Source organism: Atractosteus spatula, chromosome 13 (assembly GCF_055471065.1).
Source record: "Atractosteus spatula isolate fAtrSpa1 chromosome 13, fAtrSpa1.hap1, whole genome shotgun sequence".
Lineage (NCBI taxonomy): Eukaryota > Metazoa > Chordata > Actinopteri > Semionotiformes > Lepisosteidae > Atractosteus > Atractosteus spatula.
In genome coordinates this window covers 32,041,226-32,309,998 of record NC_142718.1, presented here as the reverse complement: position 1 = coordinate 32,309,998, position 268,773 = coordinate 32,041,226, and the positions used below count along the sequence as shown (strand labels likewise).

Sequence of the window (268,773 nt, the reverse complement as noted above, 5' to 3'; positions counted from 1 at the left end):
GAAAGCAACCTTATCTAAAGAAACCTCATTTGTTCTCAAAGGCAGTACCTGTACGTCTGTTCGTGTGTGGAGAAAGCGACTAAAATAAGTCTACGTTTCTGACAATGAGTGACTTTCCGCACCCTTTTTCACCCCTCCTTCTCACTGCCCCGTCTCCTCCTTTTTCCCGTATTAATAACCAATATATTCGTAGGCAGGTCTAGCAGCATACAGCTCCCAGTTTAACTGCAACTAGAAATATTTGACCATCTAGTGTATAGTCACAGAAAGTCCAATTACTTCGACAACCAGAGTTGCAGTACCTGAATTTCACGCGATATTTTTGCCTAAAGAACTTACTCCTGCCAGCTTCGGTTCGGGGCTCTTTGTGTTGCACTCCTGTTTTGACCTCATCGTGCCCTCAGGAATGCACGGTATGTGTACAGTTATTTTAATAGCCATGCAGATGAGTCATAGAAGATACCATGTTTGGCACACATATTTTTTTCATTTTGTGTGTGCAGGGTGAGTCACCCGATTCATTCATCAATGAGCGGCCAGTTCATATCCCCCAAATGTCATTACATTTCTGGGTGTTTACAGACAACTGACTTGGGTGGTAAAAATGATTACAGGCTGTGCAATTCTGTATATTCCCAGAATCCAGATATAGCGACGTTATACTAGTTACAGCCCTAACCATCTGCCATGGGAAAGGCACGCTGTATCTGAAAATCGAAGCTCCCTTTTTATCAGAAACGAAGGCAATTTTCCTACCTTCAACCAGAGTTCTGGTCATCTACCGCCTCCAAGCGACAACAAATTGTCAAGAACATTGTAAATTTGGGGAAAAAAAGACCTACAACATGTCCATAGACCCGTTTCTGTTACTCCATTCTTCGTTGAAAGAATTAAATCTCATAGAATAAGCTAACTTTACTAAGCATTACTGACCTTAATGGATGCACAATTCTTTAATTTTGTTTCAGTAACGTACTTGCAATCTAAAAATAAGTTTTTAAAATCGTGGAGGCCTTAAACTGTTAAACATACTGTATAGTAACAAATAAGTCAATTGGTTAACAGACAACGCAGTTGGGATATAGCGTGCCAAGGTCTTACTGTGTCCAACATTCATTTTTTTTTCTACAGATTTAAACTCTCAATTGTAATGTGAAGGATTCTTTTAAAGGTAGGCATCTGGGAAAAACAATAGTGGTGGAATAGTTATAATTTATAGTAAATGAGCTCATCCCACAGGTATGTAAAAAGTTATGTATGCGGCTTCACCGAGCAGTGGCTGGCTTAACTATTGTCAACATGTATCTTACAATAATGTGCCTACATGTGTCAACTAGCACTGAAAAATGTAGGGTTTGAATAAACGTTGAAGTGGTAAAAATTCACGAGGAATAACGACATCCAATAATGATTTCATTTGTGAATATTAAGTATTTTGTACTATAATACGTTTTGGCATTAAACTGCTCGGTTTTGAGATAGCCCCCTGCCCATAGGATGAGGATTGGAGTTTACCAAGGGGTAGGTTGTAAAAATGGATAGAGGAGGCCTGAGAAAAAATGCGAAAAAGAGGTGTTTGCTTGTGATACAGATCATGATTATGATTTAGAACAACTGGGTGAAATTGGCTTGTTTGTTATTATCCCCGCCAAACGTCAGTAAAGAACTTCTTCTATTTAAAACGTCTATCACACAAAATATTTAATATAAAGACTAGATGCCAGTAGTTGTGGTTCCAACCGTATTTTAATTGCCTTTAATTTAAAGGTAACAACTGTGACTCATACAAGGATAAAACATGAGAAGTTCTGTAAAGCTAAGCCACTGAATAGAATAAGTGAAATAAGTATGGACAAGGAGGAAAAAAACATAAAGCGAAGAAAATAGCAGGTTATAAAGATTTTGTGGTGACTCAAAATTTGTAGGGCCATAAATTACAGGAAAATCGAGTCCATTGTCATTTTAAAAATAGAGATAATTTGCCCCCTAGTGGTATATTTTATACACAACGAGTATTGCCGAAGATTTCTCGTTACTCCAGGATGACCACATACTGTATGAGTTGTAAGATATAACGGCTCCTTGCCATAAAAAGTTGATAAAAATATATAATTTGGAAATATTCTTTATAAGCATACACATTACACATAGAAACACCAAATGTATTAAAAGAATAGTAACGGTTTTGAAAAAAGGCTTTCATTGGTGTTGTAGACTTAGACATTAACAATATCACATTTTTGGTACGGTCATATCGTACACAGTTAATTATGTCTGGTCTCTACCAATTTATATTATTTTTAAAGCTATACTTTGAATACTATCTGTAAGAGCAAAGAGAACTTATGTCCGTTTGGTTTGTAACAAAAGGAAAAGGAGTAGCAAAGAGCTTGTTAGCCAACAGATTCATGTTATCCTAGAAAGGCTCAGTAGAACTGAACCTATTGCAGAAGGTGACGTCACCCTCTTGAAGCCTAGATAGTCTACAATTCTCTTACAGTAGAAAAAAGCGGTTTTCTGGTTTTCTGGAGAATGGTGCGTTGCTACCGATTAACGCGGAGATAAGAATGGAATAATGAGGAACGTTACAATGTAAAATAATGTTTTAAATTACTTTGCCATGATGAAACGGTACGGTATGTACAGTATTCACAGCTTACTTATGAAATCCTATCTCCCATCTCGTCACAGCTACATCACAATACACACAGTACCGAATAAAATCTCCTTGTTAAACATCAGGTCAAATCATCTGACAGCCGCACACCTGAACACTCAGGCGACAGACTGCTTCTCAAGTTTCTAATTTTTGATGACACCAATTATCAACTAGAGCGACTGATCATTGTTCAGAAAAGTCAAGGTCTAGAGGTCTGGAGATGACTGTATTTATTTTAACTTTTACAGACTGATATAAATGCATTATTTAAGTACTTTTTTATGGTGAAGGTGGTCTACATCGATTTAAGGAGTTATTCATATGATAGACTTTGTCGCCTGTACATGCCGCTAAACTTGTTACTTGTTATTTAAGATAACAGGCGATGTTTTGATTTTTTAAACTGAAAAATGTCTATAGAGCATTAAACACACTGTAATCGGAATGATGAAAATGTAGCCCAGTCCGTGCTGCACTTACTGTTCAGAAAACGGACAGAAAAACAGGTTTGAAAAGAACAAGACACGCAGTTAATTTAACTCTTAATGAGATGTCTATAGACCTGATAAAGAAATCGCGCTGTGACAGTTATATGTCCAGTGTAGTCTGTATAAAGTACATTATTATTTGTATTGGCGTATTTTCTGTATATTAAGTGAAAAGAAACGATATGCAGAAAGAGATATTGGAACATGTATATTAATTTGACTATCTGGTTTGTTCTAAAATGCATGGCAATTCATTAATTAAAAAAAATGTTTCTTGGTGAAAGATTGATAGTTTTGATTTCGCGATTATGTACTTTGTATTGCCTTGAAAAGGCTGGTCCGACATCTTCCACTGTTCGTAGCAATTTTAAATTCTTGGCATCTGTTTTTATTACGTTGGTTTTCTTCTGATGAATATGCATTGCATCTTGATCTTTTAAGATTGGGCACTGAAATGCCTCTGTCTGGAAAGCAAGTCATCATCCCACCAGAGCTACCAGACATTCTGAAGCAGTTTACTAAAGCTGCCATCAGAACACAGCCAGCCGATTTGCTGGAGTGGTCTTCTATGTAAGTTCTTCCATTATTGAAATACTGCACTCAAAACAGCCTGGAATCAAATATTGCAGTATAGATTCTCCTCTTGTGAAGTGGGAATCTCATAGGTCTAATGAAAAGCCTGCAACACACAGTAGGTAGCAGTGATAGCTTAAGTGTTTCTTCAATATTTTTCTCTCAAAAAATACTCCACAGCTGTATAAGCATTAGGTTTTATTAACTTACTCAAAGAAGAGGATATCTACTGTATAGAGAGGTGTTTTTCCTTTGTAGTATGCTTATTAGACTTTTACATTTAAATTCTAGGATTGTAAACACAGTATTTAGGAACCAAGAATATACAACTTTTATTAACTGTTGTGTGAGATTACACCCAGTCTTATCTTAAAAATGGCAGATTAAATAGTTGTTAGAAGAATTTTTCACTAATGATGTTTATGCGTTTCTGAAATCTCCACTTCTGGGATAAACCTGATTTTATTAATGGCACAGTGAACGTGCTCTTGTGATCAGTTTCTCAAATAGCTGTGTGAGAAGGAAAAAAGATATTTACACAGGTGCTGCTTTATGTAGGGGATATTTAATCAAATGAAAAGGAAAACAAAGAGAGGAACTGACACTACTGATTAGTTGAGAGAAGATGCAACATTAATAACAGAAAACCTGGTAGCAGCAGTGCTGAGATTTGGCCCAGCAAGTAGTCGTGGTTCCCTCAAAGTTAATTTTCTAATTTCAGTAGTGGAATTACAGTATTTGGTTCATGCTCAGGACATAATATTTATATTTTAAAGGCCATGTACTACACTTTAGGCAAATGCTTAACTGAAATTAGTACTTTCCATAAGCTGTATATCATTTCCACAAAAAAAAAGTGAAATAAAGATTTGATGTCTTTTAACAGACATTATAAGCATACAGTATGTTCATTATGACTTCCCCTTATAACTACATGACTGAAGTAGTGTAAGGGCTAGTTTCTATCAGGCTACATGCAAGTATGCCAGAATTTCTCCTGCCAGAATTGCTCCACTTTATGGGAAGTATCACATTACTGAAAATAGACATCCTCCCTTAGAGAAGTCTTAGAGGAGGCTGAAAATAGTTGTTCCATTTAAACAAATTTATGTTAAAAAGATAAATGTGCAAAATGTGTTCAATGGAAGAACAGCCTTGCAGTGGATCCATCATTATTAGCAAATTATATACATACAGTACAACACAGTTGATCCTTTAATTGTTCTAAAAAAATCCTTACTGGATATAATAGAAGGTACAAACTAGAGCTGGCCATTAAGCCTATCTAGCCTGTTTGGTGGTTCATAGCTAATTGATCCAATGACCCAGCCATTTTAAAGAAGCCAAGGGCTTGGCCTTCAACAACATGGCTGAGTAGCTTGTTCCACACTCCCACAAATTGCGTATATAAGTGTCGACTGTTCTCAGTTTTAAATATGTTGCAGTGTAGTTTCTACATGTGTCCTCTGGGTCATGTTTCACTGTTAATTTTGAGGATGACAGGTGGATTGACTTTATCTATGGCCTTGAGGATTTTTAACACTTGTATGAGGTCTCCCCCTAATCTGTTCAAGACTAAAAAAGGTTTACCTGATCTGATTGATGTTGTATTGATCTGTTTTAGTCCATTAAAAAACAGAGGTTGTGTCACTTTCTGCAATTGTAATCAAACTGTTTTTCCAGTCCTGTTTACTTTATCATCTATTTTCTAACTGTGCAGATATTTCACTGCTTTAGCTAATGGTCAGCCCCTTCCTGTGAGAGCAAGATCTGATCAGAATGCTGCAGCAAGTCGAATGGATCTCACACCAGAGCTTTTGAAGGCCCTACACACAGAGGTGGTGGGGATGGGATGGGTTTTTTTGTTTAATGGGTTTACCTAACAGACCCACTACTACACACTGCTCCTTATAATTATCCAGCTGGTGTTTCTGAATTAATAAATACCAAATAAATTAGAAGATAATATCAGAAAGGATATAATGAAAAGGAGGCATCTACTGTATGCTTGCTCAGTTCTGATTGCTAGTAGCTTATTAATCTGAAGATTTTATCTAGTGTTTTGCTGAAAGCGCCCAGGGAACCATCTTGTTTCAGACACCTACAACAGCTGATGTAAACAACACCAGATTTTTCATTGTACACATTTTTATTATTATTGCACTGACATTCACAATGCAATACATTAAAATTAAAATACTGTATGAAATTAAAATAAAAAGATCCTTTATTTGCTTCATGCCAGCAATAATTAATCAATGCTAAGAATGTTAAAATAATTGATAGCATTGTTTTTTTCCCTCTGTGGTTACAATATCTGCTTTAATCAGAAATTTCTCAGTGGGACAATCATAATGAGAGTGTATTGCTGTACAGGGGGTACCCCATTATCAGTGTCAGTATCATAAATAACTCATCTCATCTGAGGGGACAAAAAGAGTATTGTATCGTCATAAAAATCAGCACCTCTGAAACAAATTGTCAAATTTCATCATTATCTCAATAAACGATGGCAATATAACTGTAAATAACACTTCTCCTTGACAATCTGATTAATACCCCTTAATTGAGTAGCTTAGCCTTTTCTTGTTAATTTCACTTTGTCACCACGCTGTATATAGTATAAAACATCCACTTCATAATGTTCAGGAAACTAGTCTGGTGTCAAATGTCACCAATATGTATGTTGGGTGCATCCCTATTCTTAAAATAAACCCTGCATAACTGGGAAAATTAAGTTTCATTAGTTTACGTTTCAAAATGAAATCTTTGTCTGAAATTGCAGTTACAGTTCATGCTGTGAAACTTTTAGCATAACTGACTGGACTCAAATGATCAAAATGTCTATACAGTATATCAGATAATAATATCCAGTTATGTTAACAATATAAATATTTCAAATTATTATTGGAAATAAACAAGAATATGTTTTCAAATTAATGGTTTTATTATGTTTTTTTCCCTTTCCATACCTTTGAAGTTTGGAGAGAGAGAAACAGTGCACCAAGAAGAAGTCAAGCTCAGATGGAATGAATTTGGTCTTCCAGTTGACCTTTTAAAACATATTATTGTCGTGGGGCACTTTGAAGAGGAACTTGAGTGGATTAAATTTTTAGCTCTTGGGTGCAGTTATCTTGGAGGGGTAAGTAAAGTTTTGTCAAGAAAAATAAATAGACATTTATTCAACCTCTGACAAAAACTACCAATAGAAAACCTAAAAAGAAAACCTATTTCTCTTCCTCAGTTTTACAATGTTTCTACAATGTAGAAATGCATCTTTTTCCTGGCAGTCTTTTTCATACTGTATACCCACCAATTCCACTCACTGCTTTCTTCACATATAGTAACCTTAATTTCCAAGAACATGATGCAGGCCAATATACCAGATAAAATGTATATTAATTGATTAATTCCAGTACCATTAGCATAATAGTAATGTAATATTAAATCAAACTGATTTTAATTTTACGGTACTTTGGCACATTAGTATTGGTGAGTTTTGTAGTAGCTATACCAATCGAAGAACTGCAGGTAAAAAATATTTGTTCATTGCTGCGTTTGGATTTGCTACTCTCAAGAATTTAAAAGTGCTGATAACATTACCAACGACCCAAGATCCTCCGATAAGTCCCAATATTCTGAAACACAGTTGTATTGTGTTGAAATGTAAATGAGTCATTTGATTGTACTCTGATATTCATATATAGTACATTGCATCAAAAACAAGCTACCCAAAAATTGTCTATGAATGGAAGCAAGCATACAGGCTTTTCCAGTGACTCACTTAAATTGACATGGACACTTGAATATTTTTATTTGCTTAGTACACGGAAAGAGATGCTAGTGAAACCTTGAATGGATCAGATGGTCATTCTGTGCTGAATGCCAAAATGTAGAGCTCTGCACTCACCTAAAAAGATACTTGCAATTACCCAAAAATTCACAGTTTCACTCTTCGTAATGATGGATGCAAATTTTTTTGTTTAGTCATGCCGCACCTAGAGAGTGACAGAGCGTATTGGATAAGCTGCTGGCCTGTTAGGTTGTGGGTCCATGTCCCTGCTACAGACACTGCTGTTATATCCTTGACCAAGGTGCTCTCTAGTCTGTTAAACACTACGGAAACCAGGATAAGTGTGATGAAACTAGGATGTGGCTCGATGAGTAGCATCAACTTTACCTGTACCTATTACAGTATGTATGGTCACAGGCTACACAGTATTTTAGATGAAATACTAATGTAGTGTCCTGCCTTCATTGTTCTATGGGAAATACCTGTATATTGATAAAAAAAAATGTATACTAAATCCAGCTACAAGAATATTAACAGAAAAAAACTACTCTATAGAGTGCTCTAAAATATCTCAGATTTTATATAAATGAGCTGTTTCTCAATGTTATATAACAAAACCATTAGGAGAAAAAAAACTTCATTTAGTAACAACTGTCTTTTTGTTTTCTCAACAGACTATAAAAAATGCAATGATTCATGCCTGTTACTTATTGAACTCAGACCCTAACTCTACTCCCCCAGACGCCTGTGTTCCCTATGACATGTTCAAGTTTCTTTATACCTACTTAGCAGATGTTGATAGAGAGGTTTCTCAAGACCAGGTTAATCAAGTGTTAAAACATCTGGAGACTCAAGTGTAAGTAAACACATTCTGTAATTAAAACACACATCTAATCTTTTATCCAGCTAAACATCTCAGAGTTACATCCTGCAGCCTCCTTACAGTTTTGGAAGAAAATGATCATGTTAAAGCATTTTAGAACATGTTACCAGATTAACACTACAAAAATATCATGTCTAGATATTTATATATTAAAATGAATTGTTATTGTTTAACAATTGTTAATTGTTAAAAAAAAATTTTGTAAAACAATTTAAAAGATAACAAGACAATGTTTTTTTATATATTTTTTCTGTTTATGTTTTAATGCTTTAACGTGTGTTGTATCATGGTGCCATTTCTACTGTATTAGCATATTCTCCAAATCAGTTTTCTGCTTCACACAGTGTGTCTTCAGAGGGAGTGGTCAAAGTGTCTGATTTGATGAACAATCGGAAACTCCGTCTAGGATAACTTCCCTGCTGTTCTCCTGTGGAAGCTCCATGAATCCAAAGGGGATGATGTTCTGTCTCGTGCCATACAGCATTGATAAACACAAGCAGACTCTCTGTATTCCAATAAATGCATCAAAAAAGGAATGTGTACGAAAGAAATGTATCAGCATGGGGGACTACTATGAATTCTTTATGTGGAAAGTGTATTTCTCATTTTTTTTTATTTGATAGCACTTGGGTTGCTTCATGTCTACCAATGAAGATTTCTTAAGATGCCAGCACTTTAAGGCTATGCTTGACAGTAATGTGCTAATTGCTAAATAAGATTAATCTACCTTTGCTTTGTTTTCCGTATTGAAACTGTTACAGTATTGCTAAACTGTCAATTCTTTATATTCTGACAGTTTACGTCTGTCAAGTATACAGACTGTACAATTATACAGTACTAACACTGTGTGAACTACTGTACGTATTTAGTTTTGAACTATAACAGATTAATCCCTAGAAGGCAATGGGGAATGGCCTAAAGTCCTTTGTCACCTAATAAACTAATGGAAGGCAATTGGTCAAATAACATTTAAAAACCAGGAAACAGAGGTTTGGTGTTGTCCATCTACCTCTCCTGTCCAGGAGGAGAGCACACCCTCCGAGATGCACTGTGCAGAGGGTGACAGGTACAAAGAAGCCACCATTCTACAGTCAGGTGGGCTGGCCTGTGGAGAAGTGCTACGTTTTGGAGAAGAATTTTGAAAAAAAAAGACTTGGTTTGGGAGCTAGTGAACAGCATAGTTATCCAACTGTAATTTATACAAAGGGGCATTGAAGAAGTTTAGATCTCACACAAGAGCTAGGATTTTCGTTGAGTTTTTGATTCCTTGCATTGTAAAAATAAACAATGTTTTAATGTGTCTGTTTACCATCTATAAAATATATCTGTCCCCAGGTGTGCCACACCCAATATACAGAACTTATGAAGTTCCACTGTCAGTTCACTTCATTCATCTTTTAATCCTATGTTCTTAAGGACATTACTCTCAATGTAAACACATATAGAAATGATTGTATATAAAAACAAATAGACCTAACTGTACTTTAAATTGAAAAATGGGAAATTTGTCATAATTTATAGGAGATTAATATGGCAGACAAAGAACCAACCAAAACATGCTTTCTGGTTCAAAGTTGTATAAAAGTGAAAGCTGAAATCCAGAGACTGAAATTTATTATATTGTATTTAATTGAAGATGTCTTTATGGTCCATAAATCAAAACTACGGTATCACATAACTAAAGTTCCTTTTTTGTAGGATTGTTACCATTTTATTCTCTTTACGTTAGTACTAACACATTGCACAAATGGCTGGACCACCACTTACCATTTAATAAATTCTAGAACACTGTTTTGAGACAGCAGTGTGGAGTAATGGGATATCTAGACTCATAATTGAAAAGTTGTGGGTTCAAATCCTTGTGCAAGTTTCTTTATCCTCTTTAGTCAAATTACTCCTTTAAATGCATTAAAATGCAAACAACTGGGAGATGCATTAGTCAGCTAAACTAAGGGTAAAGAACATTAAAAAATATTTCAAATACATAAGATTGACTTTGTCCATGCCTTCTACGATGCTTGAATCTGATACCCACATAATCTTCTCTACTAAAAGATTCCCATTTTTTAGCCTGTCAGTGTAGGACATTCCCTTTATGCCCACAGATGTATCTGGCAGCTCTTCTCTAAATCTATCAATCAAGTGCTTAAAGGAAAAAGAATATCTGAATAAAATAAAATGTAAAAACAGTTGCTAATAAAATGGTAAATTAGCCTATACAAGTTGCTCTGTCCAGCCTTTAATTTTTAAGTGTTGTAAGACGTCTGACCACCAGAGAGAGCTACTGTAAAACCCATCACAGTACAACATTCTGATGACTGATCCAAGATAATTAAAAAGCGATTACACTTTAAAACTCTCGTTTCTTACTTGCCATGAAAATACAAATTCTAAATTTAAGTAAGAATTTATATTATTTCAATCTACTAAGGTTTTCATAGTCCTTAGTCATAAGGTTTATTGCGTAGTCCTTCATATTGTTCTCAAGGTGAATTTAACTCCTATCATTGTCTTAATACAAATACTGATTAAAATCCATTATTACTGTTTTAAGGCTAAAATAATATAAAGTCCTGAAAAATAAAACTTTGATTTGTGGTAAGAATCCAAATCACATGTTTGAGATCATTTAATTACATTATGAACACAGTACATTGAAATTAAATGGCCGCACCAATTAGGAGGTTAGCATTCAGTTCCAGTTTTTAATTTAGTTAACGACGGCGTGGCAGTGCTCACAGACACTCGATACTTTGTTGTACATTGTTTGAAATCTTTCTTTCGTACAGAAACATTTTCATCCGTGTTTCACTGCCGTTTTGTCAGCAACCATTGACAGCAGTACATCGATAAAAGTAACGTGATACTGACTCTGTGATTCGGGTTTAGGGTGGGGGAATTATGCATTAAGGACTATAATATGGTAGGCAATCACAGTATACTGCTCTTCCAGGAAAACGCAGACACAGCCTGAACAACGAATAACCTAAGGGAACGAGAAAACAAAATCACGACACAAAAGCATAAGTGAGTGGTCCCCGTCACCTTCTCGACAGGAGTTAAAACCGAATTCAATATGATCAGTTTTTAATTAATAAACTGCGATGTATTCATTACATTATTTTCCGATGTACAGTTTTTTTTTTTAAAAAAAGTAAAGCTCTAACTCATACATGTCACCATGCCTGTAATACATTTATTTGTAAAAAAAAATAATACAATCTGGAAATGTTATACAGTAAATCTATTGTAAAATGGCCACAAGTAACGACGTGTGATTATACAGCAACAAAAGAAACAGCACCACCACATTTATCGTGTGAATTGAATGTCGTTCAAGTTATGGACGTTAGGGTGTACTTTATTTTAAATAGAGATTAAAAATAAAAAATATTTTCTGTATGTATTCCTAATAAATCAAATCAGTCTCTTTAGTCGCGGGTATTTTAAACAAAACAGCGGGACCCTCTTCAGATACAAGCGTAACGACAATCAGTCTCCATGGTTACCTCCTACTCTGCGGGTTAGAGTGGGGTCACAACCACCCCAAACTTCAAGCTACGCCCCACCAAGCCACAACCCACGGTACCATAACAGCCATTTACTTACGTTACTTCCAGAGAGCCATAACCTCTGGAGATCATCTAACCAATCAAACATAAAAACTCGGTCTTTCAGCGCCAATCCGTTGAAAGAGGCGGGCATGGTGTCTTGACGGATACAGAGTTTCTTCAATCACACAGCTAGTGTGGCCTTGAGAGCTAGGCAGGCCTCTGTATTTTTAACCAACGACGTAAGACGCCGAGTGACTGCTTAGTTTTAATTGGTTTAGAAGACTCACCAGTGCTTCCGTTTTGAAAACGTTACGGGTAAAGAACTACAATTAACTTAAGACTTTAGGTTCAATGCCCCCGTTTTTTACATATATTTCTGTGTAAAACTGTGGCTCTGGTTTAGTCTACTACAGGTGGAACTATGGTTCAACGGCTTACAGAAATGCGAAGCTAAAGGGTGTTTTTTAATGTGTTGTGGTGGCGATGTTTGAATTTCTATTGTTTGATATACGAAGATTAAGAAACTGTCGAGTCAACTCCAGTGATAATTAACGTATAGTTTTACACTTAATGAGAACAAGAAGTGGTCTTCAATTACGATTAAGGCGAGGATGCTGGTGTCCTGAAATGGCAAGACAAGGGCTTAATAAACCTCACAAGGTAAGGGTCAGTCCTCTGACGTTAAAACTTTCTCACCTAGGTGTGAAATTTGACCTTCGTTAAGCTGTTATCTGACCGTAAATACGTTTTAAGTGCTCTTGTACAAAATTGCTTTTCCCTAAATGAAATACGTAAATCTCGGTTCCAACTTTAGTTTAGAGAGGCGCCCCAGTTTGTCCATTCTTACGATGTTTGTAAATGAACGCCTTCTCATGTTTTGTTTACACTTATCCGTAACAAGGATTTTGTTCTGCAAAATCTCACAGAAAAGGTTGTGTTTTGTATTACCTAGTAAACGATGGGCTGATCACTAAAATGGGAAAAGCTTGCTCTCATGGCTGCTGCTGTTTTACTGCCAGGTAATCTCTTCAGGGAGGCTGGCTGGCTCTGTGAAGGGGCCAGTGGGGAAAAGGAGGTAAGCAGATATTTTTTTTACTGGTGTTTTAACCGCACCGTTAATTGTAAACTGTTAAAACAATATTTAAAGTTGATAATATTTTGACTGAAGAGGAACTCTTTCTGCTTCCCACTGACTTAAAAGAGGACTGAGATCATTATAATTGATCAGTCTTGATTCTTCTTATGTTCATATATTTAAAGTAGATAGTAGCAATAGTCCAAAGAATGCATGCACATTTACTCTCAAGCACATTTTGTATTCTGTACCAATTTTATAAAATGGACAACTAAAATAATGCCTAAAGCCACTGGCCATTTTAGTAATTTTTTGGTTATCCTATTGACATCAAATCTGCTCAGAGCCAATATTAAATACATGTCCATGTGTGGTGCTTTTCAGAGTGCCTGGAAGACGTGAATCAGAAGCTTCTGTCGATTCTGGTTATTCACTTTATTCCACGGACTCTGAAGATCAGGTAATACTTATTCTAACAGTGCAGGTGTCCATTTCGTTCGAGAAGACGGTGTCAATTTTAAGCAAAATAAAATCTTAAAATATCTCCCATTCAAGGTTACGACCATACATAAGGGCTTAGACCGCTGTGCTGCATTATTACAAGGTATTCTTCAAAAGGAAAAAGCAGGTAGGAGTGTCTTCATGGTTTTTAAGTTTTTGAAATTATTTTTTTCAATATCGCTTTGGTAATCCCATACTTTTGTATAAATTCCAGATGTTAAGCCTGCAAACTCAAAGCCAGGAAAAGCAGCTGCTTCAAAACCCCAGTCAAAAGTAACGTTTGGGAAGGGAGTGAATGGCAAAAGAAAGCAGCAGAGAAGGACTGTGCCAATCCCTCAAGTGCAGAAAGCAGCAGCAGCAGCAGCAGCAGCAGCAGGTAGATAATGAAAATAATAATAATTGCTTACACTTCCACTCCAAGCACTTTACAGGTAATAGGGACTCCCCTCCACCACCACCAGTATGCAGCATCCACCTGGATGATGTGATGGCAGCCGTAGTGTGCCAGAACGCTCACCACACATCAGCTATCAGTGGGGAGGAGAACAGAGTGATGAAGCCAGTTCATGGATGGGGATTATTAGGAGGCCATGATTGGTAAAGGACAATGGGAAATTTGACCAGGAATGCCAGGGTAACAGAATAGATTACTACTCTTTTCAAGAAACACCCTGGGATTTTTACAGTACAGTTTTACAGTATGTCTCCGAATATCTCCGAAGCACAGCGCCTTTTTACAGTATAGTGTCCCCGTCACTATACTGGGGCATCTGGACCCACACAGCAATCTGTATATGCACCTTTTATTTTGGTGTGTCACAAATTGTTGCAGCAGCCTTTTTCGCCTTGCATTATTGCATTGCATGACGGCGGAATTTTAGAATTCCTCACCTGGACATTTTTTTTTTCCACAGCTACTGTGATGAAGCCCTCTTTATACCCTGGATTAGAAGATAACAGATGTCTAAGCACAGTGCAAGCACCTGTTGCTCAGCCTGTGCTGGTCCCAATTGCCCAGGGTTCACTCGAGGCTCAGCTAGACCTGTCCGAAGACGTCCAAACACAAATGTCTCTGCTCAGCTGCCCTGTGCCAGGAAACCGAATCCCCACTCAACCGGCGCACAAAGGTGTGGAGTCAGACACAGCTGACCAGATTTATTTCATATTCTGTTGTCCTGTTTCCCACATTTGAGCAGTTTTAAAAGGGTTAATCGCTTTCTACTCTTTTTTGTTTTCTAGGACCACAGACTGCAACAGTATTTAACAGTCGCTTGACTACTTCCACTCCTACTTTGTCCCCTCCTCATTCTGGTAATCCGTTTTACATTCAAACTGTAAGTATTCCAAGAAATGTTATACCTTACTCACTTATTCTGTACTTTAATAACCTTTCTTAATGTTTTAACAGATAAAGAGAGGGAATCTAACTTTCTGAGTACCCTGTCTCGCAGCTTTCCAAGATTTAGTCGTAACTTGATAAATGTTTGTTTTTGATTTGTAGAACCTGTCCAATGATATGAATTGTCAAGTTACTTCACAAGGAGGGGTCGCTCACTTTCTCCAACCAATGAGGCCTGTTACTGCAGTTTCCACAGTGCAGCCTGTCAGTCTACCTCTCTTAGTGCAGCCATTAACTGCGCTCGCTGAGACTGTAGCACAGAGCATACCCCAGCCTCCGTGCAACAGTGAAACAGGTGGTGTGGGGCGGTCACCGCACGAGTCACTAAAGGATCAGGCCTTGCTGAGGCAGATCCACATGCACCTTGAGCACCGGCAGCAAGAACCCAGTACTCAACATATAGCATCGCAAACCCCACATCAAGAGCAGGCTGTTCTGTCCAGTGAAACATCAGAAGACAGCGAAGGCACCACAAGTGACGAAGACGGACTAGACACTGTAGACATTACTCCAGTGAAGGACACCAGCTGTCAGACTAGCTTTGAGAAGCAGAAGCTGTCAAGTAGAACAAAAAAGATGAGTCCAGAACAGACAGCCAAAAAAGTGAAGACTGTGAAGTATCTTCTAGGAGAACTAAAGGCCCTTGTTGCCGATCAAGGTAATAGAAAATAAAATCGGTGATTGTTCCCTCAGAAGTACCTTTTAAAATTGTAATTTAAGTGAATCTCATGTCTAAATCTTTACTCTCTAAAATTCTTTTTTTTTTTAATTTGGGCTTCCAGCTGTGGTTCTCTTGGAAATACATCAAGTTGTCTGTATGCTTTCCCTGATTGAACTGTCAAGATTTAACTGCACCAATTTATGCCTTCTCCAAAGCCTTAATTAATCTGACAAGCTGTTTGATTAGATAAGTTTTTTTTTCTATTACCTTTCCTATAGTTTGGGATTGTTATTTTGCATATGAAAAATAAGTAGATAAATCATCAATATTTCACTTTTTGCATCTCTTGGATCATTCAAACTAATCCTATTCTTACATCAATTAAAGGTTCAGTTGTGTCCCTATGAATTCTGAACAAAATCCAGCAGATATGTGGGCCTCCATGACGAGGACTGATCTACAAAGCCTGATAAATTCTGGACCTCAAGGCACAGAATTGGGAACCCTTGTGCTAAACTACTACTATCTAGTTAAACAATGGTTAAACTACTACTTCATACTGTATGGTTCCTTTGGAATGGGTCCTGCGTATAAAACTTAAAATTATTACTAATCATACAACCATGCTTTAATTTTACATCAGTTTCCAACTGTTACAGATTTTATAGATTAGCATTCAGTTACTAATTTGTGAAAGACATTAACAATTTAATGATCAATTAATGGGTTTGCTAAGCAATTTACAGATCATTTAGGAGTAAATTCATAGTACCCTTCAGTCCTCATGAACAGAGTTCTTGTCATTGAATAGATCTCCTGCTTAGCTGTGTAACATGGAAATATGTAACCTTCAAGAGTAACTGGATTTGAGCACTCCAGGAGTGTCATGCACAGGTGCACATCTTCACTCCTGGGGGATCAGAATCCACCAAGTTCTTTAAATTAGCAGGACCTGAGAATCTTTGCAAAAGTGTAAATAGGTGCAGTTAAGCTAATGACTAGCTTGACTAACTCATTCAGAATAGAGATGAAACCAAAACTCGCAGATACTGCAGCCATGCAAGAATACAACTGGTGTAGTGAATGCATTAAAGCAGAATATCATGATTGTCATTTTGGTCTGGTCCTATTTATTCTCTTTCTGTTCCCACTGTTCCTGCATCTTCCATCTTTGTGGTGTTTATGAACACCTTAGTCTTCAAGAACGACATTACTACCTGAAGCTTTTTCCGTTTGTGTTTTACAATGTTGAAGATTGATTAAAAACACAAAACCTAATTTGTGTCTTAGGCATTTTAAAGTGCAAAATCTATTCCTTTTTGCCAGATGACTCGGAGGTTCTTCGGCTAATAAGTGAAGTTGAAGAGAGCATCTCCTTGCTTCCTGTCATGGTTGGAAGTACAAACATCCAGGCTGAAATCGCTCTGGCTCTGCAGCCCCTGAGAAGTGAGAATGCACAGCTGCGGAGGTCAGAAGAAGAGATATTCAAACAGATCTTTGTAGTTCTAGCATTTATTTGAGTCAGAGTTGCAACATGGAAACTAATGCTTCCATGCTATGCATGATCTTTTCTTAAACTGTTTTATAACTACCAGAGAGAGGAAACGTAAAAGACAATTATAAAAAAACGAGTAATGTTACTAACCACGTACCAGTATCTGAATTTGATTGTTTTTACACAATTTACTAAAGTAGCACATCTTTTCTACAAGTACAGTTTTGCATATGCAAATTAAATGTTAACACTGTTACAGGAAGAGCATTTTGAAGCAGCAGAGGGATGCACAGACTAATACAGTTTTTCTACGTCTTGTAGGCGCCTAAGAATAGTGAATCAACAGCTGAAGGAGCGTGAAAGAGCAGAAAAGGAATCAAGATCTTCTGACTGCAATTTTGAGAGTAGGTCTGAATTTTCTGAATCTCGAAATGTCCATCTGATAGGATTTAACACTGCAAAAAAACAATATACAGGGTGCTTTAGATTTTTAATGCTAGTCACATCAAGGTGTCCATCTATTCCAAAGGAAGAATTCCTCCTTCGATGTGGTGACCTAACAAGGTTTCTGTTTTCTGGTCTATGCAGTAATCTCTCTGCAGTCTATGAACATGACACTACAGAGCAAACTACAGGAGTCCCAGAAGGGTTTTGAAGCACTACAGAAAAGAAATGAAGAACTCGTTCAAATAATTGAAGTCCAGCGTCAGGAAAAAAGCCTACTACTGAAGACCATCGAGAATAAAGACAAAGAATTACAAGAAAGGAGGCAAACATGTGAGGTGGACACAGCCAGGGTTAAAATGGGTAATTTGCGTTTACAGTATGTGTTATTTCTTTTGGTCTTTTTTTGCTAAAGCTGTTAAAACAGGCACTGTTTTTTTTCTTCAGATGTAGATGAAGCCTTGTCACAGATGAAGAGTTTTCAATTTAAGTTAGAGGCATCAGAGAAGGAAAACCATGTCTTGGCTGTAAGTCTTCAGCAGCGAGATGCAGAAATCAGCAGACTGCGTGATCTAACCAGGTGAGAGCACTTTTAGCATGGTAAAGATATTGCACGCTCTGAAAGAGTCTGCTTTATGGTGTGTACATTCTGTATTTGTATTTTTTGTCTTGTACTTTCATCCAATTTTAGAAGATTGTGGGTTTTTGCAGTCTGAGTGATAAATTATGCAATGATGAGTTCTAAAGATTTGCATGATGCATGAATCATGTATGTGTTGCAAATGTGATTTACAAAGCCATTTTGAATTTTCCAGGTTTGATATTTTACATTTATTGCTTTTTGCAGGACATTGATGTGGTCACTAGGTGGCATTATTTCATTTTGATTTCTAATATGTGATTCATAATAGTCTTATGTTCAAATTAATGACATTTGCAGTTTATTTAAAAGGGCTGTGTAAATGTGTGGCTTTCATTTTTTTCATTTTGTTATTTTTATTTGCACTCATCTGTTTCATGGTTGTTTTCTTTTGACAGAAGTCTTCAAGAACGTATGGCAAGACTTGTATCGGAACTTAATCTGGAAAAGAATGTCCCTAAAACCAGCACACATCTGACTAAGACTCTTTTAGATTGTTATGATTATCAGCAAAAGGCAAGCTCTGCATCTGATTCTGTCTCAAACGCAATAAACATGTATCTTAAGACTTTAGAAGCTAATCAACATTGTTTCCTTCAGGAAGGCATGCCTACTTTTTGTGACTCTAAAGAAAATGGTGGACTGTCTACTTGGAGGATTGGAGACAGCTTTGGCAATCCAGAGGAAAACTCTTCTCCGGTGAAAGCTTGTATGACAACTCCTTTATCTGAGAATGGTGTTAGTTTAGGTTCAAACAGGGAAGCAGAGCTGGACAAGACCACATATATTCCACTCAAGGAGACCGTAAAGAAGCAGCAGTACTCAAGTGATGCACCAAAGATGCCTTCTGCTCACTGCAGCAGCAACAAAAAACCATACGATTCTAAAAGAAACCCTAGTGATGACATAGTACAATGTGTTGAGCCAAAACAGCTAGACTGTGCCTTTGAAAAACTGCACATCTCAAAAGATCCATTGTCATATAGGGGAGATTCCCTACAAAGTCCAGGAAAATCTTCAAATACTCCTTCAAGTGACACTGATGGAGCATTACTAAGACCTTTGGGTAGAACAGACACTGTTGCAGGTGGTAGTAATAATCATTTCCAGCACTTTGTTCCATGTGATGAAAACAGAGGACAGGTATTTAATAGAAGATCGTCAACTTTTAATTCCACATTTTCATCATTTGACATTAGAGCTGTTGCTTCAGACTGGAGTATGAGTTCAGTTTCCACATTCAACACCCAGGATGAACAGGAGTTCAGGAATGGACTTGCTGCGCTTGATGCCAGTATAGCCAGCCTGCAGAAAACAATCCAGTCTGACCTGAAGAGATGAAACTGTTACTAGTGTATCACCATCATTTTCTTTATTTGTAGTTGTGTAAATCTGATGTGTACAAAAAAAGCTGTTTTTAAAACCACACAATGAGACATGACTTTTTCTGATGTTGATGCAAATTCCCACAATGTCCTCCAATCATTAATTTAAATGATTTTATATTTAATATATTTAAAATAAAGTGGAGAGCTTGTTTTAACATTTTTTCCTTGTGTAATCTCAATTGGAAAGGGATGCTTCAGGTGAAATGATCAGACACCAGTATTGTCAGATTACAACTAATGCCAAACTGGAACTCTGTGAATGAAGTAGTTCAGGTGGGTAGCTGCGTCAGCATGCGTAGGCTGCAAAGGAACAAGTAATAGGTTTATTCCATGCTGAAAAAAAGAAGAAAAAGAACACAACGTTTCGGCCGTGGAGCCTTCTTGTCACACCTGAAGAAGGCTCCACGGCCGAAACGTTGTGTTCTCTTTCTTCTTTTTTTCAGCATGGAATAAACCTATTACTTGTTCCTCTGTGAATGAAGTTCACTTAATACTAATTAAGAACACTTAAAGTGTTCAGTGCTGAACTCTGTAGCTTTCAAGGTATACCAGCAATCCTTATTAAGCAAAATCAAATGAAAATGAAGTCCTATTCTTAATGTTAAAAGGTAGAGAGTGACATTTAAAATTCAGCACTTAAAAAAAGGAATTAAGTGAGAAACATTTTTTCCTGAGTTACTGCAACTCTCTTGCGACATAACTCATTTTTGTTTAACTTCAAGAAATAAGAGTTAATGCTTTAAATGTTCTTCAGATCATTTATCACAAAACCATAACCCAGAGGCACATTAAGCTGTATAAAATATGCCGTGGGCTGTTACTATTACAATAGAACATGCTTTAAGGTGAAGTTCCAAAAACATGGCTGGGATACAAGCCTTAGTTATTCATGGTTGGTCTGTATGCCTTCTTTAATACAAGGCAAGTTTACAAAGCAACAGGCCAGGGCATACTTTAAGCTTTGTTAACCAGACACCTGTCATTCATGTAAATGTTTAAAACATGGTTATCAAACATGTTATCCAGAAGTACTGCATTTATTTTAGAAATCATCTGTCATATGGTAGGTTCAAAAGGGAGGTTACAATTAAAAGTGTTTTCCAGCCTCTGATGGTGAAAACTTAATCTTCATGCTGTTTAGAAAGCATTAGTACATAATTGTCTTAAACATTGTCACTTTCACTACTTGTATTAATCCAGATTTGTGCTTTACCAAGTGCACCATGGAATTTCTAAGTACTTGCAAATGTTCTCACCTTCTTCCTACAACTTTTGTAAGGGGATTCATCTTCATTATAAATTCAGAAAAAAATTAGTCCAGTACAGCATCCATTATAGAAAATATAACTATGATCTGTTTCTAAAGAAATAAAATTCTAATATACAACCCTTAGAAAGAAAAATCAAATGTCTAGGACTGTGGGACTGAGAACAAAATTAAATCACCAGATTTTTTTTCTAGAGGTCTTGTCTGGCTTGCCCTTTTTATTATTTTTTACTGAATATGGCCAGGTTCAGTTCTTTGTCAAAACAATTCACTGGCTGTTTCAAGAATTCTGACATAAGAATTCAGTAGCTTTGTTTTCCTGCTGTTTTCTGAAACTCCACATTTCCAAATTTGGTGTGAACTACTAGTTGCCAGATGTCTGGTATTTGGTCCATTGGATGTGAAAATGTACGTGTTCAACTTCAATAGGGCCTTAGCCAAAGACACTTACAAAAGTGTTAGAGAATTGTATAAATGAACCAAATTGCATGCTACTGTTAAAAAATATGGGAAATGTCTAGGGTATACAGAAGTCGAGAAATGCTACAAATTACAACAGGGTGTTCCTGCAAATCTTCTCAACTGTCATGTCCTCCACAGATTTCTCTTTTTTCCCCGTTTTGGCCACAAATGTATGCCCTTGAAATAAGAATGCTTTATTCATCCTCCTAAATGAATGAGGGTTATCAATGTTAATATTAATTCAAGTCAAAACCAGGAATGTAACCGTATGTAGAATAATTGAAATGCATCCAATTTTCAAAGAACTACAAGTGACAGGCACATGGATTTCATTTTTAGGATTTCTTTGCTAGGTGTTTCAAAATGAATCATGTCAAACTTTTAACCTTTTAGGTTTGAAAGAAATGTTAACATTCAGTTTTATTGTAATACCTCACAGGTCATCCACAATTACATTACTTCATATTCTGCTTCAAGATGTTTCACCAAGAGGAAACAAAAAACTACTCCGGCAACCTAAAATAAAAAAGAAAGGAAAAATGTTTTACAACACTGAAAGCACTGAACAAAATAGATTTTAAAAGACAAGCTTCCATGTAGGTGAGGAGCACATTTTATTATCATATTTTATCTACATCAAATGTGATTGAACAATGTAGACTGATAGTGTATTTGAGTGGTAGATAAATATTTGAGGCGGAGGCACAGTGGCATAGTATTTAGCATTGCCACCTCAGAGCGCGGAGCCATGGGGTGCTATCTGCGTGGAGTTTGTACTGTATGTTCTCCCCTTGCTTGCATGGGTTTTCTGCAGGATGCTCCAGTTACCTCCCATAGGCTAAAGACATGCTGATACAGTAGGTTAATCATCAAATTGGCCCTGATGTGAGTGTGTGCGTGTCTACCCCGTGATGGACTGGCGTCCCATCCAGGGTGTAGCCTGTCTTACACCCATTGCATGTCAAGACAGGCTCTGGCTCTCCCCTGTGACCCTGAATTGGATGAAGCCATTAGAAAATGTCTCAATGGATCAATATAGGTATTTGAGTGAAGCAATTCCAATCCAAAAAACAGCACTACTTGTAGACCTTAATAGAACAATAGGTGTTACATATTTCACCATCTGAATTCAATCAGCCAGGAATCTATTTCTAGATGTTCATTACCTGTGCAACACCAAAGCCAACTCCTATCCCTCCAATAAGGATGCTGTGCTCATGAATCCATGATCCAATCTTATCAATGCATCCCTGTGAACAAGAAACAGCACCACACCTGGCAAGTGGTTCCTGGGTTGGGAACTTCCCTCATTTCTAAACGAGCAGAGAATTGGTAGATTTACAGGAGCAGACAACTGAGGTTAACAGCAATTTTTAAAAGGAAGAAAATTTTAATACAGAAAGGCTTGCCTGTGTATAAATATTAGTTGTCTCGTTGATGGAGGTCCCACAGTGTGGTGTCTCTTTCATACAGCAGCTGTCTGGGACAGCATTTCTCAGGGTGGTGTTGAACCAGTCCGAATATATCACAGCACCGCAGCAGTGAAACTGAGGGAAGTGGAAGAAACAAAACATATAAGAATTATACTCCTGAATTGAGGCTTCATAGTCGTCAAATATCCATTTTTTAGTCAATATTTTCATTTGTTATTTCTCTTCACCACAGCTTTATTCCATCTGTACTGGGACCAGCAGTGAAGCAGAGCCATTCCAGACAGGTCCTCATGTTAGCCCATAATTTTATCATACCTAGTCAACCCACCAGCATATCTTTGTGAGGTGGGAGAATACCAAAACACCCAGAAATAAACCCATGCAAACACAGGGGAACATGCAAACTCCACACAGACAGCACCCCAGTCCACAACTAACCATAGAGTTCAGTTAAACGCTAAACAAAATGTCAGCATGTCCCACAGTCAATGTATTCATAACTGCATATATAATGGCTAGAGAAACAAAATACATTGTAAGTTCTTGAAATGTCAAACTCAATATTTCTGAAAAACCGTATCTACAGGATACTGTACCCTGGGTTCAGTTCCTGGGGTATTACAGTATGTGTGTGGGCTAAGCATGTTCTCCTTGTGACTGCATGGGTTTCCTGTTGCTTGCCAGATTAGGTTCCGACTTGCCCTGCCACCCTGTACTGTTTAGAAACTACTTGTACTGTGGATGGATGGATACATGGAACTGCAGAAAAATCTCACCTGTTTCTGCAATCTATCCACAGGTACCTTGAGATTAGGTTCAGTAGGGTAACTATGAAGAGTCTTCAAGTACAAATCCAATATGCTTTTGTGGATCTGCAGAACAAAGTTAGAATAAAACCCTGTATGAATGCTTAATTTGTAATGACTTTAAACCATGTGGCATGTTTAACTGATGGAGAAATACTTTTCTTATATTTATGAAGCTTTATTATAGCTTTATTAATTAGAAAAAAGGCACTTTTTTGTGGGAGTGGGTTTGAAAGAACAAAAGGCAACCTACTCCTTTCCTGTAAAGATACGCTGACACTCCAGCTCCTATTTCCACAATAAACATGATGAACAACACAATGGAAAACTGTAAGATAAAGAACATTACAATTACAAGTGCTGAAACCAAAAAAAAAAACGCTGTTTGTCCCTATACTGTGTAATACGTTGCACTTATTTGGTTTCCCAGCTGTTCATAGGAACTGTTTTTTCCTTGAAAATATTATACCTTCCCCTTAATGTGAAAAGATAAATAAGATTTATAATTTATTACAGCTTGCTAAAAACATACCTAATAGCTTCCTATTAGGTATGTTAAAGAGATGTATAATAGTAAAAAAAAATACATACCACTGTAATCAATTTAGTGTTCTCCCTGATTACTGAAACACAGCCAATAAAGGACAGAACAAAAATGATTATCCCAACGATGATAAGAACAACAGCAATACTAGAAGTGACTTCTGATACCACCACAGAGACATCATAGAGGTTAAGCTCCACTGAGGCACCAGCACAGATTAAGGTAAGGCCTGCAACCTACAGGGAAATGATTGTTCAGTTCATTTAATTTAACAATGCAATTTGTGATTATAAATAAATGACATCTTTATTTACCTCAAACAAAAATGAATTAGTCAAAACGGGCATAAACATTTTATATACGGTATGTTTTGCATAAGGTATTACACTTTTCTTTTGGAAAATGTTATGTTACTTACCCAGAAAAAGAAGTTTAGAAAGAGAAGTGAAATTTTTATCCACTTCAGTTTGGATATCCTATATATTTTTGCACATATCCCGGACATGACGGGCAGTGGGGCTAACTAACCTAAAGGGAACACGAAGTATTTTATGTTGTGAAAAAAATTCTACGTATATGGTCAATACATGCCCATTTGATCTTCTACTTTATATACAGGTACAGTATAACTGAAGCGAAACTGCCAAAGCATATACATATAACCATATATAGTTTCAAGAATAACTTTCTGGTATTTTTTCTGAACACATACGAATCTGCTTTAATTGGCCTTGTTTCAAAAGGCGATTTCCAGTTCGTATTTTTGGCTTTAACAAATATCTTAATGTGCAAAATAGCCGTTTGCAAGCACACCCCGTTTGTAAATCTTTTTGACAAAGAGCGATACAAAAGCAACATCTTCATGCGTCCACGCGATTTATTTTGTATGTCTTTTATACTGACTACCATGATTGACCATGCTTTAGAAACGAGATTCTTTTTATTTTTTTTTAACAAAAACATTGAAAGACTATACATTTTATTATCTAACTAGGGGGGAAAAACGCGGTCTATAACTTTACACGATTCATTCAAGGTACAGGAAAAATAAGATTAAAGATTTTGAAAAGACGATTTTTAAAGATGTTTCTCTGCCATCGTCCTTTTTATAACGAGACTTTTCTAGGGATTACATTTCAGCTGGAACAATTAACACCAAGAAATAACATGCGACATTCGTAAACTATGTTCTGTAAAATGTGTCATCACTACTTTGTTTTCTACCCTCGTCAAGAAACGCTATGGCTTGTAAACGTTTTTTTGTAAAAGTGCTAAAACTATACCTGGCAACTACAATTTGCAGAACACGATGTTGCAGCTGTGGTAAAGAAATCAACTTGTTATCACTCAGGGTATTTAGATATGATGGGCCCTGGGGGAAGTTCAAAGAAGGTGGGACCTAGAGGTTAACAATAACAGTCATGTAAGGCTAATTAACTCTATCTACAGCAAATGGGCAAAAAGAACAATTCATAAAACATTCTTATCTGTTTAATGATTCAAAGTTCAACTATTTTGGGGGTGAAAAACATTGTTTCAACAACATAGTTCACATTCCAAGCACCTGATGGCACTTAAGCAACCAGATTGGACTATGGAATGATGGACTGTTACTATTCATGTTATATTAGGTGGTATCATAGAACTTCACTGAAGAAATTAAATGCGTAATAAGCATAACTGCTTTATAAACCTGCTTTATAAAGGAGCTGTCCAGCTTTTAAGGTCCTAAACAGCACATGGCAGTATCAGTCTTTTAAGTTTATATGTTTAATTATTTGTTACACATATTGTACCATCTTATGGCCTGATCTCATCAAATCACACAGAGCTGGGCCTGGTCAGTATTAGGATGGGAGGCATCCAAGAAAATCCAGGTTGCTGCTGAAGGAGGTGTTAGTAGCCCAGTAGGTGTCGCTCTTCCCTGTGGATCAATGTCTAAATGGATTCTCTGGTATTGTGACTGGTGACACTGCTGTAGGAGTGTGATTCTAATTACCTTAAACTACCTAAAGCTTCCATGGTACTTTTGAAAGAGTAGTTGTACAGTACCTACTCCGGTTTCCTACTTGTGTTCCTCTTAGGGCCTGCTCACTTTGATCTCCCTAAAGTAACCCTAAATTCTGCTGGTAAAAATATTTCTCACTGCTGCACCTAATACGCTGGGGCTACTGGTGCAATGGCTGCCATGCATCATCTGCAGTGTGTGCTACACTCCAGAGGTGGATGAATTGTGAGCTTAATTTGTGGCTTTACTCCAGAAAGATGCTTTCTTACCACCTTTGATTTGCAGCATTAATGCAAGTGTACAATTTATGCGTTGAAGAGTGCAGGATGACAGCATAATAATAAAGTCTAAAGTTAGAAAAAAATGTGATTTGGAAAAAAAAAGTTTTGCACACATGGTATGCACATATGATAGAATTATCAATAGTGCTACATAATCAAGCTGAAAAGCTGCAGATGTGTTTTCATGTTTTCATTTGGTTTTTTGTTGAAACAAAATTAACACTCCGCACCACCTCTATCTGCATGCTGCAGCTATCTCAGGAAACACAGGCTATGCTGAGCTCTTCTGCCTGGACAGCTGTTTGATTACAATGCATGACATTGCAGGCTTAATGGAAACATTTTAACCAGCAATATAGATAAGCCATGAGAAAAAGCACTGGAAATATTTCCTTTAATGGCAAATTACCAGGACCGCAGTAAATTTATGAGAGTGTTTTTTTTCCCCAATGTCAGAAAATCAAGCCCAGTGTTTGTGGGTAAGGATTCCTGCAGCAGCCTGTTTAAGGCCAACCTGGTCATTCAAAAAATTAGTGTGGTTTGAATGAGGGCGTCTTAATTGAACGTGAATATGGGCTAAAGCTCAAAACAACATTGTCAAATGTTCAGCTTTTCTGCCAGGAACTGAAAAAATGTGGCTAGGGAGTGGAAGTGGGATAATTTATAGTGTTTCCAAGAAACACATTTGGCAGTTTGTGTCAGTAGGAGACTCTTTTACGTTTCTTTTATATTTGACCAGACTAAGCAGACTGTTATTTTTAATATTAAAACATTCAGAACCACCATTTGTTTTTTACTCTTTTGACTCCTCCATTTTGGAATAGTTAAATACCATTAAACACAGCTCCCCGTTACACTCCTGCATCAGCCCTGAAGAGAAACACATTTGTCTTGTGAAACATACTTTCGGAAGCCCTTTTTTTGCAATGTGAGATTCTTTTACATGAATATTAGGGCTTTTAACATTCAGGGAAGTCACTCACAGGTGACAAACCACGGACAGAGTGTTCTGCTGAACGGTGAATGTTCTAGATAATTCCACTGTGCTGTAGCCTGGCACCTTTCAGCTGTTTGTTCACAGTGCCATCCAAGATGAGAAATCTCTAGAAGCTAAGCTCTGAGTCTCGTAACTGTCCAAAGCCAGCTACAGGCTCAACCTAAATTTGACACAGCCACTTGCAAAATCCAGGACCCTCCATACCCTAAGGGGAGAATTTTATTTATTTTGAAATATTTGTATTTATTTGGAGAAAAGAGGAAAAAAATGGGAAAAAGATGATTTTTTATACTTTTAGCTACATATTGTGCCTTCCACTCACATTTGAGCAGTAAGATCAGGGGAACTTATGTAAAAGAATTAAGGTACATTTGTTTATTATAAAGTCCAGCTACTTCCATCCATCCATCTTCTATCCACTCATCCTACTGAGTATTATGGTATTCCTTCCCTAACTTCAGAATTGAAAACTGTGAGTCCACAGCACAAGACATTGTAAAGACAAGATGTAGAAATCTATTACAATGAAAAATCTCCTCTGAACATCAAATATATATATAAATGTATCTTCCTTTTAGATTTCTTAATTAAAATGCGACCTGCAGATCGAGCCCTTCGCTCATCAAATCATTTATTATTGCACCCTTTCATTTTTCCCCGTACAGATATTTCTATAACCAAAAGAGGTCGCTGTTGCTGTGAGTTTAAATTTATAACACTGCAACGATGATGTACCGCACGGTACCAGACTGAGAATTTCACCACCAAAAATGCGGGTGCTAGCTGGAGACCAAATGTGTTATTACTGTATATATGATCTTACAGTATATGTTCTTTTTTTAACTCTGAAGAAAAACATATCTCTTGTACACAATCATTCTTCCACATTGCTTGTCATTGGGAGCAGTATTATTAACACTTTATCAATACTATCACCCTTACTATAGACTATCACCCATATCTTCTTTTGAGCTTGCCTTTTTACAGTGTGCATATTATTCCGCTGTTTCACTTGAAATGGTTAATTTCATATTTCACTTATATCTTGCAGTCTTATTTGATATAATTATCAATATTAAGTTCAGTAATCTTCCTTGTGGAAAGCATGAAGGATAGGAAGGCTTTGCTCATGATGTACATACAGTACATAAACATGAGGAGAGCTTGAATCTTGGTATTGTGAACGCAATTTGTATGTTTAAACTGTGGTTTAAGAAACAAAGTTCTGATGAAAGGGAAGAAAGGTTTTATTATAATTATTATTCCTTTCTCTACGTCTGTGAATTATGACTTTTCCATAGAAACTAGTTGGCCATCTATAGGATTTTTTCTTAAGAGTAAACAGACAATATGTTATATAAAACAAAACATTACATAAGGTTTTGTTGTTTAGAAATATGAATATATGTGTTTGGATGACAGGTCTTCTACACAGTATAGCAATAGTCTTACTTTGTAGTAGCCTTCTCTACTGTTTATTGCAGTCAGTCATCGGTTAGTGCTGACAGGACTGGATATACGAACTGCTGCTAGCCAACAAATGCATTATGCTGGATGCAGTGACAGCCAGGAGATTTGGCAGGTGTTTTAATCATCCAGACCTAACTTAAATCCCATATTACTTACTAAATGAACAAACCATATGCTCCACTATCCTGCCTGTTCAACAAAGTTTTCATGCTAAAACTTGCTCTTAGAAAACTAGTGCAATTCATAAATTAATTTTTGCCTAGAACAATACCTCTTTCATAAATGTTAGATAACACTCTACAGAGAAAAAAAAAGAAAATCAAAGAAATTAGTAATGTATTATTTCCCCTGCCAGTACACTGTCCTCACAAGAACATGTATTGCTTTGAGTTTTTCTGCTGTTGGGCAAAATAGCAGTGACTGCTCTAGTCTCTTCAAATTGTCAAACCTTCTCCATTGCAGTATTTAAAGAAAAAATACATAAATAACTTTAGGAATTGTATTACATCATCATTGTTCATTAGCTAACAAGAATCATGAAGCTCAATGCAGTGCATATCTTGAATTTTGTGTCAGCTTTCTTCCTTTTAAAATCTTTCACAAGATTGTCCTCCATTGGCAAATTTCAAATTGTGCATGGGGAAAAAAAAGGTTGTGCCTGCTGGTGATGGTATCAGGGTTATGTCGATAACAGTTCTTTTAGCATGCCGGCTTTAGTCATCTGGATAATCTAGCCAGCTGTTCAGCTGATCCATCTGATAAAGTTCAAAAGACTCTAGTCTCAGCTGAGGCCAGAGTTTTGAATTCCTTTTGCATGTCTTTTTTCCACTAAAGTGATTAAAGGTAATGGAAGAAAATGTACATTTCCCCTTTACCTGGTGTAGTGAAAGTACCTTTTTGTTAAAAAGAGACCATATGGAAGCCTCTTAAAACACATATACAGCAGATCTAGTGTTGGAAGTTAAGGAAGGATTACTATGGATTGGGGGAGTTATTATTGGCAGTTTAGTTGTTGTATTTTCAGTTCAGATAAACTCCTCAAAATTCTACATCAAGTCTGCGTTTTTTTTTCATCCTCAGGCTTTAGTAATTTCCACCCAGGGGCTGGTAGGATGCCACTAACATCCTCTTGTGTGTGCCAAGACCAAGAAGACATATGGCCAGTTTTTAAGATATTTGCACTCCGTTAAATGCATCTTTTAGAACTGTTCTCCTGTACTGTCATAACACATTATGTACTATGAAATGCAACTGTTCTTGTGAGTTTTTTTTTTTACTTATGTTAAATCGTTTTACATCTGATTTTTTAAACTCGATTTTTCATGAAGGACGCAATATGAAGTACTTTTTCTTGCTATTTTAAGCGATCGAACAGACATTAAAATAGTCAGAATTTCACAAATACACATGAATGTGTGAGTATGTATACAAAGACCTGTTATATCGCAAAGCAGGCACCATTAACGGTTAAAAACATAAAAAGATTAAATGTCATCTGTCCTATCTTTCTGATATTCCGAATTTTGTGCATATTTTTTTATTTTCTTATTCCAACCCTGTTTGGTGTGTTACTTTTTTTGGTCATTAATAAAATACAATACTTGGTTGGTGGGCTGTTAAATTCCAGACGTCCTCCTCCAACAACTTACTGAAACTCCAGCAAGCTTTGAAAGTTAACACAGAAGATAAAATAAAAAGATCAAAACATTTCCTAATAAGGCTGACAGCAACTCACGCTAGAGAGTTCATAACCCTTTTTTCGTGGAGCCCCCCCCTCCCCAACAAACACACCACCCATCCCCAAAAAAATGCTTTCTTGCCGAGCTGAGAGATACAGAACTGAGCGGAGCTGTTCAGTAGGAGGAGGAACAACGCATCTGCGCGTCTGAAGGCAGTCAACGTGCAGTCTTGGTGAGTGGATCAAAACCGTCTTTGAAAGTTTGGGTATCTGTTTTAAAATGCCAGAAGGCGGAAGAAAATGCAATTCTATAACTGGGCACTAAGAAAACATTATACTCCTGCGCTTTAGCTGCAACTAGAGCAAAATCAAATGCACAGCACCGGTTTGTAATATCTTTGAAGAATATGAAGCGATGCAGTTCACAAGGCATTTTTACACCTTTATTTTCTTCACTTGAAGTGCTGCGAATGGTAACTACATAAAGTAGGAATTAACTTAAAGCACTAAGAAAAAGGCAGAAAATGCATTTCCTTTGTGTTTTATGTTGTAAAAAACATTAATGATTTTCGAGCTTAGCAGTTATGCAATAATACACATTTTCAACTCTAAAATCGCAGTAATTCCTCTTAGAAGCCACACATTTTTCTTTCAGTAGTAGTCACTGTAGTAATCTTCATGCTGTACTTAATCGCCAATGTTTTTGGAGTACTACTGGAAGTAACCATAGTGATTTTTGTAGTAACGCTCTTTAGTTTACTGTTAGGGTGTATCTCCATAACGTTTCTTTTCGGTCTGCACAGGTAACAGAACTGTAATGCAATAACGACAACAGGGCAGAAGAAGACGTACAGTACTCTGTTTTACTAAGTATCCTATTTTCCCGTAGTGTTACAGTAGTTTTCTTGTGACTTAGAGTATTTAGACATTTAAATCTGCCTACATCATGATCATGAAAAGCCTTTTATATTTAAATTAAACCAATGTAACTTTACAGTTGATTAAAGTAATAATGTTAGATTTGGTGCCAGTCCTAAAGATGTACATTCATTTTACTCAATGAAATTCTATTTAGTAAAAATTCCTTTGTTTTACTGTAAGTGTGACTTGTATGGGATTTTCTGTACAATATTAAAATACTGATATGGATAATGTTTTTAATACTGTGTCATTGGAACACACTGTAGTCAAAACTATTGGGAGCAGTGTAGACTACTTGACTGATATCAGTTAAAGATAAATTCCTCTCTTAAATAAAACTAATTGCAGTGGTAGCGAATTACTGTTCAAGCTTTATGTTTTCTGAGTATAATGGTAACTTTTTGAGCTGCTAAAATAATAGGTATAAATGTGGCACAGTGGTTAGTTCAAAATTGCTGCCTTGCAGCGCTGGGGCCTTGGGTTCAATTCCTGGGGTGCTATACGTGTGGAGTTTGCATGTTCTTCCCATGTTCATGTGGATTTTCATCTGGATGCTCCAGTCTTCTGCCACAGTCCAAAGACCTGCTGGGGACATTGGCCCTGGTGCGTGTGTGCATGTTTGTGTCTGTCTGAATTGTGATGGACTGGGTTCTGTCCAGGGTGTACCCTGCCTTGCTCCCATTACTTGCCAGGATAGGCTTTGGCTCCCCCATGACCCTGAATTAGAGAAAGTGGTTAGAAAATAATAACTTTAAATAATAATAATAACTTTTATTTATAAAGTGCCTTTCCATTCCCAAGGACACTGTATATCTTCAAATGAAGAAAAAGACAAGAAAAGTACAATAAGAGTAAATGAAAAAAAAGCATATAGGTGTTTACAAATTAACTGTAGGCAATCAGACCCCGGTAGAAAGGTATGTTTTAAGTTTAGATTTGAAGAGAGTTACAGAAGTTGTCTCTCGTAAAGTCTGAGGAAGGTCATTCCACAACACTGGAGCAGCGACAGAGAGGGCACGGTCACCAAAAGTCCGTGATTTAATCCTGGGAACAGTGAGAAGATGACCGACCTCAACTGACCCGACTCTACGGGGGGGAGTGTAAACATGGAGGAGTAGAGAGATGTAAGATGGAGCCAGATTGTTTAGAGCCTTGAACATCAACAGCAAGATCCTGTATTGAATACGTGACTTTATAGGCAACCAGTGAAGAGACTTTAGTGTTGGAGTGATACAGTATGCTGCCAGGGTCTAGTGTAAGTAAGTAGTCTAGCTGCAGAGGTATGAACATAGAGATGAGAGTTAGGGAGCCCATACAGTAAAGGTTTGGAGAAATCAAGCCTTGGTGTTACAAATGCATGGATCAGGCACTCAAAATGGATGGATAATAGACATATGAGTGACTTGCACAGTTCTTTCAACATGTTAAAGGACATAACCAGGGATGAATATTTGTAATGTATAAAGTGCATTTTCTATGAATCTGAAAGTATGCCTCTATTTAATGCGTCTTACACACCCTGTGTGATGGTTTCCAGGTTTCTTCACACTTTCGCAAAAGAAATGGCAGCTTTTGCTCTTTTCAGTGTTTGTAGTGTTTGAGACACACTTAAAAAACATAAGATTTTTCACATTAGAATTCGATTCCTGACATTCTCACATCCATGCACCTCAAGATCCCTGCAGTGTAAAAGCTTTTGACAAGCTATTGACAAACGGCTTTCTATAATGCTGAGGGATATTGGGTTTGACTTTGTTACGACATATAGTAAGTAATTTACATTCAGCCTGGGCCTTGTCCTTGTGTGCTTCCAACAGTGCCATCTTTACCTTTGTAGTCCAAGGAATTGCAGATAGATCGTAATGTTTAGTAGAATGGAAGGACAAGGCTGCTGAAATCTTGATGGAAATTAAGGAGGTAACTCCCCTGACCTGAATATAAACTCACAAAACTTGATTACACACTAAAAGTAGTGAGAGAGGTCTCCTATTATAGAATTTCAAAGTGAGCCCATTAGATTATTGAGAATAAGGGGGTACATATTTTGTCTTCTCATATATTTTTTAAATGCCATGTTTTGAAAGTTCCTTAAACTTGAATTATACCTAAATGAGCTCTGTTAGAATTCACTTTCTAGCAGTCATGCCAAAGGCAATTAAATACAGATGATTTAACTGGTAGTTCTTAATAGTAACAAAGCACTTAAAGAATGCTTCTCTTCCAGCTGTGTGCTGGCAGGACTACCACTTTGCTGGCATTCAGTTCTTAAAATGGCCCTGAACATAGCTGAGTACCACGGCTGTATGTTGCTTCTTTTCCAAATGCTGAAAGCAAGCACATATAAATTTTGCTGTTTTAACGTTCGTCAATGAATTTAGTGGTGTGTCTTTGGCATTGTACATCTGAGAGATTCATATTGATCCAGCTCAGTTCTAAATTTTGAAATACCACAGTGATTTATGTTACAATAGCTTTGATACCGATCATTTGTGGGTCATACTTGCATAGATTGTTCTGCCAACATTATATTAAATAAATGCTGATGTTTTAACGGTTGCTGAAGGCTTTTTTTATCTCAGTCAAACACAATTAAAGTTAGAGTTATAAGAGCTGCTATTGGCAGTGGTGAGTAAGCTAAAAACCAGTCACTGCAGTTGAATCCCTATCGGTTATTATGTAGTAAAAGTAATTCATGAGGATGAAATATCTTTTTTCCAGTATTATATGTTGTAAAGTGCTTGCTACAAACAGGTTTCTACTATAAAATAAACATATGCTTTTCAGTTATGTCAGACTTGATTTAAAGGTTATGTTTCCTATGTTTTCTACAGGCAAATTCAGTTTTTATCCCAAATTATTTTTTTGCAATTATAATTGGCTTATTAGCAAATATTTGAATAACAGGAACTAAGCAACCCTTTAATGGTCATTCTGTGAAGTGTAACAGAAAAGAGTACAGCAGAAATTGAAGAGAGTTGCTAATCACCAGTGTTAAGAAGGATAACCTAAATATAGGTTAACCTAAATATAAAAGTTATTGGATGATACCTCTCATTTACTTTAATGAATATTTACAGTATTGCCATATTTCATTGATGACCTCATCATTCTAACTCCTGACATTTTGTTCCTTTTTTCTTCAGCTGAGCTATGGCCATATGTCAACAAGCAAACTCTTATCTCTTGTCTGTCAGCCACTATTCTTTCTTTAAGCTTCAAGTCATTAGTGGTCAAAGGTGGCATATCAATATTTCCGCATGCCTATTATTTTCTATCTTTAACTTTAGAACTTTAAGCTAAAGCACATTGCAGTGACTCCAAAGAACTTTAAACATGCTGCTAAATAAATGGTTCTGAGAAAACAATGCAAGTGTTTTATTAAGCATAGTGTGAAATCAGGCAGTGCGTTTATGCAGCTGTTTGTGAGGTCAATGAGAGCTACAGTATTGCAACATTAGAACATTCACTTGCACTACAAAAACAGAAAGTGTGATAAGATGTTGTTTTGACTATGTTTTGCGTTTCTGTAACTTACTTTTTTCTTTTTGAATGAAATAAAACTTGTAACTGGTGTCAAACTGGTGAAAGTACAATGGATTGCAAGCACAAGTAAAATGGATATTAGAAAGGGCAGGAGAGAAATTGAAAGGAATATTACAATAAATAAGACAAATTCTTTTAAGTGCTCCAACAGAAGAAGGATCATCAAAGTAGGAGTAAAATATGTTTAGGATAGAAATGGGGAATTCCTAATCATGGAATGTAAAATGACCTGTGTACTAAAAGAATGTTTAACTCAGGTGTTCACCAAGGAAGAAGTTAAAACATGCTTCAGGCAGCAGAAGGAAAAAAATCTGTACTGGATAGTATCATCTTAGAAGAGTCAGAAGTGTTTCTAGTACTAGAAGCACTCTAGATTAATAAATCCCCAGGCCCCAATTGTATCTTATCAATTGTACACAAGGAAACAAGAGATGTTATTCAGAAGTCATTGACGCAACTCTTCCAACAGTCGCCAGAGTCAGGGGTAGTACCTAGGGACTAGAAAAATGCTATTATACTGTAGTACTATTCATTAAAAAGGTGAGCAAACTGAATCAATCAAAAAAGTCAGACTTCTGTTATGTGTAAAGCTATGGAAATGATTAATAAGAACCAAAACAGAGCATCATACAGTATATGCAAATATCCTGGGAATTGTCAACATAGATATAATACAGCAACAGTAGGCCTAGTCTACCTGACTTGTTAAGTTCTTTGAATATGAAGCAACATTAATGGATATACATAGGGTATATGATATAGTGTTTGTAGACTTTCAGAAAGCACTTTTAAGAAAGAAATGAAGAAACTATTCTGAAATTGCAGGTGGTAAGCAGTCAAGGAATCAGGTGTGATTGGATTGAGAATTGGTTATTAAATACAGTGCAAGACTGATACAGATAAGGGGTGTATTCTCAAACTGGGTGATTTAATTAGTGAAGTACTGCAGGGTCCTCTACTAGGACTACTTAATTTGTATTGATGATATAGATTATGATATACTTAGTAAACTAGTAAAGTTTGCAGATGATAACCAAACTAAGAGGATTAGCAAACAATGTTAAAAATCAACAAATGAAATTAACAAAGATTAATTTAAATATTCAAGACAGGGCAAACACTTGACAGATTCTGAATATGGTTGCCATATTTCAGAAAAGCTCTGGAATCAGTCCAGAGAAGATCAACTAGATACATTCTGGGCTTAAGAGAATGTCCTACATTGACAGGTTGAAGCATCACAACCTTTTTGACTGTCCTTGGTCTTTAAAAATCCCAGGAAGTTTCTCAAAAAGAAAAAAAGAAAAATATGGCTTAATTTCCCAGTTCGTCGCCCACTGATAGGTGTGTGGGGAGCGTACTGGCGCACTGTGGCTGCCGGCGCATCATCCAGGTGGTGCTACACATTGGTAATTGATTTAAAGGAGTCCCCATTAACTGTAAAGTGCTTTGCAGAAAAGTGCTATGTAAGTGTAAAGATTTATTTATTTTTTAGTTTTATGCAGAGAGAATTACGAGGGAGCCGAATACAAGTATTTGGGACCCTCAAAGGCACCGACAACATCAAAGATTTAATCAGAATGAACAGAGAAACATGATAAAAGTGGGCACCATTGAAAGCTATGTCAAAGTCTATTTAAAACTGAGAACAGGAGGCACTTTTTTGGGGAAAAAGAGTTGTGGGAATATGGAGCAAGCTACCCAGCTATGTTTTTGAAGCCAATGCCCTGGCTTCTATCAAGAAATGGCTGGATGAGACTTTTGGATCAATTAGCTACTGGTAGACAGGCCAGATTGCCTCCTCTTATTTGTAAGCATTCTTAGAATTTTTGTGACAGACATTTTTTATTTTATTTTGTTTTTACAACAGTTTTTCATTTGTGGAAGTGATGCTAACTGAGTCATTTAACTAGAATTGAAGTGCTTTGTGTCTTACAAAACGTACTGGAGTAACGACCAGTCACTCTATATCATATGCAGACAGCAGTAAATATGTTAATTAAGGGTAATATCAGCATCTGTGTGGGCTCAGGAAAAAGATTCTGGAAGGAATATGCATAAACAGAAGCTTGTTTTCAGTTCCTGTCTAAATAAATGAACCAGCATAAGCCTTTATGTCAGAGTTTTTTTTTAGCAATATTGTTCCCATAGGTTTTACACAAGCATCAGGAATTGTTTAAGAAATCTGCATCTTCAGCTGACATTTTCTCTTTCAAATGCAGCCAATTCCATTTCTGCAGTCTCCTGCTGCCTCTGCCAGTGCTACTGAAGTTTGCCATACACCAAAATGTACAGTATATAATGTATATATCTGTGATACTCACTGATCACGGAAATGCATAGGTCTGCTAATTTAATAGGGAACTCCATCTCCTCAATGAGTTGGAAAGTTTGAATCAAAGCAAATTAATTCAATCACTGATTCAGTTTGGTCACAAAGACCTCAGGTGAAATGAAAATCAAAAGTCCCTGCTGGTGTCTCCAGGTCAAGAGTAAGAAACAGTGGTTTATCCAGACTTTGTCACAGAAGAGCGCCAAAGGATTTTCCAAGCTCATATTATATAGTACATGACATTAAATGGTTATTTCCATGTTTCAAAATCACTGTGCTAAGATTACATGTGTTATATTTATATTTTCTTCAAATACTAAGTGCAGTATTTACCATGGCAAATGGTAATTTGTGGATACTTTCTGGCATTGCCACTGTAAAAATAATATGCTTAAAACTTGTGTTCTACAGAAATAAAGTCCTTTTCTCTGGGTTATTTTTGCTCATTGATAGCCAGTATGTACAACTCCACTGGATGACAGTGAAGTAATGTGGCACTGCTTTTGGAGAAGCCAATAACATTATTCACTTTAGGATCTCTGTAACTCTTCATCATACTGTACAGATATGTATGTCATTGTTGTCTTCTGGGGATAGAAACCATATCTGCAATGGTTTTTCACACGGAGCAGACTGGAATCTCCAGTGATATATTTCCTTTTCAAACATATGTTTTATGTGGGCTTGAGAGTTTGCATGCGACTTTTTGTTTTCAAACCACATTTGGTTATTTGAATTTGCAAGACGTGAAAACTAAAATATGTGGTTTCCAAAATACGCCCCCACACACATTTGTATATAATAAAAAATTAAATAAAAATATATTTCCTGTGCTTTATTATTTGACAAATCACATTTCCCTTAGCGGCTGAAAGAAAGAATCCATTGGAATTCTTGATCCCCCAGCCCTGTCTTAAGTTAAGTTGCACACAAAGTTATGGGTAGCTCTGGCCACAAGCGTTCCACAGTCTGTGAATCAGAACATACAACATTCCGCTGGACTGTCAGTGTTTCAACAGTATTACATACTTTCCCAGGTAAATGACCTCTTTACAGGGCAACCCTGGTTTTGTTTGCTCTAAACCAGGCAACGTTCGATGTGTCAGAAATTGTTTAATTTCCTCTCTTGTTTAATTTAGTTAACCAGTTAAGAATTTAGCAAATATTCCATTATTTCATGGAACAGTTTTTTTCAGATAACTCAAGAAATTTGAATTGACCAGACTTCGTCACCTTAAACAAAAGTGCATCTCTGTACCTGAATCTGGAAATGTATTAAAGTTTGACATAGATGGTTCATTGGTTTGATTCCTTGTATCAGATCCAAGTGCATCTTTCTTTACTTGAAGTATAGGAACTGAAGAATAATGAATACTGAAATAGGAAACTGAAAAATAGGAATACATTGAAATAATATATTTAAACACATAATGCAAAGTTTAGCACAAATGATATATAATCTGTGTGATGAACTGCATTATGGTATTCAGTTACAATCAAGAAAACAAGTTCACTTAAAAACTGTGATAAAGATTAAAGTAAGACTGGTAAATGGTTCCCAGCTGCTCAGTTGTAAACATCATTAAAGGCTTTGGAGTGCTGAATCTGGAACACAGTGCTGAACTTTCCCACTGTGATGGTGTGTTTTCGAATATTTTATATGTTTCACTAGTAGAAATTGCCAAAAAAATGCATTGATAATATAGGTTTCTAGAATCTTTGTGTAATACACATTTCACTATAGAAATAATAAAGAATAGAATTTCAAGAAGTTTGATGTAATTGGATTGTGCATTGTACACTAGGTAATATAAGACACAGCAGTGATTTACAGTATAGGTTCTCTGTCCTGTCTTCCAATAGGAAATAAAATCAGTGATTATTCATATTTTTTGAAGGTCTCAATAGGTCTTTATTTTTGTTTTATCTGAGTTTTCAATGTCATTAAGTCTAGTCTACAAAATATTAGCAGTGGATACAGATATGTTATCAGATACATCACAAGATATACAGATAAATCACATGTCTTTGAATAATATTTTTCGTACACATTAAACAGATTTTGACCAAGAATCAGCACTTGAGGGACCCCCCCCCCACCCTTGTAGCCTTTGAAGACTACTACCAATAATAATAACAACAAACTTATTATATATATAAAATTCTATTACAGAGATAGAACAAAATGTATATAAGATAGTACCTGACAGTCGAGCTATTCTTCATGGTGATCTATTCAACAGAGTGATTGATGGTGATGGTGTTTATGAGTCATAAGGTGAAATCAGTTACTCTGTTGAACTAAGAGAATAGCGAAAAGTGGAATTCAATGATGGTGTGAAACAAAAATGAGGATTCTCTCGAGTCAGGCTTAGTCCTTTTAAAAGGAACTCAAGACCCAGATAATTTTTGTTTTAGTAATCATTTTCCTTATTGATAAATAAGTTACTTTTCTTCAAAATTATCTCCATGTTCATAGAGAAGCAGTCTAATTCTTTTGAACATAGAAATTTCATCTTTGTAATGTGCTTCAGATCAATACCTGTTGCTGTCCAATGTCAACCAGACTAGATCCTGCACAGGCCGACAAGATACAGTATTTTGTTGATCTGGAATGCAAAGATGGCTTGTATGTATCTTATGATTGTTATGAAAGTGGTTTAAGTAGACAATACAATTGCTGTTAATGTCTAAAACCCATGGAGGACAAACAGAAAATGTAATTTGTGGTAGTTTTTTAAACTTTATTATTTAGAACTGCAAAATTAGCATGCAAAATTAGATATAGCTGTTTTATTTAAATTTGTTATTTGTATCTTTATAGAAAGGGCTTTCTGTTTGTAATAGAAACAAATAGCATGGAATGATACTCTTCCAAATAAGATTCCCACTTCATTCCATTATTTTAAAGTAAAATAGAATAGTATCTATGTGGAAAAATGAATAATTTCCCCTCAAGCAAAAAGGTTTTATTTTCAATACTAATGTACTGTATACAGTAGGTTCCTGGGCTGTTGAAGGAGCAGAACAAAAAGGATACAAAATTACTTAAAATCTTATCTGTTTGAATGGTTTGACGTCATCAGGAAGTTTTTCTCTAAAGCAGTGCTGACAAGAAGCCACTTTAAATAGGATTGAGCCAATATATACATACAATGTATCTCTTACTGTAAAAAACCCTTTCAATGACTAAGATCTTTATGTTATCTAAATGTTCCCTGAATGAATTAATAAACCAAGAATGTTTCTGTAAACAGACTCACAGCTGATCGGATGTTATTTTTGAGAAGAGGTAACTGGATAGCATACAGTGCAGGTATCCCACGATCCATTACTTCAGTACAAAATCTTTGTAACAATTAATTCTGATTAATGCTGACTCTTTTCTGCGCAAAGTAATGACCTTGCATTTTTACATTACAGATGTGAAGACAACCAGAATGATTTATCACTGAAATCCTTTATTTCCTGAAGCATTTAATTCATTCTAATTCATATGTAGCAATAAAGACAGAAAACTTGATTTGTGGACCGCAACTCTATAAAGTGCCCTTGTTGCTGAAATGGCATGTCTTTGATATTAGCTTATTTTTCTGGCTTGCACATGATAATGCACAAGGGTAAATATAACTGAACGGAAATCAACTTGCCACATTTTATGATAACATTGAATAAATTCAGTGTCCTCTGAGAATGGGTGACTTTGAAAGTCCAGAATTACAGTCAAACATAAACACAACTGTAAAATTGTACTTGATAGTGGTTAAAACTAAATTTGATCGGATGACACTTTCATTAACATGATCACATTTTTAATGTATCTTTTTCTATTGTAACAAACATGTTTTTAACATTCTTTAAGCGTTTGGACACTTCCATATTGTCTACAGAATGTTCTTGGTGGTTCTTTGATTTGAAACTTCAGAGGAGTCTATAAATTAAAACCAGCATTACAATTTTAATTTTTTCCATGTGTTTTGGTCACACTGAGTATAAATTAGCAGACAAAACCTTTAATGTAATTCAAGAATAATTTGATTTTCTGTAGCATGTTTCCATCATCAGAGAAGTCTTCTGTTGTGTGCAAAACCATATTTCCTTTCACATTTAAAGCCATATTTGTAATACACATCTAGTTGTTTAGATGATATACTAATACTATTAAAAAAATAACATAAAGTGGTAATGAACATTGCAACACATGCTTTGCTTCATGTTAAAATGGGACACGTTATTCTGTAAAAAATAGAAAAGGTCATTATTAAAATAATAAACTGATATCTCCAAAACTTCTAACATACCATACAGTATGACTTCTTTTAAGCATTTAACTCTGGTGAGAATACTGGTCCAGTTACTAATGTACAATATACAGTACTGTACATGTTTTGATGGTTGTCTGCAAGATATCTGGCCTAGATGATCATTGCTGTATCACTGAAGCTAAACAAGCAATGTTAGTTGATGCTCGCACTCAATTGTTTTAAGCTTGACTCACGCACAGACAGCCTGGAGCATGTAAGTGGCATTACCTCTTAAGAGCATCAGGCTTCCTGAACAATAAACAAAACCAGGTAGTGTGTGGCTGGAGCTCTCTCCTACTGTGCAGTCAGACCGCCACGGAGGAGTTTTGGTGAGTTTATAGATTTGTCTCAGTTTCTTTTGTTTGTTTTCGTTGTATTTTTGCAGGGGGTGTTAATTGTAATTCAGTATGTCTGAAGAAGGTAAAAGAGAATAGTTTGGTTTATGCATTTAAGCAGCATGTGATAACTGCTGGTCAATTGTTAGGAATTTCCAGATCGAAACTGCAGCACCAAACCTTCAATGTGGGATTTATCAATGTCTTCAGCACAGCAGTTAATAATATACATAACGATCTGTGAATGTTCCTGAAAAACGTATTTGATTTCCATCAGTCCTTAAAGGAGAAGTGTTTATTTAAAGCTTCATGAATAAACTTCTTGAAAGGTGAATCAAGAGTGCTGGTAATTACCAGGTGGCCATAATAATACAGGACAAGCCGGGCAATTGATGTATTTTATGTTGCACTGTTACCATTTCGTATTTATGCATGCTTATAGTGAAATCCTTTTGTGTCAGGAGAGCTTAGAGAGGCTCATTTTTATTCAGTCTTGAGTGTGAATGCTGTGCTTCAGAAAAGGATGTGTGATGGGGATTTGAGTGCACATAACCATGAAGAGACCTGGGGATTAAGCAGATAACAAATAGAAAGAAGGGGGCAGGTCAGCCTGTTTGAGTCCTTTTGACGTAAGAAAGCAAAAGCATTCATTGCCTTCATTGATACAAGTCTTGGGGGGTAAAGACTCAGCATCCAATAAGGCAATGAACAAATAAAAAGAAGAAAAATATGGTGGGGGGAAGGGCTTTGACACTTATACAAATTATACTAACATTAGTCGTAAATAAAGACTGATTTTTATCAATAGAAATTCAAAAGAATGTTATCTTGAACCGTGTTGGAAAGAAGTATTTTGGAGTGTTTGCTGCTCTTGTCAGGGTTTGAATATCATATATTCATCTCAGTGCTTCCTGGAGAATACACATTTCCTTTACCACAGAGTTTTCAGTCGGTGACTTTTTTCAAGTTGTTTTCTGTCACGTCTCTATGGGGGTTTTCTAGCTCAGAACCAAAAAAAAAAAAGCCCATTACAGGCTGCCATAATAAGGTATGTCATGTGGAAAGGAACATAATGATTTAGCCCCTTATTGAGAAGAGAAGGTGGTCTTGAGTGAGGAACCACAGGGAGTGGTATTTTGGCCTTTGAGCTCTTTGCAAGTCAGGGAGGGGCATCAGTGACAGTGCAGCTCATTGTACTGAAGCTACCCCTTCTGAGCATGTTGCCTTGGAACTAGACAAAGACTGTTTGGAGCAAAACGAGTGCAAGAGCCCATCCAGGTGAAAAAAAGAACACTGCTTTATCCTTCCCAGTTTGTTACTTCTTGGAAATCTTGGAACCATCTATCCAAGTGTGAAATAGATGAATCGGCATGTGACTACTGGAGAAATGAAGAACAGGTTTATTTTTATAAATGCTAAAGAGCATAATCTATCCCCTTGAGTTCTTTCTCTTCTCCCAGGATGGTGTTTTGAATTTACAATTTGAGTCATGCATTAGTAGACAGTGCTTTTTAATGCAATGTCATTGCATATTGAGACACATGTTAAGTTATTTTTATGTTATTTTAAGGCCGTTATCATTATTAGAAGAAAAATATGTGCTTTGGTGGTATTAATCTGTATTAATATTTATAATGACATTTGAGATAAAAGCTTTAATATGATACAATTCACTTGTCAGGGTAGATCAAGGCAAAATAATTTAATGGCTTATAGTACTTGTATAAGAAAATGACATAAGAAGAAAACTTTTATTGACTGCCCTAGTCTAGGCTTGTTACTGTGGGCAAACCCAACAGTAGGGAAAACCCTGGCATGGATTTCTTATCTGAGCAGAATAATAGAGAATTCATTTTAAAAATTAACTTTTAAAAATGTGAGAGTGTTATGGCCATTGTGCAGTCAGAATTACAGTGTGATATATAACAGTCATTTTAATGATTAGTTTAGGTTCAGTTTAGAAGAAAACAATGTTATGCTTAATGTGGCCACATGCCATGGGAATATGTTAAAAAGGTTTTACATCTGTGAAATACCAATTGAGTGCCAAACACAAACCTGAGTTAACAATAGGTCTCCTAATAACACCTCCACATAAGACTGCTATAAAAAAGATGAAGTACAGATTACTCAGAAAAGACAGCTGTATTTATTCAGTAAATCCCAGTCAAAACAGGAGTTACATTAAAATAAAAATACCCTTGTGCTGGTACTTGATATCATCTATGCTTCTTGGGTTAATGTAATAGACCATGCCTGAATGGAAATGAATAAGATCATATCCTTACAATTTCTTATAAAAATGGATTTGGATATTATAAATAAACTTTTACTGAACATAGAAAAAAAGCACTCTTTCTTGTAAAGACCTGCAGGGTGAAATGTCCAGATAAGATAACCAGTGTTCTTCTCAAAACACTGTAAAAATGTCTACAATCCACACTCTTTACAGTTTTAAACTGGGTCTAGTCAGTTGTCTACTGTCAGCATTGTGGACAATTTTAAAGTGCTCACGTTTATTTCTTAACCCATGTAACAATAGGTAAAGAAAGCTTTTAGATAAATGTGTGATAATCCATTTTTTAAATATAATGATATAAAGTGCTACTCACCACCCTACCATTTATTGAAAATCCAATAAATTGAACACATGAATTATTTACTCAACACTTGTTGCCGTGTCTCCTTTGCATTTAATTCCTCAAACTTACTGTTTAGTAATTAATAAAAATATGGTGTTGTACAAAATGGTTGCCTCTGTAACTCATAATGTTACAGGAATAATGAATGCATAGTGAGATTACGTACAGTATATTACAGTACGTCCCAAAAACCACCTGTGGGTTTATCTCATCTAGATTCTCACAGGTCATACAGAATATAAATTTGGTTTAAGCAATGATTTTGCTTAAGATGACTAAAACAGATAAATCAGTAGTCATTATTACTGTTCCCAAGGTCATCTTCTGTTTAGCACATAATCATAATCAGTGAGCAGAAAACACATGGGTAAGGCCATGGAAGACAGCAGGGAACTGGAAGCCTTTCCTGAAACAGACTAGTATAAAAATATCTCTCATTGTTCTACCAGTTCCTCATTATTTTGTAGTGCATTATAAATGATCAAACTGTGCTCTTGTCCGTAATCTAAATTTTTAGATAAAATCCTTTATATACCATAAATAATGAACAGCAGTGTTGCCACCTTCCAGACTGATCATAACTCTCAGAAAGCAGAGTAAGCCTACTCGGTATTGGGATCAAAGACTATTAAAGGATAACCATGTTGCTGCTGTCCGTGGTCTTGACAGACTAATAGGTGGTTCTCACTGAACCAAAATATGCAACCAGTGCCCCAGCATGATGACCTGTTGACACTGTGTTGTATGAGCTTCCATCCTTCAGACGAGACAATAAACCGAGGTTCTGACTAAATAATTATTAAAGATCCCATGGCACTATTCATAAGAGAAGGGATGTTACCCTGGTGTCTTGGCTAAATTCCACGTTGGGTTTACACAAGCTGGCTTTGACCCAAAGTTCCCCCTGAATTCATTGGTGAAGTAATTTATTTTTTTCCCACCTGCTATGCTGTACAGTGAGGCTTCTAATGCATAACGATGCTGAAAGAATGTGTGGGAAGATATGAGCTATAGAAATGCAATTAATCTAAATATATTGCATATAATTTATTTCATCTTTGACTAATGGCTGTGTTGCATTAAGCTAATAATGCTGGCCACTGTATCGCCACATGGCTGTACTCATGTTCCCTTAATTTTGTTGAGAATCAGGCTGTTTGTTTCTTCTCTAACCTGAAAAGACACACTGTTCAGTGCAGTCTCATAAACATAATTAGTGTTTGCACGTAAGAAATGCTTATCTAGCTGTGTTCTACATACTGTAACCTCGACTACTGAAACACAAATAAAGGGTGAGGCCAAACAAATTAAATGCATGTGTCCTAATCAGTCTCTTATAAACAAAATCGTGTTTTTTTTCCCCCCAAACACAGTCTTTCCAAACAGTGGCTGTGGTATCTGCTGTCAGTGACCTGCAGTGCAGGTTAAATAGCTGAACTTTGAAAGATGGGTGACAGCAATAATTTGGGAGTGGAAAACTTCTAGACTTGTTGAAATCCACTTTGACTAGAGGAAGGACATTGTTATGACTGTTATGTCCAAATAAAACCAAAGGAGGAAGCGTTCATCTACATGCTCATTGACCTGCGTCACAAGGAACAGAGCCACAACAGTTTTATTTTTTTGTTTTTTTAATGTGACTTGGACCAGTGAAGAGTAATGATTCATTGTTTTAAAAGTTCAGCATTGTCCCTTCTTTCTGAACATTGAGATCAGTGAATAAGTGACTGTGAAGAACTAAATAAAAAACAAAGAGCATGGCACAGAAATGAGAAAGCACCACTTTCAGTACACATTATGAAATGATTCTTTACAGTTCTAAATTACTGTTTCTTTCACTAAAGCATATTATGTTTTATGAAGAATATGCACATACCTGTATGCAGATGGAAATTGTAGGTTAGAAGATGTAGGTACACCTTTCTGTCCTTTTTTGTCAGCATTATAATCAAATAGTTCATAATTCAGTCTAACACAGTAAAAATTCTATTGCTGAATTTGGAAAATCTATATTAGCTATTAACTGTGCACACATTTTTCAAATCCCAAAAAGATATTGTGTATATCTTTAGATTGTATTAGATCTGTTATTAAGGAAGAAGGACTCCAACATATATTTTTTTCTTAATAAAATATGTGTTAATATTTTTCTCAATGTTATCATGTAAAATAAGAACATAAGAAAGTTTGAAAACCAGGGAAAATATTCAGTCATTCTTATTTGGTATTAGTAGCTATTGGTAGGTTATTGATCAGAGCATTTAATCCAGCAATTTTCAAGAGAAGCAGAGTATCAGTTTCCACAATATGTGTAAGTTTATTCCAGACTATCATAACACAAAGTAAAAAGGTATTTTGTTTTTTATGTTTTTAGTATAAACCAACTTCTTGAGCTCAGGTCCATTTGTGTCCTCTGGTTTTTGTTTCACTACCTATTCTGAAAAACTCCATTGAGACTCTCTTGAATTGAGCAAACCTCTTTAAGTCAGATATTGTAGTTGTACAGTACTTCCTCAGAAGAGTCCTATTTCCCATGTTCACATATGATTGATTGAATATTAAATATTAAATTTTATAAAACTTAAATGCATTTTTTTCTTATTAGAAAGAATTCGGAAAAGACTAAAATTGATTAACCATTGTAATCGACATTGTCAGTGATTTTAAAGATTTTGAATACTTCATAATATTAATATAAATATTAATATCATAATCTTCTGTGTTTAAGACTAAAATTAATTCTAATATGTCTATATAAGACATTGCTTTGAACTCTGCCTGTATCACTAGACTGATTCTCTAGAAATTTCCTGACAGTGTATTATCATTTTACTTGTGCTTTTAGTTCATTATGCTCATTTTATTTAACTGGATTTGTATCTTTTAATTATTTTATAAAGAGCTTTTTTTTCCCCATGTACGATATATGCTTCTTAATTGCCTCTTTAAACCTTTGAGGCCTGTGCTTTAATTTTAATTTTAATTTACTTCCTCACAGGGTAGTTCTGTTCTGTGCTTCAGACAGAATGTCTTCATACTGATGCCATCCTTTGTGATTCCATATTCATCCTAGCCCATTCTAAGTGTTGTCTCATTCCTTTTTATTGTGCTTTTCTGAAACTAAACCTTTGTTTTTGGACTTCACCTTTACAGTTTCAAGATATGCTTAAAAGCTTGCTATAAAATACTAATTCCAGAAGGGTTCTCTCCCCTCTGCAGGATCAATTAGGAAAATATGAATATAAACGCACGAGAAAAACACAATAGGAAAAATTTATAGTTTAAAATATCTAAAGATTTTTTTTTTCACCAAAAGAGGTAACTGTGTATTATTTAATAGTGGTTTCCATACAGTTTGTGCAGTCGTGCATTCATTTTGAAGAGTTGAAGAAAAATAATTTAAATTTAATAATACATTTTGTTATAATAAAATTGTAATAAATAACTGTATTTGAAATAGCACTTGACTTCACAGTTTGATCTGTTTGATTTTGCCTGATTTAATAGCACGCCCAAACAACCATGATGAATGAGGGTTCCTTCCTTTTACATTTTTTGGTGAGAGGGGAGAAGGCAGTCCTGCTGAAGTCTACCATGCCCTTTTGAACTGTACAAACATCTGTAAGTCAGATCTTGCAGCTGTGCAGTGGTACTCCTGCTTTCTCAAAAGAGTCCTGTTTCCTATACTCACATATGACTGATTGTATATTAAATAATAAATTTAATGCAAAGTTTTTGTATTAGAAAGGGATCAGAACAGACTACAATTCATTAACCATGTGGATCATCAAATCACTGTAAATGGCATAGAAACATTAGGTAATGATAGCGGTTTCAAAGTACAGAATTTTGGTTTTCTTGAATGACGTTTTGAAGAAACTAAAATTCTTTGTTGGGAAGTCACCATAATGCAATTCAGAAGCGAAGGGAATCGAAAATTGTGTCTTTGGTAGCCAACGCTGAAATTAAAAACTTGGCAGCAGTTTCCTTCATAAGAGGAAAGGAAAGTAATATTTATTTTAACTTTTATTCATTTCCAGCTTGCCTTCAAAGCCAACAAACCATAATGTGAAAAAATACTTGGTTTTCAAAAACCGATGCTCTTAGATTGGGAGATCTAGATGTTAGTACAGATGAGCTAAGAAATTAGATGTGGATTCTCTCTTATGTGAATGACCTTTTTTATAGTTCTCTTTGCTGCTTTGGGAGAAGGGTGGTGTCTGATATTCCTGCCATGTATTGTGATGAAGTACAGCTAGGACAAAAGAAGAAAACATCACAAGCTTTATTTAAAATGTAGACTGCAATTGTCAGCATAGTGTTATAATTAATGCATTAATGCTGTGGTCCTTTATGGACACATTAAATGGACAGTATTTTTTCAGGCAAGTATTTTAAATTTGGTTTTATATTTAGGGTTGTTCTGTACGGGAGTATGGAACAAACTACCCAACAATGTTGTTGTGGCCAATATACTGGTTTCTTCCAAAAAACAGCTGGATGAGATCCTTGGATCAAAAACCTACCGTCTAATAAATGGATTAGAGGGGAGGAATCGCTTCATCTCATTTGTAACCTTTCTTCTGTCCTTAATTGTGTGGTATTAATTTTTTTTAAAGCACTGAGCCCTGCGTACATCTCACAACAGACAAGAGAAGAGTGACATTTTGGTGTCCATTGAGCAATGTCTTTCTTTAGACGTGAATATACTGCTGTTAATCTTTACTTATTCAATTTTTTTATGTCAAGTGAACCATGGGGGACGTTCAGATAGTGACGACGACTCGAATCTCAAAGGCCAGCCTAACCCTGGGAAGAGCCCCTCCCAGTAACAGTGCCCTGCCCACTGAGCCACCAGCCTTCACCCTTCCTCCCCGGAATGTGCGTGTTGCCCTGGGGAGCACAGCCAGGATTGACGGAAAGGTAAGGAATGCTCACTATTGTTTACCTGCGGCAGGTGAGCTCTAGCATTCTGTCACCTGAGCTCAAGTCTTCTAGTGAGTGACAGGTAGTATTGCTATAGACACGTGTCCCAGTTCAGTGTTGTAAGCAGTATGCAGGTACAGATTGAAAAACATATAAATGCCACAGATATGGTACATATTAAGTTTCAGTTGACAATAGATAGACAGTTTCACAGTTTCACATTTCTCATCTTGTGTTACGCTCATCTTTAAGACTCATAGCCAGAGACTGTTTGAGAAAGTTATTTTTTTTAAATAATCAATTAGAGTAACTGGTTATTTGTGTGAAGGATTTCGATTTAAAACTAACAAGAGGTTAGGGCAAAAGAATTTTAAACAGTTATCAGTTATAGTGATCTACCGTATATAATGTATATAGTTGTATAATGTACAGTATATACTATGTAAAGTAACTACAGTTTAAAAGCAAATTTCCCTGACATCTTATTAATTTAACAAAATAACTCTTCACACAAGCAACTTGTTACTGTAATGGATTATTTTTTTAATATTTTGTGCTTGATTACAAAGGCTTGTGAGAATCTGGAGCAAGCTACTGTACCTGTCCATGTTGTTGAAGCTGACACCCTGTCTTATTAAAAGAAAAGCCTTAATGAGATACTCTTATCAATTAGCCTCTGGAAACCAAATGAGCTGTGTGGGTCAATGCTGATGTGCAGCCTTTCTTCTGCTCTTAGGAGCTGCTGTGTGACACTAGGAATTCCTGCAGAATGCTTAAGTTTGAAGATTGTTATTGTTGCTTTCCCATCGTTGTGCTATACTTATACATCTTTGAAAAGCATTGTCACAGCCATTCTATACCTTCGTCTTCTTTACGATTGTTGCGAAATTGGCTTCCCTGCTATTTATTCTGTTTTTATTACAGCTTACTCTGCTTCTACCAGAGTACACATTTTAGTGTTAAAGGATGTTTGAGGTTTAGGTTTCAATTATATCTGACCACAGTGTGCAGTTTGAACGCTTTTGAAAGAAAGTTGCATCATGTGATTTAGCTGAACTCCGGCTTTCTTTCTTGCCAAAGGTTTTATTTTATTTGGATTTTTTTTTTGGCTATTTTGTTAGGCTATCCTGATGCCTTCTTGTTGTTAGAAGTGGTACAAGCAGGGTAAGAAAAAAAAACCAAGACAACTTCGGAACACAATAAGAAGGACCAACTACTGGCAGGATTTCTCTTGTTACTGCCTGCTGCCATTGTTGTTCATTCTTTCTCAATGTACTTCCCCTTTCACTTCAGGCCAGTTGCTGCAAACAATGGAAAAGGGAATGCATCCACTTAAATCTATGATGTTCTAAGCTTTGAAAGTCTCACCTTCTACTCTGTTATGACTAGTTATTTGTATCTTCCTGGAAAAGGGATGTTTGTTTCATAAAGTTCTGTCAACCTATTACTGGAAGACCATGAAAGCATATTTATATTGAAACATAAGGTATCTCTTCCACTCCTGTGCACCGATTCCTCTTGTGTTACTTGAAAACTGTGCAGAAAGTAATTGGTTCATACTGTAATTGATAGAATCCTTCCAGAATCTCTTCACTTTAGGCTTAGCTTATTTGGAACTAAATTTGCTGGGGGTTTTTTCCCTGTAATTCATCAAAGAGTTAATTACACTGCTAATTATGTAGAACTCTCAAGAGTAATTAATCTACCCAAGAGCAGAGACCAGTGTTTTGGTATCGTGGTTGTTGGCTTTGCAGATTGGGTGTTTGGGATTGTATGAGACCTTGCTTTAAGACTAGGAGGTTCAATCTGAGTCGAAGCTTCCCTGTTCTGAGAAGAACTGGGGAAAATCCACACATGGTAGTATTTATATTTAACATAAGTTTGAACTCTGAACTAATAAGTTGTTTAATTGGACCCTTTTGATGGTTTTGATCTACTGGAAAGTTAGAGGGTTTAAATTGTGTGATAGTTTGGACTCGTTTTTGGTCGCGTGTCAGAATAGTCCGACTGCCAGGCTAAGGTCAGCACTTAGCTCTGCTGCCTGACGTAGAACATCATCTCTGAATGGATGCTGGATATCTCATGGGACTTAGCTTTTTTAAGCAACGCCTGCCTTGAGACATCCGCTCTTTGGATGAGGAGCACTTGGAAGAGTGACTGGAATTCTAAATAAGCACTCTCTCCCTATATGCTCATGTGGAATTCCCTGGAGAGAAATCAAGGAAGGAGCTTAACTCCTGAGAGTCCATTTGTGCCCTCTTGTGGTGATGGTTAGTATTGCTGTCATTTTTTCTGCCAACATGCTACATACTGTACTCTCTCCTAGCTCACGCCACCCACTTAAGAGGTGCCATACGGCGGTAAAGTCTTCATTGACAGCACTGCAAGCCTGCAAGTGCTTAGGAAGCCATAGTTGTTGCTGACTGAGTGAACCCTGACTGATAATTCCAACCATATGACAGGCTGCATTCTGCCAATTGTACACCGCCACTGGTTGATCCTAGTTCCAGTTGACTAATGACATGATACACATAGCTTCTGTTTGGGTAGGCATTATTATCTTTTGAGGCTGCCATATTACCATATTGAGCTTTTTGTCCTCATTGAGTCCTGTCCATGTGCTCTCTCGCATAGAGGGGTGACTTGAGCAATATGTTTCTGTAAATTATGGAAGAGGATGTTTGAGAGCTAGATACCAGACCCAGTGATTTCTGGGTGTATCCCACCCAGTAACTTGTAGGAGGAGAATCCCATTGAAGCTTGGGGAGACGTATACAGTGAATGTCATTACAGACAATAGCAGATCTTGCTCTTGTCCTTCTTTTTATAGTGACATGCCTCAAAATCTGTTTCACAGTGTGGTCGGATCCTTCAATGAGGGTGTCTGTTTGAGGATAATATGTATGTTGAGGTGACAGTCTCGAAAAAGTACTACTAACTCATGTACTAGTGGTGTGCCTGAGATTGCCTTGATCTGTAAGGATCAGGTCACTTTTAGATGAGTGGGCCACATTGGTATGCCACTTCACCTACTTTTTGCACTTTTGTGGTACTAGAAGCTGTTCCAGTTATCTTTTCCTGTGGTATGTCTCCTGCTGCTGAGCAAATTGTTCTTTATAGGGAATAACACAAGAGTTTGTTCTGCATAATACCTCATTTTTAGTTGACTCTTTGGGGCCAGGCAAGCCACACAGTGGGGTTCGCTAATTGATCCTGGTGAAAACAATTCTGAGAAAAATATTTCTTTGTCTGGAGGGCTTCTCAAAACCCTAATCCTTCAGACTAATAGGATATACAGTATGTCTCTCACACTATAATGTTCTGTCTGCCCATACTCCTATCTCACTGACTTCAGAGGTGGTGCCAGCAAGGGAAAATGTTTTCCAGCGGTCAGTGAGTATACTACACGGGGATCCAGATGGGGGGAGTTTTTGTAACAAGTGGTTTCTTGTACCTCCGGTTATCCAGAATGAAGTCCCTGCTGCTTTATGATTACCATTTTGTTTATTATTTCTGCTGAGTCTCTACCTTGCCTATATCTCTTTATGGTAGTACAGGGCTTAGTTCTGGAAATTTTCTTGAGCCCTTACATAGGCTTAATTGCTTCGTTGCTGAGCAACCACAATCTGAAGTCAGACCTTTACCACATTCTCCATTGTACGCTTGTTTCAATCCTCCAGGCATGCCTAGGACTTGTATAGTCCACTATGTGGCATCCTTTTTTACTTGTCGGGGATAATGTAACCACCTGGCTGGGGCCAGCTCTTATCGTCTTTGCCATTTGGCAAAAGCCAGTCTCTCCATCTGAATAAAGGAGTAAAGTTTGACAAATCTCCAGTGGGAATTCTTCTTAAGAAATGCTGATCTTGAGACTTCCTCCCTTTCTCCAGGGTTCTCTTTCACTAAGTGCTAGAAAGAATTGGTTTTGACACCTGACCATACCCTGTTAAGTCTTGGTCTCTTTCTTCTGTTGCCGGTTTATAGTCTCCTGAGGATGAGAAACACTTGGGAGAGAGGCTGGAATTCCATGTGAGCATTCTTTCTCCTTTTATTTTCGCTTGGAATTTCCTGAAGAAAAATTAAGGAGCCTCGTGCCTGAGAGTGTTTTCTCTCTTGTGATATTAGTTGGCATACTACTAAAATGCAATACTTAAAAGCAAACCTCCAACATTTAAAAGCTGAACACAACTAAAGACATCAAATTAATCCTGTGCTTAGTTCAGTTAACTGTTCATTTAGATAACTGAGAACTCACCTGGACCGACACGTTTTTGTTCCAGCAGGACTGGGAGTCTAAAGGAGTAGAATGGGAAATCGTTGTTTGAGTGAGTGCCTCAGTGAATCTCACTGTGGTGTGTTATGGTGAAGCAAAAAGATTTGTTTTCAGGTTTACCAAAGCTAGTTACAGAGGTCAAAATAGAACTCAGGACTTCTCTGTTTCTTTCTTTTCATACTCATCCCTGGACATTCCTAATGTGACTCCCAACCATATATACCATTAATATTCTCATTTCATGATTTTTGTGTAAGAGAGAGGGTTTCAGCACAATCCAAGTTTCCTTATGTCAAAGCTGGTTTCCAAATGTTCATCTGTTTTTTTTCTGCAGACTTTGTGTTGCTCCTTTGACCGAAAAGTGATAAAAGAAAAATATTTAAGAGAAGCCACGGCTAATTACGATTCCTCCCCGTATCACTGATGGATGGGTTGAAGTGATTAATGACCTCTCAAGACATGTTACAAAACAACCCTGTTAAATCACCTTTAGGAGTAGGGAGCCATACAGTCAACCCACCTGCTTTCTATTACAGTATCTATTAAAGCGTCCCACTCACAAGCCTCCATGTGTCAGAAGTGTAACAGACTGTGGATGCTAATTGTTTTTATTCTGTTTTATGTTTGCTATTATTATTGAAGTGAAACATACTGTTTTCATTATAAACAATTTAAATAATTAAACGAGATGCGTTGTTCTTTGGAGGTTACGTTTTTCTTGGAAATCACAAAATCAAGAAAAAATCAACTACCTAAATTGTTTTTCCTATGTTGCTTCCATAGCTAATATTCCAGTGAGGACCATGGGCCTCAGTAAGGAACTAGAGGCCTCATTCACTGAAGATTGTTAAAAGCAGAAATGAGGCTAACGCCATCCCATATCAAACCTTAGCTTTAAGTCAGGCAGAATGCATGAAGGTCCTTATTAAGACATGTTCTAAGGAAATCATCATCATCTTTTACACATTGAGATGATACTTATTAAGATGCATGTCAAGCATTACCATAGTTCTTACAATGAAGGTACTGTATGGCTCTAATAAAATCCAGTCTTAGAACAGATCTCACAATTTACTGATGGTTTTGGTTCATGTAATCCACAGGTAGTTGGCCTTTTTGTGTAACTATCTTTTTCTCTGGTTTTCAGAATCAAATGTTCTGGACAGAGAAAAACAAAACTGGTTTAAAGGTTGATTCAATAGGTTTTTCCACCTACTACTTGTTCAGTACTTGTTCTGGATCAAGAATTTCCTGTGCAATTCCTCAAGGAGGTGACTAGGGACATTAAACTGTGGTCCCTCAGTCATTAAAGATCTCAGGGCACTGTTTGTAAAAGTAGGAATGGTACCTTCATTTTCTGGTTAAATTACACTCTGGATCCTACAGTCTCACCTACACAAGGTTCTGCCTTAATTTAACTGGTGAAGCAATTGGTCACTTTTGTGATCTCCTGTAGTGCACATCACTGAAGTGATACATTGAGGCACTCTCCTCAATGTAAGCTGCAGTTCCTTTTCTCATCCTTGTTCTTATTGTTCTGCTTCTTCTACTTCTGCTTGCTGGACTCCCTTGTACTTGTCTTCCTGTCTGGTTATTTGCAGTCGGGTGTTGGGGCTAGTTTTGTCACAAGACCAGCTTCAGGCATGTTTTTCTCTGGGACGACGTTTCCCGAAAGATTCCTCTCATGTAGCTTTCACCTCCAAGGCATTTAAAAAAAGCCACTTTATTTAAATAAAAATGTCAAATGTTTGAAAGCAATTCATTTTATTGATAGTTAAGGTATTTAAAATATTATTCTGACAAAAATTAGTAAGGAGAACCTCAAATATGCAAAAAACCATATATCCTTAGCAGCTAATCTATAATGTGGCTAATACTTGTCTTGCTTTTCATGTGCTACATTGCACACGTTTAAGGTGTACCTTATAGTCACAAAAAATTAGTGAATACTGTGTACATATCCTTAGCGCTGAATCTTTTGATATACTTTATATACATTAGCTTGTATGATGTATACAGTATTCACTATATAGTAATAAACCTGTTATCTTGTTTTTAGGGGATATGTGTTAACACTCTTCTTAGGTTTTTAGGCAGTTTTCGAACCTTTTTTTTTTGTTGAAGCCTGCTTTTGTTCAATGAAAAATATCCTGAGCCACTACATACTGTAGGTCAGACAGGTTTTGATTTAAAGTTAATATAAGAAAATACTAATATGCAAAAAGCTGTGGAACCAAATAAGGAAGCCTTTTCATTGCTGTGTGAATGTTCCTGTAATTCTCCAAATTCACAACATGCCACAAATTGGTAAAAGTAGCAATTCAGTTGTGATAATACAGATAAATAATCTCCGTTTTCAAAACTACATAATCCATTTTTAGCATCACAAAAAATGACTGACTAATAACTGACTGACACAGATAATGCCTGATATGTAATTTTGTTCATGAAAAGCTCTGAAAACTGACACAAGTGAAAGAAATCGACCTGACCCTTTACTTTTGCTAAACTGGCAGACCTCAGCTTGCTGTAAAAGCTTATTATTTCTGGAAGACATGTCATTGAGACGTGAGGATGTTGTGAGGCTTTTGCTCAAATCAAATTAATCATTTTAATAACCAGCGTCATAACGTGATTAAACTGCATTACTTTACCACTAATTGGCTGTTGGTTAATGATACAGTGTTAGTTCAGGAAATGAGGGAAATTACAACAATCGGTTGTTATTGATACTGGCATTCTGACCTGCCTCTGCAACCATGACAAAAATAATAGCATATTTTCCCAGCTATAATGTTGGTTGAGTTGTAAGCTACTCTCAAACTGATGTCAAAGTCAAAGCTCTTGACAAACTGCACATGTGTGTTTCTTTCCGATAGTGGGATTTCCATGATATGTTACATGGGTGTAGTTATTTTTTAAAAAAGAAGATATATTCAGTAAGACAGGGATCAGAACAAATATGTTTTGGAAAGGAAATATTTGCTATAAGCATTGATTAAGTGCTTTAAATTATTAAAGTAAGCTACTCATTGATGGAGGTCTCTCACGATCAACTTGCTTGCAGCCCCTTCTGTCACATCTGACATATATAACATTTTCAACAATTTGTTCTCCCCATACAGCATTTTGTGCTGTCCATACAAGGAATTGTGGTTTCCATAAGAAATGCTTTTGTTATAGTGTTGTATTCTCCCAGAATGGTACTTTGCGGTTGCTACATGACATTTTAGTTTAAGCATTCAGAATTGTGTTCTCCCTACACTGCATTTTGGTCTTGCTTTATGGTGTTTTGGTCAGCCAATTACAGAGTTTTTATTGTCCCTATACACTGTAAAATATGGATCCCATTCTTCCATACTGGCTTCACTTCTGCCTGCTTGTCTAGAGTATATTAACTGAACATAGAGGCCATATTAGCACCTCTCATTAAGTACAATATAAAAATGCTTGAAATTGATAGGAATTGAAACTCTAAATTACAAAATGTAGATAGTTTCAGTTTGTTTTATGTCCTCTTGATTTGGTTGTAAGGGATACAATTGCAGGGAAAGCCCTGTAATTGCTATTGATTCTTAAATGTTTCAACTACTTCCTTAAGACGTGATTCAGCTCCAAAAGTGGAGTTTATGCCTTAGATGACTAGAGAAAACTAAAGAATACCTCTACAATTCCACTGATGTCTTGGAAAAGACGGTAGAAGACAATTTTTATATTTTGCACAGATGCCTGCGCATGGATTGTTGAACAGTTCAATCTGAAAACATTTCCTGGAAACACTGAACCCAATAAAGAAGTAGAAGAGGATGTGTCTGCCTTAATTAGATTGGAGTTCATTATTATTTCCATATGACTGAAGGTTTTGGAGCTTGCAGTTCTGCCAGGATGTTCATTACATCTTTTGTCAGTTAAAGCCTAACAAATGTTTAAAAAAGGATTGTGTTTAGTCATTCTTTGTTGTTGAGACAAAAACATTTTTCTTAAGTCAAAACATGTTATCAGCAGCAAATATTAATAAGAAATAATATAGCCTGCCAACATCAGATGTTCAGTGCATTTCCAACTCTTCATACACAGAAGTAAGTTAGAGGAGAGGAGAATGTATGAAATAAAATGTATGAAATGTATTCCTTGAAAGATACATAGTATTGTGCAGCTAGAATAAAACAGAATGCTTAAGCAAAGGATCTGAAGAGAGTGAATGGGACTGTATAAAGGAATACAATACTTACACAGTCTCTGAGAGCCGTACAAGTGTCATAATGCAATATGATTGGTAAAGGAAACTACAACGATAAAACAGAAGCTCCCGGACAGTATTGCAGTTTTATTTTTTATTTTTTATGCAACTGATGTGTTTAAAATTTTTGAGACTTTGCCTTTTTCCAATCAGAAAATACGGCTGATTTCATTTTCATTCCCTGGCACATTAACAGTATAGATAAATACAATATCATTCACTGAGCTCAAGTGCAGACATCTGGGTCTCCTTTTCCTGACATTCTTTCACTGCACTTCAACCCAACAATAATATTACCTTCAGCTCCATGTTTTACTTTGTCTAGCTGTTATTATAATGAGTCTGAGGCTTTTATATTTCTAAAAGAACATAAACAGCTATTAGTCTCTTTATTACCTAATGACCCATGAGACTTCCTGTTTATACTAATTCTCTTTTACATTTGATGTGGATATAAATAATGGGAGTACTGGAAGATATAAGGGATTTTTTATGGTTATATGATTTAAACTTTGCCTTTGTTGTAACATTGTTATAATTACATAAATGCGTTGATTTCAGAAAGGAAGGAGTTGTTTACAATGAAAAGGAAAGTTGGATTAGCAAATCGTAGACCACCACAGTCATTTCACAGAGGGCTCAGTAGTCCCCCCTGTGCAATGAACACCAGATTTTTTTTTAATCTGTTAACAACAGCCTCACAGTACTGTACATGAAATTGCCTGAAATATAGTTTTTTTTAAACATCATGGACTGGAATATAGTCCAGATTTTTTAAGCTTGAGTCGGGAACTATTGCACTGTACTAGTGAAGATTAATAATGTTCCCCTCTAATACCAATGACCAATGATAATACAACCTACTGTATGTTTGTTTTCACTATGAAATAACTAATAATAAGCAATCGTTTGACTGTAGTTATACTGTACTGCAAGCAAAATGCTGTCAGTTATATGAAAGTGAAATTCCTCTGTATACCAATACAGTACAAGAAAAACATTCACTGTGAAGAATACCTTCCCCGATCCATTTTCTTTGTTTCCTCTGAACATCATTTTTTCCCTTTCTCTCCACCATTCTCTCAAATTTTTCTCAAAGTTTTCAGTGTCAGATCAACCTCCTTCACTGCACACTGCATTGCGAGAAGGCATTTATTTTATAGAGGGTGTGTGCATTCTCGTTTGGTTCCTTTTATTTTCTTTTTGAGATTGGAGGGTGGACCACTGACTCAGAGTTGTAATTAAACTGTTTTGCATTTGACTTTCTAATTACCAAAAAGCTTAATGAGAATTTTGTTTGCAAAATGCAATTTGACAATTGACATACTGTACTTTTGTTTCAAAGTTGTGGGAGATCCATTATGTCAAAGAATTGGTCCTTTCCTGTGAAGTCTAAGTCATTTAGATGTTTTCAGCAAGTGAATGTCCTGCGAGAAATCTTTATTCACACACCAGTACTGCGATTTTTGATAAATTCATGACATGTCTTTACCTTAATGTTCATTATAGCTTGCAGTGCTTTGCCAGTTCTTGTACAAGACTGTCAAACCCATGCTTACATTTAAATACACATTTTGATCATTCTCTTGTACAGTAGATAGACTACTGTATAGGAAAAACAAGACTTTTTGGCAACTATAATAACAATTTAATCATTTTTGAAGCAGAACATTATAATTTTCAGTATTTGTGGAGTTTTGTGCAGTAATATATTGTATATTATTTTGTAATTAATGATGGTAATGTACACATCATTAGAAAACCTTTAACCTTAAGATAATATTAAATTGTACTAACGTGTATTTTTCAATACGTATATATCTATTGGCTATTTCTTTAGAATTTATGATTTGGAGTAAAGAAATATTAAATTACATTTGATACCTTCCCTTCCATTTATTATAACTAAGTGTCTAGTACTGTTTAACTGTAGTTATTCAGTAGCCCATTATTTTAAACCCTTCTGGAGAGTACTTGACATTTTTAGGTCTGTGGTAGCTTACATGTCCTGGCTAGACAGACTTAAAAAAATGCTTAATTTTCTGCAGACTAGCGCTTGCAGTTTCAGCCTATTCCCTTAGGCCCTCTTAGCTTAATAATAAAACCAAAACTGCAGTGACCTTTCTCACTGTTCTACTTATTACAATTTGCATTTGAAGTTTTTTAAAAAGATTATTTAATGTTTTCAAAACCCAGAAAAATAGATATGTCCATCCATCCATTTTCTAACTGCTTTATCCTGTACAGGGTCGCAGGGAATTGAGATAATATAAAACCTATAAGTACTGCATTGAAATACTAATGTGCGCAGTTTAACATTACATCTGTTCACAGCATTAAGTACAGACTGGAGATCTGAAAGGATTAGTAGAAAGCAATAGACATCAATTTCTTTTAATTTGTAATTGAAGTTGACAGATACATAAACTACTACATAGTTCAAGGATCTACACTTGGAAAAAAATACATTTTATTGAGTAATGTTTTTATTTTTACAAAAATGTTTTCTGGAGAGGAACTAAAAGAACTGATGTGTAAAAAAGAACTACTATTCTGTTTGAAAATGATTTTTTGTTATATTTTATACCGCTAGATATCTATTTTAACTTTTAAATTAAACCCTCTAACCTGCTGAATTGAAATGGATATATTGTATGTACAGTAAAACAAAGAGAGTCACATTCAGTCTAGGGGGGCTACAGAGAAATAAAAGAGAATTAATTTGAGAATGTCAAATTAGTCGTCTGCTTAAAATCAACCAACTTTTAAGTTTCCATTGAGTACAGATGAACTGTATCTTTCTTTAAGCAATCGTTGATTTTATATTAGAGCTCTTTAGAAGTTATTGAAGTATCTACGCTATTACATCACAAGAAAAGATCATATTTAAGTTTATCTGAAATGCAGAATTCTGTTTACTCTTCAGTTCACCTGCGTACTAATGAATATGCACTTTATGCCATCATTTTGACTTATTTAGCAGACTGGTTTGAATTTCATGGGCTTTATTTGTTTAGATTTCAGTTTTTTCAATTACAGCATGTCACAGGCACATATCCAGAAGCCATAAACACTGCAGAGAGCCCTGGGGAATTTTCAAACATCTGCTAACTAACTGTTGGAGCATTTTGTTACCTTTTTCTCTCTGTGACTCAAGAGATATACAGTTAGGCAGGGTGAGCAAAAGACAGGGGAATAATTTAAAAAAGGTCAGCTCCCATTATATGAAATAAGATTTTGTGACAAGTGAAACTAGCATATAGGAGCATCTTTTCTTCCGGCATAGGATATGCAATTCTGGTTTACTGCCTATTGAGATACGTACAGTAGCCAGCGCTCTGCCTCAGCTGCTGATATAGGAATACCACCATAACACAATAGCAGTACTGAGGATGACCATTCAATTTAATCACATTTTGAGCTGCATTTACGTAGTTGAAAGGAAGGACCGGAAACTTTGTTTAGTATTTGAAATTTGCATTGCTCACATTACTGCTGGTTTGGAAGTAATATAATTGCAGTCTGGGAGGCACAGGAATTATGCCAAGTATTACTGAGAGAAGCAGAATTTCATAGGCAGAAATGCTTGTGCTTTCTTACTTCAGGAGCCCATGTTGAAAACATTAGGTTTTACTATACTAGTAAAGTACAACCACTACCTGAGATACCACAGCACTTTCAGAGCTTGTTTGCCTTCCTTTGTTCCACCATACCCTAAAGTTAAATAATGCTCACTTAAGCTATAAAGCAATTTTCAGCAAGGTTCAGTTCCTGGGTTACCACAGGAATCTGAAGCTTGTATGTTCACTCTGTGTTCACATGTGCATGGGTTTTCCCCTGTAGTCCACAGACATACTGTACTGGTAGGCTAATTGGCTTTTGGGGAAAATTGGCCCTGGTGCCCTGGTATTAGTGTGTGTTTGTAATTGTGTGTGCCCTGCGATGAACTGGTGTCCCATCCAGGATGTATCCTGCCTTACGATTGCTGCTTATCGGGATAGGCTCCCTATCTGCAATCCTGTATTGGATAAAGTGGTTAGAAAATGGATGGATAGATTATTTTATAAGTATCTTAAAGTAGAATATTAAGACTTAATACTATGATCAAAATGGATACATTGAACATATTATTAGTCTGTAATGATATTTATCATCATCTATAGTCAAAACCAACTGTGAAACCTTATGTTCATACAGTAACTGTGTATGAAGAGTTTGTTCACATCAGTCTTATGTGTTTTTAAAAAACAATACCACTGCATTAATAACTTAAGAAAAAAATGCCCCTAATTAAAAATTTCTAAAACCATTTCTGAATTGAGAACTGTCCCGCAGATCAGCTGGATTCTTCTACTCCTTGACCCTGTCAAATGAGTTGGCATTTTCGTGGGATAGATTTTTGTCCTGATCCAAGGGACATTCTCAGTTCCAGGTGATGCAAATCAAGAATTTATCATGTGCAAAGGAAGGTGACAACAGTAGCCTTTCCTGTGCTGCCACATTCTTTGCCTTTTTTGGCTTGCCAAGGACAGAAAATCTCACAAATTTGGACTTGAAAACATAAAAAATATTTAATACATAATTGAATGTTGGTTGGAAAATTCATGGAGAAGATTATGTGGGGTTTGATCTGAACTTTCTGAAAGGTATGCCAGAGACCTCACTGTAAGAAGCCTTATTGGAAGCAGATGTGCAGCACTGCTACAGCTAAACCACACTTGCAGTTTCACCCTAACTTTCTAGAGAGATTTCACCAACCACAGTAAAATGGATAGAGGAGACTAACCCATATTAGTCAGCTTTATTTTATTGCAACACATTTGTAAGAATATTAATAGCATAAACCTTGTGACTTCTACATTCTTTACTATTCCACTATGTTTTCTAATGTCTTTTGTTCTTCTGAAATATCACTTTAAGCAAGGGGTAGCATGGAATAAACTGCAGTTACAGTGGGTATTGCTATTAAATAACTTTATGAGCAAACAGTTTTGCCTTTAGTGCTTGGTTAAAGCGGATATTTTCTATACCTGTTGCTGGAAGCATGGCATATGTTTAACAGATGTTCACCTTCTCTCCTTTCAGAGTTAAAACCCCAACTTATATGCTCATCAGATATTGGGGAATATTTTTACGTTTTCGATTAAATACGTTTACGTTTTGTTATTAATATTGACATACAAACTTCACAGGATATCAGTATTTAAGAGCCCAGTTATATCAACGATGAAGGCAAATAAAGTAGCTTGAGTTCATTTTAATTTTACTTTTGTTCAAGATCATTTGGCATTTCAGGTAATTCCTAAAGAACTCTAGTCTGTGGCCAACTTGTGGTTAGAAGAGGAAGTTTAATCATCACCAGATGTACCGAGGCATGTGATAGCATAAGGCCACAGTAAAAGGGAGAGAAAATTTGAAAGAATGTTTTAAAAAATGTTAGGGTAAGTCTTTGGAATATGATCTCGCAATTCACAGCTATGAAACAGCTGACTGAAGAACTAAATCCATTGTCTTTAGACATTTTTCATGATTTTAAATACAGAAGCAGATTTACATTGAGGCTTGCTGTGTTTATAGGTATTATAAACATCACACTGTACAGTTTTATGCAACTGTTTTGTAGAATATCCAACTTTTTTTGTTCTGTGTCTAAGTCTCAAATATTATTTTAAGATTCTGCTACCATAAAGACACATCTTTATCCTATTACAATAATTTATTTAAATGATTTTTTCCTTCTAAAGACTGTATGTATGACACCATTAAAAGTACCTTTTGATTAGCATAATTTAGTATTTTGTGTAGATTGTGTTGTACAGTATTAAGATGAATTAAATGCACTGATAGAACTCTAAGGAGGTCTAATACAAACCAACCACAGCTTGTTGTCCCCAGATATCAAGAGACATTTAAAAAATGTAATGTAATTTATTGATACATTTAAAAAACTTAAATATTTATTCTGTGTTATGCTAATACATGCAACAGAATTAAAATAAACTAGTCTGTCAATTAAAAAAGATTCATTATGAGTATATAAAACACACACTAATTGATGTGCTTACCAGCTGAAGAAAATAAAGACTTTAATTGAACATTAAGGAGCTAAACTGTAACACTGTTAATTTCTAACATTGTTGTTCAGGTTTGAAGAACTTATTTTATATATTGTTTCTAGAATCTGTGTAATTGAAAACAAAAACAAGCCAATGCAATTAAAACACTTGGGATTTATTTTTCATTTTCCATGTAGCTTTGTGTCATCCTCAAATTTAGATGCTTTACTAGACCTGCCTGCCAAAGTCATTAATAATGGAAAAAATAAGAGGAAGAGTCCCAACTGTAATCCTTCTTGAACTCCACTTGTTTCCTTCTGAAACTCACTAGTACTCTGTTATTTGTCTCTTTTCTAAGATATGTATGTGCTCTCTTGTGACTAAGGTGAACTGTTTAACTGAACGTTACTTAATAGCGAAGCAGTCGGCATTTAAGTTATGGTTGACTGCATGTCAAAAACAGTATTCAGAGGAAATACCAATGCCTGTATGATTCTAATAAAACCTTAGAGCCTAATTTGACTCTTTTGGGTATATCTGGAGCGTTCCTTTTTCTTGGGAGTAATATTTGATTGAAAGAAAAACATACCTTGACAGGACGGAATGTGTGATATAGAACACAAAGCAAGGTTTTATTTTTTTTTCCTTTGGAATTCAGATTCCATATGGTATCAATTTATAGTCTAAGAGTTGTCAGGCTGTATTCATTCATATGTTAAATTTGAAATTCAAATCAGCAGCAATGGTTAATAGTTTCCTCCTTTTCTGTTTTCAGTTAATTCAAAGTCAGCCTTCTGTGAAAGTGCGTTATATTGGTTGTCAGTACAATGAAACATAATGTTTCCTCTTGTGACCTTACTGGGGCTCTCTTCAGAAAGAGTCACAGATGAGTTAGGGTATTGCATTTGGCAATTCACCAGGTGGAAAAAAAAGAAAGTCCACATAGCCTCCTTATTAGCTGTGGTCCCTGCCTTGAGATTTGTAATGCTTCAGTAACTTCTGAGAAAACAAGTGCAACGGGGCGAAGGAAGTGACCTAGAGCTGAATTCTGCAGATTCACAAATGAAGTTCGATTGTGACAATAATCAGAAGAGGGTAGGGGTTCATTAGAGCAGGTACAAGTAAGGTGCACTGGCTTCCTAAATAGTGGCAATTACTTTGCTGGGCAGTATCTTTTTTCCACTTACGTTCTGCTAATTGAGAGGTGCTGACCTGTTATGCACTCTTCAACTAGACGAGGCTGTAATAAGAGAGAGCAGGGCTTGCATTGCTGCAAAGTGTGATAGGATTAAAGATGAAAGAGCTTCTCAGAATTTGATTAGGCTTTAGAATTAGGTACATAGGTGTGGTGCCAGGCACAGAGGGACCCTAGGATTGCAGGACTCAGAGGGTTCAGCGCACAGTCATTGTCAGTAATACACCATGGAAGTGGTTTAGATGTATGCAGAGAGGAGGAAGCTGGGGAGACTTTGTCTAATTAGCAATGAATTAGCAATGTTTTTGGTTTCTTTTCTATGTTTGGAATTGCAAGTTTAATATACTTCTACCTCTAATCAATTTAGCGCACTGCTGCAGGCCTCATAACATTACCATTGAGGACTGAAAATGCCTTCCTCTGTAATCTGTGCTTGTGAGAGCCCTTCTTTCCTGTGTATAGTACTCGTACATTGTATTACAAGGATGAATGAATTGGTTGGAATGCTGACTGGCTACACTACAAACGCAAAGGTGCTGGACATATGACAGGAGTTTCAATGTAACACCCAGCTTAGTCAGCTCTTAATCAGTTGTGCACCACTGCCTGTAATCCAAGTGATCATAAACTGACAGCATACAGTACGTCTGACTTGAACCTGCAATGCCTGAACTATAAGACATCTCTGCTTCACCCGGTACAAATGTATTATGCATGAATAATTAGAGGCTGATGATGACACATTAATTTGCATCTCAGTATACTATTGGCATTAAGTTTAGTTCTCAATGACAGATTGAATATCTTCTAGTAAAATGTTGGAGCAGGGCTATAAATTTGCATTTGTTTTACACAAAATTAAAACATTTTAAACTTCAACAGTAGATAAGGTTGCTTGGAAAGGAAAGCTGTAAAAGGCTTAATGTGCAGCAGACAGAATATTTTTTTGGGCCGTTTCCAAGCACGTATCAGAGGAAAGCCGTGAAAGGTTAATGCACAGCAGACAGATTCTTCTTTTGGGAACTCTCTGCACACATTTCTTACTACCTCTGCAGTTGGATGAAATATACTGTAGCGAAAAATTAATGGTTTTAGACTTTGAGCATGTTGCCTCATATTTCATTGGAGAAATGGGCTTCCAATGTGATCCTCTACAAAACGTTTTACATTTCAAGCTCCTTTATGGCAAAACGTGAGTTTCCAGGAGACTGTGCTTCCTTTCTTTCAGTGGGTTTGCTGCTTTGAAACGTTCTGTTGTTTGTTTTTTTACCCACCTCTGCCCCCCCAACTTTGGAGGACTTCTTTATTTTTATTTTATTTTTATTTTTTTTCACTCTCATTTGTGTTCTTATTAGACAATAACAAAAAAAACTTACATTCACCAAAAAAAAATTCAGAAACTTCCTACTAATATTCTTCACATCCAGTGCCATTCAAGTATGTCTCTAATGGGCCCCAAGCATTCCTATACTCATTAAGTTTCCCCTGTAAATTATATGAAATCTTTTCAAATTTAACTTGTGATGCAGCCTCTTTAATCCATTCTTTGTATGACGGTCCTGTACTGTCCACCCATTTTTGCAATATTATTTTTTTAGCAGTAATACAGAGTCAATAAAGTATTTTTATATTGAACAGCTACTTTAACCTTTGATAAATCAACAAGAATACATGTAATGGGAGTAAGTAGAACTGAGATATTTACAGTACAGTAGGTGCCTGTGGAGGTCCAGAATGACTGACTGTATGTGCTGACAATACTATAATAAGTGCAATAGTGATCCTTTATGTGTTTTACATTTGGAACACATTCCTGTATTATGCCACTTCATCCTTTTCAATTTGTCTGGGGTATAATAGAGTCTGTTTAAAATTTGTACTGAAGCAGTTTGTTATGTATAGCTCTAAATGGATCACTAACATTATGCCACACAGTATCCCAGTCTATGTCATCTGACCCTACACAGAGATCAGCTGTCCACTGAGATGCACACCTATCAAAAGACTTATCTGACCTTGCATTAAGAAGGTTGTAAAATTAGTCTGCAATAGTGTATTGCTGTAATTATCCAGTTCTTGTTTTAATTTACTTAACGGAAGGGTTTTAGACAGTAAATGTTTAAGTTTTGAAACGTTCTATTGTTCGCAGTGCCACACCTTTCCACAGGTTACTCAGTCACCCCTATATCAGACAGGATCCCATCTTGTTTCTCAGTAACTTCTTTAAAACTGTGTTTTGTCTTTATTTGCAGGTAAGGGGTTACCCAGAACCTCAGGTGACCTGGTATAAGAATGGGAAGATGGTGATAGCTGGTGACCGCAATCTGATTGAGCAAAGTGCCCGGGGAACTTTCAGCTTGGTCATCCAAGGGGTTAATGAAGAAGACAGTGGGAAATATACCTGTGAAGCTGTGAATGATGGGGGATCCCGACAAGTAACTGTGGAACTTACAGTCGAAGGTAACCACTAGGGAAAAAAATGATATTTCTCCACAATATTGAACAACAGCAATGACTATGTTTACCGTACATGCAGTTCTGAAATCAAACTAATCGACCACTGTTATAAGAATGTGACGTGTAATGTGCAACCTTTGCACACACCATTGAGCAAACTTTTGAAAAAGTGCACACCGAAACATGGCCCGATCAGAAAAAGATGTACTACAGCCCCTGTTTATGCTGAAAAGACTTAAAAGACGTGTAGCCACACTAAGAATGTGGGGTTTTGCGCATGTCAACAATTGCAGGGTTCATGTCATTAATGTCAGAGATTTCAGCAGTAAAAACAACCACAAATATCACTGTGCTTCCCAACAGAGAAGGTTATTTCAGGCAATACAAGTCTTATACTCACTACACTGAAAAGGCTGAGGTGCGTAGTCTCCATCAAATTATTCAGTGCTTTTCAGTTTCACCCTTTAAAGGTGGAATTTAGGTAGAATTTGAACACAGAATATGAAAATGACAGCTTAGATTGTTATAATGCAGATTGTATCCTGCTGCCAAAACCCTATGCAGTAGTGGTCAGTGGTCTCAGATATTCTTCTAGTTATTTCTTCTTTGTTTTCGTGTTTCAAGATGTTTGTACACCATTTTGTTATAGAAGAGTACTTTGAGGTAGGCTAATTTATTGTTATTATAATTTGACTCCTCATCAAAAGCACCATTTTACAAACCTGTAGAGTGTGGTGTTCGGACTGTTTTCCACTTGTGCAATTTTACAGCACGAAGCAATGCTGTGTCTGATCAATTAATGAGACTGGCTATGACATGTGGTGGACATGGGAGTGCATTCTCTTCTGCCCTCGCATATTTAATTACTAATGAGGCTAACTGCATGTCAATGGAGCAATTCTCTCTTTCGGAGATGCATGTAAACTTTAAGCACCGAGAAGTGTGTGTGTATAACGAATGATGTTCGATGTATTGATTTTGGCTTTATACTTAAATGACTTTTATTCCACATTGGGGTTGGCCTCTAGCAGCGCAGGAAAGCTTAATCTTTCTGCAGGACCTTGTCAGAAGGTCCTAGATTTATTTATGCATCTGTGGTTAACACTGGCGTTAAAACCTAAGAGTTTTGGCTAGATCTTACTTTGCAGAATCTGTCTATAGCATATTGTGAGAGAATACTTAATGTTGGAAAAATGCATGGCTTTGTTATTTAAGTAGTTAATGATTCTTTTAGTGGGGGTTGATTCAAGGAGGAATGCTCAGTAGTGCATTTTAAAAGATTTAAAAAATTTGGTTGAGACACTTAAGCATGTATTGGTTTTTTTCCTCGTTATACAGTACGAATTGAGCAGTATGGTAATAATTCAAAGTGTTCTTACAGAAAAAAAAAACACTTAAAATTGTTAAGCCGCATTCTAGGATCTAGAATTCTAGGATGTACATCTTTGGGCACAGCATATGCAGAGTTGCCAAGGTTTTTTTGTCCTTGAGAGTGAGATTTAGAGCCTGAAAAAGTGAGACTCAAGGCCATCAAGTGAGACCTCTATTGATTTTATTGCTTTCTGGAAAATATTTGTTTCCCAGTAGGAGGTGGGGGTGGGTTTGGGGTTGGCCTTTGCTGTCAACATGTGATTGTGAGATGACATCTAAATCTGAAACCTGATGTGTCTGTTTGTCCTGTTAGACACATGAAAGCAGTATTGGAAAGTTTTGTATAAAAACTACCTGGTCACAGTGCCGGGCATAATGCCTTCTTTCATCTCCAGAATATTTTTTTCACTCTGCAGTTCAGCTTTTACTTAAACTTTTAATTGTAAATTTAAGAAGCACATCTACTGTACTTAATACATGAAAAAAATGTTAATGGCTTTCCATGTTGTTTGATTTGGCATGCAGCTGGACAGATTTACAGGATCATAAACAATTATTTGAACATTTAAACATTACAAAATTACGAACAGAAACAGATGGAGTTCTGTCTACCTGCTTCAAGAGCAGATTGGAGTGGTCATGTCTCAATTGCTATTTCTGCTACTATTGCTTTAAAAGGGAGCATTAAATGTTTTTGAAAGATTTTGTTGATACATCAATCCGCTATTTTTTCTTTATTTCAGATACTATATGCATGTTTGAAAATGTAGATTTGTTTTGTAATCTAAGCGAATCACTCAATTTCAATAAATCCTTTATGGTCATATTGCCTTGTGGATCGTATCTGGTCTATTCTTTCTCTTTTTTTCACTTTTACCTGTTCATTCAATATTGTGTGCTGCAATATGGATAAATACAGTATGTGACTTTAATTTTTTTTATGGCCAGGTAATGGTGGGAGGAAATATAATTTACCATCTAGCAGCCGATCAACAGGGTAAGATATCTTACTTCTTAACTTGATTTGACAGAAATTTTAAACTTTTGCTTTTGTTTAAATATTGCAGTTTTTGTGACAGTGTTGTTTAAAGAACAGTTTACTTATACTCTTTCATGTGGTTGTGCCAGTTCAGAAAATCTGAGTAGAATCAGGCCAAGAAATGTTTTTTATAACAGGCATTAAGTCTTCTACTATGCTTTTGAAAATAAAGTGTAAGCCAAATTCTTTTTTTTCTCTCAAAAACTCAACATTCAGAAAGAAACAGTGGTTGAACTAAAAATTGAAGTTCTTTACCATGTTCATTTTGTATATTCTGTAATGAAGTACTGTTAATAAATACAGTAGGGGGAAATAATAGACCTTCCATGTAAATATGCTGAAGTCACATATTGTTAAAGTGTTGCTTCAAGCCTGCAAAGAAGATCAGACAGTGATATTTAAGCAGGGGTGAGCAATCTTGGTCCTGGACGGTTGATGAGGGTCATTTGGTTTGCTAGGTCTCAACACCTGAAGACCTGAGCGATACTGTTAAATTCCAATTAGGCCATAACTCAGATACTTCAAGTCATTTTTAATCCATCTGGACTGAAATCCTGTGGATAATCCAGTTCTCCAAGTACAGGATTCAGGATCTCTGTATTACTGCAAGAAATCTTTTAGCAGTCAAGTAGTTTATCCACTAGAGGGAGTGTTTTTTTTTATTAGTTTAAATAGAATATAGTGTTTGGAGGGAGGATCTATAGAATACTTAGTGGGGAAAAGCTACAAGACCAGTTAGAAGAAATTTTAGGAAAAAAAATGTTTAATTTTATAATTTATCAGAGAATAAAGCTGATCTTATTCTAAATATGTACTATTTGCTATTTAGCTCTGTAAGGCCTTTGTATGCAGGAGACAATTGTGTGATTGATATACAGTATATGTTGTACATTCTCTTGTTTGTCACCTACTGCTGGTTAAACACATCCTGTCTTTAGACGGCTGTACCGGCAACAATAATGATCCCTGAATCCTGGACAAAGTTGGACAGAGTGGTTATGTCCATTGTCACCTCAATATTAGACTTTAGTTTTTTGTTATATGTTTTATATTACAATTATTTGTCCAAAAACCATTACTGTCTTGACATCTTTTCATATTTGTTTTTTGTTTACATCTGAGCATGACCATTAGAAAATTAGAAATGGGACACCTTCTGCCTGACATACTGGAGTCTCACATAAGTGACCGTTCTAACTTTACTCCCTGGCTCATTTTTAACTAATTTTTCCATTTCTGATTTTAGAGGAAAATTTTCTGTCCCACCGGTTGAATCCCGACCTAGTATTTGGGGAGAGAGTCCTCCAAAATTTGTGACAAAACCATCGCGACTGATCCTCAAGGCTGGACAAAGTGGCAAATTCTCTGCTAAAATAACTGGCCGTCCTCAGCCTCAGGTTATGTGGCTTAAGGTAATTAATATTCGTACAGGAAGTTACATTTGAAGCCTTGTTTTCTTTCTGTGTTTTGGTATGGAAAAGGAGTTGTTTTAAATAGTTTTAAAACTGTGGAGTACAACTGGTTTATTGCTTAACAGATTCTTGAATATAGGCCCAGATTAAGTCAAAAGTCTGACCCACCCACAAATCGCAAATTACAATCCTGCTCCATAATACTGGCTTTTTGTCTGCCAAAAGGCATCTTGTTTCTACCAGATGAAAACCTGCCACTGAGTACTGGGTTTGTTGTTTTTGAAGTTTTGATTTAATCCAGGCATTGATTTGCGGAGTTTGTGAAATAGATTAAGTTCATATTAAATGGCTTAGGTTTAGAGGGTAAAAATCTAAAGCAAATGTAAGTATGGCAGTGCTGCTGCCATGTAATACAAAATTATTAAGCCTCAGAAGTTTTTTTTGTTATTACAAAAGGAATAGCCAAAATAACAGAGCAATAAATTTGCTTATTTAATTTACCATATTAACCATCTTATTAAATTTAAAATGACCATGTGTCTTACTTTTCACTTTAGAATGACATTGAGCTCCAGGAAAGTGATCATTTCAACATTTTTGAGAAATCAGGAATTCATTTCTTTGAGATCCGCAATGTACAGACCGAGGATGCTGGATTGTACACCTGCTCCGTGGTGAATACTGCTGGAAAAGCCACAGCATCAGCAGAGCTCATAGTTCAGAGTACGTTTTCCACCAACATCATTGTGGATTTTGCACTATTAATACTGAGAAAACATGATTCATGATTGAGCTTTGGGGTGTAAGTGTTGAGATTATTGCTGCACTCAAGTGTCACTGGAGATACAGAGTCATGGTAGAAGTTAAAAATAAAGATTGGACCTAATGTACTGTATATAGTAAGACAGTAGAATAGGGAGCTGCATCAATGTGCAAGCTGCAGGGGAACAAGTAGTACTTAATCCCATGCTGTAAAGTTAAAAGAAAGATGAAAAACTCCATTTGGCTATGGAGCCTTTTCAGGTGTTTGGATTAATACCCAAAGGGGGCTCCCCAGTCAAAATGTGATCTGTATAGTTTCTCTTTACTTTTCAGCATGAATTAGCCTCTACATGTTCCTTTCTGATGTACAGTATAACAAAATATTAATCATACAATTATTGTCTTGGGGAAACTAATAAACTAATACAAAAAGGTCATTGATCAAGGGAAGACACTAATGTTCCATTATGTTCCATTCTTACTTGAAATTCATTAATAAGGCTTGGGGGTGTAATGGAGGGCGGAGGGTGTAAACATCTATTTAATCCTGTTTTCCTTTTTAGGTTCAAGTACCAAATCAGAAATGTAAGTATACTGCAGGTTTGCCTTTCCGTTACCTTTCACACAACATTAATGTACGACAAAACTACCTACAAATGACCCCAGTGAGCTCTGCCAGTTTACTACCATACATTTTTAACAGCACTCTTCATCTTGACAAGCATTGCACATGTATTCTACGTTTATCTTTTATCTTAAGAGATGCAGTACTCCAAGAGCTCTTCATTGCTTATGCTACATGTACACATTCAAGCTGCTTTGGTTATACTTTCTTCTAACTGTAGTCATATTTGGTTGTGAAAACCTAAAGTCTATTTCACAACTTTTAATATTCAAGAATTTTCAAAAAGCATTAAGACAATTATGTGCTTTGTTATGTATTGGCTTAAAGATGCTGTAATGAAGCTAAAGCATTTCTTTTTCTTTTTTAGGAGTCCTGTGAATCCAGTTACCACTGTTACAAAGACAGAGATGTCTGAAGTGAAGCACACAGCAAGTAATGGTCTAATAAACGAACAGCAGTCCGCAAAGATGCTAGAAAAGGTGGAGCCGAAACACACCTACACTGCAGTGACACTCATCAGTAGGGAGTCGAAAGCTGTGACTGAAAGCACCGCACCATCGGGGAAGATAGAAGCAGAGCCCCAAAAGCCCCTGTCTGATCACAGAGCAGAAATAAAAAAGTGTTCAGTTCAGCCAAAGACAGCAAGTTCAGTAGCACTTCAGGAAATGAAGCCAACATTGGCTGACGTCAGACCTGGGCCTGAAGGCAGAAGGGCGGGGACAGGGCGACGAGCACAGCAGGGGGCCTCGGACAGCGGAGCAGCCCGCAAGATGACTGATGCCGAGCCCACTGCACCCGGGAAACAAAGAGAAACCAGAAAATCGGCAGAACAGCAAAAAGTGGAAACCAGAGGAACTTCTCCCAAGTTTGAAATTCAGCCACAAAGCTCTGAAGCAGGGGAGGGCTCAGAGGTCATATTCAAATGCCAAGGTAACGGTTGAAGTTGACATTGATTCCAATTAAGTCACTAACAGACAAGCATAACCCATCATGCCGAGTGAATGCACTCATATGGGCCATGGATTCAGTTGTGTAATCTTTACTTTCACAGTTCTTGAATCTGGGCTTCATCAGTAGTTCATTCACCCAGTGAGTGATGGATGGGCTCCAGTCAGTCAGGCCATGCAGTCCATCCAGCTAATAGCCAGCCCAGCTGTTTTCTCTTATCTACTACCCATAAGCATCCAGTGTCATCACTGAAACTTGAATCTGTCTTTCCTCTGATTCTCTTGCTCTGCCATTGGTGGGTGCTGAGGACTGAGAGCGTAGAATAAAAGTTGAATGGCTCTGACTAGTGCACATTTCACTGCAGTCTTTGACTTTGCCCTCCCTGAAAGATGGTTCCTGTGATGCTCCTTGCTGATCAAAATGAAAAAAAATGGGTGAAGATTCTCAATATTTTTAAAAGAAAATAATAATAGAAACAGATGTTTCATTTCTGCATTTGTCAACGTTTGTCCACTGTAGCCTCTGCATACTCTAGGTCCAACATAAAAAATGGAGATGATAGAATTTAAAACTGACAGAAATATTTCATGTTATGAAATCCAGATTATAGGAATCTTAAGGTACTTTAAAATCCTGGTATAAAATATTAGTTCATCTCATGCGTGGTGATTTTCCATCTTTTATTCCTGCCAGCATTAGTCTGTCCCATGACAAATTAACACCAGATTTTGAAGTATTCTCTGAAGCATTTAGCATAGGGGTGTAAAATCCGTTTTTAGCATTCCTTGTAAATGATAAATAATGGTTAGGCTTTTCCAAAAAGAACAAAAAGACCTATCTCAGATCTTCAGGGAGATTTCTTCTGATTTATTCATACTGACAGATGGGTTACTAACTTACTGAAAATAAATAAGAATTAAAATAGTCAAAGTCTAACTACAGTATATCAATCCAAGATGCATTAAAATGAGAAAAGACTACTGTTAAATTTGAAATGCTAGATATTTCATTCTCTCTGTATCCTCAAGGTACTGTATACAATTTGGAACAAGAGCTTCCAAAAATATATGCTTACTGTACCTGTTGATTCATTTTTATCATTACGAAAAGGTGGTATTATTGAGTTCTTTTCATAACGCCCTGTGCTACTTCATACAGTTTCAGGAAGTCCAAAACCTGATGTTACCTGGATTAAAGATGGCCTTTCCCTGAAAAGAAAAGCAGGCTTAAACATACACGAGGAAAGCAACATGCATTACCTGTGCTTTGACAAAGTCCAGAAAGAAGATTGTGGGATTTATAGCTGCACAGCAACAAACATCAGAGGGAAAGTGTCTATTACCTGGACGCTGAATGTGAAAAGTAAGTAGACAAAAATATCAATTTCATTATTGAGTAATAATTTAAACTTAATAATAAATAGAGTACATGATTATACAAGAAAGCATTTTTTTCAGTATGACAGAACACTTTTTATAACCAGAGATAGTGTAAATTTGTTTCAAATTGGCACTTCTGTGATTTCAGTTCCAGCACCCCCTGATGTATTTAAAAAAACAGACAAGACAAGCATACAGTTTTCATCACTCTGCAATGAAAATAACAGTATATCTTGTGGCATTTTCTCTTGTCTATGAAATGCTGTGTGACATCTTTTGAAAATCCAAATAGCTCAAAATAGAGGTTTGGTCATACAGTAGACTGAAAATAAGTTCAAATATATTTGAACTTGCAGCTAAAGATTTAAGTCATGATTTCAAAACTGTGGGCAGCACTGTGGCATAGTGGTTAACATTTCTGATTTGCAGAGCTGGCTCCAGGGGTTCAATTCTGCATGTGGGATGTGTCACGCCCTCTGCAGCCAGAGAGCGCCTCTACTCTGTCCTGTCCCTAGTTTCCTGTGCTTTGCTCTCCTTCCGGTGTCTCTCTCTCTGGGGCTGTATATTTCCGGGTCTCTTATTCTCCTGCGCTCAGCATTGACGTTCTGATGTCCTGAGACCCGCCTAGCATCCAGGTCACCCCACGTCCGCTGCCTGAGGGCATTGGTTTCTATACGACTCCTGAACTGCTGAGCCCGGGCTAACCCCCCGTTCCGCCACTATACATATGGGTTTTTTTCCGCTTTCCTGCCTCTCCACGGTTTGTCCCTTCCGACATCCGTGACAGGATGCTATCCGTGGGCTGTTTGTACAGTACGTTCTCCCCATATTCATGTGAATTACCTTCGGGTTCTCCAGAAGTCGGTTTTGGAGAAACTGGTCTTGGTGTAAGGGTGTGTGTTTGTGTGTCTGCCCTGTGATGGCCTGCCATCCCAGCCAGGGTGTATACTGCCTTGCACCCATTGCTTGCTGGGATAGGCTCTGGCTCCCACGTGACCCTGTATTTGATAAAGCAGTTAAAAAAACGACAGGATGGATTCCATATTTTTAAAGTAAGGTGGCATAGCTTGGTATAAAAAAATAATAATTAGTTTGTAGAAAAACTCAAATAGAAATTCAACACTGTGGATTACATTGTTCTGAGAGTCTGGACCTGAGCTATACTTGCCAGCAGGGAGCAATCTAACATCAGGTTTTAAGACTTTTTAGTGAGAAAATATGAAAGCCTCCCACAGTTATTCCAATTTATCTATTACCATTAAAATTAGATGGGAAGTTCTAGTTTCAATATGATGTAGTTTTTTTCTATTTCAACCTGGCACACATCTTTAATTTACAGGTAAAATAGTTCAGATTTGTCCCATATTGAACTACTACAGATATGGTTTCTTTATCATATACTGTATTCAGTAGTTCACAATAGCTTTGAATTATTGAAAGATGAAATTAACAAGATTTCTACATGGGCTGCAAGAAGAACATAAAAGAACATAAAATCTCTAAATGCAGCAAACAGGAAGCCATTTATTATCTTTAGTTGCAAATAGACAACTCATACAGTATGAGGATCTCATCCTGTCATTTCTTGAAAGAAGCCAGGGCATGGGTTAGGTAACTTGTTCCAGACTTTCGCAACCATTTATCTAAAAAAGACCCACAGAGTCTCAGGTTTTAAGGCACTTGTCTGTAATTTTCACTTGTGTCCCTCTGGTTCCTGATTCACTGTTGGCTCTGAAGTTGTGACAGTGCCTTTGAGGATTTTTATTCCCTGAATCAGGTCCCTTCGTAGTCTTCACTGCTCAAGACTAAAATAATTTGATTGAGTTCTTTTTATGTTTTATGGTTTGCCTTTGAGCCCAGGAATGAATATAACCATTGTTATCTATATCTTTTTTATAATACTGATTCCAGAGCAGGACATCCTTTTTGTAGTTGTGTACGTGTTGCATATTTTGCATACCCTTTTAAAATTATATTTTAAATGACAGTAACTGTAATTGCGAGAGAAGGCTATTTGGTGCTTCGAGCATGTGTGGTCGTAGGCAAACAGTGGTGAAAAAGAATGCAAACCATCTATTTTCCAGAAATACTCTGAATACTGAATGTATCTGGATGTCTGATTACTAAAAAGAGTCAGAGGTGGGCTATGATGAAAAATGAAATTCGGGAAATCTCATCAAACTAATGCCAAAGATTTCTACAGAGAGCACTCCTCTGTTCCAGGAGTTTACATTTATGATAAAAGTCACTTGCGTTTAGAAGGCAACTGTGTGATTCAGTGAAAAAGAATTAATAACATTGTTGGAAGGGTATTATTAATCATAGAAATAACTACATGCTCTACTTACTGGAAAATGAGTATCTTTACAAACAGCTTTTGTTATTTTTTAATAGCACGAGCCCTATAGTACTGAGGGGTATTTTTAATTTCTGTAAAGATTTTATGCTTTTACTTTTTGCAAATTCAAGCAAAACCTCTAAGTATGTTGCCAGCTTTGGAAGACCAGCAAAAAGCCCTGACAGTGGTTGTATTAAAAAAGCAACAAAAAAAAAAAAGGATTGTTGCCAGACTTCAATCTGCCATGACACAAAGTACTTTCTTTTATACTGGATGTGCTTCATGGTCTTATTTGCTTGCTTAAGGATAAAACAACAGGGTGTTTACAAAATTGCTGTGGGGATTGCATTTAATTGGAAAATAACATGAATAGTGGATTGGCAATATTTGATCTCAAATGTTTGTCCTTAAAAGGAGAGCAGAGCAGTTTCAACAAAACCCAAGATGGGCATTTGAGATACAGTGATGCCTTGTGGACAACAGGGCAGAAAGGTCTGTGGGCATCATTCCAGTACTAGGAATTAGCCAACAGATGTCATGACGTGGAGAGCCTTCAGTATGGAGCTTGAACTTTTCTCCTACAGTACTCTGGTTTGCTCCCACTTTCCAAAAACATGCAGGCTGGGTTAATTGGTTTTTAAATTGTCTGTGTGTCTGTACAGTTTGTGTACACCCTGTGTTGAAACTGGCATTATGTCTAGCTTGGCCCCTCTTGTTAATCACTATTCTCATGTTGTAGTCTCACCTATATTTCTGGCTCAGGGAACAAATGTTCTTGTTTGCAAAGGTTTTTGTAGAATGTTTACTGTGCTGCCATCATTTGTGCAGTATGCAGTATGTAGAGTGCAGCAAAAAAAAGGCACAGTGAACAGTTTCATTTCTGAGGAAATGGTTAAGTTTAGTTTATTTCAGAGAAGGTGCATTCTGGTTTAAACAAAGGAATGCCACAAATCAAGAAAAAAGGGAAAAAAAAAACAAAAGACAGCAGCCTTCAACAAACTGCCTCTGCAGCAGTGTCCAGATTTTACTGTATGATCTTCCCTGAACTTCAGTCAGGCAGTGAATTGTGTTAGCTCTTTCACAGACCATACGTACTTATACTGAACAGGACTCAACATAGTTCCCTTCTTGATCTTCTGTTGTCTAGCAGGACATATGTCTGCAATTTGAGTGTGATGTGCTGGCAGCTAAAATCACGTGCACAGTGTTTGTTGTAATTGCTAGACATGCAGTGGAGTACTGTATTCTAAGGTGTACAGTACAGATCATAATGGGAGAAAGTGGGTAAATATCAGTATGTTGCTATTTAAGTGTGATGAATGACTATGTATTTGTGCCACTGTGCACTGAATATCTTGTTGGATATATTTTGTTAAAGAAAAAAAGTATTGTATCTTTTAAAGAATTTGAAGAGTTTTATGAAAGACAGTTTGTATACAGTATGTATATATTAATATTAAAAGGAATTATCTTGATGTTGAGAAATTTCAGTGAAGAGTTGTTGTGTTCTTTGTTTTAAAATCTTAGCTCCAGAAGATGAGGGAAAAGCGCCATTTTTCACCAGTGCTCTGAAAGGGTGCTCTGTGAGTGAGGGGCAGGATTTTGTGTTGCAGTGCACTGTAGAGGGAAAACCCCTGCCTCAGATTTCTTGGCTTTTAAATGGTAAGAAAAGCTGTATAACTTTTTCCTTATATACCCTGTATATGCATGAGCCACATTTTACTTTCTGTTCTTCACTCTCTCACCTGTAGGTTGTGCTGATAGTCCTAATCTTCTTGATCTTAACCTTTCTTAATCTTTTAGCACAGTGCAGTGTTAAACCCAGAAAAGCCAGGGAAGACCTGTTAGTGTTAGTTCAACAGGTGTGCAACAGAAATGCAAATTCTCACTTAAAACTAAAATCAATATGGACTAGTCAATATAAAAAGTCACAACAGACAAGCAAACTAAAAGAGATATAAATGATGGCATTTGTTGTTTTTCTTTAGAAGGTAACCCACTAATTTAGCACAAAACATGTTTTAACACATTTGATTAATTTGTATAAAGATTTTTTTTTTGCTTCAATATAGAATATTCATATATTATACATATATGAGGGGAATTCTTACTTCAAAGCAATGTTCATATTTTAGGATTTACAGTGTAACTGCTCTTTCATCCTGTGTGACAGCTTCTAGAATGCTATCGTTTTAGTCTGACAACTGTTGAATACTTACATTTGTAGTATGTCTATCAAAAAACAAATCTATGATCTTATTCTCTTTTGTATAAAGGTGACACAAGGTAGTCCAGCTAGGATATCCTGGTAGCAGTCAGTGTTTGAGATTACAAATTCCTGGCTCAGCATATCTCCGGTTAGGATTCAGACAGAGCATATGTCTTGCATATGACAATAGTTAATGGGAGACTACTTTGGAATCAAATAAAACAATTAAATCCTAAAGCCTAGCTGTAGGTTAAATAACAGAAAATTAATACAAACTGCATGATTCTGCTTAAAACTCAAAGGAAGTCAAGCTTGGAATGTTTTTGGAGAGTTTGGGATCAAAAATAGAAGGAGTTGTGTCTTTAAATGGGACTTTAAGACATAGCGGGTTAATCTGATTTTAAAACGAAACACTGTCTTTCATTTCTACTTAGTTAAGAGAGATCTTATTCCTCAGTAGAGGTTTTTCATTCTAATTCAAAACAGAGCAGTGCAAGAAATGTTCTGAAGTATTCTTGCTGTTGAATTTTCACAGCTTAGTAACAGTGAAGTGAAAAAGCTAAAACTTTACATAAACAGGATTCTATGTGTGTGATGTAGAACTTGCAATAGAATTAGGATTTTGTTACAGTAACAACAGTAATGCATTTTTACTTTGAAAATTAAAAAAAGGTTTTTATACATCATTACTTTAGTTTTTAGAAAGCTATTTTTCAAAAGCTAACACAAAAAATTATTTAGAACTAATAATGTTTGCAAAGAAATGTATAAAGGAAAAGAGCAGTCTCTTATAAATTGTGCATTTTTGTATTCAAATCACCTGTAAAAACAAACACACAGGGCTCCTTAAAATATTTCCATTCTTAAAATATTACATGTACTGTAATGCCTTTATATATATTCTGAATATTCCTGCAATCGTAATAAATATTAAAAGGCAATCCTCATTTTTGTTGGGTTTTGTAATCATAACAACAGACTAAATCCGAATTAAAAATTTGGCTTTTAAACTGTTTAATTTTTGTTATAAAATTCTGCATTCATTTTAATGTATTTTCATTGATAGGATCTAATATACTGTATTTCTTTTCCGGGAGGATTTTATTTACAACAGTTTGCCAAGTGTGAGCTACACTCTGATTCGGCGTATATCAAGCAGTACATTGGTGAAAAATTTTAAGATTGCTGCAGCTAATTTATTTCATGAAAGAAGACAGGGCTGAGCAACCCCTGCTAAGCACAATAGAGATATCTAACCCTTTCCGACGACTGGAAAATATAGCTGGAGCTATTAAACAAATATGAGGCCTAGAACCATATAAAGGAAAAACATGCATTGCTCTCTCTGAAACTTTACACCAGCCAGACATGGCATATGTTTGCACTCCAAAAGCAGACATTTGAAACTGTTACTGACTCATGCAGACAGATTATGAAATACCTACCAGTAGAAAAAAAACAGTCCCCTGGAATTAAAGCCCATGCCTTTCTTAGGAAAGGGTCACCCTGCAAAAGATAATGCAGATGATTTATAATTAGTATTTACACTGGATCTTGAGCCATCACAACCTGCTGAAGTCAATTTAACTTTCTATTGTATGTCTAACTCGAGAGCTTCTCATCTGATAAGGAAACCTGTTTTTATTGGATCCTATCAGCCAGCTGAATCCTACTGCCCACTCTGTATTTCCCTTACAAGGCTTTGTTAATGGGGTTTCGTATTTTATGGCTTGCTTAATGGATAGTATCAAAGGTATTTCTTGAACCATTAAAAAAATCAGCAGTTTTTTTTATAATTTCTTTCACTTGTGGAATTTGTCCCAAGTCTTGTTTTTATACTTTTCATCACTAAAAATAATCAGTCGAGGTCCAAGAGTTTGCCAGCTCCTTCCCAAAATCTTTTTTTTAGAAAAAGAAAACATTCTATTAACTAGAGAAGTTGCTTACCATGAACTTTACAAAGATTGTTGTGTTATCCTGAATCACGGATCTGATCTTAGATAATAGAAATTTAATTTTTTATTCTGTTGGGAACTTCCAGTTATAGATTACCACTGACATTACTGTATTTGATTCAGCAGTGGTCATCAGTTCGCTGCTGAATCTCTAGTCAGTCATCTCTAACTTTAAAATTCTATCTGTCCTTTCCACCTTAGAATGCTATAGTCTCACTTACATACAACATCTAGAGAACAAAAACTCTCCAAAGCGAAATACACATATTTCATAGCGGAGGTGGAGAACAATAGAGCACTAAATAGAGCAGAAGACAGAAATATTGGTTTTTTGCACAAATGTGGCATGACTATATTAATAAATTATAATAATATAGTTGGATTTGTATTAAGTATTATATAATTAAACTGAACAGTTAATGCCCAACAGAAAGGTTTTTATTAAATCGGTTAATTAACTTGCTTTGCACATCAATTGCACAGCATGAATATTTTCAGATGTGTTGTTTATGAAGATCCTTTATGCAATGAAACAGTAATGATACATTATTTTGAGTAAAAGTTATATTTTAGAAACGTACATTCCGGACAGCGATAATTCTATACTTCTTATTTCCTGTGTGTTTTTTATTTCTTTAAAACATTAGATAAAACCATCCAATATGCACATTCCTCTTTTGAAAATGGTGTGGCCAAATTAACGGTTCAAGATGCTCTCCCAGAGGATGATGGGATGTACTCTTGTGTCGCTGAGAACAGCTATGGAAGAGCCGTCTGCAGTGCTAAAGTGTTCATAAAAGGTGGGCTGTGTATTTATTCTGTTCTCTCTTCTCCATGTTCATTTAATGTTCAGTTCCAATGTTAAAATATCCTAAAATAAGAAAAATGAGTATGCCGTACGTGGTAACTGAAATAAAATATTGTATTTGTATTTCTGTGCAAAGTGTGATTTGAGATCAAATTGCAGTTAAATGCATACACATATACAAACACAATGCTTAGAAAGTAAGTAAATCTATTTGATGACTAGTCTACCTTGAAAGCTATGCCCTGTTAACTGTGCAACTTGGGGAAGGGGCACTATGTTCCCAGCTCTTGCACACTGACAGTATTAAAGCTCTCCACATTTCTGTTTTGCTGCTGATTTTGTACCGTAGCAATCGCTGCACACACTGTTGTAGACACTGATGGTGTTACTCTCCGGTGTGTAAATGGTCACTGTTCACAGTGTACTGTTGGCAGACACCCTGCAGTTAGGTAGAACAGTTATTAGAGTGGGAAAACCACTGTAAATTATTTTTAAAGGAGCCATGTATGTTCTTATAAGGGACTTAATTGAAGTTGTCCATTACCTCAGGTTCAGTTACCATCTTGGGTTCTATAGCTGTTTATTTTTTGAAGACAGACAGATTATTGGACTTTGCTGAATGACATTGACGCCAAAGGTTTGAAGGCTCTTGGCTGCTGCAGGTGACTTCATACTGGCCCCCAGGATTGACAGGATTCTAGATGTCCCGTGGCTGTTATAACAGTGCAGCAGTGAGCACCGGTAAAAAGTCCCCTAACGGAGGGACGGAAACACCGGTGTGAGGTTAGCAGGGACCAAAAATAACACAAAAATGGGTGAAAAATGAAACAAAAGGGCAGAAGGAATGGTGTACTGCTGTGCATCGCAACCTCCAGGCTGGGCTTGCCTATTTAACAGCGTCCAGCCTGGCAAAAAGAAGAACTGCTAGCACAGCGGGGACCAGACTGGACTGACCCTATTTAGCGGGGGTCCAGTCTGGTAAAGCCGGGCCCGTAAGGCAAATACAAAATAAAACTTTAGTGTGTGAAACAGATGTGCCTGCCCCAGTGAAAATACGTGACGGGGCAGGCAAAAAGAAAAAGAACGCCTTACGAGGGTGCAGTCCCCTCCAGGACTGTCGGTGTAAACTCCCCCCCTTCCGGGGGTGTCCCTGCTCGTCCCTTCAGGGGGTGTCCAGTGTGCCTTTTCATGATAACAAGTTCTTGAATCCTAACCTTTTCTATTTTCTTGCATACTGTTTTCTGTAAAAGAAATGTTGAAAAATACTTTAAGAGGAGACAGACATTTGTACACTTCCAATTTGCAGAGTTGTAAGTGAAGATGGAATGAAACCGTGGCAGCTAAAAGCAGCCTTTCTTCAGTTTTCCTCTTCATTTTTAACTTCCTTTTAGACCATTTAAAGTCACTAGTTTCTTGGCTATATAGAGCACGTACTTGACACAGGAGATAGGAAATCCACTGATCCTTTTAAAAATGCTAGTGAGAGAAAATGTTCCTATTTAGACTACTTAAAGCATGATTAAAGGTCTAGTTTTGTCAAAAACAAATGTTATTTTTAGGCTAACTGACTAAGTATTTTCATATCATTAAATTAAACATCTGCTTTCTACATTTTTTATTAATGTTATCTGACAACAGAGTTTTAAGTGGCACAGATTCAGTTTTAAAGGGCAAATGGAGAATACCAGCAGTTTCCCACAGTGATACTTTTGTGTGGAAGTAAAAGTATACACACAAAAAGAATAATAAGCAAAGTTATGTCAAAGGTTGCAGGACAGCTAAGTAATATACCATTGCTTAGTCCTTGATGTTGGAATGATGAGCAAAAATATTCTGCTGGAGACGAATCTTGCTGTTTTGGAGATATATTTTGGTGCTCCAGAATACATATTTGAGATTTAACTCTTCTCTATCCCCCATTTGCCTTTCTTGGCAGATATACAGTATATTGTTTTCTGAAAGCAGAGATATTTTTGATGGCAGACTTGCTTTCCTGAGCACAATGGATTTTTTTAAATTCCCAGGTGGGGGAACCAGGAAAAAATCTACAACATTACAGTCTTAAAAAGTAAAACCTTGAATGGGTGAACAGGAACAAACTGAGGATCTATGGAATAAAACCAACATTACAAATAGTCAGAATGATGCTCATCTTTACTTTGTACATACATTTCAGTTATTATCATTGGTGATATTTGGTTAAAGCAATGAGAATAGTGATCTTAATAAATCAACATGAAAAATGACAAGATCTCTATAATCTTTCAATCACTTGAAATATCAAACGGTGCTAATGTGATCTTTCCTGGTAGCTGTACTGATGTGGCTTCCATCTGTTCTGGAATAACAAATATTAAATATTGTGTTTGTACTAAAAATATAACAGGAAATGGTTAGTCATTGATGCAGAATGTCAAGATGTTGTGAGGAAACTATTCAACAGAATATACTGCAGATAAGCCAAAAATATAATAAATGTCAGGGCCTTAAGAAGTGTTTTTTTTTGTTTTCTTAGTCATATGAACCCCCATATCCATGGGAATAACAAATAAACGACAGTGATGTTTTTTAGAAGTAGTACATTTTATTCCAAGGTCAATAGAGCTTAATAATATGGTGAAAATCATAACTTTAGTATCTACTCTAACCTTTAAAAGCCCTTTCTCTTTCTTACTATTCATCTTTGTTAACCATTCTGTCATCACTGTTACTGATCATATGTTTTGAGTTTTAAAGAGAAATATTTACAGAGTTATTACTGGATACTGTACTTCAAAACAATAGCAGAAAGAAGAAGAAACACTTTTAAAAACACATTTAAAAAATGTAAAAAAAATGTATATAAAGACAAAATTTATCTGTAGGGTAAAAAGCATTGTCTTTGTTGAAACTCAAAAAACTTTTATTATAAATAGTTTAAATTATTTTTAATATTGTTTTTTAAACCAATAGGATTTAGTGCTTAGTATTTGTAGCTAGTAGGGGGAATAGAGAAACTGATTACTAAGCTTAGTAATTTATCCTGATCCTTAGCTAAGCTTAGAGGAAGCAGTGTATTTCTCATCAAAGTAGGCTAGAGGTTATACGATGATGTATAGAAGTAAACTGTACCTCTAGGACAAAAATGAGAAAAAATAAAGCAACGTATGTTGAGATTTTGGGCAGCATGGTGATGTAGTGGTTAGCATTTTTGCCTCACATCACTGGTTTGTATGTTGTCCCCGGCTGATCCGATTTCCTCCCACAGTCCAAAAACATGCTGGTAGGTGCTTCTAGAACAATTGACCCTGGTGTGAATGTGTGAGTGTTGTCTGTATGTTCCCGCAATGAAGTGGTATCCCTTGCAGGGTGTACCCTGCCTTGCACCCGAAAGACTCCAGCTCCCCCGCAACCCAGAATCGGATCAAGCGGAAAGAGAATGGAGTGGATGTTGAGATTTTTAAAAGTTACTATTCCTTTGCAAGCGATTCTTTTATTATTGTTGCTTTTAATAAAGAAATATACAAAAACATTGAAGAAGAAAATTGTTAAAGAGAGCCTATGTTAATTCAAATGAAAGCAAAGCAGTTACTGAGCCGGTGTTATTTTGGAATTCCTAGTAGGCACATGGCTGACAGCATGGACATTTATCCCCTGTGGTGCTGGATCTGGGCTGCTTCTCCAGAGTAATTTTAACCTCCTTTTAAATCTGATTATCCGTCACTTATTAAGTCTGGAGAGAAGTAGCTTATGATTGCAAGGAAGAAACCACAGGTTCAGCTCTTAATGAGTGGGTGCTCAGATGAAGAAGGAATATCCATGCTGAAAACGGGCATGAATGATGTTTAGAAATTCTATATTGTGCCATGTGTAAAAATAAATGAATTCCAACAGGTAAGGCCATTTTGATATCCTGTGTATTGTTTGCTTTTTAAAAAAGCAAAGCATAGACAATCATATTAAATATCCTGTATTGTTTTTATCCCTGATATATTATCTGATATGCAGATTTTCTTTTGTAGATCAAAGAAAAATACTACAATGGCCAGGACTATTATCATCCTCCATTGCTCTGGAATACTAAATATTGAGCAATGTGTTAAAGGGTTAATTCTGAAAACGAAATAGCATAACAGAGATACACATGAGAGTAGAAACCCAGAAAAAGCCCTAAACCTGATTTTTATCTTTGTTGCAATGCTATAATTTTGCACTGCTGATTTGGTAATAATGTATTCAGATGAGCTTGTATTTCAGTATAGTACTGTTTAACAGCAGCAATGTGATAGCAGTAACAGATCCCTTTTCTACATTGTTTTTGTATAGGGTCATTTTCAGAAGCCAGTGTTTGTGGATATAGAGTGAAGGGGGTTTTCTTTCTTTCCCTGGACCTAGCCGTGTAAGTCTCTGTACTATTACAAAGGCAGTGTTTGAATCTGTGAAGCTGCATTCTGCCTGTCATGCCCCTAGAGGGCCTATAAGGTCCCATCACCTTCAGAAGGAAAGGAGGAAGAGAAACCCAGCTGACAGATTTTCTTACGTGCTCAATATACAGTATGTATATAGGTATTAAGGTTTGGTCTAAAGTCCTTGTTGGGTCTTTGGCATTTTCTAGGTCTTTGTTGTGCTCTAAAAGAGTGGAAAGAACTGAGATGGTGTAACAGAAATGACAGGATATATTCTTCATACAGTATGTGGTTTATGTATCTGCTATGATCTCAGGAGCGTGACGTAGTATGAGAACTCATACCCATGACATGAAGGAAGTAATATTTGCCACTAGTTTAATTATGCTGAAGACATAATGGCCAAAACAGGCATTTTTGTGCTTGCAGCATCTTTGGTTAATCTATTTTTTTTTCTAAAAAGTGCCACATACTGTATATAAAGGAGCATTTTTTCTAGGCTTATGTTAAAACTGTATATTGTTTCATTCATGAATTTCATGCACTTGTGATATATATTTTCATCCTTTCATAATACAATTTTTGAATATGTTTCTAATTGTAAATTAAATGTTAAGGTGTCTTGTATGGTAAGTATAATACTTGAGAGCCCTAATGAGGAGTCTTTTAGGCTTAAAACGGACACTCAGCTACTGTGACACGCAGATAGTATTTTAATATTCTATTTGATATTTTCTAGTTTCTTGGTCAGTAATCTCATACATTCCTGTTCACAAGGGCTAAAACCCTAAACCTTTTTAGTCTCAAGCCCAGAAGACTATAATGGGAACCGATTCAAGTATTTAAAATGCTCACAGGCATTGCCAAAATCAACACGTCTTCAGAATCAGCAATGAAACGTGAACCAGGGAGCATAACTGGAATCTAAGTACATTTAAAACAAAGAGCAGGAAGAATGATTTTACACTTAGGGTTGTAGGAGTCTGGATCAAGCTGCCCAGCCATGTTGTCGAAACCGATGTAATCCCTATCATGGGCAGAATATCATACTTCTGTTTGCAGACTTTCTTATGTGCTCTTCTAAAACAGAGCTCATGCAGTTTTGTTTAAGTTGTGTAGTGGAAACTAAATCTTGGATCTCCCTCTACGGTATGCTAAATATGTATATACAAAATGAGATGTGTTTAGGAAAACACTACAGCTTGTCCGTTTGGTTTTCGAGATGGCTCTTTCTTTGACTTACGTCCTGGTGTTCACTGACTAGATTTATGAACCCTGAGCCCCAGCGTCTAACCAAACACCATAAATGGTCAATGTGAGTCAGTGAGAACAAAGACACAGACGTTTTGCTTGATCATTATTTTTTTAGGCTGCAAGTAAACATAGGAAAGCAGCACCTGATAACATCTTTTTAATTGAATTAATGGATTGCTTTCACTTTTTTAGAGTGAAAAGAACATTTCAGATTAATTTTGGTCAGTCTTTTATGTCTTTGCTATTTACAGTACATGAAGTTTTGATGGATTGCAATGAAGTGATCGTTGCTTTAATGTGTCCAATTTTTAATGGATTTGTCTGTGGCTCTGAACTGCTTTCAAAAGTATCCTTTCTGCCTCCCCAAAATATGTGGGTTACTATGCAAGTACAGCTGCTCTTTATGATGTATTAAAATGCTAAGAATATTTGAGGAAATCTTCCTTCACTTTTTTTCCTTGCTTGTCTGTAGCTGTAGCACATGCATTTCTGTAACTTTTCATTTCATTTGTAGGGTGTTAAAAGACATTAGTCACACTTGAGAATAGGAGGTACATAAGGCATGTGTAAATGATATACTAGTGCTTAACACATGATAAATAACCACTTTATAAAGGTTGTCTAGGTACTTAATTAGCTTTCATCAACAGTAAATAAGTATTACATACCCTTCATGTACAGTATCAGTAATAATGTATTATTAGGTATTTAAGTAACCTGTCAAGCTGTATGCCAGTAATAAAAGTAGCAATAACTGCTTTACATAGGTCTTCAAATCTGAATGTATACTAAAGCTTTTAGTACTGCTCTGTTTAGTGTATTTAAATCTTAACAGAAGGTCCACAGGAATTAAGAATTACATACAAAATTTCATACACCAGATTCCTGTAGGCTATTTGTTTGCATGTTTATATTTATTTATACATGTTTGTCTGCACATTTATATTTATTTATAAAATATAAATCATATTTTATAAATAAATATTAAAATGCATTAAAATATTCAAATAAATGCATCATTACTGCATTTAGATTACCTTTGACATCATTCAATGAATTATAAAAACACATTCTGATGAAATAGGAAACTCTTAGAAAGCACACATTTCTTCTGGCTTGTTTTACAAGTTAGCTGTGGTGCAAAGATAATCACTGTGTGTCTGTAATGATTTTACTATTGATTTAAGGAAGGACAAGGAGGAAAAATCCAGTTTTTAAAGAAAAAAATAAAAATTATTCTTGCATAACAACAGCAATTAACGTGGACTGCAAGACAATTGCCTTGTCTTCTTGCTACTGCAGATAACTAATGTCAGACCCTAACTAGATTTCAAAGTGGATTAAATTCTGAGTGTTCTAATGAGCATTAATCTAGAAGTAAGAGACTGAATTTACTGTGCTGTTTTAGCCCATTAGAATCCAACAGATACATCATGAAGTCAAAGAAAATATGTATTCTATTCTTACATCTGAAGTCTGCCTTAGCAGGCTTGAAATGCAAATAGTTTTATTTTTATCATTCATTGCTTGGTTTATGTAGCCTTGTGAAATAACAAGAATGATGAAGGTTGCTGACAAATGTACAGGATCCACACGCTAGTCAAAACCTGATTTAGGGTGTTCTTCCACTGCAGGGTCCCATATTGATCTACACTGCTCCATGTGTTTATATTCAGATGGTTTTTTTTGTAAGCCATGGCCTCTGGATGAAAGCCCAGATTCTACCCTCACTCACAAGCTGTGCTTATCAATGAGAAGTTACTTTTCTGTGAATTTATCTGGTATGGTTTTGTCATTACATTTCAAACAATTCTGTGATATCTGTACTAAAATTGATTTGATGGACCAGGGAAAATCTTTTGCTTTCCCGTGTGATTATTTTATCTGAAAATGCTACTCCCAGAACATCGGGAGTGTTTATAAAGTTTATAAAGGGTATGTTAATCATGTCTTACACAAATGCTTGGGAAATTAAAAGTTAAATTTAGCTTCCTGGCAATCCATTTTGAAGTATTTTCAAATCATACTCTGAAATAAAGTATAAATCACATAGGAAGTTTCAAACTAATGGAGAAACAATGGAACAGACATACCCTATTAGAAAAGTAGAGCCTCAGGAATGAGGTGCAGTATGTATGTAGATACTGTAGATGCAGAGCCTACTTTCCATGAGTTGCTTCCGTCATTGAGAAGCACTGGAACTGTGGATCCTAATACCTCACAAGCAAGAACAGTAACTTGATGAATGTACTTCATGGAAATAAAATCTGTCAAACCAGGAAGTGTCTGAAATTTAAATATCCTCTGAAGGGAGAGAAAAGAAGCAGACATGGCCCAAAATTAAAGAGGCAGATGTTAATGAAGCCAGATTCTATAACCTGTTTTGGGATATACGCACTGCATCAGGGTTATCACTCTTGTTCGTGAAAAGTGATTGTTTTTCAGCAAAGATAAATGCGTTGTATTTGCACACTGGGAAGAAGACATTGATTCCAAGTAGATACAGCTTCCTCCACAGCAGAGTGCTCCCAGTCACGATACATGTATCATTCATTTCTTTTGTAAACTGCCGGAGAAAAATATGTTTCTGTGTGTTCAGACAACAAAACAGCCAAGACTTTTGAGGCCTCAAGGCAGAGAGTTCTTAGAAATTCTTATTCTGTTGTGTTCTCTCAAAGCAACAGAACAATTTTCATGTGATTTCACTTCTAGGTGGTAACCAGACACAGCCGTTGTAGCCTGTGGTCAATAATTGCCTTATACTCTTTCCATTCTTCCTTTCTCTTTATTATGAAGGACAGCACAGCTGAAATGCGCCAGATTAGATAGAAACATGATTGCTCCTTTAGTGCCTGACTTCATCATAACATACCTGTTGCACTATGATTTGAATTCATACACCCTAAACTATTCACTATTAGACAACTTAACCTATTGACTCAAAAATATTTAAAATACCTCTGTACCTATGTCTATAGCCTTTTTTTTCAGTCATGACTTAACATGTCTTTATATGTCTATGTTTGCCTGGACCGATTGCTATTTTGTAATGGACTATGTATCAGGGGTTTAAAATATATTTTAGTAAGTTCATATCTTGTGTGAACCACATAAAAAAATATGTTTCTTGTGTGCATGTTCAGAAAAGAAAACAGCTAAGAAAACCGAGGCCTCAAATGCTGAAGAACAGAAAAAGACATTCACTCCAGTGTTCCTCAAAGGCCTGAATGATCTTCAAGTCATGGATGGAGGCCAAGTCCGTATGACTGTTGAGGTGTCAGGTAAGGCACTCTTGTCAAAGAGTTTCTTGATAATTGTCTCTTTTTTCAGATTAAGATTAATTATTGCAACAAAATAGTTGTAATAAGACCAATGATATTGAAAAAGTAAGTTTACTTTTTAGCATTCGCTATTTTTTCTCTGCACACAAGTGAATATATATATATGTAACATCATGTTCTGCAAATATTGCCTCTTACTGCAATTAATAGCTTTTGTGCTTCATTGTTCAATCTGTGTGGTCATTTTATTTGTGCTAAAGTTTCCTATAGTGTAAAATGTCTGTTATAGGTTAAAGGTCTTATGACTAGATTTTCATAGTTCATAATGTACTGCAGTTTGCCATTAAACTACAGTATTACTAGACAACTAAATTAACATCATAAAAGGTCTTTTTGCAGTTGTTAGTATTTAAGTCAACTTATGTTTTGAATTAATTTGAATAAACTCCAGAGAAAGAAACAAGATTTATATTGTGTTTTTGTTCATCTATTGATATTTGTTGAGCTACAGAGGGCGAAAAATAAACTTAATTGTATTCCTTATACATTTTGTCAAATTTCCTCCACACAACAGAAACAAATAATGGATCACACCAATTCAATTGAATTCCAGAGACAAATCTATCATAGGCAGAGAAACTAAGGCTTTGATTAAATCAAAATATAGACCCATTGACAAAATATGGATTTAAAATTCGGTGGCAGTTTTCCCATCAAAGTAGCTTCCAGGGAACAGCAAGCACTGGGTTTTAAATTACGCATTTGGTTGGTGTATCAATGTTTTGATTTAATCTCAGACTAAATACAGAAGTTTTCAGCAAAATATGCTGGGTGCATTTTTCACTTACTGTACATTTATCATTTTGCAGCTAATCCTAAACCGGAAATAGTTTGGCTTCACAATGGGAAAGAAATCCAGGAGTCAGAAGACTTTCACTTTAAGAAGTGTGGAAATGAATACACTCTGCTCATTCAGGAGGTCTTTCCCGAAGACACGGGGAAATACACCTGTGAGGTGTGGAATGAGCTTGGCGTGGCTCGCACAGAAGCCAGACTCACTGTGCAAGGTACTGTATCTGTTTTCGTTTCACTAATGCCAGGACACAAGCAGAATAACATACTGTATAGTGATTTTGCATTTAACATTTGAATTTTTAACACTTTATGAAGGGAACTTTACATATCTTTCATGTATATTGTAAATTGTACACGTACTTTTTAAATATTTTTAAATCTATTATGATTTCACAGTGGTCAACAGTGTTTTAAAAATTGAGCTAATGTAATCTCAGCTTTTGTATCTGTGTTTCTCAGTGCTTTAACAATGATCTCAATGTTTTGTTAGAATATACAGTATGAATGTTTTGGAATAATTGTACAGATTTAATTTTTTAAATATCTAAATAGGGGTACTTTAAAATATCTCAACTAAAGGACAGGAGAGCTAGAAATAAGTAATGAAATATAAGGTTATGTAAGTGCATGAAAATATCACTGTACTCAAGATATGCATTTGAAAAGAAGTATTGAAAAGGACAAAAGTCAATATGATGTTTTGCAAACACCTGATATTTGGTGACTTTGAGTTAAATTTAGGTTTATAGTGGATCGTACTCATACTGAACTCATGTAGCGGAACCAACATTAAACAATGCTCCTGTCTTTCCCCTTGCCAGAACCTCAGGATGGAGTCCAGCCCTGGTTCATCACCAAGCCAAAGTCTGTGACAGCCAGCATGGGACAGCATGTTCTCCTCTCTGGTGCCATTGCTGGGGATCCGTTCCCCACTTTCCAGTGGCTGAAGGATGGGCAGCGTCTGTCTTCAGGAGAAGATTATGAAATCCTGCAAAAGGAAGATGTTGTCTCTCTGCTCATCAGAAGAGTGAAACCCCATCACGCTGGCGACTACGAGATAAAGTTAAAGTATGTGTCAATCCCAACTTTAAAGGAAGCTTAAATTTTTAAATTTGGTACCGAGATATATCAAACCCAATAAAAATAACTGACCGAATAACCTAACCCTTTCATTCCTTGTTAAAACTCTCTCCTATACTAAACGTTTCTGCATCCTGTTCTGAATTTGTCATGGGAAGAAAACATTAGTTGTGTTTATGAATTGTAAGGTTTTTCCCACTTTGAGTAAACATGGCCATGAAAATATTTTGGTGCTGAGAGAAACCAGAGGAAGTACTTAACCATTTAATATAATGAGAGACAGTTGTGAAAGTATCTGTGGTATTCCCCACAGAAAGAAGAGTACAGAAGATGCTTAGTACCATATATGGTTTGCACATTTAACATTTTTGCATAGTTGCTTGGAGGCTTGTGATGAATGGTTATTGCTTGTTCAGTTCAGTGTAATGGCTGAATGAGGGGAGCCTAGCTTTAGTGAATTCAAAAGTGTAAGTTAGACAAAGTAGGAAGAAAATGCACAAACATCAGAAAGCCTGCAGCTGTATGGAATGCTGTGTTCTTCCTGAATATCATATAGACTATTTGCTGAGTAATGCAAGAGGGGAAAAAATATAAATTGTACAGACTGTATATATATTTCATTAAAATGTACGAAGGGTCCCTTTCTTCTGTATTGTTTTAACTTTCTGAACTGTTCCGCAGAAATAAAGTTGGAGACTGCAGCTGCTTGGTGACTCTGTTGGTCAGAGAGGGGGCAGTATCCAGTGAGGAAGCTTACCAAATGTAAGTAAAAATTCTCAGGCAGCCCATGAACAGGTTCTATTTTTGCTCCACTCCCCCTGCCAGATCCAGTCTGGCTTTAAATCAACATAATCCCCAAATGTGACCAAACAAATTGTTTACCTCATACAGCTGTGCTATTGTTCAAAGCCAGGGTAGGTTCTATCATTTGGTTGTTCCCTTATAAGGCTACTGAAGTCATCACTGATGCAATAGAGTAATGAATTGTATTCTGCTAATTAACCTATTTTAGATGTAGGCTGAGCCTGCTCTCTCTAGTCTTCTAAACCTCCCTGTTTTCTTGCCCCTCCACCCCCACCATTCATGTTGAAGTGAGATTGAGGCTGAGCCCTCTGAAACAGAGGAAGAAGTTGCAGATGGGACTGTGAGACCTGGTCGAGCTGGAGCTGCAGGAAAGAGTCCCAGGCAGACACAGTGTGCAGAAGAAGAGGAGCACGCAGATGTGCGAGGGCTGCTGAAGACGAGAGTGGAGACCAAGGAGCGCTGTGAGGAGAAGATCAGGCAGCAAGAGGCCGAGCAGCTTGATTTCCGCACGGTCTTGGGAAGGAAGGTCACAACCAAAAGCCTTTCTGAGGAGGACTTAAAGGAATTATCCGCAGAGCAAATGGACTTCAGGGCTAACCTCCAGCGACAGGTCAAACCCAAGACCTTGTCTGAAGAGGAAAGGAAAATCCACAGCCCTCAGCAGGTTGACTTCAGAGGAGTTTTGGGAAAAAAAGTCGCTCCAAAGGGATCTGCTCCGGAAAAAAGTGAAGCCAAAAATGCAGCACCAGATTTCAGGTCTGTGCTTGCTGCCAAAAAGAAGCCGGCAGCTGAAAGCAACAACAATGCAGAAGCAGAGATGCGAAAACCCCGAGCAGATAAGGAGAAGGAAAAGAATGAAGTCAACTGTGAGCATGGATGTCCAGCTGTGGACGGTGGGATTATCGAAAAGAAAAATAACAATATTGGGAAAGAACCTGTGTTTACAAAGAAGTTATGTGACGTTAAGGTGGTAGATGGGGAATGCCTGCGTTTACAGTGTCAGCTTGACTCAGATCCACCAGCAGTGGTAACCTGGAGTCTAGATGGGAAAGTCATTAAGCCCTCCAAATTTATTGTTCTGTCCCAAGAAGGTAATGTACACTTCTTAAATAATATATCCTTGCTTAATTAGATTAAATTAACTAGAAGTAAAAAGCCTAAACGTAATCTAAGATTTTGCTATGACTGCTAGAGGCAAATGTCTTGTAAAGACTTGCATGCATAATTATATTGTTCTGTTGTACTGTATTTACACTGTTATTTAATATACTGTATAAGAAATTGATAGCTTTATACATGTAAAAAGGTCATTTGTTCTAAATTATAGACCAATGTTTATGACAGCTTCTAATTATTGGAACCCAATAGCATGGTAATTTATAAGTAAGAGTAAAGTGTATTAAGAGTTAGGATTTTTCTTCTTTAAGCAGCTAAAACGTGTCACTGATATATTTAAACCCTCTACATGTACAAAACAGTGCTGCCCTAAGTTATTATAGCTTTTGCCTGAAATTAATCTGCTCTGTGGTAGATATATACAGCATGTTTTGTTCTCATAAAAATAGACAGGGCAGAAATAGAAAGAGGATTCCCTGAGTCTGCCCAGCAGTGATCCTTGCCAGTTGTTTTCACTGTTATGTACAGTACATTATTTTCCACTCTTTCAAATCCTTCAATACATTGGAGAAACATTAAGTTGCATTTTGTTTAGGCTATGCGGCTACAGTTTTCTATGTATATACAATACACACATATTTCACCTGTCAAAGTGAATGTAGCTATCATGGATAACAGAACAAAAATTACAGAACATGAATTCCCTTTTTACTTTTAAGCTTTATGTTTTATTCCTTTTTGATGCAGTGTCTGTAGATATGTTATGATGTATATGCCTGGTCACAGTTTTCTGCATCAAGTTGTCAGAAGTTAAAATATATATGTAAGGTGGAAATGAGTGATCAATCTGTCAATCAATAAATCTTTCAGGTATCAGGTCAGATTTGGCATACACTTCTGGAGCTGTTCCATATTTCTCCCCAGATACTGTTTTTGTTGAGGGACTTGTCTTACAGGTTCCTTTTGCCACAAATGTACAAAAAGCTTTCTAAATCACTGCCAGAGAAAACCAGTGGCACAATAGGCAGTGCCACTGGTTTGCAGTGATTTTCTTATTAAAATAATTTGAATGCTCTTTGTCACTCCAATGGAGTTGGTGTTAGGTAATAAATGTGTAACTGAGATATAGTCTGCTGGATATGTTATAGTGTCAAATGAATAATGAATCTAAGAAAATTGGCCGCAACAAAGAAGTTTAAAATGCAGTGATTTCCAGTTTGATATCATTTATTGTTCAGTAACAATATTTTTATTAAATGTATACAAATACATTTTGTATTTAAATGTTTTGTATACATTTAATAGTTAGATAGGTTAGAAGATAATACAAAACATTTGTATTAAATGTTTTAAATGTTTTGTATACATTTAATAGTTAGATAGGTTAGAAGAAGAAAACTTAAAAATGTAACAGTTGCTTATGTAATTTAGTAAGGTAATGTACCCTGTATATTGGATCTGTACATAGGCTGTTATTAATTCCACAACTGTATGACCTTTGATTAACTAAATGGCTTTATATGATTCATGAGTCCCTTTCGAGTTTCATTACATTATCATTATCAAGCATTAGACAGGGCTGATATGGATACCATAAGGTAAATGCATTAAACTACATAGCAGTACTCACAGAAGACAGGCTGCCTCTTATTAAGCCATTTTGTCAAACAACATCCAGTGACTGTATTTTTTAAGATGCACCTAATCAATTTGAAAGTACTCTGCTCATACGATTTACTCTATGCCAGTAGTAGGAGTGTTGGTTGAGTGATTGCTGGTTACAGTATATGTGTTGCAATGTTTTGGCCTCATTAACACCATGAGATTTCAGAACGAAAGCTTGGCAATTTCAGTTCATCTTTTAAATAAGGGTGAACTGCTCCATTACTTCTACAGTAAACACTAGTGAAACTTTCTAAATCAACCATAATCTTCCTATTATACTCTCCATTATAAAACATAACTTATATTTTAAAGTATCATTTATAAAACACCAAACTAAAAAGACAAGTATAAATGGAAACTACAGTATATACATATGTGCTGTAATTAATTGTTTTCTGTTTTTATGACGAACGCTATTAATATAAGTAAAACTATAGGTTATACTACAGTATACCTTCCTAAATAGTAAATCTGTGCCCTGTCCCATTTTGTAGGCGCTGAAGCCTCAGTATTGCTTACAGTTTAACTCAGTGCACTGTAAGTTGTGAAAGATGCAACATGCATATAATTTCTGAACTTCAAAACATACAGATAATTTGTTAAGTTCACAGTACTGATGGTATGCTGATCTGTATTAGGAGGCCTGTGCTCCATCACTATTGACAAAGCCCTGCCAGAAGATGAAGGCCAATACAAGTGCACAGCTGAGAACTCTGCGGGGAAGGCTGAATGCAGTTGCACAGTGCTTGTAGATGGTAAGTGCCTCCAATGACATCCAGCACAAATTCCCCTGAGCCAATCTTCAGCTCATCTCCTTCCTGTCATTACACGTCCTAATTCGCTTTCTCTGCAGACCTTTGCATTCTCTCATACTCCTCTGCTGAACCAAAGAGGTGCACATTCCTGTCGCTAGTTTTAACTGCATTATCTGCTCACACTTAAGATGTTCTTCTGTTCGCTATAGCCCTCACAAATCTTGTGGGTGCATTATTAAAATCTGAATTTCGTAAGGGGAGATTAAAATATAAGATTGTTTTCCCTTGGTGTGGTGTAGTTTAATCTGTTTATTTCCATTGTTTAGTAGTAAGTTTAAATTAGCAGAATTAAAGGGTAAACTGTGCTGTTTTGTTGGTTTTTATTACTGCGGAACATTGTTTTCATTCTAAACATATTGGGATTCTTCCATTGCGCTGTATGCAGTGAATGAAAGCAAGTATAAATGCAACGATAATACTGTCATCGTTGAGTTTTACACAATGAATGTATGAAACTAAAAGGGCTAGTTCACTTATTAATGATCACTGGAAATTATTTAAAATCAGATTCGTGCCAGCACGATTAATTAGTCTGCATTATTCTTAAATGATATAAAGAAAACATTTCTAGTCTAACAAAGCAGTGGAATAGCTCCGGCAACCACAGCACATCTGCAATCCCTGCTTGTTCCAACGCTTCAGATAAAATCTAAGCAAATATTTGGTATAATTGTCTTATTATAACGAAGACGATAAAAACAATATTTGATTGTTAGATACTGTGTTACCAAGAATAAGCGTTCAGATTCTCTGTGGCGTCTTCTTGTTTTGCAGATCCTTCAGCGACAAATTCTTCCTCCCCAGCCGACAAGAAAACAAAAAAGACCAAAAGCACAACCCCAACAACAGAAAGTGAGCTAAGCAAATATTTGCTTCCTTATTTCCCAAAAAAGGACCTATATGGGACCTCTACAATTACCCCACTGGCAATAGCAGCTTAACACAGGTCTCTTTCTACCAAGGAAAAAAAACATACTGTTGTTTTAACCTTGGCCAGTCTCATTTAATCAGCCTGATCTGCTTGTATTATCTGATTGCAAAGCATGTACAGGAACGTACAGAAAATAAAATGTAGCTTCAGGGTCACATTAATTATTTTCATCAGAAAAAAAGAAAAAGAAAGGAAAATGAGTATGAAGGGAACTTAAAAATCTATATGTCTGAGTTAGCGATTTCAAAGAAATACAGTATATCTTTAAATAACCTTACAGTCGCAGACCAAAATTTGCCACCTCCATCATAAGCAATGTTATTCTCGAATGTATTTGTCAACCTGCACTTAATTGACATGTCCTGTGATGTTTTAGTTGCGACTTCTACTGATTTAAAACATTTTAACACACTTGATAAGAATGTTTTCTTTAAAAAAAGCAGATTTAGCTCCCTAAATATTTAACTAAAGAAAAAGCCTGCTGTATTCTGATCACAACACCAAAGTTATTCTCAGTTACAGAGCTTTGCGCTAAGCGCCTATATATACTGTACATCGTTACGTGCTTGATTTTTTTAATGTATTTTGGGTGGTTATAGGGTTTATGAGTTGTTATTATACTTTATCTTGCACAAGTAAAGCTACTGACTCTGCTGTTTGACAGAATTAAATATAGAAGTGTTTGTCTTGTAGGTTCAGCTCCTCTGATTTACGGCTAGTATAGGAGCTTAGAGTAACTGCTTCAGAGCCTGGATTACTGCTTTGTTCATTTTCCATCTTCAGCCAAACTTCCTTGTAAGGCATGTGTTTGCTACGTTTAGCCTGTGCTATGAGATTCTCATGTTTTTAATGTTTTTTTAAGTACAAAGTTCAGTAGAAGATTGCCAGCTCAGGAGACTGTTCTCAAGAGCACATTTTGGCATGTGCATGACTTGAAGAAGGTTTTCAAGTCTGATTGGAAAGAATGAGAAGAAAGAGAATTGAGGCTGGCGAGAGAGAAAAAAACACTTTTTTGTGATAGCTCTTCCTTACTTTGAAGATGTGCTTTAATCTCTGCTGAAGGGAAAGACACAAATTAGTTTATTCGCTTGAATGGTGTTCACAGTACATTATGAATGTAGATTTAGAAATTTGTCAGACTGCACAGATTCCCATTTTGACTTAGATGATAACATTACATTCCAGCTTTACTCTTTGTTTCTTAAGGATATTTAGGTGTAATTATGTACATAATTAAATGAGAGTGTAAATTGTGTTTCACATAATTTTCTTCTGCATAAATATTAAAATAAATCCTTTTCTAGCATTGTGAAAAGTAATACAGTCAGAAAATATTTATGCAAGGGATTACATTTTTAAATTAATAGGAAATCACTTGTAAGATATAATGTATGACTTTACATATTAAATATACAGTATACACACGTATATAGATCACTGAAACTGACAGTTTTTTTATAAAAACTTCCTGAATCTTTTGGAAAATTAAAAAATAAATTCTTAGCACAAGGAACTGTAACTTGTAACTTGTAACTGTAATGCATTATGCTTTAAAACTGACTTTCCCCAACAAATTTTTTTTTTCATTGAGCCAGATTCTAATATTTAAAGACTTATGCTTCTTAACCTTAATCTACCTCATTGACTTCAGTCTGGCATCTTGGACAGTACCATGATTCATTCATTCGCACTGACAAATTGATAACAATAAGAGAACTGTCATTGCTATACCTCTTTTATTTGTTACATTTGATTTTTATCCTTGAACATTATCTCCAGACTAATACTAATACTGTGTATCTTTATTTCAGTTAATCTTTTAACTTTATCTTTATGTCAGTCTTATAAACAAAATATTATATGACTCAGTGCTCTGAGAGAACTAATATTTATTTAGTTTTATCGTAAAAAGCAAGGGTGTAAACTATGCCTAACTTAAAGAACATCACAATAATTCAGTCCAGTTTGTTTAAAGGACTGGAAATGGCTGCGTTCTTAAGATTAGAGATTTCATAAATGTTTTCATAATTAGACTGTTTGATTTCGTTGGGAGACACTAAAGTTTTCCTTTTAAAGTACTGTATCACTGCAGATCTTTCCGTGAGAAGGAGCCTCTTTGTTTATTTACATCTTTCCTACTGATGTGGGAAGAGAAAACACATTCGTCTATTTATAAAAACTGATGGTGTTTTAATATTAGTACTAGATACTGACTTAATAACTGATTATGGATTTTTTTATCGTCCAATACTCATCCATTATCGGACAGCTGCTTATTCCCTGTTAGAGTTGTGGCAACCTGTAACCTGTCCTGGAGAGTAGAGGAGTTTGTTGCTGCTTGTACATGTACATCGGAATTTATGCCGTTCTCTCTGAGCTTTCACAGTACAGCAGATGACACAGTATGACAGACAACACCATGAATTGTAGACAGTGCATGTACCATGTACATCTACAAAATGGTATATAATAAAGTGGTAGTATGTACAGTCAATAAATAACCGGAACAATTGTTGAAGAATAGGATGCAATGCATGAGAACACCCTAGAAGAGAGACAGGTCCATTGTCGTGTGAGTGACCCACATACTGTATATACAGGGACAAGTTAGTGCCACCATTCAATCTAGAAACTGCTTGTTTTTGAGAGGCAGGAAGAGACAGTAGCACCCAACCATATTACCCACACAGTCATAGGGAGAACGTGTAAATTTCACAAAGAATGCTCCGATTCCAAATCAAACCAAGGCATCTAGGGCTGTGAGGCAACAGTTTTTACCACCACCATTCCTATTATACTTTAATCTCTTGTTTCGTTGTTGTTTACTTAAAGACCTCTTCAGTTTAAAGCTATGTATCGGTATCAGTTTGTCTTTGATGAAGTTCCGTGCACGCAGTATTTTAAGTAGGTACAGTAGCTGCGTCAGCATGCGTAGGCTGTAAAGGAGCAAGTAAAGGTTTATTCCATGCTGAATAAACAGTTCTTCTTCGGGTGTCAAAGAAGAAGGCTCCACAGCCGAAACATGTTTCTTTTTTTTCTATTTTCAGCAAGGAATAAACCTCCGTATAAACCACCCAGCCATTAGAAAACACTCTAATCCCAAATTCCGAGTCTGGTCAGACTTGTAGTACACTTGTGGTACTTGCAGAGTAATCTGTGTAGTGTGGGAGCACTGTGGCTACACACATCTCCCAGGTGGGGACTGCACTTCAGTGATGAATGAACTGGGCCACCTACTGTATGTAAAGGACTTTATTATTCTATGGAATGAAAAGTACAATATAAATGCATTTAATTACAATTATTAACTGGAACAACAGTCCCAAAGTATATCCCAGCCAGTCATTAAACATCAAAACCAATAGCTTTTGGTACCTCATCAAAATATTTTATTAGCAGCAAAAATACAATAGAAAACATTTTGATAACTGACAAGAATCACAAGTACTGTAGGTACATCAGAATATCTCAAACCTGAACTGCATAAATAAAAAAAAAATCAGATGCTTTTTCTCATCAGAGCCAACCATTCCTCACCCTAAATATATATTTATACTGTATAAGCCTCCAGTCTAATATTGAAACAATACTTACTCTGAATCAGACGTTTAGAAGATCCCTCTGAATTATTTGAACAATTTTTGGATATTTTGTTTTTATTTTGCAATTCTTTCTGATGATTTTGTCAGGACAGAAAGAGTGCAGTGGCCAGTGTCGTTTGGTTTAATACTGTATACTGTGTCTTTGTGGAGCACAAGTAAACCATTGCATAATGGAATGTCTTGTTGAGGTCTGTGGGGAACTGAGAAAATGGAGGACAAAAAGCAAAGTTCATTCTGACATAATATTGACTTGCAGTAGATTTTCTAATATTAATCTTGTTTCAGTTGCTTTTACCTTTAGTCAGATATTAGTGGGCTTTTCTGCTTTGTATACAGCACTCCTTTAAACAGTATAGGAGAAAATATCCATGGGAATGTACAGTACATGTGAGTTTCCTTTTGCCCTGGTGTTCTTGTACTAGAACAAAAATAATCAGCCTCACATCCACTGCTGGAAAACAGTAACCCGTGCATGTGTTTCTTTTTGCTTAAGGGCACAATAAAACTATCCGCCTTTACTCTCAGAATATTTTTTTTCCCATCTGGGCTCAGGACCTCTGCAGAACATTATTTTCCATTTCTCTAAGGGTTCCTGTTGTGACAGAAGGTATTGGCATATGATTCAAATAGGCATACAGCTGGTATCTCTGTATGACCTCTATTCTGCTTATCAGTTTTATCTACTGTAAGGAGCTGGCTGATTCACAGGGTGACAATGTAATAATTCTAAAAATAATTCTTTACATTTACTGTTTATAGTGCTCTTCATCCCTCAGCTTTACTCATAGAAGGAAACTCACTTCACCCATCGCTGAAGTGTAGCACCCACCTGTGGTCAAAGATAGGATAGTGGGTGGACTTATGAAGAAGGAGATTGAGGGGTAGACAACAAACATTTGTCGAGTGAGAAAGATTAGCAGACTTTTAGGGACAGATTGGATTGCTGATAGAAATCAGGAGTTGGAGAAGGGAAATGAAGCAGAGAACATACTGGGACCCCTGGTGAGGGGAGATGGCTGACAGAATGAAAATGTACAGTACAACGAGCTTTGGCCTGCACCAGAAACAGAGCACATTTTTTAGAAAGTGTGGATCATGTAGATGTTATTCATAGTGAAAAAATGCGGGAAAAAGAGATGTGATGTAGAATCATGAAAGAAGCATATTTAATGATCATAAAACCTAGATTTGCTGGTCTTTAGGACAATTAAAAGGAGATTTAGAATACAAAAAGTGTAATTTGTCTGTCTTATGTTGTGTATTTTTTAAGAATGTATATCAAGTACTGTTATGCCAGAAGCTAGTGAGCATTTCTCCCAAGATTTCTGTTTTTTTATCTTTCTTTGCTTTATTTTAGATCTGTGCATTAAGAAGGTAGCATTACTATGAAGTAGGATGATAGTATTACCACATCCATATTTTCTGAGCATAGTGCAGGCAGAGAGTAGACTAACATTACAGGCTTTCTGGAACATAATTCTGTTTGAGAAGGAAGCCTTCCTCAGGCAAGGAAGGACAATCTAGGTTAACAGACAGTGTTCTATAACCATAGATCCTCAGAGTTTTTTTATTAGTTTGCTCCAGTTTAAGACATTTCATGTCAATACCCTCATTCCAGTGCCATGATTGTGCATCTGGTTGCACAATCACCAACAGCTGCAAAGCTTTGAGGATAAAGGCAGAAGATCTCTGCATTGGAAAGCAGATCTGTAGGGTTTACATCTATTTAGCATTCTTGAAACTGCCTGCTGTAAAGGCTTTTGCAAGGAACAAACACTTCAGCCACCACAATTTACTTTAGTAATTAAGCTTGTTGATGAGGTTGACAGTAGGCTTGATTCGATGCAACCTCAGTGAGAGTTTTAAGCCTTTAAGCATCTGAATGCGGGCATTGGCGTGTTTAAGTGACAGTACATCTCCTGCTATACGCGTGTATGTGCAGGAGCCTGGCAGGGGGTTTTCCACATGCTTTGCACTTCACTTGCCAATATTGGCAGTGGTTGTGCTAATGTGCTCTTGTGTAAGCATTTCTAGATTTAGACCTCCTTCCTTATTAAGCTTTGGATTTTATAAAGCCTGTAAGTCTCACGCTTTCTTCATGACTGTATTTATTATGCTTTTCTAGTCAAAGGTGCATGAAATTAGAACGAGTCATGGAAAGTTAAGCTTACTCTTTGAACCGCTTCCGACCGTTAAATTATCTTTTGAAATCTGCGGTGGAGTCCGAAAGTCATCATTAAGTTAAAATCTCACAAAAGTATGATAACCGAGGGCAGACTCCTTATATTCTGATACAGGCCCTGCACAGAAGAAAAATGCTTTCACTGGGGGAGGAAAATAAGATTCTATTAATCTAAGACAAGTATTCACCTATTTCACAAAAGTCTATGACAATTGCATGAAAGTTCATGAAAGTATTTGTGATTTGCATCCAGTGTAGACATTAAACTTGAAACCTCTTCTTAAATAAAGCAGAACTTTTAGAGTGAAGGCTGTAGGCAATGCATTTCTATCAAACGGATTGCCAAAAAATATTAAAATGCACCCAATGAGCTAAAACAACAAAACATTTTTATCTTGAATATAACTGATGTCAGTGCCAAGATGACACCAAGGTGGTAACATTTTGGTGTCTTTCATTATAAAAGAAAACTATTGTTTTTGCTGTTAGTAGTGTCAAGTCTACTACGCCTATGTATTAGTGAGGCTTCTCATTTGAAACTATTTTAAATTAATTATTCATATTCACAACTCTGTTGTTTGTTGTATCCAATTTAGGTTTTAAGTTCTTGGGACTTTTCTTTCAATAACTGCGTGGTTCAGCTCTTGGAAACATTATATAGAATGAAACAATTTTGTTGTTCCAGCAGGTATTATAATTTAAGGCCTATGTTCAAACCTCTGAAAATTCCAGAGTGAAGGCAATAGGCTGTGCTATATAACATTTTCTTTGGTAATGTTCTCAGTCTGGTATTTGGAAATACTGGATATATTAAAACATTGATTTTTGTTTGAAATGAGACACTAAACAAAAAATAGATTTTGCTGGTTTGGTTAAAAAGTGATATGCCACAATCTATTATTTTTTATTTTCTAATAATAAAATTTAGCAATATGGTTTAGTGTGCTCTGTTCTCTGAAATCCCAGGCATAAGTGTGTTCTTTATCATCTGACAGCTTGTTCCATAGACTTGTCTTGCCTTCACCCATTCCCCCTTCATTGCAGAACAGCTTCTTCACATAGACAAGTATTGTTTATGTAGGTCCCAGCATAAGATATCATTGACACCATTCAGATGCCATAGCCTATCCATTGAATGGGCTTCAACAGTCTTTTCCTCCTATGTATTCATGAGAGTGAGCAAGTGCATAGTTTTCTCTGTTTCACTAAGGGGCCTGACAGTGTAACCCCAGTACTCAGGAGATTTCAAGATCACAGACTTCTTATTAATGCTTGTAAAAAGAACATCTTGGTCATCTGAGAAATTAAGCAAAGCAATAAAGAGCAGGCACAGCTAGCAAAATTCAGAGGCTGTACTAATGCTATTAAGCTGAAAACATAGGGCAGGAACTGAATTTAGAAAACTGATCACTATTAACACAGCATGGAAATTCCTTTGGTATTTTTGGTATATTTTGGTTGTTTTGCATTTTCTATACTAAAATTCAGACACAATTTCCAGCTTCCATTTCCACATTTTTGGTATGTTAACTTTTGACTTAAGGTTGTGTCTTAGTTTCTATTAATAGATAACAAATACAATATTTTTTAAATAATCTGTACTTGGAATAAGATACCTAATGAATTACATTTTTATCAGAACATTTATCATTTTATCATTTCTGGCTAGGGAATGAGATAAAATATTTCTGGCATTTTACTTTATAGACTTCACATACTATTGCTTGTTTATGGAAAATACGTATTTTGTCAAGGAGCTTACTAAAAAAGTTCTTTTCTTGGGAACACAGTTTTCCATTACTTTTTTAATGACTTGAAATACAAAACTAGATACAACAGAGGCTTGAGTAATGAATTTCAAAGACATCAGCTAGTTTTAATTAGATTGTATTTGATGGCCTTTCTAGGGTTTGGATTCACTTCTCGTATTAACTGGTTTTACTGGCACATTGTTTCTTGACAGCAATCAAACATAAAATAAATAGTGCAGAAAGCCATTTCCTGGGTAGTTTAGTACTATATTTAGTATTACCATAAAAGGAAAACTCCAAAGGACATAAGCTCCTAGGCAGAACTTCTCCCATGGAAATTTAGCAGAGTTATTACAGTTCCTCCCTAAATAATAGACTTATCACACAACCGTAAGTTTCACCTTGAATTTCTCCTATGAATTTCAGCTACATCCATTAGGAAGTAATTGTGTTTTCAGACAAATCTAAATAAAATTTCAATGCTGTTTATATTCTGTCATGTTTGATGCCATTTTTCTAGATCTGTATGTGTGCTTTGCAAAGTTCATGGTTTGACACATAAATATTATATTGAAGAAATGGAGAAACACTATTTGCATGTGCAATTTAATTTAAAAGCTACTCAATTGAAATGAACAGTTCTTCACAATTTCAGAGCCTGTGACATTGTAATAAGCTTTGCTGAAGTGAAAAGAGTTCTGGAATGGCATAATAATTTAAAAACACTAGTGGGTTTCATAATGGAGTAAAGATTGTTGAAAACACACTGTTAAATCAACATTTGGTCATTTACCTGAAGCAGACTTATTGCTGATTTCTAACTGGTGTCAGACTAATAACAATGAACAAATGCAAGGCTGACACAGCACAAAAATGCTCTGTGTTTGTTTACACAGTGAAAGTGAGTTTTAACAGTAAACTTAGTAGAATGGGGTATTTAGAAAGGTTTTGTGATATTTCTGGTAGTGTAATCACAGTTGCAGTGGCTTAATTGTGCTTAATGTACGTCAGAAATAAGAATGATAATAAGTTTACAATGTGTTTAATTGAAAAAAGGAATGCTTAGTGATGTGATGGTAGGCACTATGACAGCACATGAGGCAGGGGCTCTTAAGTGCAAAGTATCAATCAACAAAGAAAACATGCAGCTGAAGGCAGAGATAACAGGACAGTTTTATTCATAATGTAGAACAAAAGTAAATAAACCAATACCACAGCATAGCTTCTTCTCCAGATTCACTTTTGCCTTTCAAACTGTGAGCCAGGCAGCTACACTCATTATTGGCTCTCACAATAATCTCCACAAAATCACAGATCCATTCTTCACTCTCTCTAGCCTTTTTCTGGGGGTGTGCATTTCCCATGTTCTTAGCCTTGGCCATTTCTGCCTGTGAGAATAGCCAGCTCTGGTTCTGCTCTTCTGCTCCTGTAGCTGCACCTCACTCCACTCACCAGGAGTCTTGCTCTTTCAGTTTTGTATGGTCGCCAAACCAATTGCCTTTTTGACAGGCCGATCAGATGAAGGCATGTACCAGATCATCGTCCTTCCCACTCGCCTCCAACTGTAATGTCACACACCTTCACGACGGAAGGTGACATCAGGAAGAGGCCTTCCATGGCCTTCCTCTTGCAGAAGCAGAAAACGGGGGAGGGTGAATGGAACATACTGTACCAGAAGCCTGCCATCCTCCCTTGTATACCAGAAACAGCTCTTGGTCTGCTCCTTCACCGGCTCAGGGGACACTGGCACGTCCCTCTTTGTCTTGTGCTGGAGGACACTGGCGTCCACTCTTCTTCCTCTAGGCAGTTGGGCAGCTACAGTGTCTCCACTTTTCTGGGTACAGCAGCAGCTCTTGGTTGATGTCCTCCCCTTCTTCAGACTTGGGAGGCAGTTACAGCTCGTCATCCCTTCTCCCTGTTAGAGGTATTGCTGGTGGATTTTTGTCGTCACTGTCTCTGGCACAGGAACCCCTGGCAGGTTCCTCTGCCTGTTTTACTGGCAGCCAGCCTTTTGCCCCCAGCCAAGGTGGCACTGAACAGTCATCCCCATGTTCTTGTCCCTTTGGCTTCGGAAACAAAGCATTCCGGTGGTGGCAGTGGCAGCTTCTTCTTTTCTGAATCTTCTCCCTCGGGTGCAAGCTTTGCGACTGTACAGATTGCTAACCTCAAAGCTCGTTGCTGGATGATAAATTTATTTTTCCCTGTGACTCTGGCCTGGACAATGAGGCTTGCCTCCCCACCTGGGAGACTTCAGAGACCTCAGGCATTCCCTCCGTTAGGTCCCTGCAGATTCTTTGCTTGCAGCCTTTCGTCACTTCTGACATGACGTGGAGAGCTTTCATGAGGTCAGTATATTGCTGCTAAATGACCTCTCTCTGGAAGCTCTCATCCTCCCCGAGGACTTTCTGTACCATTTCTCAGTACAACTGGGAAAGATACTTCCTGTCACAGTCATGTAGTGGGGTCCCTATTCCAGTCTGTGTAGTCAATTGCCTTCCTCCTGCGTTTCCAGGACCACACAACCTACTTCCTGCTGTCTCCCAAATATAGTTAAGGTAGCACAGTGTAGGAACTAGGGCAGCTATGAAGTGCAAAATTGCAGTATAACAGTAAACAAACTAAAACAAAAACCTGGTTCCTTCAGAGCTCCGACTCATGTACACATCTCTCACTAACAACCAGGCAATAATGCTGCTTACAGGCTTTCACATCAAACATACAGGAAAACCCCAGTACACAATTGCAAATCTGGGTGCCATTGGTCATCGGTCAATCACAAACTTTCTTCTTCATCCTCTCTGGCTTCCTCCTGGGGTGCAGCTGCTCTTTTTCTGTTCTTTGGCTCAAGCCATGGACAGGGTGGTGTCCACTTCTTCCCAGAGGGCTCATTATCTTCAGTTCCTCTGCTCTGTTCTGCAAGCGCAGCTGTTCCTCAGCTCACATATCAGGAAGTCTCTCTTCTAGTTTTGTGTGGTCTCTTCAACAACTCCCTTTCTCAGAGCAGGTCATTCTCATTAGGCTTTTGGGGAATGTAGAAGGAGCAAGATCTGCCATCTACTGCAAATAAACTGTTCTGATAATAGCAATAAAGGAATGACCAGTCCTTTAGTTTTCGATTGATATTGTGCTTTGATATACTGATGTTAATTTTTGTTTTGAACTCTAGAAACCCAGTTTTCTAATGGAAAAAAATCTTTCTAATGTTGTCATGTCTTATTGTTTTACATTCCAACCTACATTTGATTTTTTTAGTTCTAAATACTTGTATACACTATGTCTGCAGTAGTCCATCAGTTCAGGTCTGATTTATTTTGTGACAACCTAACATTGAACCAAACAGTAACATTAGATAAATTCTGATAATTTATTAATGATTTAATTTATAGCTTCCATTTTTTCCTCCATGTGGTTCTCTCGATTTATGAATCTTTACTTGTGAAACACGATCCAATCTTTTATTCATTTTATTTTACACTGTAAAGAAAAGGAATCCTCTCTCATAAAAATAGGGATGGAATGTATTTTTTTATTTTGTCACAAAGTCAGTTGCAGCTGTTACGTTAATTTTCACAAGACAATTAGTTTGAAATGGAGTACAGGTCATTGCTCCTCTTTTCATGGTCTTATATTCACCATAAGGTTGATACTTTATATTATGCAGTACTTTGTGTTAGTCGGATTTAAACAGAAGTATAAAATGCAAATGAATCTTTTTGTCCAGTTATGAATAGATGTGTGCTTTCCTTCCAGATGAGGCTACAGTTAAGAAGAAACCAGCACCAAAGACACCTCCCAAAATAGGTAAGATTTTTATTTTGGATTATCTTAGTCACACATGTTGATTCCGGAGGGCTGTTTTCTTCAGATATGGACTCGAACCCAAAGCTGAAATTTTTATATATATATAACCCATGCTAAACTTTGGGTTACTGTCTAAACATATAAGCTTTAATAACTCAGAATGTCCCCTGACAGTGTGTTTTAGGAATGACAGTAAAGCTGTTTGGTGCTGATTGAAATTCTTGGATTTAAATTCCTCTACACTTCCCTGTGACAATAAGTTGGCCCTGAAATGTAGTTGTCTTTAGTGTCAGAATGCTTTGCATCCTTTTTTTCCGTTGGCACACTTATCATTTTTGGGGTAACATTGGCAGTTTTACTTGTGACTAAAGAACCCTCAATCAAATGCTGATTAAAGGCAGGCATGCTTGCCAAGAATGGTGGGGAATCCCCTTTGTGGATAGTGATTCAGAATAACAGCTACTGCTAGAGTTGTGCATTGTTCAAACATGCAGGTTTGAAGGAGTTATTGTTGTGATGTGGGCATGGTTTAGTGCCAGTGTTTTTCAATCCTTCTGTGCTAGATTGATGGAGGCATATGCAGTAGGGATAATAATAGTGGCACTTTAGTCATGACCGACAATTTAAAGGTTTTGTAACTGGCCCTCCACAAAAATCCTTCATGTTATTATTTACTTGCACATCTAAGTTTCCTCAACCTTTTCTTTGTAAATTTTGTGTTTTGATGTGCTGAGGGCCAGTGAAAAAATATTACAGTATCTATGCCTAGTGATATGTCAGACCATAACCTGCAACTCTGATTTGCAAGGCCATTAAATGAAAGCAATATATAGCTCAGGAATTGTATTTTTCATAGAAGATGTTGTATATTATTTTTAAATAATTATACTTTGGAATATAAAATATTTATATTCACTGAAGGACTAAATCAAAAGCTTAGGCCTTTTTTTTATCTGGTCCTTTTAATCTTCTGCACTGCTTAGAACTCCTGCCATCTTAGTAAAAGTCTAAAGCGATTATTTTTATTTCAGCTGTTCCCCCTCAGATACTGCAGTTCCCAGCAGATATGAAGATACGTGCTGGAGAGCCTGTAGACATTTTCTGTAAGTTTGGGGGAACGCAGCCTATTACTTGCACCTGGCTAAAATTTAGAAAGCAGGTAAGAGACTTTTTTTCTTTTACCAATACGTGTTTGTTCCAGTTACAGTAAAATAGGATCGTAATACTAAAGAATGTAAGTGTTAAGGGAAAACATCTTTCTATAGCTTTGGACGTCTCCAGTGTCAAATCAAACTGCGATACACAGCCTTGCCTAAAATAAGGGTGGAACATGAGAGGAAGTTCATTGGGTAATTTAGTAACTAAATCCTTGCTGCTGTTTATCTGTTTGTTATTCCCCCAATTTTTTTCTTCAAATTTAACTTGGTTCAAAACTGTTGATATAGAACAGGAAGAGGTACAGACCTAAAATGGATTGAATTATTCCCCTCAAAGTGATGTAACATTTCTTGCTTGTTTAATGACTCTTGATTCACGCATGACTTTATTACATTGCATTACTTTTGATTCCTATGATGTTTACATTAACCCAAAACCAAATCCTTGACTCTCACCTCAGCCCTAAGTCTTACTTTAAGTCCAGCTCGAGGCCTACATTTTGCCCTAATTACAGGGTAAAGATTAAGGATAGGGTTAGTGCTGTGGATGAGGCTCGTGTTTTGGATTATGGCTAGGGTCAGTATTTATCGGAGATAGGGTCTGTGATAGAGTTAGTATTAGAAATTACAAGAATGGTTAAGTTTGGCATTAGAGTTATCATTAGGGTTTATTTTAAGAATACATTTAAGGCTAGGATTATTATTAGAGTTTGGACTAGGGCTAGAAAAAAGGAATTGAATGGTTAAAGAAACCTTTGGTCTGAACTTAAAAAGTTAACCACCTTATATAGCAGCATTTTTTGTTGACTGAAATTAAACAGGATAGACATTGAGAAGCATAAAAGTCCTGGAGGACAAGAACATTAAATTATTTTCTTTTACAGATACAGGAGAAAGGACCTATTAAAATAGAAATTACACAGACTGCAAGCAAACTGACTATTTCTCCAACTAAGCATGAGCACTGCGGATGTTATACTCTACAATTGGAAAATAAATATGGCAGTAGACAAGCTCAGGTCAGCCTCACCATTGTTGGTAAGTTTGATGCAATACAGTATGTCTCAGTTCAGTTCTAAATATTGGGAACGTTTTATGCTATCTATGCAAAACTGAATGTGATTTTCCTTTGTGAGTGATCTGGTTCTGCTTACACAGAACTTTAAGCAGAATTCTAATTTTCATAGTATTAAACCTTTAATTGCATTTTCTTTTTAACTATCGGTCATCGATATTTTGAGCCTTTTCGTGTTTTAGAAATAGCTATCTCATAAACTGTTCATTCAAAAATGGTGTTAATTATTTCAATGTTAACAATTTATTTGAAATGAAAGCATATTTGGACCGTCTTTAATTAGCTTTGTTTATTGTCATATTTCAGGCATTGTACTATAGAATGAACTGCCTTCAAATGCTAAAGTACTTGCGTCAATGAAAAAGAAATGTTATGTGAATGAAAAGGCAATAAGCAAAAAATATGTTTTTATATTATCTTTTTAGTTTCCTTTTTCAATTTAATTGGCTGCCATTATTGCTTTTAGTTATTTAAATTTAAACCAGCAGGTTGCGTGCCTGAAGAAAGAAATGGGTTGTACATAAAAAATAAATAGGTTATATGCTACTTTATATGAGCAGCTGCAAAAGCTTCTAGTCTTGCCAGACACTGATTTTTCTTATCATTGTACCTCTAAAGGAATGTGATATACAAGGTAAACAGCGACATGCTGGATCCTAACAGCCCCAGATGCAGAGATTTTTAAGAGCCTTTTATGGTTTCGTTTCTTACAGCGCCTAAAATGAAAGACTTTGCCGCTGTCAGCATGGATGGTATCCAGCCTGGCTTAAAGAATATTAAGTCCTACAAGAACTAAACAGCTAGGGCAGTGGAATTATTCTGTTACTTCCCAATGTTGTTCTGTGTGCCACTGAGAGACCGCAGTCCACAGTAATGGCAGCACACAGAGCTCATTAAAGACTGGCAAAACTAATAAAGTACTCAAATGTAAACTGTTATTATAGTACCTAGTTATTACTTTCATTTTTTTTGTGAAATATATCCAAGAAGACTGGAAGCTCAACATTTTGTGTACATTTCTCCTGCAATGTTATTAGGAATGTTGTGTTTTGTTTAACTCTAAAATAATATTTTTTTCAAAAACCTTTTTTATCGGTTTACAATTTTTCAGACAAGCCCATCCACTTACCATTTGGAAAAGGCATGTTTTTTTTAAGCCTAGGAATCAATTTTCAAAATCGAATAAAAAGCAAAAAGATCATTATAAAATGAGACACACAAGCATTTCTTTTATTAAGAAATGCAACATCAAAATAATTATCTTCCACCAACATTTGGTATACAACACAGAAGAACCTTTCCTTTGACAGTATATACAGTAGGGTATTCCATATTATGTTCTTGAGAAAAAAGGAAATGGGGGTGCCATTTATTTGTACTAGTTAGAACTTACTGACAGTATATCTGCCATCCCTGAAGAGAGATTCAGACATTGACTTTCATTTACTTTATAAAAATATGAAAAAATTGATAAATTACGCATTTGAAATGTTGGATGTTTCAATAACACTGCAATTACCTTTAAAATAAAAGAAGTTGTAAATATTTGTGCATTAATTACTACGGTATTTTTTCAGTCTTGTGTAACCTGCTCATCTCCATTGCACATTTATATACCATTAGTTCCAATATGTTCTTATATGAATGTTTATGTTAAAATACTTTGGATTATGTTGGATACCTTCCCTTCAGGCAGATAGGTGGGGAATAACCTCTGTAATACATATTGAGTAAACTGGGAGGCAAAACTACCGGAAAACTGTGAGTTCTGTGATTGTGAAATGTAGACTGACACCAGTGTAAATAATACTACCACAATACTATATTTGTAGGTGCCTTGAAGTCTGCCTACTCAATAGTTGCATGATTCAGCCTAAAAACAAATATAGTACTATTTAAGTTAATCTAATAAAGAACCATTTGTCTTGTTTTTTGTGTTTACAGTAGGAAGCACATTTGTTAAATTACTACTCTGAAGTCAGATGGGGTTAAATGTTTCTGAGTAGCACTTGTTTAATTTATTCCAGATTTTTTCTCTTTTAATTCTTTCCACATTAAGGTTACTGTTTTGAACTTTGAACAGTACAAGGCAATGTAGACTTCCATGACATTCCTGGAAGAGGTCTGGATTTCTCTCTAGCTCATATTAATATCATGATCAGTCAGCTTTTGTTTTCATTTCAATGTGTATTCCATTTATCAATCATTTGCAATCAGACGCAAGTCTGAATGAAGCCTATTTCATAACTGTTAGCCAGTGCTGTGAGGAGATGAGACTGCCTGTCCTATATTTACTGAGAAATGTTTAGCGTGTTACTTTACGAACTTTTAGAACTTGTCCTTATCCTGATGCCTTGGCCTTCTCGGGATCTCAACTGGTATTTTTCTGTTTTTACTGTTTGGTCTTTTGCAAAGAAGACACCAAATCCGACAACACTTCTAGAATAGCTTGCTCCAGATTCCTACCACTCTTTATGTAAAGATGTTTTTCCTGTTCTCGGTTTTAAATGCACTTCCCAGAAATTTCTATTTGTGTCATCTGGCCCATGATTCATATGGAAAGAAATCCCACGGTAGTCTTTTTTGTACCAACTAGAAAGATTATGTTCTCTTAATCTGTCAATTTAGGTGTTTCCTTTTAGCCTGTGAATGTGTCTGATAACTCTTTATGGACTAATTTCAGAGCAGAAATGAGAAGCACAGAGTATTGTGAATTCGGTTGAATTGACCACTTATGCTGCTAGTCCTTAATGGTAGAAGTTTCTTTTTTTTCAGCTTATGTTTCAAATTGAATATACTTTTTGCATTCAGAAAGGTGACAACTAGACAAAGTTGCTTAAAAAAGATAATTGCCTTACGTTTTCCACTATTCTGGTTAAATTTTGGAGAATCAACTCACCATGTAAGAGATACAACAATCATGTTGTTACTGTTCATTTATCCATTTTCAATCTGCCTTTATGTGTGAAACTTTAATAAACTTTAATGTGAGTTTTATTATAGTATTATTTCAGTGATTGCATGATTGAAAGATGATTACTAGTGTTAATGTTTATCTTCAGAAGTTAATTTTATATTTTAGGGAGTTCATTGTAAATGAATGTGAAAATAATGTATCCTTTTCCCTTTTAAACAAATGCAAACACGAAACTCTTACCTCAGGCAAGGAGATCATTTCTTATAATGATCAGATATATTTATTCACAGAGAGCTTTCTCTGACCTGATGTAAACCAACAGCTCCAGATTGTTATTCTTTGGCAAATTTCATGGGGTTTCAGAAATTTTTGAATATCCTTACTATTAAAATGCAACTTCTTTTTCATAATAAATCAACGTGTGTGGGTATTAATACCTCTCAGGTGTGTTGCTGGAACTATATCCCTACAAAATTAAAACTCTTGCACACACATAAGAAGATAAGAAAGGTTACAAACGAGAGGAAGACATTCAGCTACTGTAATGATGTCACAAAATGTGGTGCTCAGCCCTTGTTCGTACCATTGATTCTTCATAATTGTTATTTTCAGATAAGCCTGAACCTCCAGCAGGGGTGCCTTGTACATCAGACATCCGCAGCTCCACCCTCACGTTGTCATGGTATGGCCCCACTTACGATGGTGGAAGTGCAGTGCAGTCCTACACCATAGAGATATGGAACTCGGTTGACAAGCAGTGGAAAGATCTCACCAGTTGTCGGAGCACATCATTCAATGTCCAAGGTCTCCTACCAGACAGGGAGTACAAGTTCCGGCTAAGAGCTGCTAATATCTACGGAGTCAGTGAGCCCAGCCAAGAATCTGAGTTGGTCAGAGTTGGGGAAAAACCAGAAGGTGAGCTCCGCCTAGTGGTGAATATGGTGTACTGCCTTTTCAAAAATCAAGTTGGTCAGTACTGTAAAAGGAAATTAACTGTATTGTAAAGCAAAGTCAGTGTTTACAAATACTCTTTGTATTGGTATATTTGGTTTCAGTATCATGTATCTGTATTCAGTATCATGTTTTTTTATTATCAAATGTGTAGCACAAATAGGAGCTTTTTCTAATTCAAAATCTTCAGAATCATTCAAACTTTCTTTGTGCTGTGAGGTAAGGCAGCAAACTGCTGCAATCTTTTTTTAATGCATTCTCCATAATAGCCTATAGTGACAAAGGAAGATTGGGTGGTTTTATAGTTACAGGTAGTGGTAGTTTTTGGAAAAATTTGAACACCTATTGTGATGTTGAGGCACTGAGCAAAAACTGGGCTTTCACAATCTGGCCTACCGAAATATGCATTACCCAGTTTACACTTCAGTATTGAAGTGGGTCCCCTTGTCTTTGTAAAGAATGTTTGGATCTTACAAGTTCAAAAAGATGAAAAAGGATGCATTAATTACATTAATTATTAGTCTTAAAATAAGAACAATCCTAAAAACCTATTTTAAAGCTAATAAAATCTGAGTACTTGGGCCAATTAATTCTATTTTAACAGCCACTTGGGCAGAGAAACTTGGCACAGGCCTTAGTTACAGCTACTGTTAAACACAGGAAATGTATTAGTTTTATTTATAACCCTGTTTGGCACAGATTTACTTATGTAACCTTGTATGTAGGAGTCTATTATAGTGGCTGAGAAAAGGTCAGAGACTTCTGTTATTGATTTTAGTGGTGTATTTAAAGAAACAGTAACACAAATGTCTGTTTTCTCAACTTCCAGAAAAAAAAGAAGAGGCCGAAATATCTGATGATGGTAAGTGCTTTAAAGCAGCTGTATGAAAATGAAATAATATGCTATGTTATTTTCTATTAATATTTTATCTCTTGCATCTCAGATGCTGACAAAGAACCAGAGCCTGAGTACAGAGATGTGTTTATTAACACAGCTCAGAAGGTGCAAGAACTGTATGATGTGGACGAAAGACTTGGAACGTAAGTGACCTATTGCTGTATTGACTTTTATCCATAAAATACATCATTTCAAAGCACTTTACATTAAAGCACATCTTTCCATCATCTTCTAGAATTAGTTTTGCAGAAACACAGAAGTGAGTCCCTCACGTGTGGTGTAGATAATAGAAGATATGGTGTTGTAGTATCAGACCAAACTTCAAAAACAGACTGAGAGAGAAGGGTGTCAGTGGTCTGGTTACTTCAAAAGGTCTTCAGCACTACAACAAAAGATTGCCTTTTGCCAAAAAATATCTGAGAGCCAGAAATCTTCTTCAGAAAAGACATATTGTCAAATTAATCTAAACACATTTTTTATCCAGATGCATGCAGAAACCCATCAACAGAATCTAAAGAGGGATATCTACACCTTTTCTTGAAACATAGAAGATGCAATTTAGGTTCAGGGTGTGTGAAAGAGTGGCAGTTTCAGTTATTAGAGAACTAACACTAAAGGAAGTCACCAGCTGGGAATTTAAATGTATGACAGTATATGCAGATTTAAGATATTATGCACAAGTCTGTTTCTGCCTTTGATATTTGCATACAACATTAATGTTTGCATGTTTTGTTTCAAATTCCTTGAATACATTTTAAAAAATACATATACAGTACCTAAATAACAAGTTTTCAAATTTAGATCTTGTATTAAATGGAGGACAGTCCATTTTTATGTCCAAACCTATTCTTTATTTAACCAAGTTATGTAATATTCTAGGTGGAGGCGTGTGTACAGTATGTCATGTCATTGTTGTCAGCAGGCAAAATTCAAGGTACTGTATATAGGAGGGATACTATAAGAAAATCCAGATGAGAAAATATGTAAATGTGTTTAGAGAAAAGGTTAAAATGTTATGAAATAAACAATAAGGTTAAGCAAATGTAATAGCTTAACTGCAGTTCAGACCTCAAATCAGTAACCAGATGACTGATGATCTGCGTAACTCAATGAGTTGCCTCTTTGCAAGTTCCACCAGATGGCAAATGATCTGTTTTTTATTGGATATTTGTTGTCTTTTAGGGGAAAATTTGGACAAGTGTTTAAACTATTTGAGAAGAAAACTGGAAAGGTTTGGGCAGGAAAGTTCATAAAAGCTTATTCAGCTAAAGATAAAGAAAATGTGAGGCAAGAAATTAGTATCATGAACTGCCTTCATCACCCTAAACTTGTCCAGTGTGTGGATGCCTTCGAAAGCAAATCTGACATTGTCATGGTTATGGAAATGTGAGTATTTTGTTCTTATATATCACTCCATACATGTTTATACATACAGTACTTATTAAATGTGTTTTTGATTGTTTTTAATAAATCACTAATCATTTACCAACTCATAATGTGATAAGCAAGTGACGAATGATCTCTAGTTATGATAGACATCTCCTGAATGGACTTAAAGGGTATCTCAGGATTCAGAGGCCTCCAGTGGAATATTTTCCTTAAAACAGTGCTGCCTGCTTGGTGACTTGATGAAATATCATAACCTGTTTCAGCAGCAGCAAATGTTGGGCTAAGAAATATTTTTTTTTCAGTTCAAGGACTATTGCCATGAATGTTCTAATTACATATGCATAACTATATTAAAATCCACAATATGAAATTATATCAATCAATATATAATTTTCCGTGGGCCTTGTTTGAATACATCTTAATATTTAATATTATAAATGGAGGAAAAGTAACTTTGGTGGTGTCTTTATGTCAGTGAAATGAAATCAGGTGTCCTCTATTCCATTACACTTAAAAGAGGAAACTGGATAGGCAAACCCAACAAGTGCATTTTTACTGTCATCACTACTGTCATCATTACTACTGACAGCATCCAGGCCTTTATTCCAGCTATTTCAACTTATTTTAAAACTGTTACAAGTCACATAGTCTCATATTTAAAGCAGTATTGTCTCTTTATGATTTTCTTTTGCTTCAGAAAGAATTGTCTTTAAATGATTGTCTAAAATGGTTAAAAAATGCATGAACAGTTTAAATAAAAACAGAGACGATTTCTTCAGCAACAATAAAAAATAATTTATCCCAAATGATAAGTGAAATAAAGAAGTTGTAGCTTTGTAAAACATTCTAGTTTTATCTCAATAATCACATTGAAGCAGGTCTTTTTTTATACCAAAAACCTGTTCCCAGCTTGGCTGTTACAACAATTGAGCTTGAACTAAGAGTCCTGCACACGATTAATCTGGACCAAATATAGAAGACGATGTACCGATAAAAAACAGGGTAAACTGAAGAATTTCCTTTCTGGCATACCATTTGGAAAAAGCAGATCTGAATCTTTGCAAAGTTTTGCAGCCATTAATGACTGAAAAAAATCTTATTAGAATCTGAATCAAAAATCGATTGGCAGAATCGTACAGATAATGTTTTGTTTAGATTACATTTATTTTTTCTTGAAAATTTTATGTTAACCTGGTAATCCTTTAAATGTCCTTAGACTTTAGAAATATGTATGCTTTGCTGGAAAAACTTGAGCTGTTTCAAGGTATCCCTTACTGGAGCAGTGAGTGATTTTGCTTCTGGCTAACCATGATGTCTAAGATATTAGTAGATTATTAGTTTGTCTGCTGCAGGTGTAACAGAAGGTGCAAAATTGAAAGTAGCAAAGGCAGGACATCCTATGAAACAGAAATCATTTTTGATGATAGAAGGAATAAAGCTACAGTACTTGTTAAATATGTCAAATATACAGCTAAAGTAATAGCCTCTTCTGCAGTTCCTACAAACTCTCAGTGAATGTGTAAATGAGCATGTTTTCATTTCTAAATATCTCTGCAACATAATACAAGATTTCTACTTTTTTCAAAGGTAAATAAGTTCAAAATAATGTCTTCTATTTATTATTACAGGCTTTTATATACAGTAAATGATAGATCCAATGTGGACACAGATTTTAATAACTTAATGTCTATTTAATGATTGAATAAATATACAGTATAATAAAAATAAATCAGACCTTTTACTCACCCAACGTACATTCATTGCAATCCTAGTACTATATGGAAGTTTTTTGTCTGTGGGAATCCTCTTCTTTTTAAACACAAGCTGTCATCAACTTGTGAGTCCAATTTTTAAACTTACTTGCACCTTGCTCTGCAAACAGATGTAACTCATTTTAGTTTGAGTTTTATTTTATTTTTTAATGATAATGGAAACTTTGCAATAATGTTGGGAATACTTCATTTGGGCTGTCTGAAAAACCTTTCGGAAATATTATTTTTTACAAATTGCTTGAATAAAATATAGAAGAATCAATTCCTTTATTATCCCTCTATTTGTTATGAAGATATCTGTAACTGTCGTTGCATTATCTGTGCGCTTTTACAGGATTTCTGGAGGTGAGCTCTTTGAGAGGATTATTGATGAAGACTTTGAGTTAACAGAAAGAGAGGTCATCAAATACATGCTGCAGATAATTGATGGCGTCCGGTTCATCCACAAGCAAGGGATTGTCCATTTGGACCTGAAACCAGAGAACATCATGTGTGTGAATAAGACAGGAAGCAAAATCAAGCTGATTGATTTTGGACTTGCCCGGCGATTAGGTAATCAGCCCATTGCTACAAGCAGACACTTACTGTACAGTTGATACTCATAAGACACAGTTTCATAGTGTGGTTGTCCACACACTGCTTGTGCAAAAGTGGCTTTGCTGTATAGCTAATCTCTTTAGCGCTACTTGGAAAGTTGTGTAATTCTTCTTTTTTTTTGCAGAAAACTCGTCTTCACTCAAAGTTCTTTTTGGAACGCCAGAATTTGTCGCCCCTGAAGTTATAAACTATGAACCGATTGGATATGCAACTGACATGTGGAGCATTGGAGTCATCTGCTACATCTTGTAAGTGAATGGGACCATAACCTTGAATTGCTCCTAACCTAAACCACAGAAGAAGCATTGTGACATGGAATTAATCACTACAAATATGCACTAGTTATTTTCCTTTATCACTACACAAATCTTGACACAAATCCCAGCATTTATTTTAAGCATACATAGTTATTTGGTAATGAACGATTTGTGTCCAAATGGAGAAATTGCGTATGTCTACTGCATGTACAAGTGTATATGAATACAGAAGATTAATAGTCTCAATAGAAATAACAGTTCGGTACACAATGTTTCCTTCAGACCATCTGAGGACAACAGATTTCAGCAAAGGCTTAAAATTAATGATGTGCAAGATTTTTTGTCTCATTTACTGTTTCTAAAGAAGCACGCATACAGGCTCACATCTACCTATGCTAAACATCCCAAAGCAATGTTGGAATTGCTGATTACATCTGCTACCTTTAGAGGAAAATAACATTTCAATAAGGAAACACTGGTTTTTTAAAAAGCCTTTTAAATTTTCCTCCATCCACCATCATCTCATTGATGGCAATCTCCAGTTTATATTTTATCTAGTTTTAACATTAATAATCATTTACACCATTGGAGCTTTATTTATATTTATATTTTATATTTATTATTTATAGATTAAAAAAGAATGATTAAAATCACAGAAGGAGTTACATGAAACCCTCTTTGTGAAGCAACCAGTCGCATAAACCTCCCTAACTGTTTTTATTGTCCATGATACTGATAGACTAGAACAAATGGTACTGTATGGGCATGAGTTCAGAAAACATTACTCTCCCTACTTCAGTTCTATTTTTTTTTCATATTCAGAACATAATCTATAAAACTGTCCAAGTAGGATTGTATTAAATGAAACAGGCCTCTTAAGGTGCTTGACTTGCTTGGGAATGTTCTGTACTTGGATTGTAAGTCATGCAGTTCTGTGGATTGCAGTTTTAGTAGTGGAAGTACACTTTAAACAAAAAGCTAACGGAAACAGCAGAGGTGATTCAAGAAAAAGCTCCACACACTTAGAAAGTTCACAAAACATTGTCTGAGAGTACATGGTGCGGGCATTAAAAATCGAAATGGATTACATTCTGCAAACCTGTGAGTAAAACCACTAGGAGGCTTTACAGGCTAAGCATAACTTCTGTTGTCTTGACCTTGACTGTCTGATTATTGCAACTCTGTCTGAATGGGTCAAGGAACTTGGTCACTTGAAGCATTTCCAAGTTGTTCTTTATTCTTGTGGAATATGTGAACTTAAAACATTATTTGTACGCTAATAGTTTAGAAATTAAAAATGATGATTACAACATTAGAGTTTTACTTGTGCTTAGGACATATTTAAAAAAATAGCTGTTCACTTGTCTCATTAAAAAGTAAAAATAGTAAATTTTCCTGTTAAACTGTTAATTCAGATGCAGTAGTGGTATTTTTATGTATTCAGGCAGCTGCAGTAGACTCACATCCAAGGCACTGTTTGATTCAGCTTAATCAGTTTATTTTTTACATTCTTAATACAAAATTGTTTCCACTGCAGGATGAACCTGTGCTGTTCCATTATTACTGTAAATGGATATAGAAGAGCTGTGACTGCAGCCGCTCTGCCAGAGGGTGTTCTTCATATGAAACAAAAACATACACCCAAATGTTCCCTTTAAAGCTTTAGCACAATCTCAGATTCAAATAAAAACAACAATATATTAAAACAGTAGCTGCTGTGTCTAGCTCCTGGGCAATTGGAAAGTATGTAAAAACAGGAATTTTGCAAAAACATGGAGTTTCAGGTTTTATTTTGGCATTAGATTTGCACAAAACAGGAGATTTGATTCTAAGAGTGATGTAAGACAAACCTCAAGGTTGATAAAAAGGAATAACCTGTGATGTTACTCCAAATGTGGGGCCACTTGAGGGCATTTCTTCAAACAGGCTCTCATCTATTTTCAGATGGAAATACCTACAAAATCAAATATTTTGGAGTGCTTAGGAAATAACTACTAGATTGATGGCAAGGAACCTAATACTTTTTTAGAGAAAACTCATTAGTAACCTCGGTATTTGTAAAGTACTTATCATAATATTCCTAAAATACATTTATAATATTATAATGCATAATTAGAATGTTTTTGATTAATTGCAACTATGAATGTGAATACAAATCTAAGTTTGTATTCCTGTAGCATGTTTGCTATGCTTTTTCCTTTAGGCTTGATATTTAATCAATCTTGCCTGATAAAGTCCTTTTTCCTTCCAGGGTCAGTGGGCTTTCTCCATTCATGGGAGACAATGACAACGAAACGTTGTCCAACGTTACTTCTGCTACATGGGATTTTGATGATGAAGCCTTTGATGAAATTTCTGATGATGCCAAGGATTTCATTAGCAGCCTTTTAAAAAAGGACATGAAGTAAGCTTAATTTATCTTTCAGTTATGTTCACTGTGTTCCTTTTTCAGTATTAAAGTTATGTCATGTGACTTCCCATAAACTTACCTTTGTCCAGTTATGTTTCCCAGTTAAAGACGCTAAAAATCTGCCATTTACAAAATACGGCCTGAGCTGTTTTTGTCTAAACATTTCACCTGCTTTATGTTTTGCCCCTTCAATACCTCAATTTACGTGTAACACTGATCACTAATCCCAGTGCCTGTTTAACACACACTTCAGTCTTGCAGTATACCAACTTATTTGGGTGAATATGATTATTGCTGAACAAAAGAATGTTGACTTTTTTCCAGCAACTGGGGAGGTGGTTTACAATGACCACAAAAGCAATATTAACAAAAAAAGTTAGGACTAACAGTAATGAAAAAAAAACTTCTACACCCAGAAAAAAAAAAGGACAGGTCTTGCTTATTTGGGATCTAGCAAAGAATGGATGGTAATTGCTTTTTAAAGGGAGTTATGATATCATAAAATAATTGTAAAAAAGCAGAACACTATATTGTAGAGAATGTAAATTAAACTTTATAATAATCAATACACTGAGGCACTAGTGGATTAAAGTTAAATAAATAAAATACAAAATAATGGGATCATTAATGGAATCATTCAAAGAAAATTTTGTGTCCCATCTTTCGCACGAGACGTTAAACCAAGGTCCTGACTCTCAGTAGTCATTTAAGACCCCCGGGAGTAGGGAGTTATCCCAGTGTCCGGGCCAAACTTCCCCCCTTGGCTTTTACAGTGGCCTCCAAGTTGTTCACATGTATGATTGGCTTGCACTTGCCCTGCGATGGACTGGCGTCCCATCCAGGGTGTACCCTGCCTTGCACTCGTTGCTTGCTGGGTAGGCTCCGGCTTCCTGCGACACCGTATGGTATAAAGCAGTTGACATGACATTGTTAAAGCAAACTAAATATTACTTCTAAATGAAAAGTAATTGCATAAATTTGTACATTGTGCTATGTTGCAATCATAAAAATAATAGAAATCGTGCATTTTTTTCTGAGTGGTACTGTATGTTATTCATGGAGATTTACTGAAAATGTCCATTTCATCAATTCACTCTTTGATCAAGTTATTGTGATCTTTTTTCTCTCTTGTGTTCTGTTCTAGCATAAGTTGGGAGAGCTTCTTTATCTTTTTGGCTTCTTTCATCTTAGGCGCCGATTGACGTGTGATCAGTGCCAACAGCATCCATGGCTGAAGCAAGACACGAAGAACATGGAGGCCAAAAAACTGTCAAAAGAGAGGATGAAGAAATACCTTCTGAAGAGGAAATGGCAGGTGATTCTTAAACCCTCATTTGGTTATTGGAATAAGCCCATAGTTTCAAGACTTTGTTGAAGCCAAGTAAAAGCAAATGCAGAAACTCCTGGGTGTCTTAACATTAATTCTCAACTTGGCTGGAACACACTGCGTTATACATTACTCACTTTACTTTGTTATTTTTAATTATGTGTGACTTATATTCCATTGCCCTTTTTTCCCCCAAAATGCAAAAAAAACAGGATAAAGGTCTGGGCTGTCTTATTCTCTTAAATCTGGAATAAAAAGATACCCGTTTCATTAGGCATCATCTGTGTCATCTGTGTCATTTCTTGCTTGTTTTTTGCTGTGATAGACACCTAACCATTGTAATGTGGTATTTCGTTATAAATGCATCTTGGACCTTCCTGCGCACAGAAGTTTGTTAACATGAAAACAATCAAAATGTACTTTTACAAAGGTGTCTCAAATCTTTCTGAGCTGATTAGAGGTCTGGGGAAATGAGTAAATACATTGTACATTGCCTGAAAGCTCTCCTCACCATTATGAACAGCTGCTGTTTTACCAAATCCAGCATAAAACTGTCTCATCTGTTAAATTTTGAAGCACATTTTACATGTTTGTAATATCAAACATCCAATACCATTTTGGGTGAAAAATACAAATGGAGAGTGATTTAATTCCAGCCCTTGCTTGTTTTTGACATTAGGTTTTGTGGTGTTCCTTTTTTGTCTTGTTCCTTGTTCTAATAATATAAAGATTTTTTTTTTAGAAAACTGGTCATGCAGTGAGAGCCATCAGCAGACTCTCTTCTATGGCAATGATATCAGGCCTAAGTGGAAAAAAGGGGGGTTCTCCCACAAGCCCACCAATCTCAGACAGGCTGGAAACAGAAGGTACCATAGCAACTGCCTTTTTTTTCTGCTCACAAATATTTAAAATTAATAATGTGAACTCATTGACACTATGATACTACTCGGTTTCCAGTTTGCTATATTAGTGCTTCTGCAGCTCTCTGTCTTTGCAATAACCTTGAGCCTAGAGGATCAGACATACAAAGAGAGGGAATTAAAAATGGGCTGATTCTCAGATCCTGTTATTTTTCTGTGTGCGACTGCTTAATTAGTTTAATAATACAGTCTGTATATACATCTTCCTAGGACTTACGTTTCAGTCACTCATGCCCATTTTAAGAAATCATGGTGTCGCCAGTATTCAATCAGCTAGTCTGTGTTTTCTATGTGTCCTTACTAGGTCATTTCATCGTTTATGGTAAATTTCCATGTCTTTAACTTACTATGATCTCTGCTGATTTATACAGAGGATGTGGCACAGGAATTTCTGGAGTCTGTGATGGAAGAACGACCCCATGTCAAGCCATATTTCAGCCAGGTTATTAAAGATGTTGAAGTGGTGGAAGGGAGCGCTGCTCGATTTGACTGCAAGATTGAGGGTAATGTTCCAAAAACCAATTTCTGTATTCTAATACTGGCACATGGCTGCAGAATTTCTTTTTTTTATTTACGAGCTCAGTTTTTGTCAGCACTCTATCTCAGAGGGTCAGAATGTATTATTTTAATTTTATAGTTAAACACACTTTATAATGCTTAATGGAGGCTTCTGGTGTTGTAATGAAGTGTTGATTTTGCAATGGATGGTAATTAAAAAAGGACAAATTCCTGTCGTGCAATTACTGCAGTCATTGCCAGACCATAGGACTGAAATTACATAATACCCAGAGTAAGTGAAGCAGCAAAACTAGCTGCAGTTGATATAGCTGAAATAATGATCAGTCATTATATTTTAGAATGATCATAAATTAGTGTTAACTGGAAGGGCATTATCATTGATTATTGTGTTATACTTTTTAAAGCAGGCCATCCCAAATAGTTTTATGTCTGTTTCACAATAAGAAACTACTGTCACTTTTTATTCTTGGAAAAGAGATGATGAATGCACCACAGCTCAGTGAGTGCACTGTGCATTGAAATGCCTCTCGTTTTATTTAGGTCAGCTGTGATGCAATGTAGCGCTTGCATCCAGGCCATTAAGTTAATCCATTTGATCCCAGTTGTTTCCCCACTTTACGGAAGGCTTTGCTCTTGATGACCTGCTCATTCCATAACATATTTCATGTGTTAAGCTAAGAATTAGAAATAATTGTTTGAAATAGCTTTCCAAAAACCATCAGGCTTGACTGGGATAAGGATATGCACGGTGTCCAATTAATTTCTGTTTGACAGCTTTTCAAAATATAAAGTGAGGAGGTAATCGATCCTCATGGCATTTGTTATATGATTGCAGGCTACCCTGATCCAGTAGTAGTATGGTATAAAGACGACCAGCCCATTAAAGAAACACGACACTTCCAGATCGACTACGATGAAGAGGGGAATTGCTGTCTGGTCATTTCGGATGTCTCGGGTGATGACGATGCCAAATACACCTGCAAGGCTGTGAACAGCCTGGGAGAGGTCACATGCACGGCCGAGCTCATTGTGGAGGTCATGGGGGAGGAAGAAGAGGAGGAGGAGGAAGAATGAGTGAAAACGACTTCACTCTTTTAATCTTACGGGCTGCTTTGTAACACACTCACCTTCTTTAAAAGACTGACTAACAGACAAACATGCTAGGAACACCCTTTGCTACGGTCATGCACTTTTGATTTCTTATTTAACAGTAATAACAGATATCAAATGTTGAATGTAAAAATTATACAAATGGTGACATCATCAACATTCCGAGTGTTGTTTGAGTCTGGGAAGCAGTGTGTAAAGCAGTTTTTAATTTGCTTGTAATCAAATTCTTTAAGGAAAGCAAAAGGAGGGGAAATTAATGGTTTCAAGAGGGGGGGTTGTTTTTACTATCAACATTATGATGTTTGGTATTACGAGGTGTTTTTATCTTTTGGGAATTTCTATTATTTTGAACTATTTTAACACTGCAACCCATATTGTAGTTTATACGTCAGTTGTGAAATATTCAAGCATGCAGCTACTTTTTATCCAACGTCACCTCCATCTCTCCAAATGCAAATACGTATTAAAGGACTAGGCATTAAATAAAGTGACACTATTGTAGGTGTATGTAGAACATATTTCTAATTTTCTTTTTTTTAAATAAAAATGTATGCGTTTGACAAACTACAGTTTGCAAGTAATGAGAACACTACAATTGTAGTTGCTCACTGTTCCAGAATAAATGTTATCACAAAACATGTTGTTTGTACTATGAATGATAGAATTGGGATTTATATTGAGTGTTCAAGATGAATGAGAGCAGACATATTAGTATTTTCAGAAAAGTCAAATTGAAAGTTTGATAAGTATGACAGGGTGGCACTGTTGCAATTTAATTATTTTTTCTTAATATTGATTAAAAAATTTTGGATTAGTATTTTTAATGTATCTGGCACAAAAATGCTGTTTTTTTAGAAAATATTAGGAAGTTCGGCCCTTACCTAACAATTAATCAAAAACTTTATCCATGGGCACAAATTACAATCCAGTACCTGGTGCTGAGTCTGATGAGTAATAGAAAATGATCCCAGGCAAAGGCAAAGCTATCATGTAGAACTGGGTTAGTAATCTCTAATGTGTGGATGAGACAAATGTTTATGTGATGCAGGGCTTTGTCAAATTTTAAGTTATCTTGACGTGTTTAAAATTTGCGTATCATGTGAAATAATCCAATGAAAACATATTTGACAAATTATAAAATGGTTTTCGATAGAATCGGTCTTAGTTGTGACTGTGAGAAACATTGTACAGCTGACAATTGAGGTCAGTCTCTGGGCTTTTATTTTTGGGGGATTTTCTTCTCCACTCTCACAAATATGTAAGTGCTTTCTGAACAGAACAAAATCTGTTTGCTTTAGGAAATGCTACTCACAGCTTCACATTGATCTTTTTATTAAGTTATGAGCTTTGTGTACAGGCTTATTAAGTTAACTGACATATGATGGTATATATATATATGCTTAGACGATGCATTTTATGAATTATTCAGTAATAATGGAAATGAGTACACTGGTGTTGTGTATTTTTGCACATTGAACATTATGAACCTGAAAATATTTCAGTATATTGTTAGGTAGGCTTTATATATAGAAAGGATTATATAATGAAATGAGCTTCCATAGTATTATCTTTGAACACTTACCCAAAGAAACAAAACTACATACATTGTATAAGAGATTTATTTTGAACCTCTAAATAAATATTATTCTGATGTTCTGCATTAAATATTCAAAAATTATTGTGATTAAGATCGGATTAGAACACATACCGTATATACATTTTACAAAGAACACCTTTCACGTTTATGGGTTTTGAAAGCACGCTATCACTATGAATTATAGTGATATTAACAAACTCTTTCAGTCTGTCTGAAAGATTCTGATTTTGGAGTATGTAAAATTGATGGCAACATCCGTTTTGTCATTAACATGACATAATTAACTTTGTCCAGGTCAGATTTCGCTAATATTCATTCTGATTAATGCAGTTTATAAAACACACACTTGTGAAACAAATAGAGATTCATTCATATTTTTGTATGTTGGATTCTATTGTTACTATGAAAAGTTCTGTGAGCTTTCTACAACCTGCAAAAAGAATTCTAGCAGATGAAAAGAGCATTATGAATGCAGTATGAGGTGATATCGCTAGAGGTTTATGCCTGAAGAAATAATTTGTTTAGGCCTAAACATATGAATTTCTATATGGTTATGAAAGTATGTATAAGCAATGCCTAGAAACCTGATAACTATCATTAAATTAGTCCTGAAGGAAGCAATGAGCATACTTTTCTTGCAGTTTTTTAAAATTAAATTATACTTCTAAGCTTGTATTTCCAGCCTTAATCTTTTTATTTTTAAATGGGTGACATGACGCATACTCACATTTTAGCTTGTTTTAAGGAACTGACCAACAAAGGATTTTTTGTTCTACGTAGAAATGTTGTGTTTGTGAGAGCCTTTGATCTCGCTCTTAATCATTCAGGATTGGAGCAGATCACATGTGCAGTGATTAATCTGAGATCTTGCGAATTTTAAACTGTGAAAAAAAAACTTCTGTCTCTCAATTTTCCTGGGTTTCATTATATCACATGGTTCTTTATTAGCTAGTCACAAGAGGAACTATTTATGGCATTTTCTCCAGGCTAATAAAAGCTTATAACTGATTCAAACGGTGTGCAAAGTACACTGACCACAAATTATCATCAATATAATAACAATAGTAATTGTTATCATTAATATGATTAATAATACAACACTTGTCATACCAAAGTTACCAAAGTGACTTACATATAGGTGCAGACCTACTTCATCCACTAAAGAGTGCAGTAATGTGCCACAAGGGTCGCTAAACAAGTAAAGAAGTGAGATAGTATGCATTAAATCTTACTATCAACTAGCTGCCAGCAAACAGACGAACTAAATGGTCCAAACGGCACCCTGCAGTTTCAAACCTATTTTTTTTTGTATGGGAAAAAATGCTTTCAGCCACTAGATGTCACTAGGTTCCTTAATACTCAGTGCTTCGGCTATATTAAAGCAGTAATTAACTATATGTATTTTTGAAAATACTCTTTTTTTATTTTAAAAAAAGTGATTCCACTCTGAGAATAGTTTACAAAGCTCGCGGGGAATGATTGGTTCTTCAAATATGTATTATTTCTTAACATGAAAATGGAAAACGGACCTGTAGTCAAATGGAAAGTTAAAGTAGAGCAGAACTCATAGTCCTCAATTTCCATGGAAATCCCCATGACGTAGGCCCCACCTTCATGTGAAGCATGAGATCCTCTGGGACTATAGACCATATGTCTTTTGACCTTCTACACTTACATGTTTTCTGTTATTCAGTCTTTGTATTCTACCACGCATTCAAAAGGGTTACAAAGTTTATGTAACTTAGAAACATATTTTAATACATAGTACTGTATTTTAAAAGTGCAATATTCAATTACAGTACACTTATAAAAATCAGTTAAAGGTTAATTGGAAATCTAATCATTATAAAATGTCCATCCATCCATCTTCTAACTGCTCCATCCAATTCAGGGTTGAGGAGGAGCAAGAAAACAGTAGGCACGGGTGGGATATACCCTGCTCACCAGTCCGTCACAGCACACACAGAATAGACTCACACACACTCATTGACTTAGGGTCATTTTTCCCAGAAGCAATTTAACCCATCAGTATGCCTTTGGACTTTGGGAGGAAACCAGAGCACCTAAAGGAAACCCACATTCAGGAAGAGAACATACAAAGTCCACACAGACAGCAACCCAGCTCTGATATTGAACCCAGGGCCCCAGTGCTGCAAGGCAGCAGTAGTTATCACTGCGCCACCATGCCACCACCTTAGAAAATGAAAAATAGTATGAAAAGATTTTTTTACAATGATTGGAGGGGACCTACAAATACAGCTGAGTGCTTACTAGAGATACTGTACGTGAAGAACTACCACCATATTTGCTCTCTTGCAACAACATTGATTTATTAAAAAACTACATGTGCTTGACGTTGTTTCACCATTTTGTGCATTGGTAACAAAAACCTATTTCTTTCTCTGGAGAATGTTAGAAGAAATGACTTATCTTGACACACAGGAACTGCTTCTCAGGGCTGCAATGGTACTGAATCCTGACTGAAACACTAATGTTTAGAACAATGATAGCTCCAGGCATAGGCTGGTTTAGGCCCGAGTTCACAATGTACTCTCTGTGTGTCAGATATTTTTTCTTGGTCTATGAACACTGCTTCCTTTGGAAGTTTCTGGACAAATTTAGAAACATCTGTGAATGTTCCTGTGAGATCCCCAACATAAAGATATTATTGTATTGATTTTTATTTTTGGCATCTGTTTGGCATTTCACAACTTTGTTGCAGTCAACTTTGGACTTTTTTAAGTTTGGAATGTTTTCAGTCTACCTAATTCCACAGTTCATCTGTTGGTAGGATTCTCCCAATAGATCAGAAATTGCTTAGCATCACATTAATTAAAGCAGTTCAGCCATTGCTCCTAAAGTTTGTATTACCTCCAATTCAAATCAGCAGAGTTTCAGAAATTATATTTTTCTTCTATTCCTCTTTCCATCCAGTTGCTGTGTTTAAAATAATAACTTTATACCTGCTAAATGCAATTTATATGAGAATCCTATGTTGTTAGGGTGGTGCCATTAATTTTGGTACTGCATTGAATTCAGTCACAGGTACCTCCATTTCTGTGGAGAGAACTTATGTTTGTGTAATGATAGCGTTAAAAGGGTAGATGAGTTTATTTTTTTTCAAATTGCATCAGAAGTAAAACAATAGACAAAATAATGTCACTTTTTCATCAGTAGAATTTACACATATCTTTGGTCAGCGTGCAGTTAATGTTCTGTTCAAGTTTGTATTTAATATAGCTGAGACGTTTGCAGATATGCTTTTTGATTTTACATTGTTAACTATCATAAAGAGCGATGGTGGTAAGGAATCCATGTGCACTTTTAACATCAGTTCTCAAGTCTGGTTGGCCATTACCGCATTTACCAAGCACCTGAGCCCAGCTCTTTCATTAAAACAGAATTTTACAGCTGAGCTCCCCAACTATGGGGAGAATTAAGGAGAGTTAAATTTCTGATTAGACAACACAGGCTCCTGAGAATTCAGCATTTATTTTTAAAGGATATAAATTATAATGTATTTGTGCCCAATAATGCACATTGTATTTTGCATATTATGTCCAAACTAAAGGAATTGAACATGAACATACCAGGATCAAAACCAATAATATTTCAGAAGAGAACAACTATCCTGTGTCTCAGGAGAAAATAAGGATGGCAAGTAGAGTACAAATAAATATAAAAATGAGTGCTAACTGAAGAATGGAATTGTGATGTTACCATTATGTTGACAAAAATCCTGAAGTGGATTTTGCATTTTCTATTGCAAGGTTTGTTCTGTCTTGGTAATTTAGTACCCTGGCTATATATTGATTTCTGTGAAGTGGTAGGTCTAGTTACATGTATAATAACCATAATCTTATCAGTTTTCTGCTAATCTGAATAATTTGTTAAAGAGTCTCTATGTTGATATGATATTTGCAGTTCTGTTTGAATTTGATTACTGAGTAACAATCAACTTATCTAACAAGAGCTGGAGCTATGTTTATTTATTGTGAAATAAATGTTAATTGGACATACAGCTCGATAAGTAGAACTTATCTGTCATAATGAACAAAATAGTTTTCTGAGTCTAGAGTGAACAAGTGATACTTAAATATTTTAATCAATGAATTAACATAATAATGAACAAATAAACAAACCAATTAATAAATGGGGTTTATATAATGCTATTTATCCAAAAGCTGTTACATAAAGAAGAGGACCCACTTCATCTACCACTGAAGTGCAGCAGCTGCTTGGATGACATGCAACATTCATTATGGACCATCAGCCCCATAGCAAAGAGAAAAGTGAGAAATTCCTTCATCGTTTCATTTGAGAGGGAATTTTAGGTAGACCGGATTGTGTAATCCCAGATTGGAATTTAGCTGGGACACCAAGGTTAATTCCCTTAATCTTAAAAGTGTCTTGGGATCTTTAATGACCAAGTAGTCAGGATCCCGGTTTAATGTCTCATCTGAAGAAAACTGCTTCCTGCAGCCCAATGTGCCCTGTCACCACACAATTAACTGGTTGGAAGCTCTGGTCCAGAGAGAAGAATGCTACCTATTTAAATCTTCACCACTTACAGCAACAACCTGGATCTCTTACAGATCTCCCACCCCCAGTACTGGCTAGGCCCAGACTTGCTTATCTTCTGGAATCAGATGTGATCAGGCTAGAAGGTGGTGACAACTTCAATGATGTTTTTTTGAACGCTCACATACAGATTTTAAAAGCAGCTCCCTCAGATCACATAAATATCTGAGTCACTAACTTCAGACTATATCTCATGATTACCGTGCTGGATTTGCCAATCAAGTCCATTTTTATTGTAAATTGATGTTAAAAAAGGAAAAGAAATGATAATACAATACATGCTCTGAGACTTTCTGTTTTCAGACAATGACTTCTCCGAACGCTTGCAGCACCTATTTTGTTCATTCTTTGTTTTAAAATAAAACAAAAGCCACAGAATCTGGAAGTTTAAATACTACTAAACATCATTTAAACATCATCTGCCTGTCGTTCTGGTACGTGGCAGAATATGCTGGATACCAGACCCATCTGTAATTTTAAACACTGTGAGGTCACAGTGAGCAGCAAGTATTTCATCCTTTTGTGTACTTAGCCATCCAGCCTCACCGCCCTATTAAATCAGTCTTTGCTCTCATTTTCCATTTCCAAAAAACATTACATCTGTTGGATGTCTTGGCAAAACCTGTTCCCAGCTGATGTCATTTGCAGAAGGGATTTGTGTGGACTCCACCCTGAAAGAAATAGAGAAAGCTCGATTATTACCTCAAGAAATAACCACAAAATCCAAGTAATAGTTTCCCAGTGGCTGGTCTTTAATTTTGCCATTATGATTGAGAGACCCATAAAGGTGGAAACGACGTTTAGTTTTACAAACTAATTTAAAAAAGAAAAGCTAAGAAATTGCAAAGACAAAAGTTAATTGTGTCTGTTGTGGGATTGTGGGGGATAAGGGAAGTCTGTGAGCCTGGAACAAGATACCCAGCCATGTTTTTGAAGTCGATACCCTGGTTTCTTTCTAGAAACAGCTGGAAGAGATCCTTGGATCAATTAACTATTAACTACAAAACTGGCTAGATGGGCCAAATGACTTCCTTTTCTTTGTAACCTTTCTTATGTTGTTACTGTATGTAGAATACTGTTAATTTGAAACTTCATTAAATGTAAAATAAAAGTTCAAGGAAATCTGGATTTGTGTAATGCTATTTTATCTTTAGGCATCTCTCTGTTATTTTTTAAACCTGTTTTCCTGCTCTTCGCTTCTTGTGTCTCCATAGTAGCATTTACAGTACATGTCAATGTCCTGCTTTTAAAGATCAGCTCTTTCAATTCTCCATATCTTACTGTAGTTCGCCAGTAGAAAAGAGGAAGACTCAGAGCCATACCTTTGACACAATGTCTGGAGTACTATCAGACAATTACAAAATTGGGTGTTTTTTTTCCTTTTCATGGGAAATATAGACCAAGATATAGACCAATACATTACATCTTGAAAATACCCACCAATGGTCACTTTGCATTGGTAGATACATTAAGCCCCTGGCAGACAGAATGTAGTCTGTTTGGAATTTGCTAATTTGTGGGTGGGTTAAAGATTTAATCTGAAACTCAAGGATTTTCCCCAATAGGTGTAAGACCCTATGAAATTATCAGATGGTTTACAATGACCTGCCAAACCTGTATTTCATCCTGCACACTCAAATTAGTAAAAAGACTCCACTATTAAACTGTCATAGTCTTTCTTACTTAATTCTTCCTCATATTACAGTCACTAGATTATCTTGAGGTGGTGAACCGTGATGAAGGTTAGTCAGGACGTTTTATTTTACATTTTACATGCTGGCAGCCACATACAGTATTATTCTGGTATCTGCTCACATCAAAACAAGTGGGTGAAAGATGATGTATCAGTAATTTGTGCTTATTTAAATGTGAACGCCGCAATTAATTTAGAATTAGCCTTCCTGAAGATGCATAGTAGAACTTAAAACCTTTATTTTGTGGAAACTGTTAGGGCAGGGGAATAACAATCTAAATTTACTCATCAAAGGGTTTACTGACATGCATATTCTGTAAATATGAAAGGACGGTTCAAAACATACACAAACACATACAGAGGTACAACTTATTGTTTTAATTGGCTAACACTTTTGTTGAAAATGACTTGTGGTTCCATTTATACGGCTGGTCATTTCACTAAAGCAGTCTGCGAGAAGTGCCTTGCTCAAAGCAGTGCCCATCCACAAAACACTGCATGCTTGTTTGTTTTTCTGCATTGAGGCTATACTGTAATTGGATGGGGACATGACTCAATTTGACCGGTCTGGGGGATGCCAAACTAGCAGGGAGCACCTACTGTACAGTAAGTGTGAACGACTCCAGTTATGGAGGTCCTGAAGATGTCTTTCCATATGATCCTTTACTCACTTCATTGAACTGAATGATTTGCTTAATTGCACAAGCTGAACAAGTTGAAACCTTTTTGTTTTCCTAGGAAGCTTGAGATTTAAAAAGATCTATAAAACCTGCTGCACAGCAGCACTGGAGTTGAACACCCCTGAGCTACAGGCAGGAGGCTCATCAAAGTAAGAAAGCAATTATGTGATTTTGTTTTGAAAAAATATAGAGAGACGTGAATCCAAAATTAGTTTATTGTGCCTTCATCACACCCAGCTCTTTCCCCTCATCTCAAGCTCTGCTATGCCAAATGGCCAACCACACTCTTATACTGAACTGTATCTAGGCCCTAATCAGACTCTCCTGCCTAAAATGCTTTGCACGCACTATTCTCATGGATCCTCCGCTGTGTTCACTGAGCTATACAAATGTCTTGTCTGGAGCTGCTCTCTGTGGTACACACCCTGTCCAGAGTCTTAGTCCCTGGAGGAGAAAGGAGTGTTGGTCATCCAGAGATTTCCAGTGATTTCATCTAAATCTCTGTATTTGCAAAGTACTGTACCACAGTGTTTATAATACAAGCTCTGTGCAGTATCTGCTTGGAGGTTAATTAAAGAGCATGAGTCTCATTCACTTTTTTTCACATTGTATCTAACTTTAAACCACCCGATCAACCATTACATTTTGGTGTTGGAATCTCACATTTGAACCAAATTATTTAATCTATGTGCAATTCATATTAGATATTAAGCTTCAAAACTCATAATTATGATGTTGCACACACCCCTTAGTCCTTTTCATGGTACCCCGACGGGAGATGATCTGATGGACGGGGACACCTTATGCTTAATTACCATAAAAAGTATTTTTTTCCATCACATAATTGAATATCGAATTGAATATAATAGAAGTTGTGAGAAATGAGAAATATAATGAGAAAAGGGGAGTCTTTTGACAGACCTGAATACATTTACTACTGATTACCACCATAGACCCTTAGTAGGGAATCACAATAGTTTCTTATAAATACTATTGTGCCAATAAATAGTTCCAACAGATAGAGAAAAAAAAATCTCACTTGTTGGGTGAATAATGTCAGGTTTTAACTATAAGGAGCTTGTGTTTAATTTATTCATGAATTCAAATGCACTTTCAAGTTGATACTAGGAAATTCACCATGTCTGTTCATGTTATATGTGCTACACGCGGTACTATGTTATACTGTACCTGTGCGCTCGACTACTGCTGACCAACCACAATGGCTGGAAACAGAAGCACCTGGAAGAGATCCTTGGATCAATCAACTACTAACTACAAAACTGGCTAGATGGGCCAAATGACTTCCTTATGTAGCCTCTCTTATGTTGTTATGCAGAATACTTTTAAATTAGCAACTTCATTAAATGTAAAATAAAAGTTCTTGGAAATTTGTGTAATGCTATTTTATCTTTAGGCATCTCTCTGTTATTTTTTTAAACCTGTTTTCCTGCTCTTCGCTTCTTGTGTCTCCATAGTAGCATTTACAGTGCATGTCAATGTCCTGCTTTTAAAGATCAGCTCTTTCAATTCTCCATATCTTACTGTAGTTCGCCAGTAGAAGAGAGGAAGACTCAGAACCACACCTTTGACACAATGTCTGGAGTACTATCAGACAATTACAAAATTGGGTGTTTTTTTTCCTTTTCATGGAAAATATAGACGAAGATATAGACCAATACATTACATCTTGGACATACTCACCAATGGTCACTTTGCATTGGTAGATACATAAAACCCCTGGCAGACAGAATGTAGTCTGTTTGGAATTTGTTAATTTGTGGGTGGGTTAAAGATTTAATCTGAAACTCAAGGATTTTTCCCCAATAGCTATAGGACCCTATGAAATTATCAGATGGTTTACAATTACCTGCCAAACCTGTATTTCATCCTGCAGATTCAAACTAGTAAAAAGACTCCGCTATTAATAGTCTTTCTTACTTAATTCTTCCTCATATTACAGTCATTAGATTATCCTGAAGTGGTGAACCGAACACGCGGTACTATGTTATACTGTACCTGTCCGCTCGACTACAGCTGACTAACCGCAACGGAACACCTGAACTCCAAATCCCAGAATGCAACAGGAACAAAACAGCCTCACTCTCCAATTCGTCACCACGGCGTAGTCACGCCCTAGCAGGGGGCCAGGCTGAAAGGGCTCATTGTGTGGGGATGTGTCTGTGAAGTGTGTTGTGTTGTGTGTGTTGTCAGCATCGGAAGGATTACACATAGTAGAGGACCGCTAAGCCTGAATCATGCACATTATCACCATTACAACCAGCTGGGAGTGGTGCAGAAATTGTGCAAGATACGGATAGGAGGCACCTTTTTTTTATTTGCTTTGTATAAATCCGCGTTATTGTTGCTCCATTAGAAGGAAAATGAATGAAGAGGGAGAGAAAACCCAAAGCCCCGAATTGTGTGTATAATGCTAGGGGGAGACGTTGGTCTTTCGGATACGTCGAGTTTTCCTGTCTTCGCCTTGTGCTGGAAAGTGACCAGACTGGAATAAAACAGGGAGGTGGTGGCATTCCCCCCCGAAAAACGGATACCTTTATTGTGTCGAGGTTGACTCGCTCGTGATTTTGAAATTTCAAGACTAAACCGTGGAAATTTGCAGTTAAAACGGACAGAAAACATCATGGGAAACGCAGGGAGTATGGATTCTCAGCAAACTGATTTCAGGGCTCATAGCATGCCCCTGAAACTACCCATGCCTGAACCAGGTGAACTGGAGGAGAGATTTGCAGTCGTTTTGGTAGGTGAAACAACATTCTTCGGATCCCATGCTTATATTTAATGTTCCTTCTATTATGTGATGATGATACGTTGACGGTGGAGAGTGGCAGGTCCCTGACATTTGTTCGTTTCGTGATAAGGACCTAATGGAGGTCTTACTGATGTATTGATGGTTGCAATCGAGATCTGAAATGTATTCGCCGTAAAAGGGTAGGGGTATGCAATGTGTAAAAGCCACATCCATAAGTGCCTAATCTTCTCAACGAGGACAATCGGCACAACTTTACTTGATGCTTGATTTCTTGATTAATTCGTCCGCATGAATCAAATCGGACTACAGATGTCGGGATTTGACTAGCTAGCCACTCGCAAGCGGACAACCACATGGACTGGAGCTCATTTGCAAATGAAAAAGCGTATTGTATAGGAGTTGGGAGAAGTCAATATCTTCTTTCTCGCCTTAGGGGGGTATGGCATCGGTTGTCAGATGGATAAAAAGAGCACGACGATTTTAAACAGTTTGAAAAATGAAATTCGATCAAATGACATGACAGAGTCGTATTTTTTTTTGTTGTCGTTTATTTTGGGAAATAAACATTCATTATCTGGGCCTACCGAAGTGTGCACAAAGGTATCAGACCAAGCTCTTCTAAACAAAGCACACACAAAAAAAAGATTAAAAAAAGGAAAACACGTTTTGTGAAATAAGCGTCTCTCGCCAGTCTTGTTTGAGGGGTGTGGTAAATGCTCTGCTGTGATTTGTAAAATGTAAATGTGGAGCCTGGTCATTTTAAACCCACAATGACATTATCAGCGACATTTTTACGCTCGTCTTCATTTTCCATTATGTGAATTACTTTATCTGTGAAGCCTAATGTTGCAAAGCTTGAATAGTGGTTAATTTCAAGATATTTAGGATTTTGAGATTATATATATATAAGACGAGCGATCTGTTAAGGAGATATTTAGTAGTAAATAACTTCTCGCATCTGTATTGAAGCCTAACTCGACATTCATAATGCCCCGAAACACTGAGTGGGGTGAAAGAAGGGAAATTAATAAATGAACAGATCACTCTTGTTGGAATACGTAGCTAAATCTAAAAGGTATTTTTTCTTTTTGTGATATGGTGAGGTTTCGGCGCTTTTAACGACCCACATGTATTGGATTCTTTAAGAAGGTCCTTTGCAATGTCCTTCTCTTGTAGGATAGTGGTGGGGGTTCATTAGACGCCTTGTGTCAATCCAGGATGTTTACACACGCACACTGCTCCTTGCAGACCGGTCCGGGGCCACCTGTGTTTATTCAAAGTGGCACCTGCACAGCTGCCTGCCTCATTTGTTTTTGTTTAATTCTGGATACACGACGCTCTCAATTCAGATCTGTTCGAATACTTTTCAGGATTGTTTTAGTTTTGGTCATTTGGAACATTTCAGCATATGATTGATTCATCTAGAATAGAAATTGACCACTAAGAAGAAAGTTAAGTTTGCAAACGGTACTACCTGCAGATCACAAGTTAAACTAAGCACACATTAAGTAGACAGCAAGGGTAAAACTTAGTTGTTACCTACGCCATGCCCACATAGTTTGTTTTCCTCGGTGGAGATGAAAGAAGTGGGGTCTAATTTGTGTAGCAATGTCAATGGTGCTGGCCTGTTTGTTGAATTTTAATGCCTAGGTCAGATGCACAGCCTCCAGAATGCCAGAGTGAATTCCATTTGTAGTTGTTTACAGTTTGTAAAATCAGCTGGCACTAGGATCTGGAGATGGGTGTTTTGGGTGGTCAAACTTTTTTTGCCTCTGAAAATCTTAAAATGCTATTTAACAAACTTTAAAAAAAAACAATGCTATTTCGTTTGGTTAGAAACGCTACACTTAAGAGGGAATCTGTCAGAATATGATCCTAATTTACTGAAGAAAGCTTGAACTGAATCTGTCACAGCATGTGTGTTGCTTGCCTTTGATTTCCTCTGAATTGGCTGCAAGGATGTAATTGTGTGCACTGCAGAGGGTGTAATGCCAAAATATGTGTTTTGCCATGCTGCCTTATGAACTAGATTTTGTGTTAATTTTGTATAAAGAAATGGAGTTTAATCCATTAAACTGAAATGTGAAAGAAATGATCGTCCATTTGTATTTTAACACTTTTTTTAACGATGATAAAGATCCCAAAGGGAGTTGCAGATAAAGAGAGTTGATCAAATTTAAAATGAACATGAAGGTTTTAACAGCAGAGCAAGAAGCTGTCATCTCAGCTGAAGTGTTCGTGTGATTGTAGTTAGAGATTGGCTTACCGCCAATACACACCTGACTGCAGTCTACTTAAAATAAATCAAGGAAAGTAAGAGCTGACAGTGATAAACGTACACCTGAGTAGACGTGGCTGTTGTAGACTTGTGAATCCAAACTGTAAACCCCTTTGGCTTTACTGACTGTTGGAAGCATTAAAGAATTTATTATATAAGGTCACGTAAAGTGGGTCAGACTGTTGTAGTCAGACCCAGTGCCCTACTGAACGCAGTGTTTAACTCTAAAGGAAAGGGCTTATTGTAAATAATGCCCAACTATACTGTAAGAGGACTACCATAGATATAAATAAATATCATAGAACTGCAGAGTTAAAGCCCCTGGGATCCTGAAAAGAAGGAAAAGAAAAATGGCAATTACAAAAATTACTGTACATCCATCTGAATCTTTGATTTAATTCTTAAGTCATTTTTTTGCATTACGTTTTCCCCATTTATTAACATGTGTATTCTTGTGAGGAAGTGTCTTTATGTTTGCCTGTTCTTGGCAGAGGGATAATTGGACTTGAAAGTGGAAATCTTCACGTCTGTGCTTCTGAGGGACCAAACCTCAAAGTGTTCACCATCCCCAGCTGTCTGTGGGGATTCTAACTTTAGTTTATATATATGGGATACCTGTAGGAGCATGTTTATGTGAATTGTATATTTCTGGAGTAGCTTGGTTAGAAAGGGTGTTTCCATTTTTGGTGAAATACACCTGTTAAGATTTAGAAAGTCTTTACGTGTATTTTTTTTTATGTATGTTCTTAAGACAGTTCCATGAAGTCAAATCTCTTGGCTAAACATTGAAGTGAAACGGATCAGTTCTGGTTTCTCTGGCTGGGCTTCTCTTCTTTGTTTTCCAGTGTTTTTCTTGCATTTTTTGTGGGAGACTTCATAATACTATCTTGGATTAATTTAGTTGTCATAATTACTGTACTGTATTGCTTCAGAAACGGATTATGATTAACAAACTAATGAAGGCCAGGGAGCATGGCTATTTTGTTTTTGGCAAAAAGCTGCTATTTAGGATGCTGAGGTGTAATGTTTGTACATTGGCAGTTAAAGGAGATTATACTGTGTGCTAAGCACAAATCATGGCACATCAAGAAACTCATTTCTTATGCCAGAATGATAGATGTCATTTTGGCTTGATGTGCTCAATTGGCATTAGGCCTCTGAGTGTTTAATTGTAGCACTTAATGCTATTTACTACTACTTCAGCTGCTGTGCCTGTCAGTGATGCCTTGTGGCAGACTTGTCATTAATTGCTGTAGTAAGTGTGTGGTTGCAAAACATAAGTGACCTGACCTGTAACTGCGCTATGAGGAACTAATTAGGACTGTTTGTGTACACTACAGCATTATGCACTGAGCCTTTATGGTATCCGTTCTTAAAACGGTTCTTGTATAACTGCTGGTGGTAAGTATTTTACAGATATTGCTGGTTGTGTTTTTAATTGTTGCTATAGACTTATTGTACCTATTTTCTCAGTGTTCTGCAGTGATTTATTCTTCTTTTCTGTACTGCATAGACATTATTTAAAGTGCCCTTGAATATATTTGCATTTCAGATGATACTTTCTGATGTTGGAGTCTAACCAAAACCGGGGGGAAATGAGAGGAGAAAAACAAAACAAAAATGACCTTATGTCTTAACAGAATATCTCTGTAAACACTGCTGCTCACATCCCTTCTTACTTCCCAACTGGTTGATAACCAGAACACTGTTTTTTTTTCCTTTAGGTTAATGACTAATACTCCACTGTAGTACATTGTTTTCTGTACAGTTTGTTTTAGAGTTCTGTTTCACAAGGCAACATTTGTAAAGGCTTTTTTGTTCCTGCTTTTGTAGGAGCTCATGCGTATAGATCCAGTAAAGCATTCTTTTATCATCTCCTTCACCAAATATGTGTGGCTTTTGGAGAAAAAAAAATGAATTTGGTAAAACTGAGCATTCTTGAGTTTTGTTTTCCTCCATTTAGATGTTGTGTTCTTTGGTACAAATTACAACCAAGAGCGACTGTCTGGGAGGATTTTCTTCTAGACAACCTAATGTCTCATAAGGGAACTTTGTTATATGTGACTGCAAATGCAGTGTCTGACTAGTGTCTGTTTTAAGAGATAATAACATGCCAATATGGCATTTCTGGTGCATAGGAGCAAATCGGACTAAGGTAAATCAAGTCCAGGAGTACTTGTCAAAATCGTGTAAGAAAAAGTTACAAACGAGAGGAAGTCATTTAGCCCATCTGGCCCATTTAGTACTTGGTAGTTAAGTGATCCAAGATCAGCAAAATTACTGAGTAGCTTGTTGCCTTGTTCCGTACTCCCACAACTCTTTGGGTAAAGAAGTACCTCTGGCTCTTGGTTTTAAATGCCCTTACAGTACGCATAGTTTCTACTTGTGTCCTCAGGTTTGCTTTTCACCCACAGCTCATTCTGGAGCAATCAACTGGGTTGACGTTGTCCATGCCTTTGAGGATTTTGAATCATATATCCTTGTAGTTTTCTTTGATCAATAATAAAAAGGTCCAGTTGCTTCAGCCTCTCAGGCTAGAGACATTTTAGGAAGGGAAATATAGATGCATATTGCGAGGGATGCCTGTTTTTTTATAGATTTGTTTGCATCACTTTAGTTTAGCTTTAGTAAGCATAGTTTATGATTAATCGAATTTCACATTATCGCAAATTAGTTGCTAATTTGTACTTGTTGTTTTTTCTTTTTCAGCCCTTTGTTTCTTTGTATTGTTTCATTTGATGATTTTTGCATACTTCTCACCTTGGATAGCTTATTGAGCAGAACTGTATTTGTTTAACTGTGCTACTTTTGTTTGCTTTTTTGAAACTATTTTAGTTCTTCAAATATTATATTTGAAGAAGATCTGTAGTTGTTTTTGGGCAGTTAAACATTCAGTCAGAATAGAAACAGATTAATCTGCTCATCCAAATTGAACAATTAAGAAGGTTTTGGGTGTTTTATGAATTTTAAATGAATCTAAATAAGGATTATATTATACTTTTTTTTCTTATTAAGCTTGAGACACATGTGTGAACATAAATCTGAAATCTGTTTTTTCCCCTTCAGGCTTTTGAGGAACTTACTACAGTGTGCTGCAGTGTGAATCCATGTTGGTATGGATTGAAGCACTGCAGGTCTTACTACAGTGGTTGCATCTTGTTAAATTACATTTTTTTTTTGCAGTCACAAGTTATTGTACTGCATAGGAACATCTATTGGAACATTGTAACATTTATTAATATGCATAGAGCTGTGTTTGACTTTTAGCAGCAATGTTTGTTTTAAAAACTGGGTGATAGAAGAACACTCTGGACTTATTTCTGCGAGCGTCATGATTGTAGTGAAAATGAAATGTGCCCAAACATCTCAGTGGATGTGATCCTGAAGTGAGCCTGGATTCAGTGTGGAAGAGGAGTTGCACACTGCAGCCGTGATCCCAATAATGCTGGCAGGAAAAGTGCTCAATTCTGAGAATAACATAGAAATATCCATTTATCCATTTTCTGACGGCTTCTTCCAGTACAAGGTCATGGGGGAGTCAGAGCCTATCCTGGCAAGCAACGAGTACAGTACATTGAAATATATTATATATATATAAAAAATAAATGCTTTGATTGGCTGTTTTCTTTTTGAATATTTTGGAATTATTTTAATTATTATAAGTTCCCTTATAAAAGGTGGTTGAGAAATTTTGTTTTTATCTCAATGGATGTTTTTTGGTGCGCCACTATTTCTTAGAACTTTAAATTCCTTGGTTGATCCCCCCCTGCACTGGGTATTGGAGTTGTTATATCAATTTCCATTATGCTGGAAGTCAGAAGCGGGCTTGATTGCCTTTAATTGTAATCAAAGAGCCATTGTTTCGCAAAACAAAATCAGATGCAGTTGGTAAACAATCAGAGTGGTAAATTTATAACATAACTAATATGTTTTGGAATTGACTGATGGAAAAAGGTCAGGGCTTTGTTACCACAGATTTTTATGTTTCAGTGCAAAACGCTACCCTTTTACTGCAGTCTACTGTCAGTCTTACTTCTCCACTATTATGTCTACTCCAGGGACTTAGAATCCAGAGATCGGAAGTGGATTTAATACCAGACATAATTATAATGATTTAAGCAGTCGGACAAGATAAAAAAAAAGAATTTTATATTTGACCATGAAACCGGAATATCTGTTTATGGTTGCAACCTTTTCTATATTAAATGTAAGAACAGACAGTGATAAATAAAACATGTTGGTATTTTAGATTGATACTACTCCGGCTTTCTCGGTACTATGTAAGAACTGGTTCCTTTTTATTGTTCTTTGTTTCTGTGTCTACTGTTAATTCAGATAGTAGGTTTTTTTTTTGGTAGACAACAGTAAGCCTTTCTCATAAAACAGTCAGAAAATATAACTAAAATAGTTTGAAACATATTATTCAAAGGTTAAGATATTGTCTTTATTATTGTAAACTAATAACATTGAAATAAAGTCACATTTGTGGGTATAGTGATTGATTATTCTCAATGTAAACTCTTGATGTTGTTTATAGATTGGACTGTATTTATTAATGTACTTTCGTCATACCTGTACTTATTAATGGCAAGTTGCTTTTGATTTTAAATGTTATTTTAGTTTGCCAGATCAGTCTTGAAATTCTTTACTTCTGATATGCTTTTCTTTTCTTCATACTTTTGCTGAAAGAAGTGTCAAGAATCTTTACCTAGTCCGGTTGTTTAAAAACCATTTGCTTATTGAATATTCTGTTGGTGTTTATAATCAGTTTATAAAACATGCCAAATCATTTGCTGTTCTCAATGTGAAAATCCCTGTTTGGGTCCTGTGTTCCATCAAAGATTGATGTATAGGACTTCTAATTGGAAAATCTTAAAAATGGCAAGTTACTATTTGTATTAAATAGTCCCTTTTAAACACGAGCATGTCTGTATGCTCAGGTCTGGTTGCCATAGTGCTGTGACATGACTGCTGGCTCTGACTACAGAAAAAAAAAGAGTTGAAGGGTTTGGAATAGAAATAATCAGCATTGTCACTGCCATCGGCCCCTGGAGTGAAAATCGTTAATCTAATACATCTGAAATTTGTAATGAAGGCAGCCATGAAGGCAGAAACCTGCAAGTTGTATACATGTTTATTATATAAAAAAGCCCTAACAGATGAAAACGGAACACAAACTGCCTTCTTAAAACAACATACAGTGTGTCAGACTTCACTGTGCTTTAAATTCATGATGTTTACAATGCCCAGCCAACGCATGTAAGAAAGCTTTAAGTAGAAGGTTTAGATGTCTTTATGTACTTCGAGGATGCAAGTTCACTGAAGTTCTCAAACCGGTGGAAGAGGATTAAAATATTCCTTTTCCAGTGGGAGTCATTACTCAGATTTGTTGTCAGTATCGCCTCCTGGGTAGCTAAGCCAGTAAAAGTGCTAGCTGGAAGCACAGTCCTGTACCATTACAGTCTGGAATCTATGGCTGGCCCAAAGCTGCACAATGTCATTAGCCAACTGCGACTATGATTCCCAGACCAAACTGAGGTTGTTCTTTGTTCATGCAGGACCAGTGACCCTAGAAGCCCATAAGCTTGTATTGTTATCACTGACAGCAGAGCTGGACTTCCCCTTGATATGAGCAGTGTGTAAAATAGTAGATGGCTCAAAATTGCCTGTTCCTGAGGAAGGATTCCATGGTCCTGCCTTCTCCTACGCAGGCTGTGGCAGGTCTAACTCTGGCTTAAGAAAAATAAAAGTATCTGTACACTCAAAATTTGAAGATAAAAATATTAGGTGACAACATAAACACAGTGGTTTTACCTTTCCTGTTTACCAGCTGTTGTACAGAGAGTTAAACTTGCCCTTTGCTAGAGTACTGGAGAGCTCTCTGAATAGGATATTTGGAGTATGTTGTTGTCTGCCCTCCACCAACAGAAGGGTTTAAAAAGGGCAGGCCTTGTCATCGTCTTGAAACATATAGAAAACCTGCAAAGGTAAAAAAATTAACATTGAAGAATTTTAAAGTTGTCCTATTGCTTTTTTGGTCAGGATCTGTCATTTCATTTGCTCTTATTTCTCTGTACCACTGAACTGGTTGTGATAATGTGGGGTTTCACTGCAAAGCTGTCCAGGATTCACAAGCGTACAGTAATGTTCACCTGGCGTCTTTAGTACTACTGCCTGTACAAATACAACAAAAGTTAGTCCTCCAGTAATACTTGTTCCCTTAAAGCCTGTGATTATTCTTATTTTAAATTGTATGACTTTCTTGAGCTAGATTTTACTTGCTTTTGGTATTCATGTTGATCTGTGACTTGTGAATTGTAGTATACATATATTGTTTTCTATTGTTTACTTATTCTGTTTCAGTGTTTCTAAGGGAATTCAAGAATCTAGCTAAATATAACTTCAAGAATACTGTAGTTTCGCAAGTGGTAGTGAAGTTTATTTTAGATTTCCTAAGATGTCTTAATTGAAAATTTTTGGCAGATCAGATGGATCTTGGTGTGTTGCTATTTACTCCAATCACTAAGCTCTGTTTACTTGTGCGTGGTACAAAAATGCGAACTGTGACCCACAATTTTACCGGATATACAATGGATATTTTGTGCATTTCAACTGTGGAGAGGTTTAGTATCTCATTGATTTATTGCAGTCTAAGAGAGGTAATGTAAAACCAGGTTGAGCATTAGAATATAAAACAAATCCATACCGTTTGTACTGATGTTGTACTGTGGTCAATTTAAACTCCATGTAGTGTGTGTACTGTTGTCAGTGGCCCTTTGACTTCAAAATAGCAGATTGTTGATTTGTGAATGGATAGTGAGGGTTCTTTCTCTGAGTAATTTTCTGTTGTAATAACGGTAATTCTGCTTTGAGAATTTCCCGCAGACTTTTTTATGCTTTTGGCAAACTGCAGTGCATTTATTCACTTACTAATTTGTATACATTGGTTTTAAAATGTTTTGTCATTATTCTTTCCGTGTTTTTCACGTCTTGGACTTAGTTTTAATCAGCTAAAAATAATGAAAAAATAAGTATTTAAAGTAATTCATTTTCCCAAGCTGAAAAAACTTTTAGAAGCTGAATTTTAGAAGCTGAAAACCCATAACTGTAAAGTGACTAAAGTGATTTCAAGATGAAACATGGCATTGTATTTCTATGTTAATTATGATTTCCTTAGTTTTAATATATCTTCCATTAATTAAAGGACCTTTAGAGCTTCAGTGATGTTGAAAAATACTGTTTTGCGATGAAGATTTATTCAGACAAACACCTCCTTCTGCTGGTCAAAGACTGTTTGAGGAACACTTTTTTTCAGTGTTAAAGTAAGGTCAATAATTTTTTACAACATTAAAACATTATAGACCCTGTTCTGATGAAATGAGTACAAGTGTTCATGCAATGGTTAAAAGCTAAAATTTGTCTTCTCTGTGGGGCCTTATGTGCCCTAAAGTGCAACACTGATTAAGTTAAAACCTTAGCACAGACATGTTTAGTGGGGCAGTTGAAATCAATGCTACCTTGGCTGTAGAAACTGCTGCCCAATCAATGCCAGGGGACAATCTCTTCAAGAGACGGAATGTAGTTGTGTAACCATGTGGCTCCGATTCTCAGTGTTGGAAATGGTGATCATCTCGGATGCACTGAGGACAAGATACTACAGCAGGCAGCAGGGCCTTCCCTGACAGACTAGGTAAACTTTGCTTTACAGCATGGGAGATTTCTTTATTAACAGAAGAGGTAGAGGATACAAAGAAATAATATATAGTACAGCTAAATGCCCACCAAAAGTGAAAGCACAAATGCATTGAAGCAGATAGCCACGTTAATTATAGCTTTCTGGGCCTGGAGTCAAATTGCAGGAAGCAATTACTGTAGTACAGTTAATAATTTTCTTTTTGTACCACACAATGTTTCAGTAATTTTAACCGATGTTTGTAATGGATTGTTGAAAATTCTTCAACATGTTGCATAACACCCTTCCACTCAACAGATAGCATTATAGAAATGACAAATATGATTCCATGCAGTTATTAAGATAATAAAACTGACATATTTCATAAGTGAACAGGCCACACTGAAATAAGCATGAGGGTTAAAGGTCACTAGTTCTTGGCATTGATATTACTACCTTATTCTACATTGTAAGGGCGACAGGGCCTTCTCCTGCTATGCCCCCAAGCTCTGGAACTCTTTGCCCAAGGATATTAGAGAGTCACCTTCTCTAAACTCCTTCAAATCCAGACTCAAAACCTTCTTCTTCAGAAAAGCCTTTACTTAACTGGTTCCGTTCTTCACCCCTCTGCTCTTCTTAATACCACCTTCCACGGTCTCCTCTATTGTTATTGTTGTATTGTTGTAATTATAATTGTGTCCTATCTTGTGAAATCTTCTTATTTATTGTTGTAGTCTTCTTATTTATTGTTATTGTCATCCTGTAAAGCGCTTTGAGAAGCCACCTTTAAAGGCGCTATATAAAATAAAGTTTATTATTATTATTATTATTATTATTATTATACCCTTAAAGTGTGAAATTCAGCAGACTGAAATTGTCATGTATGACTCCGTCTATGACATCTACCAGGAACAGCGGGTTTGTTTACATATTAGGCATGAAGAGCTTGAACCTGATAATCTGATGCTTTGCGGTTACACCTATCTAGTAAAGCAATATCATGCAATACACAAGCTGAGTGAATACTGCAGTGCTGCTCCTGAGGAATCAACACACCTGAAATACATTTTCAGCATTTCAGATGTGTTGAAGCAGTTCAGGTGGGCAGCTGCATTATCCTGAAACTTGGTTCACACCTTCCTCCTTCTCTTAACTGTGTCCTGTGTCCCCCTTCTCTCAGCTGTGCCTTGTTTTTTTCTAATTCTCTCTATTCATTTGTAGGTTTTGTTTCACTCCTCTCCTCACCTCTCTCGACCTCACACCACTTGATTGGCCACTCTGCCTCTCCCCTGCTCCCCCCTCCTCCTCTCTCCTGGCTTTTGTTTTCCCAAGCTATATTATCTTTTCCGACTGCCCTGTCTTTCTTACACCCGAAGAAGGCTCCACAGCTGAAACGTTATGTTTTCTTTCTTCTCTTTTCAGCATGGAATAAACCTATTACTTGTTCCATTCCAAATGTGTGCTCAGTGACTCTTCGATGATGACTTTGTTACACCTGTGTTCAGCAGTCAGTAATAGGTGTTATGGGCCAGTGTATTTGAGGTTATTTGGTATGAACTAGATATTCAGACTGTCCATTCATCCATTTTCTAACCACTTTATCCAATACGAGGTTGCAAGGGAGCCACATCTTAACCACAGGATGCCAGTCCATCGCAGGGCACACAGACACAAACGTGCACACACTCGCATCAGTTTTTCTGGGGAAGAAAGGCCAGTTTTTCCAAGATGCCGATGAACTTAACAGTGTGTCTTTGGACCTCTCTTTCCTCGGGTTGGAGGAACCCACAGTGATTGGAAATTCAAGTGAACACGGGGAGAACATGCAAACTCCAAGCAGATAGCACCCCAGGAATGTAACCTAGGACCCCAGTGCTGCACGGTCCCCCATTTGAAGTGGTACCCTGCTCAAAACAAAGCTGTCACAAGGATCAGCGAGTTACGAAGGGATTCAGGATAATTTGCATAGATGCATGATGATGTGTGTATTATAGACTATGTGCACTCTTTCTGAATGGACACTTACGGTTAAAATAAATGTGACTGTGCTGCATAGCTACTTGCCATGTATATGTGTATAGTTCATGGCTCCACGGAAATGGGGAAAAACGTTTCTTTGTGGAAGTATGATGGATTTCCATGCAAAGCTCTCTAATGGTGTTGTCACAACTTATGCAGCAAGGGACTGATGTCTGTTGCACAATCTGCAGTCCTTTGGAAGAAATCAGTGCTATAAAACACCAAAGCTGCTGACACTTTTATCGCTACAGGCAGCTTATTATATCCCCCACTTTCGTCTGTCTGCAGTGAGTGACAGATGCCAGTTACTGTTGCCTATTTAGCTGCTGACAGTCTAGCTCACAGAAAGCCAAGTAATTTATTTTAATTTGAGTTGCCAGTTCTATGTTCCTCATGGTTTTGAGCACAGTGTAGTACTCCACTGAATTTGCAAAAAAGGATGGTTTATTCATATATTTATGTATTCAATTGTTTGCAGTATTTTTTATTTTTATGTTTTTTCGTTTTGTTCTTTTTTTAAATTCTGATTTCCTTGTTTTGTTCTTATTCATTAATACTGCCTATTGCACCACTAAATTAACCTTGATTCATAGGCCTCAGGGCAGTGTTCAAAAATTTTCGGCAGTGTGCCGTCAGATATCCTTCTGCTAATGTTAATGCCGTGCCCCAAAATTCGTGCCAACCTGTGGCAGTGGGGAGGGTGCTGTATAATGGCACAAGACATTCTGTGCAGTGTTTTTTTTTTTGCCTGCGATTCATGTTTGTGTGGCAGAATCGGGGCTAAGTGTCTCTTGTTCTTGAGCAGTGCTTTTTATGTTGTTATCACATGAATGTCACAATCAACACTAAACAGTTGTGGTAATAAATAATTGATAATAGTTATGATGCATTTTTTAATTTTTGCAAGGAGATTTAGTGTCTTTTTGACACTGTTTTAACCGACTTACATGGGATAGATTGTAACTGTAAAAACATTATTTCTGGCACCCTTACTTGTTAGACATGCTTTATTTTTTTAAACAGGATTAATTATGAATGCCCATTGCCATTTCTTTCTAGCCAAAGAATATCTGTGAGGCAAGTACTATCATTTATTGGTACCCAAGTAAGTCACAAATTGTGCATGCTTTGACCATCTGTTCTGAATTAGCATTATTTTTTTTCTCATGCACAGAAAGTGATGTTCCCATTATAACTACAGTATTTATTTCTTTCTTATGGTGTGCCCTAAAACATCTTTTGAGGTTCCTTATTCATAATGCTAGTTGTAGAGCACAGAAAAACTCATTGTTAACTTCAAGAACATGTTTGAATGTGTTTCTTATCTTCATAAATGTGTACAGAACATTTTTATATTACATTGAAAGACTGAAGTTCAAAAGGAAATTCCTTGAATATTATTTTAAAAGTTTCACTTTAAGTTCAGAAGATTTTTTTTATAGTCATCATTCATAAACTTTCATGTATTTATTATAGGGTTCAGAAACATCTCACAACTAAGACTTGAAGACCGTTTGTTTCTTCTTTTTATGCCTAAAAATAAAATGAAAAACGTTGTCCTTTATGGAACTATATATGCAAAATCTTTACAAGAAAAGATCTTTATAAAATAGTGATTTTAAGACATTTTTGGGATTTACATGTGTACTGTACAGTCAGGGCACATTAAGTAATACTGTGCTCAAAGGTCCCTGATAATTTTCTGCATTGCTGGAGTTTTCCTTTTTCCCAAAGATTCTTTCTTGGCAGCACTGCATTTCCTTTGTGTGGGTTGCAGATGATGGGATATTTCTCTTTAACAGCATGAAGATGCTCTCTGGAGACCAAACCTTGGACGTATTATGAACTGAATTGCTAGTGTCCTGGGCCGACAGCCAGATTCAGTGCACTGAATGGTGTGTAGGGATCTGTTACGTGGGCACAAAGCCACCAACAACATTCAGTGCTGGCTCGATCTGTGCCCTCCAGTTTCTTCAAATGCCCTTCTTAATCTCTGCATTGAAACCATCTGTACTTTCTGTATACATCCTGAAAAGTGTAATTGTTCTGGTTTCTCAGAAGCTGTTGGAATAAAGATTTTATTTCGGATTTGGTTGTCTCTTGTACCACTTAGGGGAGAATAAAACCTGGACTGGCTCCTCTGCCACACCCACCTGTACAGCCATTCATCATGTGAAATGCTGCAAGCTTCACCGCTCTTGACAGGAGAGTTAGCATGTGACATCACTGCAAGCCTGGAGATACTTGGCAAGTCGCAGAAGTTGCTGAGAGAGCTCTGGCGTGTTACTGTAATCCCAGCCCTAATGCATCAATGCTCTGCTAGTTATACACCCAGCACTTGGGGATGCTGGTCACAGACGTGTGACATCTGGATCACAAAGCTCAACTTTCTTTAAGCTCAATCACCATCACCTTTAATGAAAGGAAGTAAGGAGGTAAATGGATAAGATGTTTTTACTGAAAGCAAGAATGTACCAGTCCTACAGAGCACAGTTAAAGCAAAAAAAAAAATCAAAAGAGACCTAACTCAGTTAGCTTCAAGGGGTTAAATAACACAGATGCTTTGACAATATTTCTACCATTTAAAGAAAATGAACAGATCTAAAGGGAAACATGGATATTATTGTATAAACCAAGATTTTATGAGACCTTGATATTAACAATGCAAATATTGGACAAAAGAAATGCTACTGCAAGTACTCAAGATGGCCTTTATAGCTCTTATTGCGTCTTAACTAAAAAGACCCGTTCTTAGTTATTATTAGAAAATCAGCTTAAAAGCCAGAGGTTACTGTACCTCTTAGTAGTGTTATTATTTTCACCTAAATTAATGGTGGCAGTTTAACAGACAGGCAGCTTTACCAAATAAAATTGCTGTTGATCTCAACTGCATAAGTGCAAGGAATAGTAATGTTTATTCCGTTTTTATTGTAAATGTATACTGAAACTAAATCTAAATAAGCACAAAATCATGCTGTTCTGTCACGTACTTATAAGTTTTCTAATGATGCTTTGCTTGAACGTGTAGAAAGAAACTAGGCTACTGTGAAAACAGCTTAATGTGGACATCTGCATCGGTGTGGTTTATGAAAGTGCTGAAAACATCTAGCTTTGTTTTTTGTTTGCATCTTCAGTTTTATTTTGCATCATTGTTTTTGTATCAGTTTGCATAAATTTGTAATTTAGAACAAAAATGAAAAGATTCCATTTCTGGGCAGACTTCCTAATTTATAGCAGAGTACTGGGATTGTCTTGAAGGTTTTGCTGTAGGAGTTTTTGTCCTTTTTCGTGTTTTTTTTTTTTAGTTGCTGCAGAAGGCTTTTGTAGGAATATGAGAAATCATGCTGTTTACCCAGCGTTCCTTGTGTTTTCTCAAATGGGCTGTGACATGTTTATGATTGATGCAATGAAAAGACTTGTGCCAAAGAATTGTTATTCTCCATGAAGCAGGCTATTGATAATCACTGAGCCCACTGCAGCTAACAAAACAGTGGTGGTTTTATTTCACCTCTGATGTATTCTGGCACTAAACTCAAATTGATAGGCTTCCAGCACCCTTCCTTAGGGGTGATCACAACAGCATGGGGAGCATAGATTCAACTGTTATTAGACTGAACTCTTATGGGACTGATTGAAGGCCACCAGTAACATTATGTTCAATCTCCGGGATCCTTCAAAGCAATTAGTCATGGCAACAAGGAACACAACCAATTTTCGAGTACAAAAATTCACTAAGCGTATCAGTTCTTTCCTAATTTGTTAGCCATCTTTACTTTATGCATACTATTCTCCTTGTGAAATTTTGCATCTCATCTCATGCAGTTGTCCACTTTATGTCTTATAGATATGAGGCCCTTGGCAGTTTGCTAAGCACAATGTGTCAAAATTACTCTGGTACTTGGATTGTAATTGGATTGTATTACTGTATTTGAATTAGATGTATGAGTGCTTTGATTTTACAGAAAATACCTGATGTCTCTACAGTATGTAGAATCCTCTGTAGACTTGCAGCTCTATAGTATGTAATTGTATCCTCATTTTTGATTCTCTAATGCAGTTTATAGACTGTTTATCTGTACTAAAGCTCCACCATCAACAAACAATTTAATGCACAAGCATTAATCAGAACTGGAAGCCCCGCTGGTGGTAGGCTTTAAATAAATCTATTAAAAAGTACCAATAAACATGCCAAGTTACACAGATATCAAGTTAATTTGTATTGGTAAATATTTAGTTTCTACTACTTGTATATAGTCATAGATATTTAGCAGTAGACATTACAGCAGCCTCTCTATAGCTGTGCATAGGAAAATGATTTTTTTGCAGTCCACCAAGGTCGAAATGATAAGTTGGAGATTGTGAAAAAAGATGTTGAAACTTTGTTTATTGGGCCAGTGTAATACTGTAGAACACTTTCACTTAAATGTGACACACTAAATACTTTTCCTGAGTGTACTGGATATAAAGAGCTTTTATAGAAAAGATACAGTATACAGTATAAGCATTAGCTCTGAGTTAGTTAATAGGAACTATCTAAACTAGCGCCAGAGTTGGGCTTGACACTTTATACTGTATGTAATAAGTATATTTTTGTTTTTGCCCCAGATATGTTTCAGCAGGGAATGTTTTGGTAAACGCAGTAGGTGGGTGAACACTCATTTTTGATATTGAGTGTACTCAAAAACAGAACAGTTTGTACTGCAAGGCAAGTACAAAAAATAATCTTGATAATAACATCAATATTCTCTTCGGCCCTTACTGGAAGGACAGAAAAACAAAGTTTTTGCTTTGTTGCAATTTCCATTTCTTTGCAAACGATTACTGTGATTCTGCTTTCCTTTTTCTTATATTATCTAGCCTGTGACTAAATCACTTTTGAGACCAGTTGTCATGTTTTCAAGGAATGCAAACTAGGTTAATTCCTACAGACCTGTTCATACGGCCTTCATATCAGGTACATTCTGTCTATAGTAATTCAGCCAGTGACTTTTTGACCCCTGAAGACGAGAACAGAGCTCTGACAGTCAATCAGCTTTCCTCTTAATGTACTGTGTCATTGCAAGGGAAGAGGTGCATTGTGTCTACAGTTTTAAAATCACTTTGCATCTGCTTGATTGCATCCATGCTGAAATATTTAAGCACTTGGCTATAGCAATAGACTGCTTTTTCCAGCTTTAATTGAAGTGCAACCACAGGAAGTCTCGGGAGACGTGCATTGCTTTTTGAAGCTGCCTGAATAGAAAGAAGGTTTTTGTAGAGTATGTTCTTGCCAGTAGCAACATCTGCAAAGAAAATGGAAGGTCCTGGTGCATTTGAATGTACTCTCCTGCCCTTCCCCAGTTTGATAATAGTCTCGGTGTCAGCTACTTACCAGCAAGAACAATGAAGCAATCTGTTGTTACAGGTTTATGGGACAAAAGACTTAAAGCTCATGTAGTTCTCTAATTTCGTTCCTCACGTGACCTGAATGTGCTGTAATAAGGTTTATAAAAGGTTAATCATATATAGACTGGGAATTTGCTTAGGAAGATTTAAAATCCTCTTAGCTCTTTCAGAGTTTGATAAAGTACTTTAGCTCCCGGTTTGCTTTAGAAAAGAATAAGATTAACAAATGACAGATATACATTTCGACCTTAAATATTTTTGCATGGGAATGTTTGTACAATTGAAAGTAATTTTGCATACAAATCTTATAATAATTAGTTACGATATTTTTTTTTCACACATTAAATTCAGTGTTAGACTGAATTTGACACTATAGATATTAACCTGCATTAAAAAAAAATGTTTAAAAACTGAAATGATTTTGACAGTTTGCCAGTTACATTTTGGAAGAAATAATGATTTAATTTTGTTATTTTAAGTACCACTGCATGTTTACTTAGACTATGTCTTGGTGAGTAGTGATATTCTCTAGTATTATGGGTAAATGGGTCCTAAAGCTCTTTTGTTATAAAGGGGCCTGTAGCACTGTTAAAACATTTAACACTGCTGTCAATGTGGATCTAGATAAAACTGATGTACAATAAGTGGAACATGTTCTGACATTTCTGAAAACAAGGGCTTGCTGCACAACATCTTAAAGTGTAACTGTTTTTTTTTTAAGTTGTCGTGGTGAACTATCAATAATTCTTATACAAACATTAGCAGTGTAGGTTTTGGAGCAGTTCTATACTTGATACTGTAGATGTAATAGATCTTGAAATATTTTCTGTACAAACAGTCCCTTTATATGTTTTTGTTTAAATCATATAAATAATGCAAAGGCTTCAATATTGATATGTTTTGTTTTGGAAATAGAGGCGGCATCCCACAAGTGTTAACAATTAAGATATGCTTGACTGCATTAGCAGTTCCAACACTTCCAGTTGGTCAAACTGGTATGCATTAACTCATTTGATTGTGGAAAAAAGATGTATATATACACTGTAAATGAAACCTATCTATTGATAAAACTAGACCACTGTGTTTTCTTTATCTGGACTATTTCCATACTGTAACTGCTGCAGTTAGATAATACTTCTGATGAGCATCAAATCATCAAAGCATTTGTCCAAGGCATTTTTTGGTGGAAGTGTTGAAGTTCTTGGATATGGAAATTCTTGAAATGCTTAACTGTTTTACCTATTAGTATAGTACAGTGTGGGTTACTATTCTTAGTGCAAGTACATTTTTTTCTTTTTTATATTTGTATACTCCACCTTCCAAAAGTATTCAAAGTCATGATTGTCGCTGGAATTGTTAAAGGCATGTTGCGGAAGGTGTTTTGTTTGTACTATGGATACAATGGACTTTAATTTCTTGACTCAAAAGCAATAAAATACAAACCTTTTCATGACCCTACGCTTCATCCTAAGTTTTTTTACTTACCACAGCAGTAAAACAATTGTTTACAAAACAGTTGTCATGGCTGTAAAACCTTTCCTCTGAATGTGAATTTTGCCATATAGTTTTTGTCCTTTTTAAAAGAAAAATGGCTGGATATTACTTCAGTATGACCACATTTCAATTGATATTTTCAGTATTTCTGAATATCATGTACAGTTTTGTTTACCACATTTACAAGAAAGAAATTGCTGCTTTGGAAGCAAACTAGGGAAGGGTGACTAGGTACATTCCTGCGCTCAATGGAATGTCTTACTCTAACAAGCTAAATTCTTAATCTATAACAGAGTAGAATACCAGGGGGTTCCAATTCAAGTGCTCAAAATCCTCAAAGGCATGAACAGAGTTAATCCTAAAGACCTCTTCAGAATATAGTGCAGTTAAAACTGTGGACAGGAGGCACTACTTTATGCAAAGGATCATGTATAGGGATGTGTATAAATGATAGAATAAGCTTCCCAGCCATGTTGTGGAAGCTGGTACTATCACTTCTTTCAAGAAATGACTGGATGAGAGCCCTGGAGTATTTTGCTACTCAAACCGAGGTATCTGGAAGATAAAAACGAGCTTGATAGGCCAAATGGCATTTTCTTGTTTGAAGACTTTCTCATGGCTCTCAAAAATGTTTTCTTGGGAACAATTGATGAGAGAGTTTTGCTTTAGATCTGGCAGGTGCATATTTAAATTTTGTATATATTTAATTTTATGAACATATTTATATTTTAGAAGTCATTAGAATTCCCCTCAGTTTGTAAAATGAAAAAGGCAAAACTTGTAAAGCGAACAAAGGTAGGTAATTTTAGGTAGGTTTCTAAGCCAAACTGAGGGTTTGGCTATCACCACAAAGGTATTAAAGTTTACAAGTTTAAGTTCATAATTCCTCAGTTCCATATAAGTGCCACTGGAAGCAAATCCTGTTGCCTTTTTACTGTAGTTTCAAACTCGGACATCACACACATGCAGGTTCAGTTAGAACAGTGTTTGATACTTCATAATGCTTTATAATATTTGACAAAGGTACTATATTTATCACTTGACATTATAACTCTTTTCTGTTTATATAAAACAAATAATTATGTTTAAATTACACAAAGAGAGGAATGATTCTGTTTTGAATCAATACCACCTACAGTTTTGGCAGTGTCAAGACTTTTCTGTGCTGTACACTTTTTAATATTTTGGCATTTCTACAAGAATAATGGCTCCCAGACCAAATTGCGTAAGATCCTCACCAAGATCACTAATACTTGTTTTTGATGTTTGTATTGTTTTAGTGAGCTTTCCAACTTTTTAAACATTGAGAAAGTGTTTAATTTAATTTTTTCTTCATTAGATGGGTGTGTTACTGAATATTAGAATGAACCATGACTAATAGCAGCTGGCACTTCAGGACCCGAAATTAAAAAAATTAGGCAGACTAATCAGTAATTTACTTTACATTACTGGTTTTGAAAAATTGTATGACCAGCAAGTGTTTGGTCTCTGCTAGTCTCAGAAAGACTCCTTAAACATAAGGCAGAAATTCCATTCCATTAGTGTTTATTGTACAGCACTAACCGTGGCATATTTATAATTGTTACATATAGCTGTACTGAAAACGCATAGACAATCAGTACTTTTCACACACTGTGGAACCAAGTATTTAATAAACTGTGCCCAAGATATCCCCATTTCATCAAAATATCTAGTCTATAAAGTCTAGTGTTGGTATTGAAACAGTTAGATTTTTTATGCTTTTCAGCAGCTGCCCTTTTTGTGAGGTTATTGACTATCTTATTTTTTACACAGAATTGTGATCTCTTTTACTACTGTGACATCTATCTGCAGTTTTCCTGTAGACCGACGTTGTTAAAATTAATTATGGCTCATTGTTTATTCCAAATCATGTTTCAACCTTCGAGGTCTGAGCGTGTGATTTTAATTATGGATTTTTCCAAAGATAATTCGTTTTGCATTCTACTACTTTATTCAGTAAAATTTGACATCAGATTGCGATACAAAATAGAATGCCTTCTTATTAATAATTTTTCAAAATTATATATCCTTCTTCAGTATTGTTGGTTTTCAGTATCTGTTTTAAGTAGACTAGAAATCTGTAATAAGATCCATCTGTTCTCCAACCACTTATTCCAGTTCAGGGCTGCAGTTGAGCAAGTAACAGGCACAAGGCAGGGTACACCCTCAACAGCATGCTAGCCCATCACAGAGCAGACACATTGATACCGACACACACCCTCACACCAGGGCCAGTTTTCCCAAAAGGCAATTAACCTACAGTATGTTTTTGGACTGTGGAAGGACACCGGAGCCCCTGGCCAAAATCCACAGGAACTTGGGGCAAACAAACTCCACGCAGAAAACACCCCAGGTCTTGAATTGAACCCAGGGCCCCAGCACAGCGAGTCAGGCCTACTAACCACTGCACCATCCTCTAATCCATGTTTGTTATAGTAATGACAGTTTGTATTATAATACTGACACATCTTACAGTCAGAGCAGCTGCACAGTTTTATAGCATTAGATGGTTACTAAGCAGAATATTAAAAGATTGAATTTTTGAAAATTTATTTTGATGAGTCAATTGATTTTGTGTAATTGATGAGGTTAGTTTTACAACAGGCTGCATTGTGTTACAATTACACTCTAAAGGATAGAGTAGTGAATAAACTGAGATCTACAGTCTCACCTAGTGGTGGCAGATGAGTTGAATATGGCAGAAAGGTTAATCCTTTTCAGTATTATATTGCAAGTTGGTTGATGTAAAAAATCAGATTACAGTACCTAATGGGATTATTGTTTAATAGGCTCTCATCTTGATGTATATCCTACTCAAACAAACCAGGTTGTAATCCTGGATGATTTTTTTTCCTCTATTGGAGGTTATCTCTGAAATATGGGATTTATTATATTTCCTGTAACATCTAATCATTATATTTTATATAAGAACTATTTTGAAAGTACAGTAGTATTGAAATGACAGCATTTGTATTACACTGCTTATTAAAATGCTTTTTTCACACCATTAATCAGATCACCTTTTTTTCATTCTAGCTCAACACGTCTTTTGTTTCTGCAGTAGTTGAGCTGTCGGGATGCATTTGCGTTAAACAGAACTGTTTTGTTTGGACATATACTGCTTCCTGTTCTGCCTTGCCCAAACAAAAACTCCTGGTATTTGTCAGAATCCATAGACACATGCCCTTCAGCAGTCATCAAAAAGGATTGGCTTAGGCTATTTTTTTTCTGACTAAAGTTTAGAGAGAATTGTTTTTCCAGATGGTGTGTCATTGCCCACGAGTGAAAAAAAAAAATAAGTTGGCCAGACACTTACAGTTTGCTGCTACAGAATTGGAGTACATGTTCTTTTATGATTTTATTAGTGTAGCAGGTGCTCTCAGATAAAGGAAGCTAATCATTAACTTGAATGGTGCAAAATGTTAGCATTATCAATCCGTACAAATTACCTAACCAGAAACTTGCCCTTGTTCAACTTGTTCTTCTGTTTTGCGAATTTGTTTACTGCTTTGTGTTAGAAAAACTGCCGAGTGGTGCTATACATGTTTTTGAAATATTTGTAGATTTCAATCATTAGAATGAAAGTACTTAAGGGCAGAACCTTAATGTTTTTACCCTCTGATATGTTTGGGACTCTTGTTTTAAATTGACAGCATGACCAAGGGATGCTTGTACCAGTGTTATACAGGAGACAAAAAAGACACAATAACAGGACACAGTGTTATTAAAAAGTGTAAGTGCTAGGAAACAATTATTTAATCACACAACCCCAGTTGGATATGAAGGTGGTATTCAGGACGTTTCGACCCAAAGTCAGCTCTGAGAGGTTTAGTTTGATAAGTACATCTTATTCTACATTTCTATATTCTAGAACAAACTTCACTCATTAAGTAGTTTTATCATTACTGACATGAAGGTGCTGCAGGGATTCAAATGATTAAAAAAGAAAATCGCCATGTTCTGATGATAATTTCCCAGTCATATGCATAGACTACTCGTTAGGATATGTCAACTTACTTAGAACGGAAGTAGTACCTGTAGACTGGAAACAGCAAATTAAATTTAATATCAATGATTATTAAAAAGGGAAGAGATGTAAGTGAGAAAACTAGGCCAATTAGTCTTACTTCTGTTACCGCTAAAGCTATTGAAATGATACTTAAAGTTCAATTGGAGGAATATTGTAGAAACAATAATTGGTAAACTTAAGGGATACCAGATCTTATTGGACAGATGTAAGCAATGGTGTGCCACTGGGACTCATTTGAGGTTCATTGCTCCTCCTGAACTGTATCAATGATTTGATTTGTGATACAATTAGAAAATAGTTCAATTTTTGCACGTCACAAACTTAGTGGGAGGTTCAAACAGAGACAAGCAAGGGGATTCACAAACATTTACTGAACATTGTGCAGTGTTTATTTTGTTTACGTATTGTGTACTTAGAAAAGAGATGAGTGTTATGTCAATGGAATTGATTTGGAGTTTGTTTTGTGCAGTACATGAGCTGTTGCATTATCGGTGCAGGCTTTAATTAGTTGTTTATGAATTCAGGACACAGCCACACGACGAGTAAGTTGATAGTTGAAAAGTACTTGTTACTGTGAATAGACAAATACACAGAAATCATGTAGAGTACTGTAAACATCAGAAAGTAAATACAGTACATAGTGATGTTGATGCTTGAGGAAGCCTGTTGTTCAATTATAAATTGTCAAAATCTCAAAAGAATGAAGAGATCCTAATACTTAGTTTCAAAGTAGGATTGCGTATTATGAGGGAAAATGTCAGTCATTGCTCTTTAAAGATCGTCAAAATATTTTTTTCACAGAGAAATACAAAAAGCCTTTATGTTTGAGTTGTCATTTACAGCTCAGTATATGAAGCTTTAGCTGTTTTTTTCTCAAATAAATAGAAAACTTTCTAGTTAATACTGTGTTGGTTTAATTGGAATGGACTGCTTAAAAGGTCTCTGTTCCATTAGCAGAAACATTTATTTAACATGAATTCTCACTGGCTCAGTTAACCATTATCTGTCCTAATTACATAACAAAATGCTTATCTCTTAATTTAAATAAATCATTCAAAAGATGCATGCTGTTTTTGGTGTACATGGCCATTATATAAGCTTTTGTGGGCTGTAAACAGAAGATGGCTAAATAAGGGGGCCAAAAGTAAAATACCCATACATGCACAAAAACAGCATAAAAAACCTATCAGATGGAGTCGTCCTGGATTATACTCTTAATCTGAAGACAGACAGCGAGGACACCTGGGCCATCACTGAAATTAAAGGATTAGAGGAGCCACGCTGTGCTAATAAGGAAAATAAGCAGGAGATCTGATATTTCGGTAAATGGCATCACAGGGAAGTTTTTGTTAATTGAAACCTATTATGTTAATGGATTTTTGCATTATTTTTCCTGGTAATGAAGATTTTCTGGGGAACATGAAATGTATACATTATAAGAATTTTGAAGAGATTTCCAGACCAGTAGGGATGGAATATTTATTTCTTTTGGAATGCTTTAGCCTTGCAGTTATTTTCGGAATGAAACAATATATGTTCACCTTCTTCTGCTTGTCTTAATATGTAATGGAGAATATTTTCATGACATAAAGAATTTTCCCGAACGCTGTAATTAAGAGGTAGAAACTGTCAATGATCTGGATTGCACAGTTTATTGGACAATTTGTCTGTGATTAAAAGTTTGCTCTTTGTGAGGACTAGGAGAAGAGACGTTCATTGTTTTTTTTTTTGAGCTGTGGAGAAAAGCAGACTTGGGTAGCGCTCGGGAAGTTATGAAGGAAACCAGTAATCGGAGAAAAGAGCCTCTGCAAAGAGGCAGCTTAAGGACTAGAAGGTTCTGTAACAGCTGGGCAAAGACGATTGCCATTTTCCAGCTTTTTAAATCAACAATAGCTCAACTGTGCTTTTGCACTTTGAGCCAGATTACTGTGAGTCATTTATTTCTTAAAAAGCGGGGCGGGTCTAAGACATGCTGCTATACTAAATCGGAGTACTCGCGTGCTGCTGTGGGTGGGAATGGGGAGGAAAAGCTGATTCCCCTAGTGTACAAGTACACTCCTGGGTGTAGTGAGTCTAGGTGAACTGCATGGGATATCTGACGATGGAGGCGGAGCAGAAAAAGATCAAGTTAGATATTTTGGGGGCTGTATTAAAAATACTACAATTGCCCTTCAAATGTTAGTTTTTAGAAAATGTGTTTTTGGGGGTTTTGAAATTTTGTTTTAAAACGTATTTAATAAGTGCCCAGAGCACAAATTTGCAAATTGGTTTGCAATAAATGTTGGTGTGCCCACACATACTTTCGGAAGCATAAAAGTCAAAAGACATTATTTTTATTAAAGATATTATTTTTCACGTTTGGTAATGCAAAATGAAAATGAAATTTTCCATTCCAATATGCCCATGGTGATTTTTTTCCCCCCCATTTTAAACAGCAAGCAGAATAGGTCTGTTGATTGAATTGTTTTTTGGGATAAAACATGGAGCTCAAGTGATGTGATTTAATATAACCAGCAAGTGCTCAGTGTTTGGTATTAGAATACTTTAAATTCTCATTAAGATTTAATCTGTATAAGTAGCCATTCGAAAAGATTATTTGAATTGATGCAAGAACAGTGAAAGACATGACTTGATTGGTAAAAATTGCCAGGTTACTACTGACAAGAAGGAGTCATGTATAACGGAGAAGAATGAAATGTTTACTTGCCCAGAGAAGTAAAACACTTGACTTAAACCAATTAAAGCAAGCCAGAAGGCAATTTCTGTGGAGAAATCATGGTGAGCAATATGCTAACACTGGCTCTATTCAAGCTAATAGAGCGATCTCCTTTAACACAAGAGCTTTTTTGTGTTAAAGGTCTTTTTCCTGAGCTAAGTCCTTGTCCTGTACATCTGTGGGACCAACTTGTCAATACTTTGAACAGGAGAAAAATTAAACTGACCAACCTTCACCTTTAGCTGGCTATAGCTTCCCATTGAAGAGGGGCCTTACATCACAAACAACAGTCTGTCCTGAGCTTGATCAGACATACCTGTATAATTCAAGCGTATGCACAATCAACATACATGTGTGTTAATGCTTAGAGAGATCATGCTCTGCTAATTTTGGAATATTTTCATTCTGAAAATGTTATTAATACTGAAAACATGTCTTATGATCTGTATTTAAGTATGTATTTGTTTTTATTTTGTTATCCGAGTTAAAAATGTTTGATGAAATCCATTAGATCTGAGTTTCCTTTGTGCATTAGTATATATACTGTAATCAAGCCCCGTCAAGGCTTTTGGACTAATCCATGGAAATTTGTTACTTTGAAATATTTGCCCAGCACTGGTTCTCAGCTGGCAGCTGAAATGTCTGTGTCCACATAAAAGAAGCTAGTGAAGGAATTACTGTTAATATCCTTCTCATTCATCAATTAAACTACAGCCATGGTCTGAGCTCTCACCACAGAATTGATGAATCAGAACACATGCCTGGAGGAAATAACTGTAATTTCAGCTTCTGAGTGTCACTTGGCAGTGTACACCCTTCATTTCTGCTCCTGTGATTCATCAGTATGTTTAATTCATTGACCATGGAACATATTATTCTGTGAGTGCTTATAGTTCTTCCATAAGAGGTACAGCAGCACTTAAGCCCCCTCCCAAATACTGTAAAAGCCTCCAGTTCATACAGTTATAAGCTGCGCCTTAACTTATGCTGGTGGTCAGGTCTGGTACCTCTTAATTTGAGACTGTCCGCGCTACAGGACTTCTGAGCACCGATCTGTCTCCTCCTCATGACATGAATCATTTAACTTGTGCGTTTACAATTTCATCATTTAAAAAAATCACTGTTTTATCTAGATGACTCCTTGATTACATCTCTGAGAACAAACCCTTATTTTCTTATTCTATGAACACCGTAAAAATGAACCGTGACAGGACGAGAAGCCTTCAGCTTTGCTGTGCTGCTGACATGCTGTGCACGCTGGTAATGTCGATTGTTAGGAACTGAATGGGATAGATCTGGGATGGATTTTGCATTCCAGTGTTTCATTCTCAAACATTCAACCCCACACATCTCCTCAATAAAGAGGAGAAAATTTGAAAAGACTGGATAAGTGTGCTCCTACAATCTGACTAATGCTAGTTCAGGCTCCTAGGTTGACCAAAAAGTGCCTTGATTGTGTTGCATGAACAGAAATGTTTATTTTTTTTAAATAAATGAAAAAGATACATTTTGAAGATTTTAGCAGTTATTGTGGAGTGTTTGTGATTGCTTGTTTGTGGCATTCTGTTTCACCATGATGCATTCATGGAAATTACTGGACTATAACCTTGCATACAGTGTGAAACCCAAATTCATCACTTGTTGGGGCGGTGTGGTGGCTCTGTGGCTAAGGATCTGCTCCTGTGGCTGGAAGGTTGCCGGTTTGTATCCCACGGCCGGCAGAGGAATCCTACTCCATTGTTACCTTTTCTGTATGATGGAATCATCGTCTTGCATTGGTACCCATTTATACAGCTGTGCTTTTCACTGAAGCAGTCTGAATTAAAGAACATCGAAGGGACAACAGTAGTTCCCTACCCAGGATTTGATTCAGTATCCTTCTAGTTACAGGTGCAAAGAATAAAAATCAAAAGCATAGTCCTGTGTTTTGCAAACAGTGAGACTGATTCCCGAGCATCGTTACCTTAAACAATATCTTTGTTTCTAGATCACCATGTAAAGTAAACCATGCCACACAGGCTGCCATTATGGTTTTTTTTTTTTACAGTCTTGAAAACCTCCGTGAAATATGCTCATGTATATTAGAACTGTAATGTCTCAATTTTATTTCAGTCCCATAATTCTCTTGAATCATTTTCTAAGATTTAGAAACGGAATAAGAAGAAGGGTGTTGGGTGATGGAAATTTTTTACCTGCTACACATTCCTTTCTCTATGTTCTGTACAAGAATTTGAAAGAATTTATGAGTGATGGATGGACGTTTGCCCATTATGCCTTCCGGCTGTTACTGTAACATTAGTTTTTTACGGGACAGGGTTGTTAGCCTTGTGCCCAACCTCCAACATGGAGGACCTGGCGCCCGACGTGGAACACAATCTACTACCCTGAGATTATGAGTCTCGTACTCTACCAACACAGTTTGTCGGGGCCCTGTCTTTATGAATTATATATATTTTATTTATATAATATACAGTACATAATTGAAGGATATGAAATGAAGGTATTTATTTTAAAAAGTTAAGCATGCAGTATATTCAGCTCAGAGTCTTCTATAATCCTGATATGTCCCTATGATCTGATATATGCATATTTTTAAAAAAGAACTTGGTGTTGACTTTAACCTTAAATACTTTTTAATTTTCATTTTTTTTAAAAGCACTTTATAGAAAGTGTTTAGTATTTCTGCATACAGAGATTTTTTACACAAATATTCAGTTTTATTTAGTTTTTTCCTTTGTGGCAACCAGAATCGCACAAGATAGTGTAGTATGACTTTGCATAGAGTACTTTGGAAGGAGACTGCATTTAAGTTTAAGGAAAACTTCAGCCTTTATGCATTGTAAACTGCTAATCCCAACAGGAATGTGCTTTCACAAGGACACCTCATCGTAATCTTATTCTTGTTTATCTGATAGCTGTAAGGACAAGGCCGTTGGCTGTGTGGATACATGCCATTTTCCGGCAATTGAATACAACTGCACTAAAAAAAGATGTTTTATTGTTATTAATATTTCTAATTATATAAATATATTAAAAATACGTTAAAATTGAGAGTGAGATAAACCTAACACCTAATGGTATAAATTGCAATAACTGCTCCATTAGCACTATACTTTAGTAATACCAGAAGAGCTTTATGTCCCTTTGCTCTTAAAATTTACTATGGCCATTTGTTTTAGCCCATTCAAAATGTGTTTGTGTATCAAGCTCAGAAAGAAACTTCCAAAGACCAAACTGCTCTCGAATCACAACAGCTCACACAGACATCCTTTCAAAAATTGTTTCAATTTTCTCAGATATTTACATTTTTCAGCATTTTCCATTGGAATGGAATGGTGACAAACCAAGCTTCAGCCTTTTGTAATCAGTGTCCTTACCAGCATAAAACCTTCCAATAATTAGAAAATACTTTCCAAAAACTTCTTAAATATTTTAAATATGAAAACATACCACATAAATATGACCCCGATTATATAAATCAATATTCAGAAATGCTTTTGCTATGTAAATAAATTGTAAATTAAATGTATTACCCAGAACAAAGACATTGCATACTGTAATGACAAAACATCAAGCTGAATTAGGCAGTGAGCAGGCTAATCTGATTTAGTGGTATAGAAGCAGTCACAAGGACAGCAGCATCACACAGCAATGGAATTAACAAAGTGTTCAAAAATCTCTAACATTTTAAATTATTAAAGTATTTCTTATATGTAATCTTTGTATCTTCTTTATCCACTGTTTGTATCTTCTAAAAATCACTTTGACTTGTGGGTAACAGGCTGCCCATTTCTATGTACTAGTGCATGCTTATAGTTGGCTCATCTGGTTATGCTACTCCTGGTACATGAGTATTTTATAAACATAATCGGGTATTTTGGCAGATTAAATTGATAATTGCTTAAATTACTTATTGGAATAATTTTCTGTTGCAGGTGGGTTAATGCTGTGCAAGAATGTTTGTCTACAGATCTGTAGAATTGTTGGATTTTAAATCTGCTTGTTTTAAATATGCTTGGGTCAGTATGGACATTATATAAGATCAATGTACCTCTTTGCCAAAATGGTGTACAGTAGATAAAACTGAAAAAAATCATGATGATGCTTATTTATGATGATACAGAACCTGTGATCAATATTTGTATTAATTTTGACAATGCCTTCTTTAAGTGTAAGTTGACATGTAAGGTTTGTGATAATGCAAAATACAGTGCACTTCAATATAGGATGTGTTGTGTAGTCTTAATTTAAGGAAATAACAGTGTGGAAGTAATCGAGTAAGAGAACATGCAAATATATAGCAATAGGTACTTTGTGTCAAGAACTCAGGTAGGCAGGTCAAGACTGTAGTGCTGGACCTAGTTATGTTGAGATGTAGGGGCAGACTATTCAGAACTCACTAGTTCGCATGACACTCCTGCAACAGAATGCAGTGTGCTGGAACACTGTAAGATTGATTCAACTACGGAGGAGCTAAGGAGCCAAAAGTCTTTCTTACGTGACATTTACAGAAAACTCGCTGAACAGTAGACACTTTCTAAGTGCTGTGCAGAAAACCATATGTGCTCTTATTGGTATCTCCCAAAAAGTATGCAGTGCTTATTTTCTGGAGAGACCACCAGAGAGGATATGAATGGAAGGTTTGTGCCAAACAGTTAATGCCAGTCCCTGGTGACTCATTCATGGTATACAGTTATTCCCAGCGGCAGTGAGTCAAATAGCACAGAGGGCTTAAATCGGTATTTTCCTTGTGTATTCAAAGTTAATGATGTCTTTTAGTCTGTGGATTTCCTAGTGTGCAACCCTACAGGTAACTTTAAAAAATGGCTGGTAAATATCCCAAGAATACATTCTGAATATATAAGTTATGCTTGCAACAGGCCTGCTTCTCTGAGTTTGTGTTAGGGAGACAGTTGCTGTATATCTAACTGGATTTTGAACATCTTTTTGTTGGGTTTGAAAGAAATCTAAACTCCACCTAACTGCTATGTTTTTATAGTCATGAATTTCCAAGTTTATTTCCTTATATAAGTTATGGTACATTAGAGAATTCCTTATGGCATTTGCAGAAATGCTGTTAAATACATACAGAACGTCTGTACCCTCCAGTACAGTATATTAAACTTTGAAGTATATGAAAATGTTCATCTCTGTATTGAAAATGCTATCCACCATTTGTGGCTGTTAACTAATTCTCAGAAATACATAGTCAGAAATGCTGTCATTCCACTGTAAAACAATAGCAATTTAAAGCATTGAATGTTCACAGTATCTATTCCCTCATTCAGTCTCTGCTTGTTTCCAGTTTGTTATATATATACAGTTTAATTAGGAATGAACCAGGAGAAGAAATGGAGCCTTACTTTCACAGCTACACCAGACTGTTCCCTGTACCCCAAAAATTCTTCCCCTCTTTTGTTTTTCCTGCCACCTGTGTTCTTGCTTTGTTTGAACACACTTGTTGTAGTTGGTAGAAGGTTGGGTTTTTCCTTGCAAACTGCAATCCAGTGACTATCCAACGAAGTGGGAAAAATCAGAAGAGCATGTGTGTTATCCCAGATTATTAAGTTTAAATGTATATAAATTATTCAGTAAAATGCTTTCCTTGATGTTTCTTGCAATGGTATTTACACACAGCACTTGCATTGTGTGCCTTGATATAAGTTTATAAAGTGAAGTACAGAATTGCAATATTTCTTGATAAACACTTAAATTGTCCTTGTCTGACATTTTAGTGAAGGTTAGGAAGCTGTTGTATCAGTATTTTGAGAAATTTCAGACCAATTACTATGTAAAAAAAGCAATGGATAATGAAAATATTGGACAAAATCTTTTTCATGTGCAGTGTAACATATTTGTAGAGTTTATAATACTTAATTATTAAATGGACAGCACACTATTCCATATTCTGGTATTCAGAATTGGCTAACGTGTTCTTTAAAGCCTTGCATTACTTTGCAGTATTTATATTGGAACCAAAGATAAATTTGAGTGCCCTCACATTTCCTGAAGGTTTTACCTCTAGACCTACTGAACAACTGTAAACATGGAATTTATGGTCCATTAAGGCATATTTTGTAGTGCACACTGTAGTAAATAATATATGAGCCCTTAAAACACTGTAATGTAGTGTCAGTTTAACAATCCTTGACAGGATTTGTTTTTCATTTCTTTGCATGAAATGTGCTTGAATGTAGTTTGCTTCTTAGCTTTTTAGACTTCAGTTTCAGTCAGCTATTGTTTTTTCAAAAGGCATTTTAATATAACCTTGTCTGGGAATGTGACCTGATGTCTCAGAGCTAGAGGCTTTTGTCATTATTCCCTGTGGAAATTTGGTTTGTGGCCTATTGTTTCATACCGTAGGTAGATGTCAGCAAAGGGCAAAGAGGAATCTGAAAGATGAACCTTTTTCCTCAGAAAAAAAAACATATTAGTAAATTGACAGATATGCAGTGTTAATGATTTAGTGAGAGATATTTGTACATCTCACATTGCCTGCAAAAATGTTAAAATAAGATTAGAAATCTTGGTATTGAAATTCTGACAGGATCTGGTCAGTGACAGGGTATGAACCCCTTTGAGCATGTGTAGGCTGTTGTCAATAGGCTCCTGTGAAAGAGTCCTGATTCATCTTCTCTCTCATACATATTTTGTACCAGCAGTAATCTACAATCCTAATGGATCATCCTTTACACAATATTTAAGCATTTTACAAATACAGCACCTCAGAGCACTTGCTTCACTGGTTTACATTTCTAAAGGAACTGTCTTTGCTGCATTTCTAGCTCTTTGGATGTCTGGAAGAAGCTACCCAGCCAAGCGATACCTTGGCTTCCTTCAAGAAATGGCTGTTAGTAACTAATCCGACTGATGATCTCATCCATCCAAGTGAACTAGATGGGCTTTTTCTTGTTTTTTATGTTTTCAGGTTTGACAAAATATTTAATGGGAAAATAAATGCTTTCTATAAGATGTTTCAATTTACTTTAATTTAAAATGGATTTATACTTGAGTACCTAGACAAGTATGACTTAAATATGCTTGAATATAAGCATTCCTATATGCATTAACAATGTATAATAAAATGCTTTTTTCATATATTTGTCTTTTCTGCAACACTGCTAATCAAGATTAGATTTCATAAGGCAGAATTTCCACTGTATTTTGGTTCTCAAATAATATTCTGTGTGGTGAAATCAGACTTGCTTTAAGTGTTTATACGGCCTTTATGAGAATCTGGTGAGTGAGATGGCTGGTATATCAGAGGCTGCAGTCCCCCAGAGTCAGCACAACGCCTGTTCCAAAGCTGTTTTCAATGCTAATGCAATTTTGTGAAAGAACAGTGGGTGTGCATTGTAGGCCAAAAGCTATTGAGATCATGAGGACTAATAAAAACTCCCTTGCCTGAAGCAGCCATGAACTTTCATTGGCAGCATTTTACCCAGTAAAAACTATAGTTCTATATACCTTAATTGAGATGTACTATATGAGCAACAGGAATCAATACAGTAACTGGTATACAGTGAAGTTGCAAAGCTAAGATTACTATAATTAGATTTGTATAAAACCATGTATTATAAAATTATATTAATAGGATGTTTTGTGTAACCGCCTATATTACTATGAAAAGTACACATTTATATCTTATTTATAGTGAAACATTTTAGCTTTGGAACCTAATAATACATACTATTTCTGCTCAGTTGGAAAGCTGAATGGGCTTCAGCATGGCTTTAGTTCAAGAAACATTTCTCATTTTGGGCTGACTAAATCCCTCATTGAGAAACAAAGGTTTTTAGTTTTGTCCATCCACAAATTCAATTTCCTAATTCCTGTTGCTTTTTTTGTTTTTCATAGATTATTTACTTTGTGTCTTGCTTGACGAGAACAAAATTTAGGTAAATCTGATGACTGCAGAGTACTTGTATCTGTTGAAATGCATATACATTTAGTGTTTATATTGATTAAAGAACAATTGGTGTTAAATGGAGATAACATTATTTTTGGAAAATAAAGAACTGGAATCATAGTTTTGTACAAGATCTTTGCTTTCTTCCTTAAGGTACCACCTTTTATTCTTTCTGTGTTTCTCATGCAGCGCAGCACATTTCCAAAATGGAATTGTTTCTGTTGCTTTCGAGTTGTCACAAATAAGTCATCTTATGCTCATGCTTAATGTCAGTAACTGAAATCATATTATCATCATTTTAGTAAACTAGTTTGTAAATTCGTATCAGTTTTGGAAAAGAGGGTGATCAAGCACTAATTGTTTTAAAAAAAAGAATTTACGGGTGGAGTTTACTCTGGGGATTAAAGTCAGAACTACACAACTGAGGTCTTTGGGGGTTGAAAAGGTTACATGAAGCAGATGTTCTTTAGTCCAGTAAACGGGAAATAAGAAATGGATTGTGTAATGGGAAAGGAGACTTTGCTTCTTCACATAGTAAAAGTTTAACCAGCTCATGATGAGGAAACCTAGCAAGGGCTGAATGTTGTCCTGACATTAAGCTACATACTTCAAGTATCTTTACAGGCCATATTGTGAGGCAGAATCAATGGTAAGGAGAATGAATGGTCATTGTAGCTTGGCTGTCTCATTGTGTGTAGATAGTAAAACATGACAAACCAACTTTAAGCAGATTGGATGTCCACTGGAGTATTGACCAGCGGAATCAGTACATTAAATAGTAGTTTACAGCCCTTAAAACTGAAAACAAAGTGTCCTTTTAAGGGGTTACCACCAACTGGAGTGAGAATTGAGAAGGATATTATGGGGGTCAGATCTAGGACCATTGCTTTTCCTATGCTATAACATAAGAACTTAAGAAAGGTTACAAATGGGCCATTTGACCTATCAATCTTGTTTGGTAGTTAGCCGCTAATTAATCTCAGAGTAAAAGACGGCCAGGGTATCGGCTTCAACAGCATGGCTGAGTAGCTTGTTCAATGCTCGCAAAACCCTGAAGTGTCTGCTGTTCTGGGTTTTAAGAACTTCCAAACAGCTTCCACTGTCCTGTGGTTCATGTTTCACTGTTGTTTTTTGATCTTTAGTGGTTACTAGCGTCTTGTCTAATTTGTAAATGGTATGAACAGGTGGTGCTGCAAAAACTTTAGCAACACAGTGGGCAACTTAGGAAGGCATAGACAAAATATTTGACTAGACAGACACATGGCAAATGAAATTTAACACTGATAAATCCAAAGCAAGAAAAAGAATTATTCAAGTATCAGATGGATAATATTGAAGTGGAATATGTACCAAGTGATATGTGCCGAAGATATGTGTGCTAGACTGTGAAAACCCATTAAAAAAACAGTAAAATGCTTGGATAAATTAAGAGTATAGTATTAAATGAAGTGGAAGCATGTTAAACTTGTATGATGTATTGGTTGGACCTCAGTTGGGAATATGGTGCTCAATTTGGTCAACATCCCACAAGAAAGTATTGTAGCTTTAGAGGCTGTACAGTGGAGTGCGATTGTGGTTATTCCTGGCCTGAAGAGAAAGTCATTCTGACGCATACTAAGGCAATTTGTTGTGATGATCATTAACCGTTGTCTTTAAAACTAGAAAGGAACCTCAAGTTTAATATCTGCTACTTGGCACCTACTGTACGTCTACATCTTGAAGTAATTTTTGTGCCATTCCTCAACCGTGGATAGATTGTTGAAGATACTGCATAAGTGAAAATTATCTCACTCTTGCATTTTTTACATTTTTTTCAGAACTCCATGAACCTTCCTCCAGATAAAGCACGGTTATTGCGCCAGTATGACAATGAAAAGAAATGGGAACTTATTTGTGATCAGGTAAGTTTTTGTCCTGTATTAAAGTTTAATGTCTTAATGAAATAGATTGAGATGGGTGTGCTGAAGATTACAATCATAGTTTATTCACCGTTTATATCCATTTACAAATCACAAATGTCACTTTATGCTGTCAGTACAGTCACAAATGTCACTTTATATTGTATCATTACATCTATTATTCTACCCTTTTGCCTATTATTTCTGATTTTTAAATAAATCACATGTTCATGTTTTAAACCTTCCATTATCTTAAGTTATACTTGTAGCAGAGTTTTACTCCAAATTAAACTGGATAAACTGAATACTGTGCCTAACAGGAAAGAAAATAAAACGTTCCATAGCTAATAAATCACAGAATGATATCCCATGTGGGAAGAAAATCTGCTGTCATAAGTTACTACTGTCCTACTGATTCTTTTTTCTGATCTTTTTTCTTTTTTGTCAATTGTGTCCTAATGCTTTTTAGGCTCAGATTTTTGTCTCTGATCTCTTGATTTTGTTATAAAATTTTTTTTTGTCTCTAAATGTTATTGTTCTGTAAATTATTCTTTGTTCTCTGGAACTGTCAAGATATTTGAAGTCATGTTGTGTTAACATTAATAATTAAAATAAATATGTACAACATTGTAGCTGTAGTGTTAGAAATACTGGGTCTTTCCTTCAGTGAAAGTGTTGTGGGTCTGTCCCAGGACCTTTTCTGCCTCACTGAACACAAGAAGTAAAGGAGATTTTTTTTTCTAAAAAAAAAAAGATTATAATTTTTTATAATTTTATGTTCACAGGGGTATTTTTCATACAAACATACAGTATGAAAAAAGCTCTAAAAGTCTCAGGTTTTCACATCTTTAAAACATTTTAAGAACTATTCTCATTCTAAGGGCAGCTATATAAATGGAAATAAAAACAATAATTCATAGCCTTTCACAGTGGGATTTAACATTTTTTTTTCCATTTTTGTAAGGTCGGTATTGATAGACTTCTGCCAGTTATATGTGCTACCTATCTCCTGAATCTTTTTTTCGTTTCTGCTGCAGTTCATATTCAGTGTGTTATGTTCCCTAGTTGCAGTGTTGTGGCTAATATAATTTGATAAGAGTCTAATCAGGAGACCTTTATAGGTTGGTTCGTGTAGTTACTGTATATATGCTTTCCATATACTGCTAAAAGCTGTACGGAACGTCTTACGTAACTATGGTAACTATGGCATAAAGAAGAGATATGGTTGCTCAGCTATAGTTGACAAATACATGTTCACCTACAAAATATTTCTCTCTGGATCTTTTAGGAAATCTAATGATTCTATGAGAATGTAAAAGATTGTCAAAGGGGAGAAACTACCGTTCAAACAATATTGAAAGCAATTGTTATGCATTGAAGCAAAGCTATGCATAAAATACATAAAATGAATTAATACATCAGAAGTAATAAATAATTTGCTACTAAACCGATAGAAAAAGATGCTCCTTGAAAGACTCTGACTAATAGAGTGGCTTGGATGACTAATGCAGCTATTCTAAAAAAGACTTCTCTCAAATCCCTCAGAAAGGGATTTAAAAATGCCTTTGGCTTCTTGGTTTTCTCTTGACTGCTTTAGTGATCGCAGTTCAATTTTAGATTAGGCTCACTCTTAAGAAAGAATGTGTTTAGCATATGTTTTTTTTGTGGATGGGTCGCTTTTAAATGGAAATTTGCTGCTGTACTAAAATTTCAATAGGCTGACACAAAGTGAGTTAATGTGTGAATTAGGGTGCAGAAGAACTGATAATGCTATAAGAAATGTATATACAGATATATAGAGATGCCATGTTCATGATAACCATTATAGTAATGAGTGAAAATACGAAGTCCGCAATGCTGTGTTTGAATATCCTGAAGAGTTTTGTGTTTTTTCCTCTCTTTGAACTTTCTCTTCTTCTGCACTAAAGCATAGCCTCCAAGGGGCTGTGGGATTTTCTCTGGAATTTAGATGATTCCTAATTAATAGGATGATATTCAAATGTAACACTTTTATCTGCAAGCTATGGATGTGGCAGAAATCTCTTGGCGCTGACCGTTACATAATCAGGCTTTAACTCTTCTTTCTCAAAACCTATCAAGATGCAGAAAAAGTAGAATTAACGACTGTATGATTTTATTTTATTATTTATTTTCATTTTATACAGTGCCTCTCAAGTTATGACATCTCAAGAGTGTTTTACTGTGGAGGCAGAAAATCATCAGAACATAGGTAGAAAGTATATAATGAGGGACAGGAAGAAAATAAAATAGCGTTTCTGTTTTTTAAGTTGGGAAATGCTACCCTGAAGAAACGTGTTTTTAATTGGCACGGTTTAGGCACATTTTTGTAGAAGTCTGTTGTAGTGCATTTAGAAGCACCAAAAACAGTGCAATACAGTAACTCATTCTAGGGAACATACTGTAGAGGCCCAGACCAGTTTGCAGGCATCTGATTGAGACTGAATAAGTCACATCCAGAGGGACGCCTCTGTAATATTTCTGATGGAAATCTCATATGAGATGAAAAGAACACCAAGAGTATTTGAGCTGTAACTTATTGAAGAGCATGATACTAATAAAGTATTAACTGATTTACCCAATGTGATATATCATTAGCTCTGAGTTGTTTATTTCAATTGATTTATTCTGTATGCTGCACAGATCTCTTACGTACATCCTGTTTAACGGTCACAAAATAGTGAAAATCCTGAGTTTCTCTATACAGGGATGTAAGTTTCCTTCCTTTTGCCATTATCTATTCCTGTTATTAAAACAGACACACTTGGGCATCAGTAGATTAAAGAAACAGTGTCATTATTTTTATACTAACCTACTCTTTCAAATATTTCTTTGCTGTTGCCCACTTTTTTCCGGAATACAATACAGTCTTGAAAGATCTTTCTTCCAGTTCTTCAACAACATGTTAATCTCATTAATATGAATACGTGAGGCTCCAAAAGAAATGACCTTAAAACCTGCTGTCACCGCCGATTCCTCATGGAGAACTTTACAGGGCAGTAAAGTGAGGTTGATTGCAACTACCATAAATCAGGATTATGTGTACAGTGCTTTTGAGAGTTGATGGAGCGCATAATTGCAACATCAACAGCAGTCGATGACAGTGATTTTAAGCTCTGTGCCTCACACAGCACTTTTTTAAAATTTGTTGGAGCTGGTAACATATGGAATGACAATAGGATGATACAAGACGAGTTAGCCCACATTTTTTGTATTTGTTATTGCTTAAGTAGTTTTTTTATGCAGATCTGTTAGTGCTCCTGAAATGAACAGCTTGTTTATTAAACTGCAAAAGAAAAACTGATAAATATCTGCAGTGATCTGGGATTCTTATCTTCATAAAAAGGATATAGCATTGAATTGACCGTTTATTGGTAACTGTGGGTACTAATCCAAGCAGGACAGCGAATTTAGAGAGTTAGAGTGCTGCTTGTTTTCTCCATGTTGAGTAATTAAACTTAATGAAGCTCATACATTAACAGAGTTGGCGTTATAGAAAGTGTTATGAAGAGCCAAAGTTTTGCCAAAGTACTTTGAGCACATGTTGAACCCTGTAATCCAAACGCCACATGTTTGTGTTTGGGGCCTGAGTTGTGTCATTATTCCACTGTGACTGGGATTCCTTCAGTGGCAAAATACAACTGTACAAACAGTGCCAAGCCTGGGTGGGTCTGAGTCGGCCAGGTGGTCCTTGGCTTGCCAGGCAACAGACACTTGTAAGACTTGTATGTTGTCTCAAACCTGCAGTTTTGTCAGTGAGAGGCGTATCACACCTCCTGTCAAGACAGGCCATTCAAGGGATTTACAGAGTGAAAAATGGTGTGTGGCACTGCCAGATCGCTTTTTAAGATCGTCTTCATCGTTCCTTTGTTGTCATTTAAAAAAAAGATGCAAAAACTCTCCAGAAATACTCTGAACCCGTATCACTTTCTGTTACCCGAACTTTAATACATAAATTAAAGATTCCAAACTAGTGTGTTAGTGGTGAATGGTTAATTCAATATTGATCAGAGTATCCAGATGCCTGGCTCATGTATGGTGCAGCTCTGACGTTTGTTCAATTTTAAAGTATGCAAGTTGTTAAGATTTTACATATTAATATTTTTTAATTTTAATCTCTTTTCCAGGAAAGATTTCAAGTGAAAAATCCTCCTCACACATATATCCAGAAATTAAAGGGTTATCTTGACCCAGCTGTCACCAGGAAGGTAAGCCCACTATTGTTTGAGTTAGTGCTTTAGGTTCCACTTTGGCGATGTTTCCAAAGCAGTGGACTCTTCCTTCCCTTAACCCCTTCAAGACAGGATTTCCTATCAGCAGTAAAGAAAGTTTCCTTTTAAAATGCGCAATACACTATTATTTTTAGAAAATAAAGAGCAATGCTGTTGTGAAAATGCACTATTACAAGGACAGATGCAAATGTCTTTGAAGATATTAGCCTGGCAAAATTACAGAACAATTATCCATTCTTTTTTCATTTCTGTAGAATATTTTTTTTTCTTTTATTTGTGAAAATGAATTATTCCAGTATTGCTTAAGCCATGGTCCTGGAGGACTGGTGTGTCTGCAGGTTCTCTAGATTTCTTTAAGATAGCCTTACTTGAAAAGCTCAGAGAAGCTGGTAATTTGGTCTAATTTAGCTGGTAAATTGGTCCAATTTAGCTGGGAGCAGGTTAGGAGCAGAGTTAGAATGAATGCCTGCAGACCTACTGTAGCAGCCCTCCAGGACTGTGGTTGGACTACCTTAGTTTAATCTGGGCTCATCTTAAAATAATATTTCAAACTGTTAATAGTTTTTGCTGTAGATAACTACCCTATTTTGGATGTGATTCAGTTGCCTGCAAGGAATACTGTCAGTACTGTTAAAGATTTAATTTTTTTTTCTCCATGTTAGTTGAATTTTTTAAGACTTTTCTTTAATGTCCAGCTGTTTTCATTCTGACTGTTTTAACTTCTGTGAAGTTCTGGTGAAAGCCTTACTGCTGAAACGTAGCAACACAAACTAAGAACTTTGCACTCCAGGTGTCCTTTGCAAGATTAAAGTGTTGAGTGTTGTATCAGAATACAGAATAATTGTAGAATAGTAGGAATCTGAAACAGACAGACCTGTACCTAAGACACTATAAATGTGTGTTCCTAACTATAGCCAGTGTGTTCTGCACCTTCACTGATGTTTTTTTAACTTCATAATCCTGTAATCTTCTTAGATCGATTTGTAGTGATTATATAACAGATTGTTATATTTACTTTAGAAGATTGACATGGTATATGTTCTTGAATCTTGAATGCCCATAGTTGAAGAAGAGAGATTGAAAGATAAATCAGAAGCACTGCCATTCTGCGCTCAGTATGTTTCAGGATTTGTTGAAGTACACATTGTCACACAGAAACAAAACTGAACAGAAGACTGAAAGGCAGAATTCCAAAGTGGGAGGATCTGCATCAAATGCGGAGAGGGGTCAGGCGTGCGTTTCACGCCAAACAGCTCACTCTGCTGAGATGTAATGATTTAGAAAACACTAGATGTTCTGTATTAGAAGCTTTTTTCACTGGTGAGGTTTTTCTTTAGTTCACATCAATACAAACGTAAGCTAATCGATGTAAAGACATATACAAATATTTTGTTAAATGGAAATGAGCAGCTAGTGACTATTTTAATACAGAAGGCCATCTGATGTGTTTTACTTAACTGTACAGATGTGCAGATCTGTGTTTTCCTCTTAGTTTCTTAGTTGCGGTATCTCAGCAAGGCTTCACCTTGTGTAAAATATGCAGCTTTCCTAAAAAGGATTTAATGTTGCTGATGGAGATCAGTAGCTGGACCGATAGTGAGAGTTATGGTTTTACATTCCTGTTCAGCCCCCTTTTCTTTAGCCTCAAACAATTGCTACTTTGTGCTTCTGTGAAATAGCTCTAGGTCATTCCCTCCTTTTTACATATGCAGGCTAGCACATTCCTTCAGCACTCGAGCCTATTCGTAAAAGAGAAGGAAGAGGCTCATTCCAGAAAAAAAAACCCTGAAGAATGCCTGGGCTATTGATTTGTTTTCAGGATGACCCCTGTTTAAAGTGCTCTTCACAGCAGCTGTTAGTACTTAGTAAAGAGTTGTGAGTAATGTGGGACAGAACATGTGCAACTATGCTAACATATGACCTCTACAGATGCTTTGGAAAAAAAAACTATTTTAATGAAAAGCAAGAGGTTTCTTATACATATATGCCAAAACATTACAAAACTAAAGGGAAATGTATTCAGAAATGTCCTTCCCTTTTTATTTATACAGAAATATAGAATGAGTGAATGTAGTGTTCTCACATTCCTTCTGGGGAAATTTATATTTTTGCTTTAGAGACATTATTTTCCCTCATGCTTTCCTGCTGTTGCTAGGGAAAAGCAAAGGAAATTCTGTCGGTTCTATGGTAAATTTCAATGTGGCGAGTTGTGCTCATTTCAGTGAGAGCAAAAGCAGTACAATTAGAAGAAAAACAAAGATGAAAATAACATACATTTACCTTCAAATAAATGGATGTGATTGCTCATCCTCCAAAAAAGTAATCTGTGCACCATTTAAAAAATTAAAGCCTGTTCTCAGTTGTCCTGTAACCAGTTTCTTTGTTTGGGTTTTGGCTTTCTAAGAATAACAATGTAACTAAATCCCCCCCTGCCCCCTGACTCCCCCACCAGACTGTTATGTAATTAATACACACTCGGGCAGAGGATGATTCAGCTTACTAATGGATTACCATATGCTGTGGTCACAGCTTTGGTTACCATGGGAGCAGCTAACAGGACTGAAAGGGAGGACCTGTCTTTAAAATATCACATCCTTAAGCAGAGGCCTCAGTTAATTGATTTAATTCTGTGAGCGAGGAAAGAAAAGCGACACCTACATAAAACAAAGAAGCAGAGAAACGGGTAATACATATGGAGATTGAATATACAGAATTTGTCTTTGAAATTAATTGCACAATGATAATAGAAGCTCATAATTAATATATTAATTCAGTGAAAGCACTGTAGTGCAGGTTAGCATAACTTTTTTTTTTCACTTCAATTTAAGAAAAAGCTATTTGACATTTAAAAGCAAAGTTATAAAATCCAATTTGATGAAACTGGTGAAAAAAAAGTTCTTAATATAACAAGTAAAAAGTCACATGCTCTTGTAGAAAAAAATAGTACTCTTCATTAACCAATTACATCAATCTCCGTTAACAAATGCTTTTCAATAAGACATTTTGTTAGAAAATAGATTTAATGATTCATTACTATAATATAGAGGAAAATTAAAGACTTAGGACACTACTCCTTGTTTCATTTTTATTAGAGCTTAGTTCACGCTATCAGAGCGGTTGAAAAGACAGAATATGGCCCCGACTCTGAATGGATCATTTAAGAAAACACAACGCTTGAGAAATCTCATTAATGAATACAATACTTTATTAGATTTATTTATGAAACAGATAAAAGAAGAATATTCTCTCATTTCTTATGCAGAAATTCAGAAGAAGAGTGCAGGAGTCAACTCAAGTCCTCAGAGAACTGGAAATTTCATTAAGAACGAATCATATTGGGTGAGTATACAGTATAAGCACCTTCTAGATGTCAATCTAAAATATCTTGAAATCTTGCTTTCCAAGTGTATTCACCTAAACGTAAAGTTATGTTACATATTGTCCCATATTGTCATTTTAATGCTAAGTATCATAAAGCATTTTTTCTCTAAATGCTTGGCAGTTACATTAGGACTTCTGAAGGTCTTTTCTTCAGAATAGCCCCGGTCTATAGAGGCTTGTGGTTTTTAGTTTCAAGTTAGCGCATTTAAAAAAATGTCCTGTTTATATTATAACTCACAAACAAATTTGCATTACTGTGTTTAATACCTTGAGGGCTTATGTTGATGTAGAACATTTTAGTTTGCTCACTGCTGAACAATATGCATTTTAAAGAGTCGGTGGGGCTTTTAATACAGTCTGATAGAAGAGGGATGCAGTTACATGATTAATGTAGAACAATAATAGAACTGATTATCTTGACTGATTGGTCTTGATTTACTGAAGATCAACAACAACTTGTCCTCACTTAGCACTTTAAAAGAGGTAAATAAAAAAGATCTATGAAGTACTTTCTTAAGCATTAATGTTCTGGATGTGATATTTCAGTTTCATAATTTTCTGTCTTTGGTGTACTGGAATAATAATAAATAATACTGGCAGATGTTATAATTCTTCAGTGTGGGCGTAAGTGTTGCTTTTGGCACATACACCCTCTATGCGAATTCCGAAAAGAAGCTTCTTTTTTATTCATGTGGCAGATGTACACAATATTGGAAATTGTAGTCACAAATTACAAGCTATAAGCTATGCACACGCTCATGTCCAGTTAGGTCAAGAGATCTGAACATGTAAAAACTCACAATGGATATCAAGGTAAGTGCAGTCATTATTGTAAGTGTCTTCTACATTTTACAACCAGGATACTCCTCCTTGAATTGCTACCACTCCCAGCCCAACCACTTACTGTGGATGTTCTTTATATCATCAAACTTTTCCATTTACACCCCAAGAGAGGATGTGGACTTATCATAGCATTAAATCAAAAATAAACCTGATGTGTTTATGTACAAATATTAGAATCCTTAATAGTCTATAGTGACTGGTCAGCTGTTAAACAGTACCCTCAAACATTGCCCTTCGGCAATTTTAAAGAACAAATTAAGATGTTTGATGCAACCAAAGCCCTTTTAATTCAAGTAGTAAAAAATCCTGAAAATTGGAATTATTATTATAAGATCAGTTGATCTTTTGTTATTGTAATACAACATTATTCTTTGACTAACATTGAAGCAGGCTTAATTTGCCTGTGGTTCAGCCAGCTCTGTATGTCAGCATTAAGGTATGTCTAAATCTTACATCATTACAGCAGTTGATGAGACTACAACCTTTCCATGCTGAGAGCACAGAGCACACTGAGCAGTTGAAGGCAGCAGCAGTCAGTCGTGCAGAATAAAGAAAGGTTGTTTAGAATAGCACTGCACAGTTTGCTCTGGTGTTCGAAAACAAACAGATTAGATTAATTTTTTCATGATCCAGTAATGATCCATTTTAAAAAAGATGGCACCTGATGAACAGCAGTACCCCCCATCACCAAACTGACACATTAATTTGATAATTCTGTACATGAGGGAGGAAGTCCACCAACACAACTTAAAGCAATAAACTAAAAACAAATGTATGCTTCCAACTCATGTCCATTCTGCTTGCACAACATTTTTACACAGTGTTGAGTGTTCTTCTGACTGTTGTACAATAACACAAGCTCCTCATCTTCTGTAGTCCTCAGCACCAAATGCACTTTTTTATATTGTTTCATATCACTAGGCAATACATATTTATAATGACAACAGTATACTGAGCTATTTTCTTTTGTGCTCATTCTGGTAGTATGTTTATTTCGGCCTGTTTTCTGCTTTAATTATAGAACCATTTCACAGTAATTCTTCATATGTTTTCTAATAGAAAATAAAAGGTTTCTGTGTTCTTCCATCATGTCACACTTATTAGAAAAGGGATAAGATAGTCATTGTATGATCTAACTTGCCAGAAGATGAGATGATCATGGTTTTAGAGTAAAACTATGGCTTGTGGGAGTTGAACATTTTGCATTGCCTTTTCTAGAAAAAATATTAGGTCTGTAAATCATGAGAAAACTATTTTCTTTAGTCCATCATTGTCTAGTACCCAATGCATAGCTAGTGATATTGCAAAATCAAATATTTCTCTTTACTGTTTTCAGTATCATGAATGGTTTAATGTCAGACAGTGTACCAAAACATTTTGCTCAACCAGTGGCCTTAGAATGAAAACGGGGACTTGTGGTATTTAAAGAAGGGAGTGCTAGTCCTTTATGTTCCTGAGAACTCTGCATGTGATTGTTTATTTCAGCTTCAGGGATTTTGTGATGTGATTTTCTGTTCCAGAAAAGTCAAGAAATCATAATCCTTTAAAAGGATTTCCTAACTTAAAGATAACCTGAGGAAAGGGTGCTAAAGAGCATAGACCAAAAGCAGTACCTATTTTTTTGGTTTTATGTTGCTTAGTTTTAGTGTTTTTTCTTTTCTTCATTCTTATTTTCCATTCGCAGGTGGGTCAGAGAATTCTTAAATGAAGAAAACAAGGGCCTGGATGTCCTGGTGGAATATCTTTCTTTTGCACAGTATGCTGTCACGTAAGTCATTAATTGGTACATACTGTGTGGTTCATTACAATACATGTCAATGCGGTCTTTTGCAGTCAGCATAAAATTTCTATTCTTTTATTTTACAGCAAACTTGTCCCAGCAAGGTTGTGCTCTTTTGAATGGAATGATTTCTTTGCTAGTATTGTTTTATAAGACTTCAGTAATATACATGCTAGTATATTATCAAGATATTTGATATTTAGTGAGCTGTAATGCAGAGTCTAGCTTCTAGGACACTTGGTTTCTGAATGATTGATTTTGTCATGGGATGCCATTTCAGAAAGTGTGATAGGAACCACTTCTTTTGAGCCGCATAGCCTAGAGTTTCAATTCTCAATTTTCTTCCTGTACCGTCTCCCCCTTTAAATAAACGTATACATTGAGGGAATTTTTTTGTTTATTTAAATGGCTTTCTTCCTTCACAATGTTTCTAAATTGAGAAATATAATGTGCTTTTTGCACATACAAACAAGGAATTACTTCCCAGGTTGGACAAGTTCCAGATTCCTTTGGTGAACATTAGTGTTCCTCTCAAGGATATTTCCAATATGCAAGCCATACTCCTGAGTCTGGGGAATGTGAGCTAAATTCTTCATTTCCTGTTTGCTGATATAAAAGGCATTAACCAGAAAGAGCTTTTTTCTCCTCTACTGAAGGCAAGGAAGACAACATTAGAATAAACTACTGTATATAAGTTTAGTCTGATTACGTTAGTCTGAAACCAATATGTTTGATTGTTTTTCGTTCTTAATTTCTGTCCCAGAGCAGCAGTACATCTTTTCAATAGTTAATATTTTATCATAAATAATGGCCTATTGAAAACGTGCCCATGAGAAACAGTCCATGTAATCTCATCTACACTTTGGATTCTGACCTTTTTTTTTGTTCTAAACTGAAATCTAATGAATTTGTTACTTGTTACATGTTTCATGTTTTTTTATGTAATACCAATCATCCTTGCATTTTATAACTACTTAAACCAGTACAGGACCGGTGGGAGCCAGAGCCTATCCCGGCAAGAAACAGACACAGGCAGGGTACACCCTGGACAGAGCACCAGTCCATCACAGGACAGACACACACTCGCATGAAGACAGATATTCCCAAAAGCCAATCTACCTCACAACATGTCTTTGGACTGTGGGAGGAAACCTAGTGGTTTCCCAGTGGAAACCAATGTAAACATGGGAAAAACATACAAATATGATGGTGGAGATAGCACTCCATGTCCAGAATTGAACCCAGTGCACTGGTGCTGTAAGGCAGAAATGCTGATCAATGTGCCAACCCGCTGCCCTGTTTGTAGTTATTAGTTTTAATTTTAAAAAAATAAAACTCATAGATCTCTTCACTGAGGCTAATTAATTTTCAGGCACAGAACTGTAGTCTTGAACTGAAAGAAAAAATTACACTCTGCCTGTAACATAGGGATTTTAGCTCACGAATCTGAGTGAAACGTTTGTTTCAGGGCAAAGAAAATCTGCCTCTTCTGGATGTTTCATGTTGACTCCAGGCTGCCTTCCAGAAGCGGAGATTTCATTTTAGTTTATTGATGAATATTGAGACAATAAATTAAAGGTTCATTGCTTTCTTTATATTTGTTCCTTTCAGGTTTTGTTTTCATTTTAACTAATACAGTATGTTAAATGTTTTAATAAAATGTAACATTTATGAAATTTACAAAAAAAATAGCTGATTTTTCTAGGACCTATAAGAACCTATAGAATGTACCTGAATGTTGCATTTTACTTTTAACTTGGGTTTATGAATCTGGGCCGAACAGTAATGCATATTGTACTGTGTGTTAACAACAGTGGTTTCTGAAACTGCACTGAACAGTAGTGCTCATTGTATCGCCTGAGTGAATGTGTACACTTCATTCCATGACTTTCCCCCCAGGTTTGACTTTGATAGCTTGGAGAACAATGTGGAGCACTCGGTGGACAAGTCCAAGCCCTGGAGCAGATCTATTGAGGACTTGCACAGAGGAAGTAACTTGCCTTCCCCAGTTGGAAACAGTATCTCCCGGTCCAGCAGGCATTCGACGCTAAGGTAGGCGTCTGACTCACAACAAACTTCCTTTCTTTAGTCACAAAATATACGGGGTGGCTCTGCATCACACATGAGTGTTTATGAGCCTTTTGTAAGTCATGAGGGTGTTTCATTCTTTAAAAGGATTAGAATCATTAAAAAAATGTAGGAAGGGTGGAGTTTGGCATATGTGGAGAAGGTTTTATCCATTAATTCCTTCATATATTTTGATTAAGGGTTTACTTTATGGGATTTCTACATCGCAAAAAAAGAGACATTAACAAAAATATTGCTTTAATGTCCAATCTTCTTGTATGTTCTAGGCAATCCTTCCTAGTGATACATATTTTGTCTAATTAAACATACTGTATAATTTGGAAAAGGAGAGATAGAACAAGTGTGGAGTAAATCCTTTTCATGCTTTAAAACTTTGGTCATTACTTTTGGATTAGAGCACTACCATGATTAATTGATCTTAAGGAGAAAAAGTCATCCAGTAATGAATCCATTGTATTATTTTTCTCAGGTGTCATTTTAATGAGATCCTGGTCCGCAGTTTACATTGCTTACAATAGTGTGCATAGCTTGACTTAAGTTCTTACAGAGAATTAACAATGTGGGTGGTAGTTAGGTGCTGTTGGGAAATTCTATGCACAATAATTTTTTTCCCTCTTAATGTCTTAATAATAGAAGAAAATAGAGAACGAGTTGATTTTACGTCTTTTATAGCTCTGTAAAAAGAACTAGTTATAGAAAATGCTTTCTGGTGTTTGCAGAACTTACAGAATTTTAAGTGTTTCTTGTCTTTGTGTTTGTGTTGGTAGGTAGAGGCAAAATTAGATGCTGTTGAAAATTTTACATTTCTAACTTCTTTCAGCGTTTGTTCTTTGTTGGATTTTTCCTTTCTCTTGTCAACTGCACCTAGTTGGTAAGGCATAAAAGCTAATCAAAACTGAAAAGAATTCACTTTTTAGTGTCCTTTTGTTAACCATTACGTCTGTTGCTGTATTTTTCCATAGCTTTGCCCTCTGTCTACCCAGCATCAGGAGAAGGCAGGTTCTGATTTCACTACAGCTTATTTGAATCCTGTATAAATAGCTTTAGTTAGAAAGACACACATACGCTTACCCCTTAAAATATGCTTTTTCCTGCTTGGATTCAGATTTATTGCATTTGTTTTCTTTAATCTGCTGGGTTCTCTGTTTTTTTAGAAGACTGTAGTCAGATAATGCTGTGCATAGAAATGGACTGCTTCAAGGAAAATTAGATATTTGTGTGTATGTGCATTTCCTTCCTTCCCTGTATATTCCCTTCTTATCATAGCCGGTTTAATCTGCAGTTTGACTTCAAAGGCCACTTATCCCTCCAAAACATGGACCAATGTATCTGGGCCTTCTGTGTAATGGACATGAAAAAATACCATGAAGCCAAGCAAGCTAATTTTGCCAATCTTCCCTTATTTTCTTAGCCCAAATACTTTGAAGAAAAGGTCTTACTGGGGGGTTCTTATCGAAAATGTTTCTTCCATGCCTTTACTTCCAAAGCACTTAATTGACCAATCAGCAGACTGATAATGTGCTATTGGCTTTGAAATAGACATTTCCAATTCTGTAATAGTAAATGAAACATTGGAAACAGAGGAATTAACTTTGAACAAATTTATAAACAGTATTTTTCTTTACATTATACTCTTCAGTAAAGAAACACAAAATAAAATGTGACTACAAAAGTGTTATTTATGATTTTTTTTAAAAAGTGTGAGATGAAACACAAATGTTTACCACGTGCAAGACTGGCTATACTGTAAACCAGAGCCCTAGTGGATCTTGGTGGTGCCCGTATTACTGTGCTTATTCTGTGCTGTTTATCCGCTTAAGGAACTCGCCATCCTGCCTGCTCTTGAATTTAAAAATGTTATTATGGGACCTGTGGGAGGTTTGGCATCAAGTCTAACTTATTTCAAGTCACATGAAACCTGGGAAGAGATTGTAGTTAAATTTGTGTGCTTCTCTGTTTTATACATAAGATTTCTAGTACTGCATCCAGGTAGACCAAGAATAAAAATATAGCTTGAGGTATTATGAAAATCAGCATACACACCCAGATATTGTAACTTGTATACTTTATTTCCAAATTCAGGTTAGATTCAGGTTATAGGTGCTAGTTACAGCACGTTTTAATTTTTTTTACTTGTAGCTAAATGAATAATGCAGCCAAGCATTACTCATCCCTCCTCATAATTAATCAGAAAAGTTGATTAAGAAAAGTCCTTCTGATGCAAAATAGACATACTAGTTCCTTATGTTGTTTACATTGAGGCTACACATATTTAAATTGTTTTAGTACAGTGTAGAAGGACAAATTTAAAGCATTTGTACTAATGTCAGAAGCAATGTTCCAATTCTGTCACCTGAAAGTGTCTTTGTGAGAGTTTTTCTTTCTTTATACTTCTACATGAAAGACGTTCATACCTTAATAGGGCCTTCTGACTCACTATGATGATCAGTAAGGAGGAAAAGTAAGCGAGCCTACATAATGTATGTGTGTTATGACATGTTACTGAATACCTAAGGTTTTAGAGTTATGAAAACAAAGAGTAGGTGCAGTGAGGCTGTCTGGTTGATAAAGGTAGTTGCGGAATCTGAACATGACCAGTATGCTAATCATATTTAAATGCCTTGTTCTGGGTTTAACTATTATTTTTTCAGCAGGACATTGACTATCATGTTTTGTGAACCACTGTCTCGTGAGCATAGGGACCTGCAATGGAGTAACTCTCTGTCGGAGCTGTCCGTGTCAGTTTAAGCCACTAGAGGGCAACTGAGAGAAACTAAATGCAGGTATTTGTACAGGGTTGAAAGAGAAAACTGTTGCAGTTGGTGTCATTTGGAAAGTTCTGTAGTATTTAGGGAACACAAGACAAAATATATATGTGAAATCAGTGTCTGATTTCTGGTAGTAGTTGGCCAATAAGCGTGGGCTGATAAGTACCTGATCAAGACCGGTGAGAACTATGGATGTGGGTTCTGATGATTCAGCGATCGCCTGTAGGATCATGGGTTTCCAACACAGTAGGGTTTATTCTCAAACCATTCCTAAAGTTTGCACAGGAGAAGAATGGTTTGCTTTCCCATTGTATAGGGTTAGTTTCCATTGGTGAACGCCCTCTCCAAGGATCCAGTTTGCTCAGCATGCGTCTGGATGGAATATCAGTAGCTACTGGTTAAAGCTAAAGTTATTCCATGAAGGTTCAGAAAAAAGGCGAACCTGCAAAATGGGTTTCAGACCATCTTAGACAGTGATTTTATTTACACCAGGGTTGGTCTAACCTCAGTGAACTTTTGAGTTTCCCCATAATTCAAGGTTTAATGTGAGTAGGTCCTCCCATGCCATGTAACTGGCCTAATGGAAACTGGTTACATGGCTTTTATAGAGAAGTTGTCTTTCAGTGTGACAATTCGATAATGCATTAATAAAATTCCATTGGTTAGTATCTTGTATTTATAGTGTTTTTAAGTCAAAATTTAGTTATGACACGCAAAAGTGTTGGTGGGCAGTAAAGCATGGCACAGTTAATGAAAATTCAGTGTGCATTCCTGCTCTTTCAGTTTCACAAAACATTCTTTCCAGCTTATCGGTTTTTAGCAAGTTCCTGTGGGTCTGTGTGAAGCCCACATAAACATTCTGGCTGTCCTGCCACTGCTAAGTGCTCGGAATCTGAGAGAATCATTTTTGTCATGTGTATCTGGGAATAAGATCAGTTTTGGAAAATCCCTTCCTATGCATTCTGACACACTGTTACACCACATAGAAACTTGCAGGGGGTACCAAATTAAGTGGGCAATACCAAATTCAATAAATGATGTCAAAAGAATCTTCACAATTTGAGGGCTATATGGATTTCTCAGAATCTCTGGTGATCAATTTGATTCCAGTGGTATTTGAAATTTGTATCACTTTACCATAAGTGAAATGAAATGCATTCAGCAGTTCTTACATCGTCTGTATGATAAGAACAGGCTATTCAGCCCATCAGAGTTTGCCATTTCAGAAACTAAAGTGATTCTACTGTGCCACTTCAGGATTAATTCAGAACACTCAGTATATTAGCTACCACTTTATGCCTGGGTGATGTAATGTTTGTAAAAAAAAATATCCTCCATTTTTCAGTGAAATCGGTCTCTTTGGAGGATTTGTAGAAGATTTTTATGTATAATTATAAACCCTTACTCAACAATTGAAGTTTTTCTTTAAGAAGAAGAGCAAGTCTCATAATAAGCATTTTGACATCTGCATCACTTTGTGTTTTGTGTTTAATCTTTTAACAAGGGTAAACCCTTTCTTTCTAGTGAAAGCAGATGTCACTCATGGTTTGTTAGCAGGATTACTTTTTGCGTTGGTGTCCAGCCTGAAGAAGATGGGTGGTTACAAACAGCAGCCCTCTCCCCACTCCATGGACACAACGATAGGGGAATCTGCGGGGGGAAAAAAACTGTACTGAGTGGTTGAGAGATGTTTTGGTTGAGCTCTATGTTGGAAAAATAGGTTGTGGTTCTGGTTGGAGGAAAAGTCAGTACAGTGCCGCTGGGAAGAAATGCAATTATAAACATTACCTTTGTGTGCTTGTGATCTGAAGAATGAGAATGGTTTCCGTCATGGATATAACAAGAACAGTTGATATGTTTTTCTGTGTTCACAGCAGCTGTTCAGTGAAAGGTTTGCTGAATACTGCTTTGTATGCAAATTGGTTCTGACTATGAGACATTAACGACAGCTCTGTGGGACTTGTGCTAAATTAAACAAGCCTAAATTGCTACTTTTTCTAGAATGATGTGATAGGAAAGTGGTTTGTTCACATTCTTTAATATTGTATTGCAAACCTTTATACATTGAAATGCATGTTCATTAAATAGTGGGGAAAAATGTGCTGTATAATCTATTGCAACTTCTATAGTTGCTTATATGCAGAGGCTGCTTATTGCAGGTGGTTATTTGCAGAGGGCTCATATTTGACAGTTGAGCTAACTTTGAGTTTCTCTGTATCTGGGTGTTAGAATTGTAACTAGCTGCAATTCAGTTCTTTCTGGATTTAAAATAATTATCTGGAGCAGGAAGGAAATGTTGGAAACACTTGTTTTGAATCACTAGCTTATTTTCTTGAAAGGCTCACACACAATTTTGACATAGTTTTTAAAAAGCTTGCGTTCCAGCTAAAAAATGAAGCATAAACTTTATTTACCAGCTGACAACATTTTATGTTGAATATTTAAAGTTTTAACTTCTTGTGCTTTAAAGTCTTGTATAAATGTAAAATGCCATTTTATATGACCTTTCCTGCTTTTTAACTTTTTACAAGTATTTTTATTGTGTTAAATGGGACAGGCATGCTTTAATGTCAATGGACAATTAATAGAATCCTGAGAAAATATATAGGTTTTGACTTTAATTTGTTTTTTACTGATTATTATTATTATCATCTTTTCTAACAGTTTTGTCATTTTATTACAAAATTACATTTGAAAAAATCTTAATTTTAGTTAGTAACTGTCATTTCTTGATTAGATCACAGCATTAACTGCTTTATAATTTTTTTTGATATATTGTAGGTATAACACATTGCCAAGCCGAAGAACCTTGAAGAATTCTCGATTAGTTAGTAAGAAGGATGATGTTCATGTTTGTATCATGTGTTTACGCGCCATCATGAACTACCAGGTAGGAAAAGTGTTTTTCCCTTTCTGTCATATGAAGGTATTTTTATTTTTTTCATGTATTCATTAGTTTGCATATTTATCCATCCTGTTATGAGTACTAGCTGTATCATAGCCATTAACATGGTATCTTTCCTGCCAGGAATAGCAAAAGTATTGTGTAACTGGCAACCATTTGCCAAGCTCTGGGTGCTCTCCTATAAATCATTATATAGAAATGGTTTATAGAGAATAAACCATGAACTTAAAAAAAAGCACATGGAATTTTAGGCATATTGGAAATGTATTGGTATGCTACTGCATCATATTTTATTTTTGTATTTCAGTGTTGTGAAACATACTGTAACTTAATTTCTTTTTTATTTTAGTATGGCTTTAACATGGTAATGTCTCATCCGCACGCTGTAAATGAAATTGCACTAAGTCTGAACAATAAGAATCCCAGGTAAGTCCCTCTCTCACCCTGTCCATATAACCAGTATATACCTGGTCCTTTAGACACCTGCCCTTAAAATTGCCCATTTAAGAAAGTGCAGCCTATCCAGTCTGTAATGTCATTGGTAATTTACACAGGCAGGCTGGAATAGTTTCAGCAATTCTGTGAGTAAGGACAGCTGCAGTCCAGCAAATGAACCAAAAGAAGACAGGGTTGCTGTTTTCTCGTTGTTTCTACAGACTTAAGTAGAACATAAACTGCCTTAAAGTGCCGGTAGAAAGAAATGTAAAAAAATGTCTGGAATACTTTTCGGAAGCGGTCTCGGCTGTTTTGAGAAAATGCCTTGTCAGGAGGATATGAATGAGATAATGGAAGAAGTCATGAGACTTTGATTGTGTGATTGAAATAGTTCTTTCTTAAAATGTTAGGTTACTGTACGTGACGCATAATATCACAGGACTTATAAACTGTTTTTCAGACCTACGTACTGAAGACCATAAGCCTTTTTTTTTCCTAACGGAAATTCCATTGACATGTTTTTTATTGGTGCTTCTTTACAGGCTCTTAATAAATAATCTTCCCTTCAAGGTTGTGGCCTACTTACCAACCTTTTGCTGGTTCATAATTTTTTCTGTTAATTTCAAGAGTAATTTAAGAACAATTGATTGTATAACCTTCGATGAAATGACCAATATGTTGACGAACGCCATGATAATAAAATGCGCTGGTATTATTTAATGAAATATTTTGAATGCTCAGGTAATCGGTATCGATTTTGTGTTTCCTTCGCAGAACAAAAGCTCTTGTTTTAGAGCTGCTAGCTGCTGTTTGTCTTGTCAGAGGAGGTCATGAAATCATCTTATCAGCTTTCGATAACTTCAAGGAGGTAAATTTGATTCCTGTCTTCAACACTTTTATTAAGAACAGATCTGATTGTCATATAAAAATGTTTCTTAGGAATGTTGCTTTAATGCATTATTGCATTTGTTATTGAACAAGCATTAAACATTTTAATAACCTTAAAGCTGTTACAAAAAAAGTATTTTTCACATTTATATGTCAGTTTTAAGTGTGGTAAGCTTAATGTTTTAAAAACATTCTTTGGATTTAACATACCAGCCTGGAAAGTAGGGGTCTGAAAACAGACTAGGTTTCTTAATTGCACAAATAATTAGTTTAAATGTTTTTGTAAACATTTGTTCCTGTCTTTGTTGGGATTATAAAAAAGTCATGTTTTATTACTGAGAATAATTAGTTATATTTTTTTATAATAATACCTTGCATTTAGTAAGTGCTTTTCATCCCTAAGGGTTTTAAATATGCTTAAATCCACCAGTGAAGTGTAGCTTGGGTGATGCTTGGCTACTGTTAGAAACAGTCTTCCCTGCTCACAGCAGCTGAGATGATCAGAAAGTACAAAATTGCTTTGCCATTTGAGTGAAGGGGGAATATTAGGTCCGTCACATTATGCAGGTCCCAGGCTGAATTGTGACAGGACAGAGGGGTAACATCCCTGCTCTTACAGACAGTGCTATGGGTTCTTGACTAAGTGGTTGGGACCTTGCTTCAATGTCTCATGCATGCGAAGGACTGCGCTTCCCATAGAACAGTGTCCTCGGTCATCATACCTGGGGTATTGGTTTGGAAATTCTGGTGCAGAGAGAAGAGTGCCACCTTCTGGTCCACTAGCATCACTTCACTGCACCAACCTGGTTTTCCAGAGAGGTCTCCCATCCCAGTACTAACTAAGAACAGCCTTGTTCAGTTTCTGGGTTTCTGATGAGATCAGGCTACAAGGGGAGGGAGGGGGGCAAAACTGTCGTCAGAATAGGGTCCAAAAAATTCTGACAAGTGTAATTTGTCATTGCACCCAAGGTAGAATAGAATAGTATTTTTCTTAAAAAATCTTTCTATTTTGTAGATACGGGTTATCATGTTAATGTATCCCAGTTGTAATGTTACTTAAAAATGTAAAAAATCAATTTAATCAGGATCATTCCAGTTCAAATTCATAGGCAGTCACTGTAAAAATAATGAAATACCTCCTTTTGGCATTTCATTAATGCAGTATACACAGATGTGGGTGAAGTGCCTCTGCTTGAAAGCTTTCCCTATGGCTAGGATTCTTTAAAATGTAATACAAAGGGAGAGGATTGGGATGTTTCTGTTAAGAAAGGCTACTTTCTTTAAGGAAAGAAAAGGATTACTTTCAGAATTACTATGATTGCAATACGACATATGAATAGCTTTGTTTTTGTCTTTTCCTAATAATGTTTTCTGTTATTTTGTTTTAGAACAATAGAGGTTTGTCGGAAATATCCCCTGCTTTCAATCACTGCAATGTAAAAGCCACTGTTCCCCTTACTTAAAAGACCTGTTTGTTTAGCAGACACGAGGGTCTGCAGGCATTGTGCAGTCTGTCTGGTAATGCAGTAATGTTTTGGGAGATGAGAGATGCCTCATTGTATTCGTCCTGCTGTTTGTGCCTTGCAGTCGTTAAGTGTTTTTAAGAGTGAGGCCCATGTGGTTTCTTTTTGGAGTCACTGCCTTCATCTCCACTTTCTGCAGCGAATGTTAACCACACTGGAGAAAATAGGTCAAGCAGATTACAAAGCTTATTCTTGGGATGTTTCAGGTAGATGTGTCTGAGCATAGAGTAATAAATAGCTCTAATATATTGTGTTGATAGTGAATGCAATTGAGCCTATAATTTAAATGGTAATGAATAGAATTAATAATAACCATACATTTTTTCATAAGAATGCTTTAATTTACAATAGTTCGCAAGTTCTGCCAAATCATACCAGTGCAGCTTCAAATCTTGAAAAAGTGTCAAACTAGACATTTAAAGGCACACTGGGCCACGAATGGTAAAATGTATTTTAGAATTGTGGTGTTTTAAACACACCTCAGAGAAATGCAAAGATGTGTGTTTACTTTTAAGATGACTTCGCAAAAAATATTAATTTCTTTAGCATTTTGTTGGTGCACTAAGCTGAAATGTCAGAAGCGTCAAAGAGACAAATGTCTGTAATCATAAACCCACAGAAATCTCTAAAGATGGATTTTGGAATGACCATTACAGACCAATCTTTTTTCACTTATACATTAATACATTATAGACTACACATTCTTAGGGCTATTTAACCAATTTTGTAACTCACTATGTTTTGTTTTCTTAGTACATTAATGTATTTGATATTTATGCAGGTTGAGTTTTTGGAAAATTGCTCTTAAATTTTATTTATGTATCATTATTTTGTGTTACGTATATATTGTAACGTAATTTATTAAATCTATCTCATTTAGACCTAGCATAAAAAAGTAGAACATATTGAAATTAAAGTAAACACTAGATTATATACAGTATTTGTGGTTAATGAATACAGTTTCCCCTTTCAATATATTTTTTTGACAAAATGGTAAATCCTCAGTGTCTGTAACTAAACTATGGTCTCACTGTTTTACAATATTTTATGTTTTAAGAACATAGATAAGCTCAGTGTCAGCTTACAACAAACTCCTCATACAAACCTTGAAAAGCAAGGCTGTCCTTGTGCACATACAATAAGTAGTATAAGTACGCAATTCATTCTGCCTGTTTCAGATATGGTACTGGCAGTGTTTTCTCCATCATATGCATGTTGTAAATTACATTATTGATCTTTTTCTTCTCCTTTAGGTTTGTGCTGAGACACAGAGGTTTGAAAAATTGATGGAACATTTCAAAAATGAAGACAACAATATTGATTTTATGGTATATTTACATACATAGAAGATCATTGTGCTCTGTAGATCTTTGTGTTCAGTCATCAATCTAGTTAAAGAGGAAGCAGAAATTGTTTTGATACCTGACTCTTTTGAATAATCTTTGCTTAATAAAGTATAGATTGTGTGTTCTGTTTCAGACCTCCATAAGCATTCAGATAAGTCCCTGGCTAATTCATGTCTTAACATATTAGCTCCATCCCTTTTTTAAATTATGTTAAAGTTCAGTCTTTTCATAGTTCATTTTTAAAATTCACATACAAGACCCAGAGCAAACTAACAAAATGATTAAGGAAAAAGTAAAGGTTTATTCCATGCTGAAAAGAAAAGAAACAACATTTCGGCTGTAGAGTTTTCTTCGGGTGTGTCAACATGGAATAAACCTTTACTTGTTCCTTTGCAGCCTACACATGCTGATGCTGCTACCTACTTTAACAAAACTATAACTGCAATTGGAGATACTTCATTGCTGCTTTTCTCAGAAAGGTGATTTCCCACTGGATTATCTTGTTTTCTGATGTGCTATTAGAAGCTTTGTGACTTTTGCACTAATACAAGATGTAAAATCCAGGTGAAAAAGAGACGTAAAGTTTGCTTTAATAAGAATTGAATAATGGCACGATGTATTCAATATGGGAAAGAAGAAAACTGCTGAGGTGTAGTATTTGTTTTTTTCAGGTGGCATGTATGCAGTTTATTAATATTGTGGTTCATTCAGTGGAAGATATGAACTTCAGAGTTCACTTGCAGTATGAGTTCACAAAGTTGTGCCTGGATGAATTCCTAGATGTAAGTATGAATAAATATTTTACAAGTTTTTGTTTTTATACTTTTTTAAATATAGGAAACAACAGCAGAATTCTTAAATGGCACTGAATTCTTATTCTATTCCGTATACCCTAATTGGAATGCAGGCAGGTAGTGAAGTGTTAGGATGTATAAGCCTAAGAGTGCTATGTTAAAACTATACAATGTACTAATAGGGTTTTTAAAATATTGAGTCATTTTGGTCACCACATTGCTAAGACGATATTGCTGCTCTGTAGTTAATCCACAGAAGAGCAACCATATGCATTTCCAGGCATAATGGAGTGTCCTACTCTGAGTCTAGAGCTGAGTCTGTTAGTCTTGAACAGAGGAGACAACGAGGGAACTCGGTTCAGATATTTAAGATCCTCAAAGGCATTGACAAAGGCAACTTGTTGAACAGTAAAGCATGACCCAGAGGACACCAGTGGAAATGCACTTTAATCTGAAAACAGGAGACACATTTTCAACCTTAATGGTTGCAGGTAATGAGACTGAAGCTGATAAGATATCTTTTTTAGAAGGTCCTCTGGACACTTACACACCAGTAACCGAATGGTTACTAATGGACCGAACATTCTCTTGTTTCTAAACCTCATGCTCTTACACTATTATGTCTATGAGTAAAAAGACTTCTTTTGCCGTTGAAGAAATGGAGATGGAAATTGTGACCTTAACAACAAGAGGAATCGCTGAGAAATGTACCTTCCCCTCCCAAAATCTCTTAATTTGTCTGCTTCTTTTTGAGACAGAAGCTGAAGCACACAGAAAGCGACAAGCTGCAAGTTCAGATTCAGGCCTACCTGGATAATGTGTTTGACGTTGGTGCTCTTCTGGAGGACGCAGAAACGAAGAATGCTGCCTTGGAGCGAGTCGAAGAACTTGAGGAGAGCATCTCCCATGTAAGTGGCGCGTGATTCGACAACAGAATAGGATTCGCCTTTGTTTTAAATGCTGTCAACAGTTTTTAGTTGTTTATTATGTATTAAGAGTTGCACTCATTAGGAGCAGTGGTGGGTTTGAAAGATTGTAAGAGCTTCTGATCGCTTGAGTGTTTAATAGGAGCTTTAGATCAATGCTTTAGTGCAGACTTAAAAGCAACAAAAAACAAAAACTAACAACAAAGCCTCCTGGACCACCTCATGATGGGCTTAAAATGTCAAGAGGTAAAGTGTGCAAATCCAAGTAAATTAGGCATTTGTCAAGGGGAATATCTGCTTTAAAAACTGTTGTTTGCTTCCTGGTTTGTTGAAGTTGTATTATTAGTTTTTATGCAGTTAACAAAATACCAGCTTTACATCTAAATGGTTTATGTTTATGAACTCTATATTTTGCTACAAGCTGCTGAAACAATGTACTGAAATCATATATGAACCATATTTTCCCTATTCATAACAGACTACACATGCAGCATATTAGAAAGATAAATAAAACAATTGATGATGTTGAAATTAACTTCTGATTAGAAATCTGAGCCTTCTTATTTATGTACTGTGTGTTCCTAGATGACAGAGAAACTTCAGGATACTGAAAATGAAGCTATGGCTAAGATAGTGGAACTGGAGAAGCAGCTCATGCATAGAAACAAAGAACTGGATTCTATTCGGGTGAGTTTGTTTAAGATTTCTTGCCTAATGCCCAGAATATGCTTCACAGAATCAAAAAAGAAAGTACTTCTTGATCATGGATTATGAAAGTAAATTGGAATCAGATTGACCTCTGTTGCAATCAAAATATTTTTAATAGAAATACAATTTTTTGTTCATATCAGTAATTGTAGAGAAACAAATAAGTTGCATTAAAATGTGCCTTCCACTACTTCGTGCACCCGGCTTCAGCTCAGTCTTGTCTTTGCAGGAAGTTTATAAAGACGCAAACACACAGGTCCACACGTTGCGGAGGATGGTGAAGGAGAAGGACGAGGCGATCCAAAGACAGTGCAACCTGGAGAAGAAAATCCATGAACTGGAGAAACAAGGGACAATAAAGATCCAGAAGAAAGGGGATGGGGACATTGCAATCCTTCCTTCAGTCCAGCAGGGGTCAGTCACCCCTGGTGCAGAAGGGGGTGCTGGTTCCTACGTGGTTGCAGGGACTTCACTGGGTCCAGAAAGTGGGGGAGTTCCTCTAGTCCCAGCACCACCCCTGCCGCCTCCCCCTCCACCGATGCCTGGGTCTGGTTAGTGTGTTTCTGAATTTCTGATCCATCGCGTAGAACATTCCTGTAGTCAGTGTAGTCGGGAATTAGTTTTTTTTTGGGGGGGGGTGAGGCAACATGTAATAATAATTCCTTACACTCATATAACGTTTTTCTGAATACTCCACTCAAAGTGCATTATAGTTAAAGGATACTTCCCTTCACCACCACCAATTTGTAGCCCCCCACCTGGATGATGCGCCAGTACACTCACCTCACACCAGCTATCAGTGGGGAGGAGAACAGAGTGATGAAGCCAGTTCAGAGATGGGGATGATTAGGAGGCCAATGGGAAATTTGGCCAGGACACTGGGGTAACACCCCTACTCAGATATTACACATAAGTTACAGACAAATAGAAATCTGAATGAAAGATGATGGAGGAAGAGGTGAGGCTCAGACACTGGAGCTGAGGAGACTAAACAAACGTTAGCTCCTGCGAGAAAAGATACCTGAATTCTCCATGACTCTGAATTCAGTGGAGTGTTCTTTGCCTTCTTTTTCAGTGCCAAACGGACCGTCAGCCCCTCCTGCTCCTCCTCCTCCCCCCCCACCACCTCCTCCGCCGCCGCCCCCTCCACCCCCACCCCCCCCTCCGGGCCCTGCGCTGGAGGCGTCTCCCCCTGTGCCTCCCCCCCTTCCCCCTGCAGCCCCCCCTCTCCCTGGCTCAGGATCTCCCACTGTCATCTTCAACTCAGGGTTAGCAGGTAAGGCCGCCTCCGAAACTGTCTGGGATCAGGCTGGAAAGAGCAGACCTAAGTGCAAGAGGCTAGGCCTGCTTTCCTTGTTACTTGTACTTGTAAAAGAGTTTATACATTGTCTGAAATAGGAATCTGGCTGTCAGATACAGAAAGTGTTTATAGGGTTGTAAACCAGATTACAGGTTGTAATTTATTAATTGTACCCATCACCCTATACTTTACTCTATTGCAGGCCTTTTGCACACTCAGCTCACTATTTATGGCTGCATAGTCTGGGTGGACAACTGATGGGAATAAGCTTGTTTTCTACTTTATTGCTCTTGGAATTTTGATGCACCCAGTAAATACTGTGGATGTTGTCTATATTATTCTATTTTAAGAAGCAAACATTCTGGGCGCCTTCTAACTTCACACATCCATGGATGATTCACTTGTGCCATGTGGAGAATATTTGTTACAGCATTTTGTGAGCATTTTTGAGTCTCATGCTGTTTACAGTCATGCTGTCTTTGACTCGTGTCTTATTTAGAAATGCAGTGTGCTTTCAGTACCGAGTCTGCTATTTAACCATGTGTACACTATATCCATATGCGTGCAAGACACCTACATTTTCATTTAGAAGGTTAACTAGTTTTGAAGATTGTTTAGCTCTGTGCCATGAGTAATGGTACCAGAGTGAGCATAGGTTTTGATACATGTCTACCATGAAAATGCATCACTTAAAATAACAGCAATGAAATGTTTATCTGTAAATCTTCTATTTTCCTTTGCATTTTACAGTAAGAGGTGAATCAAGCAATATGAAAACATACTGTGATTTTTTTTTTTGACATTTCTAGTATAATTTATTGATAAACGGATATTCTTCAGTTTGATTACTGGCAATTCATTTCTTGCTTGCTTGTTCTGTACCTGGTGTTAACTGATATCTAGATCAGGAAATTATTCCTTTGCACTAAAAACTTGTTCTTTGCTTTCTCTCTCCACCTTTTCTGCTTACATAGAGGGACCCATCAAGCTCTTCTGTAGGTTTTTCTGTCTTTGTGTTTGTTTTGTGAAACTTTGTGAAGTGTTCCTCAGCAGTGGAATATGGTTTCAGGCAGACAAATGTAGAATATCTCCTTTGTAAGCTCAGCACATAAGCTTTTTAAAAAATCATAAATTTACTGCATCCTATTCACGTGGAGAACATACATTGTGAAACTTAGTTTATTGAACAAACATTGCAATTGGACTTGGGTTTATTATGGAATAAGTCAATTTTAGTTCAGTGGGTCTGTTTTGATAGTAAGTTTTGTATTTGACATTTTTACATGAAAAACTTAGTAAATGAAATTTTTGTTGTAAGTGCTGATTTCCTAGAATGTATGCATAAAATTCAGGATAATAGTGGACAGGGTGATTTTTAAATTTTTCTATCCCAAAGCAAAATTTGCACCTGAGTTTATTTGTTAAAAAAAAAGACTGATTCCAAGCCAAGGGAAGACTGGTGGGAAAAAAAAACAAATTACAGTAAACCCTCATTATAACGACCCTGATATAGAGAGGAATTTGGTCACAGTGGCAAGAGTCTAGTCAAAGTCAAATGTGTTGGAAAAAAATCTATTCCGAGAGTTTTTGGACAATTTGGTCTATGACCGTTGTAAGTGATGCATGCCCGCTTGGTTCCTGATAATTTTCTCCCTTTACTTTTAAGATCTGTACTGTATTTAGGTATTAACCAAGCATTGCATTTATGAAAAGTGGATAGCCTTGCAGTCCTATTTATAACTTCTTATGTAAGAGTTATAAATAGTACTGTAAAGTTGTGTCTTAAATATTTTTGAGCTGTAGGTTAGACATCTCCTGGATTTCTGCTTTTATTGGACACCCCTTTCCCCCATTAATCTACTATATTGAGGGTTTACTGTAAATTGATTTTTTGAGCCAGATTTTATATGGAAGACTTCAATTAATAAATCAGGGTTTGTGGGAAAAGCCCTTTCTTCTGTTGTATGTCACACAGTACCTCTCAAATATTTAGTAATATTTTGTATTGCCCATTTTGTATAACCAGGTTGTTATATGCCAAAACACAACTGTTGTGCCTTATTTCTAATAACGATAACTCTTAATGTGTGGATTGTGCGTGTTATTGCATGCTGAAACGCATTCTGGGTGGTTAAGTCAGCAGATTAAAAGGAGATATAGGTTTATTGTGCAAGTCTGGCATGGTGTCTCTTAGAGAAACCATGTCTTGCTGTCAAGATTGTAAAGCTTTTTCCCAGCTCTCAGATACACAAAGCATAATTTTCTGTGATTATGTAAAAGTAGTATAATTTACTTAAATAAAGTAGAGATCATAATCAAGAACTAGACAATTATTTTCTCATGTGTTAGGGTTCCCATACTAACAATTCAAATTTTTGCATGTCTCTTACTTCTGTTTTCTTTTTCTAGTTATTGCCAGCATTGTTTATGCTGCTTTGCAGCTGGATAAAGTGTACAGTTAAAGAAATACAGTCCCGTAAGGCAAGAATTCTGGAGGTGGTTTTTGGCAGTGCCTCTGTAGCAGCAACACCTGATGAAGCAACACTTTGTTTCAACTTATTACGGTCTTAAAACTTGCAGCATGCCATGCCTTCAGCTACACATTTAATCTATGATGAGTCATGAGCAGGCTTTTCTAGTTTCTCTTCTAATTAATCTTCCCTTTAGAGCAAGTAAGAGTGAATATGGCTGAAAATTGCTGCTCTCCAATGAATCTGAAGTGACTCTCTTTGTGCTTTTCTGCAGCCGTGAAAATTAAAAAGCCAATAAAAACTAAATTCCGTATGCCAGTCTTCAACTGGGTGGCCTTGAAACCTAACCAGATAAATGGAACTGTCTTCAATGAAATTGATGATGAAAGGATTCTGGAGGTAATATTTATTTTCTGAGGAGCGCAGAAATGTGAAGCATTCTCTGACCTAGATTTTGCTGAAAATCCATTTGTGTTGTGATGTGTAGCTATTAATATCACATAATATGTTGCCCTAATGATGTTCTTTTTTAATTTAATACTTATTTAATTTTTCACTTGTGTATCATCAGGAGTTTTTTAATTGTTTAGTTTACCTTTTTATTTTATCAAGGTTTAATTCTTTTTTTTGTGTAAAGGAGAATTTACACAAAGAATGCTTATCTAAAGCGCTTCATTATTTCTTTTTTTTGAGGATTTGAATGTGGATGAATTCGAAGAAATGTTCAAAACAAAAGCTCAAGGCCCTACCATAGACCTAACATCAAGTAAACAGAAGGTCATTCAGAAGGGACCAAATAAAGTGACGTTACTGGATGCCAACAGGGCTAAAAACCTGGCCATCACTCTGAGAAAAGCTGGGAAAACACCAGAGGAAATATGCAAAGCCATTCAGATGTAAGTTTTTAGTTCTGTAAATTAGTTTTATGTCATTTGAAATACCTTTTGGTCTTTGAAACGTAAAATCCGCAGATCAACTTTAATGTACTTCACAAATACTTTGCGTGCCATGCGGATCTTAAATAACAAAATATCCTTGGTGGTGGTTATTTTAATATATGGTGGTGTTCATATATTAATTTAGTATTTTCACATAGATTAATAAATATAAGGCCGAGATAAACATTTTTAAGCAGTGATGTATACTGTAGTATTAGTCAACAGCTGATTGGCCAACCACTGTAACCATGTTAAAGGTTTACTTAATGAATGTGTATTTTAGATATGTTCTGAATAACAGATGTGCTCGTGCAATTCCTAGGGCTTGCAGTGACATATCTCCATGTCCTTTCTGGAATTTACACCACATATTGGATTTACATGATGAAAATAAAACAACTATTGAATTTATTCAGATTGCGGTTTCGTAGTTAGGGTCACTACTGAGAAACTTGGTGAAGCAAATGTTCTAATCATATTCTTTTATATTCAAAACTCAATCAGAGTGCAATAACTTGAGTAATACTTAGTAGAAAGCAGGGGTTAATTCCACACCGAAAAGGAGTAAGTACATTGCTGCTGCTTCTTTGTACTGTATTTAATTATAGAAAATAAATAATACTAAGATCATCTAAATTGTAAGACATTTTAAACAAGTATTGCTGTGTCAGTAATGTTTTAATAATAATAATAAAGTTAATAATAAATAATAATAAAGTTACACTTTTTCTCACCTGTAGTCAATAGTTGTCATGCAGTAACCTCAACAAAATGTAGTACAGTAAGAATATGCCACATTATTTCACTATTTCTATTTCCTGAAACTCTCCAGGAGTTTCTTATATTTTTGCTCTCATCTGTTTGCTGATTTAACCCTCTGCATGTCAAAAAGGGGTCTGTATAATTCACCCATTTGTCTCTGAATGTGATGGACACGACAGACGCTGGAATAAGCAGGTAGAAGCAGGTAGAAGACTAAGACATCAGAAGGATGTTTAATGCAGTGAGTGTTAAGTTAGAACATTAGTAGACTTGCTGTGTATATGTGTGGCCTGTGTCATTGTGAACATCTGTTTTCTCTTACAGGTTTGACCTAAGAACTTTACCTGTGGATTTTGTTGAATGTCTGATGAGGTTCCTGCCAACAGAGAATGAAGTGAAAGTCCTGCGGCAGTACGAGAAGGAGAGGAAACCACTGGAGAGCCTGACAGACGAGGACAGGTTTATGATGCAGTTCAGCAAAATTGAGCGATTAATGCAAAAAATGACTATAATGGCCTTTGTTGGGAATTTCACTGAGAGCATACAAATGCTAACCCCTGTAAGTTTGTCTGAACTGTAACCTAAATTCTGTTACAGAGAATTAATGTTTTACTATTTGTAATGTGAAGAAAATTGAAATGTTTTGTATACATACCATTTTTAGCGGTAAAAATAGGATGTTCATAGATCACGCTGTGTTTTTTTTTTATTTTTGCCATCTCCATCTGTTCTGTGGCATATAACAGAACTCGATAACTCGAATTTGATAACTGTAGTATTGTTTGTGATTGTAACTAAAACCAGTTAATTGATTAATTGCTAAGTTATTAAAACTTTATCAAGGCATAAGCAGAAATATCTGATTATCGAATATCAACTCAGTGATTAAAAAATATCAATAGATCTTATGTGAATTGATATCTAGTATCAAAGATGATACTATATATGATGTTTTTGTATTTTTCTTAAAGCAACTTCATGCAATAATTGCAGCATCGGTGTCTATAAAATCATCACAGAAATTAAAAAAGATACTTGAGGCAAGTATTCATCTAGTCTTCTCTTCTTGTGTGTTTTTGTTTTAAATTGTTGTTAAGTACGTCTAAGCACAAGCAATGGTTTTATGTAACTCTTACTTTTCTTCTGCAGATTATTTTGGCTCTCGGAAACTATATGAACAGCAGTAAAAGAGGAGCGGTCTATGGTTTTAAACTCCAGAGTTTAGATTTGGTAAACAAATATTCCACACTTCTTAAGCTCATCTCCATTTCTTTTAATAGGTTTCAATTTATACTGTACTTTCATGATCCACACTGCTTCTAATGCAGTGTAATTCAGAAGGGATTAAGATGGATTGCTTTGTTTCATGTGGTAATTGTTTTCATCTGTTTTTTAAATGCAGTTTTACTGAAATAACTCCTGATGAGCTTTTTGTCTTATGAAAGCAGAAAACAATGCTATTTAATTGTCAACTGTCCCCTCAATATTTACTTTAGACTTTTGTTAAGCAGTTGACTAGGTAACTTTTTTGAATGTTGTGACTAGAACAATTTACATTTAAATTTTAAGCATCTGTGTGTTTTTAGAAGGAAAAAAGAGACAGGAAGTAGAGTGTGTATTTGTGTACAGCATAATAAAATGTTTAATTCCCAAAGCTTTTAGACACAAAGTCTACGGACAGAAAGCAGACTCTGTTACACTACATTGCCAATGTAGTCAAGGAGAAATACCATCAGGTGTCCCTCTTCTACAACGAACTCCATTATGTTGAAAAGGCTGCAGCAGGTAAGGGCACTCGGTTTTCAAGACTCAAAATAACAAAAGTTTGATTAATAGAAGTTTGCCTGTATGTTTTAAGGAATTATTGATCCAAAATAATGTGGCTTTCTTCTGTGGTTTAAACTTACATAATTATTATTGTTTTCATAAGCAAGTTTAGTCTTTCACACATTTTTTTTCTAAACAATCCAAAAGTTTCTGGTTTCAGCATTCATAAATACGAATAACTAAAGTGTAGCTATTTGTCTTCACAAATTACACTGCATTTTCTACAAGTACTTTAATTGAATTTGAATGTTGAAAGGACTGTTTATTTTCTGTCTGTTTTTAATAAGTAGGAAGCCCTAGTCCCACTCTGTTTATGTAGCTGTAAGTCACTAGTTTGAATTGCGGGCTGGTAATTGTCAGTATTTGATTGACACAGTATTCCTTTGGTATGGAATAGCATCAAGCTTGGTGTTCTTCCTTCTGCCTTAGTATCACTAGAGAATGTCCTATTGGATGTGAAGGAACTTCAGAGAGGAATGGACTTGACAAAACGGGAGTACAGTATGCATGGCCACAACACTATGCTGAAAGACTTCATCAACCAAAACGAAGGAAAGCTCAAGAAACTCCAAGATGATGCCAAAATTGCACAGGCAAGTGGTTTTCAAGTAGGCATTTGATGCTAGCCTTGGGCTAGAAATAGACACCAGTGGTCAGATATTTTCCCTATTATACTGTTTGAGCAAAATTTCATCTGACTTTTGAGGGATGTCATAACATTATATTTATTATGCAGCTGAAGGTCAGGGACTATTCAGGTATGACTGAGTTCTACCAGAGAGGGGGAAGATTAGAGAAGGGACAGACTTTAAGTTTAGGAGTTAGGAGTGGGAGAGAAGGGGGTCGGAGGGTGTTATTAGCACATTTTCTTGATTCTAGCATACTTGATTAGAAACGGAAATGTATCTTAATATTTTTTTCTTTCTTTCTAAAGGATGCATTTGATGAAGCAGTGAAATATTTCGGAGAAAATTCCAAAACAACGCCTCCTTCTGTGTTCTTTCCCGTCTTTGTCCGATTCGTGAAGGCCTACAGGGTAAGGGGAAGCAGCACTTTCCCATTTTTCAATGAACCACCCAGTTACCACTGCTTTCGATCAGAAACTCCCAGAACTATGTGGATTACAGGTGGGGTTTTAATTTCCCCTTCTTTTAAAACAGCAAGCAGAAGAGGACAATGAACAGAGGAAGAAACAGGAGCAGGCACTCATGGAGAAACTGTTGGAGCAGGAGGCCATGCTGGAGCAGCAGGACCAGAAGGTACTGTCATGTTGGCACGATCCAGCTAATTGTGTAAAACATCTGTTAAAAAAAAAATGTGAACCATTGCCTTGTCTGTTTTAGTAATATAAAGTTATAGTAATATCTTTGTATAAATTATTCTTTATGTACTTTGTTGTACAGTGCTGCTCTATTTCAGATCCTGTTAAACCATACTCAGGTACATTTATAACCAAAGAAAAGAACAGATTCACAAATGTACTTAAGGTATCACTTTTACTACATTTCATGAAGTGGGAAACAGAAAGTAGTTATAAATCAGACGATATCCCCTTTTGTGTCATTTGAAAAGCACCGTTTCCAGCATATTGCGGGTTAATTCTTTGTGTCCGTTTTCACATGTGCCCCAGAATTTGTTTTGTTTGTGCTGCCTTTTGGGATTATCAATCTGGTTCTTATCTCCCGCCAGTCGCCATCGCATAAGAATAAGAGGCAGCAGCAGGAGCTGATTGCAGAGCTGAGGAGGAAGCAAGTCAAGGACAGCAGACACGTCTATGAAGGCAAAGACGGCGCCATTGAAGATATAATTACAGGTAAAGACAAGCTGGGCCGTGCCGTGCTCTTCATTGTAGTTAACTTGATTCAAAACCTTAAAAATTAGACAGGTACACCCTGTTACATGTGGATTCTTTATTTGCTTATATATTATTATTGTCATATGTTTATACCAAGATTCGATTTTAATGCTTCACACAATAACGTTTCTCTGCTGGGCAGAGATCCGCACTGACAACATGAATTCATGAAACTGCTTTACTTTTGTTTTCCTATGAACAGAGCATTTAACTTTTGTTTTTAAATTCCATGTACATTTATTACTGCCGTACAGTACTATTTCACAAATAAGCAGTGAAAGCAGGAATGTCAACAGATTTTTATAGTATACTTTATAATGGCATTAAAAACACATTTTGTAGATTAAATTCAGTTATTAAATGTCTAGAGTTAAACAGAAAGCATTAGTGTATATTATAACAAGATAATAAAAAATACTAAACCCCAAGAAAATCACACTACTGTATAGTCCTGCACAGCAAAGCTCAAAAATGGCAAGATTTTATCAAAAGATGTGTATTATTTTTAATATTAATAGTTCATGAATATATTTCCTAGGAACTGTTTTCTTTCATGCTGCGCACTGTATTAAGGAAAATACATTTGTACCAAAATTATTTTTCTTATGCAAGGGTTAGACTGTATTTCTCAGTTCTGAACCTGAACCCCTTTTACATCAGTCCCAAAGAGGAAAATTGATTCGTTATCCATTGATTCTCTGTACAGTGAACTTTTCTAGAATTCATTTCTGACATATAACAGGATATATCTGTACTTTAATTCAGACTTGAATACAGGAAAAGATACAAGTGGAACTGTTTGATTGGTACTTGAAGGCACTAAAACAGCTCTAGCTACGTGCAGCTGACTGCATGCCTTGTTCATTACTTGCAGTTTGTTACATTGCATTAAATTAACTTTTACGTGAGACTAACAGTATTCATCCTTAGTGATTTAACAAGTAGATTCTGAAAGGTTGTATTGTGGTTAATTCTAATATACTGCTTCTATTTTAAAAAATGCCATCTAATTTTGGATTGTGCCACCACACATCTGTTAATAATCGTTGCCGTTCTGCTTATTTTGCTGTAATCGTTTTAAAGGGTCTGAGCTGTTGAAGAATGAGTGTCTGTAAAAAACGTCTCGCTATGAAATTTAGAAAATTAAAGCCATGAATCTGCCACTGTTAATTGCTGGTTGGTGCACTAAGAAGTAAATAATTTTTAAGATCTCCTTACAGTAAAAGTAGTGTTTGCAGTGCAAACCAGAAAGTGGTTAAGGTTAACGTTGAAAACAAGCAATTTCCTAATGGGAACCACTGCCTTGGATTCATGAATCTTGTCAAATTAAAGTTACACATAAGCATTCTCTGAATGTAAAAATCAAAATGTGATTTTGAGTGGAAGTCTAAAATCAAAAGTATGCTTGAAAGGATAAAGATTAGCTGCTGGAAAAATGTAAAACTGTATCTGCAAGTCCTAAATGTGATGTCAGGAAAGTGGGATGATTTCATTAAAGATAAAAGCCCTTCAACCACTTTTTATGAATGTTTAATAATGCTTAGCTTTAGTTTCCATTTTCTGTAGATTGCTAACCATTTCCTAGAACTGTAGATGTCTGCTGCTTACTGTGTTCTGTCTTGTTTGGCTGTTGTTTTAATGCAGTGCTGAAGACAGTGCCCTTTACCGCCCGAACAGCCAAACGTGGTTCTCGGTTTTTCTGCGAACCTGTTCACGCTGAGGAGTTCCATTACTAAACTTAAAAACTTTCTCAGCTGATGCTCATAAAAGGTTGCTGTAGGTTGAAATACTATATACGTCTCTTTTTCACTCTTCATGGGCCCACCTGGATGTGAACAAACGTGTGTCTGGTGTCCTGTGGGGCTTCTGTCCGTGCAGTGCTGCCCTCCTGGCATGCTGGTGTGAAATCTCTGGAGGAGCTGTCGATTCCTTGTGTGCCCTGCATGACACATGTCACCGTCACCCGATCCATTTCACCTCAGCAGTGCACCTCATCTGTGATACTCCTGACACATTGTCACAAGCCAGAGCAAACCATAATGTCACCAAGTCTTAGGATCTAGAGTTAGAGCCTGCAAAATTAATAATAACCCTTTGTTGATTATTGGTTTTTGGATCAGGCCTTTCACTTAGCACCCCCTGGTGTTGAAACTGTATAGCTTTATGGTATTATTATTTTTATGAATAATAATAATAATAATAATAACCATGAGGTACACATTGCTCAAACTCAGAAGAAAACAGTCCTGATGGAGATTTCTTGTGTTTTAGACAAGTGGCATTATGCCTTGCTTTTCTTTTAATCTCCATGGAAAATTGAGTGTTTGTAAAGCTTTGTTTGCATTTGGTTTTGCATCATGCTGGCTTTTTCAGTGCACTTACAACTTCATACTCACTGTCCCAGTGCTATCTTCTTTTAAGTGTTGGTTTTCCTCTGTTGCGAACGTGTTATGTTTCCTGTGGCACTGCATGGTTGTGCTTTTCAGTCCAAAGCATGAGCTCCATTTTCAACATCACTTCTGCATCTAATATAGAAGCCAGTTACATGATTCACACCACTGTCAGCAAGAATGGTTAGATGTAAAATATTTAGGTTAACTCTTCTGTTCTGGCATTTATTAATTTGAATATAGTGTATCAGAAATAACATGTAACTGGCTTGGGGCATGTTTTGATTAAATGTCTAATGTGCTGGTATCTTTCTTATTTGCATGGAAAAAAGTGGTGGTGGTCTATTTTTGCTGTATTTAAACAAAACACAGTGTACTTCTAAGTTTAATGTCAATGAAAATGCATCCCTAGTAACCGCCTATATTTAAAGAATCGATCTACATGTATTTTCTCTCTGGTGTCAATCTGCAAAGCAGCTTGGGTTTTGTTGTACAGACATGGTATCTTTTTCTTTTGCTCCTGCTGTACCTATAGCAACTACCAGCCCCACTTCTCCTAATCTCTGCCCCCTGGCTGTTCTGCTCTGACCGCTAACCAGCAGCAAAGCCTACCTGCACATTCGGGTTCTGCTCCTGCATTCATCCCCGCTTCTGTTTAACCATCATTTTTGTTTTTTTCTTCATTCAGCCATAAAGAAGAATAATATAACTAAATTTCCAAATGTACACTCGAGGGTAAGGATTTCTGCTAGCACACCGGTGGTGGTGGATGAAACACAAACCTGGCAAGCATCCTCTTTTTTTAATCTAACTACTCCATCTGTACTGAAACAGTGCATAGGCTCAAATATGGCAAATAAGCCTGCAATTCAGATATTTGGTGATGGTTTCTTTTTTCCCCCCTCAGTAAGTAATTGTAATATCGCATGGCTGCTGTAAGAGTACACAAAGACAATTAGAGGAGGTTTGATCTGTGCAAAATATAAAGGAGCATTTGATCAGTCACCTGCAAAAACAATCAGTTGCTTACATTTTCCTTTGTGACAATCAAAGTAAAACCCCTTGGAAAAACTTGACAATCAATTATTCATTTTAGCATTTCAGCCTTCTCTGACAGTTGATTGCTCACACGTCCTCATGTTTGTCTAACCCAAGCTGCTTTGCCTGACTGACTGCCTACAGTAACACAACCAATCATTTGGCTTTTGAAATGTACAAGCTGTGTAACTGGGGCCTTTTATTTCCTCTCCCCCCCCCCCCCCCCCCGGACAGATCTTCGAAATCAGCCCTACAGGCGAGCCGACGCGGTGAGGAGGAGCGTCAGGAGACGCTTTGATGATCAGAACTTGCGCCCAGTGAACAACGCTGAAGTCACGATGTGAATGAGAGAACAGCACGTGTCAGGAGTGTGTGTGTGTGCGCGCCATTGCATCTTTGTGAAAAGTAACGGTTGAACAAAAGCCAAGAGCTAGTTTCAAACCGGTGGGGCTGGAGGGTAAAAGGAGTCTTTGTCCCTGAATTCGGGAATCTAGCATTTAGAAGCCAAGTGCCTAATTCTGATTAGAAGGTGTTTACTAGTAGCAATATGACCTGATCTGGCTTTAATTCTGTTCCAAGTAATGTTGAGCTTTTTTTTTTCTAAACTGGACACAAATGTCTGTACAGAAAATCCTCAAGTCTTTCTTTTGAAAGTTCAGAATGTAAGGAACGTGATTCCTGGTGTTGAGGGGTATTCCGTGACATTTACTATGGAACTCCATAGTAATTGTGTAATACATTCCGGTGCTATTGTATTTAGCCTAGGAATTAATTTTGTGCTTTAGCTGCATTCTTTTTCATTAGCTTCTCCTTTTTTTTACTCAAGGGCTAATGATTTTATTTATTTTTTTAAAGAAAAAGTGTCCCGGTTCATTCCAACATTTAATACAAATCAATTTCCAGGAGCAGACGTACTATGAAATATAAAGGTGAACTGTTTCTTCCCACATTTAAAGATTTCTGAGCAAAGATACAGCAATTCCAGAAAACTGAAGGGACATTCCAAGGCTGGGCTACATTTTTTTTTTGTGAAATGACAAGGTTAATGTGAATTGTATATACTGTAGGCCTCCATACTAAGGTATTAACATCTCATTTATCAGTGTTACTATGGTTTACATGGACCAATACAAAAAAAACTGTACAGTTTCAGAGATGAACTACTGAAGTAGAACTTAAGTGCTCAAATAAAATGCAAATTAAAAAAAAGGTATGAACATGTGAACCTTATAAATACATACCATATAATGAAATGAAGATGGGAGAATTCGGTAATGATAATTAGAGCATACTGCATCCTGTTGTGCCGTATACACTATATATGTTGTGTACAAAACACAGGCAAAGCACATAAGACTACTTAAGTAGTTTATCATGAAAATGGATTCTGATTTTAATTCTCTTAAGATATGCTTTAGCTAACAACTAAATCACCTTGATTGTTTTTACTCACCATCTTTATTGTACAAGTTTAATGTATAGTATTTAACCACTAATCCACGTTCATTCAGTTTTGCTCATGTGAACCACTTAGTGTGAGTGGCATTTGTTTTTGATAATGTGTAGTTATGTTAAAAAACAAAACAAAACAAAAAAAATTTCTAAATGTACAGATATTTTGCTACGAAATGGGTGCAGTTTTTATGTTTTTTGTTTTCTTTTTTTTATAATTCTTTTTAATCCACATATTAGCTTATGGTTAATATTGTACATATTGTTTAAACAAAGTTTGCAACACTCTCTACTATACAATTTGAATGTTTCTTTAACTTATAGTTTTTTTGTATATTTAACTAAAATGACAGTGAACAAAATTTTGGCTTAGCTTTAATAGATTGATCCTAGATATTTTTAAGAAGTTTCACAATGATGTATTCTGTGTGCTAAGCAGAACATGCCAACATTTTGTCTTGCTTGCCTGACATTAAAATGGCATTAAACCATTGATATTACAGTGAAACTTACAGGTCATTTGACCCTAAAATATCAATTTCGCATGTGTGTCAGCTTATTTTAAGGAAAAAAAAGGTAGGTTTGTGAATTTCGACTTTGCAACAGTTTCATCTCTTTAACTGGATAATATTGGCATGTTCTTCAGTAATGTATTTTAGGCGATACCTGCTTCTTTGCAATATTAAACATTTTAATAACGCAAGTTTCAAATTAGATCTCTGGTTTCTCCATGGCTATGTTCAAATAAACTATTTACACTACTATAAATGCAACGTTCTGTCATTTTTAAATCAAGCTTATAATTTTTGGATATGAAAACAAGGATTTCGTAGGCAATCCTGTGGAATGGAGCTGGGAATCAGTGCTGGGTAGTCATGAGCAAACCAAGATGTGTTCAAATTCTTGCAATAACCCAAGATGCTTCACTTCTCCAGTTTGATCTTTTAGAATAGTTTCATTATTTGATATATGGATTACTTGTGCAAGTATCTAACTTAAAAGGATATAGTCCTGAATTTGGAAAGTGTACACTATTAAATTATTTTTATTATGAGCAGTTGTAAAACCTGTGTAGCACTGGTTAATTCTTTAAAATATTTCAGTTCTATGTTTTAAAGAAAAACTCAAATCTCATTGCCATGTTTTAGTCACCAATTTGTTGTTATTTTTTTAATGTGGTAGTATATGATGGGAAGTATTAGTGTACATTTCTTGTAGGGCTTATTCACAGGACTGAAGTGGCGCACATTTGTGAAGTCGTTCTTTTACAAGCTTCTGGACACAATCTGGCTATCCTTCTGTTTCTGACAAATGTAACAAACTGCTTCTAGGTGCTCTAAAGACAGTTACAGAAACTGGGTTAATAAGGAGCATCACTTGGTGCATGGCAGTTAGCTCTGCTACAATTCAACTACGTGAACATGGGAGAACAAAAAAAAATGTTCAAATGACACCCCCCACCATTCACCATAATACCAAATATTTAGGTTTCAACTTTAAAAATGCCTAAAAATGTTGAGCATCCAAAACCTTTTACTCTATTGATTTTGTTGGCATTATTTTGAAGAATTAATCATTCAGGTGTCAGATCACAGGACACTCAATTGACTGAATTGCACACTACACCTAACTAGTGAGGAAGCAGATTGGGCTGAGGTGATTTAGCATGTTGAATGTCAAGTCCGGTGAAAATCAAGAAAACAGAATCTTAGACTTCTCAAGAAAAATCCCCTTGTTCCAATAGATTATTGGAGGTTGGCCTACAGTACAACAGTGCGCTGTTGATCAGTCTGGGACGGTGGTAGTCGGCAAGTTCTAACCTGGCAAGATTTAAATGGCTATTGTAATCTGACAATGATAGGTGACAATCTGAAGATGGGGAATAGGGAGGCCAGGAGCACATAATTCCATTTGCAGTAATTGATAGTACCCTGACTGGTAATGCCACACTGATCCAAGTCCTCCTTTATGGGCTTTCCTATGACAACATTCACAAAAACACATGAAAATCCCTTTTGTGCCAATAGATTGTTGAAGGGACTGTTGAAGGCAGAATGTTCATACTGCTCATGTAACAGCTTGCTTGTGAGAATACACGTCTAATGCAAAAGATACCCAACTCATCAGCTTGAATCCCCATTGAACATTGTGAAATGAGCTGGTATAATGTGTTCTAACTAGGCCTTAGATACCAGTGAATGAGTACATTTTTCCAGACAGTAAAAGAGGAATGAGAATATAACCATCTGCAACCAGATGAAGAGCATGCATGAAGGAGGTACCACTTGCATTACTTTTACCAGTAGCTACACGACTAGCTTTCACTAGTGACTTTCACTGTAGACCCCTAAGCTGATGCCAAATATAGTCTGCTTAATTGTACTTATGTTTATAGAATAGTCAGTGCACTTAACTACAGAAACCTTTTGCCTAATAACTTTTGTTGCAGGTGTAACTGCTTTCTTTTGATGCTCAGTAAATATTTATACTGCACTGTCAGCCTCATTGCAACTTACAAGTTAGATCAAGGAATTACTCATGCCTCAGATCCATTAGAAACTAATAAATCATCTTCCCTGGTTTTTAGGAAATTCAAGATACCATATACGTACTTGGGAAAGGAGTTACTTATGTGGTGTTTCACATAAGATGACAAAATGTTAATTTTGTTATGATTACACGATATCACTACAACTATGAAGAAGTATTAAAATACTAAGGGCAATAAGTGCATAATGTGGCATCTAGCAATATGCTTAATATAATAATATATTCCCCACTAAAATATAATTAGTGGGAGAAGGAACTGTGGATTTAAAACATTAGAAACAGTCATTTAAAACAACTGCTTGATCACTAGTCTTAGTAGAGTGAACACTACAAAAATTATGAAGGACCAATTTAGTGAAACTGTCATTTTTTTATTAAAGAGTTTGGATCAGATCATTCATGCCAAATCAGCAGTGCTTTATGTATACTTAAAAAATGGGGAAAACATTCTTAAAAAAACACTTTTTATAATGCCTGATTGTTTCTATTTGTATGATTCTATTTAATAATGTTTCACATTTATACTAAAGTGAACACCATATTACAGAAGTGCCCAGTATCCTAAATTGCTAGGTTTATTACAACAAATGAATAAAGGCCCTCCCTTCACTGTACTGTTAAATACAATAGTATTCTTAAATTGTAAAAATACCATAGGTGTTTCACTGCATACCAAAACAGACATGTTGAATGTAAAACAAAATAAAAATAAACTTGTTTCATGGATGAAAGAATATTTTTAGCATAAAGACTGGGATATCACTAAATAATTTCAAAAGGGTGATCTTGGTGAAGTGTATATTGCCAGAGTATGATCAAGTCAATGGAGATGAGGTTTAATGTTGCACATATGTAGTGGATTGGATATGAATCAGTTACTTAAAAATGTTGTATAAATGGGTATGGCAAGGACTTGTCTGGACTGATGAGAAATTAAGAGAACAACAAAATAATCTTTGAAAGCACATGGGTAGCAAACTGAACTAGCCTACGCTCATATCACAGCTATGTACCATAACCATTTCAGATATTAAGTTATGCTCATCCCTAACAATTATATACAGCTACCACAACTCAAAAATGTTGTTTTCAATTAGTTAAACTGGAAATATTCTAGTTTCGAACTAACGTTTAAAAAAAATACAAAAGGTTGTCTTTTTTCATTAAACAATATATTCTGAAACGCATCAGTTACATTTTATGAACCTACACTGAACATAGATTAACAAAAAAGTAGAAAATGTGGATGGATTTCCCCTTGTGTAAGGAAACAGTATATTTAACTGGTAGTAGTTCTGTTTGCATTGTATTCATGGATTCATATTATAGCTATTACAGATCACATGAATCCAGTGGTTTGCTAGAGCAAGACAAGCACATATGGGATGGGATTAAAAGGGGAATCGTAAAAATCCAAGGAATTAAAATGTAAATGAGCACAAACAACAACAAGACATCATGGTGCATCCAGCTGCTCCAAAAGAGTTCTCCTCCGTTTCTCCAGTTCTCCTTCACTCAGTTCACTGCCCGAAGTGTCCCATCCACCCTAGAGAGCAAACAGAAAGCAAGTGAAGATCAAAAAATAATTTTAAACATAGGGCCAAACTCCCCAGAACAAAACACCCGCTAATCTTTAACACAAAGGTACCACATTCCATAGCACACATTCAAATTAATTTTCATATGGGCTAATTAGTCCTTGAAACTAAAGTCTAAAAAGTCAGGTCATCGGAAGTTTGGTCATCATCCAGTTTGGACATCATACAAATCAGGGAATCAAGCACATGAATTGTGTACTTGTTAACAACAAGAAACTACAGCTATACATAGACAAACACTATACAATGTAAAGTCATCAGCACAAAAGTCACATTAACGTGTTTTCACAAATAAGGAACCGCAATTGAAATGCAACATGTAAAACTAAATCAAAATAGAAATTACCATTGATGTAGTATGAAACCACTACACTCTGTATCTGGGACTCGCCATTAGCTTTAGTGCTAATCATTTGCCACTTCTTCAGAAATCAAAATGTTACAAAAGCTTTGGTTTTGAAAAGCACAATCAAATTACAGAGAAATGTCACTAAGGTGATATGTGCTGTATGCAATCCATCTGTTCATGCTCTGATTTAATGTTTTTATCATTATTTTACATAGGTTAGACCACATCTAGTGTAACTTAAAAGTGAACTTAAAATTGCAGAGGATATAAAAGAGGTACATCATGGATTCCCTTACAGCTTCTGCTTGATTTCCCCGACACCTGCTGCTTGCTGGATGTTTATGAGAAAATGAGCAATAGCGGAAACAGTTTGTAGATGATTTTTAGATGATAGATGGACGGTAAAAGCGAATAAAAAGCTAATGATGTGTTTGTAGAAAAATATATGGTCTATAAGACTATATATGTGTATATTGGGTTTCAATTGGGAATTACTGGTGATCCTTGGCAAAACCTGAGCCAGGAGCAGTTTTTGTCTATAATAGCTTCGAAAAATGCATCTAGGAAATACAGCGCTTAAAGAGTTGTTAACTCTTATCAAAACAATGCCATAAATAATTCAGAAACCATTTGCCAAGCATACACTATACTATAATTCCCACTGATGTTACCAGAGTAAGTGCCAGCACTCAGCATTCAGTGTTGTAGTTTTAATTTATCACTTTGCACATACAAAACAAGTGATATTACTGTAACTTGGTAACAAACAGCATTCACTGTGTTTCCTCTACCTATGTTCAATTTATATTTAAATAAATATATTTTTCATAAAAGTGAATGGGGAGCCAACATGCTTGTACAACGGGTAGCTGTTGCCAAACAGCAATAGAAATGAGTTTTTCCAATTATCATTACAGTCAGTCTCATCTTGGGGTGGAGCGGTGGCACTGTGGCTAAGGATCTGTAGCTGTGGCTGGAAGGTTGTCAGATCAAATCCCGCGGCCGGCAGAGGAATCCTACTCCCTTGGGCCCCTGAGCAAGGCTGCTCCAGGGGCACCATATAAATGGCTGACCCTGCGCTCTGACCCCAAGCTTCTCTCCCTGTCTGTGTGCCTGTGTGTCTCATGGAGAGCAAGCTGGGGTATGTGAAAACAAATTCCTAATGCAAGAAATTGTATATGGCTAATAAAGTGATCTTATCTTCTTATCTAGAGCAAATATGTATGTATGTAAAACCGTTGATAGTGACAGAGGAGTTTCCAAGTGATACTGATCACTAATCTCAGATCCCTCAAAACATTTAAACCATGAACTTTACCTGTGTATATACATTATACACCCATCCTTTGGGTTTAAAAAGATTATTCCTCAAAAACTGTTAGCAATGGAAAATTTAATAAAAAGAAAATTACCACCATTTAAGACCACTTAAGATTAAAAATATTTTTAAAAAAATGTCTGTCCTTTTCAGTACTATTACTTCCAGGTTTTACAGCTAGGATAAACGCTTTCCATATTTTCTTTGTTTAGCATTGGCAATAAAAGCAATGGCAATAAGTTCTGCTCCCATCACATTAAAATTATAAAGGATTAAAAAGGTTGTTCAATGATAAAAATAACTAAGCTCACATAGTTAGTGGCTGCAAAGCCAAGCGCCTTCACTATGATGAGAATAACTTCACACGGGAAAAAAAAACTGGTATTAAAATACACCCCGCTTTTGTAGTAAAAATCTGTATAAACAAGCGTTTGCACAGCGAGGGGTTAGTGTATATACTTGCTGATTTATTTTTACCAGTAACAAAAACATAGTATTTTTCAATGGATCAGATTTAACGAGCGTACAGTAATCACAACAATATTTAAAATAATTCTGGTACATAACGCTAAAAATATTCAATACTAGGATGATTAAGAATCTAAAGTTTTGCTATACTGGCAAGATGCAATGACTTCTAATTGCATTTATTGTAAAAGGAACACCAATAACACAAAATGCTATATAATGGTTGTGGCTAGTATTTCTATAATTTATGGTATATATGACCCACTTGAAATACATTTATAATAGTACCAAATAGGTTTGCATGCTCACTTACTGATCAGCAACAAATGTGCATATACAAAATTATATACCCCACACAGGTGTTGTATTTATTATTGTTTTGTCATTGCTACTTTACCGTGCAGATCTGTGCCTATATAATATAATGCACATTACTGTGTTATAACAGGGCAAGAAGATTAGGTCAAAAAGTTAAGCACTTTTCCAATGAAGCCTTTTCATGTACTGGACCTGGATTAATCACTGGTATACGAGATACCATGTTTACAAGCTTCTTAGAGCAACTACGATTGAAAATCACACATAAATTATTTCACACCAACAATGAAAACACGACAGTAGCAGAAGTTCCACCGATCAGGAACTTACTTCCTCCTTTGTAGGCTTTCTCTTCGGAGATTTCTGCTTGGATTCCGAACGGGATTTTCCTCGAGACTTTTCATTCTCCTTTTCTTTTTCCCGTTCTTTTTCCTTGTCACGCTCCCTGTCCCTCTCCCTTTCCCTCTCCCGTCCCTTCCTGTCCCTTTCACCATCGGACTCGGGTGAGGCCTTGAAAGGGTAAAATCATAAAATATAAAACAAGCATACAGATACCATGCTGCTTTCTTCCCAAATTTCTGAATGGTTTCCGAGTGATACTTCACAGGGTTGGGGAAAATAATACAAGGGGGAGACTTACAGACTTGTGCCGCCTTTTTTTACCCTTCTTTTTGTGCTTCTTTGATTTCTTGTAACTCCTCTCTAAAAAACACAGGTCAGGCAATAGGGGTGAACAAAATGTAGTCAACTGAATACTAAAACGTAGCAAATAAATAACCATCTGGGATATAATTCTATGTACAATGTTTTTAAAGTTAGTTGGCAAAATGTATTTCAAGTTGCACAACTGCCACAATACAATATGTTTAAGAGGACAAACAACTACCAATCCATACTGCAGATGTCCAAAGACTACAATGCAATCATCGTTAGACTGAAATATTGCATTTTATGTTTTTTTGTAAGTGTCCAATACTGATATTACTTTAATATGCTTTACATCTTGTAAATGTTTTCTTTACATTTGAGAATTAAAATTCAGAAGCAGGTAAAATTCATTTGACCTAAAACCACAGCCTGTTTTCTATAATTACATTATGATTTACTAACAGCTTCAGAAATAGTGAATTGCTATGATCTGTAATGTGAAAGAAAACTACACGGCCAGTGTCTGCATTTGTCTTGAAAAAGATGCATCATAAAATGGACTACACATAAATCAAGTATATAACATCACTGTAACTGAACTGAAAATATTTATCACCACGTCAAATATTTTGATATTGCCATTTTTTATTAGTTGTTTTTGTTCATATATAACTTGCATTTCTGAGTTTCTCAGGTAAAGGAGAAACAAGAAATCAGCTGCAATCAGAATTTTCACAATGCTATTTTAAAGCATTTTAAATCACATTACCCGATTCAGCACTAGAAGAACGCTCAGATGGGGATTTGGATGGAGATCGCTTCTTTTTCTTGGAATGATAGTCATCATCCTCTGAATCAGACCCCTGGAATAACACAAAGTCGGTTTCCCTTGAGAAAATTAAGTTTTGGATTCAGCAAAGAGAATAACTGAAATTAAAATAAGATCTTACTGAACGAGATCGGGAGCGCTTCCTGTGGTGCTTTTTGGATTTTTTAGAATGCTTCTTGTTCTTTGAATGATGATGCTGGCACTCGTGCTGTTGACAAAAAAAACAAGTCTTACTTTTCTAACTAAGCACAATAATGTATGTTAAGTAAGTACAAGATTTCTAATAGGTTACACATATATAGTTAATTAAAAAGTTATTTCCAGCCAGGGAAGTGTTCCTGATGATGACAGCAATGTCCAAATTAAGGAACAAAATAAGTTGATTTTTTGATTGCATAGTATTTTCAGGGAATTAAGTACCTCCAAAACATGTATGAAATCTTTAAATATCCTTCTCCTTTCAGATTCAAGCGTTATATCTTCAAAGGCTGATTCCTTTATAAATCGGTCTCGAACCTAGGTAAAGAAACAAACAAATGAATTATTATGGGTAAAAATCAACAGAACCTCACTTCCAAACTCCAATATAAATTAAACCACAAAAGGAGATGCTTTACAAAGTCATGTTGAGCAGTGCATTCAAAAAGATGGATGCTAGAACAATATACTATATAGAGCTAGAACACTAAGTCAACATGGAAAGAGTAACTTCACTCTGTTCAAACAAGTGTCAAAAATTCAATTTCCAAGAACATTAAGGATGTTTAGATATGATCTCACACTTAACATATCACATACTGTCCCCCCCCCCCCCCACATAAAAAGAATATCATCCAATACAGCGATATGAATACTGGCTTTCCTTTGCCATGTTAACTTGTGGATGGAATGTTTGTTATACATTTTAATCATCACTTTCAAGGTTAATTAAAAAAAATCACACTTGACTAAATGAGTAGAAGCAAGCTTAGACAAAGCTGCAAGGAAACATACGCTCTCCCACACTGAATCAGGCTCAAGTGGTGGGGTAGCCTGCTTTAACATGCTCTTAAAAGCAGCTTCTTTTCTTTTCATCTTGCGGGCTTCTTCCTTCTCCCTCTCTCGCTCTCTTGCTTCTGCTTTCTCCAACAACTGAAACAAAAAGGATTTCCACAGAATACAAAGTATTATAATCCACTTTACAACTATAATCTGACAAAGTATGTCAAGAGTTTCACACTATATTCATTGGTGACAAATAAGATGAGGCCAATTGGTCCATCAAGCATGTTTTTGTAGCAGTTAAAGGATGTTATTCAGTGGTATTGTGAAAGAAACCATGGTATTGGCTTCAAAAACATGGTTTGTTTGGTATCTCGATCCATACTACCATAACCCTTGAAGTGAAAAGTGCTTCCTGTAGGTTTTAAAAGTACTTCCACATAGCTTTCACTTCACATCTTGATTTGTTTTTCTATATGCCTTTACCAAACAAAGAACTAACCAAAGACATTCCTTTACAAGTTCAAAATATTAGGAAAGGAACAGGTGGCCAAATTAATTTTCTTCATTAATTTATAATTATAATTTTATTAATAGAACGAATCTAAAGAGTCAAGAAGGTTCTACTTTCATAAACTAAAAAAGACTCAAGATTTATTTTAATTACTGTGATTTAGAGTGGGCCTTAACATACATTAATATATTTTATTACACCTTGTCAATTTATTAGGTATTTTATTCTTGGTAAGTGTGACATAGAAACCATTTAAGCATTTAAAATGGGCATGTAAAATTCTTTAACCGTCAATGTAGAACTATGAAACGAACACAAGAGGTTTAAAAAAACTTGAAATATCATGGGTTAGTCTTTTTTTCTTACAGATTTCTGCTTTAAATGTTACCCCGACTCTCGGCAGTAACGTACACAAGCTCCTTTACTGTAAACACACTGATGGCGTTTGTGGTTATTAGCAAGAAAAACTTGATTTTTCTATTATCCTAAGTTTATTTGGATGAGGACGTGCAGGGCAATTATCCAACACGTACGTATTGCTAAATATTAACTCCTTTTTTGTGTATAAATGAATGGGCTAATATCTGATGTGGCATGGTTTATAAAGGAATTGAAGAGAAAGAATTGCAAATTTACACTGTTGAAGGCGAGTTTGATGTTTCCAGCATCCAGTGTTGTGGCTCGTTTATCTGAACTGATAACAGTGCCAAAGTCTTCAAAGCTGGTATTGACTTCAACAGTAAATCCCTTGTCCTGCAAACAGAATAAAATATGACTACTTTAAGGTTAAGACTGGACAACAGTATTTATTTGATAAAAGGGGATTAGTGTCCCAATCCAGGATGCAATCCAGTCTTTTGCCATGTGCTTCCAGGACCAGCCCCAAGTTTCCAAGATCCTGACGACTTTCCAGGTTGATTACCTTGAGTATGTCCTTTATAATTCTTTTCTCGTCATGATACCGTGCTTTTAAATCTTCAACATAAAACTTAAAAAGATCCAGTGGTGTAGTACCTAAGAACAAACATAAACAAGAGAAATGTTAAGTTCATGTTTTCCGACCGAAGCCCTACTGTATTATGTTTTACTAAAACTATTTTTAATGATTTTAAAAAAGAGACAAGTGATAAAATTAACCACCAATGATTACTATTGCTTCATTATAGTCCATGAGCCCCACCACATCTTGTATTCCTCCATTTGTTCATTTCTTATGTGTCTTATGTCACATCATACTGGCAAAAAACAATAATCAATGTGTTTGGCTTTTCACAAAATAACTTTGATCAAATTGATTGTATTGGTTTCTCTAGCTTGCTCATTTAATGGTTCTGTAAATTAGTGACTCAATAACTGTAGCAGAGAAATGCCTTTACAGTTTCAGTTCATAACACAAACAAGACATTCTTACCAGGCTGTCCCAGCATATTCGCAAATCGGATGTCTGAGCTAACAGTTGGGTACATTTCCATCCATGCAGACATCGAATGTAGCTGACCATGATCATGAAGCTCATCCAAAAATTTCTTTAAAGCAAAATTGAATGAATTAACTTCAAAGAACAAATTCAGAAAATCTTTAGGGCCTTCCAAGAACTACAGAAAAAGGTGAATGTTATTACCCCTTTGATGCACACCATCAAACCTTATATACTTAATTATTAATAATACATTTAAATGACACTTATAATATGAAACATTATGTTCAAACTGATAACAGTGTTAAGCAATTATTTTTGCATTTTTATCATATGATACAAATGACTTGCCTAGTATATATTAGTAGAGGCACCCCTCGCTTTTCATAAAGCTACATGCAGCCTTCAGCTTTGTTCCGCATTGCCTATCTTCTCTTACGTGTGCACTGTCTGAATAATTTCAGCAATAAGTTTACTTTTACAGAACTACCGTTTAAGTCATGGCTAAAAAGCATTGAAGTGATGTGAAAGACCCTACTGCTGTGAACAAAACACCGTACATTGTACTTTAATAAGACATTATTAGATGTTATTAATAATAATAATAATAATAATAATAATAATAATAAGACCTGTTATTACAATTCTATAATAACCATAACAACAACAGTTGTAAGTGAAAATGTATCGTATAATACGTTTGCATAACATAAGCCTTACATTTGTCGATTAGATGTATAAAAAATGAGCAGGGAAATTTTTCTGCTTTTACATTTGCCATAGCTAACATTGCGCTGTATCCCTTGGTTCCCGACCTGCGCTACATTGCTGTTGGACAGTCTCTTACCTGAAAGGCCTCTCTGTTTTTGCGGTGTCGCCGCCTTTCCCTCAACAACGACTTCTGCTTTTCCTCTTCCTCTTCTTTCTCCAGGGCTCGTATATGTTCTTCAAAGCAGATAAGAGCATCCTCCTTATCCATATCTAGGAAAACAAGCAGAAGTGCATGATAAATATATTCAAGATATCAGTCTTGCTAGAATAATTGATTACCGTGATATGCCAGGAAGACATTAAATTAAAAGCTCTGAAATTATCTAATCCTATTAAAAAGGATCAAATGTTTATAGGATTTTCTTATGACTTAGCCATTTTTAGTCATTATATAAATGTTTGTTGTTCAAGAAAAAATGACTGTGCTTTTAAATATACTGGGAAAGCTGTATGCAAAAGACTGTGAAAAATCTTATTGATTAGTAGCAGGATACCCAGTACTCACATCTGCAACTCAAGAAACAACCATCAAAATAAATTATTTCAACCTACTCTGCAGTTCTTCATCCTCAGCAAATGTAGGGTTATCTAGCAGGTACTGCTGTGCCTCTGACCAGGTTGTACGATACGTTACATTGGCCATGTTGTCCAAAATATTCTTCAGGGCTTCCCAGTTTCGCTTTCGTAACTGCTTTGCTTGTTCCTGAAAGTTATGTTTTTTATACAAATAATCAATTCTGAATGCATTTTAGAAATGGCAGACAGACAAAAAGAATCAGTTACCTTATTTTGTGTAGACCATGTGTAATGATACATGGTCCACACATCCATGAATATGCATTCATTTTCCAATAACCTTACAATGGGATTATTTTTTTACATTTAATAGTTTGCAAACAAGCAGCACTTAATCAGACGAGGGACACTGATGAGGAAAGCAGTTGTAAAATTAAAATGAAAAAAAGCTTAATACAAAACTTTATCAAATGTATTATATATTGCTGGCTATGAGTTACACAGACTACATAAGAAAACAAGTGGTTATAAATGAGAAGAGGCCACATCTACTGGTACGTTTTTCCCCACCTTCTCCTTTTTTGCCAAATAGAACAAAACATCTTCATAGATTTCCAGTCGATCGCGCTCTGGAACAGCAGTCCATACCTCCGTCTCTCCAAACATCTGCTCAGCTTTCCTATTGTACAGATAGGAATTTCATGAAAAAAGGGGAAAGGCAAAACAGTGTGGTAGAAACATCATACAGCGAGGCACAGCAAACAAAGTTAGATATAAATCAACCTGAAGTTTTCTGCACTGGATCCCAAATTATTGCACGAAACCAGTATTTTTACATATCTATGCACCATCCAAACTGACTATCCCATATCCTTATCTACCACAAGATGGCAGTGTTGTATAAGAAAAAAGCATTCAAACAAATGTTTTAATGAAAATTTAACTTAACTGTAATCCATGATTTGTAACTTTAATTTTTGGTAACCAACAATAAGTATACCACTTAATTTAAGAATACAAATGTTTTAATAAACTCACTTTTCATATTTTCAAACAACTCTATGATATGGCCAAGGTACAATAATCCAGATGGTTAAAATATTTCCATACAGTATATCAAAATAACACTTTCAAAACTTGTAAAGGGTTTAATCTTGACTGTAATTATAACTTAAAACGCATGTGCTGTTGGTGTATTGGTTTACAACACTGCTATGGTACTTTTAACGCAATATTAACTGTATGATCCTGTGGTCATCTCTCAGCCTGTCTCGAAGAAACAACATGGAGCTGTGCACTAAATAACAGAACAGTAAGCTCCAGGAAACAAGCCTAATGACCATGACAATAATATGGCATGCGCAATTGAAAGACAAGGTCATGAGCATACATTTTTGCCCTCAATATTTATTTTTCCCCATATACAAATGTGTTCATTCCTGCACTGGTGAAGGTAAAAAATGCTAGTAAAATATACAGAAGTTTGCACTGTATATACCTGACATACTGTTAATAATCACAATTATAAAAGGGGTTTCGGTTTTGCCTGTGAATAAAGAGCTTTATTCTAACCATAAGAAGCTTTGGCGTGCAATACTGAGTTTGGAACATTTTTTGTGGAAAAGAGAATGCCTCTAACAATTTAAAACTATAAAACATTCCATAGTCTTCAAAAACAAATGGCCAATACCTAGAGTATAAAAAATGAAAATAAAGGTTTAGGGGCATAATGGCTACTCTCAGAAACAACCACTAAATACAAAACAAGTGGTTTACTCTGTTGTTTAGTTTACTCTATTACTTTTGTACAACATTAACAACTTCAGTTTTCAATTTCAGATTTGCTGAATTTGTTTCTGAAACTACTCGAGAATGTAAGTTATACTAAACTAGAAATGGAAGTCCAGCCTCTTTTTGATTTTGCTTAAAACCAAAAACAATCCTGCAGCTCATTTAACTATTGCTTAAATATGCCCACATTCAGCATTTATTTTTAGGATCTAGTCATATGCAGACATCTCATTAAAATATATATATACATTTATTTAGAACAGAGATCTTGAGATTTCTCTTCATGCACAATTTAACTTAAACATTTTAATATCAGACTTTAAAATTATATCCAATCTTATTGTTATTGTGGTAATGTAATCATATTTGCATGTAATGCATTTCTAAATAAATTAAAGTAATTACAGATATTTATAAATATTCTGAAGTGGGCTTAAAGCAGTCTTTTCGTGTGAATATTGAACTAATTTCATAAATCAATCCAGAAAGCAGAACTAAAGGAGAGAGGAATACCAACAGACAGCTTCTATTGCTATGGGGAAAAAACTAATATCTTGTTCAGAACTACTGTCAGAAACATTACAGGAAAATGTTTCATGAACCAAGAATAAATTCTAAGCAAAGGCTAAGGATTTGAATTCTAGTGAAATTTCTGTGCTGGGTTGAAAATGTCAGAGGAACAATGTAAGAAGCCATAAAACAGTTCAAACTGAGATGACACTAACCTAATTAAGTAGAAACAGATGCTTCTAAATTCTTCATACAAATTCTCAGCTTCTTCTATAATATTACAATACTATTTTATACAATTTTAACTTTTTTTATATAATATAATTTGCTAGCTGTGACTTAGCACTGAAGCCCATTAGGTGTAAACAAATATGTATTAAATGTGCTTGAGTTTTCAAACACACTGTAACACTTACTTGTATCTAGTTGTTGATGTCATTTTCTCATGATTTTCCAGAAAGCGCTGAAATGTTTCTTTGGACTCCTTGTATTTAATCCTAGCCTCCTCCTTTTCTTCCTTTTCAGTTTGTACTTTGTATGCATTAAAAGCCTGCTTTTTTTCACTCAGTTTCGGCAAAGCACTTTAAAACAAAAACGGCAAATGATTAACATTTTGTAATAAAAAAGTGCTTTTCTGAATGGCTACCAAAACTAGCAAACACACGATACTTACCTATACCTCGGATCGTTAATAATCATTTTCATGGCTTGCTCCCAAGACGCATTTGATGAAACACCCTATAAAAATTTCAAAAATGTAAATATGTACAGATCATAAAAACATAAAATACATGTAAAAGGTTAATGTCTTAGCACACAATATTTGGACATTCCATGTATACCAAAAAAAAACATTACACTTTTTTTATTGAATGAACTTTTATCTTGTATCATCTGTAGGATTTATGCACCACAATCCAGTATCCAATGCTATTTTCCCTCCATTACTATGAACAAATCAAACTTTATAGCTGTAAAGGTGTTACTTTTTAAAACATTTCACAATACTCTTAATTTGACAAAAAGCAGTTTAATGGAATATTAACACCTAGGTGTTAAGTGTAACATTTTTTCAGTACTGTAATCCATGTAAATGCATAATGGCAGTAGATCCCCAACTATACACACAGATTATTGCAATACAAATTACTATATTTGTTGAAATTCTCTTTTTAGCTGATGGGATTATTACTGAAGTATTCTGAAAAGCCCACCTCCAGAAAATGGCAAGTAAGAAGCCAACTATCACTTACATAAGTGGCCTTTCCACAGGAGTAGCAAGGCTCCACAAAAGTAAAAATAATTGTCACCCAAGATGAAAAGCCCTCCTCAGTATAAATTTTTCATCATTGAGCAATTCAAATTCACTTCAGCATGCCACTCAATAGCCCCAATCTGGGCCACGCTTTCTTGCCAATACTTCTAATTATAAAAACAGCAATTAAGGTCTCTATGGAAATTATGAAACAATCCCTAGGGGCAGCTTCGTAAATAGAACTGAAAAACTAAAAATAGTGGTGCCTTCTTTGAACTCATTATTTCTGTGGAAAAAAAGGAGCAAGCCACCTAACCTGAAAACTGAACTGAAATGGACAGGAGAATGCAATTGTTAAACTGCACCTATGTTCAGATTCTAGAAAAAGAAATCTAAACTTACAATTTTGTGACGAACCTTACCTGCCTTCAACCTTTAAATCATAAGCTGTCACAAAATACAATTTATTGAACAGTACTTTTTCAGTAACAGAAAATTCCCCACAAAGAATGTAACAAATATGAAGAATCTAATTGCTGTACAATATAAAAGGGTTAAATTTCCTTCTCCTAATTACTTTATAAAACAAAGATAGTTATACAAGTACACAGAATATTTTATAGCTTGTTTACCCATTATCCCCATATCGGCAGAGCAAATCAATTGGTTCTAGAGCTGGCCTTCAGACACAAGCACTTCAATATGCAAATTCTGCAATTTCCCTCACGGGATCAATAAAGTATCTATCTATCTAAATACAAGAGAGAAAGAAGACAAAACCAGCTGCAAGTTGCATATTACCTTTTCTTTTAAGAGTTCTTTAAATGCTTGTTTGGCTTCTTCCTTTGTATTCCATTTGTACGATTTCTTGACAAGCTCTGGTCTCTCTTCCTTTTTAGGAACATCACTATTAAGATACAGAAGAAAACTTGAAATAACAGTGCTTATGTCCAGTTTCAGTTCTTATGATTGGAAATGTCAATAATGAACAGAAAAAAAACATTTGATAAAAATAGGAAAATCTGAGCCACAAACTTTGCTGGAGTATCCTGATTAGGGGTTTCCTCTGTAGAATTGACAGTGGTGTCTGTACTTTCTTCAGTAGTCTGCACAGGCACTTGTGCTGGTTGTTCTTCCGTTACAACAGGGACTGCGGTCTCGGTCTCTGCTGTTGTTGTGGAAACCGTTTCTGTCTGAGGCGCTGCAGCAGGGACAGAACTGGCAGAAACATCCGCCGTCCTGAAAAATGTACAAAACAACTAAATATGGTACCTTTAGTTGAGATTTACAAACTGCCTGAGACATTTATTCATAGGTAAGTGGGCAGAGATGGATGCCCATTTTTTCATTCTCCCGTGTACGGTTGCAGGGTTTAGAGTCAAGACATGAAACACGTAATTGACTATTCCAAGCTTTTGGCACAGCTAAACAACTATTGGCAAAAAATAAATGAGTGCAGATGAAAAAAGGAGAATATATTATTTGAAGGAGCACATCAAATAGAAACCACGTTTCATGTACAAACCAATATCATAGCGTACAACTTTGTGGTTTTGTTTTAATCGACCATTCACAACCGGTTTCTGCTGCAGCACATTATAGATGGAAACCTTACAGATACAGGATTATTAATTTATCAGCGCCGATTGTTAAATCCACCCAATTTTAAGCAAATGAACAATTGTTTTTTTCACATCTAGGCTCAAGATCGCACACCTGGAGAATATTAAGAATATGAGCATTATTCTTTTCATATTTAAAGTGTTGTTCTGGAAATAAATTAGAAATACAATTTATTTCCTGTATTCAAAGCACAACAAATCAAATAAAATCAGAAATATTTTCACTCTTTTGAGGCCCAGCTGCTTTGGAATAATGTGCTTGGAGCCTACCATCTAGCAAATGACGTGACTTGTAAAAAAGTTGATCTCTCCCTCTCCTTCTATATGACAGAATATTGGTCACTCACGTTGTCCCCTGGTGCATACAATACATACAAACAAGTAGTGCTTCATTCACATCTTTAAATACCATTATGTTCATCATTGTATTTGAATACTTCTCCATATAAAAATGAAAATAATTGTTGCTATATATTACAGTATTTAAAGTGGCATATTCACTAATTTCAACATTGATACGTCTCCTTTAAAATATTGAAGCTGACAAGTATCACTTAGTTATATTACATGCAGACTCTTTCTACATCTAAGATGAGTCTGAAATCTTACAATATAGGATACAGCCAGTTTTAGAAATCAAAATAACAGTACAAAGCAAATGCTGTTGTATTCAAAGCTATAATTCCTATAGTGTTAAGAGCTATCCTAAACTTTAGACCTTAACCTATATTATTGTTTATTCCAAACAAAAAAGCATACACAACTGAGCTACATTGTCAGGCAATGACAGACAGCTCTTAGCGATACTTTTAGTCATGAGGGGTGGCCAGCAAGTTTCATAAGAATACTATCATCTAGGTGACTCTAGACAGTATTCTGCTATATATCCTGTACCATTGAGAGTTGGTGAACATTAAAGTCTGGATTCAAACACGCTCCAGGTTTCAGGACACAACCTGGTAACTGTCCACAGGGTTTTGCCAGATGAGCCATTTGTGGACAATGTATGCTGACGTATATACGACTTAACCACATGAAAGATTAAACTAATCCGATCTTTAGTGAACATGCATCCTGCACATGTTTTTCTTCTAATAAACCTCAGAACCAAAATAAGCATTATGTCAATGCCTGTATGAACCGGAGACCATATCAATTTTACCATCTCCGTCACAAGAAAGAATACATAGCAATAAAAGGAAGGTTTTGAATGTTAAGTGTAACATACCCATTTTCTTCAGCTTTGATCATCTCTGCAAAAAAGAAAGTGAATAAATTACAGAATACTGGACTAGGGGACAAATGTTATTCAATTCATGTGACATGTACAGTAGTCTGATCTGATAATTCATGTGAGAAAGGAATTGGAATGGTCAAATTAAATATTAATAACTTTTCACATAATATGTACATATTAATTTATTGTATATCTAATCTGATGTTATGCTCAACTGACGTTTTCAAAGCAGAACTAAAGGTTCATAGTTTATTTACCTTCCAGATCCTCCAGCTCTTTAGGTTTGGTCCAGCGAGATTCTTTTGTTTGAGAATTATAATAATAAGGCTTCCCTGTGTCCGATTTATATTCCTTCCAAGGACATTTAGAAAGCAATTGCTGCAAAAATACAAATATTATACTTACAGCTATTCTGCTTGCACAAATTCTAAAGCAAAAAATTCATTTGCAAAATACTGAACAACCGTTCAATCACTATGCTGTTCAAAACTATGCTGTAAATGGAGACAACTTAAAAAAGACTACATATGAGAATGTAATTTTTCATATCTAAAACACAATCAATGTCAGTCTGAAGCATTTTTAGAATTGTTTTTCATTATTAAAACCTATACTGTAAATATCTATCAGCTTAATGCAAATAATATTAACCCACAGATAATTACCTCTGCTGGGGATTTAAGTTCGTCTGGCTTTTCCCATGTGGACTGTTTTGTTTCAGTGTTGTAGAAATAAGTCCTTCCATCAGGAGATTTGTGCTCAGTCCACACAGATTTCTGGGGTATAGACACACATTAGAATTATAAGCAAGCATAGTAGAAAGTATTTTAATGGACTCAAAATAAGCAAATATATAGTCACTAAACAACTGAACATTGAAATATCACATTAATATAAGCATTTTCTTGTTACTGTAATGTAAATTGTGTAAGTTTTCTTTCGAGGTTTTAAAATAACTTTTTCTTTTCTAGTCTTTGTCAGAGAAAATAAATATGCACCAACTGACAACTTCCTTATTACTTTTCAGTTGCATTAGGACCCTTTAAAGAATGCAATAAAGGATTTCTATCCATTCTAATTACCTAAAGAAATCTAAGCACTACTGAAATATTACACTTGTGATGCTCTTATCAAATTATAATGTGTGACTTTGAAATTAAAGAAATATGTATCGGTTATGCTGATCCATGTGGTAAATAAAAAACTGTTTTATAACACTGAAATAAAAGTACTTGTACCTACCAAACATTTCAGAGCGGCAAAAATTAGAAGAAATTAGAGGGATCAAAATGCTGAATTTAAACAAAGCTGTGAACTTTCCATGTTTTCATATATGGATAAAACAAAAGACTACCACCTATTTTTTCCGGGTTTTTTTTTTCCTTTTTAAATAGAACTATTATTACTGCCGTATTTTAACAGAACAGATTGGAAGGACATGAAAAATAATTGTGCATGGCACAGTGCTAATGCCAAGCAGAATTTAGCAAAGAAAATGAGAAATTACTGAAATCATGCACTTGCTTGCACTACTAATAGAATTATAGTAATGTGGTTCTGAAAGTAATATTTTATTCTAATTAAAATACTCATCCTCAAAATCTCCTACACATGCAAACAAACCTAACCAGGCTCAAGGTCTCCTAACCTTCTTTGGTTGATCATCCTGTGGGGAACTGCTTGCTGCTGTAGCTTGCTGGACACCAGAAACAGCAGGATTTGTTGCCTTTTAAAAACAACAACAATGTAAGAAATTAATTTCTGTTAGAGATTACAAAAATAACCATCCAGTCTGAGAATACTTTGAGCTTTACAAACTTACCATTTTTGTGGTTTCACTATGTGACAAATTAACCTTGGCACTTTTACATAAAGTTCAATAGCTAAGCCAGTTCAAGTGTTCAATTTAGGAATCTATTACTGTCAGCACTCACTGCATGTCAGTGTCATCTATTTGCAAAACGCTAAGCACTGTTAGGACCTTTTACGTCTGAATGGAATACTTTAGTATAATAAAGCTAGACTAGCAAAATTTTACGTTCACGTTTACGTTTTAGAGCACACTACAGGCAGCACTAAAGTTTAGTTAACCTTTAAGTACTGTTTAAAAAAATCACCAAAATATCAGTATCGATTATGTTGCAGTTTCAAAGCAATATAAAACTGGTTGCACTGCACGAACTGCCGCTCTTAAATCAATTTTCACAAATGACATGACAAATAACAGGAACTACTGTCATATAATGTAATAGACTATATGAACACTGTTAATATGGCTTGCATTTAAAGTCTTGATGAAGATACACATTTATATCACTCAAATCAATGTATCAAGGCAGACATTGCTTAAATTAGAAAGCAATCTGATTATCCTTTTGAGAAAGATAAGATACTGATTACTTTAATACATCAGCTTCCATTGATTACAATTTTAAATACTTCTAAAATAACTCACTTACCAAAGTTCCAGATGCTGTTGACGCTAGAAGAGAAGAACATCAAAAAGGATGGTTTTAAATCAGTCACAAATCTGCACTTAAATTAAGTAAGAAAATGTATTTAAAAACACCCTTACCTACAGCAGTATCAGAAGAATTTACACCAGGCTGTAAACAAAAGAAGAGTTCGTTACGTAACAAAAAAGATATCCATCAAAACGCAACCCAGCCTCTTAGAAACTGCATGTCTTGTTTCTAACGATTCACAGGTAATCCTACATTGCAAGACTGCACATTAAATAACCATTTAAGATCCATTGCAGGTTGTGAAGAGTTTCTTTCAACAGCTACATGCCACCTATATAATTTTTGCAGCAAGTTAAATGAATCTGCTCGTATATGAAATATAACTGCATCATGTATCAGAAACATGGTCAGCTTTGAGGATATAGGTATAACCAAGAAGGGCCTCGGAGTCAGTCATACTGCAATTTAGGGTTCAAATTACAGGGGAGCTTGACGGGGGCAGGTGAAGGCTGAGCTCACTTACCAAATACATATGAGAGACTCCATAAGGGTTAAGAACTTTTTTCCCCACTCAAGTGAACTCGAAAAAAAAGTGACCCAGTATAACTTACAGGTTTACAGCCCTCTCAATGATTTTTCTTGTACTCACACTTCAGCAACAGAAATGAGCATGTTGCACACAATGGGATGCCCTTTTATTAAAGTCTTTGAATTGTTAAAAAGAAAACTTGGTTTTCAATTTCACAAAGACCTCAACCTTGTCACAGAGAGGCAAATGTAAAAACTACAAAAATCCTGCTGCAGTAATGGACTCAGACCTGTATATGACATACAGCCTGTTATGTGAAGATTCCATAGCAGAAAAAGAAATGGGAAAATAGAGTGCACATTTAAAGAAAAGCAGGATTGAAAAACTCTTCAATGGAGGAATAGTGGAAGAGTACAGTAACTTCGTACTCCTCTTCACCTAAAGGGGTATTGCTGTTGCCCGTTTTAAATGCTGTAAAACCACATAGTATAAGGAGAAAACCAAACTGAATAGTTCCTTGAATACAGGGCTAGGAACGGATACCTTTCATAACCCTGCTGGCTATGAAAGCTGGTGTCTGGACCTGATCTCTAACTTTACATCTATGTCTTATTTAATGGATCATCTATTTAGTACAACTGGTGGCCATGCTTGATAATGTGGGTTAAGAAGCTAGTTTCTAACAGTAAGACGCAGTAAAAGGAATGAAAAGAATTCTTGGGTGTTTTGCAATGAAGGAAAGCTAAGTACAAAGGTTATTCAGTTCAGCTATCAGAGGAGTAGTTGAAAAAGAAGAGATAACAGTAAAGCTTGAGCTCTAGCAGCCTGTAAGACATATCTATTTTTGTGTTCTCCCACGCATATTTTTTACTTGTAAAGAAATTGTTAAAAAAATAGACTCCTTTCCTATTTTTTTCCCTTTCCTTTCTTCCCTAGATATGTAGAAACTGAAAGAGTTTGATTCTGCTCAACTGGCTACAATGGTCACTCTTATGGCGCAATCAGTATAACAAAAACTCCCACTGTGGTACCTAACCCCTTTCATTTTCTGTTATAGCTTAGAAATGTATTTTTTCTTCTTTCAAAGACATGTTTTTTTCTGATAACGAAAAGATCTATTTGAATATAGGGTGCTCTTGCTCTTATTGTTTGAGATGGAGCCGCTGTTGCTGGTGGTACTACAGCAAAGCTAAGAACTTCATCTCTCTTGCCAGCACCACTTTTGCTTAGCAGCTGGTGCTCTGTATTTATTGTTTATTCCCAGAACTTAACTTCTTCGACATTGGATATCGTTCAAGAAACAAATGGTTAATGTTTCTACTTTGTCCCAAAACATGCACATGCTACGTGTTCTAGCTATTTAGATTTGCTGAGATGGAGAAATAAAAATACTTATTAGATTGTGATACTGGACTCTCACTCTCCATAAGATGTTAACAGATCTGCATTCCTCTTCTACAGAGAGTAACTGGGACATTTTCTTTATTATGTTATGAAATTCTATGCAAAGAAATTCTACATCTGAGGAGATGAACTAAGCATAAAGGCATATTTTAAAACTAGTATTTAAGGAAAAGGGAATACTTCATGCGGATGTATAATGTTTTAAGCATATGGCCTTATGATTTTCAAACTAGATTTTTAATGCCTGAAATTAAAAATGACAAATAACCAATAAGTGGAATCTGCTGTATTAAGAAATCTGATCTGTGAGTAGTAGATGTATGACAGTCATTTAATCCCCTAAATCACGGAAATAATTTTATTTTTTAGCTAGGCATTAAACAGTCTGTGGTACGGAATGGAGAGACACTACTCCACATTGTTTTTTAATTTTATTGCTTCTCCTTTCCTTTGTGTTTATTTGAGGTTTGGTTCAGTCTGGACTCTCCTGCATCTCGGTCTCAACCTGAACATCAATCAAGACTTAATTTATTCTGGGGTACCTCTTAAAATATTGGATTTGCAATTTAACCCCATATTAAAGTAATAAGTGCATGGTTTCTCTTATCTTGAAAAAGGATGGCCTTCTGGTGCTTTATGACCTGCAGTCTTGGCAAGAACATCTGAACAGCTACAAATGAGAGGAGGCCATTTGGCCCACACAGCCCATTTTGTAGTAAGTAGCTAATCCAAAGAGTTCATCCACTTATTTCTTGAAAGATGTAGCTTGTTCCATACTCTCTCAACCCTTTTGGGTATCGGTGCTTGATTTTAAACGTACTTCCGCATAGTTTCCACTTGTACCCTTGTAGTTCATGTTTCACTGTTGTTTCTGAAAAAGTCTGTGGGATTGACTTTGTCAAATTCCTTAGAGGATTCTTAATACTTGCATCAGGTCTCCTTGGTCTTCTCTTTTAAGACAAAAAAGGCGAAGATTCTGTCAGCATAAGATACTCCCTTTAGCACCAGAATCTATTCTTTGGACTGATTCCAGAGCAACAAGATATTTTCACTAACATGGCAAATAACATTGTACACAATATTTTTAAATACTGCATCCAACAGTTTTACAATTGCCTCCATTGGTTTGAATTCTACACTTTAAACTGTATATCCTTCATTCTTACTCTTCCCACCTACTCCATATTGTCTATAAGATGTAAATGTGTCAGCATAAATATCCAAGTCTTTTTTTAGTCAGCAGCCAACATTCAAGCTCAACATTTCTCATTTTTATTTATAGTTTGTTTTTCTACCTGAATGCAAGTCCTTGCACTTGTCTACATTAAACACCTGACAGTCATGAATTTTATGAACATCTTTCTGAATTTCATTTTCTGCTTTTACAGTGTTTGCTACCCTCACCTAGTTAAGTATCGTCTGAAAACCTGACTACTGTACTAATTGTACTTGAATATATCTCAAAATAGGAAAAGCAGTGGTCCTAGTACAAACACCTGTGGCACACCGCTAATTACATCACTAATATAATCATGCTGGGTCTTTTTTCTTATCATCATCAGTGACCTGAACCAGCTTTTTTATTTTGACCAATTCTTCCTTTCAGAATTGCTTCAGGCCAGTACTATTTACTGAATCTTAGGGTTCACAAACGTATTCAAATAGATAGTTACAGTTGAATCATTATTAAATCAAAGTCAGAAATGTACCTTGTATTTAATCAATTTATCTTCATCTTTTAATAACAATTGTATGAAGATCTAATTACATACAAGAGTGGACAAACTTAGGAGGTTCACAAACGTTTTAATGGCGAGCATTTATCCTCGTCTTCTATCCATTAAAATATACATTAGGTTTTCAAACTGCTTTTAAAACCAATTGCATGTAGTTATATCACCTGTATAAAACATTCACAGACAAGATTTTTAACCCCTCCCAAAAATCTAAATTATGTTTACTGTAATTTACTGTTTTTTAAAACAAACTCACACCCACTAACATCAAATTAAGAGGTAGAATTATTTGTAATGATCTGACTGAAACCATTGTGTAACACTGGATGTGAACAGGAAGAAAAGATTATGTTAATCTCCTCTGATTACAGTTCATCTATGCAATGGAGGTTTACGAAATTTCTAACTTCATTTCCTGTTCTGCAGGTCAAAAGAAGACCCTCCTGGAGAAAATGAATACTCCACAAAGTATCAATGTCTTCTGGAGACAGAACACATCAAACTAGGAACATATTCACTGTTATGGTGTTGTATGGAAGAGGAAATGCAAGAAATTAATCTGCACATTTTGTACAGTCTTTGAACAAGAATACCAGCCAGTTATGTTTGAGTCTATCACTTGAAAATGAAAAGTGATGCTTATGTACCAGTTTCACTGCTTCTTACAATGTAGAATCATGTAATCTTTCAATTATGGGGGGATTTAAAAAGAAAAAGGATGTAATCCTCTAAGAACCTCAATTGTAATTTAAAATTAAGAAGGTTTTTTTCTTTGTACATTTCTTCCCTGCAATACCAACAGATGTCCTTTCAAAGGATAAAAAAACATCCTGTCTCTATATTAACTATTAATAGAATGTTGAACTAGTGAAAGAAAATATACCTTAAATAGTTAAACTGCAAACTAATTCAATTAGTAAATTCAAATTATGCAGTATTGACCCAACAGAAATAAAGAGGATGCACATTTCCAATTCTATTAAGGATAAGATACTGGATAAAAGGCAAGGAAAAACTACTTTGAAGTTTGTGGTAAGAGAATTGGAGACTTAGCAGATCTCATCATGAAAGATGTAATAGTCCAATGAACGCCTGACAAGAAATAATTTACAGAGTACAGATCATACACTAAAGGCATAGTTTAAAAGGAAATGGGGTTTCTCCAAATGTAAAGTTTATATTACAATTAGCACAAACCCATCAACAGCCAACAACAAAAAGGGTAAACTAGAAATTATCATATGAGAAACGTGAGTTACAAAATCTGACATTGAATTAGCAATCCCAACACATAGTTGCCATTTATCTTACTTTTTATTACTAATAAACTGTGTATAGATTGAGAGGTTTTAAAAACAGGTGCTACTGATTTCAATATTCATTTTTTGGATTTTTATGGCTGTGTATATATAACACCATATTGGACATAGAACTAGAACTAGAACATTTTTCCTTACAAAGTTTTACACTTTCCTTTTCTAAGCTTATTATCCATATCAGTTCATTATATATTAATTTTGCTCTTAAGCAGCCTGAAAAAAGTTATTTTTAAACATCTAAGAGCCAAATGAGTTACCGGTCCTGTAGGCTGCAATGGAGCAGCTGGCATACGAGGTGGCATCATCATTCCTGGCATCATTGGTGGCATCATGCCTGGCATCTAATAAAAGAACATCATGAAATATTCATCTGACCTGCTAATTTGCAGTCGCACTTCATGCACAACAATTATAAAAATAAACTCTGGTAGAGGCTGTAATGTGACTGTCGTACCCTTTTAAAGCAATAGACCTCAATCTGTGCTGTGAGGCACCAATTGCTAAATCAGCACAATAAATCTTGTGGATTTGCTTAGTGTACAAATGGCTTAATGTACTGCAGTGCTGTTTGCATGTAGGAAACATTAAAATTATCATGTGCTGTTGTTCTGAGAAAGAAAAATGTTTCTATATACTGTATATAATATATATTAGCCAGCAGCTATATCACCCTGCAACTCACAACTGACAACCCACTGAAGCTAAGCAGGTGTGAGCCTGGCCAGTACCTGCATAGGAGACCTCCCAGGAAAGCTAAGGCTGCTGTTAGAAGAGGTGTTTGTGGAGCCAGTAGGGGGTGCTCAACCTACAGTTTGTGTGGGTCATAATGCCACAGTAAAGAGGGTCACCGTATTAAAAAAGGCACTGTCCTTCGGATAAGATGCAAATCAAAGGGTCTGACTCTCTGTGGTCATTAAAAATTCCTGGCCAAATTTCCCCCTGGCCTTTAACAATCATGGCCGCCTAATAATCCCCATCTATGATCTCGCTGTCTTCCTCCCCAGTGATAGCTGTGGTGAGCGTACTGGTGCAATATGGCAGCAGTTGCATCATCCAGGTGGGGCTGCACATTGGTGGTGGTGGAGGGGAGTTCCTATTACCTGTAAAGCTCTTTGAGTCAAATGTCCAGAAAAGCACTAAACAAGTGAAGGGAATTAATTATTCCAAATATATGGAATTGATGACCTATTAGTAGCAACTACAATTTGCCTCCCTTTTGGAGCAGCACGTACACATCCCATATCTGTAATGGAACAAGTAATAGGTTTATTCCATGCTGAAAAAAAGAAGAAAGAGAACACAACGTTTCGGCCGTGGAGCCTTCTTCAGGTGTGAGAAGGCTCCACACACCTGAAGAAGGCTCCACGGCCGAAACGTTGTGTTCTCTTTCTTCTTCTTTTCAGCATGGAATAAACCTATTACTTGTTCCTTTACAGCCTACGCATGCTGACGCAGCTACCCACCTGAACTACCATTGTTAGCCGGACCACCCACCCACCCTGCCACAGATCAATCTTATTTCAATCAAGTGAGAAAATGATTCTACCATAAAACAGACTGCCACTCTTTCTCCTGTGGACATCAAACCACTTAGAAACGTTTAAAAAGAAACAGCAAATTGAGTAACTGCAAGTTGTAGTTTAACGCTCTAAATTTAGTATGAATTTTCAATCCAACAATGTCCTGGCAGCTGTTGAGAAGGTTTTGCCTTTTGACAATAACGGGATCCCCAAAGTTTGTTTTGCATATATTAGTCAAATGTAGTCAAGTACAATAACAAACAGTCCCTTTCACTGACACTGAACTATGTTGGATATTAACACACTGTAAATCATGTAGCACCTTCTACATATGGTAGGGTCTTGACATCTACAAATTGAACATTTGTGAATTCACTTGATTGTGATTTGATCTAGCCAACCGGGTCTTGGATGGGAGAAGAGTAGAGAGGGATGAAACGGAGCTAAAGGTTGTTAAGAGCAACTTTCAAATTAGCCACGCAACAGACTAGGAATTGCAAGACAAATCTAGATATCTGAGTGAGCCTCTCCCTGCCCCCTGGCCAAGTAATAATAATAATAATAATAATAATAATAAATTTCTTACACTTATATAGCGCTTTTCTGGACACTACACTCAAAGCGCTTTACAGGTAATGGGAACTCCCCTCCACCAACACCAATGTGCAGCCCCACCTGGATGATGCGACGGCAGCCATAGTGCGCCAGAACGCTCACCACACATCAGCTATTAGTGGGGAGGAGAGCAGAGTAATGAAGCCAGTTCATTGATGGGGGCTATTAGGACGCCATGATTGGTAAGGGCCAATGGGAAATTTGGCCAGGACGCCGGGGTTACACCCCTACTCTTTTCGAGAAACACCCTGGGATTTTTAATGACCACAGAGAGTCAGGACCTCGGTTTTACGTCTCATCCGAAGGACGGATCAGTACCCACTACCCAGCAGCCACATCTGAACATGCTCTTGTTTATGTACTGTAACAAATGATCCTGGTACTGGGTTGGCAGCTGGGGAAATGTCAGGATGGCTACAGCTGCAGGCTCCCCAAAAATTTCATTGCCCTTTTCATTACAGAAGCAGAGAAAGTGCAGATACCTTCTGGAATCAGAGGAAGGATTCAGGTTATTTTAGCTAATTACTTTAGGTTTGTGACTACTGTTGTTTGTTTAGTTGACCAACGTTACTTATACTTAAAGCCAATGTATTAGTATTATATAAAGGAGGGTTACTTTCAACCATATACTGTATACTGTAGCACATTATACAATGGGATGGGTTAGACTTGTTTATATGCAAATTTGGCTATTAAAGTCAGTTCTCAGCACCGAACCCTTTTTGATTGTCGAGTTCATACTGTATGTAGTGCCTGGAATACATACTCTGTAATACACAAAAGAAAAAAAAGCAATAATTGTATAAAATAAGTTTAATGTAATAGCTCAGATTTGAATTCAATAATAATTAAATGTGTATGTGAGAAATCTTGTGCCAAAGTACAATTTATTTAAACATGTACGGGTTTGATTGCAATTGTGTTAAAATCTCTTTTGCAGCACTTTGAAAAAGTAAGTTGTGGCCTTACAGCATTTACAAATGTTGTGAAGGAGGAATCACTCTAGTAAGGTCACACACACAAAAAATGAGCATACTAAAAGCAATAGCACTTAAGCAATGCTCACTCTCTCAAAAAAAAATATCTGGAGGAGAAAAGTCAATGATCCTGCTAACAATACTGTAAACCGTACACAGATCAGGTCTAAGGAGGTGTCTTAATGACAAAAACTTAAAATCTTTGTCGGAAATGTTTGTTGAAATGCACTCATTCTTTCAAACCCCAAAATATAAAAAAAGTGTTGCAGTTGCCCTTTAAAACAAGACATAAGAAAACAAGTGTTAACATCCTAGTGAATCTTTTTCCCCCAAAGTTGATTGAGCAAAGTTGTGGGTGGCACAGTGGTTAAAACTGCTGCCTCGCAGCACTGGAGTGCAAGGTTCAAACCCTGACCTGGGGTGCTATCTGTATGGAGGTTGTATGTTCTCCCCACATTCACATGGGTTTCCACCGGGTGAACATACAACCTCCACGTATATATGACCCTGGCTTGCGCCCGTTACTTGCCGAGCCAGGTTCCAGGTCCTCTGAGACAGCGGATCGATGGAATTAGAAAACAGATAGATGGATGGATGGATTTAGTCAAGTTTGCAAAAGAACCACGATTGTTAGGAGAGGGATTGAATGAAAATAAAACACCTTCAGGCTCTGAGGTGCTGTGTTCTATTTAGCAAACTGAAAAGAGCATTATATTTCTCCCACCTGTCCAATTGGTGGCATCATCGGAGGCATCATTCCCGGCGGCATGGGCGCCATGTTTGGAGGTCTTTGCCCCATGGGTGGCATTCCCATGGGAGGGAAGTGAGGTGGCATTCCAGGTGGTCCCATCTTAAAACGCACAGAAGACAAGACAAGAAAAGCAAAACCGGTAAGAATTATTTTATTTTCCGCTGTCAAAGGGAAAAAGAAGAACTTAACTGAAACACTCAAGAATAAATGAACTGTCCAACACCAACTTACAAATGGCGGTGGCATCCCTGAAGGTGGGACACCTGGGAAAGGTGCCGCTTGGCTCGGGCCACTATTACCATCTGTTGAAGACTGTCATAAACAAGAAACTCCATACAGTTATTACTGCATGTGTCTACGCTGGAACACTGGGAGGTACTGGAGTCAAAACCTGAAATAAGTATTGTAACTCAAAGCCTCCCAAAAAAAAAAGCAGAGTTAGCTATAAAGGAAAATATAGATCAGTGGTTCAGAACCATTTGTGCAACAGTAAGAAAGAATGCCCTAGATCTGCATATTCAAGCAAATCATTTTTTTCTGTAATTCATGAGTATTGGAAGTTTTCACTAAGGATAGTAAATGTTTTAAAATCTGTCCAACTTTTAAGAAGTATTTGTGGTCAATCTTATGTATCTGAACCTTAATGGCACGCTGAATACTGTATATTTGTCCAAACTGGCTTCTAGTCTTTGTCTAGATGTTAACTACTCCTTCATTCAACATTACTACTGTTACACAGCAGTGAAGTAGAACAGGGAACACAGATGAAAACATGGTCATTTCATTGTTTTTTTTAAACTCATTTTAACCGTAGGAACTACTCAAGATCACGTCTATCAGCATTCTTGACTTTGCCTCAGAATTTCCAATATATTGCGATATCAACAAAACAAAAGGCACGACTGGGTACGTTTCTTTTCAGGTCTCGCATTTGAAGCAATTGCTGAAAAAAACATAAACCGTCGAAAAATATGGCAGAATTCAGTGTTAATGATTTAACATACAATCATCGGTCACTGAAATGTATTAAAAAGCTCATGTGCAGCTACATATTAAATCTATATTAAATCTCCAAGCACCAAAACTGAGTTTCTAGGGCAGTCTGTCATTTAATCAAGCTCATTTTACTACCTTAAATCTCCATTCACTATTTTAATCCCATTAACAACTTCCAGCACTGTTTCGATTTGTTGATCATTTCAGGTTTTTCAACGAGGGGCTGCACACTCCTAAATTATAGGATTATGGGCTCAATCGGTATTCTCGCTTTGCGCATACACCCCCCCCACTGACCAGCTCTGTGCCAATTTGAAGGTAAAACCTTACATAAACGACAGGGACATACCGCGAAAACGTTTCTAAGCAAATGCTGTTTTTCAAAAAAGTATCGCGTTTATAAGAGGCCCACACATTATGTCGAGTCACTGCAGTTCGGAAATTTATTTATCTGCAGTCTCCGGCCTCCGTAAGCATTATATAGAAATACGGTCCATAAAAAATAATGCACATCCGAGATTTCCGAGGGAAAACACCCTTTCTATTCAATAAAGGGGTCCCCTGAATTGCAGGAAATCCCTAACACGAACACAAACGATGGTTAAGCTTGTACTGTGAAAAAGCCAGGACTGATTTTCAATTTAAATAAATAATGACAGAGATGTTCACTGCTGGAATCTGTTGTTATTTTTTGTATATACCATAAAGTCTGCGGAAAATCTATGAAAAAGTATATCACAAACTTTACTCACCATGTTGGCTGTGTACTCTCTAACCCAACTTCTCCACCCGGCAATAAACTGCAACACAATAGGCTCATTCGCTCCGGGTTGAAAGGGCAAAGTTAAAAACTGATCGAGGCCATTTGTAGTCATTGTGTGGCTCAATTGAACACGCTTTGCGATGGATTGACATCGAAAGTAGCCAATAGCAGCGCCTTTTACTGCAATAACGGTTGTCAGGATTGGCGGTTTGAGATATGAGCGGAAAATGGTTTCCGTATGGTGGAAGGATTGCGGAAGTGAGCGCCGCGATGTTTTGAAAGAATGAAAATAGCAGCAGGGAGAGAGGGAAGAATGTAGATCAGTGATCAGAACATGTTTTGTGGTGTTTGTAATTGCTTTCTTTAATCGGGTGTTAGCCCAGACTGTTATAAAACAGAAACGGAATCATTAAAAAAAACATTCAAATAAAATCAGGAGCCTATGTAAAATTTCCTAGGTGCCTAGGTAACTTCAAAAAGATCTGCATTACTTAAGTTCTTAGTTTTTGTTTCTATTTTTGTTACTTCTGGAAATCAGAACGTTTTCATTTTTTTTTTATTAAGGCGCCTTTGGTTAACTACTGTAGTCAGTCCGGCAGAACAGTTGTGATATTGCTGTTTTAATATGCCTCGGGGTGTTAGACGGGTCAGCGCTCATCAGGCAGTTGAAGGGTCTGATTCTGTGGTCTGGGAATCAGGCAATGTTACGCGAAGTCTGGACGAGGAATTGGAGACTTTAGAGCACCCTGCTAGGTTAGACGTAAATTCGACTTTAATGATCAGCCGCGCTTCGTTAACAGCAGGTTCAGAGATGCCGTTGCGCACAAACACGATTGCAGTACCTCATAATAAATACTTGAGAAATGGAAGACAGTGGCCAGTCAGAATATTTTCAATGATTTGTTGTTTAGTTATATTTTCCGCCATTGCATTCCTCTTGGCGATCTTCTATGTTATTTTAAAAGGTAACCATCTTGTTCTTTTTTTGTATTAATTTTCCGCCTAATTTGAAACACAGTTTCAACAGTAAGGGCTACAGTACTAGCTTCATTATTAACCTTGTGGTAGCAGTTGAAAAACATTTTCTGTGGTAGATTCAGATTAGACTTACTTTCGCATTCAAGACGCGAAAAAGCTGTATTTAATCAGGTTTATGTCAATGTTCTTATTTCTCAGGATTTATTTTACTAAATGTGGCAAAGACTGCTGGGTGTATCGTGCATGACAAAAATCTCAGATGATGGGGTATAAAATTAACTTAATCTACTGAGTAATTATCTCAACTCTGGGTCAGGTCTTACTTTCATAATTTAATAACACGTAAAGTATGTAAAAACCTGCCAAAACCACGTTAAACGAATTTTCCACCCTTTTCATTTATTTTTTCATTAAGAAACTGAATTATAACATCTCCTTGCAGACAGCAACACGCTTTCGTATACTATGTACACTTAATGTCACGACGTCACTCAACTTTACGGAAGCAAATTAGCCTATCTTACCCTTGTTTTTAGTGCCAACTTCTTTTTTAGGATATGTCTTTTTAGTATCTATAACGTTACACTTTGGTACATTTTATTCTCTTTCAGACTTGCGTTCAGAGACGTTAACAACTGAAGACGGCACAGAGATAAACCTGTTAGGTAAAAACCACTGAGACAACTAATACTTCAGTTGAAATAATCGTAGTTCTAATGTCCTCTGACTTAGTATGTTTGAATTTTAAACTGACCAATATGAACAAGCATACAATTCTCCATGTGTTCTCGGTACCAGCTATTTTCTTTCAACTTACTGGTTTCTGTCACCTTAAGGTTAAATAGGCATGCTGCACGGACACTACCATGCAATTTGTACATTGTAATTGTATATTTTTAAAACACCTTTATCTATTAATTGCTAAGTATGTGTTATTTTGATATACAGTATGTAATAATATATAATATATAAAGAATAATTTATTTCATTCTTTAGATAGTATATCTAGGATGAATATCTCATTTAGGAGAAAGTGTTGTGGCGAAAATGTACTAATTCTTTACATTTCTAAAGAAAAGCTACAGTAGAATTCCAGGACAATTAGAATGTCAGTACATGGAAAGTGCACTAGTTCTTGAAGAAGGGTTCCTGCGTGGAAGTATATCATGGAATCGTTTTCCATATGAATGGAGGTTGCTAAACCATACAGGCACTCACACTGCATCTATTAATATTAAAGCAGCAGTTCCCTTTCATTTCGTTTGTGTTTAATTTTTAATATTAGAAAATATAGATGTAATTATTGATATCTTGTTGGGACGTCTGTGGGAGCTAGTTTTGTATGATTTGTGCATTTATATGACAATCCAGAGTCAAAAAACGTATGTTAACTTTGTCTCTTAGAAAAGAGTGATTTCAGAATAGTTTTGGTTTGTAAAAAATGGTGAAAAAATGTCTAAAAAATAAAATATTGTAATATTTTATATGGTAGGAGCAAATTTCACGCGTTTCTGAAATTATTTACAGATGTATTGAATGATTATATAAAATGCCAGTTGGGTTATTAATCCTAGGATTTCAGCTAAAAGAAAAATGCATCGGATTAAGAGCTCATGTTACTTGTGTGCAAATGCTAGAATCTTTAAAGCAATTTAAATCCACAGACTCTGCTCTGGTAAAGAGTGATGATGTAATATGGTGTTTCTTACAGAGAGTTTTTGATGAAACACAAGGTGTGTTTTAACATTGTTTAATGCAAGTCAACCAATAAAGCACCTGGAACAAGTAAAGGTTTATTCAGGTGAGTAGCTGCGTCAGCATGCGTAGGCTGCAAAGGAACAAGTAATAGGTTTATTCCATGCTGAAAAAGAAGAAAGAGAACACAACGTTTCGGCCGTGAGGCCTTCTTCAGGTGTGAGAGAGACAGGGCAGTAGGCAAAGGTAAAGTAGCGGGAGAACAAAGGTTGGGAGGGAGGAGGAGTGAGAGGCGGGAGCAGGGGACAGAAAGAGAGGCCAATCAAGAGGTGTGAAGTCAGAATGGGTGCAGAGAGGTGTGAAATGAAACTTCCAATGAATGGAGAAAATTTAAAAGAACAGTAGTCTGTCGTTAAGAGAAGGGAGAATGTGTGATCCTAGCTGCAGAATAATTTTAGTTTCGGTGGTCTTTCTGATGTATGAGTTCGGAAAACCATCTTTGAGAACACAGACGGAGAGATTAGAGTGGTCGTGGCCGTCAGAGGTGAAATGAGAAACAATGGGCTTGGAGAGATCTTTAATCTTCACAGCCCTGACGTGTTCTCTGAAGCGGTCTCCGAGTCTCCTTCCTGTTTCTCCAATGTAGATGGCTGGGCATTTACTGCAAGAGATACAGTAAATAAGGTTGCTGGAGGTACAAGATGCTGTCTGGGTGATCCGGAATTGTCCTGATAGGCCTTGAATGAGTGTGGTGGTGGATGTGTACTTGCAAGTTATACAGCGAGCTCTGTTGCAAGGGAAAGTGCCTGGTGTGGATGGTTGTTGAGGGCGGTCAAGGGAGCTGTGAACAAGGAGGTTACGCAGATTAGGTGGTCGGCGATATGAGATGATAGGGCGATCAGAAAAGAGGGCCCCAATGGAGGGATCATCCTGTAGGATGGAAAAGTTGTGGTTAATGGTCCTGGGGATAGGAAGTGTGTTAGGGTGGTAAGGAAGCACCAAAGGAATGCGGTTGTTACGGCGGGAGTTCCTGATCGGGTTGATGGTCGGGTGTTTTTGGGTGTTTTTGGCTCGGGCAAGGGCCCTGTCAATCACACTGCTGGGGTATCCTCTGTTGATGAAAAAGGAGTACATTTCGAGGGCTTGGTTCTCGAAGTCGATGTTGTCGCTGCATAATCGTCGTAGCCAAAGGAACTGTGAAAAAGGAAGAGAGTTTTTAGTGTGGCTGGGGTGAAATGAGCTGTACAGGAGGTAGCTGTGTGAATCCGTGGGTTTGTAATAAACTGAAGTGGACAGTCGGGGGTAGTTGATAGAGAAGTTGATGTCTAGAAATGGAAGAGTAGTGGAAGATATGTTAACCGTATATTTGAGGGACGGGTGGTAGTTGGTGAAATGGTGCAGGAAGAACTCAAGCTGATCGTTGGAGCATGTGGCGGCACTGACGCAGTCATCAATATATCGTTTGTAGAGGTCAGGGACATAGCCAGTGTAGGAAGCGAAGAAGCGTTCTTCTACCCAGCCGACAAAAATATTGGCATAGCTGGGTCCCATTCTGGTGCCCATGGCAACTCCACTGACCTGTTGGTAAAAAAGATTATTGAAAGAGAATGCGTTCAGTGTGAGGACCAATTCTGCAAGGCGTACCAGGGTGTGGGTGGGTGGATCAAGCACTGTGCGTTTGTCCAGCGTGTGCTTGAGGGCTGTAAGGCCGTCATTATGGGGAATGACGGTGTACAGCGATGTGATGTCCATGGTAAAAATGTAGCATTCGGTACCCTGAAATTGGAAATCATTAAAAAGTTGGAGCGCGTGGTTGGTGTCTTTGATGTATGAGGGAAGATCTTCAACCAGCGGTCTCATGAGGCTGTCGAGAAAGGCTGAGATGTAAGTAGTTGGACAGTTACATGCTGATACGATGGGGCGTCCAGGGGTGTCGGGTTTGTGGATTTTGGGGAGGGGGTAAAATTGAGATACCTGTGGATGTTCCATGATGAGCCGGTTTGCCTCCTGGGGGAGCTCATTACTGCTGATAAGAAGAGAAATGGTGGATACCACTTCCTTTTGGTAGTCAGTGGTAGGGTCCTGTTGGAGAGGGAGGTAGGCAGAAGTGTCAGTTAGTTGTCTAGAGACAAGGTTTATTCAGCATGGAATAAATCTTTACTTGGTCCTTTGCAGCCTACGCTTGCTGACGCATCTAGTATACCTGCTTGAACTACAATAAAGCACGTGATTGTCATTTAAAAGTAATGTTATTGAGCCGAAAAAGGTGTATGAACTAGTCATAGAGTTTTTGTACAGTTCAAGGTTAAAAAAGAGCAAAATAGTATGAATGGCCTCTAACTATTGTTGTATTCCCATGAGAGAGAGAGAGATGTTTTTGTGTTTCTAGTGAATAATATGGATAAACGGAAGGCAAAAAAAAACATTTATTCTGTCAATCATTTCTTTCTTTGTAAGTCTTGGTGTTTTACCTAGCCTCTTGAGTTTTATTTTTATAAAGGGTGAATGTAAAGATATTTACATGACTTGTATGAAATGCCTTTGTGAGCATTGTTCAAATCTCAAGATTGTATTCTGCTGTTTATCAAAGGCCTGCTACTCACACCTCTGCTACAAATTGTTCATTAAACTCATTCAAGCTCCCCTGTTCACGATCTTTGTGGTCTTTGAAAGTGAGAGGTTTGAAGTGCTTGAGGAGATCTTCATCAAGTGAGTTTAATGGAGTTGAAGGGATGGTGATTGGAGTGGGTGTGATTGGCAAGTCTCTTCTTGATGAATAGGGTTGAATGCAGGTTGTGTCGTTTTGTTGCAGATTCTCGCAGTTGTGCACAGCTCTTCACCTTTGCATGTTCCTCAAGGGCTGCTGTATGAGGTCATGCAGGTATTTTAGCAAACATATTTGCAGGTTCTCCTCAGCTAAATACAGCTTTCAAAAGTAAAGCAGCAGGCTGGCTGTGACTGTAAACAACCAGGATATACTGTAGCAGAGGTTAAGAGAAGCCTTAGTTCAAAGTATTTAGTGCTCCTTTATTATTTTTTTATACCTCTACAGTATGCAGTTCTAACATTTTTAACCAGCTGGCTAAAATAATGTTTGCAATGAATGTCATCACTTGCTTTACAGGACATTGTTTTTATAGAAGCTGATATTACAGCTGCCTGTAATATCGAGTGGCCATCAGTCATGCGCAACCAGAACACAATCTTAAAACTATTTCAACCCACTTCTGATTTCAACTGTGTCAATTGGGAAACTATAGCAGAAACACCCTGATGGTATTTTGTGTATTTTTGTTGTTTCATTCTAAATTTCGTGCAGGGTTTTGGAGTTTGCTGATTTTGTCTGTGATAGCTGGGATCTCATGCTGCAGTTTCTCGTGGACCCTGACGTACTTCGATTCTTTTGAGCCTGGCATGTTCCCACCAACTCCTCTGTCCCCGGCTCGGTATAGGTATGGTGCATTTATTATTTCGGATTTCAGTTTAACCCAGATGCATTGTTAAAACTCAAGTCAGGGTTAGCACAGGCCAAAAAAATTAATCAGCCATAGAAGGTAAGCATATATCTTACTTCCAAAGTTTTTCTAGCATAACAGGTGGAAATCTATTGGACTGTGTTGAATATCTTCTGTGCTGAGAATGACATAATGTCATCTTCAGAATGACAGAAATACTGACAGAAATAGAAGCTTTATCCTTCAGTTTATTCAGTATTTCCATTTGTTCTAATGTAAACCAGTATTAAAATAATAACAGTATCTACAATCATATTTTTTCTTGTGTCTCTTTGAGGGTTATTTTACGGTAAACCTCCATAACAGTGCTTTTTTCTTAAACTGCTGTGTAAGAAACACATTTATAAACGTCTGTAAGAATAAAGTATAAATTAGTTGACCAGTGAACTTCATTTAGGGCTTAATAATAAGATGGTTTTGTAATGGATTTTAATAACTAAAGAGGGAAAATGCACAGAAAATAGCATAGAAAGCATAAATCCTTATTACATATAAAACAGCAGGTTATTCCATTATGGTTTCAGATTCCTTTAGGCAATGCATTAGAATACAGATTTGTTGTGCTTTATAACCAGTTAATTTATCAAACAATGATTACTATTAATGTTCTAATTCAGAGGCAGATTGGAGTAGAATATCAGGAAAAGTTCCTGCTTTGTTTATTAAACACTAATATCTTGTGATTATTTACATTAGCAGATTATACCTGATACTAATATGGCCTGTTCAAATTAAAGGAATGTTACATTTTTGACATAATAAATTATTATACATTTAACCATACGATTTGCTACTTTTGATAATCAGCACTATGATTCTGGTTGCACTACTGAGACAAAATATAGCCATGGATATCGATATTTGTATGCATTCATTGTGGAAAAATGTAGTTTGGCAAATACCAACTTAGATTATTTGTAAGACAACAAAACAGAAAGACTTGTTATGAAGGTGACACTCTGATTTGTGCCTTGTACAAGAAATTAATGACCCCGCCCACAGCATAGTGATAAGATGATAAGTTCTTAGGGAGAAAGACTGGGAACAAGCTGGTGTCTATGTACAGTCTTCTTTGAAAATTAGTTTTTCACTCTAAACACCATGGATCATTGGTCTTTTTATGCTTGATAATGTTCCTTTTCACTTAGGTTTTAACCTTATTCTTTGTAGTAGGCATGCTATATTGAGACACAAATTGTATTTCACTATAACATTTCTTTCATTTCTTTTGTTCACATACATTTTTTAACTTTTCTAAATTGCTTTACTATGAAAACTGTTTAATCGTGTTGCAAAATTTCAGCAGCTAATTTAAGTACCAGTATAATTGTTCTAAAATTCCAGATACATTAAGTTCACATTCTTGTTTGAGTTTGTGACATCTACATGCATTTGTAAGCAACTGAGGCATTAGCTCCTCATTTTGCCTGATCTCAGCTCCAGTGAATTGTTATAGAGGTTGTCAGGAGAGCAAAAAAGAACATAGTTACTAAAGTAAATAGGTTCTGCAAGATAATCAGAACTGAATGGACAAGGTTAGTTGAGTGACAGAAAACCAAGTAAAAAGGAAGCTTGCATAAAAAGATGTTTTGATTAGAAAGTTTTCACTAAGTTGCCTGCATAAATCTTTTCTGCAGCTTCTTTCCTTGAGAAGTATAGTATATTTTCACATATCAGAATTTAATGTTTTGTAGTACCACCTAGCATAGCATTTTTGAATGTTTGCTTGATTGCATTTCCCAAATGGTGCACCAGGAAACGAAATATTAGGTGCAATTGATTTTCATATACAGTAAATCATACAGGGATCTGAAAAAGAAAATGTAATTTTCCTGTGACTGGCTTTCATCATTCCTCAGTAATCCTAGTGCCAGGAAACCATTTTCTTCAAAGAGTTTAGAAAATTGGGATGAGGGGTAGTAGTAAAGACCTTTTATGTTATTTTATGTTTAATTTGATGGTTTTTCCTGCTTGAATCCTTTTTTATGAACGAACAGTTAAGTGTCTCGAAAGTTTAGCCAGTTTTGTATTCTTTAATAAAAGAATTTATTCTTCATCGTGACTCCTTTGGGATTAGAAATGCCTTTTTATTTGAATGTGGTGCTTCTGATGCTCATTTACCTAAATCAGCTAAAACCTGAGTTGTGTTCCCTAAAATACACCTTACAAGAAAATAATTCAGCTGTGAATTTTTGCCAATGTGTCTTTTACACCATATTTTATAACGATCCACTTTAAAACAGTAGGACTACTCGAGAAAAGGAACTATTTTTCAGTGGTAAATTGATGTCTGAAATTAAATGAATTTCTCTGTGGTCTGCAGAGTATTTCTGACATTTAATGTGGAACTGGGAGTTAAAGGGCAGCTTCTTTTGCTGACAGTTGTGCTTTTCATAGAGGTATCAGTGACAGTTGTGATGAAGCCACTATAGGAAAGTCCATTTATCTGAAACGGGAATTTAATGAAAAAGGTAAAAGTGCTTCTGTAGAGTCAGTCTGCCTTTGCAGATGAGAGCAGCGTAGATACTCTTCGACTTCACTGCAGCTCTTCCGTTTCAATGACACAACTCATTTATCAGTTCTTTGGTGTATATTCCTCTGTGTAGCCTTTTGTTCTGCTCTCATCCTTCATAATTTTGGCTCTAAATGGGAGCATATTTCACACAAGCAGTCAGGCAAAATGAGGTCAAATGGTACACCTGTTAAACAATTTGTTGTAAATTCCTATATGAAATGTGTTAAATGATCCAGTAAATGCATGGACATCCAAATGCAGAAATAACTTTTCCATTCTGTGTTTTTTTCAGATGTACGGATTACGCAGGAATGAAATTTATGGGCTGTAAAAACAAAAGTACAGGGTGTCCTTGTAGGTTATACAGCTCTTGAGGGGAGGAATTCCAGAGAATGCAACTAGACAAAAATTAATGTGTTTACAGTTTCGAAATATGCATAAACCGTAAAGTACAGTTCATTGAGATATGTAAAGGATAGGATAATAGGATAATTTATGCCTTGTATTATTAAAAGTAATGCAAAAACAATCAAATCAGGGCCTTTGTTAACATCATGTAATCATGAGTGTACTGTACCAACATCACATTATGGTCAGTGACTTGATTGATTGAACTCAGACAAAACTTTTTGTTTTGTTTGAAAAGCAGCCCTGCTTAGCTTGTGCATGTGTATTTCAGTGTTTCATTTAATCATTATATTGCTTCTGGCAAAAGTGCAGTGATTTAGAATTAATTTGTTTACAGGTTTGAGCTGTAATGTTCTTTACAAAAATGAAAATGGGGGGCACACATGCCTCCTAATATGAGCACTGATTGCAAGATTGCGAATTATAGTTTTAATTATACAGAACAAACTTAAAAAAATAACACCACTTTTAAAATCAAGCATGATGATGGTTAAAATGCATATCTATTAAGACTTTCAGACTTCCTGATGTCTGTTCATTGCTCCATTTCAGCACAATTATTTTATTTAATAATTTAACATTGATATGCTTTAATTTTCCACATCACGCTCACCTCCCTGTTCTAACCAATATATTGTATCTTAAGACAATATTTTGAATGCATTAGGAAGATTTGATTGGACTGAAATTTGGAATTGCAAGAAAAGAGGAGTCCTGCAGACTGCAATCATTGTACACTGGTAAAATGCAGGTTCATACTTATATGGATTAGTGCTATCCTGTATAAAAAAAATCTCAGCTCTCAGAATGTTATGTTCATAAACATTTTAACCTCAATTCTAAAATACTATTATAACCAATCATATATATATATATTTATGATATTGTTATATTGCAGTTTGTTTTATTGGAAGATCATAATTTTACCTTTTGGGCATCATTTAAATTAAAATGTTTTAACAAAAACATCAGTTACGTCTGACAGTGACTTACTGAAAGAAAGATTAATCAAGAAAGCACAGAACTGTATTTTTTACAATTCAATTCATTTTCAAATTAAAAAATACTTTATTCATTCCCAGGGGGGGAATTTAAGATTGCATGGACATCATTATTTAGAAAAGAATAATGTGCTGGAAGTTTAGTGAGTAAGTCACCTGTCAATAAATAATACAATTTTATAAACACTTGTCAATAAACAATACAGTTTTATTAGATACACAGGTTGATATCTGTGAGGTTTTTTTCTGTTGGTAAATTAAGAACATGCTTTTTTTGCAGTAAGTGCACGTACATTTATATAATTTGTCATTTTGGTGAAATTGTTTCATGCATTCAGTGACCTTTTAATATTTCATGTCCTGAAGCCTAATGCAGACCCAACGAGTTCCACAACCCGTATACTCTATGTAAAATTATTGAAGTCAACAAAATTCTATTTTGCCAAACTCAAGATCAGATTGAACAGAATGATTAGTTGTTTTTTGAATGAGTTTGGCTTAGGGTTAGGGTTAGATCTAAAAAGTAAGTATACATAATAGAAAATGTTTGATTTTTAACATTTAGCCAATTAACCATCTAATTTATTTATCCTGGAGTGAGCCTTTTGCATAAAGTATTTACAAATGAATGGTCAGACCTCTGCTCTTTGATCTGATTAGATTCACCATGTGTATGAAATGAAAGTGTTGTTCACAGGTTATTTTAAATTACAGATTTACAGGCAATATTTGTTTTTTTATTTAATATTTATTTATCTGTTGACTGATTAAATAAGCTGCTTTGTTTGTCCCTGATGAGTTCAACCATGATTTGAATTCAGCAACATCCGTCTTCTATAGTCATTTAGAAGATAATTTATCTCAGGTTTTGCCGCAGGTACAGGTAATATTATGTGAATTTCTGAGTAACCATGCTTTCCTGTATGCAGTGCATTTGTTGCACGATTAATGTGGTTGAGCTGCTACTGCACAGGGAGGTTCCGGTAAATATCTGATACATGCTCTGCTCACCCTATTCCCATTTGTCATCCTATTAGTGTAGGTTTGTGTCATTCTGGACTTCAAGCTTCATTGAGTTAGTTTAATGGATGTAATAAACTTGATCAAATTGATTACAGGTTTATAGATTTTATATATATAGCTCATTGGCCCAGAAAAAATACTTTTATGTTTTAAACAATGGAAGGTTTTCAACTTTACTCACATAGATTTGGATATTGGGGATTACGAGAGATGATATTCAAAGACTGCTTAGTAGGACATTTCAACTCTCATTTAAAATAGAAGTGATTCTCACAGATTAGAGAATTTAAAGTGTATTACCCATTCATAGAAAAACAGAACCAATAAACTACAGACCAATCAGTCTTCTTTTATTAGTCAAGTTATAGAAGTTTTATAGATCTAAGTTAGAAGAATGCTTATAAGACAGTGGCATTTAAGAAATGGCCACAATGGATTCAGAAAGGGATGGTCTTGTTTAACTTAATTATATTCTTCAAAATATCAGCAAAGAATTGATAATGCAAAAGTATATGGCAAGTTAATGTGTTTCCATCGAGAGCTCATTAATGAATGAGACAGGGCATGCCTTTATAATGTAGGTGGCATAAAATCTGATTATGCAAAAGTAAGCAAAGGTGTGCCACAGTGATTCAATTTAGGTCTGTTAATCAATAGAGTAGGCAAGCAATAAAATAAACTCCCAGTGGACTGTTTCACACAATGTAGAAAATCAATATGATAGGAAATGCTAGAAATAATTGTGAGTAGAACACTCTACTTATGTGAGTAGAACATAATTCAGTCAAGAAGCGACTGAAGAATATTTAAGATTCACTTAACTCTTAAACTACCTAATTAACAAGATGGGACCAAGTGGCCTCCTCATTTTTACAACCTGTCTTGGTTTAGAAAGTTTTGTTGATTTCCAGACATGTACTTAATGCTCAGGGAAGACATACCTCATACTAAATTTTTGACAGTGTCTCATGTTTTATTCTTTGATCTGTATATTTGTGTCAAATTTGGAATTAATTCAATAGGACCCATTTCTTTGTGCATCAGCATATGTATGTGTAAGTGGATATAAAAAGAGTGGAGGCACAGTGGTTAGCCCTGCTGTTCAGCAGCGCTGGGGCACTGAGTTCAGTTCCAGACCTAAGGTGCCCTCTAAATGGAGTCTATATTTTCTCCCCATGTTGTGTGAGTTTTCACCAGTCCAAAGACATGCTGGTAGGTTAATTCTGAGAAAATTTGTCCTGGCGTGTGTGTGTGTTTGTGTCTTTGTGTGCCCTGCCATGGACTGGCGTCCCCTCCAGGGTGTATCCTGCCTTGCACCCAACTGCCTGCCAGGACAGGCTCTGGCTCTCCCACAACCCTGAATTGGATGAAGTGGTGAGAAAATGGATGGGTAAAAAAAAATTCCTTCACAGTTCAGTTTGTATTGGTTAAGTGCTTCAGCTTGTGTTCAGGTTCATTAATTAGATTAGCACAGTGTTTCTTCTTATAAAATACCTTGTGTCGGCACGTCAAGAAGCTAAAGTGCACTTTTTGTATTTTTCATTATCAAGTCATTTGCATAATCTCAGCTTTCGTGTGCAGTCAGTTTTCTGAAGAAAAAAATAAATAATGGCTTATGAGCCTCCCTGCGTGGACGTGTTTCCATAGAGACCGTTTGTCAAGATGCATCAGCTGGAGCATCTTTACCAGATATGCGCTTTAAAATGTCAGCACCGTTAGCCTCGTTAAAATTAATTCTCTCAATTGTGTGTTAAATTTAATTGTAGGCTGCCATCTGTTATATAACTAGAGTTTACACATTTATTCACTTCAGATTGAATGTTAATAATGGATGCTGCACAATTCCCTATACCCTTTTTAGTCTGAGACCAAAGCGTTTTCTGTTCCCTTAGATTTCTTTATTTTGATTTTGTTCTTTAATGATTATTAGTCAGAACACAACCTTGTATTTTAAATCATGAATTATCAGGCATAATTCAAAACTTGTAACAGGAAATGTCTCCAAGAGTGATGTCTAGTGCAGCTACTTTGTCTTCAAGGTTTATAAGAACAGAGGGCACTCCACATTAGTTTGAAATAAAGCTTATGTTTGTAAGCTCTAATGAGCCACTGGATATTTCATTGTAACAAATTGTGACTTGTTATTCTGTTCTAAAGAGTTCTGAAATGATCAGATTGTTTTATAAAAACGGGGGAACGAATATGGATGATTGACCTTTATTGTACTGTATGGTTAGTTGGGTATTAGGCAGTAATTGCTTGTAAAGATCTAAATGCCTAAAATAGCAACACACTGTTAGCTGACAGGAAGGACGAAATTGCAAAACAACAAGGTCTCCCACTGATGATGTACCCTGTTACGATGTCTAACTTCTCTACCATGTATTCTAATATGTGATACAAAATTAAGAATGTATATCCCAGTGTACAGTATATGTTTCATTAATTTTCTTCAATTGTAATAGCAATGGCAGAATATAGGTCTGCAAATGTAAAATGTCTTGCCATTTATTATACTTTTGTGAATTTGAGATAATGCCATTAAGAACATTTTTCATTTAATAAACTCTTTTCCTGTCCCTGCCTGTAAACTGATTGTAGATTAGTCTAATTGAATCTTAAACATTACACAACTTTCCTTCACAACCATTTTAGAAAGTGGCAACTTTTTTAAACACTCATACATAATGCTTAAATGAATAAAAATGAGTCATGAAGATTGTGATTTATTGCAATTCCTTGGACGAGAATTCACTTAACTAATTAGTATATGCAGGAGGAAGAGATTCGGGTAGGATAGACTGAGAAATCTTAAACTGGAATTGTTGGGTCTTAAAGGGGAACTGCAATGCTATTTTTATATTTTGGGGTTAGAATCAACATTGAGGAGTACATTTCATACCATAATGATAGTCAAATGTACGCAGTAAAACCTCTAATTTACATCACAAAACAGACAAATTTAAGGTGCGATGCCATATTCTACGATTCAGTACGAGGCAACCAACCATTCGGTGAGGTGAAGCGGCCCTAGTACATTGTGAACAAGCAGGCTTGTGAATATGTCTCTTGTGATCCAAAGGAAATATTGCTCTAGACTTTGAGACGGTTTTGCCGAAAAACTCGACTTACTTGTTAACTCTGCATGCAGATTGCGTTGAAACATTTTTGCAGTGAAACGCCTGTTGCCCAACCTCTATTTATTTGTTCGTACATTGCATGACATTAGTCATTACAGTGACTCATGGCCAGGAAAGACCCCATCACAATTCGTGCACACTCTTGTTCTCGCCCGAGGCGAGGCCATAACTTTGCGAAAACATGGCAACTACACAGTACTTTCACAAAGTTCACAATTTGGTGCTTCGTTCGGAATTTGTAAAATTTTGCAGTACTGTCAATTTATTTTGCTACCAAGATTTAATTGAGAAATTGGGACTATGGTTTCCCTTTAAAAGCTCAGAAGCAACCAGGGCCTAGCTTTTCAAATCTTTGCTGAAAAATGTCATCTTTGTACAACAGTGTCCATAATAGGGGAGACTGCTGCCTACTAGAACACTGATAACACCAGCATCTTGACTTTTCCTAAGGGCTTTCCACAGGCAAGTGTTGCTTAGTTTCTGCAATCTGGCTGTATACATCTGCTTGACAGTCTCAATAAATACAGTTGGAGACCACATGTTTTTCATTTAGAGTTAGGTCTCACATTATATACTCCTAAATTCCAGTAGTTGAAATTCGGAGTCAAAAGAAGAAAAAAAAAACAGGCACTTCTTTTGTCTAAAGTTCTCCAAATTCCTCTTAGGAAATGTCAGCCTTTATTATTTCTGCAGTGTTCTAAGAGAACAGATGATCTGTATGTAGCATTAAACATGTCTTCCTGTCATTACGCTGTGGCAGCTTATGATAAACTATAGCGTACTTCACATTACTGTTTCTCCTCAAGCAGTGTCTGTTTTCCTTATCTGTTTTGCATCAACTTAAAAGGTCAGTAACTGTTACTGAGTTTCAGTGCTGAATGCAGTACTGTATTTGTATTTACCACTCTCTATTAATTTAACATGTTTATTACTGATTGTAGCAGTATGGTTGTGTAGTGCTGAATTAGACATTTAGGTTGCAGGAATAATAAGTGGAAAAAAACTTAGTTGAGTAGAGAAATATTGCTGAGCTGATCTCTAGATTTTATTTTACTGTTACACAATCAGTACATCACATCACATTAAGATTCTTGGTTCACAGAATTCATTTTTACTTGTGATTTGGGATTTAGTTTTTATAGAACTTGAAGCAGAGCTTTTTAAAATTTCAAAGGGCCGTTTCTAAAGTCTGTTCACAATATGCAATGCATGAGGCAGAACTTTTCACTTGGTTTCGCTCATTGGTATTTCCCACACTGTTTACATCAAGGCTCATATTCCAAAAAAGACTTTTTTACTACTACTTTTTACTATTTTTATTATACTTTCCATGTGTTATTAGTGTCTTGATAGTTATTAATGCTTTAAAAATTAGTCACAATTTATTCTTCTTCTGAAATAGTATTGCATAATGCTCAGATGTTTTGCCTTCCCATTTCTGCTTTTAATCTCATTTTACGTACCAGTTGTCTTACAGTTGTGGTTAGAGTTCTGCTTAACATTTTGGTAGATGCTAGCGTATATTTGGCTGAGCAGTTATCAGGCTTTTCCAAACTTTCAGAAACAGGAGTACAGAAGTTACAAGAGAAGTACATGATGTGGTAAAGAGTCTCCTCAAGAGCATAGCAAGATGGTAGTCAGTTATTGAAGTATATTTGTTTGAAGCTTATCAGCCTTTAAAAAGTAAACCGTATATATATGTGTTTATGCAACTGTAAAAAAAAAGATGATAAGCTAGGTGGTTACATATCTTTTGCCGATATGTAACAGGTTTTGAACAAACTCACACTGATTGTGCACCTAAATTTAATATTTTGAGTATATTTTTGTAATTGGACCTCGATTAAAGTTTTAACTAGGAGATTAAGTTAATCTTGCAGATGCTATATGTCCATTGTTCATCACTGACATACTGATATTATTTTATTTTGCCTTCTTCTATATGAACATTAATTACTTTACTGTTTAATATTATGAGATTTAACAAAGGAGTCTCCAGGCAACATTTGTTTGCCTCAGTAAATTGGTGCTATATTCTCCACATACCACAAGCAGTATAATAATCAGATTAAAACTGCTCAAACTGTGAGTCATATTACATTCACTCATTGCAGTATTAACACCTTCATTAAAGAAGTAGAAGGCTTGATATCTGTTGTGTGTTCGCACTTTTTAAAAATAGTTTTTTAATTTGGGGTCCAGTGATTCACTCTATACAATGCTGTAAACATCACTTTTTTATGTAAAACATGGAGAAAGCTAAAGTACTTTATTTGAAATGTCCTGTTTGGAACATAGAGGACACAGCAAGTTTCAGCAGATGGTAAATTTACCCATGATCAGTCTCTTTACCAGTCAGTACTTAGAAAAACATCCTGGAAACTAGGACAGCCTATAATATAGATTTTGGCCTCCGGGGAAAAGCAAATGGCACTTCTTATGCTTTTGCCAGCCGGTATATAGATTATTGGTTCCTCCTGTATGTATTAAGGTCAACATCTCACCATATTACTTTCTTGTCAATCAAAGAGAATGATGAAGAAGACTGTTGTATGTCTGGTTCCAGCAATGGGAGTCTGGAGCAAGCTACTGTACCTTGTCATGTGGTTTAGGTCAATACCCTGGCTTCTTTCAAGAAACAGCTGCATGAGATCAATTAGTTACTGACTATCAAATAAACCACATGGGCTGACAGGTCTTGTCTTCTTTGTAACCATTCTTATGTTTTTATGTTCAACTCTTTTAAAACACTGTTTTGAAACTCGTTCTTTTGAGGCTGGAAGATTTCTTAAAGTTTGGACTCGAATGATTTAAAACACAGTGCTATATGGCTTCATAGTGCTGTTTAATTTTGATATTTATAATGAAATATGTACTGTACATCCTGCAGTAACTAGTTTATGTACCATAAAATAGTTGATTCTTCTGTATTACTGTTTTCAATTAGTGTATGATGCTTTGAATGTTCAATCTAAGTATACACATGAAGATTTAAATTTTATAGGGTTTCCTATTTCCACTTTCCTAACTGTTTTTTTTCTAGAGCGAAAGCTTGAGAAAATTTACAAAAACGTTAGATTTATTGAAGAACAATATTCCCAGTAATAATAACATTTTTGCAAGGTGCAACATCTCAAATTCATGTGGATCTCAAAGTGGACAATGAATACATATGACTGTTACAATAAACACACATATTGCATCATATTAAAAATAATTTTTACTTTTTTAGTCAAAATGGGAATTCCAGCAGTAAAAGACAATTATATAAAATATTAATACTGTATTACAAACTGTATAATGCATTCAAATTTATAATCATTTGCAAACAATCTGCTGGTAGCAAATATTACAATATAATATTGTACGTCAAAGAAGATACAGATAACTTGATGACAAATAAGGACAACACTTAATAATGCATTCATTAATTCTGACTGGGTCTGATGCTGTGGCAGTCTAGAGAAAAATAATTTCAGCCATACCAAGCAAAAAATAGTGAAGATAAGAAATCAGGGCAGTACAATAGGACAGATGGTATGATGACAGAAGGCAGCCTCCTTGTGACAATTGAGTAAGTACTTATTTAATAATACTCACTTTAGTGATCATCACAACTACAGTATATAGCAGTTACAATTATAATGCTGATCATTTTTGCATAAACATACTAGGTTTCATCCAAAATGATCATACATACAAAGGACTATACATACAGGAGTTAAAGCAAAACTTCATTGGTATCATAGCATAGCATTGGTACCGATACTAATACGTTGCCTTTTTAAAATGCCTAAGTATTTAGTTTCAATCCCATAAAGAAGTTGCAGTTCTCCAGCCATGTTCATCTTTTGTAGAAGGAAATTTAAGGATAACAATATTCTTATTTCCATCGTTCCAGCACTGTTTCTGGTGATTCTTGTCCTTGATGTAACTTGCAAAAGAGAAGCAGGGGGACATTATCATAGCTGACTTTAGTTAGAACTTTTTTTGCAGTATGTCCAGACGGTGGCACTGCATTGCTACTGTGGCGTTTAAAACTAAAGCCCAAGGGGGGATTTATTAGTTCAGTTAGCTTAAGAATCTGCTGTAAAACGATTGCTTACATTTTCCATTTTTGTCTGATACAATTTAATGGTTTTTTTTTCCATTGACAGTCTACTGTTTTAAATTTAGCATTGTTTTCTATATATGTGGGTCTACTAATTTGAGACTGCACATACACATCTGTGTATACTGTATATTATGTAGTTTATTTCTATAAAGTTAAATACATATATAGACATATATTGCGTGTGTATTTAATATGTGGCTAATACAATTTAAAATTGACTCTTGACTTAGGTATCAAGCCTTTTTCATCTTAGTAAACTTAATCAGGGGATGATCCTCAGTGACAGCTCTTTACGTTGAAGTTAATTATCTGTATTGTCTGTTTTTTGTTGTTTTGTTGTTTGTTTGTTTGTTTTTTCTTGAAAATTGCAACAATCACAACATAATACAAAATTGTTGGGAGATCACAGCAATTTGGTAATGACTCTCCGTTTAAACCAGATCATGCATCTATTCAAAACCTGCTTGAATTATTTTACAGTGTAATATTCTTCCACATTTCCATTTATTAATTGATTTTTCTCTAAATGGTGATGTATCATAGTATTGTAATAAACAATAAAAAGCCACTTATAAGCACCTTAGGTAGGCTAAATAAGAGTCTGGTTAAGAACTGTTTACTTTAGATGGAAAATTCCAGGCAAGCATCCATTAATTTTCAGGCATTGTAGCCTGTTGTGTGTCAAGCAGTAATAGAATAGAGGAGCTCTAAACTTTGGGATACAGATGAATAGTTTAATGTAGTGAAAGGGCTGTAGTGTTGAAAAGGGAAATTTACATCAGAGGAAGAAGAAGCCCCTTCTTTTTAAATGTATGTTTACACAGATAATTGAGTTTTTTTTACAAGAAAATAAAACACTGCAAGACAAATACCAAATGTAATGTTAAGATTGCAATCACTGGTAAAGCACATGAATCTGTTAGTAATGATAGCAGCACCCTGCCTTTCAGTTGTGTGTTTGGGAAGTGTTTGAATTTCTAAATAAATGTTGAGCAGATTTATGAGAATTACAATCACCTACTTAACTGGAAAACGTCAAAACATTAAAAATATTTACCATGAATCTTTGCTAGTTCTTCTGCTGTAGCACTCTGGAATGAATGAAAATGTCACTGCTGCACCTCAAGAATGTATTTTGAAACCATCTACAAATAATTGAAGGGTGGGACATTGTCAGGCTGCATTTGAAAAAATCTAACCAAGAAAAATAAAACTTACTTTTAGATACAGTACTTTATGGTATATCCTATTTTAGAATGTGTTTATCCGACATTTTCTGACATTATGATTCAATCTGCTAAAACTCCACTGTGTGCTGTATGTAGGTTCTGAAATATGTAAGGTATGCTAAATAATTTTTGTTTACTTTTTTTCTTCTTTTTCCAGAAAACTAACAGGTCATTCCTTTCACATGGGCTACAGCATGGCAATACTAAATGGAATTGTGGCAGCGTTGACGGTAATATGGTGTCTGATATGATGCCATCATCAGGAAAAGCTGTTTTAAAACTTAAAGGATTTCTTTTTGAAGACTAATTTATATTCTCTGAAAGTCTAGAACAGCCCCGTCTCCAACCCAAGTCATAGAGAATTTCAGTATTTTTAGTTTTATGGAATTATCAAACAATTTGTTTGATATCACATTAATATGCACCGCCTAAACCAAGAAAGTCTGAATGTTCTGAAAAACAGAAAGCCACATGATGGTGTTGCTGTCATGGATTAAGGCTGGAGATCCCCTGTGTTTTTTTACTCTCTTTTTTACTGTCCTAGTGTCTGATTTTGTACTCTTATTTGTAATGCAAACAAAGCTAATAGTACAATTTTTTATTTATATTTTTACATTTGGAATCACACATTTTCTTTTAACAACTAATTTGCCAATAATTGATCTGTACCACCACTGAGAGAAAAAGCACTCTGAATTCTAAATTCCAGCATGTCTTTTGGGATGCTCACTATTCACACACAGTTCAGGCTCCATACTGCCTTACAGGAGCCGAAAAGTGATTGGGGAAGTAATGTCTCCTGTCAATGACACTGCAAGTTCACCACTGCCTGACATGTTACAGGGGCGGCTGTAACATGGCAAGCCCAACCCTAATGGCACTTTGCCAGCTGTATACCACTACTTGGGTAATTTGTCTAGACATTTGTCTAGTTCCATTGCTTATTTCCTGGTTTCCCACTAACAGGCTATTTAAATTTTCAGTGCTTTTTGTGTGCATGAAAATATAACACTGATGCAGCTATTACATTGAAATGCACTGACTGCCATTTTTGTAAATTATATTTATGTCTTCTTTTGAATTGCTTAGCATAGTAAACCAGGAAATAATCTTTTTTCTACATAAACAAATATTTGAATTGGATGTACAAAGTAATTGTAAACTATAGGGTTCTTAAAAATCACTATTATGATTTAATTGTTTGTGTTTTTGAACTAATATCTTTCTTAGAAACACTGAAGCTTAAACACTATTTTGTGTAAAACATTTGGGTTTTTTTTCTTCAAGATGTTCCTTCACTGTAAAAAATAATTCTGTTTCACTGGGTATATTCACATTACCCTTTAGATTATAAAGTGTTTAAAATAACTTGGATCTTAACAGCAAATAAGGTGTGTATAGCAAATTCACTTTCTGAAGCATACTAAAATATATGAAAACTTTTGCAAATTTGATAATTTAATTTTATATATTTTAAAATTCTGTAAAACATTTTCTCTATTTTTTCTTTAAGTAGCATGATTTTAGAATTAAGAAAATGCTGCAATTTGTTTTCATTGATTTCGTGCTTTTAGTTTTTTTCTTGAAATAATTGGACATCTGTAATCACAGCTACAGAAGCTAGTGATCTGTGTATAGACGCTTTTAGTTTTTAGATAAGGTTAATGGGAAGGAAAAGATAGGTATCCTTTTTTCTGTCCGTTTAAATTTCAATTGGTTTTTCATGGGGAGTACAAAACATTTCTTTTATTTTTTTTGTATTATAAACACAACTGCAAAATTCTGACAAATAAGTTTATATTAATATCTTTATGGATAAACTAAACAAAAAATAGATGTTTATGGAGTCAGTTTATGTTTATGGAGTCTTCAAGTTCAATACAAGTCAATATGGGTTTATAATTTGGTGAATTGTTAATATCTGCTGTTTTTTGTTGCATATTATTGTTCAACGGGTATTTTATATTAAAGGGTTTTTAATGCCATACTGTGTATAAACTGTTTGAATATTACTGTACATTTTGACTAATAAAATGTTTTCCAAGTTTCCAAAGTCTACATTTCATCACTATTTCTGAAGTTGTTCATAAATTACATTTTTTGTGCAAAATATACCCTTTGGAGAACACATGACTGGCATACAGGTGTGGAAACTTGGAGTTAGAGCTCCTACTGCCTGCAGCCCTCTCTATACATTTTAATTGCAATAGGTGGAAGTAAGCTCTCAGATATCTGCTGTTCAGCAACTGATTTAGAAGACACATCATTTCAAGTGAACAAAGGCAAATAGAAAAAGTTATGTAATACACAGTGAAAATGGAAGGTTTGGAAGGCAACATCTTGAAGCAGGAATATCATATCCGTCATAACAGGTTTTACATACTGTACATATTCCACCGCCTGTCAGAGGGAACTAAGTGGGACCACAAAAATCAATCACTGTATAGTTTTCAGGTTTGATTAAACTAGAATTTGGAAAGCACACACCCAATCTATTCAACAGCTCTTCTGGAGGTTGCAATAAGCCTTGTGTGTATTTATGCAAACTATCGCTACAAAATACAAATAAAATTGGAAATGAAGGGCATTTTGATGTACAGAAGCTTAGCAGTGGCAAAAACATGCATTAACCTTTTGTAGTAATTGGTGTTTAATGAAAATTGCATGCAGAGACCCTGCATTGTTCTATACATTTTATTTTGTATTTTTGCTATTTGCAATCACAAGGAAACTGTCAACAGAGTATAATTAGCATATCTCTTGGGATAAAGCAGCAGGAAGGAAACATGGCTAGCATTATTTTTTTATGGATCACCTATTCCCATCACACAAAACAAGAGTATTCTGTAGACCACAGTTTGTGAAGTAAATAATCCAAAAATTGGATATTACAAAATATATATTACAAAAACAAAAAGATATTACAAAAACAACAAAAAAACTACAATGCTTCCCAAAATTATTTTCCTTGGATTCAAAGTGTTGGTATCAGCTAGGGCAGGTGTGTCAAAGTATGCCTAAGAAGGGACATATTTAATTTAAACACAAAAAGGTTTGACAAAACACTAATGTACCTACAGTATATTTTGTACAATCAGAGCTAGGATTTGATCCACCATCTCCACTGTCCAAACAACTGGCAAAAAAGAAGAAATAGCAGAACATTTTGGTGTTGTGGATTTCTTCAGGTATGTCGAGGTAACAAAGGCAGGAATATCAGGATAAGGAGAACAAAAGAAAGTGTGAGAATGAGTAAGGGGGAGACTGGGAAAGGGAATCCATAGAGATGAAAATCTGGAAGACATATTCAATTACAAGGTAGATTGAAATTTGGAAATTAATTAATTTTAAAAAATCGATTCCTGAAAGCTGGACAAGGGGGAATTGTGGTTTTATCCATTGTTGCTATTCTTTTTCAGGTATCATTTAACAGGTGTTTTGTGAACTCTTTGGATATTTTTATATATAATGTTTTTGTATATACCTGTAATGTTTCAGTAGTCTAAGGCTTTTATGGATTTGTCCTATAACATATCTTTCAATAATTTTGTAAATACTTATTTGTATACATAATCATATCTCTTACTATTGTCTAGGGCACCAACTGTGCCAAAATCCTGCTATAGCATTATAGCAAGTGGAAGGTCCTTTAGAATCAAAAGGTTTATCTAGTACTGTGATGTAATCAAAACAATGTTGTCCCCAGAATTTCATACATAAAAAGAAACCTTTATTTTTATCAAATGTGAAACATTTCTGAAGAACAAAATTAAAATATTAATCTATACAGTGATAGACAGCCTTCTAGGTCAGAATTAGTTTACTAGATTTATAATAATCTTTGTTCTCTAGTGTTCTGTAAATGTATATGTTCGGCAAAAAACTAAAGCAAATATCATTCAATCTAATAACAAGAACTTGTTTCCGAAGACATTTTTTTTTTGTTTGCAGCATGTATCCAAACAATGTTTTACTTTTACTGCTATTTATAAGAGGCCGTTGCCAATCTCTGTTTATATGTATAGCATACATATTATGAACAACTGTAGTACCACCATTACATATTAATAAATGTATTCAAAAGGTTGGTCTACTCTTATCAGACTGTGCTCACCCCAAACCAAAATAGTGCTGATGAAACTAACTGAATGGATACTCATGAATATTCAGAAATAGCAGTTTGTTTATGCAGGTTTATTCTTGATGGAATAGAGATTGGTGAAGGACTGAAAAGCTAATCTGGCAATCTCCAGCATTGCTTTCTTAATGAAGTTGAAATGACAAGAAACAATGTAATTATTTACCTGAAAGAGTAGTCTCAAAGGTTTTGAGGGGTAATTCTTACAAAATAAGATAGGGCTTAAACTAGGATATGATGACCATCTGAGAGGGTTTTGCTCTGAAGCTGTACTGTGTTGGACATGATAAAAGACAAATACAATCCAGAATTGTGGGTATACTTTGAAATCAGAATCCAGTGTAGGATATACACTGGATTGTGAATGCATTTGTCTTTTCAGTAAGCACCAGAGAACAGTTAAAAAATAAAAAGAGAGCGATACTGTGCAGTAATAATGTAGGAGGGCT

At 36.0% G+C, this 268,773-nt stretch overlaps 7 protein-coding genes across 12 annotated transcripts; 5 read left to right on the top strand and 2 right to left on the bottom strand.

Annotated features, from left to right (window-relative positions):
• The first annotated feature begins 3,601 nt into the window (after positions 1 to 3,601).
• LOC148822083 (ropporin-1-like) lies at positions 3,602 to 8,807 on the top strand. Its single transcript, XM_088931347.1, has 5 exons — positions 3,602 to 3,717; positions 5,441 to 5,558; positions 6,701 to 6,862; positions 8,188 to 8,369; positions 8,741 to 8,807. Exons 1-5 carry the CDS (start codon positions 3,602 to 3,604, stop codon positions 8,805 to 8,807), a joined length of 645 nt encoding a protein of 214 aa, XP_088787473.1.
• A 3,440-nt stretch (positions 8,808 to 12,247) lies between these two features.
• On the top strand, positions 12,248 to 19,708 carry ccdc14 (coiled-coil domain containing 14). Its single transcript, XM_088930548.1, has 13 exons — positions 12,248 to 12,610; positions 12,970 to 13,025; positions 13,410 to 13,485; positions 13,581 to 13,653; positions 13,741 to 13,902; positions 14,441 to 14,653; positions 14,766 to 14,860; positions 15,028 to 15,583; positions 16,913 to 17,054; positions 17,403 to 17,485; positions 17,670 to 17,888; positions 17,973 to 18,105; positions 18,564 to 19,708. Exons 1-13 carry the CDS (start codon positions 12,521 to 12,523, stop codon positions 19,504 to 19,506), a joined length of 2,841 nt encoding a protein of 946 aa, XP_088786674.1. The 5' UTR covers positions 12,248 to 12,520; the 3' UTR covers positions 19,507 to 19,708.
• A 2,024-nt stretch (positions 19,709 to 21,732) lies between these two features.
• Positions 21,733 to 24,570, bottom strand: LOC148822081 (CD63 antigen-like). The gene is made up of 7 exons (XM_088930129.1): positions 24,484 to 24,570; positions 24,113 to 24,301; positions 23,775 to 23,849; positions 23,492 to 23,587; positions 22,692 to 22,829; positions 22,449 to 22,532; positions 21,733 to 21,798 (listed from the first exon to the last, which is right to left on the bottom strand). Exons 1-7 carry the CDS (start codon positions 24,568 to 24,570, stop codon positions 21,733 to 21,735), a joined length of 735 nt encoding a protein of 244 aa, XP_088786255.1.
• A 6,085-nt stretch (positions 24,571 to 30,655) lies between these two features.
• mylka (myosin, light chain kinase a) lies at positions 30,656 to 128,029 on the top strand. 3 transcript variants are annotated; one of them, XM_088930134.1, is made up of 32 exons: positions 30,656 to 30,732; positions 49,326 to 49,499; positions 67,519 to 67,726; positions 70,043 to 70,091; positions 71,380 to 71,545; positions 72,103 to 72,268; positions 72,871 to 72,892; positions 73,300 to 73,862; positions 75,039 to 75,242; positions 79,125 to 79,259; positions 82,409 to 82,561; positions 91,352 to 91,489; positions 92,359 to 92,556; positions 93,166 to 93,412; positions 94,106 to 94,186; positions 94,517 to 95,319; positions 97,648 to 97,764; positions 98,599 to 98,676; positions 110,041 to 110,091; positions 111,123 to 111,250; positions 112,133 to 112,286; positions 115,853 to 116,155; positions 117,021 to 117,053; positions 117,136 to 117,232; positions 118,272 to 118,475; positions 120,585 to 120,802; positions 120,972 to 121,095; positions 123,356 to 123,508; positions 124,706 to 124,829; positions 125,584 to 125,707; positions 126,133 to 126,264; positions 127,116 to 128,029. In XM_088930134.1, the coding sequence occupies exons 2-32, from the start codon at positions 49,332 to 49,334 to the stop codon at positions 127,352 to 127,354; spliced, it is 5,580 nt and encodes a 1,859-aa protein (XP_088786260.1). In that variant the 5' UTR covers positions 30,656 to 30,732; positions 49,326 to 49,331; the 3' UTR covers positions 127,355 to 128,029. The 3 variants fall into 3 exon arrangements, with proteins under 3 accessions (XP_088786260.1, XP_088786262.1, XP_088786261.1); XM_088930135.1 differs by lacking the exon at positions 30,656 to 30,732 and adding an exon at positions 48,130 to 48,197; XM_088930136.1 differs by lacking the exon at positions 79,125 to 79,259.
• A 10,076-nt stretch (positions 128,030 to 138,105) lies between these two features.
• LOC148822079 (formin-like protein 2) lies at positions 138,106 to 213,569 on the top strand. Of its 4 annotated transcripts, none has more exons than XM_088930058.1 (27): positions 138,476 to 138,699; positions 174,053 to 174,136; positions 178,279 to 178,359; positions 181,646 to 181,722; positions 184,292 to 184,375; positions 186,287 to 186,439; positions 192,025 to 192,133; positions 192,498 to 192,574; positions 193,358 to 193,451; positions 196,248 to 196,322; positions 197,012 to 197,122; positions 197,893 to 198,042; positions 198,646 to 198,747; positions 198,998 to 199,319; positions 199,844 to 200,044; positions 202,814 to 202,938; positions 203,233 to 203,435; positions 204,564 to 204,798; positions 205,211 to 205,279; positions 205,389 to 205,469; positions 205,895 to 206,024; positions 206,496 to 206,659; positions 207,001 to 207,102; positions 207,227 to 207,325; positions 207,756 to 207,879; positions 211,000 to 211,096; positions 211,584 to 213,569. In XM_088930058.1, coding segments are annotated over exons 1-27 (3,267 nt in total). In that variant the 5' UTR covers positions 138,476 to 138,582; the 3' UTR covers positions 211,585 to 213,569. The 4 variants fall into 4 exon arrangements, with proteins under 4 accessions (XP_088786186.1, XP_088786184.1, XP_088786185.1 ...); XM_088930059.1 differs by lacking the exon at positions 211,000 to 211,096 and adding an exon at positions 209,566 to 209,697; XM_088930061.1 differs by lacking the exon at positions 211,584 to 213,569 and adding an exon at positions 209,566 to 209,697 and having other exon boundaries at positions 211,000 to 211,088.
• A 2,132-nt stretch (positions 213,570 to 215,701) lies between these two features.
• prpf40a (PRP40 pre-mRNA processing factor 40 homolog A) lies at positions 215,702 to 244,680 on the bottom strand. Its single transcript, XM_088929954.1, has 27 exons — positions 244,558 to 244,680; positions 243,041 to 243,121; positions 242,783 to 242,908; positions 239,204 to 239,287; positions 234,069 to 234,099; positions 233,953 to 233,975; positions 233,142 to 233,219; positions 232,159 to 232,269; positions 231,751 to 231,871; positions 231,485 to 231,509; positions 229,670 to 229,873; positions 229,436 to 229,541; positions 228,053 to 228,117; positions 227,796 to 227,960; positions 225,649 to 225,757; positions 225,115 to 225,265; positions 224,639 to 224,772; positions 223,786 to 223,900; positions 223,297 to 223,388; positions 223,011 to 223,127; positions 221,873 to 222,010; positions 221,300 to 221,395; positions 221,001 to 221,087; positions 220,820 to 220,913; positions 220,043 to 220,104; positions 219,733 to 219,912; positions 215,702 to 216,897 (listed from the first exon to the last, which is right to left on the bottom strand). Exons 1-27 carry the CDS (start codon positions 244,678 to 244,680, stop codon positions 216,808 to 216,810), a joined length of 2,808 nt encoding a protein of 935 aa, XP_088786080.1. The 3' UTR covers positions 215,702 to 216,807.
• A 124-nt stretch (positions 244,681 to 244,804) lies between these two features.
• On the top strand, positions 244,805 to 266,233 carry arl6ip6 (ARF like GTPase 6 interacting protein 6). The gene is made up of 4 exons (XM_088931050.1): positions 244,805 to 245,533; positions 246,158 to 246,211; positions 250,561 to 250,693; positions 264,344 to 266,233. Exons 1-4 carry the CDS (start codon positions 245,194 to 245,196, stop codon positions 264,435 to 264,437), a joined length of 621 nt encoding a protein of 206 aa, XP_088787176.1. The 5' UTR covers positions 244,805 to 245,193; the 3' UTR covers positions 264,438 to 266,233.
• Positions 266,234 to 268,773: the final 2,540 nt, after the last annotated feature.

Bases quoted from the DNA above. Each gene is read 5' to 3' on its own strand.
- LOC148822083 (XM_088931347.1), top strand. From the start codon at position 3,602: ATGCCTCTGTCTGGAAAGCAAGTCATCATCCCACCAGAGCTACCAGAC. The intron at 3,718-5,440 runs GTAAGTTCTTCC...CTAACTGTGCAG, and splicing joins TTGCTGGAGTGGTCTTCTAT to ATATTTCACTGCTTTAGCTA. The intron at 6,863-8,187 runs GTAAGTAAAGTT...TTTTCTCAACAG, and splicing joins GGTGCAGTTATCTTGGAGGG to ACTATAAAAAATGCAATGAT.
- LOC148822081 (XM_088930129.1), bottom strand. From the start codon at position 24,570: ATGTCCGGGATATGTGCAAAAATATATAGGATATCCAAACTGAAGTGG. The intron at 24,302-24,483 runs GTAAGTAACATA...ATTTCCCTGTAG, and splicing joins TTCTAAACTTCTTTTTCTGG to GTTGCAGGCCTTACCTTAAT. The intron at 23,850-24,112 runs GTATGTATTTTT...TTTATCTTACAG, and splicing joins ACACTAAATTGATTACAGTG to TTTTCCATTGTGTTGTTCAT.
- ccdc14 (XM_088930548.1), top strand. From the start codon at position 12,521: ATGAGAACAAGAAGTGGTCTTCAATTACGATTAAGGCGAGGATGCTGG. The intron at 14,861-15,027 runs GTAAGTATTCCA...TTTGATTTGTAG, and splicing joins ATCCGTTTTACATTCAAACT to AACCTGTCCAATGATATGAA. The intron at 15,584-16,912 runs GTAATAGAAAAT...CCTTTTTGCCAG, and splicing joins GGCCCTTGTTGCCGATCAAG to ATGACTCGGAGGTTCTTCGG.
- arl6ip6 (XM_088931050.1), top strand. From the start codon at position 245,194: ATGCCTCGGGGTGTTAGACGGGTCAGCGCTCATCAGGCAGTTGAAGGG. The intron at 245,534-246,157 runs GTAACCATCTTG...ATTCTCTTTCAG, and splicing joins CTTCTATGTTATTTTAAAAG to ACTTGCGTTCAGAGACGTTA. The intron at 246,212-250,560 runs GTAAAAACCACT...AATTTCGTGCAG, and splicing joins CACAGAGATAAACCTGTTAG to GGTTTTGGAGTTTGCTGATT.
- prpf40a (XM_088929954.1), bottom strand. From the start codon at position 244,680: ATGACTACAAATGGCCTCGATCAGTTTTTAACTTTGCCCTTTCAACCC. The intron at 233,976-234,068 runs GTAAGGGTGTTT...CTTCTCTTCTAG, and splicing joins TTCTTCTGATACTGCTGTAG to CGTCAACAGCATCTGGAACT. The intron at 224,773-225,114 runs GTAGGTTGAAAT...TTGTTTTCCTAG, and splicing joins TGAGGATGAAGAACTGCAGA to ATATGGATAAGGAGGATGCT.
- mylka (XM_088930134.1), top strand. From the start codon at position 49,332: ATGGGGGACGTTCAGATAGTGACGACGACTCGAATCTCAAAGGCCAGC. The intron at 67,727-70,042 runs GTAACCACTAGG...TTTTATGGCCAG, and splicing joins TGTGGAACTTACAGTCGAAG to GTAATGGTGGGAGGAAATAT. The intron at 110,092-111,122 runs GTAAGATTTTTA...TTTTTATTTCAG, and splicing joins AAAGACACCTCCCAAAATAG to CTGTTCCCCCTCAGATACTG.
- LOC148822079 (XM_088930060.1), top strand. From the start codon at position 138,583: ATGGGAAACGCAGGGAGTATGGATTCTCAGCAAACTGATTTCAGGGCT. The intron at 178,360-181,645 runs GTAAGCCCACTA...TTTCTTATGCAG, and splicing joins ACCCAGCTGTCACCAGGAAG to AAATTCAGAAGAAGAGTGCA. The intron at 202,939-203,232 runs GTAATATTTATT...CTTTTTTTTGAG, and splicing joins ATGATGAAAGGATTCTGGAG to GATTTGAATGTGGATGAATT.